This window comes from Meleagris gallopavo, chromosome 2 (genome assembly GCF_905368555.1).
Source record: "Meleagris gallopavo chromosome 2, MGAL_WU_HG_1.1, whole genome shotgun sequence".
Lineage (NCBI taxonomy): Eukaryota > Metazoa > Chordata > Aves > Galliformes > Phasianidae > Meleagris > Meleagris gallopavo.
Genome location: NC_139405.1, coordinates 96,279,818 through 96,568,175, shown reverse-complemented (window position 1 = coordinate 96,568,175; position 288,358 = coordinate 96,279,818). Strand labels below are relative to the sequence as shown.

Sequence of the window (288,358 nt, the reverse complement as noted above, 5' to 3'; positions counted from 1 at the left end):
CGCCTTCCCTCTGATGTGTGCCACTCAGCTTGGTGTCATCTGAAAAGATGCTGAGGGTGTACTCAATCCCACTGTCTCTACAAAGATATTAAATAATACCGGTCCCAACACCAATCTCTGAGGATCACCACTTGTCACTGGTGTCTACTTGAATGATAAAATCTTGCACTCAGAACCTTCCATTAAGGATTGCACCATTCAAACACAATGTACCAAGTTCCTAAACAACCTTATGTGCCAGGAAGTATTATTAATTCAATTTTCCAAATGAAGAAACTGAGATACACCCTGAATAAATGACTTATTTTGGGTTATAAAGGAAGTCTAGCAACAGAATTAGAAACAGATCTCTTTCCATCTGCCATTATTTTAACAAGACTATTTTCAGAAGTAGAACAAAAATGATGATATTGTTGCACCAACTAGGAAATGAACAGAAACATTTTCACAAGCTAAATTGTTAATTGAAATGCAGGTGCCTATGTATTCAAAGGTAGGATTTAATATCGTAACATTTTCCAATTGCACATGCCTCTTTGGGTTCAAGATGCATCTAGTTGCTTTGATAACCAAGGTGGTGGCTTGAAGATAACACAGCAGTTAACTGCTCAGTGCTAACACAAAGTATATAGAACATGAAATAGTAGATCAAATTCACACTAAGTGTTTATGTGTTTGATGCTTGTATATCTGGTGCATATAAAATTCATATGTTGTATGTGCCCTGTATTTTCCTAGGGAATGTTCCATTCTATTTTACTCAGTCTGACCTATGAGTCTTTAGTACCTGTATGTCTTATGTTTTCATAACTTCTTGAATTCTAGGAGCACTTCCACCTACCAGAGAGAGGTATCAGCCCCATCTCTGTCCCGTCCATGTTAGAACCAAACCCAGATTTGCCAGATCATAGAATCATATCATAGAACCATAGAATAGCTTGGATTGGAAGGGACCTCAAGGATCAGCAAGCTCCAACCCCCTGCCACATGCAGGGCCACCAACCTCCACATTTAATCCTAGACCAGGCTGCCCAGGGCCCATCCAACCTGGCCTTGAACACCTCCAGGGATGGGGCATCCACAACCTCTCTGGGCAGCCTGTTCCAGCACCTCACCACTCTCTCTGTAAAGAACTTCCCCCTGACATCCAACCTAAATCTTCCCTCCGTCAACTTAAAGCCATTTCCCCTTGTCCTGCCTACCCTTTCAAAGAGCTGTAGATAGATCCAGTGTCTGGAGAACTACAGCTAGTACCGCTCCCCAGAAAATGCCTTCCCTACAATTTGGCTGCAGCCTCAGGATTTCCCACAGGAAATCACCTGGGAAATGCAGAACCACTCGGGGTAGCAGTCTGCTACTTCTGCACACTGCTGGGTCCAGGAGATCTGCTTTGGAGATGGGAAGGAAGGATCAGCTCTGAAGGGTTTTCTGTACTAATTCATTCCTTCTTCCACTTCCCTCAACTTTTGCTGTCTAATATGCAGACCACACAGATATAAAATAGCTCAGATGAGTAGAGCTATTTTCATGAAAGAATTAGAATGACATTTATTTTTTTCCTTTTCTTTCTCTTCTTTGTTTTGTTGTCTTCTTCTCTCCTCCTTTTCCTTTCCTGCTGTCTTTCTGTCTTTGTTAATAACAAAGTTCCCCATAAACCACAGCCAAGATTAAAGAAATAAATCTCGAGAACACAATACTAGGAACTGCCACAAGAAAACAGTACATTTCATTAGCAGAGAAGTCAACAGTGTGTTGCAACAAGTCGGTAATTGTACAATAGTGTTGCTGCCTTCTCATTCACTCCCTCTGAAAAACATTGATCAGAGACAGTCCTGTGAAACATTCTTTGTGCACTGGTGTAACAACCACGGGACTCTCCAGGATCCCTGCCAGCTGTTTAGAACAGTTAATGTTGCAGTTAAGTATTTGATCTTTAGAGTTGTCTAGTATCTGTTCTTGCTTGCATTTGAAAAACAACCCCAAACTGCTTTCATTTAGTCCTGTAATCAATGAGAAAAAGTAGTTTTTATTGAATGATTTTTATTCATTGTTTAGTGTGTCATCTTTTTCAAGTTGACTGTTACAAATTAACTATCTGCACTTCCTATTTAATGGGCTTGGAAATGCAAACTGACATGATTTAAAATTGTTTTAATGTAGATACTCAGTGCATTAAATCCCTCCTTCAGCTATGCTAGCATCTGCTGACCTCAGGGAACAAAGATAACATAGGGAGAAGATGACCTTGTGCTTAAGCCAGTGAAATAGGACACAAGCTATTCCTGTAGCAGAAAACTAAACAGAGGCAGGACGCAGGCAGAGTTGCTGGAACAGCTTCATCTCTGCCCTGACGTTGGTAGACCAGACCAGTACTTGGCATGCCTGTGGCCCCAGCCCAGCCTCAACCATGAGCACAAGGCATTTCCAACAGGCCACTGGAAAGGGGCCAGCCAGTATTCGGGTCTGAAATAATGTGGAAGTGACTCCATCATGCCACGCAGCATCAAAATCCTACCACTGCTTAGCTGACTTGCAGCCATATAGCCAAAGGCTCACGTCTCAGAGCTACCTGGGCTTTCTTCCAGGCCTATGGGTGTACCACAAGCACTGTTGGTCAGTTCTCCTGCTGTTGAACAGGAATAATGTCATCCTCAGCTGTTAGGGAAAAGTACTTAATATTCATGACAAAACTGTAACTTGTGGTGCAAAGCACTAAATCTGCTTATCAGCTTTTTTTTTTTATTTTTTTTTAAGTAGAGACTTTATAACCCTGTCTTGCCCATCTAGAAGCATAAAGCCAAGGTGTACTTTTCCCAGCTAAATATGATACATTTAAGAATCAGAGGATGAAAAATTCTTACAGCTCATAGAAGATGAGAAGATTCAGAGATAACATGTTACGGCATGACATTTGCAGGAGAAAAATTAGTCTGTACTTCATCCCATCACTAGCATGTGTAAAAAGACTACAAGGAAAATGTAAATGTCACAACTGTAATCCTTGTCTCCTTGGGAGAGAGATGGAGATGTGGAAGGGACAAAATGCAACAGGAAGCATTTAGCCATTAGGAAAATTATAATATTGGGGTAGGCAAGCTCTGGAATGGATTGCAGGAAGAGGCTAAGATCTTTCAGAGCAGGGTAAACACACATTTGTCAGAAATGTTGTAATTCTTGTTGAATTTGCCTTTAGGTATAGAAATGAACCAGATGATCACTAAGTATCTCCCAGCCTTGTATTCTGTTGTTTTGTGATAAAATGACACAGCAGGATGAGGCTGCATTTTTAGGAGCTCTTTCCTAGTAATGAAATCTCACAGTGGAAAAATTCAGAAACTGGTAACAAAACCCTGTCACATGAGATGCTTTCAATCTGACTGAGAAAATAGAGCAGGCACAAACTGCAGGGAACAAAGGCAGAATAACCCAGGAACCGGATAGGTGATCTACAAGGTTCTTCTGTCTCAAACTTCCAACTCAGTTGCATGACATCACCTGACCACTGATTAACTCATCACGCTGATTGCAGCAGATGTTGTAAACAAAGTTAATCATTTATGATTTACTCACCTCATTTAAATCTGGTTCTTGCGGTAATAATGCCTCCTAAGGTAGTTAAGTGCACAGTGTATGTCTTCTTTTCCTTCCTGCCAGTACAAGAGAGAAACAATGTATTTCTTCCCCTGAAGGGCATCTGATTTAAAAAAATGATTATGAGACCCACCTCTGATGCTCAGAGGTGACTTACATTTTCTCTAGTGTGAGTGCATAGCTCTGAGCAATGGGTCTATTCTTTCATAGATAAACAGAGCTAGTTTCTTAGATAAGGTGATGTTATCTCCACTACAGAGTCTCTTTTCAACAGCAAAGAAGGAATGACCTCTTATAAGATAAGATGACAATCCTAGATTCAGTGCATGGCCAAATTCCTTTCTAAATGATGATTTCCTGATATGGAAATAAAACCATTTTATAGTATCTGGACTAGTCAAATTTGACAGACAAGATTAAGCTTTCCTGGAGAGGTGTGGCTAGAGTCAGGTGAAGATTAGGTCATCAATAAGTGATTCAAAGAATGGGTTAATATTCTCAGAAACTATGTCAGAAACATAACTAAAGAGAGCTCTGTCAGAACCTGCATGAGTTCCTAGCTAAAAGTCTGAACTTAGTTCACTAGAGTCAAAGTATTACTATCTACGTTTCTACAAAAAGCCTACAAAATGCAGCTGCTGGCCTGTAGGAGGTCACATGTGGGACTAAAGCACCATTTATGTCCTTTGTAAAGTGAAAATCATAGTCACACTGCATTGTGTGAAGTTGAGGAGGCCCAACAAGAAACTCTTTCTGCTCTCTTGCGTCACTTGACCTTCAACATCTGTCCCCAGCAAAAAGAGCCATTATCCACAAACATTTCAGTAGCTGCAAGGTCACATTGAATTATAGGCATGATTACAGGGCAGGAAGATCCCAAATGATTTGGAGCACCCTTACTTGTCTAGCCCCGAAAGCCTGCGTTGCTTCAGAACAACATGGTGGCCAGGGCAGCTCCGGCTGTGCAAGTGTGTTCCCCCTGCCCCTGTTACTGCTGAAAATACAGATAGCTACATTCTGCTCTATCTCATGCTCCTAAACCACTTTAAAATTTAGACTATGCTGAATGTTTCTAGTCTCTAACCTAAAAAATGTTTTGCGTTTTTGTCCTAGAGCTCCAGTCTTCTTGCTGCGGGAGTAGAGGACAATTAGATTGCTCTGACCTGCAGCAGAGCCCAGGCCAGGCATGGCAGTTTTCTAACCACATTTGAGAATGACTTTGAGGTAAAAGTAGGAATAAAGACTGGAGGAGGAATGCTACACAGCAAGTAAATTATTTTGCCAGACACTTCACTGAATTCATTCCAGCACAGGGTTAAAGCATGAGATCACAGGGCCAGTGTTAGAAATGCACTTGTTTTGTATGAATATCCAGCCTTAGCTTTAACTGAATTCTTTCTCCTGAGCTTCCTTCCATTTTTAATCTCACGTTAGTCACCTACAGATAAAATGATAAGTTGTTTATCTGAAAGCTTATGATACATCTACTGACGGCTGATTGAGTCCATTTCCTCATCTTCAGCACACCATTCTGCTGAAGGAGCATGTTTGAATGCTGCCTCCATTGGCTGGCAGAGTGGCCCCACTGTCATGCCTTCTCCTTGCTTTTAACAGACATTCTAATCACTGCAGTTAATGCTGCACCTGGCTGTGTTCCTTTTAGGCACCACCCCAGGCTACCAAAAGGTGTTTCATGAGGTGATATTACCACATCACCTGATCATCACACCTTCTCTGCCTTTTCCAGAGTCTCTGGCCTCTTTGCCTTCTCCTGCCCAGGGCAGCTTTGTGGTCATGTCTAGAAATGGCAGCTTACCACCAAACCACCCAGAAATCCCACAAACACCTTTCACCAGAGGAAGGTTACAGTGAGGAGTGGAGCATAACTGCCTTATCCTCAGTGGGGGGCAAAAATCTGGCAAATTGAGAAGTTGCCCAGTGCTGCTATTTGCTTATGTGTCCTTGCATATTGGTCTCAGCCTGGTAGCAAACTTTGAGTTGTCCAGGACTCACGGTTAAATATGACGCTGAGGGGTTCAGAGCTGGATTTGAAAATCAGCAGAAAGTGAGATTTACACCCATGAAAAGTCTGGAAACATTTGATTATTCACAATAAATAGAGAACAGACTGAATGTATGTCTTCCCTATTGGCTTTCATGCTGTGACACCAGATACGAGTTCAGTCACGTACACAGGACCCTCAGAAAGACAAAAGGAAGGAGATATTAAGAAGCTAGTGGCTTAGATCAGACATATTCTGGTCAAACAGGTACAACAGCAGAGCTCAAACCAGAGAAGTCTTGTTTACAGGCTTGAGAAACTGGGTTTGTGACACATGCTGAATCCCCAGGTTCCACAGCATCCAAAATAAGCCATAAAAATTGTTGGAAGTGCAGTACTGCTGTGTGCTGCTCAGGTAACAAAGGCACAGTCCGTCAGTGTTTTCTCTTGCTAGTAAATTTTTCCATAGTTCACATACAACTTATCAAAGCTTGAGTGGAGGTGATGAGGGGGGGGCTTGGATTTCAGAAAGGCTGTAAGAAAATGAGTGTTTCTCTGATCCCATTTATTCTTCGTGTAAATCTGGGCATGAGGTTTAACTGTGGCTGAGATCAGGAAGATGGCAGACAAAATTGAGTGCTGCATACTGAAAAGCCATATGAGCCTTACATGTGATGAACTGAACCCTTTAATTAATGCAGCTTCTTCTGTAGTGTGGTATAAACATGGTAGCAAGTCAAAGATAATGGTCACACCTGGGTCCTTGCAAATCAGGTCACACACCTTGCAAATCAGCTCTGCCTCACTTTACCTGCTCATAGGCAAAGGTTTCCACATGGTACCACACTTATTCTAGACTGCAGGTGGTGGCTTCCCCAACCCTTTATCCACTGATTTGAAGCAAGCCTTCTATCGGAATGCTGGGTATTCAGAGATGATTAAATTTTGCCGCAAATCTCAGTTTGTGGCATAGAGTCCAAAGATGATATCTAAATACTAAGTTACATCCCAGAGTCAGCAAATGTACCAAGGAAGTAATGTGTCCATCACGTTTCAAGATAAGGCTTCATGAAAAAGTGATAATAAGCCTGTATTAAATTGCAAGTGAATTAAAGTTCATCTGATTGTCATCTGGCAAAACAAAAAAAAAATAGATAGCTTTGTCATGATTCTTTCAACATTTCATGCAGTCAAATCTTGCAGCCTCACATGCACATTGCTAAGTGCTGTAAAAATATGTAATTGTCTTATATGTAACCTTCAGTTTGTAAAGGGGATTTGATAGCCACTGCATTTTAGGGAGTAAGCTTAGGTCATTTTGTAGAATGTGGTATCTTTGTAGTACAGAGAGGATGGGATTTTTGTCCCAGGATCAGGTTTCTGGAGTGGAAACAACAGCAGAAGAAAAACAATTCTATATCTTTTCACACAGAGGGTGGTGAGGCACTGGAACAGGTTGCCCAAGGAGGCTGTGGATGCCCCATCCCTGGAGGTATTCGAGGCCAGGCTGGATGTGGCTCTGGGCAGCCTGGTCTGGTGGTTGGTGACCCTGCACATAGCAGGGGGGTTGAAACTAGATGATCATTGTGGTCCTTTTCAACCCAGGCCATTGTATGTTTCTATGATTCTATGATCTCTTGGTGAGCCACAAAGTTTGGACACCTCCACTGTGGCTAGCACTGTCACAGGTCTTCTGTGCTTTGTGAGCAACTCAGGTAACCTCAGCCTCCTGTCATGAAACTGTATTTCTCGTGGTTAATGAAGGTTCCCAGTTCCTTGCATCACAACATAGGGTTCACATGTAGTAAAGACTACGTACACATAAAAGTAAATACAAGTTCAGAAATAGACTTTGGAAGCTGCTCCCTACTGGATTTTGTCCAGGAGTCAGAAAATAGGGAGGAGGAGAGCCTAAGTGTGCTTTTTGTTGTGTGAGATTTGTTTTTCTCCCTAACACTACATGCTGTTCAGGACTATTTCTAGGAAGAAGGAGGCGATCGTAAAAGCCAATCAGAATTGCTGAATAGTAGAAAAACAGCACGTGCAGAGCAAGAGGAAGCTTTTGACTCACATTCTTGGGCAGGAACATCAGAATGCAGCAGGACAGAACTGTTTTACTTCCGTGCTGCAAGTTTAATACTTGTTTATATGTAAAGCCTTAAGAATCTTTAGAAATATTTTAAATCACATTAACAGTCCTTTCGGCTTAATGAGCTTTACTTAACATTTAAATAATTGGGTTGGCTTTGAAATTATTCCAACATGCAACCGAATTGTATCATTACAGTTTCCTTTTGCCTCTCCTCCTATTTTCCTCAGAATTTTGCTTAAAGCAGCCTGGCATCTAGCACTCTCTTTTGTTATTAAAAGTGATATCACTTTTCTTCAGGCTATGAGTGAAGCTTCACAGATGCCCCTGCTGTAGAGCATACAGTTTACATTGCCAGCATATGCTCCATGTGGGGTTGGCTGACCCTGGGAGAAAGAAATATCTTCCAGTGTTCTTTACAATCATCTCTTCTACACTGATGAAGCTACTGTTGATGTTGTGCTGGTAGTGAAGACATGCAGGACTAAACCAGCAATAAGAACCTGCTTTCAGGAATGATCTGAGGCTCTCTCTTTTCTGGATTTGCAGTTTAAGAATTATATGGTGAGATGTGACTCTGGGCAGCCTGGTCTAATGGTTGGGAGGGGGATTGAAACTAGATGATCATTATGATCCTTTTCAACCCAGGCCATTCTATGCTTCTATGATTCTATGAGATCTGTGCTGATAAACCTCTTCCAATACCCAGTGAGATGATCAAGGATGTCATAGATACTCCAGGCTAGCAGGATCCATTTTTGTAATTAACTTCACAGATCAGGCAGTGAGCAGAAGGTGACAGAATGAAAAAAAGGGATAATCTGTTCACTGGAACAGGATCAGGGTATTTTCTTGATTTTTGTTTATTAAATAATGTTGTTCATGTAATTATTCCTGTGTGAAGGGATTTCTGCAAAGAGCAAGCACACAGATCCAGTTACTTGTATTCTGCTTCAGGTGACAACACAGGACTACACCTTTTCAGAGCCTGTTTCACTCAGGTCAGAGTTTTCATTCATGGTTTCTTAGTGTTTAAATAAGACAGCACTTGATTTAGAGTGCCTGCAGTAGACATGATGTTTAATCACCCTGTTATACTCAGCCTGGTTGTGCAATTCTGGCTTCCAGGACAGAGAATGGTTCCCCTAACTTCAGGGCCACCTTTCTTCAGGAGGATCAGAACCTAGGGCTGCCCACTTACCTTGGACATTCATAATGAAGGTGGTTATGTCAGGATTCCCTTTCTAATCAACAGGAAGAAGCCGCTTTGTTAGAGCATGACCCACCTGGCTTCTCTAAAATATCATATAAATAGTCCTCTGGCCTGTCATAGGAAGGGACTTTCCATAGTAGCTTGCTGTTCTTTCTCCTTTACCATTTTTCACAGTTTTTTCCCATATGACACGTTTTCCTTTGTACTGTGCTTAAAGCACACTGCTTCCAGCAGGGGCTGCAGCTCCATGAAATGAAATCAGCTTTTCTTCAGCAAACTCTCATGGATAACGGAAAAATGAAAACAGACATAAATGCATGCTGAAAATCACTACAGCAGTCAAAGCTGCCTCATTTTTATCAGCATTAAATTATTCCAGGGCTTACAAAGGAGGAGAATGTGCACTAAGACTTACTTTTTTTTACTATTGCTTGCTTGTTTTCACCAGAGCTCAGTGGCTTTATTGTGGTCCACTTTGTTACACATTATAAAAGGACAAAACAAAAAGTTTGTGCCAGAATCTCTCTTTTGTGCAGTCCTCCTTAATCACAGAAGAGAGGGGATTTCCTGAAGTTTTCAATTTAGAAACATGGTTTTGTGGTCATGGTGATGGGTCGATAGTTTGACCAGATGATCTTAGTGATCTTTTCCAATCTTAATGATTGTATGATTCTGTGATACCATGATTCAAAAGTCTGGTCAGTTTTCAATGATTGCTGACAGTGAGGAATGAAAGTGAGGAACCACTCCAGCATAGCAGTGTCATGCAGATTCCCAGCTATCAGCATCTTCCCTAACCTTGGCCAAAGCCTAAGAGAGCTGACTGTGTTCTCCATAGGCAGTGGAGAAGTAGAGATGTTTTCAAGGACTGATTTATTCCAAAGGGTTTATTAGAATATGAACCCTTCAGGGGGAGCACTGCTCTATTTCCACTGAGCCCGAATGTAATCAAAACCCAAGCAGCAGCCTCTGCCCTCCCTCTGACATGGCTGCATTTGAAATGAGTCCATGGGAAAATGAGAGGCAAGGTCACGGGGAAGCAGAACCTCAGCCACCACGTGAGGAAGGACTGGAGGCTTGTGGCTCTGGCCTTTGGCAGCCCTCTTCCCTGGAGGCTTCTGCCAAAGGCTGAGGGAGAGCTTTGTTGGGCTGGATGTAGCCCAGCTGTTACATACACCTTCTTCAGAAGGAAAGTGCCTAGCTGTATAAAAGCTAAATATCTTAGTGCTGGGTTAACACTTATTTCATAACTTTTTCACATCTGGCACAGAAACCTCCCCCTCTTATCCTGATGGCCAGTACTGCTAAGAAAACTGAGTCAGAAACTTGGCTGTTGCTTCTCTCACAGCACTAACCTGTCACCCATTAGGCACAAACTGCCAGCAAGAAATTAGACACTTGCCTCCATCTTGTTTTTTCAGTCATTAAGTGTTGGGATTAGTTAGTCTGCCAGACACCTATTAATAAACCACCTTTTTGTTTGTTGTGGTGTTAGGCCAAGATAAGATCCCATTCCCTTGCTGCTATTCATTGTCAGTGCTGCAGAGATCCTCAGGAATATCACAGATTTCTGTATCATTCTCTAATCTACTGAGATTTGTGCAGTGCTCATAAAGAGGAGGAAGAAGATAGACAGAGATCAGTGGGCTTGTCACATAAAAAAGTGTCACAGGAAAGTACACGTTCTCATCTGTACCATTAAGGCCTGGCTGTGCACAAGTATCACCCTGGAAGGGCAAGGGGAAAGAGAGAGAAGGACTATCAATTTTGAGCAAAACTTAAGCTTTATGACACAGTTTATATCCAAATTTGTCACTGCAGAGATGTTGTGAACATCTTCACTTACTCCTGCCTTACAAACATAATGAAGCTGGTAGAGGGAAGCAGAAGGGAGGAATAAAATAAAAATAAGCAAACCTCCTTCTTCCATCCTTTTAACTCTCATCTGTTATGTAGCTTTTTACATAGGAAGAAAACAAAAGCGTTAGTATATTTACAATCTATTTATTCAATCCCTCTGTTACGTAAAGAACTGCCTCCATGAATCTCAAAGCATGTTACAAAAGATGTTATTACCATAATCCCCTTTTAGCAGATGGAGTAACTGAGAAAGTTGCAGTGGTTTGCTGAACTTCATCCAGCAGCACTGGGGAAATTTGCTTTGTCACCCTGTGTTGGGCCAGCCCTACAGGGCTTAGGCCAAGAGCTGCCCTTTGTTTCTCAATCTTAGACAGAAGTCTTAATTGGCTTACACTGAAGTCATTGCTTCTGTTGTACATACAAAATAAAATTTCCAAAGGAAGGGATTTATGAACATCTAAACATTTTTATCAAAGGTCACTTCTGTTTTTCTTTAAATCAGTTCAAATTGCAATGACTTGCATTTTCACTGACCTGCCAAAAATGTTGGGACGTGGCCAGTGAAACCAGTCTGAGGATGTAAAGATGCAGAATAATTAAATACTAGTGGGAAAACTCTTCTTCAAGTTCTTCACATGAATAGTTTTACTACTGCATTACTACTGAATTTCTTAAACATTCCTCTGTATGAAAGCTCCCCATCAGATGCCTTATAAAAACCTCTAAGCAAAAGCTGGGGGCTCACATATATGAGCTGAAAGATGATCCTTGAACTCTACAGATTTCTCAGAGGTGTTTGCTGAGATGCTTTTCTGTGTAACCTACCATAGAGAAGCTGATTTGTCAGGGAGGTTGGACGAAAGGAGGCATGTCCAACCCAAGCGTTACTTTCTTAGTGACCTACGCATAATGTCGCCCAAGACAATTCCTCTTCATTCAGTGCAGCCCATGTAAACAAAGAGGTTGGATACCCATGGACTAGATGATTGCCAAAGTTCCCTTCCAACAGTTATGATTCTGTGATTCTGTGACATCCAACAAAGCCCCAGCTTACACCTCTGCCTTATGCTTCTCTGCCTTCAAACACCAAAGAAAAGATGAGTCCACAGAGAAATGTATCAGTTTCCAGATTTTAAAGGAAAGTTAGTGATTTTATTAGCAAAGCTTTGCAGAACTCCTAATTGCCAGCATAATATCTGGAAATGACCCCTGAGATGTCTGATAGTATATTCTCTCATTATTTGTTTACTCAAAACTCTATTCCACTCTATATGGGGGATATTAGCACCAAAGCTGTACTACACACAGAAACTGAGCAAAGATTATGGGGCAGATAAACCCAAGCATAGCACAAAAACAAAAAAACTTTCCTGAGGTATACAACACTGATGAAAAGGTAAAGTAATGAAAAACTTTCATTCTGGTTAGCAAGCCCATTGGTATACAGAGCACCTGGAAATAAGGAACAGTTTAATCAACCATGATGGCATAGGAGGCAGTGCTAGAAAAGGCACAGATTGAGAATTATCCTATTGCTTCTTTTCTAACAAGAGAAAGAGAAATAGTAGGCATCAGCCATGACTAATGTCTGTGACCACTGGAGGTCACTTTTGTTTCAGAAATCCTCAGCTTTCAAGGTTTTAGGCAGCAACACAGTCTATACAACTCCTACAGCTGGAGTTTGCAAACTTGTTCATAACAATTCATTGAAAATATCTATTTCATTTTATGATATTTAGAGGTTCAGAAGGGCTTCAGAGGATACTAGCAAATCACTGTAGTCAGACATTATGGAACAGCTGTTCAGAAAAAAAAAAAAAAATCAATATTATAGAGTTTTGCAGTGTGACTATTTAGACCTGGAAGACAATGATGTTATTAAAAAAATGGATTTAAAGCAACTGAAGGATTGGGTTAGAATGAAAAAAAAGAACATGTTTTCTTTGTGGATGTGAAGATAGGTTACTGTACTTTTCATGAAAGTGGATCAATATCTATGAAGAAAAATTTTAAACTATTCACCTGATTCATGAATCAAATAACACACACATCTTTCACTGAAGAAGTAAAGCAAATAAAAGTAGCAATATGCTTCCCTTGCTCCTTGTATTCCCCTTGTTTGTTGGCAAAAGAAAAATTTTTCACACATTAGAGTAGTACATTCGGGTAATACATTTAAGTAATGACACCATAAAATCAGCATTGTTCCAAGATCTGAGGCTCTCATGAAATTCAGAAGACAGAAGGGAGAATAAAGGAAGAGAAGACGAGAAAATATAGGAACTAAATAAATCCATCCATCGATTTTCTTCTTGGCCTTTCAAAAGGAAGGATTTAATAGAGGCATTCCTCTATTGCCTGGTAAGAGTGCCTGTATTATACATCCGTTCTGTTCAACAAGTGATTGATCTACTGTGGTGTGGTCTGCAGTTTGTATGACGGACTTCCTAGGAAACTGTAAAGATAAAAATCACAGCTTGCCACATGTTGAAGATTTTGAGAGCTATAACTTCGAAGCAGTGTTTCTGAGGGAAAAACAGGATCTTGATTTCAGTTCCTGAGTGCACTGACAGTGCCACTGGATCCCTCATGTTACTGAGACCTCACCTCCCTGAAGGCCTCATAAAAAACACATGATTTTTGATTTGCTTCATGTTCAACTTCAGGTGTTAAAACCTAAACAAAAGCCACCGGCATGTTAAAAAACGTCCTGCTTGGGAGGGAATTTCAGAGCCCCCACAGGACATGGTGCACAGAAAGCTTTCAGTATCTCCATTTTATAAAGCAATCATCAAACATTACGAGTGTCTACACCCTTCTATCCCCAAAAACAACCAGGTAGTGGATATTTCCCTGACTGTGCAGGTTCAAACTGGGCTTCACAGGAAGCCCCCACCTGCTTCTGAAATTCCTCATATTAAGAGGATGCACACACATAAGGACACCAGGCAATTTTTGCTCCATTTGCAGTTTCTTAATTATTTTAGCACTGTAAAGATGATGGCATCCACAAGACCGTTTACTCCCATTTTCATACTCACACACACACATACACAGATATCATTTTGAGCAAAGTAAAAGCTAGTTTTGCATTTCCTGAACCATTTTGCCATGAACATTCTGAGATTATACTCCTGGCTTGTGCTCACTGAATTCTGAGGCAGCCTCTTTTAGAGCCAAAACACTTTTAGAAGTGTTTTACACTTGCAGCCCACAGCTTGCTGTAGTCATTTGAACAGGGCTCCTGAAATTTGTACCTTGAAATGGTGCAACATCCAGTTGCAGGTGAGTCACCTGTCAACAACCACTACAAGGAGTACTGGCAACAGGGAGATTAACACTCTCTGCATTTATGGAAACAATTGTTGTTATTAAAGCTTACTCATTCTGCTAAAAAGAAACCTCGTGGCAGTGTAGGCGACAGGAAGGAACTGGAAGGCAAGGCAGCTAGTAGCTTCTATACTGTTTGCCTACCAGCTATTGCCCTCACATCCTTTGGTCCTTGTGAACTTTCAAGTCTATATTAAGACAGGGCAGGCTCTGTGAGACATGATCCCCACATACAGAGTGATTGCTGACCTCCAGCAATCTGCTCTGAAGAAAAAGCAGTACTCTGTTAGCGAAAGTTCCTCAAAGCATGAAGGTCTTCAGCTGAGATCCCAGAGCAGAGCTCCCTGTAACAAGAGGAAGTGATGGAAAATAAAACCTGATGTTTGCCCAAGGCTACATGGGAATTTTGGTATAGGAATTTGCATAGATCTTTGTGTCCTCTGTAGTTTAGCAGGCTCAGCCCTGCTCTAAAGTTTCAGATAATGAAGGTGGGTGAGTACTAGATAAGGTGCTCCTAGATATTTCTATAATTAAATCTTCATAAACCACACTATCTCATTTGTTATCAGGTACAAAACCTCGCTGTGGGCTTTCCCTGGAAAGCAGGTGACCCTACACCCAACGTGGATCCCCAGAGCAGCCTCGTGACCTCCTCCACTTGACAAGACAGCTGTCCAACCCAAAGCACGGGGATTTCAAGCACACCCTTCAAAACAAAGTAAACAACCCCCAGATGAACTGATGAGAGCATGAAAAAGTTGAATCCAAACAAATCAATCAAGGGGAATAAAAGGCCTTCTCCTAGCTCCTGCCACACGCCCCTCATGAGCGCTTCCTGGTCACAAAACAGGCAGTCAGGTTTGTGTGCCTGGCACACACCCATCATGACCCCAGCACCCTGTGGTGATATATGGCCTGCTGACATTTTGGTGTTGTAGGCAAAAGCCACAGGAATTAGGTTCAGTGTCACCACCCAACCTTGCAATGTCACCTCAGAAGGCTTCCTGAGCAAGGGCCTTTGAGGGACAATTTTGACTGCAAGAGCATTCCCATTCTGGGGGAACCGCTCTCAGCCTCTGTGTGCCCATGATGGCAGCCTCTCTAAGTAGGAGGAGCCACAGCAGCCCCTCGGCTCATCCCTCTCTTCAGTTTAGATCTGGGCTAAACTGGTGCAAGAATGAGCAAAAGGAATCCACCTTTGCATTGTAAATACAAATTTGTGGCAACTGACTATGACACTGTAGAGAATTTATAATTATCTTACCTTCACAAGAGGTCTAGAAAGGCAGATACACAAGTGTAACACAACTAGTGTAAGCCAGCTGCAACCTGGGCTGCAGGTCACACTGCTCCGGCAGCATCCTCCATTCCTAAGAGTCCTATTTCCAGCCACACAGGTTAGTCACAATTTTCTACCAAAACTTCATCTGTTGACACACTGCCAGTGAGTGGTTAAAAAAAGAAGGAAAAGAAATTGAACTGGTTGTGCAGGTTTTTAAAGTAAAACTTTTCCTTCTGCCTAATCTATTATATAATTGCCACAAAACTGCCTTCCTAAGTATCTATTTCAAGTCTGAATTATAGCTACACCATCCTCACCACGATGTATTGGCTTCTCTCAGTGATGTTTAATTTCTTTGTTTGAAGTTCACGTTATGCATTTTTTCACAGAATCACAGAATCACAGAATGGCTAGGGTTGGAAGGAACCTCAAGGATCATGAATCTCCAACCCCCCTGCCACATGCAGGGCCACCAACCTCCACATTTAATACTAGACCAGGCTGCCCAGGCCCCCATCCAGTCTGGCCTTGAACACTTCCAGGGACGGGGCATCCACAACCTCTCTGGGCAGCCTGTTCCAGCACCTCACCACTCTCTCTGTGAAGAACTTCTCTCTGACACCCAACCGAAATCTTCCTTCCCTAATTTTCCTTTCTTCATCAGATGAATCAGATGAAATGGAGAGAAGTATACAATCTCATTCAATATCCTTATGGAAATAAAATGTCCATGTGTAATCGTACTTATGCGGCCCTCTTGCAATGCTGTGGTAAATAAGAAGAGTTTTGAGGCCTAGATGCTTATAAAAGAATACTTTTGCTTCTGGAAGCATGCAATCTTTTTAATTGCACATTAAATTTCAAAGTTTAACCTAAGGACTCAAATGCTTATTCTTGCATACCTATGGAATCTCTTTCTTGAAGAACTCTTCATTATGAGCTTTTAATGATCTCAAATATATCAGTCTTCCCTCATCATCCTAAGGGACCACAATTTTTTATTTACTGCACAATTTGCGGACACACAGAAGCACTTCAGCAAATCTTGAGAAATGGTCTTCTCTGAAGTTCTTAGCAGAAACCTAGAGGCCAATACCAACATTTTCAAATGATATTTAGAATATCCATTTCTATTAAAATCCTATATGTTTTATATGCTAAATAACACTGCTTATTTAATTTGTAATGAGACTTCCACATTTATTACAGAATAGAATGTTCCATGGCTCAGTGGAACCCATGATTTTTCTTGACAACTGGGGAGACTTATATGTGAAGGAAATTCCCAGGGGAAAATTTAAACTAAGGTACATATGTATACACCACAGTCTTAGCTTTTTTGTTTTTAATTTTTCATTTTATTTTTGCTTTGCTTTGCTTTTTTTTTTCAGAACATCTTAATTTTTAATAAAAACTCATAGCCAGAAATCTGCTGAAGCTTTTTAGCCATACTCAGAGTTAGTTTATATTGAGTAAATGTAAGTCACTCTGAAAGTAATGCATCCTATTCATTTCCATGGAAACTACAGATACAGCGTAACAGCACTGATAGAACACATTCTCAGCTACAAAACACTGTTTTTCAACAGTCACCACCATTCATTTCACAAGCAATGAACAAGAGCCTGCATGCTGCACTCATAATGGTCTACACCAGTGGAGGTGACCCTCTATCACTGCCACCACTGCTGAAATGCCCCTCACTGTGCTCACATCCACTGTTTGGTCTCCATCTACATTCAGCAAGTGTTGATGAATGTCAATGGGTGCCATTTTTTCCTCACAGAGGAATTCAGTGACACACCTTTGCTACATATGTACTTCCATGTCAGACTCCGTCGTGTCGGAGTGCCCCTCTGCTGTCATCTGTCACAGCAACACGTACTGGGATATTGGCAGGAAGGTTCAACCTTTTACCATACCACCAATGCAGAAGTTCTTTAGAGCTCTAACCACCTGCTAGTTGTTCAGCACATCTCTATCCACACCCAGACTCCATTCTAATCAGTCTGCATGGGATCTTAGCTGAAAATAGAGCCTTAATTTAATTAAGAAATCAACATCTATAAATTGTTTTCCTACACATCAAAAATAGATATTCACCTACACACTAATCCTGTTATTCGTCAGCAACCTTGTGGATTGATAGTGAGAACAACTGATATTCCTTTTTTTCCTCCCTGCATCTTCCTCCAAAGATGAAACAATTTTAAATCCACAGTCCTATCATCAGCTAAAACAGTTTACTCTATGCCTTTTACTTTCAAAAATAATTTTCTTTGATAGCTCCACAAGTACCTACATGAAATGTCAGTTCAGTGCTTGTAGATACATGTTCTTGTGCCTCACCATCAATAATCAGAAAGCATTTCAAACACTGATGTTTCCACAAAAATCATAGATGCATATGTTTATAAAAAGATAATGAAATTTAAGGTTATGAAATGAAAACATAAATATTAATGTCAAGATTCATTTATTTTTTAATCACAGCCCTAGTAAATATGCTTTTTAAAAAGTAATTGAAAGCCTTGCTTGCACAACCCCCTCTTTTTCTGAAACCCGTAGAAGTCCTGAACCACTCAGTAGAACTGTTCCTGTTTTGATCTGAAGTTCTATCGGGATAAACACATCCCTTACCTTCTCATCAGAGAGCCTTGCTGACCCTCAGCCTCTCTGGCATCAATAGGCATCAAGCCAGAACCTTAAACCACAAGACCATGCTTAGTGGACCACTGGTGCACCATGTCTTGTATTAAGGTAGTTTCTGTTTTACTGAAAAAATGATAGCAATGCATTTCTGTGTTTGTAATTGAAGTCTCACTGACCCTCTTCTTAACACATGTTTAGAGCAAAGGTTTATGCTATTGTTTAAATCACTTTCCCTCCATTACACCAAATGGTACATTTCCACAGTGCTGCTTTACACAGCCAGTAAGACAGCAAAGCAAATGGTACAGAATCAGTCCGGTTTTCTTGCAGCACCTGACACAACAGAAGCAATAGGTTTTCACCATTCAAATGTTCCCAAAACATCTACAGGTAAAGCTAAAACAGAAAAACTAATCATTGGCGAAGCATACTTTGCTAGGAGATTAAGAAAGCTGGTTTTATTCAGTTCTATCCTGGTTCATACAGCACAGTCTCTTACTTTTTCCTACAGCTTTAAACTGTTATCTATGCATCCTTAAGGCATAAGATCTTACCCAAGACCAAGGGGAGCCAGGAGGGCTCTCAGGCTGTTCTTCGTCCTCAGACGACATCTTGAGGTGATCGTTTTCCCCCATTCTTTGCACAGGATACTAAAAGTAGCCTTGTTTTCGGCCATATACAAAAATGCTGCCTTCAGGTTTTAGCTGTCGACAACAAAGCTCCAGAGAATATAATTTCCCAGTGATCGCGTTTGCTTGCTAATTTTACCTGCTGAAGTTCTTGGAAGCACAGTCAGAGAAAGAAACATGAGCTCCGTAAACCAGAGTACATTTTCCTTGCAACTGACTCCTCAAGTATCCTAATTAAGTCATAAGGTTCAGTGAAAAATTAGAGCTTGGCAAACAAATTAACTTCCAAACAGTCAGTATCCATTGTACCTCTGTATGAGATTTTATGCTCAGCCAACCTGCTGAGTGTTACATTCTGTGAACAGAATATAAGGAATTCTCACCCTGCCAACATTTTATTACCATCACTAATCATATTTAGAATGGATTTTAATGGTTTCATTTTGTTTTCAAGGCAGGTTCTTAATGACAAAATCTCATTTTGCCTTTCTGCATAGTTGTACAGTTGTTACAGATCGTAACTGCGCAGGCAGCACAGATTCCTCCTTCTGTGCAATAAAGAACTTGAAAGAGGACGCTTTCTTTTCCATTTATTTCTTTTGGTTTTACGTTTCCTTTCAGATACGTGCCAAAGTGTAAATACAATTATTATAAATGTTGCCCTATGTAACTTCAGACAAATGAGCCCAGATACCTGTGGGACGCCCTTGTCTATAAGAGAACTACAGAACTCAGCGTCCTAAAATCACCTCTGGCAGCTGATCTGAATGGAATCCCAGATGAGACACAGAGAGGCTTTGCTGTTGAGCTGACCAGTAATTCACAGCTCTGTTACACTTTCAAATTCATAACCTTTGGCTTCGATTTTATTAATTCCTCTTCTAGTAATGCATCCACTTGCATTTGCTGGTGAAATAAAATTCTTATTAAAAATCCCTGACTTCAGGCAAAGGCTTCTCAATCTTTTCACTGTGCTCAAGAATGAAGTGTGCTATTTATAGTGAGCTACTGCAGAGAGACCCAGCATTATCTTTGAGTTGATAATGATCATCAAATCAACAAGTGCACCCAGCTACATTTGATATTCCACCTTGAGCTATATGTAGATTCATTAAGTAGGTAAAACAATAAGCAATGAAAAAAGAAAACATCGGAAATATGGTACCGAGCACAGGAGCAGCCTGTAGCCAGCATATAATCTCTGTCCACCGTAAATGGCACTAAGGATCATGGGACAATCATCTGGAAGACAGGAGAAGAGCTAATGTTCAGAAAAATTGATACCTACTTAGCACACACATCAGAAACTTTGAATCTGAGGTGGCCAAATAGCCAGGTCACTTTAATATGGCAGGCCAACATTTCCCAGAGATAAGAGAACAGCACTTAAGTTACCAGGATGCTCAAGTTACTTGCTTCTGTTGAAGAGCAAATAGTAAGACTGTCAGCACAGTAACCCATTTATTAGGTATCTGGCACATCACATTTTCTTTCTGGAACAGATTTGGGAAAGGAAATTCAATACAATTCTCCTGAATGCTGCTAAGCAGGGAAATGCCACACCTAGAGCATTTCAGTGGCACTCCTGCCCCTGCTGAAATGTTTATTCACTGCATTTGAAAGGTGGGAATCACTGTTTGCCAGAGTAATTTTCCACTGTACTACCCAACTCTTCTGTTAAATTTACTTTCAAGCTGTGATGACGGTCTATCAGAAACTGTTTCAATCACTGATATAATACTATATAATATATATAATTATAATATATAGTAATATTATTTATAAAATCCTTCAAGAATTTGCTGGACATCTTTCCCAGCAACTGCACATCTGAAGCCTTTGTCATCTTGAGAACTGTACAGCTCTGGGAACCTTCCTTCCCCAGGAAGCCCTGACAGCTACAAGCAATTCTACTGTGCAGCACATGAACCTGGTGACTGCTGCTCCTAGAGGAATGCTCCTGATTGTCTGGCATCCTGCATCCAAGGGTGACCAGTACCACATGTTTCTGATCAAGAAATCCAAAAATGGAATAACAACCACATGGAAAAGTATTTTCCCTCTGACTTTCATACATTAGCACAGTGATTCCCATCCTTTCCCTAAGGTTGCCTTTACAACTGCCTGTTCCCACTTCCTCTACTTCTGTGCCCCAGACAGACCAACTCCTCTTTGCCTCCTGAAAGTCTCCTTCCTACAGCCTCAGGTGCCAGCCCTTTTCTTCTCAGTGCCTTCCCATTTCTCCATGACTTTACAACTTTGCTGCTCTTTCCCACGTTAGCGTTTCTCATCAGAAACCCACTGGGGCTGCCGCAGAAATCACAGAAGAAGTTCTCAGACTCAGGTTCACATAGAGTTCACAGCCACTTTTGGATTCCTACTCAGCTCATTGCCTCTGTGAGATCCTGTAGCAAAAAGCTTCATTGGATAATCATGCAATGCATACAAAAGTCTTGTGACAATTTTAAACATTGCCTGATGATTTCATTACATGAGGACACAGGAGCCAATTTCTTTTTATAAATAGCATCTGTAAGTGCTCTGTCATGAGAAGAGGGGAAAAAAAAAAACAAAAATATTTGTAATCATCCCAGAATATTTAAAATGGTAATATTATCTCATGGAAGCCTTGATGTGAACTTTATTTTCTGAACTGATAAGATAATGCCTTCTTATTTTTAACAGGATAGTTTTTCAACTTTAAGATTAATTTAAGATATTTTTAAATACAGTCACAGCTCTGCTGTTCTGGGGCAGGATCAATCACTCTCCTAGAACAGTCTAACTTTTTCCAGCCTTTTCACAGCGCTGGAGTTGCTGAGAACAAAACATATGGAACTGCTTTTCACTACTTTCTCTGTTTTATCTCCTAAACACCAGTGGCAATTAATAAGCCCTTGAAATAGGGATGAAGAAAGCCCTCTGCTTTGTGCCTTTGGGCACACAGAGGAAAGGAGCCCCAGGACTATGCTGCACCAAGAAGCCTCGCTGCAGTCCTGTGCACTCCTCTGCAGAACCATGATCCACCAGATCCAGCACATCTCTTCTCACAACACCTGATGTGATTTCTCCGAATAGGGATGTCAGGAGGTTTATATAAGGTCAGCAGACCCCACAGAAGGAAAACGTCCTCTGGAAGAATGGTAGGAGGAGCTCTTGCAAGGGAGAGGATAGGAGATTAAGCAATATATAGCAGTGGAGCTTGGAATTTTTTAATTATATAGGTGCCAAGGAGAACAAGCAATGAAAGACACGTGACACAGGTAAGATGCAAGATGCTGCATGTTTGGCCCAAACACAGCCCAGTGTTCCCCACTTGAGAGTGGCACACAAGGCTGCTAACGTGTCCCAGCACAGGTGCCATTTTATGTAGGACAGATCTGAGATTTACATCTGATACACTATGGGCATTTATGAAAATTAAATTCAAATGGAAATAAATGACACCATCATCAAACCCAGATTCTGTGCAATTGCAAAATGACTTGCTGCATAAGTACTGTGTGGCACAGAATCCTGTGTCTACTGCAATACCCTGTTCTCAAAACAGTTACTAAGTCCCTACTGGCTCCCTACAGGCAGTAACAAGTCCAAACTCACTTTCATATCAACCCTGTTGTTTCAAAGAAAAAAGGAAATTGTTAAGCTGCTGTTAACAATGCTGCTAAACCGTTTCTATAACACATCAGAATGCACTTTGCCAAAATAATCCTCCTCAATATGTTCAGAGTTTAAGTGCTCAGTCAACACATCAGTGATGCAACAAGTAGAAAGACATTTCCTTCTGCTTATGTAACTAAGAAAATGCAAAACAAATATGTCAGATTTTTTGAGGGTTTTAAACAAAACCACATTTACATACAGATCATAGAATCGTAGAGTCATTAAGATTGGAAAAGATAACTAACGTCATCAAACCCATCCCCACCATGCCAACTGACCACATCCCTCAGTGCCACATCTCCACGGTTCCTGAGCAGCTCCAGGGCTGGTAACTCCACCACCTCCCCAGGCAACTTTATTAAGCCTTTCTTAAAACCATGGCAGGCAATTTCAAATCTCTTTTTCTTACTGAGCAGAATTCTCACTGTTATATTTGATGTTCTCTCTCTCTTTTATTGAATAGTATGTACACGCTGAGCAATGCCAGCAGCTGGGCTATGCCTCAAAACTCCCTGAGCTATGTCCTCTACAACAATCCGTGACTGCCTCTGGAGCTGCCAAGGCAGGACTGGAAATGCTATAAAAGCACTGACCAGAACTGCTGTTGTTTTTTGAGGTGAAAATTGGAGCGGGGATAAAGGATGGAAGGCATTCAACTGGCAGAGAATGTGTGGAATCAATTTTCCTTTTCACTGAAGAGCTGGATCCTTAAGGAGATAGGAAAAAGGAAAGACTAACACAGTTTATTTCTCACATTATTCTGGTGAAAGCTGATGAACTACCAAGGCAGACTGCTGAGGGGCAGACACCAAGGTTCTGCTGTCTCTGCTTGTTGCCCCACATCTCTACCTTGTGAACCTCTGTAACCCTGAGCCTTACACATTGAGTCTTTTTCTCTTGTATTTCTTTCGCTATGTGTGACCAACACACATCACCACAGAGAATCACAGATCTGCCTTTGATATATTTAGCAGCTGCTGCGAGATGCAGCGTGGGAGCTGAGAACTGTACATTCCCCATCACAACAGGAGGTGCTTATTAAGGGAAGAATGCTGAAATCCCTTACATCCTGTAGTGTTCATGTCATCTATAATGCCCATGCTATTCAAATACCAGACATCAGTGCTCAAGTGCTTGTGAAGTATGCTTTGATAGCGGAGAGAGGATGTCAGAAGGAATATAATGTCACCTTCCCAGTAACCTTCTCTATATTTGGATACTGTCTGTTGCAAAACTGAATCACAAAATGCTTCACCCTCTGACACACAGTACAGAACATGATTACAATACTATCTGTGATAATAGTGGCTGACTAAGACAGCAAGCATGGGAGGCACTTGAGAAGTTAGAGTCTGGATAAAAGTCAGTAAAAGCATGCTGTCAGTTCCCTTTTGCCTTTTGTTTCCTACAACATTATCACATCAGTCCATGTGATGGAGAGCTCTATCTTCCTGCCACGTACAAAGTCAGAAAGAATAAATGATCTGTTTGCTTAATGATTATGGGCCAATTTTTCTCACAAAGGTAATCATGATGGAAAGCAAATAATTCCCTCTCACAAAGGTAAGACAAGAGTGGAGCTGGAACCTGGGTCCTCAACCCTGTGGTAAAAAACACACAGCAGAAAGAAGTTCCTACTGTATGTATGGCAAGAGATGCCACTCCCACTCAATCAGATGGCATTTTATTGATTTGTCTTGATTGTTTATCTGCATTACTGTGTCACCTCAAAGTCCAGGTCGGACACAAAATCCTACATCGTCTTTGTGCTTGATAGCTGACAGTCGGAGGGAGGTTAGCATGTAAACTATACCAAGAATGAAGAAACTTTTGGATGGAGTTCTGGAGAGCTGTACTCCCTGACTCATCCACCACCACTATTCAGCACCACATTGATAAAATGCTGTTTTTTTGCCGTATTTTGTGCCTAGCTTCCCTATGATGGGAAGCAACTGCATTTTGGTCACACAATGAGTGCATATCTGCTTTTACAGCAGGATGTGCCTCGTCAGAAAATGGGCATTTCAAGCCAGTTTCACTACATATGTGACTGTTTATATATGTACTCACTGGTGGAGAATGACTGTACTTGGTCACACAACAGAAACACGTCTGGTGAGGCCTGGTCCTGAGAACCCTATCCTGTATAAAGGGTACAGTGAGCAAGTAACTTTGAGCCAAAGGGGAATGTTAAGGAAGGATGTGATTTTTTTATTCCCATCAGATTTAGTGATGTTTTAATTTCACAGATAAGAACAGTTTTGCACGAAGAATGCCACAGCAGCAATAAAGTAAACATGCCTTTCTGGAATTACTTCTAAGCTTTTCCCCATTCTCTTGGTCTGTACATGAAAGAATTAGGGTTACTGAATATTTTAAGTAGGCTGTTTATTGCTGAAATTTCAAAAATGTAATAATGTTCTGGTTGATAAAGAGCTATCTTTTCCACACAGAAAACCTTTAAATGAACACAGTTACAGTTTTTTGCATTTTCATAATGTTTCTGCTTCTGCATGTCAGCACCTTAAATCTTAACAAGTAACCTTAATAAATTATGTCAGACATCTCCAGTCAATTTACGTCTGTGTTTCAGACATTAAATGGTCTGTTCAAATCAGAGTACAGAACCTAGAATGCCAAAATGCCAGCAATCACTTTAACAACCAGAGATAATTGTTTCATAACAAACAAACAAAACCAAAACCAAAATCTAAAAACCTACCTATCCAAACTAGAAGTTTAAATGCATTTTTTTATCTTGCAGATATTTAGTTAAAATCTTTGAGCCTATGATCATTTCAAAAAGGTTTACCCATTGGTAGTAGAACTGAACACAAGTAGAATAGCATGGGACATGGCAGAGGGTAAATGCTGGATAATTCCATGAAGACAGGGCCTAAGCACAATCAAGCAACTTTTGCAGTGCTGTAAAGGTTTGAGGAACCTTGACAGCCACATCAATGGATCTGTATTTTATCAGAGTGATATCTACAGAAGCATTGTACACACTGGTCAATAACTTTATGGGGACATGCACGAGGCTGGACAGGTAAGAAAGGCACACTGATATTCTCACCACTGTGGTGTTTTTGAAACATATTGAGTATCAAGCCAGTTCCTCTAATTTCTGGTTATTTCTTTCTGCTTCTCTTTCCTAACATTTCAGTAGTCAAACTGAATATATTAAAATGTTGTTAGAAAAGCAAGAATTTATTTAAGAATATGCTGGACAGTACCATATTTCTCTACCACTTCCTTTATGAAAAAAAGAAAAAACACATATATTTGCTCTGAAATAAATTCTTAAGACTACAGTGAACAATCAGAAATTTTGCTGTGCAAAGTTCCCATCTCTGAAAGCAGAACTGAAAAGTTTCTTGTTTCAATAAATACTTTAGGCATTTTTTTTCATTGGACACGTTGATTCATGGAGAAAATGCCTGTCTAAGGACTTGCAAAACAAATCTTCTCACATTCAAAACATAAGAAAAGTTTACAGACATTTGGCATAAATAGTTGGAGCATTTGGTTACAAGAAAGGACACTTCAAACTTCTCTCTTTAGCCCAGAGTTCTTTTAAAGACTCATGTACCTTAGAGGCTATGTTATGCTTTAGACCATTACAAGACACTGTATTTTCTCTTGGTCAGTTCAGGAAATTATTTCATCATCTTAGACCCTTTCAACCAATCTTTTTCCTCCCCCAACTCTCCACCCACAAAAAACATCCAGTGCTATACACCACCAAGACAGATATCCATGCAGTATTGACTTTATTTATAAAGGATGGTTTGGACAAGAATGTCACATTCCTTTAAAAAGTTTAAATTAACTAATCAACAGGTGAAAACTGCACAGGTGATGCTATTTACATAAGATAATGTCCATCTTCCTTCCCAAAACTTAAACAAAGCCAATCTCACTCTGAAAGAAAAACAACGAAATACATGAGCACACTGATTTCTACCAGTTATCTTGCAAACAGCAGTCTGTCTCTTGTAAATAGCAGTCAAGTCTCTTATACTTACTGAAATTACATTTTCCTTGTAAACGTTATGAAATCTGCTCTTTGGCACAGTCATATTCATGTCATCATTTCAAGACTGATACTGTAAAGGCTTCAGGCACCTAACGGCATTTCATCAATATAAAATCAATGATATTCTCATTGGTGTATCCAGCAAGAAAGACTGCCCAAATATTAGACACCTTCTGGAAATGTCTATACTTACCCTTCTTGCATCCAGACTGAACGAAGTTTACACAGATCTATAAAAACAAACATGAAATCTGAAACTTAGACAATACTTCCAAAAACCTAAACAAAGATTGTGATCACTGACTTCACATGTAGAGAGCACAAAAATACTGTGATGCCCGGTGCCTTTCTAGAACATGCTTTTATATGGCCACCTAAATTCCTCAGAGACATAGTCTCTATTTTCTCACTTTTTTAATGCACCTTGGCAAGAAAATATCCCCAGTAAGCATATTAGGAAGGTTTCAGAACCATCTGATCCACTGTCTTGAATGCACTGGGCCTAGCTTGAAGTCTGTAGTCAGTGCAAGAATTTAGTCAGAAACCAAAAACATCAATCTTCTGATGTAAAAATCACTTGCAGGTAAATCTCATCATTTCATGTTCTCAGTTGCGCCAGGTAATTTCATTTTCATGTTTAAATGTTCAGATTTCATTGTAAAATTTACTTTCCTGGCTCTTTATGCTATGAAAATCAGACATATGATTATGCTGCCATCCCAAGATTCCCATATACTAAAACTATCCAGTTGGCATCTGTAAAAAGAAAATAAGATTCCAACTGGGCTCCCATTCTTTAAGAATTATACTTTACATATCTTCATTAAAAAGCCTACCTGAATCAATCAAGAGCAATATTCTACAAGACTGTAATAATTCCTGCTGCCTTGTGCCAACTGTTAGATAAATAAGACTTGTAAAACAAAATCAAATTCTGTTCCTACATTTACATTTCCTATTTCTGGAATGAACAGCAAGTTTTCTAAAACTTTTGCTTATGGACTTGCATGTGGTCTTTTTTGTGTCAGAAGAAATACATTCATTGATTTCCTTTCTGATTGAAATTTTTTGCTGCCACAGGGAACAATGAGTTTCTGCATCTTTCCCAGGAATCAAGAATTACCTCCGTCAGACGATTAAATTAGAAAATCCACTTACAGTGCTTGGAAATAAGAGGATAAATTGATTCTAATAGAAAATGGCAAGTTCTGTTTCTCCTCAGAAAGCAGAGCCTCTCAAAAGCCATTTCATGAGAAGTTGGCAATTAGTCTCCTGTATCATTCTTCTTCTTTTTTTTTTTCCCTAGTTATTCAGGAAAAGTGTCTAGTCTCTATTAAATATGTCGTCCAGTCAGGAAGAAAAGTGGTCTGTCCTCTTTTGCATTGGCAGTCTGGAATTCATCCCTCAATCGAAACTGCCATTCATCTTCCAGCTCCAGCCGGACAACAGTCTGGCGAAGAGAATTCCGATCTTGACAAATAACACACAGGGTGGCACCTAAGTAAACAGTCAGTAAGAAACTCATGTGAGTATCACCCTTGTTCTCAAATCACCCATCTCCCACCACCTCTTAGCAAGAGGAATTTCCACCACTTCCAAAACAGGAGCTACAGATATTCTTGAGTGAGAACTAAGACATCTAGGTTTTTTGGAGAGCTATCTTCAGCTCCCTGTTTATCAAGGTCTTCTTCTGTAACCTGAGATATCTAGTATTCATCTCGTACACAGGACTAACAATACATTCCTTCTCTTTGGAGTAAGAAAGGTCAAATCTGTCAAGTCGAAGAGGGTGGTGACAGAAAACAATGTAATGCCTTACTCCATTATTGTTCTAGCCCTGCTAGAACATTATTTTGTTAAGAGAAACTCTCACTCAACAAAATACATCACAAGCCAATCCCCACAATGACTAATTAAGTTCTGTGTGTTTTGCTGACCAGAAATGATCTAATATGAACTGTTTTGACTGGCATGCTGATACCATTTCAACATAGACACATGATTTCCTGAAAAAAAGTGCTCAGTCAAGAGGAAATTACCTCACCTGCTCTCAATACTCTGAAAAAGAGATGGTGAGATAGAAAGAGACGCCCAAGACAGAAACAGCTGAGAATACAGAAAAAATAAAGAGAGTCGAGTGGTGTTTAATGCTGAAGTGACTGATTAGAAGCTCAACTAAACTGCCAAGGGAAACAGGGAACTCCTGAATCAAATACACTTCGTGCTACACACTGCAAAAATCATCTGATTTGTGCAGGTTGATAGCTTCTTGTCACTTGAAAAAAATACAGAGTAACTTTGAATGAAAGCAGTCCTTTTATACTTAAAATGTGGATATTGCTCCAGAATGCGAATAGACACAGGGACTCACGTGGCTTCAGTAGCACGTGCAGGTTAAAGCATTGCATACTCTAATTTGTGCTACAAATACCTATACAAAACTGCATTAAATACAAAAAAGAACATGGCAGTTCATAACTTCTGTTTTAAGAAGGCAGTGGCAATGTGTTTATACTCCAGTGACAGCTATGGCTGAATGAAACAAATCCCCAGAGCACTGAATCTCTAAAACAGCTGCAGAACAATCCAAAAGAAGTTGCAATACAGACAGAAGTGATTTGTCTCCATGATCATAAGCACTATGTGGAGAAACTTGTTACTAAGAATAAATTTTAATGATAGCATTTATGTTTCCAGGTACAGCAAACAGATTTTGATGGAGTCTTATCATCATCCATTTTCTCTTGACAACTGAAAAAAAACTGAAAAAACATCACTTGCAAGAACACAATGGGTGAATGTTTCATACATAATCATTTTCAGCTATAGAATAAGAAGTTATGTATATACACTATGCATAGCAGTATAGACCAAACATTGTTTCCCTGTCTGTAGAACTCTTAGCACTGTTATAGATGAATCATCAAATATCAGAGATGGTAGGGCATATAAACACAAATATAAATATACACATGTGCATGCGCATTTTTTCACATAACATTCAAAATCAATGCTACTTTTCCCATTTTGTTCCCAGATTTCCAGTGACCATGTCATATAATTCCCTGTAATAAAACGGTTGAGGCTCACCTTTAAGAAAATGGAACTTCTTCAAAAAGCTAGCTACAACAAAGGAGTCACAGAGGTATAGCAGGAGACCACTGAATGTCAAACCGGAGGAACTGATATTCAGAGAGTGAGGCCGTGAACTCACATAGCAAACTGCAATCTGATTGGGAGGGGGTAAGAAACATAGAAATTAGCTTTCTTCAGGCTTCTTCATATCAACCTTACAGTATTTGCACCTGATCCACCTTCAGACTTGCTTTCCAACTCCAAACATTATGATCATTATTGTTCCTTTCTAACAATTCCTCTACTTATTAAAAAGCAATCTAAAAGCAGTATCTATAACTATTCATTAGTCATAATTACTCATTCCTACTATAATCATGAGGTTTAGATATGAATGGTTTGAAAGCTGCAGTAATGATGGCTCCCCACATCCAGAACTCTGTGATCTGTGCAGCACAGTTTATCTACAAAAGCATAAATACAGTAACTGCACAGTCTAACACAAGAAAAACCCTATAGAAAGGTCTAATGCCATTTACATCACAAAAGAAAAAATCAGTACAGTTGTGCATCTACATAATTGCATGAAGTTTTCTACTGTCTAATTACTTTTTCTATTATTAATCTCCTACTCCAGTGGGAACTAGGAATATTTATAGCATCCTTTCAGGTGTTGTAAATTTCAGGTTAAGGAATCCTCTACATATGACTGGGCTTCCAAAGTGACTTTCTACTTACTTGAGGCAGACCCTCATCCAGCAGAAATCAGCATGATTCAGTGGAGGAAGGTTGATCCACAGCAAGAGAAACTGGTGCAAGATATCTCTATTTATGCATAATGTAGATGCAATAATTCCTTCAATCCTACTGTATCATATACTAGCTCAGATAACAATTCCCGAACTAAATTTAACTTATTTCAAGCACTGAAAGGTTTAGAACTGAAAGGATGCAGTGGATGAAGGCACTAACAGCACAGTGCCCTTCCACGGATTTTGTTTTTTCAGGCATGGTGGGAAGCTCAGCCAGAAAGGACTGGAATCAATCATAGAATCATAGAATCACTGGTTGGAAAAGACTTTAAAGACCATTGAGTCCAACCACGACCTAACCATACTACCCTAACTCTAACAACTCTCCTCTAAATCATGTCCCTGAGCAAGAAAGACACAGATCAAAATGTTCTGGAAGCAGCACAGATTGGAAGGTCATTACACAGCTGTTTTGATAAAGAAGTTAGTAAATTCAGCAAGACTGATTTTCATTCAGTATTTAAGTCAAGTGAAAAGATAAAAATAGATTAGTGAAAATCAGCCCCTTACTACATGACCTATATTTCTATTTAAATATAACCTTGGCTTAAGGTCCAAAGCCACTGGGGAGAGCCAACAGATCTTAAATGCTAATGTCAGCCTCTCCCACTCTGACTGCGTATCTTGTTATTTGCTTCTCTGACTCAGCTTGTCAGTTAAATGTGGACAAAAACTTTTGCATTTTGAAGTGCTTTCTAAGGACTAGTTAGTATTTGTAAAACTCTTGTGGAAGATATTTGATGTAGGAAGGACCAAATTACAATAGACTGGGAAAACACTTCTTAAAAAAAAAAAAAAAAAAAGTGTTCTATGTTAGTTAAAAATCTAATACCACTCATCAACTCTATTAGACAACTTTGATATTGCTTTCCATGTACTTTATTTGTAGTTTCTCCCAATATCTCTATAAGACCAAGAGTCTTATAGAACACCATAGGGTTCTAATATCTGTTAATTTGAAGGCTGTGTTCTGAAGCCATCCATCAACAAACTCATCCAAAACATAGGGAATACACTTCTAAAGCTAATTAAAGATTACTTTGTTTCATACCTGCGGTCCTAAGTTGAGGTAACAGTCAACAGAGAGCACTGGATGTCTGTAATTCTTCAGCGAGAGAGGGAAGAAGCGATGGCTGTGATACTGGAGGTATTTTTCTAGGAGTAACTGAGCAGGTGCTGCCAAGAAGGTATGCTTGCTGTCAGGAGCACAAATGTATTGAGCAGGTGAGATTGAAACTGGAATGTCAGATACCTATGAGGAAAAAATATTTCTGGCACAGATCAATCCTGATCAATCATATTGCATTTATCTGAATTCTGGTTTGTACAAAACGCATCTCAACCCAAAAAATCTAAGACTTATAAAAGAAAAAAAGTCATTCAGACAAACATACCTGCTACTAAAAATGTTGAGAGACTCAAATAACTATATTTGTATTTATAGAGACGTCGAGTTTTCTTCTTTGATATCAAAGTACTCCTGAATATGAAATCATTTGAAGATGAGTAATCAATACTATAAACTTACAGTGAATGGTTATCTTTGCCGTAAAGTGATATTTTGGGTGATTTCGAAAATTGGATTTTAGAAAAAAAAGAAGCAAACATACCCCATTACTGGCAACTGAGTGATGAACCATTAATTTCTCAGCTCTCCTGGTTACAGAGTACAAAAGGGGAAATGAAATTTTAACAAGGAAGAAGAGGTCTCAGTTCCCACCTTGGACTTAATGTGGAAGGATCTTTGTCCTCCTACTGCAATTTGCTTTTTCATGACACTGAAGTGATTGAACCGACAAATGAGAAGGTCAGCACTGTGGACACGCAAGTTGAAGTCAACATCATCACAGGTAAATCTAGGAAGAATAAAATCACGGCACTTCAGAGGAAAGCTTCTGATCATGGACCAACAACTACAAGCACTCAGGGTCTTTGATCAGTACCATATGAAGGAGAGCTGTCAAACATACCAACACTTCATTTAGTAGTAATCAGTCAGGGAAAGAGACTTCAGCTTTGGAATAAGTGAGGCCAGTAGCAATGACTAGAATGAATTCAGGAAGATCAGAATGAGGGAGGGAACCATTAGGGAGTGAAATAACCAGAAACAGGGGAAAGCGGAAAGAGGAAGGTACCAAAATGCCAGGGAAATGACACAGGAGTTAAAAACATTTCTTTGCATCTTAGTACAATAATGCAGTCATGGAGAAAATATACACAAATATTTCCTTCACCTAAATAAGGTCAATGAAATTAATTCCTTTGACTTCCAAGGAAATGGAAAAGGCCCTACATTTGAATCTGTCAAATGCAAAGAAGTCTGCCTAATCGTTTCTCCTTTAGAATACAAATATCTGTTGTTGACAATAGAACAAAGGGCAATGGGCACAAGCTAGAACACAGGAAGTTCCATGCAAACTTGAGGAAAAACTTCTTTGCTGTGAGGGTGAAGGAGCACTGGAACAGCCTGCCCAGATAGTCTCCTTTTCTGGGGATACTGAAGAACCTTTCCTGTGTAACCTACTGTAGGGAACTTTCTATAGCAGGGGGTTGGACTCAATGATCTCTAGATGTGTCCTTCAATCCCTGCAATTCTGTGATATTCAGTAATTTTGGTTTATATTCCCTTACAGAAATAATGCAATTTTACAGTAGAGAAAAAAAATATTTGAACACAAATACTCTTTTCTTAATCCAATAGAACAGCTGAAACAGAGGAATAAAGTAAGCAGAATGAGGCCAAACATCCTTGAGCCAAATTTGACCTATTTCAACAGTAAGATTGAACAGAAGGTAAACTTCTAAAGCTGACAACATTTAAATCCTCTGGCCTTTGGAAAATTCAGCCTCAGTTCTCCATTTGGAATGCAGATTTGCACAGCAAACAGGATGATGTGCAAAACTGTGGGATTAACATCCAAGGCTTGGATTTAAAACAGCAAAGTACTTACTGCAACAACAGACGTCAGTAAGAAAAATAATATTTTATTACATGTTTTGAAAACCCTCTTTGATTTTAGCAGTATTTATGTGGATACTTGTTATCCCTGACTCCCAGTGTCTCCGTGTTTTAAAATACACTTTTTTTGTTGCCAGTTCAGGCTTGGACTGTCATGTAATGCAACCTCAACAGCACCCACATAAAGCAATATGGATTAAAGACACAGGCAGGAAGCGGATGATGTGGTCTGGCATTCCTGATCTTTTAGCATTGCTGTCCATGCTTGTATCATTTTATTTTATTGCACTGTCATTTTCTTCATTAGCAGTTCATAATGTTTCATAAGATAATACCACTGGACTGTCTGGGAGCACTGTTCTGTACCAGTAGATGAATGGGAGCAAATTTAAAATGCTCTTTTAGTGTCAGATTGATAGTGATAGGAACTTAGGTCATCTGTTTATCCAGATTAATAAAAAGCTTCCACTCAGTTAGAAATAAATTTGGACTTCAGAAGACATCTTCCTGAGAAATATAATAGTGTTTTGATGTACATTTTAGATCATCTGGGCTATCCCAAATAGCTTAAAGAAAAATAAATGTTTTAGATTTCCTGTAATATGTGTCAGCCTCATGTGGATATACTGTGTACGCTGAGGTGCCTAAAGACCCACTTTAGACAGAGGAGTCCCACCCCTGACAATAGCTACTTCATTCTGTTGTGATAAATGCTTGTTCCTCAGAACCAAAACCCCAGGGTTTTTTCACATAAATCAGTGAATGTCTCTGAGGTGATGCACCTAGTGAATGCAGTTCTGGTAGCTGTGGTCGTACTGTTCATGGTAGTATTTTAATCTGAAATACACTATGTGATATAAATGAAAAGAAAAAATGGGAGTTCTGTGACAGCAGAATGTGAGAAACAATCACTAATATTAATGATGTTCATTTACTCCTTTCTTCTGATTTTGCTGATAAACAAACTTGGAATAGGAATAGGAATAGGAATAGGAATAGGAATAGGAATAGGAATAGGAATAGGAATAAGAATGGAATAGTTCAATTGGAAGGGATGTGCAAAGATCATCCAATCCAGCTGTCTGACCACTTCAGGATTAACCAAGGGTTAATATATACTAAATTATCTAAATATCTCTTGAACACTGACAGGCATGACTACGTGCTAGGAAACCTGTTCAATGTTTGATGACCCTCATGGTAAAGAAATTTGTCTTCATATCTATTCTGATCTATGTTATGCTCTTATGCTTCTCATCATAAAAACAAACAAACAAACAAACAAAAACAAACAGTTGTATCTCAGTTCCATGTCAGAACAAGACTTAGTTATGCACCATTCACCCACAAAGCCGTGATTTCCTTCGGAAAAGTCCAAGTGGGCAGGAAGAGAAATATGGTGTTACCAGAAGGCCACTTGGATAAAACTGGGAGGCCTGCATTACATTACACATCTCTTAGTGCATCTACTCCATAACTCAAATGACTGCTTATTTGAAACTATGGGGATTAATGTCTTTTTCTAACTATTGGTAATTTGGGAAGGATTTGAATGTTCAAAAAGAAAACAAAATCTGCTTGTGCTCCATTAATAACCTCCTAAAAATCCAGCAATAGTGTTTGTAAAATTTATTTGGTTCATTATGTCTTCCAAAAGACGTTATAGATTCACTTACCTGTTCTGATTGTATTGGACATTCTGTGTCAGATCAACATTTAGCATAATGAAATCATGTACGTGGCAACAGGAGAATGGTTCCTTGATCTCAGAAGTGTTTGTTTTAGTGGACCATTTTCTCATCCCAATTAAGGCATAGTGAGTGACATTAGGAGTTGCTTCAATACGTTGCAGAATGTGCTTCAAGGAAACATTCCTTTCAGTCCATGTATAATCACTACAGCAATTAGGAAAATGTGTTGAAATATAGAGAGAATAATCAGAATCTTATTTGGCTGAACAACAGTTCTCAACAGTAGTTACCAGCTAGATAGCTTCAATGTTGTACTACTTTATTGCAACTTTTCACCTCCCATTTTAGGGTAGACTCAAAATTTAAAACTAACTAATGCTTATGTGGTGGAGGACTGATATGCCAGGTCAGAAATTTACCTTAGATCTTTCAAAGTATTCACTCAGATTTCCAGATTTTTAAAGTTACCTGGATAATGTTGCAATGTACCTGGATAATGATCACTGCAGGGTTGCTGACTTTGTGCCATAACTTAAGTATGCAAGATTGTCCTAGTCTACCTCTCAAATCCATAAACCTCAAAGCTTTCAGTGAGTGTATTTCTTTTTGAAGGTTTGCTATAACTCCTGCATTGCCATCATTCTGGGAATAGACAAAGAACAAATAATATTCTAAGGAATTAATGGAAATCTAAGGGATTTCCATTAATTATTATGGAAATAAAAATATTGTTTGAAGACTTGGGGTATTGAAAGAGCCACACAGACTGAGACTGATAAACGATCCAGCAGAAAGCAGTTGCCCAATTTGCACAGAAATGTCTTTTAGCTTCCTTAGAAAATTCCTACTGAAAATGTACACATGAATGGCTGTGTTTGCTCCGTGTATGAAGGACTGTTTTCAGAACTTGAAATCTGCAGCTCTAGTTTGAACCGGGGCAAGGCACTTAAATCCTCAGGGGACAGAAAAGCAAAACAGACACTAAACATTGTGGAAAACAATTTTTCAAATGGCAAATATTATGCTCTGCTTGCACAGGGTAAAAGTAGTATATGAAACGTCATTTTAAAACTGAAAGCTTATTTTAAGATCAGCTGAAAAAGCGTGTGGTCTTCTATTTACCTTTTCCTGTCTCCTGAACAATCAACTTCTACTGCATTCCACATAACACAGGAGTCATCTGAAATGACAATGAAAGGCCAAATATCCTGGGGCTTTATGCCCAGCTCCTCCTGCCGATTTCGTTCTAGCTCCAAGTTATGGTAAGATAGCTCTTTTATCAGGAAGTGTGCTGCACCTGAAACCAAGGACATAATCCATAAGATGAAAAGTAAGGGCAGAAATTGTTTGCTTTTAACTTGGAATCCTTTTGAAGGGAAAATTTCTGGACCCCAGAATATGACTCACTCTGAAGACTTCAATGTCCTAATACTCCCCAGAGGCAACATACTGTGTCTTTTGCCTAGCCAATGACTGACAGAACCCCACTGGAAAGCATGCAAAATGAAGCCTGATTTCTGTGATAAAGGTTTCTTAATATCTGAAGAGTTGAGTGACTGATCATTTTAACCTGACATATAGTGCCTCAAGTGTAAACTCTAGAAATGTGGGTTAACATTAACTGAATAACAAGGGAGCAATTTCTCTTAATTCTCTATTCTCAGTGATTGTCACCACTGCTGTCTACAAAATGCATCACTAATGCATGGTGCTGAATATTTCACAGATATTATATTAACAGAATCTACCTAAGAGGTGTATCTGATCTGTATGCTCATTAATCTTTACCCATCTCATTTCTCCCACACACATCTGAAGCTGTATTAGAGGGCTTCCAGTCTTATGAACTGAGTTGTTTCACTTCCATGAGATGCAGCAGTTACCTCCTCTACCAGAAAGTGTAGAGCACAATTCAGTTGAACAAACAGAAGCATCTAGCAATATTTGAACCTCTCTGGGTACCTGAGATTTCTATGCAGAATTAGCAATGACACAGCTTTCTGGAAATATCACACAACTTAGTTCCAGAAGAAGGCAGAGTAGGTAATTCCATCTGAATTAACTACCCTCAGTTCTATTTAAAATCAAGAGACAAGAAAAAGTATTTTCATGATGTGGTTCATCTATCTTGTTCTAGGTGATCTGGATTAAGTGAACTGCACCTAAGACTGTTACACGGACTGTTACACAAGACTGTCTTCAACGAGAATCCAGATCATCAGATATGGTAGCTATAATGTATATAGCTACATTTCAATTTGAATAGCACCACCTCAAGGGCCCAAGTCACATGTCCACATTTTTTAATGTCACACTTTATGTCACACTTACCTACTCCTGCACTGTTGAAAATGCTTGGAAGAACAAGCATAATGTGGTTGGGCCAGTACTTTTTATATATGGCCATTTCGTATTCCTTGACAACTAAAACGTGCAAATGACTGGCTCCATCCATTGCGTGATATAAATTGAAAAGTCCATGTTCATGACGCCCAGTGGTAGGAGTAAAAGTGGGGCTTTTTATGAAATCTTCACTCTGTAAATAAATCGAAGAGTAAGTTTCTTTATTAAGCTGGATAATATTTAAATGAGAACCAGGTCCATCAACAAAATAAATTGGTTTAAGTTCCACTACATTGCTACATTTTAAATCAGCTTAATGGGAAAATAAACAAGTTTTATATGAGTTGGAAAAAAGAAAGCTACATCTACTAACTTATCTATCTGGTGAGAGAGTGGTGAATTGGATAGAACTGCTAATTTTTACTGCCAACTACTCATGGACCTTGAGGTTACATCTGGAAAAGAGTTCAGATCCATATGACAGAACATGGTAAGAAACATATTAGTCCAAAACTGTAATATAAGTCTTCTGACTGGCTATCATCCAATCCTGAGTGCATTTAAACTCATTAGGTACCATTCGGTACTCATTAGGTATCATTAGGTTTGATAGTGTATCTCCATAGTGCCCTGTTTCTACAAACATCCAGGTCTATTACAGTCTGAGGAACTGATTTCAGCCTGATGCCTACCAAGGCTGCTAGGGACTCAAAATGAATGTATGCCTCTTCACAGCCCTCACAATTAAGGATTACACATTAAAAATGTCAAAGCACAATATGATGGATTTAATTCCTGTGGAGTTCTCTAAATTTAATTAAAGTGCTTTGAGAAAAATATTTTATAGTAGTTTTATAATCTAGGTTTATATCTCACAGCACTTTTCAAGCTTGTATCAAGGCTGCAGGCACCATAAACAATTTTGGATAAGCCTAAGAGTAAGTCTGTGACAGAAGCAGGAGAACCCACAACTACCCAGATCACAGTTCAGGTTACATAGCCAAGTACAAGGTTACTGAAGTTTAAACCTCACATTGTACAGTTGCTGCTATGTTGCTGTGTGGAGTCTCCCATTTAGATCTCGATCTAAATGCCCAAACTGAAGGGTGATATTGATAGATTATCATTTATTGGAAGCAGTTTATTTTCTCAAGTAAAGTAGTAAGCTAGTGTTTGCTACTGTTTCACAAATTGCCCCAGTAATGCCTACAGCCTAGCCTGAACCACTCACAGCTTCATCATAAATACGGATATTAAGAGTCATTGTAAAGGCCAACATCAGAGGCTGCATAGCCTGCCAAATGTTTTATACAGTGTTTTCTACAAGTGTATCCTGCAATTTTTTGGACACAATTCTTAAAGCCATGGCAAAGATACTTTGAAAGCCTTATTTTTAAAAGAAAGCATCTGAGCACTTATACATAATAGGATTGAAAATCCATTGCCTTTCTTTACAGTAAAAAATTGCTTCCTTACTGTCAGTAAACTGTATGATAAACAAAACCACATCTCTGAGGCCAATTGCTGAAACTGTTCTCGCTTTAACACCTTAAACCCATAACTAAAAAACTTTAACCTCAGATAAGAATGTAAATGTGAAAAAAAAACAGCCTTGGTAATGAGAAAAAGCTTATTAGTGACTTGACAATTTTGTTTCATGTCTCTCTTTCTGGGAGAAAATACAAGCTCAGTGTCAGGTCCTTATCATCTCTCAACAGCATGATCAGAAATGTAAAGAATCCTACAATGAATCTCAAAGTTGGTCGTGTCTCTCTCTTTTATATGGCCGCAAATATAATAATTCATCTACCTTATCTGTGACTAGTGGCAGCCTCATGCTTTCCAGTTGTCTTCCTGGTTGGCTAAAGACAAAATGATGCTCCTTTGACTTTGGAATGATAAAATGAAGCTGGATCTCTTCTCCCAGCATGGAATAGGAAAAGGCAAATGCATGCAGAGTGGACTCATAAAGCTGAGGATGGGAAAAAACATGAAAATTCCAGTGGTTAATGTCAAAATTATTTCCTACAAAGTCTCAATGTGATGAATATGCATTCATAACATTACCAAACGCATAATGTCCCTCTGGAGGCCCCAGATTATATGAGGAACAGAAACTCTATATCCCCAGGTCTAATGTCTAGTCAAGGCAGGCAAACCTCAAGACATAATAAAATCCATCAATCAGCTCTTTCTTTAATCTACACAAACAGCTTGTAAGTCAATTTAACTACAGTGAATAAACACAAAACTGTGCTTGGGTTGTGTCTGCTTCAATATCTGATCTAAATATTTATGTCTGGAAATTTTTACCTGGTATCTGGGATTGAAACCCATATACTGATGACACTGTTCACAGTGATGGTAGGTGTTATACGCTGCATACTTGGATAATCTCATTCTAGTTGTTTGACGGTGGGTGTACATATCCTCCTGCCTTCTGCTAATGGGTCTGTCTATTAGAAACAGAAACAAAATGTATGTAGCATATATTCAAGGCCAGAATGTATTCCCTTGTGACACATTGTTTCTGTCACTTTAATTAAATTACAGAACGACGGCAGAATTAAATACATGCAAAACGAAATACAATTTCATTCTGAGCATTGTAGTGGTAAGTCCATGAACTTGCTGAGGTTGCAATATTTCCCTTTGATTGGGTTATTAAAGGCAATCTTAAACAGCATTTTCCCCATTATCAGTCCCTAAGCATTGCCATGCACAAGTAGGTGTCAGTCAGACTTCGTTTCACATCATACTTGAATCAATTCCTATGCATTTCAAAATTAACCTGTCCAAACTCTCTCTCTCTCCAACTTTGGCTATAAAGATATTACAGAAGACACTAACAAAAACCTCGCTGAAGGTTTTTGAAGGATCATTGATCTTCCTTTGTCTATCCTGCCAGTCATCTCATGATAAAAGGCAATTAGGTTTGTCAGTCATTATTTGCCTATGATTATTCCATGCTAGCTGTTCCCAATCACTGTCCTGTTCTTTATGGTCCTGGACATGATTTGTAGAAGGGTTGGATCCATAACTGTTTTGTGGACTGAGAGTAGGCTGAATGGGCAGTAATTGCTTTGACCTTCCTTTTTGTCCTGAAAAAGAAAGGCAATGATATTTGGCTTTTCTCAATCACCAGGAATCTCCATCCATTGTCGTTACCTTTTAAAGGTGGTATGATGTTGGTGAGCACTCTTGGTGTGCTTGGATGTGTCCTACCCAGTCCCATGTTTCCCCAGCTGGCTTATGTATGGGACCACAGTAAGATAAGACAGTTATTTCACCTGGCCATAGACATTTTCATTTATTATTTGCCTGTAAGCTAGATGAGTGCTACAGCCCACAGTAAGACACAAACACATCTGCAATCCACGTGCCCTAATTTAAATGCATACTTTAGTAAAGTTTACTTTCGAAGTGCTTATTTCTTATGAAGAATTATTGAAGGAGTCCAGAGGACTAATTCACACCTTAATACTACAGGAATTTAAATCTGAACAGATAGATATCACCTTTTCCAAACTTAAACCTAATAAACCTATAAAGATCTCTAAGAATATAAACAACATAAATAACAGCTAAGTCACTTCATTGCTACAAACTGAATGGCATTGCAATAGAAAACATTAAAATACTCACTTTTTGTGGAATCAGTGTTTTTAATGAGACTATCTCTTCAATATGCCATAAAATATTAATAAGGCTAATAATCTAGTGTTTCATCTAGCAAACTACAAATCTTTTTTCAATTATTATTTAGTCAAGTGCAATTCTGACAGTTTTACACTGTTTAATAGTCAACATGATTCATATGTTAAAACCAAATCAATGTATGTATGTGTAACATTCTAGATTTTTCAAATTCTAACCTTCACTGTTTACAGTCTGAAGCTTGGAACAAATCAGACTTGCATCTTCATATTTTGGGTCATGGATAGTATAGTCAAAAGGGATCTTCTTAAACGTCTCCAAATCTGGCCAAGTATCTCCAGGCTGATGGTAGCATTGATCTGATTCTTCTTTTATGTCTACAAAATTATTGGGGGAAATAAAAAAAACAAAACAGTGGAATTACAATTGCAAATATGCCTTTTATTATTATAGAATATTTTGCTATGACTACAATTCTTGCATCATTTCTTCTTTAATCATTCTGATTAAGCCATATTATTATGCATAAAAAGGTGCAGCTTTGAACAAACGTACCTCATTTCTCACTGCAATTTTGGCTTTTAATTTAGAATGAAAACAATTTTTAAGGTGCTAGTAAGGCTGATCTACCTGTATCTAGACATTTGCAGTCTTTCCACTACACATTTGTGAGCTGAGTGGAGAAAAAATACTTCTTGGGAAAAAGAAACTCCACTTCAGAAATTGGGTGCTAAGTACCATGCAGAGTTAAAGTCAAATGCCCCTGCTAAGGGGCACTGAGGACCTGAAATCAGGCTGTTTTTGAAACAGAGAAATTGACATAAAACAAACAAGCAAGCCAACAAACATATGCACACTAGTCCAATTGAAATACTTTTTTACTTTTGTCAAGAGGATGAAAGTAGCGAGGAGTTCAATTTGGGGGTCAGTTGCCAGCTACTGTAAAGAGCTACAACTCAATGTCTATGAGTACTAAATGATTATTTAGAATAGGTAAAATCCAAAGTAAATGTGAACTAATTAATCAGATGGTGAATTTCCAATAGAAGGGCATTACATTCAATATTCCTTCATTTATGTAACCTTCTAAATCAGCTTTTGAATTTGACATATTATTTTGCACAACTACTTTGCTCAGAGCTGTATTTTATGACAAAAGTGTAGTAACACCACAAAAAGATGTCATCTGCTGCTTGAAGTTAATGCAACATGAGTCAGGTTGTGATTTTAAAGCACAGACACTATTCCATGCTCCTATTTCCTTATGGCACCCAACTTTCACTTGTGATTTCATGTTGATTTAACTCGCCATGTTGGTTGCTAACAACAACATCAGAGCTTGGCGTTCCAGCTAGGTTACCAGACCTCCCTAGATTCCTGCTCAGCCCCATGCTGAACTCGGTGGCCATGCAGTTGTCCTCCTATCAAACCCTGGGATCCCCGGATAAGCTATTCTATTATATGATTTCTCTATCCATAAGTGATCCATAATTACTGTGGCTGGGTATCTAGAATTAGAAGAGAGTGAGTAAATGATAATTTTAGAATTTCAGACTTAAACTAGCTATTAGAAAGCAGGAAATGTTTTTTTCTTCATGTGGTCTTATGTATTTAGAAAATATAACATTGTTCCTGGCAATACAAATGTGTCAGGGTTTTACTGATTGCTTTTACGCAATTTGCCTCAAAAGTTCATTCCAATCTTAAACTTAGAAATGATGGCTGGATATCATCTAATGTGCATAAATGCAGATAGTTATTTACCAAGAAAAACAGAGTGGTTTTTTTACTGAGAGGAAGGCTAAACTCTAAATGATGGGTGAAATATTAAAATGTTTTTAAGTATCAGTTGAAGATCACAAAAAAATCTAAAAATATTTCAACAATATTTCTAATTCCTAAGTTGAACAGCATAGAATATGCAGAAAAAAATACTGCTTAAATTAATATAACAAGTCTCTAAATTCTCCAGAAGCAAATTATATTTATAAATTATTTATAACAAGAACTTACTAATGTTGATTTCTTCCTCATCATAAACATCCACTTCTGTCAGCCTGATCAGCATTCTGGACAAAATACTGAGGAACTGCAGGTAGGCACCTGTTTTCCCTATCTGTAAATATACAAATCAGAAAATATAGAACTTTTATATTCATCTGGAAATTGCAGCTGAAGTGAAACCAAATATTAATATTTAGTGTTTGCATATCCCTATATTTTCCTATTCCTAAACATAAGTGACATGCTTAGGTGCTCGACATTTTTGTGCTCTTCATGTAGGAAGTTAGTTTGGAAAATGCATTTTGTATCACGGGTCTAACATAAGACAGCAAACTCGAATTTTCTCTCTTACAGTTGCTAAACTGGCAATGAACACTTAAAAATCCACATAAACTCATTAAGTGTTCTAAAAACAATTCATGTGATGTAAAATAACGAAAGAATTACTTCAACTCTTTCGTATTTGCACAATTCATCAGCATAGTGAGTGCTGTTGAAGTATCCTGAAGAAAGAAGTGTCAGACCTCTATTGGAGAACTTGTCCAGGCCACATCCAGTCCCAGAGGACCTGGCATACATGATAATGCTTTTCCTGAAAAGATGTTATTTTCCTTCCAATGTTTTCAAATTACCTGTTAAAAGCTTGTTTTAAAATTACTTTGATTGTTACTTTGAACATTTGTTTTTACCCCACCAACACAAAATATGCATTTTCTCTTCCTTACACCCAATTGTTTTGTTATCCTTTTGTAGGTTTTTCAGCCACAGCTACTGTTTAACTCAATTAATTGCTCAGTGCCTTCCACATAAAGTTTAATGATGATCACATAAGGAAATAACACTGTTACACTTTAAAAGGACACAGTACAGAAAGGGAGGAAAAAAGAGACCTGCAAACTCGTTTCATTCTGACAGGAGAATCCTGAGTGAAATTAACACGTAGATCAGTAATGGCATGTTCTCCTTCTGCAACTATCTGTTCTCAGGTAGTTGAATCAGAATTTGAAATACATCTACATTAGCACTGCATTTAAACCCCAGCTTTCATTGTCAGTGCTGGGGTATGTCAGCAACATCATGTACTGAACAATTAAAAACACTGCTGGACTTAATATTTCCATATTTCCATATTTCAAGTAGCTTTCATTTTCTCTCAACACTTGAGTCTTTGAAGATGGAACAAGAGCAAGTAAACATTTGCTTTTGTCAAAGTTCATCCCTGTTACTCCCAGTAAATCAGATTGCACTTGAATGAGTGTTTGGCAAGGCTTGAAAAGGTTCCTTTTTCCCTGCTGAGAGTAAAATAAGCCCGTAGATCATGTGTTCTGCTAGCATACAACTCCATGTTGTCCAGGGGTAATACAGGAAGAAGTTACTTTCCAGTAGAGCACAGACCCATGGGTGAGATATTTCTAATTCCCAGTCTGAGTTTTCATATAAAATCCTTTGAGACTCATGAGAATCTTTTTACTAACTTTGGAACAAAGCTCTAAACTTCAACGAAATAGCTGTTCATTGGTAAGCAAGGCAAAACCACTTCATTCTCCACATTTGTGGCAAAGTTGATACTTTGTTTCATTAGAATGTATTTTCTACATTTTTTCTCACAGCAGAGATTACATTTCTATGCCCTTATGAGTGTACGCTTTTTACACGCCTCCCACCATCCTCTGATTAAACATTAGATGGCCTGACAGATTAAGAGCTCCATAATTTTGAACAAATGAGAGATAAATTGTCAAAAGTACAGAGCTGTCGTTCCTAATCTGTTTTAAATGTATTCTTAGAATTGTCAACAGGCTGAAAGCCTTACTTTTCCCTTTCAGTAACCATTTAAAACTTGCTCTATCAAAAGCATCTATTTTCTGTTAGCCAGGAAACAGGTTTTCACAAATAGTTTTCAACAATACATCTGGGGTCAGCAGGCTGACCCTAAGTGGTACTTAGATGAAAGGTAGCAACTGTCTATTGATTCAAATATACAAAGCAGTCAGGTCACAAATTGAAAATGCTGAAAACCATGAGATTGAAAATATTGGTCCCTGACCAGGGGAAACTAAAACATATGCACTTTTGATATTCCATGCATCGCATCTTATCTAATCTCATTATCTGTCATCTGCAAACTGTCCAATATAGCACTGAGCTTTATGAATTGCCAGGTATTAGTAGCATTGTGTGGAAAATGCTGGTGGGAGCGGGCAGGAATCTCTCATTTTCAGACTGCTTCTCTGCAGGCAGAGAACCCAGGCAGAACACATGACTTTGACTCCGCTCACTCATGTATTTACTTGCATTTTCTGCTGAAGAAATAACTTGGTGAAATACACAACACCTTTCTCAGTTCTTTTAGAGAGCAAAAGATTCAAAAGAAAAATGACTTTTACTTGACAATCAACATTTGCTTCAGAAGAGAAGAGCCTTGAAAATCCAAACTTATAGCATGCTCAGATAGGTAAACATGCCTTTAAATTCAATAATATGATTCTATGATTCTAATATTGTTTTTTATGTACCATCACTTGACCAGATGGAAATGCGCAGTGTCTGCTTGCTTGAAAGTACTGAGGATCTGTCATTACACAGAGCTGCCAGAATTCTTGTCTCATATGTCACTATCCTTCTTTTGGATCAGTTTTTTGGGGCATCTGCAAAGAGATGCTGCAAGCAGGATAAGTCACCTGCGGGTCATACCTTGTCAAATAATTGAACTATTACTCTAATTTGTTTCTGAGTATCTGAATATGAAAGATAGAAGTCTGATGAATTAGAATTTGAAGGAGAAAATCACAGAAGACTAAGTTGCAAAAATCTCATATTTTGTGAAAACTTCCAATAAATAAGGAATGAGGATCCTGCAAAGATTTAGCATTTTGGTTTCTATTTTAATCCTAAGTGCAAGGCACGATTTTGTGAGATCCTAAGAATATGTTTACTCTGCAACTCTTCATTCATGAAGATTGTAGATGTACAAGAGCAAGAGGAGAGAACATGAATTCAAATCCTTCCCACAGAAAATTCCAGAAGAACAAAGGCTCATCTTTTGTGTCAAAGACCCACAGTGCCTACAGGAGTGGAAGCTGTTTGATCACTGAACTGTATTTTCCACAGATATCTATAATAAACTGAAAACAAATAAAAACTGGAGATTGAGAGAATCCAGTCAGAAAAATTAGATGTGATTATTCATAAAATGGTCATCCAAAGGTCTGTTGTAGCAGGTCTAAGAGTAATGAGTTTCTTTATTTTTATTTTTATTTTTATTTTTATTTTTATTTTTATTTTTACTTTTTATTTTTACTTTTTATTTTTTAACTTGATCCAGTCATTAGACATTGGGAGCACTGGAAGTACTTTACTATTCTCACATTTTTCTAGAAAGTACCATCTGATAACAATCTTCACATTTGGAGTAATATGGCAAAAGTGGAAATAATTCCATAAGGCTTTTCTACTTTAATTTCCAGGTGAGATGGCTCTTCACATACCACAGCAGTGATTTTCAGACTGTGGTCTGCGAACCAGTGTTGATTCATAGAAAATATTCTGATGGTCCACAGACAGCTGGTCAAATGGTGCTGGGTCTTCTCCTTGTTTCCACTTGCTATTTCTGCTAAAAGACAGCTAACAAAAGATATATTAAATACTTCCCTAATTCCTTTATTACATTAGAAGAATGGCATTTAAGCCCATTGTAGTAAAATTTTAGGAAAAGGAGACCCAAACAGTATGGGCAGCAATTTTCTTTCTCAGGAAATCTCTTAAGGTGATTTTCATCCCCTTCTACGATCAGGAACGGGCAGTTACTTGCAGACTACGAGCAGCTTACCTGCCTATGGAAAATGCTAGTTCTAGGCTTGTAATATTCAGGTATAAAAACAATGGTACAGAATTTTCATTTGCAGTTTGGAGAATTTTAAGATAAATGTTTCTAAGAAAAATATTTCAGTGAATTTAGACTTCCTGATAGGCATTTTGTTCAACGTTGTACATTTCTACCCATAGCTATGATACTCGTTCATAGTCACTAAGCAATGTCTTAGCTGCATGATGATCCAATGCAACACTAGGAAAAAACCCACACTGTGGATATAAAACCATAAAATCACATGGAAGAGGCCTCAAAGATCACATAGTCCAATCACCTACTTACCACCAATATTGCCCACTAAACCACGTCTACCATTTCCTTAAACACCTCCAGGGACAGTGACTCAATCACCTCCTTGGACAGCCTGTTTCAGAGCCTGACAACTCTTTCGGAGAAGAAATTCTTCCTAATATCCAACCTGAACCTCCCTGGCATAACTTAAGACCATTCCCTCTAGTCCTGTCTCTAGTTACGCAAGAAAAGAGGTTGACTCCCACCTCACCACAACCTCCCTTCAGTACATTGTAGAGAGAACTAAGGTCCCCTCTGAGCCTCCTCCAGACTAAACAATCACAGTTCCCTCAGCAATTTCTCATTAAATTGTGCAGACCCCTCAACAGATTCATTGCCCTTCTCTGGACACACTCCAAGGCATTTATGTCCTTCTCATGGTAAGAGGCCCAATGCAGTACTTGAGATGGGACCTCATCAGAGCTCAGTACAGAAGGATCGCTTCCCTGCTTTTGCAGACTGCACTACTTCTGATATAATCCAGGATACCATTGGCCTTCTTAGCACTGCTGGCTCATGTTTAGCCTAGCTCTGACCAGCAATTCCATATCTTTTTCCTCTGTGCAGCTTTCCAGCCACTCTGCTCCAAGCCTGTAGCGTTGCCTGGGGTTGTGACCGAAGTGCAGGGCCCAATACTTGGTCTTGTTGAACTTCATCCCATTGGCCTCAGATCATCAATCCAACCTGTCCAGATCTCTCAGAACACCCTTCCTACACTTCCCCACAGATTGGTGTCATCTGTTAACTTACAAGATGGGCCCAAATACTGTCCCCTGGGGACCAATTGCCAGCTGGATTTAACTCCATTCACGACCAATCTCTAGACTCAGCCTTCCATCCAGTTCTTCATTCAGCAAAGAGTGTACTGACAAAGACATGGGCTGCCAGCTTCTCCGGATAACTGGAGAAAGGATGGAACTTCATGTAAAGAAAGTGATATTAAAGATGACATTCACTGCTACAGAGGGGCCCACAGGAGCCCTGTTCCATATCTGAAAAAGAGTTTCATTTGATAGTTAAAGGTGGTGAATATCATATACCATGGTAGGGAGCTAATGAATGAGCAAGCTGCTTGTCTCAATATAGATAGCTAAATGTCACATGTCATGTGTTAAACAACAAGTCCTGACGGATAAGTAGTATGCTCTCAGAGGTCTCTGAATGACTATTTTGAGAAACACAGGTTTACATCTGAGACCCTAACCCATATGCTTTATGATCAGATGAATACTAAAGCAGTATTTACATATCAGTAAATCTGAATTTTTATGGTGTCTTTGGGAATAGTCTCTTTGTGAGTTGTGATATATATACATATAAAATTCTACAAAAAAAATCGTCACAGTTTATGTTTTTCTTAGAGATTGATGTCAACAACCTGCTCCAGAATGTTATTTTTTGGTCTGCATCTTAATATGACATTTATTTTTTTGATCATGTAACACTTCAATCTTTGGCACACATGGGCAATTTATATTAAGAGAATTGAGAGTGTTGTATAACTTCTAGTCGGAATACTTTCTGAAATCCTTTACACATTACAGTAACATTTACAGGAACTTTCAATATGAAAAGCCCATTTATGCTCTTCTTACTTCACTGCAATATACATTTGGTACTGTGGAAAAAAAATATTTAATAAATAGCAATATATATAGTTTCCTTTTTCAGTCGATAGGCATAAATGGCATTTATAATAGGCATAAATCCATATGGGTGGATCATACAGCAAGATAAGGCAGGTATCTATATTTAGATGAATTTTTTGTTGATATTGGAGCAACAGGAAACACGAGTCTTTGGTTTGATTTATCCTTTCTGACTTCTGATGTTCATGTGATGTAAATATGCTCATAGACATGTGGTCTCATTGCTTGATAATTCAGGAGAACATGAGAAGCACAACATCAGACTTACTATGTAACATGTGCACTGAACTAGGAGATGTCTTACTCAGACGTAAGTATTAAACATTCTCAGAGAATTTAAAAGACAAGCAAGGAACTTCTTAGGACAATACCCATTTTTATGCATATTTTGAAATAAATTTACAAACTCTTGGTTAGTATTCACCTTGTAAATAAAGCTCTGCTAATGTTGAACAGGCCTTCTTTCATGTGCTACCTACAACAGCTTCTTAAATTTCTGCCTGTCACGCGGAGGAAACAGAAAATATCTCAACTGCAAAGTTCCAGCTATCTTTAGATTGATCCTGGGAAGTGTTTTTGTGCTGATCTTTGATGTTTATTTAAAATGTAAATGCTTATTCAACTTAGACAGAAATGATGCATGAAATCTATCTTCTGAGCAAGCTATGTTTTAAAACATTTTAATGGAAAGAGACTGACAGAAAATGAATATTGCTCCAGATTCATTGTCTTTGAACTCAAACTAACAGTAAAGAATAAAATATAATTTTATTAGAAGGGAGTTGGGAAATAAGGAAATAAAATATAAGCAACTTACTCTCCACATAAAAAATGTTTCAAGTACGAATAATAATAACTAATCTATTTTTGTAGATTATGATAAAACTAAATAACATAAATGGATGATAATACCTTGCTCTTATTACACACCTGTGGTGGCCCACTCAGCAGCAGCCTCCTTGGGTGAAAGGTGTCCATTCTGCCCTCATTTCTATTATTGTAGTCCATATGGATTGGTTTGGGCACTGTCCATTGGCGGTAGTATAGAGACTGCTCCGTGCAAGTCATCATCTTACTCATAAGAGGACGAAAAGAACTTGCCCACATCACAGAGTGGTAAGGCAAAAGGGAAGATGATTTCGGAAGTCCACTGCTGTCCGTAGAGGTAATAATGTCATAAACCAGTTTGGGCAGGAAAACTATGGGAGGCTGTTTTGATGATTTAGTCATGAAGCATTGAGAGGTCTGTAAGATGAAGGAGTTATGAGTAGGTGCAGAGGAGGAAGAAGAGGAAGAGAAAGGTGAGGAGGATGAGGAGGTGATGGAAATTTGGGCACTTTTTATGCTTTGTTTTGTATCAGGTTGTTCATTTCCCGATGGTAAGTGTTTGCTGATTGCTGTTTGTGCCCCCTTGTCTACCTTCTGCTTCTGCTTTTCCTGGTTATTTGTAGTTTCTTCGGTGGTGTTACTTAGAACTTGGTGGGGGGATTTTGCTCTGTCTCCTGCTGTTACTAAAGGAGGAGATGGCTCACTGCAGAATGCTGTAACTAAAGGAAAATTATATTTCAATACAATATTTCAATGTAAGTGCAATAATCCCAGCTAGTCAGTGACATAGTGAAACACTGAAAAATTGCTTAGATACGGTACCTGTCAAATAATGCAACCCTACCCCCGTGCCTGCTTTCTTTCAGCTTACTCATATAGAAAGTCTTACTGAGATTAGTTGGGAGTATTTGTCTCAATGCAGCAAGTGCCTTTCCAAGAACTTATGTTCATAGGAAAGGTGTGATTGACCTGTTCTCAGCCATTCCCTTTTTGAGTCAGAAGTTCATCAGATATCCTCATCACTCAAGACTATAAAATCCTGTAAACTTTTGTTTAAAAGGGGGAAAGTACCTATGGGCTCTTACCCGATCAAACTACAGAAATCTCCACACAAAAACAGTTCTCAGCTCGAAGTCAGCTCTGATTCCACACTCACGTTTGTGACACTGAAACACAGACTGACATAATATAACTCAGCTCTCAAGACTTTGGTGCTATGAACCTATCCAACCTTTAGTCAGCTCAGAGCAGAAACTGAACTCACCAAGACTGGCCTTGACCATCACATAGATATAGCTCACAGCTCTTTACTAATTCACTGAAAATTGTGTACTTTTATTTATATATTCTAACTATAATGATTTCTTGAGAGTTTGAGGCTTCATTTTGAGTGGCTCTGAGCATCTTTAATCTCAATAACCTCCAAAAAGGAGATGTAAAGACTGTGCAGTCCTCAGAGTAGACTGAACACTGGCTCAGGAATCAGTCTCCGAGTGTTAGTAAGAATGCCTGTCTGAAGCTAGGCATAGATAAAAGCAGGTTTCCATTTCTAGTGAAAACAAAAGTCTGTGTTCTCAAACAACAACAAAAAACAACAAAAAAACAACAAAAAACAACAAACACAGATTTTGAACTAATAAAAGAGTCTGTAGTTTCTCTTGGTCTCAAGAAATGGTAAGAGATCCTAGTTGCAGATATTAGTCTAAAGCAGCCACCAAACGATGTTTGCAATGAAGATGAAAAGAAATCATCAGCAGTATGAATGGTTTCAAGAAACCACTGTAACATCCTGCAGAATATCAGTATCCCAGAGCACAAGAAAAAAAGGAAAAGAAAGAGAAAAGAGAAAAAAAAAGGTTTGTTTAATCACAGGCAAATTCAGGCTACACAGCCACATGCAGGCCATATGGATCCCATGGAACTGAAGAACAGATAACTCTAAAGAGGAAAAAGCATTTTTCATACTAAAGCAGTTCAAAATCTTATCAAAAATGTCTTCAAATCTTGTCTTTTTCTTTCCTTTTATAACCACCACTGTGTTTGTAGAAAAGAAACCATGGCTAAATATGCGTGTCAGCATGGTGAAAACTACAAGCAGATCAAAAAGAAGGTATTGTGACTAAAAAGCAGCAATATGTTTTGAAAAGCTGCAGGACATTGTAACACCTAGGTAACAGTTTGTCTTCTGAACTTTCAGTCAACTCTCCCCCTATTATCTGCATTGAAAAGCATTCAAATAAACTTATCAGACAGGAAGCTCAGGTAATTCTCAACACTGTCACATGCTTTATGCAACAATTTGCAGATTAAAAAGGAAACAAAGATTTAAGAAAAAAAATCCGCCTCCAAAAGAGCTTCCAAACAGTGCAGATTTAATGAGTGAACATTCCAGAGCAAAACAAAAAAGACAAAGACACAAACAAGATTGAGAATACTTTTCTTCCTATGGATTTTCAAAAGATTATTTAAAACTGTTGAATTGTCATAGCTTCAGTGAACACACTCAGTACTAATTGAGGATTCAAACCTAAGTGTCACACATTAAAGGAATGCCTGTTTAGGTAGCCTGTCCTGTGATTACTTTCCAAGCAAGAAATCATCTACTTGTATTTAAGAAGCCTGATTCTAAATTACTTTTTTAGAAGTTACTTATAATAACCTCATTAAAATAGGCCTTGCCAAAAGCTGAGCGATTTATGCCTTTTTTTTTTTTTTCTTTCTCTAACAAGCTGAACAAAAGGTTTTTTATCTATCCTAAGTACAGCTTAATAGAAATAAACTTAAGGACTTACTGGAAGCTTTTGAAGAGAGGGATGAAGATGCAGAGTCATGAGAATGAGATCTTTCTCTTTTCATAGGACTTCTCTTTTCTGAAGTAGAACCTGTTTCATGAATAGTAGTAGAGGAAAACAAAAACAAAGCATAATTAAAGTAAGCCTGTAAGAAGTGATGGCTATATTGTTGAAATAAAGAAGAGCACACAACTTTGGATGGAACCCTGAGCAGCCAGATTTGATGTATTGCAATCCTGACAATGGCAGGGGATTGGAACTAGATGGTCTTTAAGGTTCCTTCCAACCTAAGCCATGATTCTTTGATTTGTCTGGATTCTGTCCTCCTTCTGACACTGTTTTCAATGTGTTCTACCATGCAGCATTGGATCAGCCTATAAAATATTCTAATTATGTTGAACTGCAGTACACTTACAAAATCAATTCTGCTGCCAGGAGCTGACACGTCACAACTGTATTTTACCTTTTGTACCTACCTAGTGTCAGTGAAACCAACTGACAAAGTGCTCTATTTTGTCAGTGTGTTATGAACTACCTCCTACCCACTATAACAGCTTTATGGATAAATTATATCTCAGCTTTTGATGAAGACAGTCCCTCAAGGGCATTTGCTTGAGGTTCCTAACTTAGCCTTCTATGCCAAAATGCTTTTTCATGCAGTTTAGCAATAATAAACAGAGGCAAAAAGCACTGCACTAAGTCTATCATCTGAGCTGATGTTCTAAATTGAACTCCACAGGAGTATACCATACTTCACAGACCAGGAGAGCAGCCTTATAACTCAGATGCCTAACCTCAGTGCACCTTTGACACAAATTACCTCAACTTACTTCAACTAAGTGGACAGAAATATTCATCACACCTAAGGTAGGCCTCTCTTAAGAAATAATAACCTCACCAACTCTACCATTTCGATATGAATTCACATACAGACAATAAACGGAAGAACTTGAAAGCCATTTCTCATTTTCTAATATATCACATTTTTCTAATATATCACATGTATTTTTCTAATACAGCTCAATCACTTTACACTTCTTATTACCACTGGTAGCAGTACCTTCTGTTGCTATTTCTTCATCTTCATTATCAGTGCTGCTTAGTTTCTCTGGGTCGCTTTCTAACACATCATTCACAACGGCTTTCTCGGTGTGAATTTCTGAGCTCACAAAGTATGCTGCCAAACCAAGCTCTTGCTCCAAGGTTGTCCTTACTAAAGAAGATGAGTTTATTAAACGTAGGTCACAGTACCTCAGTGATCTGGAGAGAAACAGATGAGATAGTATGAGAACTCATCGTACTCTATTTCTTTTCCAGACAACTTATACCATGACAACTCATAACATTTTTAAGTTAGTTGTATTTTGTATAAGCAGGAGATTATTACTAATAATCTTTTTTATTTATAATATAAAAATTTATTTAAAAAATGGAAAAGAAGCATCTTTGACACTGAAATGTTTTCTTCCCCGCAAGTATTTAAACAGTTCGTTTTTAGCCATCCAATAAGCAATGGATAAAAAACTTCCACTGAGAAAATACCAGATCTACTTACCGTGGTAAAGACTCCCCTTGTGGATCCATACCACTAAATATTAATATACAGGGCAAACCTTCCAGTTCCAAATAGGTCTGTGGCCTCCAATCTACATCTTCAATTTTCTGCCAGACCTGCATAAGAGACTCTATTGAATGTCCTGATATGGCACAAACGATCACACATTTTATCACCCATTGTTTGAATTGATTTGCACAGTGGATGGATGTTCCACCAGAGTAAGCCACATGGCAGAGCCAATTTCAACACAGGTAGATTGTATAATTCCTAAAGAGTTACAGGTAGCAATCTGCCTGATGTAAACCTGAGGAGAACAGGACAGAATGTTCTTGTCTGAAAAGTCTCCCTGTCTCCCAGCTGCATAGCACTAGAACTAGGGCATACATGGATAGAGTGGATATGATACATCAGGCAATAAAGTCGAGTAGAAGATTCTGGGGAGAGAAAGGGTTGCTTCTTGTGGTAAATTACAGAAGGAAATGAGCAAGAAATGAGGCTATTTCACCTTAGAGGAATAGCATGAAGCTGGAAGTGCTGAAGTTTTGAACACGCACATTACACTGATCTCACTTAATACCCTCTGAAGCCTCCTATTCTTCATCAAAGTTGTCAATTTTCCTAATAATGTAATGAGAAATTGGATAACTAGTTCTGTCATTTGAATGTTTAACAGCAGGTTATACTGCTTTATTCACACCAGCCAATAATTTCTGCTGTGAGACTGACCTACAGATAAGGAATACACAGCAGGAACAACAGTGTGATAGTTCCACTTCTGCCATTATACACTTATTACTACCACCATGCATGTCTGGGAAGATAAATAGGATGTGGTTTAGCATATTGATTTTTCAGAAAAAGTTATTCATGACACAGTAAGATGAGCTTTAGGCTCTGGATGTCAAATGACTGTCTAACACATCAAACTAAGCACAGAACACTACAATACACATTTTTTGCTTTAGCGAACAGATGGCAGTGTTATGAAGAGCAAGAATATAGCAGAGCCTTTTGTTATACAGATGACTTAAGATTCTGGACCTAAACAGTATAAATGAATCTTTGAAATAACACATGGTCCTGAAAGAATTAAGTACCTGGCTGTGAATTCCAAACCCATAGCCAGCATCACCAATTTGGTGCCTTTATGCCATCTGCTGGTGAGAAGAGTAATACAAATCTTAACCGAAGAAAATCCGGGCAACAGTGAGTTTGTGAGAAAATTGTGACAGTTCTATACATCTGTTTTCCCTGTTGCTGTACATAAAAGCAGTTCAGCTGTTTGGAAGGCTTGCTGCAGGAAGCCAAGCTCTAGTTCTATCCGTTAATATTCAACTGAGTAACCAGAAAGTAACCATTGGTAGGACACCAAAGGAATCACAGGTGATTTGTCTAAAGTCAAAATCGTGCTCCTTGCAGTAGTTTTGAGTTTTTCTATTATAAATCACACTCGTGACCACATCTCTCACCAACAGTCTCCCCATCTACCCATCTAAAGAAGCTTCCCAGTATATGTCGTTCTGCAAGTTACCTTTAGTTGCTCCACAAAGTGCTTCCCTATAGTGATTCCAGAATTAGGATTTCCCAAGATTATTTCAAAGTTATCTTCAAGGGCTAGTCTTTCCCTTACATTATACAGGCGTTCATATGCCACTGCAGCCAGTGGGGTACATGGAATTCTCAACACTACCATGAGGCCATGACCACTAGGACATTGTCTTGAAGAGTTTATTAGGTTTTGGGTGATTTCCAGAGTTTCAACTGAGGTGTAATTCTTCATCTGAGAAAGACCACACACTGCCATCATAGCTGCAGAGTAGTGTTGTATGAGGACAAAAGTCCTTATCACTGCACTGTGTAATCTGGGAAACCTGAAATAAAGGTTAAATAGTGAAGTATTAAAGTAAAAAAAGCTAATGTTCTCCAAAATATAGCAAACTCAGGACTTTCTCCTGTAAAGAACCCTTATCATTTACTGTCCAAAATTACAGTTTGATAGTCCTTGCAATAACATCATTTCACAATCAGAACCGAAGTTGTCTCTCTATTGCTCAGAAAGGATTTTATAAGCAAGTAGTTCATCAGTGTTACATCACTTCAAGTTATCCATACTTGCTGCTGTTAGAAAATTTGTCACAGAATATTTGCTAATACACTCAGCAATACCATCAATCAAAATGCATGCACTCGTCAATGAAAACAGTACTCTTAATGACATTATCATTAGGGTTTTTTCTATTGCGTTCTTACTCAAACTGTGAATCAACTACCTCTTTTATTCCAAGAGGACTGAATATGTAGGCAGCACTCAATGAGCACTCCAAGTTTCCAAGCCCAGGTACACCCTGCCTTAATGCCCTCTCCATGAGAGGGAGAGATGTGGAAATGTAATAGCTTCCTTCGCTCTGATTTTTCACAAAAATGAAACCCAGGCCTGCTCAGAGAAGTACCTGATGTGTGTGATCAGAGCTCCATGTCACCCTATAGCACACTAAGTACACACACTAATATGGGGTGAACAGTGTGCAAGTTTATCTAATGAATACATCTGAACTGATTAGATCACAGGCCAAATATATACTAAAAAAAAAAAAAAAGATGAGAGGATAAAATAAGAACAAATGAAATAATTTGTAAGACAGTGAGACAAAAAAAGAAAAAAAAAATCAGGTTTCTAGCTAGTAACTCAAGACACTAGAATATGCTCCCTAAGTTTCCTTCATTAAACTAAGAATTGTACTATACCTCTTTCCCAGAGCCATGACCATTGCTTCAAAAGAGCTGTCATACCGAAGCAGTGGGATACTATGTCCAGACAGAGTGGATTCAATGAATTCTGACAGTCCAAAGTATTTCTTGTTTTCATGATATAAATCTACACCCTAGGAGAAATGAAGCAATACAGTTTTAAAGGTAAAAATCTACCAATTATTAATTTATAATTGATTAATCATCGGTATCTGTAGTCACATTCTATAATAGGCATACATATATTTAGGCACATAATATACAGGAAGAAGGAAAAAGTTAGTTTTTGGAAAGAAAAGAAGTTATACTCCATTTTTCCCTGTTTCTCTCCTCTCTTCCCATGTAAACATACAGACAGAAAATCTATGTAGGTAAAAATATGTGAAGAAATTTCATATATCTATTTATATTTATGCAGTAATGCACTAGAAACAGATTTTCTAGATGATTTCTATCTATGTAACTCTATGTAAAGGTTTATAGCAGTTACTAGAGTTTATAGGAGATATAAAACGTATAAAGATAATAAGCAAGAAATGACAGAAGAAGCAAAAGGAAAAAAACTTGACATAGATTGTCATAAGGGATACCATGCAAACTTCACTCAGCATACACAAAAATTATCAGGCCTCCAGAGTTTCAACAAGTATATAAAAGTAAAACAACTCATGAAAAGCTCACAAAATCACCTCAGAGCATCCATCTTACATTGCTGTATGAAGAAGGCCAGTGGATCTCATTGTAAGGGCTGATGTGAGTGTGCTGTGTCTGTAGCGCATAAGGAAAGGAAGTCACATGGAGTGTCACAATGTTGGGCGCCTCTTTCACCTCCCTGCAGTTCAGCAGTCTATCAACAAGTCCCGTAGACAGTTCTGCCTGAGGATAAAGGCTATGCATAGCACTGCAAAACAGAAACCCAAAACTCTCCAAAGCGATTGGCTCAAGGGAGATGTGAAATCAAAGTTAAATGCAAACAAGGGACTTAGGACTCTATTCGTTACCCTGATTTAGTTGCATGAAAGGAGAGGAAAATAAATGCTTTATTTCACTGCAGCTGAATATTTCTTTAAGTCTGGTTAACTTTATAGCTAGCAAATTACTGGTCTCTCACAGCCACCAGCGTATGAAAGGATGAAAGAAGCTGACATTATGGCAGTTATTAATGGTCGCACACTTCTCTGCTAAATTTAGCCAGATTGTTCTGCTGCTCTTGAGAAAATATAATTCTTACCTACAAAAAGCAAGATAGAAAATGACAGACCATAAGCCACAATAGTGGAAAGAAAGGGGGAAAGTACATGTGACAGAATTAGTACAATAAAGATTAGTTATTATTAGGGCAAATGCATCTAATGCATTAGGACATCTGCAATCGACTTCTTCCTCCAGTTTAACACATCATTCCAAATTCACTCATTTACCTGAAAGGTCTAAGTTACAAGCTTCAGCACTGCAAGTTGCTGTCATCACTAAGAGAGGCAGGTAACTCCAGAAAATGTTTGTGCCTACCCATAACCTCTCAGCCTTCAGAAATGCTTGTATCTCTGCTGTGACTATGTGGGCAATCCCTACCCAGGCAATTAAATTCCAGTTATAGACAATTTAACTGATGTCAATGAAGGGGCATGAATCCTCCTGTACAGAATAATCTCTTCAATGTTTGTCCCTTACACATCTTTCTTAAATAAAAGAAAAAAATATCAGAGCTAAATAGCTATAAAGGTACATCTCTACCACTCAGGGATGTAACATGAATAAATGCTGTAATGGCTGTAATAATTCATGTACATGTCTAAGATATAGAGAAGTTGAACTGGAAACCCTCATATATGCAAAAATAAAGGGTTGGTGAAAAATACAGGTTCTTAACCAGTGTGAAAGCCAAAACCTCGTCATTTCATTTGCAAGCAAAACTCAAGTGTTTTTGGTTTCAGAAACACCGCCATGTTACCAAAGACGGAAAGAATATGGTGGTGTTTCTGGAATGTAGTATATTCTCCTATTTCTCCAGTGCCTCAGAGGCTGGAAAACAAAAGCAGCTCATTTTCTCAACAGGCAGACTGCTGAAAAGCCAAGGAAAATGTGAGGGAAGAAATGAGCTGTGCAAGGAACTAACAGGGAACGTGGTCAACACAAGACATGTGTATGGGAATTGCTGAATCACGGCCTGAACCTCTGACTGATCATCTGAGGTGAGCAGTGAGTCAGCCACGGGAGCATAGGTGAAGGCAATTCACTTGTGCTGCCAGAAGGGGTGGAGCCTGGCTCCACCTCTCCTAGACGCATTTAAGAGCTGACTACCGGGAGGAAGGATCTCTGGGTGGAGATCCCCTCCTCTGGAGTTTCATAGTGAGCCCAGGATATGGGTAAGCATTCTATCTATTCTGTTTTAGTATAATAACTGTATAGCCAAACTCTCTGGTATGTTTCATAACTATAACATCTGTACGTTCATTGATTATACAAACGTGATTCTCAACAAAGGAAAAAAATAGCATGGCAGTGGAAAATTTCCAAACCGTTAAAAAACATCAGCACTACTTGTCTAGTCTGTGTAGGGTTTTGCAAATTCTACAGCCCAAAGGACACTGACAGTATCCTAGAGGATAATGAATTTTGTGCTTTTTCACAGGAAGCTTTCTTTTGAGCAAATGACACCGAGGCAGAAAAATAATAGCTGTGGCTGAAAGAAGATGAGTGAGCAAGGAGTACTTGAACTGTAGTGTTCCAGTATAGCATAATATCTTATGCAGAATAAGTATGAAGGCACTTAAATAAAACATGTTTACTCAATGCATGGGAAGACAGTCAGCAAAAATGTGAACAGATGAAGGAAGACAAATCATAAATCTGATCTTTAGAGTTAATGAGAACAAAAATAATTTCTCAAAAAGCAAGTTCAAGTATCCTCACCTCATTAGATCCCAGTGTGCATGATCATGGATTAGGACAAATAGTGTGTGTGGATTCTGCATAGAGTTTTGCAGAAAGACTTTGAACTTAATCTGGGCTTCTGCATCTAATTTCAGAACATACTGTTCCACCTTCTGCTTTGTAAGATGCTGCTTCTCCAACCCAAGTTCTAATAAAATACCTAGAAAAAAAATGGAATAAATGTCAGGATTTCCAGATACAAATGCTTTCGTTGGTTTCCTGTAAATCCAGCTAATAAAGCTAACTAATGAGCACCTGAATGCCAGAGATGAAACAAAGTCTGCTGATAAGTCACTTCTGAAGGTGGAACACAAATCAAGAAATCAATTTTCTCAAAGGAACCCAAATCAAGATTTTGAGTGCTGGAGTCAGCAATTGAGCAAATATGAGACAGCAGTTTCTGAGCTACTGCCAGCTGGAATGGTCGAATCTGATGTCGTTCAATCTCATAACCTAGAAAAAGACAAAAATTTTTTTATATATACACCAAAAGTCTAATCTAGTGTAAAATCGTACAACCTGGAAAAGAATGACTGGTCTATTCTTTAGGGAGTCAGAGTTCGAGAGTCCTCTAGAGAGGAAAACCTACATAGGACATACAAAGAAAATTTTCTGCACTTGGGCATTTTATTCCTGCAAGTCTCCTAAATATTTATGAGTTGAAGTTGGACTTGTGCAGAAGCATTCTCCTACCAAGGAAGATTTAAAGCTTCAGGGAGTACAGTTCTCATGAAACGAACTGAGCATCCACCATCTGGATATCTCAAGACATGAGTTCATGATCACCTCAGAACAGAATTCTTCAAGAGCCCGGGACTCTGCTCAGGTACATCTAACTGCACACCTAAAGACCTATTCTCAAGCATCCGACTCTATTACCTTTTCAGAAAATCCTCCTTACTTGTACACACAGCTGCTCCTGTTCCGTTCAGTGCTGTTGATTTATTCGCTGAAGCAGACAGTGATGAAGAGATGTGCCCTTGGTTTTCCTGATAAAATTTCTCCAGCAAAAGATCGATGTCACCCTCTAGCAAATGGAAAGGAGAGTGGTAAAAACATCCAGGTTGATAACAGCTGTATTTCATGCTGACTTTCTTTAGTAGATCTCGAAGAGCTTTGTGTATGCTAGGTAGGTTGTCCTGTCCTTGGCTTATTGGGTATTTGGTACACTAATCCTATCATTAGTTTCCATTGCATTATTTATTTTCAGCTTATTACTAATAAAATGCATATCAGGCCAAGGAATGACAGATCAGCTCTGCAGACCTCTGCTTAGGACATTTAGATAAAGTAGTAGAAAACTAGCTTGAAGATTGTGACCTAAATCAGCAAAGACAAACACCTGGCCATAACCTAGTGTATGTCCCGAACACTGTAGCTATTTGTACTGTTCACTAATAAGGATTAGAAGCAGCTTTTGAAAATCTGATGCAAAGCATAGGTATTATTAAATCTTTAACATTTTTTTGAGAAAAAGAAGGAAAAATAGTTTTTGATAAAGTAAACAGAAAAATGAGGTTTTTTACACAATATTAAAGCTATGTTTTACTGAGCTAAATACATCTGCTCTGTTTAGCAGGGACCCTGCTTACAGGTAATAGCTTTTCAGAAAATACAGCATGTCTGTCCTGAATACTTAATATTTTCTCAGCAGTTGAAAAGATGTTTGAACATGTCTGCAAATGATATGAGTGGCAGGGTCATCTTCGTGAAGTGCAATCCAGTGGATGTAGATGGCAACTCCTTTCAGGATGTTCATTTACTTGTTCTGCTCAAACAATAGTAGAAGTTATCTTGAGAATCATAACTCAAAGATACTAGAAACAGAGACACCAATGTAACTGCATGATGGCTCTAGGAAGACAGGTGTCTCTTCAGTGACTGGTGAAAATATCGTAACATATTCAGAAAGCATTCTTGCCTTCTAAGTACAGATTTCATGATGCAGTGTGAATGGTGAAGGGGACTGTGAAATGCATTAACACTGACAAGTATGCTGCATTTGCTCTAGTGCTGTGATCCAGTTGCATTTTCCACATGGCTGGATCTATCCACAGAAAACCCTGCCTGTAGTAATTCTCAGTTAAAAATGATTCTGTAGAAATGGCTCTGCAGTTATCTTCTCTTTCCCATGCATCAAGTTCAAGTTCACAATATGACTTCCTTCCTTCCGTAAAACAATTCTGGTCTACCACAGTCCAAATGAATCATGTGCTTGGGGCAAAGGAATTTATTCATTCATATGCATATGGGATTGTATATTATACAGATGGATTTGTATAGCTAAGAATAACATGTTCAACTTCTTGCTTGCATACTTTTATGAACCTGAGGTATTTTAGAAACTGACATTTCTAGGAGAAATTGTAATTTCAAATATACTTTGTCTTGTATTTTTTATACATTTGTAATAATGTCTTGCTTCAGGGAAGCATGAACACAGCTGCTTTCAATCACTAAAAAGACTGAGAGACTTGGAAATATGCATATCTACAGCATATTATATACCTGGGCAGAGGGTGCTGAAGAAGGACCCCAGAGATTCCACTTTGCCTGTGACCAGCTGATAGTTTACTTCTTTTTGGTAGTCTGAAGGAGTGAGCATGCCCTCAGACAGAACTCTTGCCTGATACTTTCCTAAAAGACAAAGAAGTCATTTTGACAGCACTTCAAACTACACCAAAAACATTATAAGACATAATGAAAAACACCTCCCAGCTAAGTGAATCCTCTCCTGCCAAAAAACTAAGGCCAAAATGAGATTTTGTTCTCTTATACAAGTGTGTACCATGTCTGTTGAAGACAGTGAGGTTGAAAGAGCATAGTATAAAAGCTGAGAAAATCCTCAATTCTCTGCTCACAGTAATACTTCAGTCACACAGAACAGGAAAGCATTATACACTGCCCACTGTTAGTTTTCTATTACTTGTTTGTAGTAGTGCCTTTGTAAGGACACAGCTAATGTGGGCAGAATGGGATTACTGGGGGGAGATCCAACTGTGCGACAGCACCTTGGGTTCATCAAAGCCCATTATTTCTTGGTCACGGCTCTTTTATCTGAGGCAGCTTACCAAAAATCCCCATAGCATGGGATGACTTTGTTTTGCCTGGAGAAACTGTTGAGATCTTACCTGTTATCACAATGCAGGAATCAATGGCTCGATTTCTGCTAGCACAGATGATCACCACGTAGTTTGTCTTTATTAATTTTCCTTCGATGAGCAGCTTAAACATTTCTGAAAGCCCTTCAGCCAGAGAATAGCTGCATTCAATGATGTGGACACTGTCATTACAGGAGCTGGCTGCCAGCCCTGCCAGCCAGGGGAGCTGGGCCGAGGTCACTGGGGCGATCTGGCTGGGCACTTGAGGAAAGGTCTGTGGAATCATCTGTTGGTACTGACGGATTTCGGATAGGTGTGATTCTCGCCAAGAACGCATGAATATTTGTTCTAAATCCTCAATAAGAGGAACTTGGTCTGAAGCTAAAAAAAATTAAGAGGAAAATGTCCATATTATGAAACAATTTAACAAAGTTGATAAGTTAAAAAGTCTTTTTTTTTTTTTTTAATGTGCTTTTTTTTTTAAGAGATGTTTGTGTTTCAGATTTATGCATGCATGGCTACGGCCATTAGATGTGAACTATATCTTTCATCTTGAAGTGTCTTTGTGAGACTCAAATAAAGCTGCAGTAATTGGAACTTGACTATCAGTTATTAGAAATATTTAAGAATTTGAGAACTGCTTATGTCAATATAATAATATTTATTAACTATGGTCTATGTGCAAGAGCAACGAATTACAGCTTTTTCTTTTTTTTTTTTTTTCAGTTACTGAGATCCTCTCTTATAGGAAAGTATGAACTTTGTTTCATTATATTTTAATCTAGGTTTGGTTTTCAGGAACAACTAATTAAATAGTTTTAGAAAATCATCTTACCTAGCTGAACAAGGTAGTAGACAGTCAACAAGAGCTGCATCTCTTCTGAAATAGGTTGTATTGTCGGGGCACCATATTGTTCATATGCTCTAGATAAAGACTGTGAATTTCTGTAACAGGTATACAGCAGAGGACTCACTATCACATCATTAATGTTCCCGCAAAGATATGGGAAGTTTCCATGACCTTAAAAACAAACGTTTGTACGTATCACATTAATTTCATGTTTTAATAGTAGATATTTCAAAAATGAGAGCTTTAGCATTGTTCAGCAGTTGGATTTATCTTTATATCTCTTACCAAAAAAAAAAAAAAAAAAAGACCTGAGATCTTGCTGAGGTGGGTTTTTTTACCTTTGAAAATAACTGGCTTTGCTTTACAGATTTTCAGCAGGTTGTCAGGAACTGAGACAGGTTCTCCTGAGCCAACGACTGGAGATGATGCTGGCCCCACCAAAGCAGAATGCGGTAGAGATGATAGGCTTCCTCCATCTAAAAGTTCATACATAATATCTCTGGAGTGAGATCTAGTAATTGTTTCCTCAATGAAAAGTGAATCAACATCATCTTATATACACATTTGATGTAAGTGCTACATACTTCCGATCACATCACACGCTTCATGATCTGTTACCACAACCCATACTGTGCTTATTTTCTTGAGAGTTAATCATATTGAGCATTGAACACGCATCCAAAGATTTTGAAATATTTATAAGCAAACATTTCACAATCTGAATGTAGGAATATAGAGATATACATGATATCAATGCAAAGCTATGATTTGAGGACTTTGTAGGATATAATTAGTTTTATTCATTCTAAGCAAGATTTTTTGGTATATAAAAAAAATAAGATTCAGCATTTGTTCAAAACTAATTTATTTGTGTTAATTTTAATTTGAACAGTAGCATATTAAAAGAAAACATTCTGCTGAAAGTTGGTTTGTTTCATTGCACGTCACTCTAGTTTGTATCTAGACTATAAAATTCAAGAAAGAGCTGAGAACACTGTGACAAATAAGTGAAACAAGAGATGGTAGCTTGGTATCTGAATTCTGACACTATAATGTCCCAAGGGTGTTTAGGTGTCAAAAGATGGACACAAGCACTTGTTGCAGTTTATTAATCATGACATGATGAATGGATTCTAATGAGAGTTAAGTCCAGAGACTCAAAGAGGAATCAATAACATTGAAGAACATAAATAATTCTGAAAATGTAGGTGTCAAACACCTTTCAAAACACTTCTGAGAATCTGTGTATGTCTTTAAAATATTGCCTATTTTCCCCCATTATTTTCTGTATAATGAAATGAACATCCTCATTACCCTGGGTTCAGCTTACCATTTTTAATTCTATTTGGAGCCTGTGGGTTGAGTGGCAAGTTCCAAGTTTCAGTGGATGATGGAGATTCTGGTGACCAACCTTTATGGCGTTTTTTTGGAGGTCCTGAATTTGTCAAAGTGCCTGAATAACAATAATATTTCAGAAAAGTATTAGAATACATATTCATTTTTGTGCATGATAATTCAACAAGTGCTGATGGACTGAATTAAGCATTAAATACTGTGGTAGACAAGGTTGACTCCATGAGCATAGTCATTGCTTATGGTTTTTGTCTTACTTTGCTATCTTCTGCATAAAGACCTAGGAACTTTCTGGTGCAGAGACTTGTTAAGCTTTACCTATTTTACACCAGTGTTTACTCTGAATTAAAAGCAATATACTAAAATGAGACATACTAAGAACACTTATGTTAATACTTTGAAGCCAATGTAGGCACTTTGCGCCTTCTATTTCCAAAACCACAATACTGTGTTTCACATAACATAATGTTAAAAAATATTTTCACAGGTTTCAGTGCAATATTAATAAAGATCTATGCTCTTTTCAACAATTTTTTACACTGTCAAGTTTTTTGTACTTCCCACTGGCATAATCTTTGACTTAATGATAATCCATATTACTTCAAAGCAAATGACTTCTGCATATTCCATCTATTCATCGTTAGCTCCAACATCCTTGTCTGTAAAACCATGACCATATTTCTCACAGTTTTCCTGGGAGCCCATTGCAATTAAATTCTTCAGTCTCTTGTTACTTTCTTCAGTCATTTTGTGTCCTCCTGCAAAATCCTAAATGAGGAGTTCCCACTAACATCAAGTATTTCTAATTACTGAGTCCACAGTTGCCCAAGAATTACTCAGCATCTTGAAGAACTGAGCTGTTTCTGCTTATACACGTTAATATAATATGCAAAAGCTGTAACTACTTTATGCTGGCAAGTCTGTATCTCCTGGTAAAATGGTTAGACTTAAAAAAATAAAAGCAAGAGTAAGAACTTGTATTAAAAATGTTCTTAGTTGAGTTGTTTTTCTGTTGTTTTTTAATTTTGTTTTATTTTCACAAAAAAATATTAAAGCCAAAAGTAAACCAGGAATCCCCAAATCTGGAGACTGTACATTTGCAGAACAATCTTATGTCCATGCTTTCAGAGATCACTTTTAAACCTGTACCATGTGAGGGCAGTATGTAGCCATTTGTTCTACTTATATATCTTAATCCCCTCCACAAAACTTATTCAGTGAGATTGATGCAAATACAATATTGAAGAAACTAGACTCAGAATCCTGTATCAATTGTAAATTTAATTTTACAATTCAATTAAATTTTAATTGAAAAAACTTCAATTTATAATCGGAATTGCAGAAAAGCTATGGCTAAAATCATACAAACTTTTATCCTGAAAATTAACATTCAAAAGAAAAGCAGGGGTTACAGTGACAAAAGATTTGGAAGAGTAATTTCTATTCATACAGATAATTATGATCACGGTATCATTTGTTCAATGTTTCTGTCAAATCCATGGAATATAGATCTTAAGGTTGTTAAAGAACAAATCCATAGAAATACCTAACACCGATGGTCTTGTCAAAGCAGATAGGTTATTTTTCACCAACTGTTGTTTAGGAGATTCCTTGCCATTATAAGCTGCTGAGCTGAATGCTGCTGTTGATGGGATATGATCTATGGCTGTAGCTGGCAAGAAAAAAATATAAAGTATTTACAATAAATGTTTCTAGATCAAGATTCCTAATTGACATAATAAAATGATCATTTACTTTAGTAGAGCTGTCAGGATCCATAAGAGTCACAAGAGAATATTCATTGTGAAGCTCAGAGAGATCACTTCAGCCACTATCATTGATCACTTTTTATTTATGTAAGGCTAATGGAAAAGTAAATGTTTGAGAAATCGTTGTTAATACAAAGATATCACTCATCAGTTTGTCTTTTAATATTAAAGCTGCTGGAGCAGCCACCGATGCCCATACAATCCCAGCAGTAACGAGTATTCTGGTTACAATGCAAAATATCTCTTAAAAGTGAAGTTTTGCCTTAGTTATGAACAAGCTTCACATCACCTATCCATTGTATTATTTCCTAAAATTTTGTACATAAATCAGGGGGGACAAACGGACAGCGAAAAGACTTGAAAGCAGGGTTCCAAATCTATTTGATTTGTTTTATTGCATGCGGTAATGTGCTTCTTTCTGTCTTTCCACTCAGAAATAGAGACAAACACACACGCACGGAGCAGTAAGAGCACACATTAACGCGTCTTCCTTCTGCGTGGTACCTGTTTGTGGAGTCCCAGGTGGAGGGTTTGGGGGAGGCTCCGTCGCGGTGCTCCCGGAGAGGCCTGCGCTCTCTGGCAGATGGCACACCGTGCCTGAACAGGTGCTGGATAAGGACTGCCGGCCTCTGAGTTCTTAAGAAAAAAAAAAAGAGGCTTCTTATCCACCGACAACAGCGATAGCCGCTTTTTTCTGCGTGTTTGACTTGGTAATTTCACATGTGAATTACTTAAAAGCTACAGCACTTGGAAGGGAGGAACTGATGGCATCAAACATGCCATCCTCTTATTAGGGCGGTCAATTGCTTTTTACAGCTGCACTTTAAGGAGTCTCTCTTTTAACTGATCCGTCTTAGGTTTTACATAGACGCCAGTCCCAGTAATATCCAAGCTTGGATGACAAAAACCAGGGCTCGAGTAAGACAGCTTCATTATCTTACCTGCCCCTTTCCAGCAGATTACAGATCCTTTCGTCAGAGCTCCCTGTGCATTCCTGACCAGATAATACTTTAAGTGTTTCTGTTTCTTGGGCTGAGTGGTCAGTTTAAGGTTAATGTGATTTGAGAATTCTGTAAAGTAGCAGAAACCTTTCTTTCCACAGCCAACACAATTGCCAGAGAAGCCTGATAAAACAAACAGTACATATAATCCAGTGAGATAGGTTGGTGACTATTAGTAACTTCAGAACATGACTCTTCCCTGGAGAAAAAACAGTTTTGTTTTGTTTTACAGGTTTAAACTTTGTATAAACATTATAATCCAAAAAATATTACATCAACTCCTCTCTGTTGCACTTTGCCTACTAGATTGCAAAAACAGAGTCACACATGAACATAAAATGTAAAATAAGCCACATTTTTCATTTTCTCCCACCAGAAAAAAAATCACAGTACCCACTCATTAAGTAACTAAAAGCATTAAAACAAAATTTATCTGGCTCAACTATACTGAATCACATCTTACTATCACAGAAAGTTTTACTTCTTCTTAAACTTGCACTGAAACTAAACATTCAAGGAAGCCTCAGGAAATTAAGTATACTTAATCCACTATCTTTAGTAAGATCTAAGTTCATTTAAGCACCAAGCTTCTACTACATAAGTTTGTTTAGAGAAAAAAATAAATACTAATGCCTTCTTACGATATTGATTTAAATAGATTTCTCAGATTATATGGCTGGACTGTGTTAGCACTTCACAACACTTCAAGCTATATATGATTACGAAAAGAACATGTCTGCAACTTTAGAGAACATGACAGAGATGCAATCCTTGCACGTAAAGAAGCTCATTGTACTCAGGCTTAATGGGGCATTTCCAGGGATACCACCATTTCCTCTCATTCTGAGGTATAAAATTTGAGCTTCAAAGAGGAGCTCACGATGGTGATGCCATTATCACCATAAATAAAGAACAATCCTTGAACAGCTAATTAAGACTTATCTGCTTTTTATTCTTAAACAGATTCATTTTTGCATTTTCCAAAGTACCTCCATAGGAAAATTTTGTACTGCATCTGAACAATTACCTCAGAACACTTACAAGGAAATCATACAGTATGTAAATAGAAGACAATGTTCCCCATGGAAATTTTCTCCCTATTCCCCATACATGCCCTGAAGCATGGAGGTTCTTTTTATTTTAATCCCATCTAACAGACGTCTTGATGTGTTATCACAGAAATTTCAAATCAAAATTGTGTGTTCAGTCAATTGAAAGACAGTAGAAATAAAGCAAAGGAAAAGCACCTCATGATCCCATCAATATGGAGAATAACATTGGAAATATTACAACTGCACCACGTTAAATAAAATGAAGAACCAATTATGAGAATTTCCATCACATTTCAGACCAATTACATTTTCAAATTAATGTTCAATACTTCTTAAGACAAGTGAACTAATATGCAGACACTGAAATTCTGTGCTCTGTAAACACCTGTTTCTTGGTCTACAACTTGAGTATTTTCATTCAAATTGTTCAGAAGAATTCATTAAAAATCTAAGTTTATGAGGCATTTTTTTATATACCATTGTTTTGTCTGTATCTCTGGTAATAAGTGAACAATAACTACTGAAAGCTGCCTATTATATCATTGAGGCTGATAGGTAGAATGATAAAGGTCATTATGACTCATAAAATTGGGACAAATCAAGACTGCTAAATCCTCTGTTTTGTATCAGTCAACACAAAAGCATCTGTCTAACATCACAGAACCTTCAGTTGCTGCAATAAAAGCAACAAAGGGAAACAAAACTACAATGGATGTGGTAAAGGCTGTAGAATTGACATGCATTTTAGGCAGATTAAGAAACTACAGAAGATGAATCTGCTAGCAAATGAAAACTTCCTGTACATCTTGGCAGTATACTAAGCATGAGCAGCAGCACTGCAATTTTTAACTGGTTGCCACTTACAAAGTCTTATTTTTTCCAAACAGAAACATGAGGGGACCATTTCCAACAGTAAAATAGAAGTACCTTTACCCTTTGTAGGTTTTATTGTTTAGTTGAAAGTGTCCAGCTGCTTTCAAAAGCCATATGGGGAAATATTTCTGCGACAGAAACAGAACTGTGGGGCAGTGGACGCAAAATCTTTTCATGTGTACACTACACCAGTCACTGCTGATAACTCTTGTAAATCATCAGCAAACTAAGAAAGATTTAACAAAAAGTATCTTCTACCTGAAACGGTCTTTTGCCCTAAGTCATCTATTTTTAACTTTGTCTGCTTGACAGAGTCTACTATTCAAGATCTACTGGAGAATTAGTTTTCACCAGCTATAATACACTGCTGAGATTTAATAAGAATTAACAAACCTGAAGAGTCAACCTGTTTTGAAAACTCTTTAGAGAATAATTTAAAAGTTTATTTTTCAGTTTTCCATTTAAGTCAAACTATCATCTTTTATCTCGATTCTTCCCACCTCCCCTGAGCTGAGCACCTTCTGGAAAGCACCTACCAGCACTGAATTTTGTCCCATTCATTCAGACTGACACTTTCTCTGATGACACCGCAGATACAGTACAGCATGAATTTATAATTTTAGTACTGTGTGATGTTCAATCATTACTCTTTTCAGGGCTGCTTTTCAGATTGAAGCATCCACTGCCAGCCTTGCAGCAGGTGGAGTAAGTCTGAGAACAGTGTTCGTCATAATGTCTTGGGGGTCCCAGTGAATGAAAAGCTGGTCATGAGCCAGCAGTATTTTCTTATAGCCAGGAAGGCTGATGCTATCCAGGGTGCTATCCACAAACAGAGGGGTGACCAGCAGGAAGAGGAAGGTGATTGTCCCCCTCTACTCTGCCGTTGTGAGGCCCCATCTGGAGTATTATGTCCAGATCTGGGGCCCCCAGCACAAGAACCACAGGATCATATAATTGTAGGCATTGGAAGGAACCGCTGGAGATGATCAGACCAATTTCCCTCAATCTTTTCTTCTCCAGGCAGTCTCAGGTCTCTCAGTCATTCCTCCTAAGGGAGGTGCTCCAGGCCTCTCATCATCTTTGTGGCCTTCCACTGGACTCCAGCAGAACACTGTATGTTTTAACTGAGGAACCCAGAACTGGACTCAGTACTCCAGGTGTGGCCTCACAATGGCAGAGTATAGGGGGAGGATCACCTCCCTCAACCTGCTGGCTATGCTCTTTTTAATGCACCTCAGGATACCATTGGTCTTCTTGGCAAAAGTGCATATTGCTGGCTCGTGGTCAATTTATTGTTCACCAGGACACACAGGTCCTTCTCCACAGAGCTTCTCTCCATCAGATTGATCCCTAAATTGTAGTGACGCATGCAGTTATCCCTCCCCAGATGTAGACTCTACACTTGCTCTCATTAAACTTCATCAGGCTCCTCTCTGCCCAACTCTTCAGTCAGTCTAGGTCTCACTGAACGGCAGCACAGCCTTCTGGTGTGTCAGCAATCATCCCAGCTTTATATCATCAGCAAACTTGGCAAAGGTGGACTCTCTCTCTTCATTTAGGTCATTGATGAATTTGAACAAGGCTGGACCCACTACCGACCCTCATTCTGTGCATGCCATGTTCACATACTATGGCTGGAGCTAACAGCTGATAGAGAGGAGAGCTTGCTTTATAAACAAAATGCATTAAATATTCTTCCATATATTATAGAAAACACAAAGGTCAGGGGAGTCAGGGCAGCCATAAGGTGACTCAATATATCTATGTCATGCAACTGATTTCACAAGAGAATTAGAAATCGATGCCCAGAGTTTTGGGGCCAGAAGCCTTTCACCTTTAGGTCAGTGGTTCAAACCCAACTCTGTTTAGTAGTGATTTAAGGCCATTACCCTCTGAAGATTGTTTAATCAGAAGATATTTGATTGCATCTGATATCTTATCATGTGCATTTGCTTGAATTTGCCCACATCACAGTGATCTATTATCCAAATGATCATTGTGGGTCCCTTCCAACTCAGGATATTCTAAGACTCTATAATTTAAAAAGCACTTCCATGCTAAGGGCCCCATGGTCTATAGCAGGACCTTGGACTAAAGGGATGGGAAGCCCTATCTACCTTATGACTGGGCAGTGGTTCCTTTAAAATAATAGTGAACTTGTGCTAGGGGTAAGTAGAATACTTCAAGAAGGAAGGATATCTATCACCACTTGGCCCAGCTGAAAATTTTCTTCCTGTTTTTTTTTTTTTTTCTCTTTAAATGACGAATGGAGTTTTAATTAATGTTCATATTTATGTAACATTAATATTTTTTTGAAAGTTTCCAACTTCCTTAACACTAAGAATTAGCATGGTTTGAACTCTTCAATAAAAATATGTCTTCTGTTCTGTTCTACTCACAAGCAAAAAGCTCACAGACACTGACTGCTTCACTTTTTTTTTCCTCCCATTCAGTACCATTCCATTGAAGACTGAAGGCCTTAAATGAAATTAATACATTCATGTTGAGACTCCATTGTACAGAAACTCACTACTTTTACAAAAACCAAATAGAACAGTGTACTTTCTAACAGAAGTGCCACAGATTTTATACTGCAACCTTTTCATCTTGCAGCATACAATGCAAGCAAACTAATCTTTTCCTCTGTTGTCCTGACCTCAGGGACCCACTGAAAAAAAAAAAAAAGAAAGGATTTCTTATTCCCTGCTAGGAAAGTGGGCAGCTGTTAGGTCTTTTGGGAAGGAAAATGATGAGTGAATAGCTGCTTTGTTTATCATGAGAGACCCTTCTTATCAGTAAGAACTGAAGGGAAAAATGAAAAAGAGAAAAACCTTTGGGGGTGATACATATTAACCGCACTTACTAGGAAACAATAAATATCACACTATCGCAGTTCTTCCTCCAGTCAAGCATTCCTTCAGGCTACAAAACAAAAAGGAACAGTTTCCTAGAGCCAAAATTTGAATTTGTTTTGCGGAGTAGCAAAACTTGGGATCTAACTCAATTAGTGGATACACATACAATACGTTCTCAGGCTCTTCAAACACAGAGAACTTTTTGCTTAACAGCCTGCCTTTTCCAGAAAACAGAAGTTTTCCATGTAATAAACCATCCACTGTAAAAACAAAACAACAAAATAACCTCACTGTTCAGTAGGGACAACTTTCATATTACAAGTACATATTTCTAGATGATGGAGCAACTCAGTAGCATAATCAATAAACTGGGACAATATCAGCAGCCCCTCATGGGAACAAGGCATAAGTCAAAAGATGGTCAAGAAACTTCTGAGACATTTTGCTTTTTCCTGGAATTTTTGTATGTTCCCTAAAAAAAAATTATCTGGGGGGAAAAAAAGTCCTACAGTAGTCAGCAATAACTACTACAGAAAAACACAATATCTTGAGAGGGAAGAAAACAGGATTTTTTTTTTTTAAATAATATGGTTCAAGGGTTAGAAGTGATGTGCAAAAATCACTAATAATAACAAAAGTGGGGAAATATTCTGACTCTCACAAAGATATCTAATTTCTATTCTACCAATAGTATTCCATCCCCATGCCAATGAGATCTATCATATTTTTTCATCAGGCAACTTTTTTTTCAACTTATAGATGAAGATTTTGTATCTCAAAGATCCAAATGCAAATCCTTTCACATTTAATCTTGTTATAGAATACACAAATTATCCTAAATTATCACTTTTTTTTTTTTTTTTTTTGCAGAAGAACACGATTCACTAGAATTTAAATGTAGAACAGCCAAAAATAAGCATCTAAGTTGTTTAGAAGAAGAAAACAGTATTAAATAATCAAGCTGAGGATGCAAGTAGCATAAAAACCTCTCAGTTATGCTCTCATTGCCTTTTTCTTTTCTTGTTTAGCACGCAATTAACAAGTATTCTACTTTCTCTCCACTAACAGCCTGGGGAACTTAAGCTGTTAAGAGTGCTAGCACTGAATGGTTGGAGTGGTACAACATTCCTGTCTTTATCTTTAAAATAACAACAGGTGGGTGATTTATAGTCCTTCTAACTCTTTCACAATCACTAGTCAAATCTACTGTGACCAATCCAACTCTGCAAGATCACGAGGAAAGGAATTACTGTACACAGAATGACATTATCCACCTTCACATTATGCTGTCATCCTAAATGCCTTGAAGAGTGGCTCAAACTGAAATAACAACTGAGTTCACGTCATATCCCTCAGTATTTGTGAAAGAAAATAGTTAAAGGGCACAATGACAAATAGTTCCTTTCTGCTATCTAAAGCTCAGAGTGGTACACAGAAAATGACGAGGCATTTTTGAAGAAAATAATACATAATTACCCAAGAATGTCTGACTAAAAGAAGAGCTTTTCCTCCAGATTATATACTTTTTGTCCCAGTATATAAACTATTCCAATTTACTAACTTCAATATACAGTTCATTCATTCACAACTGTGGATTGCCCCTAATTGTACTGCTTTGGAGGAGGATAATGGCAATCATAAGGGCTAAAATGAAAATAGAAAGACTCAGTTTATGTCAGAAATTGGACACTTAAATTGGTGAAAAGCAAGAAAATTTTAAGTATTCTGCATAATTTGTTTTCTTAAAATAATGTGCATTGTAAGACTGAATTCAAATGCACTATTACCTGATTACACATTAAAGAAAAAATTCAAATTATAATACTTCATATTTATTTTTACTGTGATAATAGCAAAAATTCATGCTATTGTTTAAACTTAGTGGAGAACACGACCCCTGCCCCAAAAGAATGAATGAAAATGGTCATAATAGATGAGGCTCTGGGCAACCTGATCCAGTGCTTGATTTAGTGGTTGGCAACCCTACCCACAAGCAGGGGTTTGAAACTAGATGATCTTCAAGGTCCCTTCCAATCCAAGCCTATGATTCTATGTTAATTTTTTACAGTACAAACTATGGTCAAACTGCTACATGTATCTTGTAGCTAGAAAGGTTCACTTTGACAAATCTACACTCTGTCCAACTATGTTAGTATCTGGAAAGCTAAAATAGGGAGCAGTTCAACTCCAGTTACCAGATGTGTAGTTCCAGCAACTAGGTCATAAACAGACCAGACAATGACTTAATTCTTGGGCTAATGGACAGAAGATGATGAAGAATTTCTAATGAATTGGCTTACTCTGTATCTTTCCAAAGTAAACATAACCAGCTCTGAGTTTTTATCTTGTTGTGCATCACCAACAAGAGTTATTGTACAAACACAAAAGAAAGAACATCTGCTGAACTCACTCTGCGAAAAAAAAACTAGCTATTAATTGTAGACCACAGAAGCATTCACTTACTGTGACACACTTACCCAACAGGGCATTGCGCCCATTATCATCTGGAAGGAATCTTTTATCCACAGCACACACTAAGAGGTGATCAGGTAAATTTGGTGACTTGGCACCAACGAGTAAAAACCCTGATGGTACCTCAATATGTTCATTGGAAATCGAAACCAGTCTCAAATCTTTACCAGCCTGGCAGAAACCTAGAAAAAAAAAAAATCAATACAATGTACTTTAAGTTGAGAAGAGTTTTCTCTTTAATACAGGTAATTGTCTTTCTTAAAGATCTTCCAATAGTTTTAGTGAAAAGCAAAGTGGTATTCTCTGAGGTCAAGAGCAAAATAATTGATAGTTTTTTTTCCCTCCTTTTGGTCACCATAAACAAATATCATCAGTACAATAAACAAACTCAAATTTGAAAATCCAGAGAGAACTTTCTCATGATGATGTTACATAACATGCAGATATTTATGGGCTACTTACTAATGTCATTATAACTACAGTCAGATTTTCAGAAATGCAGATAATAGTTCTAAGTATCTAGTGAATTTCACTGGTTTTCCTGTTGTTTTTTTTGTTGTTGTTGTTGTTGCTTGTTTTTTGAACAATTATTTCAGCAACATTGAATTAGGTACACTTCAAGAAGTAAAAACTAATGATAAAACCTGAGAATTACCTTACTCATTATAGTGAATGTTACACCTGTAAACTCGACCTTGCCTTGTTCTGTTCTTATGTCAGGTGTTCTAGCACAAACACTTACCTGCCACATTTGGTAAAGACCTTGCAAAATGCAAAAGCAGCCAAGAACTATCCAGTTTTGTCTGACAGATAATGAACAGTGGAATGCTTATTATTTTTACTACATATAAATGATCTTGTTCTGATGAGTTACAGGGAAGGACTCCAGTTATACCAATTTCAGCAGTGCAAAATACCTTCTGATTGCATGTTTAGTGCATTTCTTACCATCGGTAGTGCAACACCCTTCTGGGGGAGGCTTCATCTGGTAAGAAACAGGACTACTTGACTCTGAGCCTTCTTCTTCTTCCTCTTCTTCCTCTTCCTCATTATCTGCTCTGCTGCCTGCTACAAATTGTGATAGCAAAAATGTGTTAGAAAATAGAAAATGCTGGCAACAAATAACTGAATGAACAAGGTGACCCAGTTACAGAAAGTATTACAGAAAACTGGATTCTCTCCTCTTGTCAATGACTTTAACATTGTCAGCTCTAAAGCTATCTGTTCTTTCTGTGAAGCTCCAACTTGCAGTCTTATGCTTACAACAACATCTCTGATTAAAAAAAAAAAAAAAAAGCTTTTTGCCTCAAAAAAAAAAAAAAAATCAAAAGCACAACACAAGTGTACCTGAGGAAGTAAAAAGCCAAGGGGCAAATAAAAAGAAGCCTCTATTTATTATTCAAAAAATAATCTCTATTTTTAAAACAACCTCAGAGTAGTTCAGAGATCTAATGCCTGGTGTTTGAACTCTTGTTGATCACAACAGTGTAACTGTATCCTTTATTTCTAATATTAACAGCCAAAATAAATGTAAATTCATTACTTTAGAACACCATGGCTGCAGTCCAAGTACAGGTTTCATCAATGAGGTGCTGATCATGTCCTTGGTGCTGTAGACTGAAGAAACAGTTCCCACTTGAAATTAGGTTCAACCACAGCTGATATCACAGCAAGAAAACCTGATTCTCATCAGTCCATTTCCTACCAGAACCCAGAGCTCTGAGTAAAACACTGCTGCTCTCTGCACAATGTCAAGGAATGGCAGATGTCTGAAAGACAACACAGAGGTCTGCACATGGACTGTGCTATTCTAAGAGGCAATTCTGAATGCTGAGGAAAAGAATATATCATTTAGGCTTTTATTTTAGATGCTTTAATGTGTTTTACCTTCAGACTCTCTGCTGCATACCACTTTTCCAGTGTTCTGGTCACTTGAGTCAATATTTTTAACTGACAGATTGCTTGCTAACAGAATTAACCTGCTTACTCTCCATGTGTATTACAGGGAAAGAATTTGAAATACATGTTTTCTTTTAAGTATTTAAACATCAAGCCTGGTGCACACAGATAAAGGCATAATGTTAAACATTTCTGTTTAAGGATATAGTCCAAAGACAAAAATGCTGAAAGTGAACAAAGAGAAAAGTGAAGCTCTTTGTCTTTTGTATTTAAGACAGGGATAAGTTATGTGTTATGACTTAACCTTGACTAACATCTATAAGCATCAATAATAAAAAGACAGGAATAAAACAGAATGAGAAAACGTCCTACTACTGGAGCCAAGGAGATTTGATGTATCTAAACCAACTTATGTGAACTTGGCATTTTCAATTTATATAGCTTCAAATAATTTTATAGGCAATTGTGCTTGTGTAAGTGACCATATACTTAAAACAAGTATGTTCAGATTTTTTTTTTCAAATTTAAATGTAGAGACTGGAAAACTGTAGTCACTGGAAAATAATTGGTTGTGAACTCTTTGCAAAAAATGTACTGTGTAGGTGAGAAATGTCCAACTTGTTTAACTTGTCTCCAGCACTGACCTTGACTACATTACATTGTCTAAATTATGTATACCATGTCTGCTCCACCATAGGAAAACTGGCTATATTGATGACTAGTAAGCAGTTATGGCCAAGAGCAGCCCAAGTATATGAACAAGACAATGTCAGGGGCAAGGACGCATAACAAGATGGATGGACAAGAGCTTATGCAGGATCCTGAGGATGGTTCTCTGTTTCAGATGCCTCCTCAAAGTACAGGGATTCACCTAGCTAGGAGTAGACGTTTCTACTTATTGTGAGGCTGGAGTATAGGATTCCAGACTGTAGACCTCTCTTATCTAAGGAACAACCTTGGAAAAAATCTGTGTCAGATCCCTCCAGAGTTCCCTTTGTCTGAAACTTCCATGAAATTAATGTTCTTCACCAGGCTTCTGTGGGATAAATTATAGTTCAATTCTGTTGCCATTAACAAAAAGAAAAAAAAGAACAGAACCAGCCTCTCTTGGTCTAAAAAGTTCCTTGTTCAAAGCCCTGAATGAAAGAAGCTACAGTAGTGTGCAATTGCACATTTGTTCCTCAACAACGTATCTGCACCTGTAGCACCATTCCCAGGTGATATCATAATAAATTTTCTGACATCACTGTTGATTGACATGGAAAAGATTATTAAATCCTCATAGAAGTATTTAATAGAAGAATCACTTTGTGTAGATACAAAACAGCATAAATATTTAAACAATGAATGTAGATTCATTCTTATGTCCTATGCTAGCAAAAAAAAAAAAAAAAAAAAAAAGATTTATGATGTGTGAATGGTGAACAAGCTTATTTCTGCAAGGGATATTTCCTCAGCAGTTACAGTAAGGTAGCAGTAAAAAGTTTAATCCATGCAAAATACTTTTTTCCATTATTATTCCTTGGGTTGCTGTTTTTCTTTTCTTTTCTTTCCTTTCATTTTATGTTGCTGTGGATCATTAATCATTATGCATTCTGCACTGCATATCTCTAAGCTCTCTTTAGCAAGGTAAAACAGCATAAGCAGACCTGGTCAGAAGAAATGAAACACCACCCTGGTGGCAGAAATGGTTAAATATTAAATATAACCTTGCACCAGCATTGAACTATGCATATTAGAGCACATCAAAGCAACAAGTTGTACCATGAGTTTACTTGTCAGAGCTACAGTTCATCTAAACTATACTATTTCTAAGAAAAAACAACTGAGCAAATGAAACTCAAAAAATGATCTTCTCTAAACAATGTCCCGTGTGCTATATAATGACTTGAACAAGATTTACCAGTGTTTGTATCCTATGTTTTTGCCTTTACAACAGAATAACTAAAAGAATCATGCCAAAAGTAGATATAAACATCCTCAGTAATCAGCTACAATTTTTTGTACCTTATTATTCACAACAAAAATCACTTCAAGTGTATCTCATTCAAACATCTGTTATATTTTTAACTGTTATTTACTATGTAAATTCCAGCAGTATATGATAAATTATAGGATAACAGACAATATGTTATAAATCACCAAAGATTTCTCCAAATCTTCAATTTATACATGCATACAAATCTGAGCAAACAGGTAACTTAATTTTTTCAAAACAAAAGACAATTCATTTTGCATTCTAATCAAATTCTAATATAAATATTTATACCTTTATTTTAATATATCTAAAGAAAAATTTTGAATACTGCAGCTTTTCTGCATTCCTATTTTAAATGTTTTGCTGACCCCTAGGAGAGCAAACAGCAGAATTGTGATGGAGCAGAAATATAAAGTTCACTAATTCCTACCTTCCAGCGATGACAGCTGCTGTTCAGCTTCCAAATACAACTGAGAGAAGATCGGCCTTGGAACTAAGTTGTTTGAGCGAAGAGAGGCCTCGATAGAATTATGCAACACTTCTTCAAACCTTGTTGTCTTGAGCTGTCCGGCGTAAGAATTTCCCATCTTCTCAAACAAAAAGACAAGGAGAAAAAAGAAAACAGATTTCAATTTTAGTACTTAGAACTCCATGACTGCACGTTGATGTCAGACTGCAACATTTCTCATGAAAGAGAAATTGTCCGCAGAGAAAGGCATAGGAAAGGAACATTGACTGCAGCAGTGGCTGAGCTGATCCTGCTGGGGAAATACAGGAAGTTATCTACAAGTAACAGCTTTCTGAAATTCAGTAGAAAAGCTTTGACACCTTCTTGAAGACAAGCCTGGAAATCTCAGTCTAGTAATTCCATGGTTTGTATAGCAATTGAGGAGACGCATTTTCAGTAGTCAACAATCTCACCTGTCAAACAGCCTGTTTGGTGTGATTTGAGCAGAACAAATTGCAAAGGATTTGGGCAATAGCACAGTTCAGTGTAGTTACCTTTTCATGGCCCAATCATGGCTAAAAACTCACAGCTAAGGCAGGTCAACATATTTTAGAGGTTTTACTGCTGTAATGTGTTGTGGAAGATGATGGATTTTTCTTCTCACCTTAAGCAATATTTTTCCATAAGAACAAGCATATTTTTGTAAAGACAGGCATATCTATTATCTATTTGATTTTGCATTTCATTATTAGCAACTTAGTGAAACAGCATAATTCACTCAGATGGTCAATGAAGAGCCAGCTTATCCCAGCTGAATATCCCAGCATTTCCTTCCCACGTCCTTTACCACCGCCTGCTTTCCCACAAATACAATGACCTGGTATAGCCAAAAGCCATGTCAGCTTTCTTTTTCTATTACAAAGTAGCTCTTGCCCTGGGCCCCATGTCCTTTCCCTCCTCACATTACTGTGAATGGAAAGCATGAAACGTTTCCTGTTTGTGGCAGTAATTCCAAAACAGTGAACAGCCCCTCCTCGGTGCAGGGTGCTGCCTGGGAAATGAGCCTGTTGGGAAGCATCCTGCAGGAATAGGGCAAGCAAAAGGAAAGCTATTTGGAAATTACATACGGCTCTTCTCAGGGAAAAAAAAAAAAAAGAAAGAAAAAAAAAAAAAAAAAAAACATACTCCAAAAAGAAACACTATGCAAATTTGACCATTTGGATATATTCGTATCACTTTACAAACCTTATAGACATATAAAACCATAGCTCTGTATACTTTTTGGGACCATTTTAGTATCATATTTTTAACTACACGCTATATACAGCATTAACAGAAGCTCAATGAGAATTACATAATGCAGCGCTTACAGACATGATCAAGAAAGGAAGTAGACATTAGTGACAAAATAGATGAATGTACACAAAAGCAAATGAAAAAATTGCAGCACGTAGCACTGAGGAATCCATTTGCTGAAGGGTTAAAAAAAGTAACAAAATAAAGCACATTAGCTACGTTCAGAACTAATGTGGAAGTGAGGATGCATCCTCTCTTCCAATAGAAGCAGCAATTTCCCTCTGGCTCTTCTCATTTCAAATTTTAATTACTGCTTCATCTATACCAAACCCAGCTGATGATAGTGAAGAATTTCTGTCTTCAGTATTTGTCCCTAAAAGGATGTATGAGAGGTTGGTATAATTTATTTGAGAGCTCAAACTCTGTTTCTAAGCAAACTCACTAATTCTGGTCTTAATTTTAACCCATCTTTCAAGCTCTATATGCCAACATCAGTGCAATAAAGAAAATAATTATCAAGATACCTAACAGATATGTCATTCTTTTTAAAATCTCTCCTCATACTATGAATATTATTTTCTCTTTTTAGTTTGGAGGCATCTGGTGGCCAGGGACCCATCTCCACATTTTCAGGACCAAGAACTGTATGGTTCTGCACAGTTTTGAAATTCTGTACCAAAGAGAAATAAAAATGAAGGAACAAGCACTCAACATGGTAGTATTCAATGTCATACCTTCTGGATTGGAAGCACCACTCAGCTATCAGGCACTTCATACTTTTTTACATAGACAGCTTTATTTCAAAGCAGAGACACAACAAGAAAAATACTGGATAACAGCCAAAAGATTTTCTGTACATCATAATTCCTGATTCAACCCTCATATAATACTCAGTAGTTTGACTGCAGTTGCGGAGGCTTGCCTTACAAGAGGCTGGATTTTACCCATTCTCAGCATGATCAAAGAAAACTGGACTTCTGAACTTATTCATTTACTTCTTGAAAATCTTCCACAGAGCACATGAAAAATAGGAAGATTTAAAATTCATCTAGAGAGAGACACAATATTTTCAGACGACCCAAAAGCATTATTTACACATAAGTACACATGCAGAACTGCTTTAAGCAAAGAGGCATGAAGGCTGACTTGCTTATTGACACTATTTGCATCTACTCATGATGAAATAAATAATACTGCAGTATATCAGTATATAAACTCTCTCCTATTGGTACAAACAGCTATTATTCTGTACTGTTTATTAGGAATAGCAACAGATGCCACTTTTACTGGCACCTTACATACTTGTTATGTAGAGCCCACTAGCGGACACATCAGAAACCCTATCTCTAATGCTGAGGATGCCATAAATCAGCATCATCAGATGCTGAGTCTGGTGTGACATAACAGTGCAGTTACACTGTTTATACAAGGTACAGATCCTGGCATCCTTTGCAACACAGTTTTTCTTCCACTAGTTCTTCCACAGTTCCAACTTAATTATACGGATGAGTTTGTACAGCAAAACAGAAACATTTTGGATCTGCATATGTAGTAAGCTCTTGCATACCTGTAGGCTGTCACACTTTCAAACACAGTCATAAATTCAGGAACGTACTTCAGAAGACACAGCCAATCTTTTAGAGACATTTTACATCATCAAGCACACACTTCTGGAACCAGAAATTGTCTACTGCATAAGATTTGGAGGTTGTAGATGCCTCATCCCCGGAGGCATTTGCCAACATCAGCCCATGTCATTCAGAGCCCCAGTAATTCTCTCAGTTGTGGGAGAGATGACTTCCATGAAGCAAGCAGGAGAGAAGCCCTGTGATGGTTGTCAGCCTCTTTGCTTTAAAGCCGCCGAGACTGCGGCACCTGAATTGTAAACTGCTGACTCTGTGGCACCAGGAAGCAAAGGCTTTGAGTCCTATTTTCCTGCTTCAATGAGCTCAGCGTTCCCAGCCCAGATTTATGCCTCTCTTGGTACAAGTGGGTGGCGCAGGCTGAAGTTTCAAATACATGTGAAATTCCAAGCCATGAACATAGATGGCAACCAGATCTATTAAAAAAAAAAAAAAAAAAAAACCACAGGGCAACAGAAGCGTAGGCCTCGACCCCAACTGCTGATAAATCAAAGAGCAAATGACTGTCACAGCCAGTTTCCATGGAGAGCATGCAGAGAAAAATACTGGTCATTACAAAGGAGGAAAAAAACAGGAAGGAAGACCTGGACCTGGGAGAGCTGCTTACAACCATAACAAAAAGAATAATGAAAGCACTCTGAGGAACATAGGTGCCTAAAAAACAATTGCAGATACAGCTGAAGTGGATCAGGACAATGTATTAGAAACCCACAGATAAATGCTGCCAAAGAGAAATGCCAGGCGTCTGAAAATGCCTGTGAATATGTTAGTCTAAAGATGTTAGGAGTCCTGGGCAAACATCTGTTTGTCATGGAGTGGAAAGCAGGACTTCCTAGTTATTTGGCTTTGGCTCTTAATTCTCTGATAGCATAGTCCATGGCATGAAGATCTACATGGCACAGCTAACTGGCCAGAAAGATTTACTGAGCATTCAGCCTAATAAACAAAGTATATGGGGAAAGTAAAAAGTAGATCTATGTTAGTTGTAAGAGAAAAGCTCTCTAGTTCCAAACAAAGAACTATCAGGACTCCTGTGGTAAACAGCAATTACTTGACTAGGAAGTATAGAATATGATTCAGAGTTAATAGTTTTGCCCGTTGGTTACAGACTCATCTTCAGGTTCAACTGCAGCTGAAATCATCAGGTTTTGAAGAAGGCGGCCATCACCTGCACTGTTCTGCTATGGCCCTGTACTCCAGCTGATGCAATTTTAGAAAATGCCCGCTCAGCCACGAGGATAAAACCTACCAACATGAGAGCCATGACAGTGACTGGTCATACACAGAGCAATGATTAGCAGCAGAAGGACATGCCATCTCCAACCTAGAATGGAGGTGCTCGCAGAGAGATCTTTTGACTAGTGAAAAGAAGACTGTAATGTACTGGTGACTTATCAGATGCAGTTGCCTATAGTAAAAGAGTATTAATGTTTTGTGAAGACTGAAGGTCTAGCATAGCAACACCAGACAGAATTTATCCTACACCTTGGACAGGATGAGTGTCATAGAATCAAAGAACAGTTTCTTTGGAAAAGATCTCTGGAGATATCCTAAGGAAAACTATAGATATAAGAGAACAGAAATGAATTAAGGCTTTATACAACTGCTAAATAATAAGAAGAAGACTGTAAAAAGAACCTTTGGCTTTATCAGAAATAGAAAAAGCGAATCTATGCAAGCTGTGCTAAGAAGGTTTTAAAATGTAGTCAAGAGATCCAAGTGTGAAATTAGAAAGCCACTGTTAATCACTTTAGTTGAGAGGTCTGAAGGAAATTAAAAATGTTTATGTCCCAAGTTTTAAAGAATCACAGAATCACAGGGCTTGGAAGGGACCTCTGGAGATCATCAGTCCAGTCCCCCTGCTAAAGCTGGATCCCTACAGTAGGTGGCATAGGAAAGCATCCGGATGGGTTTTTAATATCTCCAGAAAAAGTAATTCCACAACCTCTCTAGGCAGCCTGTTCCAGGGCTTGGGTACTCTCACAGTAGAAAAGTTCTTCCTCATGTTTTTCTGGAAATTTCTGTGTTTCAGATAATGACCATTTTCCCTTGTCCTGTCAGTGGTCACTATTGAAGCGAGTCTGGCCCCATCCATTGACTCCCAGCCTTTAGATATTTAAAAACAGTGATCAGATCCCCTCTCAGCCTTTTCTTCTCCAGGCTGAATGAACAGTCTCAGGTCTCTCAGCCATTCCTCATAAGGGAAATGCTCTGGGCCTCTTGTCATCTTTGTGGTCCTCTGCTGGACTCTCTCCAGCAGGACACTGTTTTTTAACTGAAGAACCCAGAACAGAACACAGTGCTCAAGATGCGGTCTCACCAGGGCAGATTAGAGGGGAAGGATCACCTCCCTCAACCTGCTGGCCATGCTCTTTTTAACACACCCCAGGATACCACTGGCCTTCTTGGCCACAAGGGCACACTGTTGGCTCATGGTCAACTGTTGTCTACCAGGACACTCAGGTCCTTCTCTTCAGAGCTCCTTTCCAGCAGGTCAGGCCCTAACCTGTACTCATGCATGTAGTTATTCCTCCCCAGGTACGGACTCAGCATTTGCTCTTGTTGAAACTCATCAGGTTCCCCTCCGCACTACTCTCAGTCTATCAAGGTCTCACTGAATGACAGCACAGCTTTCTGATGCATTAGCCAATCCTCCCAGCTTTGTATCATCTGTGAACTTGCTGAGACTGGGCTCTATCCCTTCACTCAGCTTCTTGATGAAGAAGTTGAACAAGATTGGACCCAGTACCAACTCTTGGGGAGCACCACTAACCACAGGCCTCCAATTAGACTCTGCATCTACCCAACCAGCCACTACATCACAGAAGGCTGATGTCTAAATAAGAAATCAGAATTATGTAGGACTTGCAAATTATTAAAAGAGAAAAAATTTCACACTGAGTTGCACATTTTTTTTGCATTTTAAAGCTCCTTTGGCATTACTACTTCAGAATATTATTTCTAAAAGAAATGATAAAAGATAGATAAAAGATTCTAAAGAACCATAATATGGGGTATCAACAGCTGAACAACTACAGGTTTAAATTCAGAACAATATTCATTTCTTTTTGCAGGCAACATGAACAAATTCCTGAGATATCCTTAGCCTGTTTAGATATTTATGATACAGAAGCTGTTCATGTCAGAGTAAAACAGTATAGCAAATGGATACATTTTCCCATTTTGTACAGTCTGCACACTTTTGTAATGACCTAGTAGAATAACTTCTATTTCTTTCTTTCTTTTCTTCTTTTTTTTTTAATAGGAGAATGGTAATAGGTCTACAAGCCCAGTATTATTGCAAAATAATTTCATTGCAATGAAATATTATTTATAGCAAGAGGAAGTTCATAAATTCTTTAAGATGAGGTTTTGTTTGTATGAATCATGGTTTTAAGTATCCAATTCATTATCTATTAATATTTGTCTGGAAGGAGGAAGCATTCTCTAATGAAATTAATAACTTGTTCACAGCTCAGTGTTGGAAAATCGGATAGCTCTCTGAACACAAGTTGGAACAACTTAGTAACACTCAAAATCCATCAATATTTCTAAGGTTAACTAAAGTCCCTATTAGCTCTAACAGTCCCTATAAAATCTATATTAAAATCAACAATCTTCCTAAGAAGGAAGAAATCCTAGGGCATAATTCTAGATGTAACTAAGGAAAGAAAAGTAAATTTGGAAACCCTGAAAAAGTGATTCTCCTCAATAGAAATGACAACCAATAGAAGATATTCCCTATGGCTTCATTTCAGGAATAAGGCTGTGTAATCATGTTTTATTCTTCTCCTTCTGTGATGCTATCTGCAATTATTGACAGTAATTTCTTAATCTTTGGATTTGAAAGAATAAATTGTGTTTAACTTTCTGCATTACCATTCGTCTTGCATAAAAGTGATAATGTGAGCTGAATCTATTCCCACAAATTGTATTAAATTTTTAATTCAGGGAAACCAAAGGAGCCTTTTACAGCTTTCACACCTACAGAAATCAGCAAGACACAGCACAGTGTTTCCTGTCTGTCACGTCCTGTTTTATTATCAAGTCACATAGAGGTTACATCTTTAGAAAAAAATAAAAGGGGCCGGGAACTATTCTGCAAGGCTCTCAGAACGCATACATAGTATCGTAGGTGATGTCTTTACTAATAGCTTAAAATAGGGTTACTTGATCCACATTGCCTTTTGGGCATGGTCATCCTAACTTCCAAAATGTGCCAGGGAATTGCTGGAGAGAACACTAGCACCAGAGAGCCGCTGATATGAGCAAAGACAATGCAAGACTTCTTATTTAAGTACGCAATCTGTTTGTTCACGTACTGTGAAATTATCACTTGTATGACAAATTAAAAACTTCTACAAATGTAGAAAATAGGTGGGCTAATCCAAAATTCTGCAAAATATACAGGTTTCTGGAAGCCAAACCTGTTTTCAAAAAATATTCTGAATATTCTTACTGTCAACTTTAATGAGTTGATACAAATACAGATACGGGAAATGATACAAATACAGACTACGGGAAACATTTAAATACATGTCTTCATTTAAGAACATTTCCAGACCAATATTTTACTACTTACATGATGCTCATCTAAATCTTCATAAAGGTTTTGACTTCGTGGTTAGTCTTACTGATAAGGAGAAAATTTGAAACTTCAAAAAATTGTTGAGAAATGAAATGATCATCGTCTGCTTATCCCAACTCTGTTGGCTAAGTGCAAAGTGAGTAGTACCAGCAGTCACTCTTGGATCTTCTGATTTATAGTCATGTCTGTGAAGTAATTTGTTCCATTGCAGTTAAACTAGTGTATCACTGAAATGTCTCTAGCTGATCACTCTTTCATAGATGAATAAAGTTATGGTTGTTCAGAAGACCATAATCAACCACTGTATTTTAAAGGTAACATTAAAGCTTTAACTTAAACCACCGATATCTTTCCCAGAAATTCCAGCTCTTTTTCTGATACCAGATCTTAGAACTCATATACCTCCTCTGGAATTGTATTAGAAAGGCTATGGGAAGACCAGATCAGATTAAACTTAATGGTTTCCTTTTAATGTTACTTTTGATAGGCAGCTCATGATTAAACACAGAGGCTGTGATTAAGGTTGATGGCAGGTCAGCGAGAACGTAATTCCACCATCTTAATATAGCCAAGAATAATTCCACTAGTTTCCATAAAGAGAATACACCAAAAGAATATTGTGACTCAGACCAATACCACTTTTTTTTTTTTTCTTCTGTTACCTGCTATCTTATTTTGATTTTGAAAATTAGGCTGATCCCAAGCACAGGATTTTTCCTGCATTAGCAGTGAGATGATTTCTTCCAATGATTCATGTTTCCAAGCAACAGGAAACAAGAGTGCTGTTAGAAAGGTGCCAAGCTTTCAGATGCCCTAGGAAGAAGGGAAGAAGACACCAAGCTTTTTTGCAAGATAAGATCCCATGTCAAACTGCTTCTGTTAATCACCAGAATCAGTTCTCTCACTCAATTCAGAAGTTAAAAAAAAGTGAGAGATATCATTATTGTCAGCAGGAAATCACTGCAGACATTAAAACAGATACCTCTGCAATGAAATCAAATATATGCCATTTTCCCCATCTACTGAAAAATCAAGCCCAATTTTTTATCTGCCCTTTGTGCACTCATAGATGTAATGACTGATAACAAAGGGGATGAAAACAGATTGGGACAAATCATTTTCAGTAAAGACACTATTAACTACTTTTTTCCCTTCAGGCAGACAGCAAATCAAACTATTTAATTGATCTTCCTTAATAAAAACTTATTTCACATTCTTTTCATTTATTGGAAAGACAGGAATTTCAGTTTATTTTCTTATTTTAGTGAAATTATTCAACTGCAAACCAACACTCATTACTTTTGAAGAAGAAGAGTTCATTTCTAAGTGAAAATCCTTTACTTTGTGCGGGGAATATAAGCAGTAGTGACTCATGAATGTTTTTTATAGACAAAGGAAAAAAGAATTTACAGACTATGTCTACATGTTTTTAAACTTCTCATACAGATTCAAATTTACTAAATAAAACTCCACTAAACACAGAGCACTCTGACTTGCCATAAAGCCATTAAAATACACAGCAATGCGTCAGGCTTGAAGATCCGGACTCAGGCATGTTAGCAATTTAGAGGGGAAGGAATCTAAACTGTAACAGCCTGCATTGTAGCTTTCTGAGGAAAGAGAAACTCCAAAAACAACCAAATTCCTTTAGTTATTTAAAGATGAAAGGTTGTTTTGATTTTAAGATGTAGTTTAGTCTTCCTTTATGATTACTGAAAACTTAAATATCCTTCACCTTAAAAGCTTGTATGACTATTCTCAAACCCATTGAACTTCTCTAGGAAATTCAGAATAACTTGTTTAAAAATGGCTCTCTATCTATCTTAGCTTATCTTAATAAAGAGAAAAAATACCAAAGTTCAAACTAGTCATAGAAGGAAGTCCTTGGTGAAAAGTCAAACACTCAAATGCTAATCTAATTTCAAGAGAATTATAATCATTAATTGGGACCGATGCCCAAAAAACACCCATGTCTGCAAGAAGAATTCAGAAGAAATCTTAATCAGACTTTGTATAGATGACTGAACACCCATTATTAGCTCGATTCTTAGTAATTTTCACAGGAAATCTATTTTCAGACAATGTTAATATTGATTTTCATGTTCTTGCTTTTTTGATTTCAGGTGAGCCTTCTTTCCATAGCCAATCATGCACGTCATTCCTTAATAAACTGACAGCCAGTCTAACTCACTGAGAGTAAGCATAAATTGGGTGAGTCCAGTGCTGTAATCATGCAGAATAAGCCTGGTCTATGATACGGCAATAAATACATTTAAGCAATGCACTTCATTCAGTAAATACCTTCACATTCCTCTGCAGGAAACAATGTATTCTGATGCAGATTTGTCTGATTTTCCTTTGGGATCTCTTAAACTTTGCAGGTGTTACTGGAGAGAAAATCCCTTATCAGCAGCTCCCAGCATAGCTCAGCCGATATGCTTTACTATTTCTACAGCACAGAACCCTGACCCTATGGCTGGTCAGGCAGCTCTGCCTTGGCTCCCATTCGGCTTTTGTGTGTTGCTTTGATCAGCTCCTGGCTTTGGATGAAAGCAATTCTGTTAGAGACCACCTTCAAACTCTCTTAAAAAAAAAAAAAAAAAAAAAAAAGAATTACATACATAAAACCAATTGAGCCTGTTAAGCAGCAGGAAGAAGCCAAGTAGAGGGAGGAGAAAGGGAGGGGAGGAGGTGCCACAAATCAGTGCTAGGAAATGATGATCAAAGCGGCGAGTGGAAAATTAGTTAAAAATGTTGTACAGGTCTCGGTCATTCCCTTTCCCAGCTCTGTAAGTGCAGAGGGTTTCTCTGTGTTATCCAGGACAGAGACACGACGCTCTTTTCAAGGACTGCCTTACACGCGAGCTCTGTACCAGCAGCACTTCACATCTTAGAGCAAAGCAGTAGGAAACAGATTGGCAAGTCAGAAGGAAGGAGATTATCTTTAAATCTATGCTTTCCAAAGCAAATTCTAAAGAAATCAACAGATGGGATATATTTTACTATTTTTAGCTACAGATGCTAGAGACTATTTTTGAGAACGTTTTCAGAATCTGACATGAAATTACAGTCATCCTCTACTGACTGTAAAGGCTTTCGATCCATCACTTTTATTTTTCCTTAACCTGATCCTAACCTGCTAGGTTCGTTAGGGGAAGCAGTGCAGCAACGTGGGGCAGCACACAAGGAGGGCAGGATGTGCAGTAAAAGCTCTTCAAAGCTGTCTGCTTCAGAACAGCGGAGGCATAGGCAGTCTCTGATCTCTCTCTCTATACATATGGACTGCACAGGTTTAGAGCCTTTACTTTTTTGACAGAGAAAGGCCTCACTGGTTGATGTAGAAATTCTCACTGATTTCTTCTGACTACAATAAAACTCTCATAATTTCTACACAACAAAGATGAACAGATATACAATGGAAATAGGCTAAAATGCATATAGCCATCTCTGGGGTTATGATAAAAGACAGCAAATACTTCTTTACGTAAATTAATTACATTGGAAAATCAAACTCAGCATCAAGGTTTACTCAGTCAGGAGATCAAAGTGCACTGCATGTTGAAAACACATTAAGTAAGAAAAATTAATAAACAAAAATATGCAATCCAAAAACCTTAATCAAACATCTTCAGTTAAAGAACCACTACAAAGCTCAAGTTTCATCCTTTTAGGAAAGTGAACTTAGTAGTTTGAGATCTAAACTGATTACTTTAAGGGATTAAAAATTATTGTTTTCTGTATTTTTAAAAATACCTCAGAGTTATTCTGAGGAGAGCTCTCTCACCCCAGAAAACAGCAAATGAGTGACTGTGCAGTCAGGACACCATCTGTCGACAAATGCACATACTTACAACATGGAAATTAGATGTTATAAAATATCTCTGAACTATACAACATTTCAATAGCCACAAATATAAGCAACTGTGAGTCTATCTGTCATCTTATGTTATAGGAATTTTTTCATTAAGCAGTATTTTTCAGCATGGAAGTACTAGCCTGGTAATGAAAAGCACACTGTACCATAATGAAAGCATGAGCTCCTCAGGATCATCCAGTGAGCTACTCCCAAAGTTTCATATTCTGGTTGCACTGCTGAACATCTTACATCCAACGTAACTGTCAGTGATTATATCTTTATGGCGTTTTCCTTCTTTTGATTTAGAATAGTCTGCTGCTTGAAGAATTGGTTAGGACACTTAACACTCCTGAGTCAGCACTGTACGCAACCACCGAACAACTCAGTCGGGTCATCGTGACACAAACACTCTCCTGTGACAGTAGAACACAGGAAGGTTTCAAAGCTATCTATTCTGCAGCTACAGCAAAAACAAAGCAATTAGACCACAGTATAACCTGGCAAGCTGTTCTCTAATTTGTGTGCTGGCTATACTAAATGATAAATGGTCTGACTTTATGTCTTATTAATACAGAAGTGCTGTGCTGGGTCATGGTGCTCCTGTCCGGGCACATATCAATCTGTCAATCTGAAGCATTATTAACGTCAACAGTTTTGTTACAGGTTTTGGAAGGGCTGAAGGTTATTTTTTAAAAAAAAATTAGGAGAGCCTTTTGCATTATGTTGATAACAAAAGCACTAAAGAAATCGTAATGTGTATACTGTGGATACTTCATTCTGAACTTTCTGAACATTCAGAACTAAAAATTAACAGAAATTACCTATGTAGCAACATTACCTTTCTGTTGGTACTATGCCTCTAATCTTCTGAATAAAAGCATAGGAAATCAAAACAAAATTTGAGAGACTGTGTTCAGTATACTACTGCATACACAAAGGAACAGCTATTGCACCATGCACAAAAACTACGTCTCTTAAAGATGTCCAGTGATGTCTGGCTTCCTATTAGCAATGCACAAATGTGAACCTTACATATATTAACCTCATCAGATGACACTTAAAAGACTGCATTGCCAAAGTTTAGAGAAATACAAAGAGAGAACAAACACTGCAAGAAATACACGTGCATGAGTATGAACGCACATCATTTTTGGAAGAGTTTCTTTTAGTAATTTACCAGGTCAACAATAACACAAGCCATAAAATACGTATTTGTATCTTGATTAATGCCAGCCAGACATTCTTGCTCCATAACTGTAGTGCAGTCATGAACCAGATTTCTCTAGGGTACTGCATAAGGTGCTGCCTAAAACGAAGTCTAAAGTGTCTATCTCTCTACAGCTTTCCTTTGGGCTGGAAGCACCACACCACTCAAAGAATATTAATAAAGGCCAGAAGTAGAAGAAAAATAAGTTATTCTAGAATTCAGTGGTGGAATGCAGAATGTAAAAGCAGCCTACCTGCTCGATATAGGCACAGAATAGAAGTTCCAGGGGAGAAATATAAAGAGTAAGCAAGAACAGAAGGGTCTGTTGTATTTGATTAGTACCACAGCAGGAATGCCAGGAGTGCCTGATGAGCATGGAGATTATGTATGAGAGATACAGAGTCATTGAGAGTTGGTCTGTATGCAGCTGCTGATGTTAATGTATGTCAAAAGATTGTGTTTGTCTGCCTAAATGAAGTGCTAAATCTGTGTGAAATGAGTCAGTAATTTAAGTGATGAATTGACAGAACAGTTAGGGAAGAGCTAATCATCTAGTTATCCACCAGAAAGGTATACTTTTATAGAAGAAAAGCAAGCAAAGATTACTTGTCTGATTTGCCCTACTGCTTTAGCAGGGTAAAATGGAGACTGCCCCTCCAAAATACCCAATAACTTACTATTTGATGCATTCTGTGTGCAGAATATATACAAAAGAACTAAAACATGGCCCTGCGAAGCAGAACAACTGATTTAATTGAAAGACAACTACTTTTCTTCTTAAAATGTTTTTAAAATTGTTGCAAGTATAACTGCTTTTTCTGCTTTGCCAGAACTGTTAAAATGTGTTCAAAATCGTACATAGAAGTTTCTTTACGTGTAGACTGGAAATACCTGTTGGGTTGAACTTTTCATGTAGTCCAGGATGGTGTCCTCCAGAGATATGTGGAATGCTTCTTAGTTTTGTACTTTTGGATGTGTACAAAAGGAGATGTTTAAAATCATCTAGAAATACAGAGTGTGATTCAGCTTCCTAACCATAGGAATATTCTAGCTTTGAAACTAAGTTTGAACTGCCTTGATTGGATTCTGGCAGAGGTCTGAGGCAGGTCATCAGTCATATCCAACCGTGAACATCTTAGGTAAACCACAGAACCTCAAATGAAACTGGATAACTACTTAGGCAGTGGAATCGGTCCACAGATATGCATCGGTTCACTAGGCAAAATTTTCCACTATTCAATAAGATCAATGGAGCAGTTATTCAGTTGAACAACCACTACTGTTTATTTACTTCAGCATTAGCTATATCACTCATCTGGCTCCACTGATCACATTGACTGTAGGTCCATTCCTAATAAGAGCTGCAGCTGTAGATGTCTACACGAAGACCTCTATATTTGGGAGTTTTGAGATTCAATTCAGTTGCCCACATGTAGATCTTTTGTGGCCTCAGATATGCTTTGACAGGGGATGTAAGACACCTTTGTGGATCCCACTAACATCATGTAAGATCTTCAGGAAACCAAACTAACCAAAAGACCTGCTGGCAACTCAAATGTCTAAAGAAGCATGTAAACAAGAAACTGTATCAGATACTTTATCTCAAATTTATTCCCATACTCAACGGCAAAACAAATGGCAAGAATGTGGATACATTTACATTGGCAAATGACTCAGATTCCAGTTTGCTCCTGGTATCTGATCACCTGACTTCTCATACTGCATATATATTAGTTGACATCCAGGCATTTTACATTATGTTTCAGTTCTGCAAATAAATAAAAGCACTCCTTTCTCATGGACAAGATTATGTAAATTTTTCTGCCATCGTCCTACACAGTCCTCTTCAACAGTTTCCAAAAAAAAAAAAATAAAAAAAATTGGTACCTTTACTCACCTGCTCTCACTCCATGTTCCACGGCATGCAATACATGCCATGCTGTAAGACCATAGAAGAATGGAATGGCTTGAGTTGGAAGGGACCTTAAAGATCATTCAATTCCAACCACCTGCCATGGGCAATGTTGCCAACCGCTAGATTAGGTTGCCCAGGGCCCCATCCAAACTGGCCATGAGCACATCTAGGGATGGAGCATTCTAACTTCTCTGGACATCTGAGAACTGTTCCAGTACCTCACCATTCTCATAGTGAAGAATTTATTCCAAAATCTAATATAAATCTACCTTCTTTTAGTTTAAAACCATTCCCCCTTGTCCTATCCTGATAGATTCCCTCCCCACCTTTCCTGTAGACTTCCCTTCAGGAACAAGGAAGACTGTGAGGTCTCCCTGGAGCCTTGTCTTCTGCAGGCTGAACAACTCCAACTCTTTCAGCCTGTCTCCTAAGGAGAAGCGCTGCAGCACTTTCATCATATTCAGGGCCCTACTCTGGACTAGCTCCAACAAGTTCATGTCTTTTTTCTGCTCAAGACCCCAAAGCTGAATGCAGTAGTCCATTGAAGAGTCTCACGAGAGCTGAGTAGGTGGGGAGAATCAATTTCCATGGCCTATTGGCCCCAGTTCTTTTGATACAGCCCAAGATAGGGTTGACTTTCTGGGTTGCAAATGTATATTGTCAGTTTATACTCATTTTTTCATCCACTAGTACCCCCAAGTCTTTCTCAACAGAGCTGCTCTTAATTCACTCATTGTAAAGCCTACTTCCCTGTTGGGGATGGCCCTGATCCAGGTACAGAACCTTGCGTTTGACCTTCCTGACCTTCGTGAGGCTTCCATGGGCCCACCTCTCAAGCTTGTCAAGGTCCCTCTAAGTGGCATCCTTTCATTTGAGCATGTCAAGCTGACCATTCCTGCTAGATGTAAAGGATACTTTATAATAGTTTGCTGTCTGAACTGAAGTGCACTTCTTGCCACACATATGCACAAAAACTGTCTCAGAGGCATAGAAGTCATGTGAAGGTCACAGCAGACATGAGACTAGTCAGTTCATTCTGAAAAATACTACTTTGAGCAAAGTGGGAAAGACTCACTGCATGGTATGACCCATGGGCTATGTTGACCTGGGCAGCTGCATGTCCACAAAGGTATCACTGGGTTCTCCCAGAGTTGCAAGAGCTGACTGGGATTCAGCACATTTCAGTTTGGAAAATTCTGTATAAATTTTTCTAAATGTTTTCACCCACATTTTTATTTTTGTCATTGTTCTGTGACCCTAATGTCCTTCCACTGATTGGATATATGCTGGGGATGACATCACTTCTCTAATGCATGGAGTACAGTTACATACATGATTGTGAGCTACCCCAATAGCGTTGCCAAAAAAATCATGTCAGGAAACCACACTTCATTTTTTGTAGATATTAAAAAAAAAAACCCATGATTTATATAAAAAAAAAAGAAACTGAAGAGAACAGCAAAATAACATGCAGGATCTACTGTGAAATAGTTAACAAACGTGAAGTAAACTGGGAAAGCAAGTATAGTGAACTACTTTCTACTTATGAAGTGAGAGGGTAGGCAGAACGGAATGTTTTAAAGAACCTAAGAACCTTATTAAATACTGCTTTGTATGTAAAGTCATAATAGTATTTCCTATATAAATATTCTTCCCATCACTGAACTGACAAGGATCCTAATCATGATAGTACATTTTCTAAAATCTCTAAGGAAAAAAAAAAAAATGTTATTAAAGAGTAAAACAAAAGGCCAATTAGGTGTTATCAATACTTCAATAATGAGTGAGAAGAAAAAAAAAATAACGAAGGGCAATAAACACTTGCCAATAAAACAAGAGAAACCAATAAATCGCTATCTCTTGCTAATTCCTCCTCAAACATCCACTGCACAGAACTTCAGAACTGAAAAATTAAAATAAACAGGGTCACGCTGACCCTAAGGCAAGCAACAGTCTTAATTACTGCACCAGACAACGATGAATCATGCCTAAGCAAACCTCCCATTCCTTTTCAATAGAATGCATTATTAATCTGACACACTGTTATATGGCAGGTAAAATCTCTGCCAGAAAAAGCCTTACTCTTCTCAGTGCACAAGGGGAACATTTCAGAATGTCACAACTGCTTCCTCACCACTCTTACAAGTAAAAGAAACTGTTGCTGCTTTTGTATCTCACTCACATTTCATTCTAACTCGTGCACCTCACAGAAGTGCTATTTGTTCAGTCATGCTGTACCTGCGTAAAAATCTTAAACAAATGTTCAAAGACTATTTCTTAAAAACTTAAAGATACAGCCTGACTGGTGCTTTTGTAGCTATTAACAGTTCTAACTGTTCACAACACTTCCTTCAGAGCATTCCTTCATCCCTTGAAATTGTCATCCTGGGGAAAAAGAAACCTTAGAAACTCCTGGCTGAGTAACATCCACTTGAGTACTCAGAAAAACACCTCTGAAGAGCACTCAACTTTCTTCACTGTCCTTGTGAAAGACTTCATATATCAGACCATGTGATGCAGGACTCTGGATAGTATGTTGGGTCAGGAGACAAGATGTGGCACCATCTCACAGCTGGGGAACAGGCACATTACATTCTGTTGCCAGTACAAAGTAAAATTAAATGAAATCTTCTGATACACTTCTGTTCATTGTTTAACTTCAAAGATAGCGATGCTGCTATTTCACTCCAAATTATTACAGTTATTACACAATTTCCATTACCATTTTCATAGAAACATACAATATCTAAGGTTGGAAAAAACCTCCAAGATCATGTAGTTCAATCACCGACCTACCACCAATATTTCCCCACTAAACCATGTCCTTAGTACCACATCTAAATGTTTCTTGAAAACCTCCAGGGATAATTCCACCACCTCCCTGGACAGCCCATTCCAGTGCCTGACCACTCCTTGGGAGAAGAAATTTTTCCTAATACCCAACCCAAACCTCCCATGGTGCAACTGAAGGCCATTTCCTCTCATCCTATTGCTATTTACATGATAAAGAGGCCAACTCCTACCTGGCCACAACATTCTGGGCAGTTGTAGAAAGACATAAGGTCTCCCTCAGCCTCCTTTTCTCCCAACTGAACAATCCCAGTTCCCTCAGCTTCTTCTCCTTGTAAGATTTGTGCTCCAGACATCTCACCAACTCCATGTTTTGTACCTACTTCCAATCTACCATATTCTCCCCATTCTTATATACACTTGGGCAGATATCAGGTCTATGTGTACCAATGGATGGTTTCATTTCAAAGTCAATAAATTAGAAAGGAATATATGTCACTGCTTCCAATTAAAACAAATATACAGTACACAACTTTCTATCTGATCCACTTACTTTAATTACCAGGAATCATTCAAATTTTGATCTCTTTAGCTTACCATGGTTTTAGATATATTTTACTTAACTCCCTCATCTGGTAACTTCTACTCAAAAATGACACAAGAGAGCTTAGTGTTGCATTTTAGGTGCATCAATTGATAATATTCCAAATGGTAAAATTCTCAGACTTACTTAAATAAAAATTGTGCCATCTTAGTTTTGAGAAGTACTATAATCTCCATTTTTTCTTTCTTCTTTCAAATCACAACTTCTGTATCATAATTCTTGAACACTTCCATGTTTACTAACTCCCTAGTAGAACCACAGAGTATGCCTTTTCTCCATTTTACTGATGGGAAGTTACAGTCTGAAGTGATTTTGGCATAGTGCCCATAATCACCTGAGTCCCTAGTTACAACTGAAAAACCCACAACAGGTAAATTCATCTAAATGCTTCTAAAAGACTTAGTTCAAATATTTCAAAGTTACATAAGAACTGTGACAGATCTTAGATCTGAGTGCACTTTTCCTACAATAGCTTTTTGTGCTGGATCACTATTTGTTCTTGCACTTATTAAACATTTAGCTATTTACTTTAAATTCCTGGTAGATGTGTGGACTTTGGAAGGCAGGGAGGAGATGATCTTTAAATTTTCTACAGTACTACATCCTCAGAATTTGTCAAAAAAACAGTTCTGGAGTCAAACCCACCTGGATGATAATGAATTTGACAGATGTGTGATTTCAGATATTTTGTTGAAAGCGATGTTAAAATCCTTGATAATTTTTTACGTCATAATACAGAAAAGAAGCTGTAGCTGAAGAGAGCATCGTTATTATGACATTTACACCCTATTTGAAATTTTTGGGTTGTTCAGGTTGAAAAGGATATCATTATAGCACAACACAAACATCAAAAATATTAGTAGGAGAGGAGAAATATAGATCTATAACAAATACAATGCAAATTACAAATAGCAATTATTTTTTGCCATAAAAATCTTAAAACAGCCTAATGGCAGTTATATACCTCATAACAACAACCACACTCCTTCTGTCAAGTACAAATGCACGTTATATAATCCTAATGAATATGGTATTTAAATTTGTAACTATAATCTTTCAAGAAAACTGCTATTAAGAATGATATATTTGTATCAGAAATTATATTCTCAATATACTCCTGTAGTAAAAAAATTACCTAGAATGTCAAGTTCCTCAAGGAGAAAAGCAACCTCAGTAGTGCTCATTATTGAGTAATAACTCAATAATAAGTGATCTTATTAGTAAATTCTAACTGAATTTTATTTTTATTTTTCATTAGCAAACAAACAATCAAGCAACAACAACAAAAGCAAATCAGATTTTAAGAGTTAAGAGGAAAGGAGCTGAAAGGAAGACAGAAAATGTTACTGTGCTACCAGATAAACCCATAATCTTATACACCGTGTGCACTTCAGGCTCATTTTGTCAAAAAGGACATAGTAAAACTTGAAAAGACTCAGTAAAATACAAGAAGGGACACAAAAAGAATTAGCAGGCTTCAATGGACTGGGATCCTTCAGAATATAAAAAAGCTGACTGAGAGGCATCTACTAGAACAAAATCATAACTTGCACATCAAGGGCACACAAGGAGTGATTGCTTACTCTAGCTCCCAGTGCAAAATGTAAGATGCTTTCTCATTTGTATATTTTTAGTGCCATTATTTCAGTTAGTTGAGAGTTCTTGGCATTTTTTAAATAACCTAGGCATTGCTCCCACGTTTTAATCTAACTCACTGTACTTCACTCCTGCAGAAGAAAACAGACTTTCATGATCAAGAAAGTCAAAAGAGAACAGAGTTCATGTGATTGAGAATAGAATGCAGTAGCACTCTGAACAGACAGCATGAACAGTACAAAATGGTATTTCTAAAACATCACAACTGGACATATTGTACCAAACAATATGTTAGGAATAGGAACAAGCTGTTATGTAACAGCAAAATTCTTGCCTTTAAGGGCTCACTCTTCATATCTCCAAGCATCCATTTATCCTGTAATTTGTGTAAGAGCAAAATTCTTTGCTTTAAGGGCTGACTGTCTCATATTTGCCAGATCCATTTTCCTTTAATTATGCACCAGGGATATTTTACACACACACATTACTTGCCTAATAGCAGTAAAAAAAAAAAAAAAAAAAAAAAAAAAAAAAAAAAAAACCTTATAAAGACTTCATCCTAGATATTTGATAAAGGCTCTTTCAGAAAAATATAGCTTAGTGTTATGTAATTTATCTACCCTCCAGGAGGCATCTACCTCCCATGTCTTTGTCAACATACATCTGACATGGGAGGCTTAAGAGCATCCTAATTTGTTATAACCCATCCTAATATATAAATGTTACATAAACACTACTACACCACTTTCAGGAAACAGCTCCACAGTAAAGCTTAACTTTTGAAGAATAAGAAAAAATAATTTCATTAAGTGCACCAGAACAATAGCTCTATGATAGAATATGGTATGTTCCAAATACAAAGTACTCTAAAGAATTTACCCTCTGTAGGGGAACATCTCCCTAAGTACCAAGGAACAATCATTAACTTGCTGCTTGCCTACAAGGTATCTAAGACTCAGGAACATGATCTCTGGCTAAAGAGAAGTATAAGTCAAGCCCACGAGGGGCCCATGTCACTTTCAGACAGAAATATTATCTTTCTTCCTTGTCTTTTGTGTCAAAAGCTGTGAAGAAGGGAGAAATAATTAGTATACACAATTACAAACCTACCCCTATTAGAATTCTGCTGTTCACTTAAAACTTAGCACATGGAAATACTGGAGCTGTATCATATATAAGGTCCTCCAGGCTCACCACCCTGCTTCCCACTGTGGCTTCAGGTAGCTTTCAGGAAGGAGCACAAGAAAGGAAGGCTTTTTTGGCCGTCACCTGATCTGAAGTGCAGTTTATAGCTGCATCCTGATGGTTAACTGGTACTCACAGATGTTTCTTCTATGAATTTGTCTAATTACTTTCAGAAACTCTTCAAGCATTTGACTTTTTTTTTTTTTTGACATAAGTTATCAGCAAGTTTTACAATATTTTCACATTATCAAAGTCCTTCCTTTCTGACTCTGAATGCTAACTTTTATCAGTGTTTCCGGATCCACACACTGCAGACACAGAAATATTTTAATATTTTCTTAATATTATTATCCATTCAATCAGCACTCTATATACTACATGAATAGCACTCTCTCATTAAGATGCATACTGGCAGAGCACAGAGGGTCATCGTTGGTGGTGCAGAGTCCGGTTGGAGACCTGTAACTAGCGGTGTTCCTCAGGGGTCGGTGCTGGGTCCGGTCTTGTTCAACATCTTCATCAATGACCTTGATGAGGGGATAGTGGCCACCCTCAGCAAGTTTGCTGATGATACGAAGTTGGGAGGATTGGCTGACATGCCTGAAGGCTGTGCTGCCATTCAGCGAGACCTGGACAGGCTGGAGAGCTGGGCTGTAAGAAAGCGGATGAGGTTTAACAAAAGCAAGTGTAGAGTCTTGCATCTGGGGAGGAATAATTGCATGCACCAGTACAGGCTGGGGGATGAGCTGCTGGAGAGGAGCTCTGCAGAGAGGGACCTGGGTGTCCTGGTGGATGACAGGTTGGCCATGAGCCAGCAGTGTGTCCTTGTGGCCAAAAAGGCCAATGGCATTCTGGGGTGCATTAAAAAGAACGTGTCCAGCAGGTCGAGGGAGGTGATCCTCCCCCTCTACTCTGCCCTGGTAAGGCCTCATCTGGAGTACTGTGTCCAGTTCTGGGCTTCCCAGTACAAAAAAGACAGGGATCTCTTGGAAAGAGTCCAGCAGAGGGCCACAAAAATGGTGAAGGGCCTGGAGCATCTCCCCTATGAAGAAAGGCTAAGTGAACTGAGTCTGTTTAGGCTTGGGAAAAGAAGACTGAGAGGGGATCTGATCCAGGTCTATAAATATCTAAGGTGTGGGGAGCAGAGTGGCGAGGCCAGACTGTTTTCAGCAGTGTGTGGAGACAGGACAAGGGGAAACGGCCAGAAACTGCAGCATAGGAAGTTCTGCACAAATGTGCGTAAGAACTTCTTTATGGTGAGGGTGACGGAGCACTGGAACAGGCTGCCCAGGGAGGTTATGGAGTCTCCTTCTCTGAAGATATTCAAGACCCGCCTGGACACCGACTTGTGCGACCTGGTGTAGGGATCCTGCTTTGGCAGGGGGGTTGAACTCGATGATCTCTGGAGGTCCCTTCCAACCCCTATGATTCTGTGATATTCTTTACCAAATTAGTTTTATAAAACTTTTTCTTCTTGAATAGTTCTTTTTTAGTTTATAAGCAACTTTGAATCTTTCCTTGTTCTGAATAAATTCTGCTTATCACCACTTCAAGTGTTTCAGGCACCTGTATCCCCATACATCAATAAGAAGCTCTTTCAAAGCGATAGCCATATGCCAGTAATGGATAAAAGTGAACCAGGTAGCTAGGTCCTACCTGTATCTACACACACATCAGCAAATATAGACTGAGGTGTCCTAGGGCTGAGGCTCAGTTATCAGTGCACGACATGATGTTTATAACACTTATTCTTAAAGCAGTTTTCTTTACCAGTTGACATTAATTGCTCTGGTTTCATGTTCTCATAAGAACTTTGCATAAAATGCAAAGACAAAATACTTCCCTCATGCAGCAACATAGCTACAGCTGTTAGTCAGCTGCTCACAATCTGTCACACATGACAGTCCTTAGTGGTAGACTCTAGAGAAATGAGTTTATTGGAAGACCTATACAGATGAAGTCCATCATTACTGCTACTCGATAAGGGCAGACATTCCCACTCAAGCACAGTCAACCAGTTTCACAGCCCATCCACTTTCTAGCCAAAATCAAACAAGGATGCGGCTCCTTGCAGTATCTGTACTGCAAAACAAAACAAGGCCATGGGTTATTCTATGGCAAGACCACACTGCATTTCTTGCATGCATGTAGTGTTCTATGGCTCTGACGATGTAATCACCGTGTGTGTTTTGAGCTAAGGTTTTTAATTACTGCTAGTTACGTTTTGAAACTGTTGCAGACCCAGAGGTACTATCCTCATCACGTAGTGGCTGTGCATACACCCATAAAACCACGAGAAGAAACATATTTTGTTCACCATTAAACTACATAGACTAAATAAACACAAGAGCTAGTTGCGTACCTGCCCTCTTTACACTGGTAAGTTTTCTACACTCACTCCTGAGTTTCTCCATATATTGTCCAACCCATGATTTAAGTGTTGTTTATACACACAGCACTATATAGAGCTTGTACATGCACAGTACCATGGAGCATGGCATGCTACGTAGGCAAATTTCTTAAACAGCAAATTTCTTAAAGCTATTTCCATTCTCCTCACAAACAGGTTCACAGAATCATAGAAGCATAGAATCGTCAAATGGTTTGGTTGGAAGGGATCTCAAAGACCATCCAGTTCTAATCCCACTGCTGTGGGCAGGGCTGCCAACCACTAAATCAGGCACCAGATCAAGCTGTCCAGGGTCCCATCCAACCTGGCCTTGATCACCTGCCACCCCACTCCAAGTGGGATGGAGCATCCACAGCTTTTCTGGGCAGCCTGTTCCAGCACCTTACCACATTCTTGGTGAAAAAATTCCCCGACATCTAATCTAAATCTCCCCTTCTTTCCTTTAAAACTATTCTCTTTGTTCTTTCCATATATCAATATTCTTCGTATAATCTTATTGATTTGCATTTTTGAACTGCTTTTACTTCACTTCTTATTTTGTCTCATCATTATGCTGTATCATTGAGAACAAAGTGTACAATGCTATCTGCCATTTACTTGAAACACTTTCACAATCAAATCAAGGTAACCACAGGCTTCAGGGGGACAATGTCCTTCTCCCTGAAATCAAGTGTCTCTCAAAGTCCTCCTCATTAGGCCTCTCTGTCTTAAACCTGACATTAGGAAATAGATGTCACTTCATTACAGAGAAAGGTTCAACTCTCCTACCAACAACTGGCAAAACAAAATGTAAAAGCAAACTTAATTTTAAAAGCTTCCAGTCTAAGCAAAAACTTAAAAGCAGATGGCTGTGACAGAAACAAACAAACAAACAAACACCTATTTCTTATATATTCAATTATATTTTTTTAAAGTAGATTTTTAAATGGCAGTATGGGATGACTAGTAATGAATTTACATCACAGCAAGTGATGTCCAGTACAGGTAAATAAAGAGGCAACTATGTAAACATCAGAGATAGCCTGGGAATCTTTATGAGAGAAATTACATTTTTTTTCTTGCTTCCTTGATTTCTATGTTATTATTTACAAATTATACTTTCATGACATAATTGAATATTGCTTTATACTAGCAAACAGTGACCTACTCATTAGGTAAGTTTGTTAGCTAATGAAATAAGATACTTGCAGACATGAATCACTTTTAAAAGGAATTTAAATTCATCTGTTTAGTCACAGATTCACAACTGAACTAAAGAATCGGATTTCACTTCAGAAAACTCTCTCACTTCGTGTGAATTTTGTCCTTCTCCCTTCATTTGATCTATTCTCTTCAATTAAGTTATGGATGGAGATATCTGCAATTAGTTAAGACTTGGAGTATATTATGATACAGTTAGCAAGATGTGGGCAGCAATGAATCCTTTTTTTTTTTTTTTAGTTAAATCTTGGTTTTATTAAATATCCCTAGAAAGTAATCTACAAAAAAAATTTGTGAAATTCTACAGCACTAGCTCTCAGACCTGCAAAGACTCAACTTTTTACACTATTCTATTAAATTCAAGAATGACAGTGGCATTACATAGTGATATAGGCACTACCATTTGTTGTGAATTGACAAAAAAGCCAGGAACCAGAAGTACCAGTCCATTTCTAGTCTGTCTTCCTCTTTATAACCACCCACCTTAGTCTAATGAGCTCCCACTTGGCTGGGGCCCCAGATGATTGCTCTGGCTGCTCACCACTAAAACTCACAGTAGCCAGTGTCTGTCGGCAAAAGTGAGGTTTTAAAGAGTTTATACCTTCCAAAAAAAAAAAGTAAAAAAGAAAAAAGAACCAAATCACTCGCTTTCCTTTTGCACATGGGCATAAGTAGAAAATATTCAAAATAGTCATAATTTGTTTCTGTGTAACATTTTTAGAATAGATTTCTGTATTGCATTTAGCACAAAGGAAACACGATCAGCTGTTGTTCCTTCAATAGAAGGCAATACAGGGGTTGTATACATTAGGTGTAAGCTTTGTTTTGTTATTGTAACTAATTTGTTGATGAGGAAAGCACATCTTTCTTGAAAATGATGGTATCACTCTTTCAGACGTCAATATTTTAAGTATGAATTGCACAAAATATCAGCTCTTTTTTCACTGTGTTTGTTTGTTTTCTCTCAGAATAATTCTCCATAATTGATAAGGCAGGCAGAAGTTGAATTCTTTAAGGAATACAGTCTCAGCTAATATCAGTTATGAAGAAAAAAAAAAAAGATTGGCTAATCTGTATTTTTAGAAACTAGCAAATTGTTTTATTGGTTAGTGCAAACGTTATTGATCTGCTTTCTTGCTGAATTAATAGCACTAGCATAGGACAGCTCGCTTTCTCAGCTTTCCCAATGTTTTCCTGAAAAGAGGCCCATTACATGGCAGGGGGCAAAGGACAAGCCTAGATAACACTGTTTAGACATTTCTTTGATGTACACAGGCATCATCCTCGACAACTGACCACCAGAGACAAAAGAGCACTCTTAGGCTGCTGGAAATCCCAGCCATTCTTCTCACCACCTTTTGATATCCCAAGGCTTCTATACCCTGACCTCTGCACTCTGACACAAAGATCTTATCTGAAAGATGGTCAAAAATTCTATCCAAATTTAGCCAATAAACTCAGGATTTCTTTTGCTTTTCATAATCACTTTGTGTCCTAATATACCAGTGGGGACATCAAGAAGATTTTACAAAAAGAAGGGAAGAAAAACTGCCAATGAGAAAAAATTGCTTTAATTTTGTGATTTTGAAATGATTCTCAAAAATCTACTTTCTTTTACAAACCACTCTGTCTAAAGCTTCTTGATGACACCTCACCATGCACAGATACAGTATTTCTACCAAGTCACTATTACAGAGAAGTCCAGTTTGAGACACAGATTCATGAGCTGGCTGATGTGACTTCACTCAACAAATGGACACATTTTAAATGACTTGCACACTTTAAGGATTGATGTCGATTTCTATATTTTTGTTTAAATATAAATATAATTTTAATGGTTTTTAATTTTTTCCTCCTTATACACCATCATTGAGAATTAGATCATTTTCCCATTGTCTTCCAGAATTTTTTTTTTACAGAAAACGGTTTCCACAGAAATAATCTGAGATCATCATGGGTACTTTCAATCATTTTCCCGCTTAAAACTGAACAAAATGCTCCCATAGAACCACTGTATGCCTACCCAAAACAGTAGGAGTCCCCTAACACAGTTAACAACACAATACATTCCCTGCATCACTTAAACAATATTTTTGCACAATCAGCCCGGAAAACTCCTAGAGAAGCACCCTTCTGCCCCTTTCTGAAGTTATTACATACATGAATTAATATATGTATCTACAAGAAGTCCTGCTGAAATCCCACTCTAGATATATATATGAAATCACATGTTTAAGAACTTTAAAAAGACAAACTTATTGATGATTGGAATGGAATAATAGTTCAGTTGCAAGAGACCTACAAATATCAACTGCCTGACCTCTTCAGTGCTAAGTAAAAGCTGAAGCATATTACTGAGGACATTATCCAAGTGCCACTTGAACACTGAAAGGTACAGAGCATCAGCCACATCTGTAAGGAGCCTATTCCAGTGTTTGATTACCCTCACGGTAAAGCAATTCCTAATGTCTAATCTGAACCTTCCCTGATGCAGCTTTGTGCCATTCCTCAGAGTTCTGTCATCTATAACTGTAAGTATAACAAGTTGAGTTCAAAATATTAGCGTGTCTATATTCCCCTGTACTTTGACAATCACTTTCATAACACATTCCTAAAATGCTGCCCTCCCATGAAGTACAATTCATGTGAATGAGGACAAAGTCAGGTCAAAAATTTGAAAGATTTCACAGTTTATATTGTCCTAAACTAACCTTAATGTAATCTAAGACCAAATGTTAAAGCGTTAAGCACTGAGTCGTTTTTTATTTTTTTTCAAACTGGCATTGATATGCTTTTTTTCCCCTATATTCCTCTGCATTTTTAACATTTTAATAATAAAACAATCCGTAACTTATCGTGGAAACACTTGGATCTACAATGCTTGATTTAACATCAATTCTAAAATCACCTGCTATCATTTACTTATTCAATGGTTATTTACTTAAATTTAGGTGTCTGTAATAACAAAACAACTCAAAAAAGGAATGCTGTACAATTAGAATGATGATGAATCTTGCAGCTTTGAGAAACTCTCTTCTTCTCTAAATTAAATCACTACCATAAAAATTAAGGCAAATACCAGCAAATAGAAGAGTGGATGAAAAAAGCACAAGTTTTAGAATTCACACAGTGCTCAGACAAAATGCTGATGGTAGCCTTACAAAGGGCATAGAAATTATCCTACTGGGTTTAGTAGATTTTGAACCAAACCAGAGGGGTTTTGCAGTTATTTTTACATAAATAATTGCTATTATAAAAATAAATTTCATGTCTTCAGATGGAACAGGGGATTCTGAATCAGTACAGAATGCTCAATGTTGAATAATAGATCTTCATCATCTCCATTCATTTTAAGAGAAATAGATTAGGAACCACACATACGAGCAGCTCAGCTGGCAGCCAGCTGTGATAACCCCTGACAGCAGTGCCCTAATGAGGGACTGGGAGCAGTAACCTTTTTAGTCAGCACAGTTACAGTCAGAAAAGGATGTGTGAAAAACTCCTGGATAAAACACATTAGATTTTCATGTGCATGTATTTACACGTGGTTCTGAATGTAGGTAAATTCTATGGCTGCAGTTATCCTTAATTCTGTTACAGTTCGAAAATACTCTATAATCCAATTCCAGTATTTGACAGAGACTATTCTTTCTCCTTTGTGTCAACTTTGTTAGGAATTGTCAGACCTTTATCACGTAACATACACAGCCAATTTCTAACCAGACATATTCAGAAGCATGCCTGAGGAGAAAAACTTACTTCATTTTGATAAACAGAAGCACACAGTGAAAAATAAGAAATAAAAACAAAAAATAAACCCTCAGGCTACTTTTACCTGTAGATTAAGACCTCACTTAGAAATTTTAAGACTTACTAAATGTTGGGGTGATCCATTTTACTTGAATTCAAGGCCATTTTTCCTCAGAAAGTGAAAACATTGCTAAAGAATCCGAATGAGATGCAAATCAATGTAATCTAGCTGTGAAAAGACTATGTGAAGCAGGACAGCTAATTTGAAATGAGAATAGTGTGACCCATAACGTCGTGCTTTCTTGGTGCCATCCTACACAGCATTACTTCACATCCAGATCAGCCTCTTGATGTAACTTCACATCCATACTGATGCAAGCACCTGGGACAGAAGAGATGCCTGTCCTTAAAGTCCATGGATGTAGAACCTCTTGTGTCTACACTGCTCAGTTCTAGCCCATCCTAGACCAAAAGGACCATGTCCACATCACTCGATGCACAGCCAAAGTGTCTTAGTTATGCATCCTTGACCTTAGCATACTTGTATAAGCTCTTTACCCACTCAATTTAATTATTACAAAAGCTATAGTGCAGTTTTCAGCTGAGAGAGGTTTTTTGGCATAGAACTGGAAGTATGTGATACATGAACCAGGATGATGCATCGTATTACCCAGAGGATACTAGGCCTTCTGAAACATTATTAGAAAACCGTGTGGGATTAAGAAAGTAATAAGTAATTGTGTCATCCAATTGGCACTTTGTTGACTGTGGTCTTGGTGCAAAATAACATTGCTTACCATATTGAAGCCTCACAGACTAAAGGCTGTAGTTATGGGTAACTGTGGCAGATCAGCCAATCAAGCATGCTGATCTTATAAGGAGATCGATTTTACTGCCTTGCAATCTGGATATTTTCAATTTATTTTTTCAATCTAGACAGGCATACTTAAATAAAAATTAATTTTCAACTCATTCATAAAAATAACTTTTGAAACAATGTTTTAAAGACGCAACATTAGACACAACACATTTTAATCAACCCAGATTGTGTGAGACAGTAGAAGCACAATATTACAGCAACAGCATTATGACTATAGCCAGTATTTCCTTGTGGAGCCACAACCTCATTCCACACTGCAGGGGCCTACTTGCCCCTAGAGTGTGGATTGCAGTACTGGTAGAAGACCAGCGGTTATAAAACACCATCTCTCTGATTCAGCGGATTTGCTTCACAGAATTCAAGGGACATTTTGCAGGTCTCTGTGAGCTCTTCTCAATACAAAACGTGTACAGTATGTCAATTTTTGCTCAGCCACCCTCACAGCAGAGGAGCTGGATGTCATGTCAGATGTCTCATGCTAAACACTTGGTTTATCTCTTTTCTGTTTAATGTTATTTTGCTTTGTGGTTGGTTTAGATGATCTTTTCCAATCTTAATGATTTTAGGATTCTATGGACCTTCTAAGCAGCACAGACATAATTATCACCAATTTGAACACCTTGCTCTTTTATGCACAAAAGCTGAAATGACAAAAAATGTGGAAGAATTGGAGAACAAAGGGGGAACCAATGGAGGGCATAGTAAAAATCTGTTGATAGATTTGAAACTGAATACAATGATAAAACTGGAAACTACTTATTCAAGTAGTCTGAACTGACAGGCGACGAGATGCATTTCCTCCTCAAAAGGGAGTGACAAGTGACTTTTTCATAGATGGCTGGAAAGACTGAGCCTGATTTATATACTTACATCTGTGCTTATGTCCACGTGCATACTCATGCACGTGCTTTGAATAATTAGGGCACAAATCACTTACAGTTCCATCTACGCGAGAGCACCACTGAGATCTGGCTCGCTCACTTAAGCAGAGTCACATTGCAGTCAAGCAAGTCACAAGTGTTTTCTTTGAAAACAAACACACTTACATAATAAATTAGCCATTTCATTACCTCTGGGGTGAAAATAATGAAAACAGCTGTCAGATGAGGATGAAATAATCTTTAGAACTTTTCATTAACTTCACAAACATTCTTGTGTCCAAAATTGTTTTCACTACAATTACAAGTAACACTTTGAATTATTACAACAGTGATATCAAAGATCTTATCCACTGTTCTCTGTGCCCTGTTCGATTGCTTTGGGAGGTACTGCTTTGCTAATTTAATCTTTCATTCATAGAGAAATTGGCAATGCACAGATTTTGAAAACATGAAAATGCGGCTCCAAATCAGAAAAAGACCATACAACACTTTTAATTGATAGAAGAAAAAACTCTGATTTAAACCTGCCTATAAAACTATTTCAACCCTTTTGGAGCTGATGCATTTATCCTACAGATAATTACCTGCACAATAAAATCGCAATAACAGTTTTTATATAATTCTTGGAAACTATTGAATTCAAAGCACTGTATAATGACACTAAAATGTCACACGATGGGGACAATTCATTGCCTTGATTTTAAATAAATGTTTAATCTCATTTAAAAAAAGCTAAGAAAGAGGTGGAAATAAAATCCTACACATTTTCTCCTATTCACAAAAAGCAGAAGACCTAGATCCACATTTTCCTACCATAAAACTCTAAACGAATACAGCTAGGTATACAAGGACACATTTGGCAGGCAGTCACATACAACAATACAAAAAGGATTAATACCAAAAAAAGACAATAAGCAAAGCATCAGGCTGAATTCTTAAACCTATAAAAAATGTCTTTGATGACAATTCCTTGTCAGTACTTGGTTTTATGACTGCAATGTAAATACACTCTTTACAAATGATTTATCATTTCTATTTACAGCAAATTTACTTAAGATATGCCTCCAACATTACAGATTTTATTACATAAAGCACTGTTATGCTGTTTAGCTAGAAAAAATGTTTTCTTCATATGACATTGAGCATTTGTCTTACAGCATTTTTTTCTAAGCTATACCATGCCTCAATGGCAATTTTCCTTTTCTGTTTCCTCAGAAATATACCACTGGCTATATCACCTCTAAGACTGTCTTTATTCCTCATGTAAATATTTAAGCATGAAAGGCAACACATGGATAATGGCAAACTAAGGCAAATTGAAAATCAAGTCAAGTCTCTGCAATCCTTACATGTAACTATTCTACAAAATATACAACATTAGCATAAATGACATTTAAATCTACTTCACAAATAAGAATATCCCCTTCCAGAGTCTAAGGGAAGTTTGGACGAGTTAGACTTGCAGATGACTGAATCATTAAGTCATCAAGTTTTTTCAGTTCAAATAAAAGATGTGGCACCCACCCTGTGTATGTGTGTAATATATGGATGCAATCATGTCTGTGTAAGTAGGGATGTTTGCATGCACGTGGTGGTGGCTGATAGTTACACCAGCCACCTTTTTGCCCCTTTGTAGTGCCTTTTATCCACACAAAACAAACCCAAGGTTGTGCCTGATCCCAGCTGAGAGTAAATGCCTTATTTTGTATGAGGGTGAGGAAGGAGTGACAGACACATCACTTATCATTCACCAGACAGACTTCGTATTCATTAGAAAAGCCACAATCAATAAGAACCAAAGGCAATTTTTCCCTGAAGATAATGATGCCCAGCATCACCAGAGTGTTTACGAGTCTGATGGGCTTTCATTTATGAACACAAATCACCTTTGAAAGTTTACAACTTCCTAGTCAAATTTGGCCTTATCAAAGAAGTGCTGTAAAATGCTTCCATTTTATTTAGTTCTACAAAACTGCATGAGTTTTCTCATATTTGCTTTCAATATGTGCAAGATACATTAATTTCAAATGCAAATCAACTGCACATGTCAAACTGACTGCAATTTTTCACAAATTGTGGAGCAATCTTTTCTGGTTTTTTGGTGGGAGTGAATAGGTGATGGTTTGTTGTTTTTTTTTTTAAAGAGAAACTTTGGAAGCCATCAGTTTCTTGTACAGAACACATTCTTTAACAAGAAAAGCAGAATTCAAATAGTTGTTTCTAACTCACTGTTTGACACTAGAGAATACCTTCCTTAACTTTGTGTATATCATTCACAGCATTATTAAGATTAAAAACTCGCCTAAGAGATTCTGAACTCTCATTTCCAAAGAGAATCCTTGAACAGAAGCCAAGAAATAGAGACATAAATAGACAGTGGTTGTAAAACCTAAGTTAGAAGACTATTTCTGTAAAACCATATATTCACAACACAAAGCAATACAGACATTTTTAATACAAAATAAATGTCATATTGCTTCAAAAGATTGTGTCTAACAGATATTCACAAAGCAAAGATGATTAGGGCATAAGTGAAATTCCATCCCTAAATCATTCTGTTCTGCTCCTGTGCTCATAGCATCCTCTGTCAGGAGCTAATCTCACGTGACAGGCCTGATCCAAAGCCATTTGAAGTCACTGGAATGTCTCCTCCTGACTTCAGGGAGCTTTGCTTCCAGCCCCTATAAACTTCAAGAACAATACAATTCATAGAAGGTTGTTTTAAGAGAACAATATCCACTATCAAAGAAGAAAAGAACATTCGCTTCAAACAAAACTTACCTGCTGTGGTGGATTTGTTGGGTTCTTACTGTTAGATGTTTTGCTACTGTTTTCTGTGTGCATACCACAAATAAACCTTTCCTAAGTGAGAACATTCCATTTCCTTAGTAGAAGCCACAGAAAATCAACAGTAGTCCAACACTAAATAAACCGCAAACCCCAAACTAAAAAAAAAAAAGGTATTCTTGAATGTACACACATCAGCAAAGACAAAAAAAAGTTTCAAGGGGTTATGTCACCACATAAAGGCTGAGCTCAGACAGCTATTTATTGTTTAAAAGTAGTAATACAAATGCAAGTCTTGAAACAGCAATTAACAACGTTGTAAAAGTGGTGAAAGAAAAGTCCTATTGATGTGAACTATGTAGCTCTTTTTTATTAGAAAAAAATGGGACGATAATGAAGTACAGAACTCAATACTGAACCCATGTAAACATATAGCAGAAAATTTACACTGATGAATAAGCAAATCCCAATCAGGTCCATAATCACCAAGTTCCCCAAGGCAGCAGACAATGGTGGCTCCAACTTCCTCACTCACACAACAAATCTACTCACTACAGCTATTTTAGCTACTCAGCATGAAGATGAACACACAGAAACTTGCAATTAGGCACAAATATTCCAGAATGTTCACCTCTGGAGACTGATTTCAGTGTTCCAGAGTGGGGGGAAAAAAAAGACTTTAAATCCTTAAGGATCTTTTTCATAAGATATACAAGACTGCTAATTTTCTTTGTAGTTGTCTCAATATATTTAATAAAATTGGCATTATTGCCATTACTAGTTAATCTTTTTCAGAAAGGTCTATAAAGCATTAGATCAAAACCAAGGCAACACAAGAGAAAAAGCAAGCAACATTTCCTCCAACATAGAGATGCTATAATTTCTACCTCTTTCTTCTAAACTTGTGGAACCAGAAACTGAAAGACTATTCACTTTCTAAGCCTATTCAAACTGATTTTTAGGCTGAGTGGACAAATGACAAATCAAACAATTATAAATTTTACTTCAGGCCAGTAAAAAGAATGTTTTTGTGGTTGTTTTTTTTTTTTTCCTAGATGAAATGGAAAATAATTTCTCAGCTCAAACTGCATATATCATAAGTATTTTGTTACAATAATTCTCAAACAGCATTTTCCATTTGACTCAATTAAAAATGCTTCATTTGGTTTCTTTGTTTCACCTTTTGCTACTGAATTCATTTCTGAAATGAAATATAGCCCTAAACTTCAACTTTCACAGAATTCAATCAATATTAGACTTAAGCTTTGCATTTCATTTACATTTTTTTGCATGCATAAATTAATGAAGTGTTTTGTTCACTCCAGAAGTACACGTTCAGTAAATAAATTATCCATTCATATATTTTGTTAAGCGTTATTCAGCCCTATATTCCAGGTATTGGAGCATTCACTCACATAGCTTTTCTACCATCTCTCTCTTCTTCCTACACAGACAGTTGGGACACAAACTGCCCACTGCTGAGTACGACAAGCTGCTATTCTGATCCCCTCAAATCCGATCTGCCCCCCTCTCCCTTACTCTGTTCTTGCTGCTGCTACTGCTCACACTTCCTTAGCCTGCTAAGGACCTGAGTTTCCAGCTACCCTCCCACCCCTTCTCAGCATTCCCAGGTACTGATAATCTTTTTTTTTTTTTTTTTTTGCATTGTTGCTGAACCTTTTCCTCCTTTTGGCCTTTTGGCAGATGCTACAGTTTTGCAAGTTGTAAGGATCTTACCTCTGAGACCCTCTTTGTTGTTCTGTCTGTGACCACGCTGGAAGCAGGGAGTGATGGATATTAGGGAAGCATGAGCCTCCCCTGGCTGTTTAGCAGCGTGGTCTGCAAAGAAAGATAGATAGAGATGCTGTTTTCTCCTCCTCCCCCCTCGCCGTCCCAGCTTCCTCCTCCCCCCGCCCTCCTTCCCAGCCACAAACTCTAGTTCTGTCTGTGCCTCAACACAATACGCTACCTCTCAGTACCAGCCACCTAAGGTCAAGAATACAAACCCCTCACCCTCCCCCCCGCCTTTTCCTCTCCAGCCTCATGCATCCTCACCCCTGCTTCCCATGGAATATGGTATCTTCCCAACTATTTCCCCTTATTTGGCTCCAGGGTCTAAAGCACAGACAATTTCAGCAGCCCCAGGAGAGAGAAATAATAATAATAATAACAATAATAGTAATTATAAAACAGAGGGTGTTTGATAAACATCTTTATATCATGTAAAGGGAAATAGGAGGTTTTTGGGAGAAACTGGAAACTTTGGGGTTGTATTTGTGTGTAGCCACAGCAGCCAAAGCCTGCCAGTTGAGGTTAGTTTTAAAAATCTATATAAACTAAAGAAGGGTGCCCTAAACTGCTAATTATCTCCCAAATCTAGTTTACCTGCTGCTTGCACTCTTTGTTTCTCTACCTTTATTATAAATAGTATTTTCAAGGAGCTTCCAATTTTTTTCCCTGCTAAAGCCAGATTTCAGTATAATCTGATGATGCAACAGCTATTAGTGAAAACATAACCAGTGGCATTTTTTCAAGATGAGGAGCTACGCAATAACTGCCTTTGAAATCACTGAAAGCACAGTAATAAGTCCTCTGATTTCTCATCTTGGGTGATATGCACTGAAGTAGTCTTTTTTCACTTTCAGTGACTATGCTGGCTGGCAGCACATTCAGGTGACCAACACAAGGCTCTCAAGCAGTACATAAAATGACCACTAGCCAACATTTACTTCTTCAAGACCTACTTTTAGACTTCTAATAAGCCACTCCTTCCAAAAGTATTTTTGTTACAGAGACTATGAAGAGAGGTAAGGTGATGCTGAAGGCTTCTGAAAGATCTTGTCTGATAAACTTTAAAAATTCAGTGGGCAGGGTCTCCCTCTGGAGGTGTCGAGCAGTACCTAACTCTCCTTAGCGATGTATAGGGATAACTTAGGCACATCACAAGGTTGGTTTTAATTGAGTACAGTATGGCAAAAGAAGATGATAGCAGTATCTTCAAATAGGATACAGGCATTACTGAGCAATAACAGGTAATTAAGAAGGAAAATTAGCTCACCCCTTCCGAACAACTGGCAATAGCCCAAGAGAAGTGCAGTCTCTATCCACAAAGATGCTACTCCCTCAGCTGCTAACCCTTACTGAGGGTGAGGAGAAGTGTGAACTCCACCACTGAAAGATCACTGCAGCCCAGGCAGCCTCTAGTCCTGGTCACCAATCAGTTCACCTGTGCTGGTGAGCAACAGGTCCAGCATTGCATCCATCCTGGTGGGGCTGTCTACTACTTGGCTCAGGAAGTTATCCTTGATGCATTCAAGGAGGCTCTTGGATTGCCTACAGCTTGCCATGCTATTTTTCCAGTAGATATCAGGGTAGTCACCTCCCCTATGAGGACAGGCTGAGGGAGCTGGGCTTGTTCAGCCTGGAGAAAAGAAGGCTGCGGGGTGACCTCATTGCAGCATTTCAGTACCTAAAGCGAGCCTACAAACAGGAGGGGAATCAACTCTTTGAAAGGGTAGATAACAGCAGGACAAGAGGAAATGGTTTTCAGTTGAGGGAGGGGAGATTTGGGTTGGTTGTCAGGGGGAAGTTCTTTACTATGAGAGTGGTGAGATGCTGGAACAGGCTGCCCAGAGAGGTTGTGGATGCCCCATCCCTGGAGGTGTTCAAGGCCAGGTTGGATGGGGCCCCAGGCAGTCTGGTCTAGTATTAAATGGGGAGGTTGGTGGCCCTGCATGTGGTGGGGGGTTGGAGATTCATGATCCTTGAGGACCCTTTCAACCCTGTGATTCTGTGATTCTGTAGTTAAAGTCCCCCAAGGACAAGAAAATTCATATTGGAAGAGACAATAGCAAGCCTCTAGACCAGTCAAAAAAGGGTCAGCTATGAGATGAAGTTGCTCTGGGCTTTATCCAGTTGTCTTGGAAACCTCCAGTGATGGAGATTACACAAGTCCTCTGGACATCCTGTTCCACTGCTTTACTATCCTCATGTTAGGAAAAAAATTAAAAAAAAAAAATTAAAAAAACTCTTTTTTTTTTCCTTACAAATTACAGTTCTCTTCCTTTCAAATGTCACAGTATTTGAAAAGGCTATGGCAGAACAGAAAAGCAGCATAGAAGAATGACTACAGACTTGAAATAACTTCCACACACAAAAAGAATACATAGGGTAGGAGCCTTCTGATGAAAAAGTACGTAACTATGCTGATAAATCAGAAAAAGGCTTGAGTTGGAAGGGACCTTACAGCTCATCTAGCCCCTGCAGTGGGCTTATTGCCACCAACTGTATCAGGCTGCCCAGGGTCCATCCAACCTAACCCTGAATGCTTCCAGGAATGGAGAACCCACAGCTTCTCTGGGCTGTCTGTGACAGTGCCTCACCACCCTCCAAGTAAAGAATTCCCTTCTAACATCTAACCTATATCTCCCCTCTTTTAACTAAAACCATTTCCCTTTAGCCTATCACTATCAGACTGTATATAGATGGTTTCCTTACTGTTTATAAGCTCCTTTTTAGGAAGGCTGCAATGAGGTCTCCCCAGAGCCTTCTCCAGGCTGAACAAGCCCAGCTCCTTCAACCTTTCTTCATAAGAGAGGTGCTCCCAGTCCTTTGATCATCTCTGTTGCCTTCCACCACCTTCAGCTATGCATTCTGGCAATGATGAACAACAGCCTGCATGCTGTGCACATGAAAATATGCTCGAATCTGCAGAATAGAAGGCATGACTTTTGGAGCAGCCCTCATACATGGATACTCTGTAGAGGCCCTTAAATGGGCAGTGCTGATGCAGTACATTCATTTTCCAGAACATTTGTTACAAGTGGATACTCCAGAGAGAGCACTACTTTACATCTCTGCTCTTGAACTCTTCCAGCAACTGGCTGTTCCTACTGATCATTACCATGGACTCTGAATGTAAACAACATACTTCAGTACCTCATATTCTTAGAAAGCAAAGTTTTTTGCAGGCTTTCCTGTGTCCTTTTAGTAAAACGCAATTCTATCATTTTTATTATGGATAAGAAGAGAAATCTTCACCTGCATACAAGATGAGTGGTATAATTGAGCAAAAGCATAGGTCTTTCACGAAGATGCTAAATGTTTTAAGACAATACACTGCATCACAGTAAAAGATACAATCATGTAGTCATTTTTTCTTTATTATATATTGAAGTAGTCACAATAGAAAAACTTTATTTGTGGATTTTCATCAGCAATATTTAGCACAAATCTCGTACTAATGACACACTTAACAATCTTCATTGCTTCTTCATAGGCTATTTTTTAATCACATACCACTGCAAAGAGGTAATAAAAGGCACTAGCATGCCTAATATTCAAGTTCTCAGTGGAGTCAAATTAGCAATGAATTGGTGTTTTCCCTCAAATCTGAGTTCCTGCCAACTTCTCATGACAGGACACCAAAACAGCTCTCTTAACTTTACTAGAAAAGCTACACTATGAATTCCAGAAACACAAGACCATGATTGCCTTTCCAGCTTACAAAGCAGAGTCGTACCTGTGGCAGAAGCCCAGGTTTCTGAGCAGAGCCCACAGATCTGTGGAACAGCCCAGGGGTTGTCATGGCAGCCATGAAATTAATTCTGAGCTACTCCAGAAGACTGATTCTCTGTATGAACTGCAAGTGCCTAATTTACATGCTCAGCACCAGCTCATCATTCCAGTTAAGGTATCAATATGAGCACAGAATTTTGATTCAGGTATAATCACTGGGCCACAATGTTCTCCTGCTTTATGGAAAATGTAGAGAAGTGTCTTCTAAAAGGTTACAGATGCATTGCGACCGAAATGTTCAAATGAAAGGCAAGTCTGCCTTCAAGAATCCACCTTCTGATAGAGGTCAATATTTATTTTGCATTATTGATCTTAAGCAACCATTTTAGGTGCCTATTAACTTTTTTTTTTTTTTCCTACTTGCACCTGACTGGACCTTCAATCTTCTTGAGCCTTTTAATAAAGTAGCAGGAAAATTCTCTATTATTCATGTTGTAAGCATGACCTAAGGTAATAATTAAATAAACTCTACTGCCCAAAAGGAAAAACACTAATTAAAAAATACTAATTACCCATAATATCCTTCACAGACAAAGAAAGGGTAAGTGGGGACATGTTTCTGTCAATAGATATTTAGGTAGCTGCAAGAATGAGGAAATAATCACACATAATCCAAATGTTTGTGGGAATTCTTAATAATCACTAATAATCAGTAATAATCAGTACTCAATCATTACCTTCTTAATTATCACAAAATCCCGCTGACACTGGAATACTATGAATCTTTGACATCTCTACAGAAAACATACAAGACACTTCACAGCTATCTATTTAAAACATTCCAGTCATAAAATAAATATAAATATACATATAAATAGAAATAGAAATTAAATATAGATAAATAAATCCTTTGGGTTTTTGCATCTACATTTTGCATAAAATTCTCCTTTCTTCACAAGCACTGCTTTTAATCACATGAATCCCAAGTACTCAATATATAGTCTACAGAATGAATCCACCCCACAGAACAACTGATTTGTTGTTCTTTTCCTCTTTTGCTAGGATACAGTTTTTTCTTTTACTCATATGCAAAAGAACTCATTACCAAGAAGCAGTTGCATTCAAATAGTGGCTGGATACACTAGGAAAATCAGTGTATCATAATGTATGGTATGCTTACTATATGGCCAAAATACAGGCATCTCCACATGTGTGACTGAAGGTGAGCAAAACTTAAAGCACACATTTGCATTTTAGTTATTTACTTAGCATGCCAGTCTGATTATTCCTGGAAAAATGTCATTGAAATATTGAGAAATGAGAAGAATACAATTATAGTAAACTCTCCAATTCTTTTTTTTTTTTTTTTTTTTTTTTTTTTGCTTTGCTGGAGTTTAGATAAGTATAATATTCATAATCACGATTTGTTACTTATTAGAATTTGCCTTTCAACCAAAAGCAACTCAGGATCCTGAGTATTACAGGCAAAGGTGAATTTTGCCATTCCATAGGTAGAAATTATTTTGTTCTACTAGTGGGGAAATGAAGCTGCTTTCTCCTAGTGAGGGAATAAACTGAGAATTTTCAGCACTTTTTGGTAGTAACAAGTTGCTTACCTAAGTAGTACAGAGAAATATGTTAGATTTATTCTATTAACACAATAGGCATTAAATTATACAGCTGAAGTATTTTCTAAGAAAACGGCATTTTGAAATTCAAATACAGTTCCTCAAAAATTTTAATAAAATAATTGTTCTAAGGTATATTAATTTTAAAATATCCCATTTAGCAAATGGAATTATTGCCCTCTGGTGGTGAGTCGAAAATCAATCCAACTGAAGAAAATTTGATTTCAGATAAATGTCTTTTATTTTAAGAAACATGTCCAGTGCAGTTAATGCCTGGAGATATTAAAAAAATAACTGCACAGACATTTTTGTATAGAAGAAGACAACAATAAATAGGTAAACAGTAATTTACATTTTCATCTGCAAGAGGAATAAAGAATTAAAGAGGGAGAATATCACATTCAATATAATGTGGTAGCCTAAATTCCTGATAATCAAGTCAATTTCTGCCAAATCTCATTTTCCTTAAAAAAAAAAAAAAAAAAAAAAAAAGAAAAGTGAAGCTTTAGACTTTCAGTGTAAACACAGGAAAAGCCTTTCTGAGTCTGAAGCCATGTGGGACTTTTCTTTGCTCCATCATTTCCACCACCCAGGGATAGAGAAGCACAGGAACAACAGAATTAGATCTTATGACTTACTAAAACAACAGCATTGTTAAATGTCGATGCAATTTCTTTCACATGGGTTAATACAGAAACTCATACAGCCACACACCCTAATCCTCAAATTATGAGCAGCTAGCATTCCTGCTAATATCTGTCTACTCAACAATTATAAAAATCCTAGTTACTGATTTTTCATTCTGCATAGCACATTCTTTGCATTACCCCAAACCAAAGCAACCCAAGACATTTTGCTGTTACGCCAAAAAAAATAAAAATAAAAAAAAATCTATCACAGTAGTTTTACAATGGTAAGATATGTCTCTAGTTGAGAGTACAACAGCAAGAGGCTAATCTTCACTCCTTATTGGACTGTACTTACTGCCATCGAATACTTAAAGAGCATTATGTTGCTCATACAAAAATGTGTTTTTAGATTTCACTGATTTCAGTTGCTCCCATGACAGGAAAACCCTCTGCATTTGTACCAGTCTGAGCTCCCCCTGGAATACTGACAAGCAGAGTTTGCACAATTTCTTTAACTACGTGATTCAATGTTTCATGCCTCCTGTTACAGAGACATGCCTTTGAGGAGCTCTAAGACACTTTTTCACCTTATTTTCTCACAAATTGATCAGAGCATTGTGTCAGCGACCTAAAAGAACCTGACTGAAGAATGATCCTGGGATAGAACAAAGTATTCTGACAATTGTAAGGGAACCACTATTTGTGGTTGTAGCTGCAAATACCTTGTTTTGTAGAGAGAGCTGACCCTGGTAATTTATGCTGTTTTTGCAAAGTCTTGTTTTGGAAGCAAGTGTTTGGGCTCTGTATCACGCGTTGGCTGCATGGGTACAGCATGCAAGTGGAGAAAACCCTGCAGACCCTGGGGAGGATAAAAGCCGGAGAGAGGCTGTGGTGGGGAAGAGCGGAAAAGTACACTTTGAAGCAGTGGACTCCCTGCTGTCACTACCTATTGAATCCACCACCAGCACGTTTCTTTGCTCTCCTTTTCAACAATTTGCCGTCTCTCAAGGGTCAGTAAATAATAGTGCACTTGCTTAGGGAGTTTCTGCTTCGCATGTACAGGGACTAGCTAAAAATGGATGCCTGTATGTGTATAAGCATGTGTATGTTGACTAAAACCTGTAATCCTCTATACTGCTCTGAGTGCATAGTTTGCTTGCTTCTGCTCCTGAGACATCCTGTCTCTCAGATCCAAGCGTACCTGGAAAAAAAGCATGAAAATTGCCCGAGTTCTACACATCTCTACAAAGATTATTAATGTGCAGGTGAGCAACTGAAAAATGGGTTACCAAGATGAAAATCCATCCTCTCTAGAGTAATTTATCAGTGGTGATTCAAGCTTCTCCAGAGGATTAACTAATCTGAAAGGATATGAAATAGCTAGTAAACGAAAATAAATTCACTTTATTTTCAAGAGAGTGTTTCCTGCCCTGCCCTGCCTGGCCATTAAAAGACAAATGAAATCTTTCACGACTTTGATTTCCGCATACCAGGATAGTATTTTTACACAACGTACAATGAAATTCACATCTATTTAGAGCACCCGCAGGGGCCTGCTCTGAAACTTCATCTCCTGTGGCAGGGCAGGAAAGCAAGCTTTGGAATTTTTTTGTGCAAAAGAATTCCATGACAGATTATTTGTATACAGAACAGTTAACTGACTTGAAGAGCAACCAATCAACAGACAAGCAAGCGAACAAAGGATTGTTTCTGTCTGGAGCAGTAGCTAGCTGCTACAGCATAGAGCTGTCAGGGAGGGCCAGCTGGGGGTCAGGGACAGGCTGTGCACCAGAGGGCGGTGGGCACGGAACGGGCTGCCCAGGGCTGTGGGACTGTTGGAGTTCAAGCAAGCGGTGTTTGGACACCGCTCTCAAACAAAGGGTTTGGGTTTTGAGCGGTCATGTGTGAAGCTGGGTTTTGGATTCGGTGATCCTGCCAACTTGGGAGATAGTCTGTGATTCTGCGCTGTACACTGAGAGAACAATACGGCAAGAGGGCAAGAGGGCAGTGGAGCAACGGGGCAACGGGGCAACGGGGCAACGGGGCAACGGGGCAACGGGGCAACGGGGCAACGGGGCAACGGGGCAACGGGGCAATGGGGCACGCGGCACTGGCGACACAACTGAGGAACGCGCTTCCCGCCGTTCTGCCCTCAGCAGCAGTTCCGGCGCGAGAGGGCGGGAAAGCCGCGCGGGGCGGGATGGGTGCCCGGCCTGAGCGCCGCAAAGGCTTCTGGGTAGAGCAGCGCCGGCGCACCGCCTTTGCGTCACCTTCGCCAGGTGCGCGCATGCGCAAGCGCTCTATCCACCGCCCAGCCGCCCGCAGGTGGGGGAGGGTAGGAGCGGCCGCAGCGCCTCGCGGCGAGCCCAGGCACTCCCTCCGTCCGGAGACGGGGCGGGGATGGAGGAGCCTTCTTCCAGCACGGGCCTGCAGCCTCGGGTAGACCTCTGAGTGCTTCGTCGCCCTTCCGAAGGCCGCCGCCGGCGTGAGGAAGGAGGAGGGGCCGCGCGAACATGGCCGCCGCCTCCAAGTGGGAGCGCCTGAGGCCGCTGCGGCCGGACACGCTGCGTCTGAGCGCGGTACGCAGCGGGCGGGAGCGGGAGGGGCCGCCTGGGAACGGAGAGAGGCGGAGCTGGGCTGGGTTGGCGCTCGGCTCCTGCCGCTGAGGGGCCAGAGGGAGGAGGGGTGCGTAGGGCGGGACGGCGCTGCGGGATGCTGGGAGCCGCGCTGAGCGCTGCGCTCGGGGCTGTCCTAGTGGTAGGGCGCTATGATTGAGTTGAATGGGCTGTGAGCGCACTAGAGAAAAGCAGCCAAGCTGCAGCTGAGCGTTTTGTTCCTCTCAGGTCTCAGAAGTTCAGAGGAAAACAAGGTTAACAAGCTAAAGGGAAAAAAAGCTTCCGTTTACTCATTATAGTAGTGGAATGTGAGATGATACAATGTAATGTAATACGATTGTCCAGTCGAGAGCCACAAAGATGATCAGAGGACTGGTGCACCACCCTACAAAAACAGGCTGAGGGAGCTGGGCTTGTTCAGCCTGGAGAAAAGAAGGCTGCGGGGTGACCTCATTGCAGCATTTCAGTACCTAAAGGGTATAAACAGGAGGGAAATCAACTCTTTGAAAGGGTAGATAACTGCAGGAGAAGGGGAAATGGATTTAAGTTGAGGGAGGGAAGATTTAGGTTGGTTGTCGGGGGAAGTTCTTTACAGAGAGAGTGGTGAGGTGCTGGAACAGGCTGCCCAGAGAGGCTGTGGATACCCCATCCCTGGAGGTGTTCAAGGCCAGATTGGATGGGGCCCTGGGCCAACTTCTGCTTCACTGTGACCTCCTTTCAGGCAGTTGTAGAGAGCAGTAAGGCCTCCCTGGAGCTTCCTCTTCTCCAGACTGAACAATCCTAGTTCCCTCAACTGCTCCCTGTAAGACTTGTGCTCCAGACCCGAATGTAAGCAAACCTTTAAATTCTCTCAAACTTTTATTCACTTTGGCAGTTGAGCTGGATGTTGCTTGTTAGTATTGCTTTAAAGCTATAAAGAAGTTGATACCAGTTTTTTTCACTGGTTTGAAATTTCTTATTAGAGCTATTATTATTAGAGACCAGCAGCTTATCTGGGTGTTTAGATGAGTCAGCCAAGAATAATGCTCTCCTGAACCTGTATCTCATGAACAGAGAAGTCAGGGGTGTGGTACTCAGAAGCAGAGTTTGTGATCCTGAGTTTAGCAAGAAAGGCAAGTAGCAGAGCACAAGGCCAGGACTTCAGGAGAGCAGACTTCAGGACTCAGATTATTCAAGCAACACGTTGCTGAGATATTGGGAGAGGCAGCTTGAAAGATGAAGGGTGGAGGCCTATAAGGATATAATCAAGGATGACTGGATCTTTTTACTACTGTTTTAACAGTCAAGGAAGGGTGATTGGAGGAAAACGTGAATTTGCTGCTAAAGGGAAGAAGTAGTTTAGTGAAAGCAGACACGGATAAGGCTGAAGTGCTCAGCCCCTCTTATTTAGCTCTTCGGATGTGATATCCCTTAGGCTTTATGCTTAATACGTAGGGTTTGAGCTGGAAAGGAATAGCCAGAAAGGAAAGAGAGAAGTCTCGGCCTGAGTCTGTAGGACATAATGGAGGGTAGTAACATCACTAATAAAGGGTCTGAGAAACCTGGCTGATGTCATTGTTAGGTTGTACTCTGATCTATGAGAGGCTGTAGAACGGAAAGAAGGTGGTTGGAAATAGCCAGTGTGACTGTCCTTGCAAACTGAGTACCTTCAGTGACTTCAGTAAATCCAAACTGCAGATGTCATCTACGTTAACGTTAGCAGAACTTTTGAAATGGTCTCCAGCAGCATCTTCATCCTTAAATGGATATACTACAAATAGCAGGTGAATGCAAAACTGACTGGATCATTAAGCTCAAAGAGGAGTGCACAAAGGTTTATACTTAACGTGAAAGTAGGTTTCATGGGGGATTCTTCAGGGGTCTACTCTGGGACCGATAATGTTAAATGTGTTTATCAGTGATGTAGAGGAGGACATGGGATGTACACTTGTGGTGCTTACAGTTGTCAGCAAATGGGGAGGGGAAGATGTTCGGGACCTCTGGGCATAGGCTGAAGGGATGGATCATCAAGGAGTTGATCAACTTGAACAAGGAAGTTGAAAAGTTGTGAATTCTACACCTGGAACTGTAACTTAACATGGTCAAGGCTAGGAAGTGAGATGCTATGGAATCATCCATTTGCACCCTCAGTAAGTTTGCAGATGACACCAAGTTGGGAGGTGGTGTAGATCTGCCTGAGGGTAGGGAGGCCCTACAGAGGGATCTAGATAAGCTGGATTGCTGGGCTGAGGTGAATGGGATGAGGTTCAACAAGGCCAAGTGTCGGGTCCTGCACTTTGGCCGCAACAACCTCATGCAGCGCTATAGGCTTGGGGCTGAGCGGCTGGATGACTGTGAAGAAGAGACCTAGGGGTGTTGGTTGAACATTAGCCAACAGTGTGCCCGGGTGGCCAAGAGGGCCAACGGCATCCTGGCCTGCATTAGAAATAGTGTGGCCAGCAGGAGCAGGGAGGTGATCATCCCCTTCTACTCAGCACTGGTGAGGCCGCACCTCGAGTATTGTGTTCAGTTTTGGGCCCCTCACTGCAAGAAAGACATTGAGGCCCTGGCACATGTCCAGAGAAGGGCAACAAAACTGGTGAGGGGACTGGAGCACAAATCTTATGAGGAATGGCTGAGGGAGCTGGGATTGTTTAGTCTGGAGAAGAGGAGACTCAGAGGAGACCTCATTGCACTCTGCAACTTCCTGAAGGGAGGTTGAGGTGAAGAGGGGTTTGGCCTTTTCTCCCTGGCAACAAACAGGACCCGAGGAAATGGCCGCAAGTTGTATCAGAGGAGGTTTAGGTTAGACATGAGGAAAAGCTTTTTCTCTCAGAGAGTGGTCAGGCACTGGAATGGCTGCCCAGAGAGGTCTTGGAGTCACCATCCCTGGCAGTGTTCAAGAGGCATCTGGATGAGGAGCTGCAAGATATGGTTTAGTGCTTGTGGTAGCAGTGGTAGTGAGAAGACGGTTGGACTAGATGATCTTATAGGTCTTTTCCAACCTTGAGATTCTATGATTCTATGATTCATCGTGCTGAAGAGTCCTGTTCTAACCTGAAAGTCTGTATGGACAGTGAGCTAAATATGAGCTAATTGTATGTTCTGGCATTGAGGCATATGGGATTTGTTGGCTTGGCCAAAGGAAGTAGTTCTCCTTTACTTGTCAAGTATTACATTGCTCCTGGAGTGCTGTGTCTTATTTGGGACTGACCAGCACAGGAAGGATGGTGATAAACTTGAGTGCAGCCATCAGACGTCTGTCAAAAGTGGTACATGTGTTAGGGCACATAACTGAAGGAACATTTTAAGCCACAGCAACCCATGACTATTTGCAAGGAAGTTGTCAAGAAGCTGCCAATGTATGATGACAGGCTAAAAGGAAATAGCCATAAATTGAAACATCGGGAGAGGTTGCAAATTGGCAGAAAGGTAAATGTTTTCATCATAAAGGTAGGCAAGTGGTATGGGATGCTTAGAGAGATACAGCCATGACCCTTGGAAGCTTTCCAGACCCAATTGGAAGGTGATCTGATGTAACAGCTGTTTTTGTTTTGAATGGGAGGTTGGTCCAGAAACTTTGAGATCTCTTCCAGTTAGAATGTCAGAATTTGAAATAATGCTTTTGTTACGTTGCAGTGGGAGAGTAGAATAACATACATAGCTACACTTATCATGTGAGTTTTGTGACTTGAGCAGACTGCTACTAGTTTGGAAGTCTGCTGCAGAATAATTGCGATGCTGTACATTACCACTATATCAACTGTATGTGAGCTGTTACATGGAATGGCCAAAACTGGTATTTATAGACTTTATAGAGATACTGGTTTGTGCTGTGACCACTGCCTGAGATTTATGGAGTTTATTGATGTTTCCTGACTTCCAAAACAGCAGGAGATGTGCTCAACTTAAGAGCTGAAAAATCTGACGGGTATTAATGTGTATGTGCCCCTTCTATCAAATGGGGTTCCTTCACAGTATGCTCTGTTAAGCTGTCAGCACTTCTGTTACTGTAGCATCTAGAGTTGGGTTCATGGGTTTCTCTGTTAAAAGCTTCCTGTGCTTCCTTGAAACAGCAGGCATCTTGCATTAATTATACTTGATTTTTTTCCTCAGACACCAATGCTCGACTTGAATTTGGATGATGACGTACCAGTTGTAAAAAGTAAGTGGCTGCATTCCATGTGTTATCCTTGAAGTATTTAATGGTTGTTTTTTTTTTTTAACAGTGCTGACACATGCTGTAAACAAATGAGAAATTGTTACAGACCTCATATAGACAGAACAGGAAGAATGCTGCATACTTAATTAACTAGCAAATATGGCAATGCATTTGTCATGGTTTTCACTCTTCTCTTTCCATCTGCCAAGTGTATGTCCCTACAGCTATCAAGAAAATGAGCTTACAGAGAAGTAACCTAGGGCATCACGTTGCCTGGCATTATTTTTCAATTGGTACTAATAACTAGCATTATTTTTCAGTCAGTACTGACAAATGTAAACACAGGATTGAGCAAATTTAGTTTTTTGTTGTTCTGATTTTGTTTCTCACGGATAGAATATTGTTAGAAATCTTACAGTAACACCATTCAAAATGAAGTAAAGAGCCGTTGAACCTGTCACTTCTGTTAAAAAGGGCACAGTCTTGTAGCCACAGAATGAGAGCAATACATTGCAAATAAAAGAGCACGTCTCATTCGTCCTGGGAAAAAATCGAAGCAGAGTGTTTCTAGGGAAGCTTCCTTACACATGCATGCATGTTCTCTGGAAGCATTAGATCATATTTAGTAGTAAAGTTTGATAAGATATGAAATACTTTGCAGTACAAGGCACAAGTAGCAGTGGTATTTTACAGCCTTTTATTGACAAGCATTAGAGATTTTAGATGAGAGCATATGTACCATAACTACTTTTGTGCTTTAAAATGAAGGAGTGGTCAGGCATATGTAAATAACAATCTAACATTAACCAAGCTGTTGATGAGTCCTTCTCTGCTCTGAGACTGTGCACTGGTGTCTCTTGATTTGTAGATCTTTGTCGTAAAGTAAACTAAACAGTGACTTCACCAATTTTTAGTCCCTGAGGCTAAAGAGTACAGTACAAGTTAAGTGTGTCCGTACACAACATTCTTAGACTCTGGAACCAAGTGGACTGAAATAGTCCCCAGAGGCAAGCTAACTCTTGAACCATGCCTGAGAATTATTTGGGAGACCTACTAGTTGCTCTGAGCCAAGAAGGTGCGAAGAACTTATTTAGCAGTGTCTGGGACTAAGTGATAAAGCTGCAGTTCTCTGTCAGTGCCCTGACACTACCTGTAATTAACCTAAGCTTTTGTTGGTATTGATTTAATAGTCAGAGCTCGTGTCCTACAAATCATGTGGTGACATGACTGTTATTACACATGCTAGTTATAAATGTTGAAAGCACAAAAATGTGCATTTTCTATTTAGATAAAACCAGTGCATCTTGTTAATGGACTTTATGATGTGAATAACTGCATTCTTTCAAACTCTTGCGTCAATTACTACTTGATCACTTGTTTTCTGAGAGACGTTTCATATTGCTGTAGTAACGTACCCTAAATATTATATCAAAAACATTACAGAAACTCTGAAGGTCAAAAGGCCTCGATTTGATGCATCCTTGGTTTATTTGACTCGAAAATTCATGGATCTTGTCAAAAGAGCTCCAGATGGTGTCCTTGATTTAAACGACGTAGCAACAGCTCTTGGAGTACAAAAACGAAGAGTGTACGACATCACCAGCGTGTTGGATGGGATCGACTTAATTCAGAAAAGATCAAAGAATCACATCCAGTGGGTGTAAGTTGGCTTGAAAACTTGTAATTTCTGAAACAATAAAATGCAACGATGTTGAATAGCATAGCTTTGAAAGTATTTTATAGCACACTGAATTATTTTAACAGATAAGAAGAACTTAAGTTTTTCTTTATCCTCAGGCTGTCTGCATGACATACTATATTAACAAGTGCCAAGTGAAAAAGTGCATTGTGTCATGTTTCAGCTGAGTAAAGGATACCAAAATTCCTGGTTGTTTTCTATCAGTACACTTTCTGTATTCAATAACCAGGCTCTTCTTTCCATCAGCATATTAGACAACTTTCATATTCTTTTAGAGGTTCTAATCTTGACCAAGTTGTTGAAATGGCAACACAGCGGCAAAACCTTAAAGATGAACTTTCTGACTTGTCAGCCATGGAAGAAGCTCTGGATGAATTAATCAAGGATTGTGCTCATCAGTTATTTGATCTAACAGATGACAAAGAAAATGCAAAATATCCTTTTAAGTCTAGCATTACTTTAGCACGTGGTTTTATTTGCTAGTACTCAGGTATTCTTGCAGAAGATTTAGACTCATACCGCAATACCACAGGTATGCAGTAATATTGGGTAATGAGATCATCAGTTATTCTGTATTAGTATATAATAGGCACATGCTCTATAGGATTGTGTGCAGTGTGACTGATCCCTGGGAGAGTGCTATCTGTGTGATGTTTCCACTGGAGAATACTGAGAGAAAAAGAGTGGGAAGAACTGCAGTTGGACTGTTTGCTCTTCATTCCTCTGGCAGTTTGCCATGGAAAGGAAAGCAGAGTATTCTGGTGCCAGTGAGGGTAAGGAATAGAGTATTACTGAGATAAGCAATTATTGGCAATAGTAACAAGGAACAGGAATATGTAAGTGGGGCAGTGGTCTTAGAATCCTGACCATCACCTTGTTCTTTCCACTGTAGAGTAAAGTTGTCTCAGGGGCAGATCTTGACCTACCAGTGAGATTGAGTTGCTTACTGAGATGAGAAAGAGGACCCAAAACAGAGTGACAGTGGCCTTTTGCCATGAAGATAAAATGGTACGTTGATCATGTCCTAATCTTTCAGGTGTGGTTTTGTATTAAGGGTGGGACCTCTTTAGTAACTTTACTAGGACATATACATTGTATTTTGAGTTTGGGTACAATAAAATAAGGCTGAGTTCTGGTGCCTGGTAAAATGTTAAAAGGTGTATGCTCAAACAAAGAGAAATGTGGCCATTTCCTGCGTGATATCAGATGATAAACTTTTCATTATGGTTTATCCATTCTGGTTAAGAAAGTAATTCTCCAGTTTTCCAGGAAATTATTTCTGTATATTGTTAATACCAAATGAAAAAAGTGAATTCTTCAAGACTTTTCCCTCTGCTGCGTAGACTTACGATAGTATTTATGAAAACTGTTTCATCAAATACAGAGTTCATAATATTGAATGCCTTGATTTCCATGAAAGATGAAAGACAAAAAAAGAAAAAAAGAATTCTACCTGTCAGCTAATAATTAATTTTACAAAGCTAATATTAAGTAATATCAGCTGAACTATTGACCACTTTTCTTAAATGGATGTTCTGGTCAGCGTATCTTAACATTATACTCTTTGCTTCTGCCCATTAGCAACTAACTGTACAGAATCCTTGACCAATGTATACACTAGCTTATGTGACGTACCAAGATATCCGTAGCATTCAGGCATTTCAAAAACAGATTGTGATTGCAATCAAAGCTCCAGAAGAAACCAGACTGGAAATACCGATTCCTAAAGAAGTAAGTTTTACAGCTCTCTCTCTTAATGGAAGAAAAGTTCTTAAATTTTATTTTTATTTCTTTTGCAGTAGCAATCATTAACTGACTTTGAGTTTCTTTGTCATGTGTAGCAAATACTGGTACTTCATTGTTTTTGTGTTTCACTAAGTAGTGCTGTAGGTATAATAGTCTTAAGAAAATTATTTTTAGGCTTTTTGTTTTGCTTAAATTATTAAACAATAAATGTGTGAACTTTACTTACTATGTTAGTTTTGCTGGAAATAATGGAGCAGCTGTAATACATGTTTCTCATTTCCAGTATCACTGTGTTTGGTCATTGTTAGGATAATGAAACCAACACTTATTGAGCAAAATCTATAAGAGCTGCGAATTTAAACAAACAAAATAAGCATGATTTGATAACTCTCAACAACAAGTAAATGCTGTCTTACTGCTTAATGAGCAGGCAACTATTGTTACTCTAGTACTGAAGTATGAAACATACAACATGATCACCAAAAGAAGTAGTTCTGGTAGTCCAGGTGTATTCTTCATGGAGGCAGGGGACGTGGCCTGTCCTTTCTTCATGGTACAGCATACTTATTCCCGTTCAGGTCATCCTAGGAAAAGAAGATACAGATCAATAAAAACAGAAGACTTATATCCACTATGCATATATCTGCTGATTTCACAGGCAAAAGAAGCTGTGTCTCATCCCATGCTGGTGAGAAGGATAAGATTCCAGAGGCAGGCAGGATTTGAAAGGCAGTTCTTTAGAGGGAATGTTGTTCTAGCAATTTCCCACTGAATTTGACTTAGTCTGTGCCTTGCAGTGTGATGTCTGCTAAAGGAAAATATTACTAGAGTTTGTTTTTGCTGTATTATTATAAAACCCTGATGTGCTCTGATTTGTTTTCTGATCCATGGCATTGACTGTCAAGGTCTTACTTTTGTTCTTACTAAGCATATGATAAATCTTGGCTGTTCATCAGTAAAAAGACTAAACAGATTCACTAGGAATGTTGCCCATTACAAGTGAAATCTTGTTAGCTTGGTGTTACTTAATAATTAGGCTGAAAATCAAGTCGTAACTTACACAGGACTAGTAACACAACTTTAAATAGTTATGTCACTCTTGTATTTGTTCTGTTGGGATTAAAATAGTGTAGAAAAAATAACTGACATGTAAAGTTTGTCTTTTGTTTAATATGCAAGCCACTATTTTACAGGATTGCATCAAAGTACACGTAAAGAGCACAAAAGGACCCATTGATGTGTATCTGTGTGACGTGGAACAAGATAAGCCAGGAGACAAAACTTCTGAAGATAAGGAAGCTGTCACTTCTGAAACTGAGCCATCAGTTCCTCCTGGTGAAGGTAGCATCTCCCATTTACATTTCTATCCTTGTGTAATTTTTTTTTTTATTTTTTTTTTTTCAATTTTAAAAGACTGTCTTACAGTTTTCAACTTCAACATAACAGTGTACGTTTTCACCCCAGGAGATAGTTCAAGTGTGCTAAGATGTGCGGGAGTATAGGAAGTATCTGGAAGTTGTGTTTATGCTGTTGCATTCCTTCATGGCAACAGGAGTGCAGAGGGCTGCACACATGCAGACATAGCAAGCTGCTCTTGTTCTCTGACCCTCTCTCTTCCTTCCTCTGCTCATTACTGGCTTTCTGTCAGAGCTGACCGTTGGAGCAGTGTGTGTGAGTTCTCAATCTGCAGTCCAGCGGCTCGGCTGAAAAACAAGTTGCCATGGGAGTTAAGATGTGTTTCAAACAAGACGCTATGCTGCTGGTTCTCGTTACTGCCCTATCTACTGGAGAGTGGACAGGAGATGAAACATAGTATTTTAATCTCTTAAAACAAGATTGGCTGGGATTCAGTCTGTCAAGATCTCCAGTGCTGCAGGATGTTGTGGTTGTTGTGGTTTAAAAATAAACGTGGCAAGAATTGCAGTAGCTTAGAAGATGAAAGGTACTTTATTTTTAGCAATTTTACTTTATAGATGAGAGGAAGAGCTGACTATTTAATCTTGTTTTGTTTTTTAACTGTTTTGCTTGTGAAATGACTATAGTTTCCTACAATGACAGTAACTGGATTCTTCTTTCACTTCACTTTCAGAGTGAGAGGAACTACAACTCAATCTAATACGAAATGTAAATATCTGTGCTGTAGAGATCTTCCAAAGCTGTTTGGAACTGCAAACTTGCCAACCTGAAATGCTCCAGAGTATTTTAAATTTAAAACAGCAGTGGATTGAGTGGTTTCACGGGAATGTGTAAATCTTCCCAAGTCAAAAGACAGTGGCTCCTAGATTTGAGATTAGGAGCTTTGATTTTATAATTGCGTATGGGAAAACGGTGGTTTTAGTTCATGAAATGATTTTAATTGATGGAAAACGCATTCAGTAAATGAATTTGAAAAATGAAGGTTTGAGAACTGTTTTGGGAACAATCTGTAAACCTTCTGAAAATGTATATAATAAAGAAAATGCACTTTTCAGTTCTGAGGCTGCACTACTATGGAAAAGGATTATTAAATACAGATGAAGAAAGAACTGATGTATCAGAAGCCTTCGTTATGAGGAACAAGATGTAAATATTAATACAATTATGCCTTCCACTGTGTAGATGCTGTTTGCATTACTTGCATCCAGTTCTGCATTAAATATGGTATCAACACTGAAGTTAAATAATGGCTTTTTGTATATCTGTACCATGTCTGGGTAGTTATTGATGAGGATTATTGAGATGGTTTACATTTCTGCCTCTGTACAGCAAAGAAATAAACTTTATAAAAGCATTGAGTGGTCAGTCTAATTAAATCATTATACTTTTTGTCTTTAAAATGTTAAAATTCTCTGGGTAACTACAAACCCCACACTGGTGCAGGGCCTGGGCCAGAGCTGCAGCCCATAGAGAGCAGCCTGCAGTGGAGCAGCAGGGCTGAGGGAGCTGCTGCCTGTGGGGCCCTGTGCCCCAGCAGTGCCTGCAGGATGGGCCTGTGATGCAGAGCTGTGTTGGAGCAGTGCTTGTAGAGCTGCAGCCTATAGGAAGCCCACACAGGATCAGAGTGGGAAGGACAGCATCCCATGGGAGGATCCCACGTGGAGCAGGAGCAGCATGTTTCCATGGAAGAGCAGCAGAGATGAGGCCATATGAACTGACCACAGCCCCCGTTCTCCTGCACTGCTTGGCGGGGGAGGTTTGAAGTTGACCCTGGGAAGAAAAGGACTGAGGGAAGGTGGTTTTAGTATGCTTTCAGCTCTCGCTGCTCTAGTTGATTATTAATTGGCAATAAATTTGATCAGTCTTCCCCAACCTGAGTCTGTTTTGACCACGATGGTAACTGGTTTAGTGATCTCCCTGGCCCTATCCCTATCCATAAGCTTTTTTTCTAACTTTCTCTCCCTGTCTTGCTGAGGAGAGGGAGTGAGACAGAGGCTTGGTGAGCACCTGGTGACCAGCCAAGGTCAACCCACCATTCTTCTACATGAATTAACTGTAACTACAAATGCCGTGCTTATGCTCATTTCACTACAGATTTGAAAAGCACATTCCATAATTTTTTAAGTGTGATACTTACAAAATATCAGAACTCCAATGCATGGTTTTCCTGATCACATGCTATCAACACATCAAATCTTCTAAGTTTCAACCAGCATCTCTACAGCTGTTTTGACAGATGTCTAAATGTCTCCAATTCCACTAACAAATGCAACTAGGTAGGGCAGTTGACACTGTAAAGCTTAAATATGCCTACATACAAGCTGACAGTTAACCTGTCTTTCTGCAGAGTTGGAATCACAGAATCATAGAATTGCTCAGGTTAGAAATGACCTTAAAGATCATCAAGTCCAACCACGACCTAACCATACTACCCTAACTCTGACAACCCTCTGCTAAATCATGTCCCTGAGCACCACATCCAAACAGTTTTTAAACACATCCAGGGATGGTGACTCAACCACCTCCCTGGGGAGCCTATTCCAGTGCTTAACAACCCTTTCTGTAAAGTAGTTTTTCCTGACATCCAACCTAAACTTACCCTGGCACAACTTGAGGCCATTTCCCCTCTCCTGTCATCTGTGAGAAGACACCAGGTTCTCTAGTTCTGCAAAGTATTACATTAAGCAGGCTGGGAAATACGGCAAATGAAAGTTTTGTATCAGTAATCCTGGCATTTTGTGTATGTTCAGTTACCATCCAGCTCTGGAAAACAGGACTTCTTTGGTGCACAGTAATTTTCTCTATGTCTATATTATGCAAACTACAGGCTGAGCGATTACAATAATAAAAGCAAACTGAAGATATTTTGTACACTGGTCAAAGTGAGGAAGATGTTCTTCCAGTGAAGAAGGGGGTGGGGTTTTGTTAGCTGACAATACAGCACTTTGAACTGTGGAGTAAGGAACTCTGCTTTTGCAAGGTAACCACTTTACAGATGTTAAGAACATCTGCTTTTGAAACAGCGTGCTTTAATTAATCGGAACATTAGGGATTTTTTGTTTTCAACAACTCTAGTGATTCTATTTTTCCTCCTTCCTCTACGGAGGTTTTCCAGCTGTAGAATTCATTTCCAAGGTCAGCTCACTCACTGGGAAGATCAGATTTGGACTCTGAGAAAAACTGAGTGATGCTGACCTTTAATACAAGTTACAAAGCACACTTAAAAAGTAAATGTGATGGAACCTTACTTTGAATATGTATAATGCGTGATTTTTGTCTGAAAGGTTATTAAGATGAAAGTGTTTTGGTTGAGTCCATATGTTTATTTTCAGCATATTTATGTGTAAGCATTTCCGTCGGCTGTTTGAGGACTCTGTCATAAATGAGAAAGCTCCAACAACGCTTTTGTCTTTCCTTCTGTAGGAATGGCTGAGCACCCAAATGCATTAATCAGCAACAACAACAGCCCAGATCTGTAATTATAAAATGTCCTGCTTTGGCTGACACTGTAGTTGGAACAAACTCCACAAGCTGCCAGTTCAGACCTTATTTGGTCTGAATCACTCCTTGGAGTTTTCAGATGTGAACTGCAATTTCTAAATAACGTGACTTGTAGAGAGAGGAATACTTTAAATTATTGGTGTATTCTGGAAAGTACTTAAAAGACAGCAAATTTCTTCATTTTGAATTAGTTTTTGTTGTGTTTGAAGAGCCTTGTTTATAAACATAATTAAATTACACTGATTTCAAAAGTCAGTTTAGCTCTTGGAATTTTCAGTGGAGCTCACCAAAGGCTTTAAGCCTGTGGATTGTGGATTTCATCACCTTGGTACATGGGCTCTGCGTAGGGCTGGAACATAAGGAAAGGACAAAGTATTCACCCAGAGCAGCAATTCTGCTATTTTTGGTTCTAGTTCTGGTCTGTTAACAGGAATTTGAGAAAAGTGCATCGAGGCTAAATCACATACACGTACCTCGCTGTGTATGGCTTATGTAAATCCACACAAGGCTTCTCTCACCCACTTTTCTAGAGGATTGTGACGCTCGTTTCTAAAGAAATGAACTAAAATGTATGGCACACATGGCTCCTTACTGCAATCTGGTGATGGGCTGTCTGAGCACACAGCTGTGCTTCTCACTGCATGCTCTGTGAGTACGGCAGTGGCTGTAATCACCCCTGAATTAAGTGACGAGGCTGTAGGAGACACTCATTAAATCCAAGAAGTTGTAGCAGCAAATCCAACAGATGAAAGCTCAGGACACCATTAACCTTTTATTGATGTTGTAGGCCTCTCATATTTTATGGCATCCTTCTTCAAAAGGAAGACTTAGCATTAGCACTTCAAATGAAAACTGTAGGAATCTAAAAATCTGCAAGAAGCTCTTCAAATTCCTGGCACAGCTTTGCTTCCAATCTTTTATACAGATTCTAATGCAAATCCTGTGCAGAACTGATTTTAGATAATGCAATATTCTTTCCCAGACAGAGAAGCAATTTGGTACTACTGCTGCTGTTTTCTAAGGAACACTTTTTTCATCTATAACCATCAAAATGTCACAGGCAGGTTACAGCGATCGTTGTTGCTTTTCCAACATGCAGCCAAAGTGAATGCCATGGAAAAAAATGAAATAAATAAATTAATTAATGCAATTTTTCTTGCAAAGTAGAAACGTGTCAGATCAAATACAAAGTTTCAGCAAGCTGGGAAAGCAAAAACCCTTTTTTGCATGTATTTTAATTACAAGGCACACAGATTCTGAAGAAGCATCGTGGTTCCTAAATCTCAGATAATATTTCTCTGCACAAACAAGAACCTCAACATTAAAAGAGTTCATTTCCAAAAGTGAAAAGTTATCCTTCAGAATAAAGCTTCAAAGTTCAGTAAAAAGCATTTCAGAATTTATAGGGATAATAAAGTTTTAAAGGCAATCGTGAATTAGAGATGGCCCTAAACCTTTAAGAGCAAGTTGAGAAGCAAATACCTGCTAATTCAGAGCAAAACAAGGCCAGCAGGCCCCATGTTTATTATACCAGCCGTTAACAGTAAAAGCTGAAGCTGGATACAGACTTCCTTAAAGATCAAGACACCTCGCTGAGACACAGCATGACCAAAACAGCAGTGAGACAGCTGGGACTCAAGCAGAAACATCAGCAAAGGGAGAATTTCCCTTCAGTGTTTGCAGCAGCAGCTGCTGCTCGTGGGCAGTTAACCATCTCCTTGTTTTCTTTACCAGTACTGAGAAGCTCTTGAACTTGAACCTCGATGAAATGCATCCTAGTAAATATTGCTAATAAACGGAAACGTAGAAAAATTCCAGCCCTGTGTCTGCAACCATGGCACAATGCAATTTTGAAAAGCAGAACACAGCAAATGCCTCTACTGCTGTTACCTAAGATCAGCCTTTCTGCAAATTGCAATGAGGCTCTTTTCACCCTCCAGTCCGTATTGTTCCCATGGTATTTGGAAGGGTCTGAAAAATAATGGTATGCAGAATGAATGAATGAATGAATGGATGAACAAATGAACTCCAATTTTCCCCCAGCAGGAACCATGAACGTTCAGACTATTTTTTCCTGGTCGTGTAGAAGATATGAAGGTACACTGTGTTACACCAGCCACTGTTGTTATCTGGGCACTCAAGGAGCAAAGCCAACCTCCCAGCAGGTACCTGTGGTTGTAGCACTTCCTTTTCCCAGCACCTCAGAAAAAAGTGCACAATGTCCATGTGCCACCTGTCCTCTTTATATTAAAGCAAGTTGCACACAATTTATGGCCTGGGACAGAGAACTGTGATTCACTTCATGATGCTGCTGTCCACAAATCATTTCACCATGCGGTTTTCTCTTCAACCTTGCTAATGCTCTATTTCATTTAGCCCAAGAAAAAAATTCTTGTGGCAAGTCCCCTTAGAGTTAGACTGCACCTCGCTGCCCAGCAGTGCAAGTGCTGTCCTCGCCCAGCTGAAATTAAAGCAAATGACTGTGAAATGGCACAAACTGATCCCATCTGGAACAAGTAGTCACAGGGAAAATGCAGAGATCTGCCTCAAGACCTGCAGGATCCATCCTCTGTGGTCAGAAGTTTGAAGTAAAAGAAGAACACTGTGAAAGCATTAGCATTGCCTCTCTTGAGCTCAAACATGCCTTAATTGTACCTTCTTTTTAGAGAACTTAATAAAGGAATAAATGCAGTGTTTGAGTTGCTAAATCTGGCACCTATGTCGGCAGTCGCAATGCACAGATCAGTGGATTTGATATGTTTGGAAACTGCTATAAGCAATGACAGCCCTGGGCCAGTGAGTAGCAGAAAAGAGAACTGGAGATTACTGTACAGTTACTGCCTACTTCTTTGTTTCTTCCATCTGAAAATCTCCAGACTGCTCTAAAAATCTACAGCAGATTTAAGCTCTGCAATTCTACTTCTTTTCGGTAGTATGATTATGATAACGTCAAACTTGTGATGTTAAAAAACCACTTAGCAGAGTATTAAAAGCAAGTGTCTTCCAAATGAAAATACTTTCACTTCCAAGCTGTAAAACAGTGTTCCTTTATACCCAGAGGAGAGGTGGGCTGTTACAGCTGGGTCAGACTGGCTCAGACAGCTGTCCAGGCAGCCTGTGCATGTGTGTGTCTTGCTGACAGTCTGTTGCCTGGAAATGAAAACAAGATAACAACTGTTTACACAGAGGTTGCTCACAAACTTCCCATGGAGTTATGCTCCCTCAGCTGGCTCTGTGCCCACTATTACTGTGCTACTGCAAAAAGTGACAAGCGGGAGCTATTTTTTTCAGCATAAGGAGGGAAGGCTGCAAAACTGCAGCGATGTTTTGGAGAGAAAATAGTATAGCTGTATATGGAAAAAAAAAACAAACCCTAAATCTCAATAACATCTCAAAAGCTTTTCATAAAATGGCTTGGGTTGAAGGAGAACTCAAAGATCATCTGATTCCAAGTTCACTATTGAAAGCAACACCTGATCAAGATGATATCTGTTCACTCAATTTATGACTTCTGTTCAGAAATACTCGTTCAGCACATTGCTTCACTGACAGCAAGTGGTGATGGCTTTAACTGGATACAAGTCAACCATATACATTACATTCAGCATTGAATTGTTATACTTCTGTATTTTGTGCAGGTAATTCTCAAATAATGGATCCACAGTAGTAGTAATGGTAGAACAGAAGAATCACTGAGATTTACAGCTGTGATTATCAAAGTCAGGCTGGATGGGGCTCTGAGCAAGCTGATCTAGCTGTAGGTGTCCCTGTTCATTGCAGAGGAGTTGGACCAAATGGCATTTGAAGGTCCCTTCCAACTCCAGTGATTCTAGTTGGATGACATTTGGGCACTTTGTTTCCACACAGAGGGAATCTCAGCATTGGGTCCTCTAGAGACATTTTGACCAGTGCATACACCCACATATCTGACCACAGCCACATATGCCACTGTCACATCACCTCGCCGCCGGGCAAATCGCTTCTCTGCTCTGTGCTCATTACAAGACAAGGGTGATCTCTTTCTGCTCTCTTCTGCAAGTCCTTGTCAGCTGCTTCCTCACACTGCTGGTCCTAGGACAAGGGCTTCAGGCTGAGCTCCCTAACCACAGCAGGCTCCGGGGCCATCTCCTGCAGGACAGCATCCTCTCAAGCAGACAGCTCTGCAAATCCTGCTGCTCTCTTCAGGGATCCTGCCCCAGGACTTACTGATGCTGTCTTCATTTCACATCCTCTGAAAAATTAAATTGCAAAACTATTCAACATACCTAGCACATGATCAAAATTAGCATTTTACTGACAATTGACAATGAGAAACCAAAATGTACAACTGCACAAATAGATGTTTCCTATTTTAATTTTACATACAGATGTGTTTTTCTTTTTGTTTGTTTTGTTGTTGTTGTTGTTTGGTGGTTTTTTTTTTTTTTTTTTTTTTTTGTATTCTATCATTCCTTTCTTATGAAATAGGAAAAATATGCAAAATCTGACAGATATTCAGTAAGCTGCACATTTTTCAATAGTGACAGATTTTTTTTTCAGTCTCTAGGTTAAATAATTGGATATTTAAATAAACCTGGAGATAACCTTAACCCTTTCCTCCTCTCTCTTTCATCTCTCAGTGCGTCTTTACAGCAGCCAAACAGGAACTGAAATACATCCTCGTGTCTGGTGTTGACATAAACCTAAACTGCTGTAGAGTTTCAAGGGAAATTATGGTGAAAAAGGAAAGGATGAATTTTCCCTAATCCTCATCTGTCCCAGCCATCAGCCTTGTTCCCAGGCCACCAGAGGGCTGTCCAAGCCCACTGTGGCTTCACCACCTTGCTCCTCCACACGCGCAAAATCCTCTCAGCATCAAGTTCTGCAATTGGAAATTCCATAAAAAAAGCTAAGAACTTCCCCCTGAAGCCCAGCTGTATCCTTCAGCACCTCAGGTATCCCAGCCATTCGCTATCACAGGTTCCAGGGTTTCCATGTCCCCAGCTACCTGTTCTGGGGGAGTTCTGGACAGCAGCTTGGAAAACTCTGAAAAAAAAAAAATAAATTCCATAGAATCACTGAATGGCTTGGATTGGAAGGGACCTCAAAGACCATCTAGATCCAAATCCCTGATGTGGACAGGGTTGCCCCGAATCACCTCAGGTTGCCCAGGGCCCATCCAACCCCAGCCTTGAGTGCCTTCAGAGATGGGGCTCCCACAGCTCTCTGAGCAGCTGCGCCAGGTTCTCATCACCCTCTCTTTTTCATTGTTTTCTAAGGAAATTTCATTGAATTCAATTTCATTTCATCCAATTTCTTTTGTTTTCTAAGTGAAATCTCACTGTATTTCCATTCTGCAGGCACACTTTCAGTTTTAAGAGCTGGAAACCTGCTCTGCACTAAATCTCCCATGCTGCCACCAGTTGCTGAAAAATATTTCCTTATTTATTTTTGTTTCCTATGTTTTCATTTGTGCCTTGCTGTATGGCACAAATTATTTGAACTACCAAAAAGGTAACAGCCTGCCCAGTGACAGAGATACTTCTCTGTATTACTTCTATATTTGTTGAAAAGATGTCATTTTAATACTGGATTTAATACTAGTCCCCCTCCAGACGAAAGCAGATGTGAGGAAAAAAAGTGAAAGCTGGAGAAATAAGCATTAACTGTAAGAGATATAATAGGCCTTGTTACCCAAGGACAGGCTGCTTGAAGTAGGTGCCCCTGATCTTCCCTGGTACCACTTGGATGCTGCAGAATGACGTGGGCCCAGTGAGTGCTGCTTCCAGGGTGGGAATCACCAAAGTCACATTCCTCCTTGCTCTTGTGAGCTCAGTGCCTTTGTGCAGGGGAGCGGCTCCAACATGAAGATCTTCCCCTTTCTCCCACGCAGGGAATCCCCAGTGCTTTGGGCAGCTTTGTAGAAAGTAGGATTCCGCTTCAAATTTCCTGGAGCAGAAGTAGGATTTCTTCATCTTGAGTATTACTGTGCTGAATGATTCTAAATTTAAAGAGGGTAGATTTAGATTAAATGTTAGGAAGAAATTATTCACTGTGAGGGTGGTGAGGCACTGGAACAGGCTGCCCAGAGCTGACGGTAAGAACTGGATGAGCTTTGAGATCCCTTCCAACCCAAGCCGTTCTGTGACTCTAGAATTTCATGAGATAAAAAGAGATTGCCACTCTTCTTTCAAGAATCCAGAACAAATGTTGTACATTGGAGAAGCAGAATTTTTAATAGTCTGTGCAAAGCAATACCCACAAGGGGTATTTCTCAGCAAGGAAAACCAGCCAGTTTGGTTCCACCCAAGCCATGCAGGGTTTGCTATATTCAGTGTGGCTTTTGAACAAAAAATGCCATCTTCACAAAGTCTTCGGTATTTGGTCTCACTTCCACCTGGGTCACACTACACTGTTCACAAACCATTACGAGTGCAGCTGCAGATGAGAAGAGCTAACAGCAACAACGAGGGCCCTCAACTTCTGTCCATGCAATTCCATCCACTATATTACACAGCCCTTTAAAGATGTACTGTCTCTGTTGAACATAGTTATTTTCCAGTTTTCTTTACTCAGATACAGGTTGTACTAAACCCTCACTGCTCATAACAAGGAACTTTCCTCTTATTTCCAACCTAGGAAATTAATGTTCAGCCTCAACTCGATGCTATCTTCCAACTTTGTGCAAACAGCCCACAAGAGTGCTGACTACACTCCTTAATTTTGTGCTGTTACACAAAAAGGTTAACTCAGAAATGTTTAACAAGACTGATCAAGACTGGTCCTTGCAACTTCTACCATCTCCATTCTTACCGTTAATTCCTATCATCGCCAGCCTTACCGCATTGAATTATTGACTGAACACACATAAATGAGATTGGCCATACTATTTTATTTTTTCCCCCTAATTTTATATTTATGTTAGTCAGGCATGGTCTACATTTAAACGATTTTCTACTTTCTTTCACACTTTTGTTATTTGCACATAAATGCCTTTTAAAACATTGTATGCTACCAGGGTTACGCAGAATCATAGAATCATAGAATGGCAGAGTTGAAAAGGACCACAATGATCATTGAGTTTCATCCCCCTGCTATGTGCAAGGCTGCCAACTACCAGACCAGGCTGCCCAGAGCCACGTAACAGTCATATTTGCCTTCCTTTTAAGATACAGATCTATACCTCCTATTTTCATTTATACTAAACCATCCTGGGAACAATGATTTATTAGAAAATCGCTTGTTATTGAAATTAAGATTTATTTTTTTTGACAATTTCAGAATTCCAGTGCTTACCTGACATCAAATTTGTTTAAACATTCGAAGTTTTTTTTTCCAATTCAGTTGTAATTCTCACTTTTACGAACATTTTCATTTTTTGTACCTTAATTCTGTTTCACACATGCCCATATGTGTGATGATGCACTAGAAGAAGCACTCATTTGGATTGCAGCAAAACTGAGAGCAATTCATATGCCACCCTCTTCACATAGTTGTCCCAGTTGCTATTGGATAGGCAAGCCTAATAATAAGTTGACAAACATGACTTTCTTTCTTGTTGGATAAAATGAGGAGAAAATACAAAAATCATATCCTCTTTTTCTAAGGAGGAATAAAATACAAAGGTTTCTGGTCACTCTTTTTCTTCTTTCCCAGTGCTGTTGGCTTTACTGTTTGACTCTGCTACTGTTTAAAAACAAAATGATGCAATTTTTCAAAGTCTTATCTGCAAAGCTATGTCTTCACAGGCACACTCACAACTGCTTTCATTTCTGTTCTACAGCCCTGCAAGCCCCCGAAGAGCAGACACAACAACCACAGTTATTTACACCCCAGCATCAGCTACACAGCTTCTTTCCTCCACAATTAACAGTAGCTAAGTCTGATGAAAAACAGATCATAGGAATGACAGTGCTAATATGGAGATACATAATGTGGGATTCAGAGATGACACAGAACTGCAGAAATAATCATCTTTTTTTAGCTTGGTTTATACGAGTCATCTTCCACTGGCATTTCACCCTAATTGCAAGAAGTGTTGGGTGCCAAGGTTTTTACTGTCACTCTCCAAGCCAGTTCCTGCACATTCGTGGCTAAAAGCCAGAGCAGAAGGAAGATTTAGGTGCCTGCAATGGTTCTTACACCAACAATCAATCAGTTATTTAAAAGTTTGATCTGAAATCCAGAGATGCGCCAGAAATGATACATGCAGAGAACTAAGATCAGCAGAAATCCACCTGAGCTCTAAGTCATGGTGAGATATAAGCAGCCTGCTTACAGCACAACGGGGAGGATTTTGTCAGAGGAGTCCCTTCATGCTGTAATTCATGTCTATGGGTTGCACAGCTCCAGGCTTTAAGCTAAGCATAGAGAGCAACAAAAGAAAACTGTAGGTCACACTGTCCTTACTCTCTGAGCTATGCTTACTGCATGTTTCCTCCTGAGATACACAGCACGGAATCTGGCACACCAACATCACCTAAGTATTTCAATTAACCTAGATTCACTGTTTCACGTCTGTCTTCCCAGTGCATCCAAGAGACTATAAACCTACCTTGCTAACATTAGCTGGGGTTATGAAATGCATGAAATCAAAGACAGCAAAAGTGACACGGGGTGTTAGTGGGACACACCCAGCCCTTACACAGCACTCTGCTCATTTCACACCTCCTTTACCTGATTCTTTGGCATCTGTGATTTAGATACTAACTTTCAGACAGCAAGCATTGCCAACTAATATTTCTGCATTGCTCATCTTGCAGGCTATGCTACTTGAAAGAGTGGAGAGCAATAATAAGGCATACCTATCAGAGACAAAGTTTCCCAGTCGGAAACAGTAGATGTAGGCCCTTACCTCGTAAATTTACAATATGAAGATATTTTCTTGAACATTTGCTTGATTACTTTGGTTTGTGTTTAATTATACATATGGCTGAGTGGTTTTGTAATTTTATAGCTGGCCTGTGCCTACGATTGATGTGGTAGTGTTGTTCTGACTGAGAGATGGTTTGCAAATGCAGGGTTTTGAAAGGCTGCTTGTATGGAAAGCCACTAGTTACAACGCAACAGATGCTGTATTGTGAATCAAATGAAAGAGTATTTAAAAATGTGCTTTTTTGGTGTACTTTGTATAACTGTAATATTTGCATCATGGCAACAGTAGAATAAGAAAACCATGAATGCAAACAATGATTGCAGATGAATACTTAATCTTAAAATTCCTTTAAAATACATCCTCTGACATCCCCAGATATAGAAAGTCAAGTACCTTTTTTACCGTCTATTTTCATTAACCCGAAGAGAAGAAAAATGCTTAGTTTTTAATCCAAAAGAAATAATTTTTTAATCCTTACACTGATCAAACACTGGCACTTGAGAGAAAAAAATATTAAAAAAACAGCCCAACAAAACAATCTAAATAAATCGAGATAAACCACTAAGCTTATATTCCTTTACTTCCCCCATTTCATATTAACGAATCTAAAAATAAAGCTCCTGTTACACTAGTGAAGTAAATGTAGGCTATTGTCTGGAGGCAGGATGACACTTTAGCCATAACCTCCAAAGCCCTGAGACCTCATTACCAAGCCACAGCCTCTCGCCCTACTTCCTTCACAACTGAATGCGATGCCCAGGCTGTCAGAGCAATGTCTGTGCTCCTCAGCATGCAGGGCCAATGCTCACACACCTTTCCTGTAGTGGTTTGACACAGCTGAAGCTTGTGTGTTTGCTTGGACTATTTGTTTCACTGTCTTTCTTACACTGTCGTTACAACCTGTTTCTCGCTCATTATGAGGTGGAGGGTAGATTTAGATTGGATACACAAAATCCTTCATGGTGAAAGTGGTAAGACAGTGGCATAGGCTGACCAAAGAAATTGTGGATGCTCCATCCTTGGAGATATTCAAATCTGCATTGGAGCTTTGTCTGGTGAGAGGTGTGCTTGCCCACGGAAGATGATCTTTAAAAGTCCCTTCCAACCCAAGCAATTCTGTGATGAGAATCAAATTAATGTCTCTCCACAGAGTTAGTCCAGGAGATCACTGGCGTCTCATATGTAAAACCCAACCATGGACCAATGCTGCACGAATTGCAACACCTAATTTCTGGGTGCCCTACCAATTAGTCAAATCTATTCCTTCCTCCACAGTGCTCTTATGCTCTCTTTGCATGGATTGTAGAGAATGGGAACCTAGCAAGAGGATTCACAAAAGTAGCCAGCAGCAAGTTCTAAGAACAGAGCAGACCCTTCTCCAAAGCAGATGCAAGAATGAAAGACTTAACCCCTTCTCCTTCTCTTGCAAATGCCAGTAGTTAAAGCATGTCTGAAACCTGGATCAAAATTCCTTGTCTTCCAGAGAAGGCACAATGAGCAGATCAATGACCACTTTACTAGTTTTTTAACAACTTACTTAGAAAAACAGAGACAGTTCTGAAAATGGTCAACAGCAAACTTGTGAGTGCTACAGGACACCTAAAATACAGATGAATTTAAACAGTGAAAGAAATGGCATTTCAGAGAGCAGAGGAGAAAGGTGAAGGACCCAGCTGTGGATTTGCATGCTTGCAGCTGCAGTCTCCTTTCAGAGCACCCCACGAGTCTTGGGCTTTGCCTTTCAAAACATGGCAAATAACAGTTGTCAGTTCACTGCATCAGACTTCAAAACTACCGTGTGTGGACAAAGCCAAAACAGCTCTTCCTTAGATGGTTAGTGTTAGGGGTAGGTATTACTCTAAGAGATGCATGTTATTACAGGCAGAAAAGGTAGAACTGAAAAAAGGTCACACAGGGTGGTGGTGTTTCTTCTTCAAGACATCCGTATTAATTTGTTCAACTAACGTGTTAAAACAGTGTTTTCCTAAATATCAATCCTGCAAGCCAAGGGTAGGATCTGACTTTCAAAGTGTTCTTTTTACCACTAAATCATTTATAATGAGTAATAATTATTCCACTGGTAGAACCCAGCTGATGATTCCGTTGCAGATTTGTATCACACACAGGAATTCACCTGACACTGCCATTGTGAATGTCTTTCTAACATTAACACAGTAAAACCTGTTTTGACAGTAAATAGCCATGTCCTGAAGGCTGGAGGAATAGATCTATTGGGAAATAATTTCAAGAAGGTACTGTTTCCACACACTCACTTTTGAAGTCACAATCACACTTTTTTCTTTTGTTTGTAAAAAAAAGCTGTTATGCTTATTTAAGAATTTGTTATTGTGTTTAAGCATTTCCCAGACAATGTCACTGAATCATACAGGTTACATAAAGAATCAGATTCGTTTTTTACAAACCTTAGTCTAAAGATTAAAAAAAAAATGAGGAAAAAGATGGAGCTTACATCTTCGGATTGTCTGGTGCTTGACTGAAAGCTCACAGAAACCCCAAAGATTCCTGCTGCCAGTAACAAAACCAGGCACGGGCTCTGTGGTCATCACTGGATACGTTTCTCATGTTTTGACTTTTATCCAAACCCATTTAAAACTATTCTTTAAAAAATCAAAAAACAAAAACCCAGTAAAATACATTTCTCCTGTACTACTTAAAAGAAATTAGCCTATTCAAAAATAGGCCATAAAGGAAGAAATGATTTAAGTAATGTACAGCTTCTAAGGGTTGAAGCCGTAGCTCATGTAACTTTGTGATCCTACTAGCACCTACATCCTAATGCTAGTAAAAATACTACCAGTTGTGGCCCCTTTGTCTTTTGTCATTTCAGCGTAAGACCACTCGAGCAAGTTACGTGATTTGTTTTGTATGAATGTTACAACGAAGTGTATCCCAAGCTGCTTTGGGAAAGAGGTAGCCCTTCAACATGGATAAAAGTGCACCTCCAAAATTTTCACCAGTTCCTCCAGGAAACCCACCAACTCTTGAATGCATTTCAGTGAAGGATTCAATGCCTGAATCCTGATTTGATGGCACAGTGTTCACACACGTGTTTCTGTTAGATTCAGGGATTTTGATCCCTCCTTCTGTAAAGCACAGCCCAGTGGCAGGGTTGGGGTTAACATTCAGATCTGAATCCCTGGAACGGGGTAGGGGGTTGTTCAGCCCCAGGGTCCTGACTCAGAGCATTGCACAGGGTGACCTCACTCAGAGCCATGCCAGTGACTCATATATTTACTCCTCTTTGAATCCTTTTCCTTTCAAGTCAAACTATTTGCCCATTTCCTGACATCAACTCATTGCCATTCAGCTATCAGCTGCAAGACGTGCCAAACTGAAAACGTTCATCTTTTCTCTGTCAGGTCCTTGCCATCTCCACCAGCTGCCTGCAACCAGTGCCTGTTGTCTTCACCATGCAGCCCAGGGACACGAGCTCCATCTCTGTGCTGCCCTTTTTACCAGATCCATCCCCATCACCCACCCTCCTCCTCTTCCTCCCGATGAGCGCAGGCTGGCCCTACATGCAGCCCCTCTTTGCCCAGACGCCGCGGCTCAGCCCGATCTTCCAGAGGCCACTCCAACCACTTCATCCTTAAGGAGCTTTCCCTCTTCACGGCTGGCCCCGCACGGCCCAGCTCCTTTCCGTGCCCCTAACGTGCTGTAAGAGCGCTTTCCGCCCCTTAGGCAGGAGCCGCGGCCCTAGTCGCACCACAGCCGGGCGCCGGGCGAGAGGTCACCTGGCTGACCCCTTCCCCTCGCGGCCCTCGCGGCCCTCCCGGCGCGGTTATAGCCGGCCGCTGAGTGAGCGCCGAACTATGCGGCCGCTGTCTCGCAGCGGGGCCTTGTGGGTAAGGGAGGCCGCCTCCCGCCGCACGGGGCCGGGCCGGGGGCGGGCGCGGCGGCGGTGGGAGCAGCGCGCTGCGGGCGCGGCATGGACTGAGCGCGCCGGGGCGGCCCAGGAGGGAGAAAGGGGGAACGGCCGGGCGAGGCCCACGGAGCCGCCGCCGTCTCAGCTGACGGAGGGAGGAGCGGGAGCCGGAACGCGGCTGCGGCTGCTGCTCCTGCTCTCCCACTTTCCCTCGCCGCCTCCCCGCCCGCGGGCGCGATGGTCCAGCGGGCAGCGGGCGGCGGGCGGTGAGCCGGGTCCCGCCGAAGGGACGCCCCGAGCGGGCAGGAGAGGCGGGGGCGCGGCGGGAAGCGCTGCCTTTCCCCTTCCCCGCCGCCGGGCGGAACAGCGGCCGCTTCCCAGCGCCCTTCATGCCCGGGCGGCCGCGGCGCGGCCCCACCGCGGAGCACTGCCCTCAGCTCCCGCCCGCCCGCCCAGGCCCGGCCTCGCCGCCGCGTTAGGCCCCGGCCGCGGGGCGACCCCGCGCAGTCTCCTCCTCCTCCTCCCCCTCCTCCTCCCCGGCGGCGAGGGGAGGCGGCCCTCCCCCGGAGGATGAGCCAGCAGCTGCAGGCGGGGAAGATGTCGGCGGCTCCCCTCGCGCCGCAGGCTCCGGACTCGGCTGCGGCCGCGGGGATGCTCGAGGGCCGCCAGAGGAAGCTGGAGTCTATGATCCGCGATCCGCGCTCCCCGGTCAACGTGGAGAGCCTGCTGGTGAGGGGCGTCGGCGGGCGGCGGGCTAACAAAGGCGGCGCGGCCCCTCGGCTCGGCTGGGAGGAAGGAAGGGAAGCGCTCCGCATCCTGCAGGGGAGGGCGAAGGCTCCTTCCCGGGCGGGGGGCGGCCGCTCTTCACGCCTCCGGCCGGCCGAGACCCCGGGCAGGGAGCGGCCGGGCCGAGGGCACCGTCCTGCCCGGCTGCGGGGCCCCGCGGGGGGAGCGGGGTCTGTTTGGGGCTGAGGGAGAAACGCGTCTCGACGCCTAGTGCGGCGGGGAGGACTCCGCTCCTCCGGCATCACCTCTGCCCCGCGGCTTCGCGCCTCCCGAACGCGCTGAGTGCGGCCGGGTGATCCCCGGCTTTGTGTCTGAGCTGCCCGGACCTGGAGCCCGCCGGGAAACGGCCTGTGGTGGGACCGAGGGCTCTGCGTGCTGCAGGGGTAACGCAGGAAGGGGACACGCCTAAGGGAGAAATGTAGCTCGGGGATGGATCCTACGGAGTCACGTTCGTTTTCCATTGGGACAAATTGATTTCGTCTGTCTCTTATTTCACGTAGCATTTTTCTCTCTCTCTGTGTGTATGAAATATAATTTCCTTTACCAAGAAATCCATGCCCTCAGGAAGGAGTGGGAAGGAGTTCTGTTTCCCCGTTTTAAACATCTGAACCGTGGAAAGGCAGTGAGAGGGAATGGTTATTATTATTTAAACTGAGCTTCTGGGTCACCAGACCCAATATTTCCACTCTGCTGAGAGATTTCCCAGTGTGTCCCAGTGAAGAGGAACAGAAAAGGGAGGGCAGATCCCAGCCCTTCCAAGCAGGAGTTGCTCAAGACACTCACACTGAGTCCTTTTCCTTCTTTTTTTTTTTTTTCTTTCTTTTTTCTTTTTTTTTTTTTTCCTTGTAAATGACTCAGTTCTGTTTGGCCAAAAATACAGGAACTGTCTGAACAGTATAGATGTCTGTGCTGTGTGGAGAGTATAGGAATTTCCTATAGAATCTGAAAAATGCTCTTCTCAAGGCTTTAGTACTGTGCTTTTTCTCTCATAGACGTTCAGAGGCATAATGAGGCCCACAAACCGTAGCACTCAATGAAGGGGAGTGGGAAGCAGTGCTACCTATCTAATTGGAGTCAGATAAGTTTCAGCTTAGGCCAAAGCAAAGAGCTGCCTCTGGGCTTCGCTCCCAGCGTTTTCACTTTGGTATTTTGCTAGGAAAACTTTGACCTGTTGCCAAAAAAGAGCAGTTAAAAATAGTACAGTCTCTCTGAAAAATGCATCAGGTTAATTACTTAACCCCAGCAGACTTCTTCACACTCTGCTTTTATATTCAACAGAGCGTTTCTTTCATTCTCTTGCTTCCCATGCCATATACGTAGATTAGACACATGAAAAGCTGTTAATGTTTCTGAAGAGAAATTCTAATTGTGAAATTGAGACTGGGCTGCTTAGTGCTTTTTTTAACATTTTGTAGGCTTATAGTGTAGACCAGTTCATGTAATACACTGGAGAAATCAGTAATCCATAAAAGAGCACTAACTGGATTGTCCGTATGCAATTTTTGTTGCAGAGTTAATCACTTTTTTTTTCTCTGCATTTCCCTCTGTGAGTATGGCTTAAATAATTAACTGTGGAGAAGATGTAACATTAGTGAATTGTTTTGTTGTTTTCTGTTTTACATGCCTGTGTATGACATAATGAGTTACTTCAGCTTTTTTTTTTTTTTTAATGATTTATGAAATTTGCAGTGGGTTTCCTGTACTTTGGTATTGTTGCTTTATGCTGTGTGACGTTAATTTTGTATGGGCATTTAGTTAGGCTGACTGTTGCAATCCTACTATGAAAACATCATATTTGAATTGCAACATTTACTTGTTTAGTAAACAGCTCACTTCTCACTTTCAGTGTAAGTTATCATAAGTGGAAATGTGTTTTCATTTAAAAGTGGAAATACAGTTACAGAAACTAAGAGCCAGGGAAAAGGTCTCAAAAAGACTGGCTGGAACGCTACTGTTTCATTCTCCAAAAATAACATAGCCAAAACTAAAAATGTGGAATGGAATTCAAAATGGAATTCATTTCCTTACACTGTAGAAAGTCATCAACAGCTGCTATTCTGTATTTTGTGTGTTTTATTTTTGGGAAGCTGTAGGAAGCAAAGGAGTAGCTGTTAAACTACCACACGTGATGCAAATTTGAGGGAAGTGACAAAGGGGGAGGGGATAATAAGCTGTCCTTGCCTAGGTATCAGCTTCATTGCCCATCCAGAGCTGATGTGTGCGGTGGTTGTGGGTGAGGACGTGCATCTTCCTCACCACATCTGTCTGTTTCTTAACAGTAGGAACTTCGAGGCCAAGTACAGCAATCATCTCCCTTCAGCCCCATGAGGCTCGGTTAGACATTTGTGTATGGCCATTGCTATATTGTATGCCTCAGCACTTCCTATTTCTGCCTTTATTGAGCATAATCATTTATTTGATTAAAATATATCTTTGGAAGTGTCACGTGGCTTCAATTCTGAGGCATCAAGAAGTGGAGAACTCCTTCTTGGGTTTGTTCAGGTAGTTAAGTGTGAAGGTAAAATTTATCAAATATGCAAATTGAAATGCACTGCTTGCTTATCGCAGTCTTTTTACTGCTAAATGTAAAAGTAGCCATAGAGAACTTAATACTTGTTAGCATGGCTCATGTGCAAAGCCTGAGGTGCACTTGATGGGTTTTTCCTGGTTTTGGTTTGATGAGGGGTTGAAAATTAAAACAGCAGCATGAGAGCTGCGTACACATTTCTATGCAGGCTCAAGCAAAGACTGCCACAAAGGACAGTGCTTTCTGCAAGCTAGTTTTGGCATCTTATAAACATTCTTTTTCTCACTGTAACTGAATGAAAGCCTGAGTTCAGTGGCCTATGCTGAGATAGATGACTTCTTATATTGCACCTGTCAGCAGAACAATCTTACTCTTTCTGCTCTTGTAACATTGTGTCAGTCACTACTAAAACATGTTAGAATTAGGTTGGGCAGATCAGTTTGCAGAAATACTGTATTCTAATTTACTCCTCTGCCAGTTTGTGTCATCTGCTCATGTCACAAAGTGACATTTTTTGCCTGCTGCATCTACAACTTGATGGTTGGGCTAAATGGTATGTGACTTCGTGTGATCCATAAGAAACCCTTGTATAAATACATTCCTACTGAATAATTCAGAGTTGACAGCTATGTTTAAGAAGAGCTTAGCAGCTCTGAAGTACATGTGCTGCTTTATTCTTTTGCGTATATGTGCTATCTGCACTATTAGCTGAGTTGATTTATGTAGTATCCAATGCATGTTTTATAAGGGTGCGGTTGGAAGCATTAGCTCAATTTTTGCAGTGCTCTAAACCACGAGTAGACAGGTCAGCGTAGGCTATGCAAAACTCATCCGGATTTCCCATTCCTTGCCTTGTATAACCATACGGGTCCTGCACACATTGAACCCGGCTCTAGAATTTTTAGGGTGGTGCCAAACTGCTCTGAGGAATCTCATTGTCCTCCTCCCTGCAGCTGGCTTTGTGCAGAAGGCTTTTGGTTAGAGAAGGGAACATGCAAGCCTCAGTGTTTCAGCCTTAGGCTTCTGCCTTGATGTTTCGCAGCAGAGGTAAAGTGTTGAATATCTTTGCCACAGCTGAGGAGGTGTGAGCCTCTGGGAAAAGCAATTCTTAGGCTGCAAATCAGGCAGTGCAGCGTTGCAGTGAACACAGTGCTGGGCTGCACACACATTCCATGGTTGTGGAATGCTGAGATGTGGGGGGACCATCGGCAATGGTGTGCTCAAGCAACATGGAGTGTATGTGCCTTGAAACTGGGAGGAAAAAAAAGAGGCTGTTTGTTCCCCAGCTGGTGGGTAAACTGTGTATTTATGCTAGTTTGGATATGAATTTCTATTTATCAGCAAATTTATCCTTGCCATTATGACTGTTGAATTTTGCTCCTAATGAAAAATGCATTGCGGATGCAGCTCTGACTCCCATCCTCTTTACAGATCCTCTGTAGAATCTCATCACCTGGATAGATACCAAGTGTGAACTTACAGATCACCCAGCTGAGCTCCCTTAATACAGAGTCTTCTGGAGTTTGTGGCTGACACTCGTTTGCAGTTTTTGCTCTTATGAACCTTCAGAGTGTTTCAGAGTTAATGTGAAAGTTGTCTCACTTTCCTAAGTTTACTGCCATATGATTTTGAATGAACAAGAACAATCTGTTGTGTTAATTTGAACCATCAAGCACAAGAAAGAGCTGAAAACATGGCAGGGTCTGATCTGAAATGTATTGCCTAGAAACTGGTGGAGAGACCATATGATCCTTTGTTCTTGGAGAAATCCTTGCTTTCTTGTTTAGTTCTTATCCTTTCGTTTCTTTCTTAGCTTTTGACTCTTAATAGAAATGTTCTATTTCTAATCTGTAATTTCAGAACATCTACTGTAAAATTAAAAGCATGAGCTTTGAGAATTGTCTTTTGTTAATTGTTCCTATGTGATGGATTTATATTTAGCAATATAGTTAACTGGAGAAGGACAGTTCTATTTTCTGACACGTTTAGGTGTTCTTATATCCTGTATTAATCACGCCAGAATTAAAGCATTTCATTTAATTTAAGAAACAGGAAAAAAAAAATGACTTTGCTCAGCTTCAGGGCTTTTAATGCCATGCATAGGGTGCATAGATCCAGTGTGCATGCACTAAGAGCATTTGTGCTCCAGATATTTTACCTGTATTGATTGGATACACAGTCATTAGTATCCTTCAGATATTGAATTAGTACAGTTCTTTTCTGCCTTACATGTGGTAGGAAAAAAACCCAAATCGCTTTTCCCAGTAACTGGTAGCCTCAGTGTCCATTGGGTATTGTGTGCAAAGCTGATTAAAAACTGTTTTATTAAGTACAATTTCAGGTTTCGGCTAATGGCAAAGTGATACTGAAGCATTTATTTGTTTGGCAGCTTTTGATATGGATTGCATTACTAGATTATTATTTTTCAGTAGTGCCACAGTACACAATCTCTGTGGCCATCAATTGATGACTTCTTGCCAATGTTTGATCTACCAAAATTACCTAGTATTGTGTTTCTACCACAAAAGAACTGTCCTTGGAATGTAAAGATGAAAAGGATTGAAACGTGGTAGTAGTTTTCTGTAATGGAAGAATAGAGGGAAGAACTTGTGTGTGTCTTTTTATACATATGCTTATATACGTGCTTTTTTTTTTTTTTTTTTGTAACCTTGTTGTAGGTTTTATAGGGGGTGCTGAATTTGCTCTCAGATTGTTTGAAACTGAAAAGCACCAAATGATTCCAGTGGCAAATTAATTTAAAATATTTATCTCTTGATACATCATGTTGGCTAAGAACAAGAATACTCTGTTTATTTTGGCAGCCTTTGTTAGCAATAAACTTACTTTAATGAGCCTTTTGCTATGTAAACAGAATGCAGTGAATGTAGTGCTTAGTTCCCAAGTCCAACCTTCTGCGTGTAGTGCAGTAGTGAGACTCCGTTGTCTCTCACCTATGGCCAGGAGCAATCCAGCCTCATAGTGCTGTCCCCTCTTTTTAGAGCAGATGAAGTGTCACTGTGTGTCCTTACATGAGCACAATGTATTAATTACCTGCTAGCAGAGTCCTAAGGCACTGTGCTTAAGATGATCACTTGAACCTCTACACATTCAATAGCGGTTTGGCAGTGTTTACAATATTGTGGTTATGTGAATTTTGTCCAGATTCCATTAAGTTAGATAGTTGCAATCAGCAACAGCTGATTAGCTGGTGTGGGCTTCGCTTTTTCTTCGTTTTTCTGTTCCTCTGCTATGGTTACTGCTACTAAGAGAGTGGGCTTGTTTTTCTTACATGAAATATCATGGTGTTAAACTGTTCTCTTTTGCATCAAGGGATGGATGTAGGTTTTGTCATCTCCTTGCCCTTCTGTTCAGTCTTTGCCTCAGTTATTGTAGCATCAGGAAGGTGGTAGATGTGAGAAGAAAAACAATCTGGCTACCACATACAAGTACTTCATTATTTCTATCTTTCATTAACTTTTTGTAGAACAGCCTGCTTAAGTCAAATCATTCACAGATGGCCACCAATTGCGTATTTTATATCTCTGTGTCCAAACTAGGATGGTTGGGTTTCGATGTTGCTGTGCAGCCTCTGCTCTTTATTGCCATATCATTAGTAGGGCGGCGTTGGTCAGATCAGGTGGTGCAGACAGAGGTAAAAGCAAGGGCAGAGTGCAGGAGGCTCTGTGCTCTGGTGTTGGCACTGCATATCACCAGAAAATGTTTCTCTATTTCCAACTTTATGACAAGCTTTTTTTAAAAAGAAGTATATATTTTTTTCATTTAACCTGCGCTGAAGAAGAATTGAATGGTTAGAATGGACTTAAGTGATCACAGAATTGCAGGGGTTGGAAGGGGCTGCAAAAGATCATTGAGTTCCAACTCCTTGATTAAGCAAGTTCCCTACAATAGGTCACTCTAGGCCCCTTATCATCTTTATGGTCCTTCACTGAGCTCCTTCTATGAGATCCCTGTCTTTTTTTGAACTGGGGAGCCCAGAACTAGAACTGGTATTCTAAATGTAGCCTCAGCAGGGCAGAGTAGGAGGGGAGGATCACCTCCTTCAACCTGCTGGCCATGGTCTTTTTTAATGCACCCCAGGATACCATTGGCCTTCTTGGCCACCAGGGCACACTGCTGGCTCTTGGCCAACCTGTTGTCCACCAGGACACCCAGGTCCTTCTCTGCAGGTCAGCCCTTGACCTGTACTGATGTGTGTGATTATTCCCCCCAGATACAGGATTCTACACTTGCTCTTGTTAAACCTCATCAGGTTCCTTCCTGTCCCACTCTCCAGGCTGTGACGTAAAGAGGGTGGTGATGAGGACATTTTGTGTCAGACAGTTTAATTCTGAATCTTGAGAGCTCGAATAACAAAGCAGTTGCTTTATATTTCTTGACTGTTCTAAATCATCGGTACTGACTTCTACTCTCTATATAAAGTAGAGAATAACAAAGTACTGCATTAAGCAGGATAAAATTTGAGTGACTCATTCAAATGTAGAATTTTTTTAATGCCTTTCTTCAGGAGGAAATGAAGAGGTCACGTACAGACATGAAATAAGGTTTGCAACCAGAATGAAGACAAGCTAATCTTTACCAAATATGCTTTTTATTTGCTTTAATCTCTAAACAAGTAGTGTTGACTGTTACAATTATCAAATAAATAAGTAACTACAAGGAAAAAATGGTCAAGTTCCACACTTCTTCTGAATGGTATTTAAAGTTTAACTAAAATCACAGTTATTATATATGATAAATCTTATTTCCTTTGTCCTCGTTTATCACTAATTCTATATATAGTCATCCAAAGTCTATACTTAGTTGTTGGCTTCAAATCAACTATTGCTGTCTCGACAGCAGAGGTTTATCCTTGAGTGGGGCCTTTTTCTTTCTAAGAAATACCTATGAATATTTCCTGAAAATTACTTTTTACTGTGAGTTGTGAACTTGGGAAACTTGGTCTGCTTGTGTTTGCTGCTTTGCTGCTGTTGTACAACTCGATTGATCCTCTGTTTTTCTTTTGTCCCAAGTGAAGAACACTTTATCAGTAAGTTCACTCTAGTATGTATGTACATATCTTCAAAGAGATCATTCTCTAAAAAAATTGTGGTGGCATAGCTTTTGGTTGAGGGGTACGCCATCAGTTTGGCTTGCCTATGCTATGAAAATGTTCCATTTCATGCAGAAACTAGTTTTAAACTGGTTTCCCTTGTGGTTACTGAAACTGGTTTGTTCTGATCTCCGTTTTCAGTTTAGTGCTGATAGAGATGAGTGCAAGATCAGGGTGAGGAGCACTGTCATTTCTTGCTGGTATAGAAAACAAGTTTTTATTTTTAAATCTTTTAGCACTGGTACGCAGGGAGCTTACATTGTAGTAGACTTCTAACTATGCAGCTAAAGATATCTGGAACAAGCAGTGGTAAGTAGATATAAGATACTGGATTGCTTAACATTGTTTCTGCCCCTTTTTTACACAGTTGTATGGCTATGCTTGTCTTCTGAAGGTTTTTTTTGTTGGTGGGTTGTTTTGTTTTGTTTTGTTTTTTGCACAGTTTTTTAATCTTTGTGATAGAATGATCATTAAGTTCTCCCTAGGAAGAGTTATTTCCTCTAATAGTGCAAGAAAATGAAGAAGAGCAAGAAAAAAGTATAAAAATACCATATTGGAAGCTGGTGGCTTAGTGACCTTTCTAATACCAACTGTACAGACCACGTGGTCTGTTCCAATTAGTGAACATTTCAGCATCTCTTCATCCAGCAGTAGAAGTTGGCCCATTTAGTCATTAAGTTATAATGTTTAATTCTTGACCTATGTGAATAAATGACCACTTTAGGATGTGTAAGTCTAGACTGTAAGTTATATTTCTTCTCTGCCTTTATTTTAATTCTTTCATATGAAGGGTAACTGAAGACAACTACTTGAATTACTCATGTGCCAAGGAGATACTGACATTTCATTCTTGTGTTGCAGCTACTGCTGCTAATTTAAACATTATTCCATGTTTAGTGTTTTCTCTGGGGGTACAGAGTAATTCTGTGAAGAGTTGCATCTACACTGGTTTTGTAAGCAGCTGAACTAAGCTATGGATCTGATAGGGTAAGCTAAAAAGACAACCTGTGTTTATCTAGCTAAAAATGCATTCCTATTACTAAGCCGTCAAGTTTTTTGCAAAGTCTTGTTCTTTTCATTGCTTCTGTCAAGTTCAGTATTTCTATAAATAAATTACTTCTGTTATGTGAAATATAAGTCTCTTTAATTTAACTACATTTTTATTTTCCTTAATCTCCATCCCTATGGATGTTCATATCCTCAGAATTGAAGGCTTTGCCTCAACTCTGCAAGCAGCAGCGTGTGTCAGACAGGGCTGGGAGCAGCAGAGCTCCGGTTCTCAGAGTTCTGGTACAAAATCCAACCGTAGTAGCAGGAAAACTGTTCTGTCTGTGTGCACAGTGTTTGTTCTGGTTCAGGATTAGTTTCAGCTTGAATGAGGAAAAGATAAATATATAATAAGTAATAAATATACTAATATAAGTTGCCTTTCCGTAGGATTTGCCACCATAGTATTCTTAGGTGTAGAAACCCAGCTCATTTTCTGCTTTGAAGATAATTTCTGTTAAGATTATGAAGAAAACATCTCAACAGGGATAGTGTGATGAGAAGCTGTTCAACTGTGGAAGACTGAAATGGTAGCAGTTCGAGGTGTGATTCATTTTATCAATTTTCAGGATTGCCTCCAAAGAAAGGCAATTTAGGTGTCAAAATAAACTATTTCATTGCTCTCGTTTTCAGAAGGATTACCAGTATTATTTCACATGGCTGCCTTGCAGTATATCTCAAGTGCCTGAAGCATCAACTGTCCTCTCTCTCTGTCAGGTAACATCTTTAACAGAAGTTAGAGTGTTAAAACCACAGAATGGAAATTTTAAAACAAATTCTGTAAAATATGATGTTATTTAAAAAAAAAAAACAAAAAACAGACAAAAAAAACCCTCAGATTTATACTGCAGAGTTTGTTTCACTGAATCAAAGTGCCTCAGGTAGTACTGAGCCTTACTGTAGAGTTGGAGTTTTCTCTGCAGTACATTTTGTTTAGACTGCATTGCTGAAAGTATAGCCTGTGATTTCAAAATAAAATACAACTATTACATTGTCTGAATTTAGTAGGGAAGATGCAGTTTGTCTTGACTTGGATGTAAATTGGTTTAAATATACCAACAATTCAAATACGTTTATTAAATCAAAAGCAATCAGTTCAGTTATGATTAAGTTATATCTGTCTATCAGCATACTACATCACATGGATGCTGGACTGGGTGGGTAGAGGAATGGCTTTATGGTTAAGATGTTTTCATATTTTCTAATGGTGTATTTGTGTTTTATCCCAAGTAGAAGTTTTAGTTATGTTTTGATTCCAAGATTAATTTCCTGAGCATGTGTATCAGAACACACTGTCATGTGAACAAGAGTTGTTTTTATACATCAAATAATGTTCTGAATTGTAGAATTTATACTTTTTTTTTAACCATCATAATGGTTTATTTTCTTATGTGTGAAATCTTATCAGTATTGGGACAGTTGTCCTCTAAAATTACAAAGAAGAGGGGAAAAGAGAAACAAACTTGCTTGACATTGAAATATCCTAGGGTCAGTGACACTGAAAGTATATACGGATTAGGAGAAGATGATTACTTCTTTTTTTTTCCTTTGAGTTTTGTTACATCCAGAATAGTCATAGAAGTAAAATATTTCTGATGTCTTTAAGTCTGCATCTCTAGGAGTAAACCAGATTGTGTAAAGTCCTGCCGTGCTGTAGCTGGCATGGTCTGGCTTTGTCCACAGTGTTGAACTCTCAACTTGCATCTGCCCGGATACTGCTCTTGTTTGTCTGCTGCAGATGGAGTCTTGAAATACGTTACTCAGCATCAGTACCATCAGGGTTTATTTTAAGCATAAACTGCTGATTATTTTGCTGGTTTTGATTTAATTACTGTATTGGATACAGTGTGACTGAACAGGTTAAGTAGTGTTCTGCTGACATTTAGTGCTACTGCTCAGGAGGTAGTGAGGTAGGAGGTCTTTATATGTAAAGTAATGGAATTCTGACTATCTTGTCTTACTCACTTTCTGAAAATACTAGCCTTGGCCTTGTTCTGTAACCAATTAAGTTATTTAATGTTTGAACTTTTTTTGGATGGTGAGGTGCATACATGCAGATTTTCCATGAAGGAATGAGCAGCAGTCAGAGGACGCAGTTTTGTCTGGAATGACCTAAAACGATCAGGTCAGACTCTTCTTTAAATGATGTGTGGTAAAGCTGACAAGCTGTTTTTGTTGATGGAAGGATTTTACTTTGCCAGTTTTGAACACACATTTAGTACTTTTGTGCATGCTGTAGGATGGCACCCCACTGAATGTATCTGTGCTGCTTCTCGTTAGGTCATGGTTCTGTGCTCTGTACAAGGTGTGTACCATATCGGATCTGTGTCATAACACTCTTTCAAGAAGTATGTAAATGTTCTCCTCCTGCTCAAAGATTAGTCAAGAGCATACACCTCTTCTCACCCTTGTGCTCCTGATGCACAGGAGTTTCTCCTCTAAAAGTTTAAAAAAAAAAAAAAAAAAATTGATTCTGTGAGGAAGCAACTGATTCAGATTGCTAGATTGCTTTTATGTGAATGAATCTGCCCAGGTCTATGAGAAAGTAAAAATGTATTTGCTTATCAATAATTACAGAGTCGCAGGCTGAGTGAGATTGGAAGGGAACTCGGGAGGCTGTCTGGTCCAACTCCCTGCATAAGCAGGGATACCCAGAGCAGATTGCCTTGGCTTTTGAAGATCTCCAGGGATAATTCCAATTTGCAGATTGTGCCCATTGCCTGTTCTGGCACTCAGCAGTTCTCAAAAGAGCGTGGCTCCATCATTTTTTGCCTTCTCTTCAGATATTTATGGACATTGATGGGACAGCCTTGAGCTTCCTCTTCTGCAGGCTGGGTGGTCCCAGCTCTCCTGACTTCTGTTCATTGGTTGAAATGTTTACTGCCAAGTCTTGAGGAAGTTTTGGGAAACACCAGGTTATCTGTGGGGCAAACTATTTTCCACTTATGGACCCACAGTAAAATTGAAATGGATTTTTTTTTGCTTGACTTTGTTTTTCCAAGTACTTTGGGATATTCACATACTCCTGGATTTGGTGCCATGTTCTTGTTTCATAGTTATGCTTTCTTAATTTTTTTTGTGTTCAGAGACAAATTTGCACAGAAAATGGAAACTGATGGCATTGCAGTAAACACGAGCTAAGCAAACTGAAAAGTAATCTTCCATTTTGAATTCCTTTTAGCTACCATACTCTCTGCTGATATTTTTTAATAGCAGTAAGTAAATAAATGCTGGTAGAATTGTAATGTAACTGTCTCATTAAACCTAGACATGTATATCTTTTGTTGAATGACATGATGAGTAAGACAACATTTTGTTGCCCAAATGTATGGAGATGGTACCACTTGAAACTTGAAAGCCATTGTATATCAGAAGAAGAAATTTGTACCTGGCTTAAGATTTATAGTACCTAGGAGTCTTTCAGCTTTATCTCTACAAGACTGAGAAATACACCTACATTATGAAGCTGCAGCTCACTTCATTGTTCAACTGAGACCAAAGCTCCTGAGGATGTCAGTTCCTTTGTGGAGATCTCTATCGGCCATAAACAAAATCCTTCTGAATGCCTTTCTGTCTTTTCAGATAAGCTCTATAGTCAACCCTTTGAGATCCATGAGTACTCAGGATTAAGAAAGCCTTAAAATGCTGTAGGATACTTTATCTGTTTTTGAATGACTTCCAGAAGCAGAAAGAGATGACACTTCAGACACGATCTTATTAAATAGGACAGTGCAGTCCTTGGGTCAGACGACCGGTCTGCAGTATGAAGGTAAATACAGTAGTTATGAGTAACCAGCCTCGTTACTTTTAGGTAGCCTGCAATAAGAATCTCATACTCTAAAGAAAGATATGACAACATGACTTATTATTTTTAAAATGGTGAGCACAAGAGTCCTTGGCTTGATCTAAGGCAGAACCTGTGACTGTGTTAAATGCATTGTACGTCTTTCAGAAAGCTGGCTGGCTGTGTGGCACCAAAACATCCCTTGGGAAGTAGGTCACACATCCACAGTAGAGTGCAGACATGCATTCTCAATGGTGTGTGTATGCAGAAATTGTTAATGGAACCAGCTTGTCTTTTCTGCCTTAGTAGTATTACGTTTAGAAGAGGAATAGATATTATGACCTCTGTAATTGAAATAATTAAGGTTTTCTGAGGGGCTTATTTGGTAATAATCCGAATCTTAAACATTCTTTAAAAAAGAAGAATAATTTATTTAAGGGCTTCAGTTGTTAGTGATAACGATCAAGATTTTATATACTTAACAAAAATATACTTATCTTTGAAAATGTTTCTAAGTGAATGGATGAAACTGGTGAGAATCAAAGCAGCCTTTAGTATTAGAAAATGTTAAAATCTGAAGAGGTAGAATGTTAAGTATGGGAAATGCAGAGCTATCTCAGGAACTTTTTGATCTTTGTCTTTTTCCCTTTTTTGTATGGATATATTAAAAAAAAAAAAAAAACTTGATGTTTAATGGAGTTCCACAGATACTGTTATTATCAGTAGAAGTAGCTCCAGCTGCTGCTGTGGGCACCACCTTTATAGTGATATAAGTGCTTGTGTTTGTTGTGAATCAAGCTTAATAACTAATGTTGATTAAAACCAACCTGAGTCATTTTTCCATTTAGTCCTGGCAGAATTGACTGTAACTAAAATTGTTATGTCTTAAAAAAAAATAGTCCTGATTTTTTTTTTTTTTTTTTTTTTTTTGGTCAAAAGCAAACAAAAAATCTCCACTATTTCCTTTCCTCAAATAGTTAAGTTACAGATGAATGTTGTTTTTATTAAGCCAAGTATGCAGCCTAGTTTTTTGGGGTTGTAAGCCATTATCTAGATGTCTTTTCCCAATATAGGTAATGAATCACAGAGTGGTTACGGTTGATAGGGCCCTCTGGGTGCATTGAGCCCAGCCTTGCTCCAGCAGGCACACCCAGAGCAGAGTGCCCAGCACCACGTCTGGGGGCTTCCAGACAGCTCCAAGGAGGAAACCCTACAGCTTTGGGCTGTTTGTGCTCCTTCACCTCACTGCACAGAAGAGCTCCTGGTGCTCAGAGGGATCCTCCTGTGCTCCAGGTTGTGCCCAGTACCTCTTGTCCTGGCCCTGGGCACCAATGGAATTCAGGATCCTTAGAGCAGCAGCCAGTGTGCAGCCAACTCCCTGGACTTCAGAAGAGCAGACTTTGGCCTCTTCAGGGATTTGCTTGGCAGAGTCCTGGAGGATAACGCCCTGGAGGGGAAAAGGGGCCCAAGAAAGCCCAAGGAGCAAGGAAGATGCATCTTTTGTTGAAAAAGAGCAGGTCAGGGAATATTTGAATAACCTGGATATTTAGAAGCCTATGGGCCCTGTTGGAAAGCACCTACAAATGCTGAGGAAGCATAGTGATAAGAACAAAGCTATTTGTATTGCTGTGTAAATATTCTAGTTTCTTTCAGAATTACAGAGAATGTTTACAACTCAGAATCTGCTTTCTAACTATGTGACTGTTGAGGCCTTGGAAAAAATAGTGTTTCAAAATATTTCCTTCTAAAAGAAATTTATTTAGAAGTTAACCATGATGTGGAACATAAAGGAGTTAGTATAAACGAGTGAAATGAGTTATTGCATTCAGGGGCAGAAGTACACTGCCTTACTAGTCTTCCTGGAGAGAAAATAGTTAAAAATTGAAAGGTATGTATTTAAGGAACTTATAAAGCAAGTCTTGCATGGAAGAAAAAGGCTAATTCCTATCAGTACTTGCCTGTGCTTAAGCTCAAGTAACTTTGCTTTCTGTATTATAGACCATTGCTTAATCTATTGTTTCTTCCCGTTTTGGGAAACAGGAGAATTGTGTGTATAAACAAGCTTGTTTTATAGATGCATGTTGGCTCTCCTTTTCTTCTGAAAATGACTGTAAATAGTAGAATCCGTCAACATACGAAATGCCAGTGTGACTAATTTGAAGTCTTATCTGCCAGTGCTTATTTGGAAATTGTTCCTAGTGCTGTGTTACCATTGCTCCACCAGTGTAAACCTCAGCTACATGCATCATGTTGCAGTGGCACGAAGCAATCTCTGCAGCTCGGTTTGGTGCCTGCCCAGATTAAATGATGCAAGTACTAATTTGACATTAGGCAGCATTTTCTGATCAAATAATGTTTTACCAGGGCAACAACATGAGGTACATAATATATTTTACTGCTTATTTTATAAGTAATTGTGGTAACTGCTAACCTTTATGTGGGGGAGGGTTATGGCAAGGAAATTCAAATGTTGTTGGATGAACGCGCTTAATCAAAGCTGAGCTCCTGAGAAGTGAATGGGTGCAGTTGGTTTCAGACAGGCAGGGCTGACTGCCTTCATAGCTACTGTCAGCCCCCTTCATCTCTAGAATTTGAGGAACTATTCTCTTTTCCTTGAGCTGCTATGCTTGATCCTTCACTGTGATGCTTGAAGGCCTTGTAGAAAATAAGCAGCAGCTGACAAGGAAATGCATCTTGTGCTTGAGAAGTTGGTGAGCTTTTCTGTCATCCTTCATTTGGGTGGAATTTCATTCCCTAATTTTGGACAAGTCTCTAAAATTGCAGAGAGCCTCTTCTCTCGGGAGAATGCAGTTATAAACCACGATCTTAAGGTGGAAGATTGCACTGGTTTCATATTGGAAGGTGCACTTCCTGCACATGTTGTTTCTTAAGGCATGCTGAGGTCAGAGTCTTCAAACTTGAAGCCAGGAGCCAAGGGCAAGCCTGAGACAGCTCATCTAGCTGCCAAGAAGTGCTGCCCTGCTTTGTACAGCAGAACTGGGCTCTGGAAGTCCTAGTGTCCACAAAATTGGATGGCAATACTGCAGCCAAGGTGTAAGATGAGTGAATAACCTGGGCTTATCTGCAGAATGGGGTAGGAAGTTGAGGAAGGAAAGCGTTCAGGTTTTTGCAAGGTGTATTTACATGAAACGCTGGATAAATAGCTCAATCTACTTAATACAAATCTAAACAGCACTTTTATTTGGGAGGTCATGGGCGTTGTCTTAAATAAATTGGGAAAGAAAGTGTATTTGAAGAGGTAAAGTAATCTTACCTTTTCTAAATAGAGAATGGATCAATTTAAAATGGAAGCATTTAAGTCACAGCAGTTTGTGATGACACTTTTCCCAAAATATGTGTTTACTGATAGAGCTGTGAGTGTGGTTAGAGCTGAGTGACCCTTGCACGATATGCACATATGATTTTCTTAAGAATTTCCTTTCTCTTTTTTGTTCTCTAACCTTTCTGCCCCCTAAGCAAAAGGAAGTACTGTGTTCATGTTTAAACAGCTTTATGTTTAATTAAAAAAAATTGTGAATATTTCTGGGTTTTTGTGTTGGTTTTTTTTTTTTTTTTTTTTTTGAGTTGAGAAATAGAGTGGATGTATTGGAGAACATTTTGATTTAAATATGTTTTGTTCTAAAGACATGTATCAGTCCACTTGGATGTGAACTGTAGCCAACAAAATGCAAAACATTTTTGTGGGTAAAATAACAGCTATTGATAGTATACTTTCAGCATATTTTTCTGACACAGCTACAGAAGTATTTACTTAAAACAGTCTGATTAGTATGAGCAGAAACAAGTAGTTCTAGAGACATCTATTTTATTTCTATTTCAATAGAAATCCTATTGACAAAATAAAGGAAACAAGTTAACAAGGTTGGTTTTTTTGTGTGTTCCCCACCCCTTTGTTGCTATTCTTTCTGCTGTCTTTCCTGCACTGAGCAACTTTAAGGAGCTACATGGCCAAAAATGAAGACTTCAGACTGTCCAGTTGAGCTTCCTAAACTGGCTTGCTCAGGATGAGAAAGGCATCGCTACCGAGTCAAAGGAGGGGTGGGGATTTTTGTGCTGGGGACAGAGACTGGTTTAGACTGTCCTGGAACCTCATCCTGAAACCTGGAATAGGTTATTGCTGTATGCAAACATATGCTGCTTGACTGGTTAATCTGCAGCTCTGAAAATTACTGCCAGTTGCTGTAATTGATTTATTCGTTGTTAGATGCGTGCAACGTAACAGCTTTGGAAGGATATGATAATAATGTTAACCTGCCTTGGTAGTTTCTTTTGAGGAGAGTCAGGCGGAGTAAGTGGAGGAAACATCCATCTGGACTGCTGTGGATATCATGTATCACTTAACCACAACACAGACTTCAGCTTCCTATGTCTGCACTTCTTACTGAAATGCTGCTTGACAGCACCAAGATTATAGTCGCTGTTCTCTGTGGGATGGGGCAAATGAGGAAATAGGCTTCAAAAGGATCTTCTGTAGTTGTCCTTGGTACAGCATAAATATTAGAACGGCAGATACTGATGAATACTTTTTGTGAAAATTATCAGAACTGATTTTTTTTTTCTAAGGAAAAGCAGAAGTTGCTTGCTAAATTCCATCTCAGAACAACTCCCCCAAACTGTTAATTTTATCTTTTTTTTTTTTTTTTTTTTTTCAGTGAGCCAAAACTAAGCAATTGCCAACATATTTTATGATTTCAACAGTTTCACATTTGTTATTCGTGGAAGACCTTCAAGCTCTGTTAAAAGATGTAACAGATAACTGCATGTGTTTACAAGAGCTAGGTTTATTTACTACAACTTTGGGACTTTTTCTCATTTTTTAATGCTAGCACAATTCCATTTAAACAGTTTTAATAAGCTATAGTATGTTTGACCACATGTTGCAAATTTATTTTTTAAACCTTGTGTTTTGAAATAATTTCTATATTTTCTGTCCCAGGTGCCGCTCACATTAACTGTGTGATTTATTTGTGTAAGCCAAGTATTTTGAGGTGTGGAAGTAGGTGGTGTAGGGGTAGAATGTATAGATTTGTATTTATAATTCTCTTAGGTTGTTCCTAATGGGACACTATTATGTTCAGGAAGGAATGCATAGCAGTGGAGAGCTTGTAAATGAGAACATTAATACATGATGGTTTTAATGAAATGGCTTAATTGGCCGAAGACTGTATCTTGTTAAAGAGATGGAATGAATCTCGCAGATAAAACATGAAGATTGGAAAGACTTCTGTTTCAAAACATGAACTGCATTCCAAGAAATTATGGAAAATATATACGAAGAATGTAAAGCTGCTACATTATATGGCCACCCAAGCACTCTGTCAATGTTGGTGTTCTAAAACCTGAATGGTTTATTCAGGGATGTGCTCTCTTTAGGAGCTGGTGCCAGACAGAACCTCTTTTGCTCCCTGGTCACATTTTTTTGAAGTGCTCTTCAATAACATTTCTATCAAACATTTGCTAATTGGCTGACAGAATTTTTCAGTTAAGTTGGGTACTTCTGGTGAATTTCACTGTGCAGTTTGATTCACTCAGAAATTCTTTGAGGTATATGGGAGTAAAATGCTTACAGTAAAGCTACTGCTCAACAAGAACTGCATGGTAGCTGTAATACTTTCAAAGAAAATGCTGAGACAGCAGTATCATTCAGTGTGACAGACCCTCTGGGCCTCTTTCTTAATGGGGATTAATAGTAATTTTTCAGAATTTCTTCACTTTTGCCAAGTTGTTGGAGTGCTATCTCACCACAGAATAGGCTTGACTGTTGTATTCTGGTGAGTAGATTGCAAAGAGAATAATTTTCCGAGAGTAATGTGGATTCTAAATAAGGTACTAACTTCAGTGGCAAACTCCTGGCATTTTCTGCGGGTCTGTATGAGCATCTGTGGCGAGGGAAAAAAACACCAAAGTGTTGTGATGTAAAGAGATTTCCTAAAGTTGTTTCTTGAAAGCTTTACTTCCTTTCCTTAGGATAGTCCCCTGTCTTCAGCAGTTTTTCATTTTTTTTCAGTCTGGAGGTTTGAAGAGATCCTCTGACTGTGTGTTCTGCTGAGAAGGCCACTGCACACTGTGAATACAACAGACCTGTGATGAATTGAAAAATGATTGTAGGGAAAAATGATGTGGCGATCTGGACTGTACATAAGATGGATCTTAAAAACCTGGCAATTTGCTGTCAGAGTAATGCATGGTAGCTTTGAAGAAGACGTATGGTTATGGTCTGGCATCTCATATTAAGATCACTTAATGGCAAATTATAGAAACAATGCAAAATTAACTTTGAGATAATGAATTTTCTCTGGAAATCAAGATGAGATCGAGCCACAGCAAGGGAAAATGTTGGAGATGAGATAAACAGTAACATGTCTTTGTTAAATAATTCGCCTGTTTTCACACTTATTTCTGTAGCATAAGTGCTTGGTGCAGCTCAGTTTCCAAGGGGAAGCTGCAGAAGTACTCATCTGGCTTTGAAGCTCTCAGACAACAGAGCTTACCTCTGGGTTTCTGGGGGCAGAATCTTCCAGTCTGCCCAAAGAATCACAGCGTACGTATCGGTTGCTCTTCGTGCTTGTCCTACTTGAACATTTGCATTCAATCCTTCTTTGTCTAGGGAAGGATGTAGGAACGTGGGGTGCCAGTGGGCAGTGTTCAGAAGGAGGGGATTCTTTTACTGAGTTGGTGGCTAGTTGGAACAATACACTTAATTACTGTGTAGCATAATTACGTAGTCAGGAAGTGATTTTGTGTAGTGTCCTCATTTCCTTTGTCACAGTGTAACTTCATTTCTTCCATTGAAAACTCTGAAGTGTCAGAGTTGAACACATGAAATCACGCTCTGAATATGAAGTTTATGTATGCAAATTCACTGCAATGGTAAAAATTCCTGCTTTTCACACAATCTGTAGAACTGCTAGTAAGAAGTTACATAATTAAAATATTTCTCCATCTGAAGTGGGTGAGTCTGTATCTTTATTAGCATTCCTGTTGACAGTAAATGTCAAGTTGATATATAAAGCAGCATGTCCTTGAAAACAACCCTAATTTCTGGTAAACTGCATTTTAGCAAAGAAGGTTATTTATTCAACTAGGATGGAATTCTGTATGAGGAAGAAAAATAAGGCTCATGCTCTGGAGGCAGCATTTGCTTTAAGATGTAAGCAAAGGATGGTCACCAAATTTGGGAAACTGTTGTCTATTGGCTTGGGGGATTTTTGTTTTCTTTTCCTTTGCAGTTTTCTGACAGGCATGTTGTATGTTGATCTGACATGAAAAGGAGAAGCTGGCAAATACTGGAGGGGAAGGCTTTTTGGCATGGGGAGGGAACTGTAGATCTTAGAAGCTCAGCACCCAGCCAGTTCCAGCTCTGACGGATTCAACACTGAACTTGGCTGAGGGAAGGGATGGAAAGCTGGAGCTGCAAGCCTGGAGAAGCAGGACCAGGGCAGGAAAGCTCTGGCTGCTGATGGTAACACACCTTGCCTAGGACTGCCACAGCTCCCTCTGGTTATGCTTCCTTGCTGGTGTCATGGGATGCACTTCCTTGTACCCTCAGCTGGTGGCTTTAGTGAGAGGTTTTACCAGAAGCAATAGAGCGCTTTTAAGGGTGTATTTGGGCATTGGATGCTTGGCATATTAGTTTTGAATCATGTGTTTGAATGCCAGCTAAGATTATGTAAAATTGCATCAACAGATATACTGCATAGCAAGGGGATTAGCTTTTTTACTTGTGAAATTTCTGAATGATCACAGAATGAGGTGGGCTGGAAGGAACCTTACGGATCACCCCTCTGCCAGGGCAAGGACGTTTCTCACTAGACCAGATTGAACAGGGAACAGTTTTAAAGTAAAAGAAAGAGGGGAGATTTAGGTTTAGATGTTAAGAGGAAATTCTTCACTCAGTGGGTGATAAAGCACTGCTGTGGGCTGCCTAGAGAACCTGTGGGTGCCCCATCCCCCCAGGCACTCAATGCCAGGTTGTGTGGGCTCTGGGCAGCCTGAGTTGGTGGGGGGGGCAGCCAGCCCACGGAAAGGTTGGGTGGTTGGGCTGTGAGGTCCTTTCCAACCCAACCACGCTGTGATCATAAAAATGTGCTATGCTGTGATGTTTTACTTAAAGTACTCTTACTATATACAGCACTTTATACTTTTAACAAATGTTTTTATAATAATATAGACATAGAACAGTTCAAATGAGGACAACGTTTCTAAATGTTTCTAAGGGCATGGGTGTTTTTTTTTCTTTCTCATTCCTGAACTGCAGAAACTCCTCTAAAAATGGGAATAAGGAGGTGACATAACAGAAAATGATGCTACTCAACTGCTGTTGCTTTAATGGCATGTGTAGATGCTTTTCTGCTAATGGACGACACTGGTACATGTTTGCTTGTTTTAATTTATGGTATCTGGCAAACCTTTTCTTGATCATTTTCTTGGTCATTTGCCCATCATGTCCACGGTATATACTGTCCTCCTGTTTTGTTTTGTTTTGTTTTTCTGATCTTATACAGATTATGCAGATTGGGCCATTGAAGGGGAATAACTTGTGACATGGGTGGACTGAAGATTAGTAAGGGGGAGGAGAAATAATTTGTGCTGTGAACTTTGCATGGTTGTGCACATGGTCCAAGCAGGTGGAGGTCTGTCTGTGTTTTGTTTTATAATGAAAAGTGCAAGTAAGAGTTGTTGGGATCATCCATATTTTCATTTGCAATGCAGTGAGAAGGCAGGGTTGGATTCTTTGGAGTGTGATTCTGTAGTTGATAGTGATCTGAAACAGAGGTGTGGGCATCAAATACAGCTGTGCAGTGTGCCCAGTATTGAAGTCTTTGCTTTGGGTGTTTTCACTGGGGAAGATTCCATGGGCCTGTTTGTTGTAGATCATGCATCATTCATAAACCAGGGCTGTTCTCGCAGCAGAAGACACCTTCAGTTTCTTCCCTGGTATGGGTCAGTGGTAAAGAGGTAAATATCCAGTTAACTCATTTGCTATCATTTAAAGAAAACAGAACTAAAATCTAATTACATCTTGTCACAAACTTCAGTAGATAACAGAATTTAAAGTCAGTGCAGAAACATTAGTCTATAATTTGAATTAAGCAGTTCAGGTTGAAGAAACCACAGTAATTTTATCTGGTCCACTCTTCTTTTTGCCCAAGTCTAAGTAATAACAGTGTTTAGAATCCCTTTGAAAATGTCTTTGAAATGATCTTTGATATTTTGCAATGTAATCCTTTTCCTTTTTTTTTTTTTTTTTTTTTTCCCCAACTTCTTAACAGTTGGCCCCCTTTCTTGCCCGTATTACATCACCTAAAACTCTGGCCTGTTTTTTTTTTTTTTTTCCTCCACATTTTAGCTTAGACCTTCATTTTCAGTACCATGATGTACTGTAGAAACTTGTCTTTGGATTTTTGTTCTCCTCGCTCCTTTGTCTGAAAAAATGATACACAATTTTCAAGCCAAATTTGCATCAGTATTTGTGATATTAATGTTTTGAGTCTTAAATATCTCCAAATCTGATGATTGAAGTATTTCTAGCTTCCTGAAGTTTTCTTTGTTTATCCTTCAGGGAAAGAGTTTCACTTTGCTGATGTTATACAAATACAGTTGGTTCATACTTAGTTTTTGAACAGGCACTTCATGGTCGGTTTATTATATAGGACGATTTAAAATCATGGTAAGATCAGACAAAATGGCAGGGCATGGTTACCATACTCACAGTTTCATAAATAGCTGTTACTATGATGAAAGCAGTATCTATAATAAGTGTTTCTGAAAAGTATAGATTAACATCAGTGATTCGAGCTCATAATGAACTTAGCTATGTACTTTCGAAGAACTGAAGTTATATTTTTAGGTAAATGAGTCAGCATAAGGGATTAATGCTAGGAGTTCTAATTTGGTATCTAACTGAAAGTAATGGCGTTCTGAATGAAGAGATGGCTTAAATATAGAACCGCTTAATACTGAGTACACAGTGATATCAAAATCTAGAAATAAGTATTAGAAAGTAAGTTATGTGGTGGGGTATTGCACCTTTTTAAAAATAGTTGAAATCAACACAGTAAATTTCTATAATGCTGGATTTGTATGTTAGCACTGAAATGTTTTCTTGTGAGTTGCAACTAAAAACGGCATGCTATTTATGAATCACTTCATACCCTTCCTCATTAATTCCTCATTAGTGTAGAGGAAGTCAGAGTCCAAGACTTCACTTAAAGAGGAAAAGAAGATAAGATGAATGCTGACTTGAAAATGCAGTATTACTGGAAGTGATCAAGTATGAAGGCTTGTATGGCTATCTGAGAACCACACTGCAGTTCTCATGGCTAGGAGGATGAATGTGCTTATGTACAGCAAACATTTTGTTGCACTTCATCCATAAAGAATGGAAGAGAGATTGTGCAATAACTCGAGCATAACTACTGCAGAGAAGCTGTGTTTACTGCAGTATGGCTAATTTCTGAACAATTTCACAATACTGCTTTTGTTAGCAGAGATCACCGTATTTTGAGTTGGACTTGAAAAGAGTGAACCTTTCAAGGTTGCTGACATTGTGCAGCTAAACTGAAATATAAATAGTATTTTTTTTTTCTTTAAGAAGAGAAATAGGACATTATTGTTCTTTTGAAGTTGAATAATACATTTAACATTGTTACAACTTGGCAGCTGTTTTCATTCTTAGCAGTAGAGCTGCACTATGATTTTTAATCTTTTTAGAAGACTGCAGTTTCCTTTGCTAATTTGATACAATTCCTTTTCAGAAATGCAAACAAAAAGATCTGATGTATACATGAGCACACCCAGCTGTTTGATTTGCACCTATAGTTGGGATACTGGGGAAGAAAAATATTCTGGGAAGTTGTTATGCAAATGCCAGACTAAGTGTCCCACTTTATTTCACAATTACCATCTAGAATATTACCACAACAAATAGCCTTTTCTAACTAGAATGAGGTTTAACCAGCTGTAAAATTGATAATCAGTCATGGTATTTCAGAAACTGCAGCGTGAGTGGTTTTTGCATTGTCTGCACAGTAAAGAAAATCAATTCCTAAGAGCATTGAATGTACCTGGAATGTTGTTTTTAAATAACCAAAGAGAAATTTTATACACTCAGTTCTGTTTTGTTTCCACTTAATGAGAGATGAAGTTACTTCTAGGGAGGGAGATGCAAAGCAGTATTACATGTCTACCCGTTCCACACTGAATGGATTGTCATCAGTTGGAAGAAGTGAAGTAACTTTGGATGCTCAGCCTGCATTGTGTTATATCTGTATTTTTGAAAACTTTTAATATAGCTGTATGTGTATATTTTGGTCATGCCATTTCCCAGATACGTGTTAGCTTAAAATAGTATCAATTTTACTTAAAATATCATTAAATGATGAAAAGGTGTCTAATTCTTAAGATTGCTAAGATTAGAAAAACTGTAGTAGAAGAACTACATTATTCCATGCAGGGCTGATGTTAAGTCCTTTCTAATATTTTCTTTAAGCTTATAACCTGTGTTATAGCAAGAACACTTGATCTGGCTATTGCCAGAGCTGATGTTTGAACCCAGCCTCCATTTTCTCATGTTTGAGGTAAACTGCAGGTAAACTGCCCTGCTGTTTGCAGTCTGGTTTCTCTGAGTCTCTTGTTGAAACTCTTCTCCTTTTCCTTGGGCATTTTTGAGTTTGACACCAAATGTCCTCTTTTGTTCAGAGCATGTAACACTGGTGCTGAAGAACAGTTTCTGTCTCATTTCCTTGTAATTACTTGTCAGAAGTGAAGCAGCTTCTGTAGGAATTATGAGACAGTTGCCCACAGTAATAACACGACAGTGAATGACTAGGCTGGAAACCAGATTGAATCAAGAACCTGTCTAGCTTAATACCCTGTTTCAGGCAATAGCCAATTGCTAGAAATGCCTAGGAGAGAATGTTAGAAGAAGAAACCTGTTAATAATCTCTCAGCCTCTGGAAGCAGCACACAAGTCAGGAACTCCCCAGGGAGAATGGGATGGTTTTTCTATCTGGTAGTTCTTACAGCTCTATCTCCTTTGGATCAAATAGCCTTCAGACTGATATGAACTTCTTGACACATTCCATGACAGTGTTCCACCTTTACTCCGTAAGATGTGGGGAAAAAAAAATCTTCCTTCTGTGTTGAATCTCTTGTATGGTAGGTTCGTTTGCCTTCCATCTGCCTGTTAACTGGGATCTAAACAGCAAATGATTTTAATATGAGTCAGCACATATGTAAGAGACCAGATTTAAGGTGACTGCCTTTGATCCTGCCTGCTATTGTCCCTGTGTGCCAATTCGTGTTTATCCATCTCTTATCTTAGATCTGGCAGCGTGTACAAAACAAAACCAAGCCAAGATTTTCCACAGACAGGCCCTCATCCCTGATCAATAACACTGACAGTGCAACTCCTGATGTAGCACTGTTTTACAAAATTTCTTTTCAGCTTTTCTAACAGAAGCTTCTAGCCAAATAATTTGTGCTATTTCTGAAGACTTACAGGCACCCCGTTAGTTAGTTGAGCTCTGATTGAAAGTTCTGTGCAAAATTGAATGGAAGTATCCAACCCAGAATAGACTAGGAAGCCAGAGGCCTGTGCAGGGCTGTTGATCCGGGCTGCTGACTTGCTTTTAAGCAGGTTCAATTAGATGATGATGTTTAGGAATTAAGATTTGAAGATCTCCAAATACAGACTCTCCATGATCTCTGTGCAATGCATTTCAATGTTTGGCTGCTCCTGGTGGTGGAAAATGTGCTTCCATATAGCTGAGTGCTATTTTCTATGTGGCAGCTTGCATCTGCTGCCTCTCAGGTTGATGGGACATAATTTGATTGTGATCTATTTTTTCAGCTGTCTTTTTCTTTGTGTGTCTGGAAGTTGCTGTCAGGGAGATTACCTTCATAACTGTTCTGGGGCCTGAAGTTAGTGGAAATTCAGGCCTGTAGTTCTGCAGATTGTCTTTCATGCCCTTCTTGAAGACGGGCCTGACACTTGCTGTTTTCTGCAGTGGCTGTGAGCATTTGAAGGTGGTAGAGCAACCTGGAAATGATTCCGATGTGCTCCTTCTATTCCCTCAAATGCATCTTATCAGTATCCTGGAATAAAGCTGTCTCAGGAGACTGCAGCAAAGAAGCAATCGGGTGGCCTAGGCTTTTCTGTGACTTCTATTGCTATGTCATCAATTCCACTGAGAAAGCATGTCTTTATTGACTTGCTTTTGCTGCTGACTTACTCACAGAAGTCTTCCATACCACCCTTCATATGCTTTCATTGCCAAGACGTAAATGTCTCTGCTCATGGATATGCTTTTATGCGTGTATATTGCCGTTTTCCAGTGGCAGCGTGACTAAATACTTCCAGGTTTAAGAGAAATAGGTTTAATAGAAGTCATTCCAATATTTAGCTGAAGGCACAGGAATCTGCAAAGTGATTCATAACGCAGAGTATATAACAAGATCCACTGATGGGGGGGGGGGGGTTATGGTAGATAAACTGGTCAGAAGTCAAGAGCCAGTATTTTCTCCGTTTGTGGTTGACTAGGGGCAGAAATGTCAATTTTACACTATATTCTTTTATTAGCAGCTTCTAAAACAAGGTGTAGCACTCACTCTGAAGTTACAGTCTTTTAAAACTTACCTTAAAAATCTCAGGATTTTAGTGACTAAACTAGCAATAATTCTTCCATTACTACATTAGTTCATTGATAAAGCAGTTGGAAAAATCCCTCAAATGAAATTACTTGACCTTTTCTGTGTCCCTTTGGACCTCCTCCTCTTCCAACTAAGGTCAAAAGCTTTACTAGATCCTATTCACAGCTTTGGGGCTTAACTGACTGCTGTGTGAAAGTCCTAAATGATCCCATAGGTGAAATATGTGATTAATACTGATTTTTATGCAGAAGAAACTTTTCATATAAATGAAAAATGAGTAATTACAGTAGTAAATAACACCTTGATTGTCACTTCATCAAGCTTTCTGAAGTTAATCCCTTGCATCTGCAGAGAGAAAGTCACTGTCAACCACCCTTCTTTGCTACTGTTATGCTTCCTTTTTTATTATTATTTATTGTTATTTTCCCCAATAAAGGATTTCTTTATTTAACAACTATCTTTTGCTAAATGAGAAATTTCTTTGAACCCATTGTATAACAACTGGTCTTAATGGTGCCATCCTGCATGTATTCAAGTCAAACAGAATTGTAGAATCACGGATTAATTCAGATTTGACTTCATGAGGTAATCTGGGTTCATCCCTTGCTCAAAGCCAGTTATGTGGTTTTTTTCCCCCTTTTTTCCTTCTCATTTTATTTTTGTTAGTATTTCAGGAATGGGAAGATTCTTCAAATGATTTGAGATGACAAAGGAAGAGGTATTCTTTCTGTTCTAGGGAAAAAACACAGAAGATCAAACAATTCTTGTGGTACTTACTGTGCAATCCAGTATGTTCCTTTCCGTTGCTAGAAGTGGGAGCTAGTGGCCTCCTAAATTTCTTCTTATTATGGAAGTTGGTAAGCAGAAGCAATCTTCAAAAGTTCCTGTTCCACTTTAAAACGTACTATGTTTCATTAGTAGTTCCAACACAGGAATTGGAATTTGAATGCTTTTTTTTTTTTTAATGCATTTAAACATATTTTAATATTTATATGTAAGCTTATTTTATGGAAAAATGTGTTATCTTTTTGAGAGACAATTAATAGTAAATTTGATTGCAATCTAGAGTCATCAGTGAAGTTTGCTTCTGGAGTAGGGCATGTGTTGGACTGTGGAGCAGGATGCTGTAGTGTACTTGTTTGACACTCCGCAAATGAAGCTGATTGTATGTATGAAAGGGGAGTTATGCTACGTGAAGATGCAGTTCCACTAAAGAAAGCTGCAAACCTTTTTTATAAGGATTGCATAAAAATGCTTTTTGAGTTCGATACCTTTTTAAAAACCTGGAAAGGAAATACGTGGTTTACATTAGCTATCATTGTGAACAGATATAAATACTTTTAAGAATGTCAGTTTGTTTTAAAAATAAGGCATTCATGTAGTATTTTACTGCAATATAATTAAATAAGCTGAAAGGATTTGTAAATCATTTCATTTACTTCTAATCTATTTCTGTGAAAAACATTTTTTAGAGCTGCTTAACTTTTTTGGATTAAGATAATGATCTCCTTACCAATCTGTAGTGCATGTACATTATTGGGAAAAAAGATTGGTTTTCCATGTGTTGATAATCTTTTATAGAATCACAGAATCATAGAATGGCCTGGGTTGAAAAGAACCACAGTGATCATCTAGTTTCAACCCCCTGCTATGTGCAGGGTCACCAACCACCAGACCAGGCTGCCCAGAGCCACATCCAGCCTGGCCTTGGATGCCTCCAATGCCTTTTGCTTCATTTATTTGAGATCTTGATGATTGGTATAATTAAATTATATACTCATTTTGTTTAAATTCCATAAATTTTCTGCCAGTGTCATTAGGTAGCTACTTATTCAAAGTCAGCCTTTAGCCAAGTGTGTTGCTGTGCATTCTACTAGGTAATGAAACAAGTATAGTTTAAGGTTGAACAAGGTCTTTTGACTCATCAGCGTTTAAAATTATTTTTTCTCCCTTTTTTCCCGTGTCTGTTTACACAGTATTACATTTCTCATGCTGTCTCTTACCTTTCTCCACCTGTCATTTTTACACTTATTTCCTTTCTAGTTTTCCTTTCAAAATGCATCCATGTGTTGTTGTATGAGTACCTAAATGGTAGGACTTTATCTGTTTTATCTTTCTATTTGACTTGAATTGTTTCTTTCCCATATTTTTGCTAAAAAATGGGTCAGAGCATCCTGGTGCCTGATGGATTGGTCTTGACATCTTGAGCTTTTAAAAAATATAAGTAAATAATCAATCTGTGGCAATAAGTTTTCTGCCTTTTTCCATACTGCAGCAGAATTCTTTACACCAACGTTAGATGTGATTTTGATTGCTTCATTTCTGTGTATTGCTTTAAGTGGAATTCTGGGTTCGTGGAATTGTATTTTAAGATATAAGTAGAGCTGCTTAGAATGCACTGCTGGCGTAAAAATCGAGGGTAGGCATCTGGTGATGTGAGAGTTGCACTTCTTGGTTTGGAAATGTTCTAAATACTTACTAATATTTTTAGTACAGTTGCATTTTGTAACTGTTCTTTATCGTTAATTGGGGAAAAGAAGTGCTTATATTTCTTCCAGTTAATTGTACTTTAAGTGGAGGATGGTGCTAGATGCTATCTTGATTTTTACTTTCAGGCCTCATTTTTTGTGATTCCAATTACTGCGACAGAGACTAACAATTTTAATTATGGGCTCTTTTTAGTATACAACTTAGTTGTCAGATTGGTTCCTACATCTTATTTATCCATGACTACTAAGCAGATTAATTAAAAATATAATATATGATGTAATACTTATAAAATATATTTATCCATAAATTTACTCACAGTGAAATTGAGGGCTAGATGGCTGTTGTTGTATTAGGGCCAGTGGCTTGTTGTTGAAACTGACTTCACAGATTGACCTGCCTGAGGGTAAGGAAAGACTAACATTTTCATGATGAAGAAGCAGAGCACTTATTTAATATGAAATAAGGATGCCCTTGTGGTCAAGACAGGTTATTAATAGTATGCTATACATCTGTCTCCTGCCACAGAAAGAGATAAGTTTTGACCTTTTGTCTGTAATCCTGGTATTTCCTCAGACTCCTGCAGCTGGAGCCTGTTATAGTTCTGCTTTCTGGGGGGAAGAAATGAAAATGAAGCTGTGCTTTATGTTTGGGTTTTTATGGGCAGTAGGTAATTCCACTTCTTCAGGGGGGCAGAGGAGCAGTTCCAGGCACAGGTTTGTTTTCTGTGCATTTGTAGTTTACTTGCAAATCTAATATTCATGCTATTTTCCCCAATTGGTTGAAAAATCTCCTGAAGTGATGCATATAAATGGCTTGCAGCGGGAGTTAACAAGCAAAATCACCATGCTGCCTTTATTCTCTTGTTAAGAAGCTAAGCTTGCTATTAAAGGCTTTAGAGAATTCAAATTAATAGGAAATTATCTCTGGTGTTATTTTAAGAGGTTTGCAGTTCTTGGCTTCAGTGCACGTTTTTGGTCTTTTTTGTTTGTTTGTTTTGTTTCGTTTTATTTTGGAGGCAATAAGGATTGTAAAATCAAAGTTTACCAAAGAACTTGGAAATGTACAATGATTTCTGATAAAGGAGATTGTGCTGAACTGTTGAATTTTCTATGGCTACAGTGCTAACCAGCAAGACACGCAAGACCCGTTTTGTTTTGCAAAGTTTTATAGAGAAAATGGAAAATAGCCGATTTGGCAGAGAAACAAGTAATGAATTTTACAGTTGCGTTTGGGAAGAAAGTAAATTGTTAATTCATTGTTTAATTAAAATGGATGATGGAAAGCTTAAATTACTGTACATTTAGTGACAGCTACCAGTTTACTATGCTTCCTCAGTCCTCCGGCCTAAGTTCCCACTTTTGTACATTTCTTCAGTTCTGCTCTGAAGAGTTCGCAGGCAGGCTTGGAAGGGCTGTTAGCAGTCTCCAGTAGAGGCCTTATCACAGAGGCAGACTCGGTGGTGGAACTACTGCAACAAATGCTGGGCTAACCTGCCCATCTTCCGTGAAGCAAATTTCTCAGCTTCGTTGGTTAGGTATATGATGTCAGTTCGTTACTGCTGCTATTCAGAGGTCTTGTCATAGTCTGTAACCTGAATCTTCACTTGAAATTCAGCCAATTTCTTATGCTGTTTCTGGAGATGTGGGAAAACATCCATCGTTATTGTTCACAACAGCTTTTTATGTTTTGAACAGAATTGTCATGTCTTTTTTAAAGCAGATCTTTTTTTTAAGACTAAAAACTTTGGTTTCCACAGTGTTCCCATGTGTGCATTGCCTGTCACTTTCCTGCTGTTGTTATCCTCTTCTTGGTTCTCCTCCAACTTGTCTTCTTCTGTTTTTATAGGGATTCAAAGTTGGATGCAGTACACTGGCTTAGGCTATACTAGTACTTACAGAACGTGAGTCCTCTGTGAGGTTTGCACAGTGAACCTCCTGTTTATACAGCCTGGATTGGAATTCTGGTCCCCTATAACTCTTTTTCCTGTTATCTTCCTGTTTAATTATTCCCGTTTTCATGTTGTGTACGTTTAGTTTCTTTCAAAAACATCTGATAGTGTGTTTTTTTGTGCTCATCCCTTGAGTTGATTCCTTTATTGTTATTTCTTTCTTCATTTTAAGATAATTTAAAATACAGTACAAAGCTTGGAATTCTGAGCTTGGTGTCATTTGTTGATTTTTATTTGCTTTTAACAGATAAGTTACTCATTCTAATGCTTTATAATGATAATGAAAATATTCCCTAGAGTTTTTATGGGGCAAATCCAAATGAATTTATTTGACACACTTTTCCAAATCTTATACCACACTCCTAATAATTACACTTCAGATATTTTCTCCAAGATTTCCTGTACTGTATAGTTTTGCTAATGAGAGTGGTGAATCTTCTCTCTTGTTCCTGTGTTAAGATGCTTTGCTTTATCATGTATTCTGCCAGAAATTGGTTACATGACACTATTTTATTTTTATGAGAAACAGAAAAAAAAAAAAAACTTGAAACCTGAATCTCACATTAATCTTCTGGGTTCAATGCAGGTTTATAGTTTGGGAAGTTCCCCATCTCCTGCCTTTTAAGGGTAATTCTTTTGATTGCCTTTTTCAGTCCTGACTTCTTTTTGTTGTATCTTAAAAGATTGCTTCATGTTTATTCTTTCATTGGTCAGTAAGGATGCAGCCATTTTTGGTCTCTTGTCATCCTGTCTTTACAATTAAACAGTTTGAGATCATAGCATAAAACCATTACAGTGTGCATGTAGGAGGTAACACGTGGTGACAGCCAGTGAGAGGTTCATTGTACAATGAAGAAAAATCTACATCTATTCAATTATAGACAGTGTTTATTTTGTGCTTTAATACTTATCTCCATACTGTGCGGAAATTGGATTGCACGTTAAATCCTGCTGTTAAATATTTATGTATTTATTTGTGGGCAACTGCATTCAGGTTTCTGAAGTGCATATACTCAGTACTGTCAAAACTTAAATCTGTTATTTAATGTAGAACTGTTGAAGAACTTGAGAAAAGGAAGACCTCTTCTCATAAAACACTGGCTTTATTATCACGACGTGAAGTATTCCTTCACACACTGATTAATCTTCAATAATATAAAAATGAATTACAGTGTATTCTAACGATCACTAGAGTAGAATAAGCTGGGGGAAAAACATTATGCTTGCCTTGCATATGAGCTATCAGTTCTTTTTCCTATTGTATGCTGTTACTGAGCTGTTGGCCTTATATCCAAAGGTGCCATATATGATGTGGAAAGAAGTAATCACTTAGTAAAAGACAAGAATTATTTAAGGGTCCATTTGTCATATAGAAGAATATTGTAGGTATTTAATTCTGGTGAAGAGTCATTAAGTGGTCAGTTCATGTGTGCACAGATTAAGGAAGCAGTGCTTTAAAAAACATTTTCAAATTAGAAAAATGTGGTCTAAAGTTACATACTTTTTTATCCTTACTTCCTACTGCAGCATAGTTTATTAAAATTTATTTGTGGACTTGGGAAGCTGACAAAAGGGAAATAAATAGTGTTTTGATTTTCTTATATGTAATGCTTTAGTGAACTTTGCTGGTTATTCCAGAGTTATGAGTTGCATTTTGTGCTTATTTTTTGGCCTTGAGTTGTTTTTACTTTTTTTTATCAGCATAAAGGGAAGGAGTAAATGGAAGTAGCCAAGTTGTTCTGGCATCCTGTGGAATGTACATGTATGCATCACCTTTGGACAGGTTCAAATAAGTATTTTAGTTTTGAAAATGAGAATCAGCATGGAATGCTTTAATTTTGTGAGAGCTTTGGTGGGTTTGCTGTGAATTAACATTGAGCTGGTTATTTAGAAGCCACCATTAATTCTCCCTGCTAGCCCCTTTTGTCATAGAGGAAAAAAAACTTAAACATCTAATAGTTTTAATATCTCCTGAGCTTTTTTGAGCTTTTTTTTTTTTTTTTTTTTTTTTAAAGTTAATTCAGGCCTTGTCACAGTAGGAGTTGCTGACTGAGAAAGCCAAACAGTGCTTTGTCCCCAGAGGAGATTTCTGCTGCCAGAGTGGTTGGGACCCCATCTCTTCTGATGTAGGACGGTGGTGCAAAAATATCTAATGTGGACTTTTCTCTTGAAAAACAATCCTGAGAGACTGTCTCAGCCTGTTTGCCAAGAGCAAAAGGCTTTTAATGGAATGGTGTGGGCAGAACTGTCTTTGCCAACAGCGTGTTTGTTTGGAAGTTGCTATTTTGGGCCTGTTTAGCTTCTGAACCTTTTGTAATAACAGAAAGAGGAAGTGAACAGTGAAATCACTTTAATAACATATTTCCTGGTTCAAGTAACTTATCTATGAGGCCTAGACAGAGATGTCATTTCCTGGATTGTTTATCTTCAGTTTGAGGGGTCCATTTTATTATGTAGTCTTTGGATCCATCTTTTTAATTTGTAGGGCAATCTTGGAGTCAAGTAGTGTAAACTAGGCCTTTTAATGAAAATCTAAAGCTTTAAGGAACCACTTTTTGAAAAAACATGAATGTACAAGACACTTTCGTAAAGCATATACTGATGAGAATTTGAGATCTACCTTAAAAACGTGTCTAAGAACTTAAAAACCTGTCTTTGAAAGATGCTAATAATGTTTGCTCACAGAGATAAAAATAAACTGATGCTTTTTCTGTTCATCATGGTGCTGATACTAATGTCCTCTCTAATGCCAGATGTAGCTGGCAAGAATTAGTAGGTTTTCAAATAGTTAGCAAGTAGCTGTGCTCTTTTCAAATTTGTTTGTTAATAGCTTCTTATGAAAACTGTTACCAGAAGTTTGTGAAAAGGAGACAGAACTAATAAAATAAAATTAAAAAAAAAACTACAAATATGTTTGTTTTTTTTTTTTTTTAAGAAGAAAAACTTTGGAATTGGAGTGACATAGGGAATAAACAGTGACATCTGAAATGATAAAGTACAGCTCAGTTTAACTTGGAAGTTATGGTTGCTTTGGACCTTGTAATCCAGTTTCACTAAAATGTCTGTTGCGGTTGATAACTTAATTCTTTTCCCTTACTTTGTGCATAAGATATAAATACAACACACCAGCAGTGTTTTGTTTAAGCAACCTTTAAAATAGCTTTGCACGAAAAACATTAAAATATCAGTTGATCTCCCCTTTCCCTCCCCCCCACCAAAAAAAAAAAAAAAGCCTCATTAATTTGTGATAAAATTGAGTGCTTTTACATCATTTCCCTTAATGCATACCTAATTGTAAGTGACTATTAAAATTCCATTTCAATAGCAACAAAAAAAGAATGGCAAAAGACTGACAAATAAGGTAGTTGACTGTGGTGGACAAAACAGAATAAGGATGTACTCAGAGCTCTAGAGAACTAGTTTTTCTTATGGAGTTTGTGCAGATGAGATTTGTAATTCACCATCAAAGTATACTCTAGACCTATTGTGAAACTCTTAATTACTTTAAGGGGTTCTAGAGAGTAACAAAGGCTTTCATTTTGATACTGTAAGTTGCTACTGTAAGCTACAGTCTTATTAATGCTGTTACATTGCAAATATATTAATGGAAATATGAATTCAAATCATATGTATTTAGAGCTATGTGTTGCTGGTTAGAATCGGGACTTCACCTTGCTAGATAAAATTGTAAAGTATGGCCTGTGTGTATTCCATTGTATCATTCAATGCTGCCCTTTCCTATGTGTTGTGAGGTAAAGAGGTGTGTTTCTGCTGACATGGTCTGCTATGTTTGCTAGAATGACATGTCCTTTTTTGGAAGTCAGTACTTGCTAAATAGAGAGTTTGGAATTACATATTCTATTACGTGATTTTTGCAGGAAGTCTTAACTCAGAGTACTTTCCGTTGGGAATGTCCAGGTCATTGGACAATCCAAGCATTGACTAATCCATAAGTACTTAACAACTTCAGTACTTTGTTTTAGATTTATTGTACCGTCCATAAATACTTCATCACATTTAATAGTAGGTGCTGAGTCTTCAGTCTGTCTGAAAGGACACTCCTTTCTCCTTGATAGGTCTTTCAGGAACATTTAAAATCAAGACCCAAGTAATGGCTTTAATTAAAGTAATTAACAATTGATACTGTGTATTATTCATTGCCTTCTCTTACTATAGCTTAGTAACGCTATATTTCTTTTTGAAAGGAAGTTCCGAAAAGTGACGTAAAACAATACAAAACAGTTTAAAAGGTGAATCCTTTGCCTGGGGTTATTCCTCCTCATATGCATTTCCTCACATGTCCTCTCTGTCCAGTTCTGCAGCCTTTCGTGGTCCCTCTGAATGACAGCGCAGCCTTCTGGTGTGTCAGACACTCCCCCCACTTTTGTTTGTTTGTTTTGTTTGCAGGGTGCAGCAGGTGGTTAATGAAGTTGTTAAAAGTTGCTGGCCCCAGTATCGAGCCCCAGGGTATACCACTAGTGACTGGCCTCCAGCTGGACTTTGGCCATTGATCAAAATCTTCAGGCCTAGTCTCTCAGCCAGTTTTCAATCCTCTCACCACCCACTTGTGTAACCTGTGCTTCATCAGCTTGTTTATGAGAACGTTGTGGAAGACAATGCCAAATGTCTTACTGAAGTTGAGGTAAACAACAACTGTTTTCTCTCATCCACCAAGCTAGTTGCCTCATTGTAGAGGGCTGTCAGCCTGGCCAACATGATTGCCCCTTCATAAATCCATGTTGACTAATCCTAATCACCTTCTTGTCCTTCATGTGTTTGGAAATGGTTTCCAGGAGCATTCCCATTTCCGGGGAATTAAGGTGAGGTTGTGCAGCCTTTAGTTCCCTAAATCTTCCTCCTTGCTCTAATTGAAGACAGATATCTTCCATAGTTCAGTAGCCTCTCTTCATTGCCATTACCTTTTCAAAGATCCCTCCATGACATTGGCCAGCTCTTTCAGCACTTGCAGGTGCATCCCATCACGGATGTACTTGGGTATGTCCAGTTTGTTCAGGCATTCCTGTCATGGAGGACTAGGTCTTGGCACTTGGTCCTCACCAAGGGAAAGTCTTCCTGACTTCAGTCTTCACACTTCCTCTGGTTTAAGGTAGCTAAGATTCCTGAAGGCTGATCTTACTAGCAAAGACTGAAGCAAAGAATGCCTTGAGTACCTTTGCCTTTTGTTTACCTTTTCAGCAGCAGGCCCACATCTTCCCGAGTCTTCTGCTGCTTATGTACTTGTTGAACCCTTTCTTGTTGCCTTTTTCAAACTTTTCCAGACTCATCTGCAGATCAGTCTTGAGTTTCCTAATGTGGCCTTGCACCTTGGGATGTCAGCTTTATCCTCCCATTATCCTGCCCTTGCTCCCGCCTCATGTACGCTTCTATTTCACGTCTGAGTGTAGTTGTAAGTTCCTTACTCATCTGTACAGGCCTCCTGCTTCCTTTGGTTGATTTCTTAATTGTTAAAATGGACCTTCTGTGAGCTTTTGCCTTTGAAGCAACTTGAAGCCTTGAAGTTTTATGCTTCATGCAATATTTTAGTACATCTGCAAGTCTGATATTCTAGACTTATGTCAAATATAATAAATAAAATTCTTTTGGGAACCTCAAAGGTGATGCTAGTGAGATGCTAATGATATTTTCATACCAATTTAGGAGCAGAGGAAAGGCAAGCTTATAGTCTCTGACCTTCAGTCTTCTGTATAGGAAATCACACAAATATATCTGTCCTGTAATTTCTTGAGCAACCCTTGTTTTCCATGCATGGTCTAGTGGCTGCTACTGATATTTTCCAAAATACTTCCTTTGCTGAAGGCAGAAATAACTAATTAAAAAAAAAAAAAAAAAAAAAAAGTACTGCAATTCCATCTCTCAGTATTGAAAATGTGCTTAATCATGAATTTTTTTTGTGGTGAAACTGAGAAGTGACATTTCAACAAATGAGGTCATCTTATTTGTATATATACATATTTAGTACTGCCTGGCATTCAGAATGTGTTTTATAATCTCAGGCCCTGTCTTTAAGTCTATCCCAGTAGATATATTAGAATATATCTATATTAGAATATATTAGAACTATAATAGTGAGATTTGAACCAGAAGTGATCACTTGCCAGGCATATTTAAAAAACAAACAAGAGGATTGTTAGTTGTGGCCTTATTTACATGCGTGACGTACTAAGAGGGCTGAAAGGCTGTTGGTTGCTTATTAATAAACATGACGTCGTCTCTGACTAAAATCTCTGTGCCCTGCTGAGGTTCAAAAATTTTAAAAAACAAGCTCAAGATTTTCTTAGAGCAGTAAACAAAATATCAATTCAGAGAGAACATTGGAGATGTTCAGCATGAATGCGATCGGTGACTCTTAATGTCTGAAACTAACATTTATTTGCCCCTGGGTTACTCAAAAAGGCTGTGTGATTTGGAGAATAATCTGTAAAGTTTTTCTAGATTGCTAGAAGTTGGAATTGAGTTTAACTCTTGAAAGTCTTGTTTAAGTCTTGTATTTTTAGTTCAGATTTCGATATTCTTCACTATTCTAAGAGGTCTTAATTGCAGAGAAGGCAGCACAGATCACTGGTAGCAGAATGGCACACAAGCTTCTGACTTGTCTTCTCTTGAATAACCTAAAAACTAAGCAGTGTAGTTTTGTGAGCGTTGAATTATGTATTGAATTGTCACATCTGGCTTCCAAGAACAAAAAATCAGGAAGTCAGGTTTTGAATATCCAGACTGAGAGGGCCGAGAGAATGTGATTCAAGTAATAATGTGGGTAATGCAAATGTAAAGTTTTAAAATACACAGGAAAAATGTAATGTGGAGAAAAAAAATGAGACAGTTTGACTGAACAGAGAATTTTAAGTCTGTATTTAAGCAGTAAGAGTATTACTTGTTAAAATTAAAAGTATTACTCCAGCTTAAGTCTCAGTGCCACTAAGGGGTGGTGATGTATCTGTAATGTTTCTAAGCCAACTTGGAGCCAGTCATGGTATTTTAACTGCTTTGGGTGAGTGAGGTATAAGTATGCTTGAGATCTTGTTTTATCTGCCTACTAGGAATGTAATACCTGTTTGAATAATATATAACCTGTCTCAGCCTGGCAACTCTTAGAAAAAGTGATGTAGTAATTATGATAGAACTCAACTTATTTTTATTTGTTTTCAGGATGGCTTGAATTCTTTGGTCCTTGATCTGGATTATCCGGCGCTGAGGAAGAACAAGAACATTGATAATTTCCTAAATAGATGTAAGTTGAAAGGTGGCCTTTAAACAATGACATTGTAGTGGTTGCAGTCTTAGGAGCTGAGTGGTTAGAAATGCATTGCTGGTTTTCATTTTACTATTTTTCACACCTCTGACTTAGTGTATTCAGAAAGCTTTGAAGGACCACTTGTTGCAGAGATGCTTCATTTGGAGGACTTATGCTGTTATACTGTTGAAAACATATTGGATAATATTGATTGTAGAATGTAATTTTTACAACTACACTTACATATAACATAAAAGAATTTGTTTTTTCACAATCAGGTTGGTGAGACACTGGAACAGGTTGCCCAAAGAGGTTGCTGATTCCCCCACTCTGGAGGCATTCAAGGCCAGGCTGGATTGGCGCTGTGAGCAACCTGGTCAATAGCAGGGAGGTTGGAACTAGGTGATCTTAAGGGTCCCTTCCAACCCAGAACATTCTATGATTTTATGTATATGTGCTATGAAGTATTTGCAAAACATTTTTCAGTTACTGTGAAGTAAGAATTAATTACACAAAATGTTTGAAGTCTTAGAATAAACAAGAGGCATCTTCTGTTGATTTTGAGAACTTAATTATTATACCTAAAAATCTCTAGTTGCATTTTTGAACCTTTGTGTAAATGCTTGACTTTCTGCAAATTATTTGTAGACAGAATCTTAGCATTCATTAAACTTGTGCAAATGTAGGACTGTTGCATCAGATATATTTTACGCTTCTTAAAGTGTTGTCCATCTTTGTACATAAAATACTGTAGAAATAGTGGATCATTTGCTTTAAAATATAAATTACAGCAAGTAAGACATTTTAGGACAACTGTTGTTCAGACATTCAGCTGCATATATAAATTACTGTGAATACCACATCCCATTTCATTTTTTACTGTTAAGAATTTATGAGCCTGCTCTCCATTGCTCTAGGACTACTTTGAATATCCACTTACACTTCTCAAATAAGTGGTCACTGATATAATGCCTTGTGATTCTTTCATGTGGAGTTGATTGCTTCTCTGTGAAGTTTTGGCTTGACCATTGGCCATCCATTTGTTGAAATCACTCAAGATAGAACAAATGAACAGTAGGTTGGGAAGCAGAGGCATACCTTGAAGTATTTCTTGGTTTTGAATTCAGTTGACCTCAAACAGATATATGGAAAAGTCGGGAACGGCTTTTTAAATAATTTTGTTACTTGCATGTATTGTAAGTGTAATGTGAAGGGAGAAGACCAATTTGCAGCAAATACGAAAATGAAATAAATTACAGAAACTTTTATGGACCACTCAGATCTGCGTGCATATTAGAATACTATTTTTGCAGTAGAAGAAAATTAGAAACATTTTCTAACTGGAAGATCAGTACTTGTAAAGTATTCAGACAAGCAATTGTGGGAAAACAATTAAACCTTGGATTCTTTTTCCTGCAACCCAAGTATTCTTGCTGTCTGCCTTCTCTTTCTGATGCCTGCTGCTCCTTCTCCTACTCTCGCTTCTCTCTCATTGCTCTGTTAAATATTACTAAGCATCCGATGTGGTATGCAGGCTACCAGCTATGGCAGGAACGCAAAAATCTTCTTTGGTTCAGCTTTATTACTGTCTTTGTTTTCTAAATCAGCTGATGGTTTACAGTGGAAATAGCCAAATACTAGCTAGACTTCTGGGGTCTTTTGAAAAAGAATAAAATCTGACAATTGCAGATAGATGAATCCTTTAAAGTCACAGTAGTTAATGATGTGTTTTAAGAGATACCCTTTATCCTTACCTGTTGTGCTTGGGGGAGGGGAAAAAAAAAAAAAAAAAGAAAAACGTATAACAGCAAAGTACTTTGGTTCACACATTGTGAAGCTGTTCATCTCTTCAGAATTTAGCAGTGTAACTTCTGTTTCAGTAATGCCTGTGAGGGAATGAAAAGTAGTACTGCATACCATCTGTGATGTACTTCTTGAAAAGTATTTCTGAAGTGAGAATTTTGTAGATTCTTGAAGCTAGTGATATGTTGCCATTGCAACTGAGTCAGAAGAATCAGAAACCAGCACTTTGGTTCAGAGTTCTTTCAGGTGTGTGTGGTTTATTTGAACCAGACTGGGGAACTAATGAGGATTAATGCAGGCTTGGTTGGTTTGTTGGTTGATTTTTGTTAAAACTAGTCTGGCAAAAGAAGAAGCGACACCAGTTTCTGGTCATTCTTTCAGTGTTTGTGCCAGGACAAAGGGTTCAAACAGATTCTTACTACCATTGTCATTTTACGCAGCTTTAAGTTGAACCCATACTTTATGTCTTTGGAGACTACTAAGAGTAGCCAGTATCAGTGGAAGAAAAGACTATAATGTGCTTTCTGAAGCTTCTTGCTATTGTGGGCCTGGTAGAGGAGCTGGAAATTACATTAATTGATGGAACAGTAAGTTGGCACTGTCTTAGGTTATGGAACAAAGAGTTCTTGTCTCTTCTGATTTTTCTGAGCATCTGAAGAGCTGTAGCAAACCCATAGGTGAGCATTTGTGTCAAAAAGATTCTGACAGGCCTCTGGTGAGTGGTCTGTTCTGGGAGTTAGCATCTCTCCTCCAGGCAGAAATGTGTCCCAAGGGATGCAGAGGAGTACCATGGCCATTTTGTGAGTTTAGAACTTATCTATAAATGTTTTAATCCATGTTACATGAATCTTGAAAAACTGTGGAAAATGCTAACTAAAATTCTTCCACAATAACTCGCCCTTTGTGAAGGGCACTTTTTATAAACCATATTCCCAGGGATTAGAAAACACCCTAATTCACACCTACTGCAAGTCATTAGTAGTTGGTTTAATGTTTTATTAATTGATTATATTAATTCAGAAATTAAATAATTTATATTTCAGCTGAGACATTAATATTCATCTCAACTCATATGGATCTCAAGTGTTAACTCTCTTAACAAAGTTAACATTTATTAATTGCATGTACTGTACAAGTTTAGTATATGCTGTTTTGTGACCACTTTACGAAAGATACCTCTTCACATGCCTAGTACACAAGGAACTTTTTTGTCACCTGCTTTCCCTTATTATTCTGTTTTTTTTGCCACTTTTTCCAAGACATGGAACCAAAGTAGGACACATACTTATCACATGAGGCAAATAAGTACTACCAGTCCCTTTCAGTCTTTTAAATTACTTTAGTTTGCTGTTAGAATTCTGGTTGAAGTTTTATGGTTTTTTGGTTTGTGGTTTTTTTTTTTTTTTAAGTTTTTTTTTTTTAGTTTTTGTTTTTCCCCTCAGTTTTCATGGGACAGGAAAGGACAGTGTATTATCTAATTGCCAAAACAACGAGAGGAATCTCATAGTCCTCTGAGATCAAGAATTAGCTTGCTAATTTTAGAAAAGAAAGTTGAGTTTTCCAGCAGTCTTGGTATAGTAAATCTTCCATGATCTTTTCTTTTCTTCTTCTGTCATCTGCTCTGTGGCAAAAGATTGAATAAATTCCTCCAAGTCCCTTCTTCTGCCATCTGAGATTTGTCAACTGTTGAATCATGTCTTAGTGGCTTATACTTTTTTCAGATTGTCTCCCATGCAGATACTTCACAGCCCATTAGCTGCTTTAACTTTTGTTATAAGAAAAATTTAAGTAATTAAGCAACTGTTTTAAGCACCAACAAAAACTATTTAGTTGTTGATAATCTACTGTCAAGAATAGAAGTGAATGAAGAATTGTTTTCAAGGAAGACCAAGCTACACAGAGAATGACTCCATCAACAGGTCTGATACAGTCGAGAAGCCTTGGCTATATAAACTGGTCACTGACTTCCTCTGCATTATCCAACATTGCTCAAAAGTTGAAGACCTCCATCATCCCAGTGACTTGCTAATATTTGGGAGAATGATGAACTTCCAAGCTGTAATGGCAATAAGCATCTTTAGAATAGAAGGAACATCTGCTGCAGACATGTTGCTTGTGCTAAACACCTGAAGAGACTTCCTGGAAAGTTGCTGTTACTATTTTCCTCTCCACTGCTTACTTAGTAGTTGCATTCATTAAGATGAACTCCTTGCAAAATGAACATTTCTAGTTCCTTCCTTTACATTCTGTAATGTCACTTGAGAGTACTACATGGTTACAAACAAAAACACAACAGGTTATTACTGCCTTTGATCGTAATTTTGTCTTCCATACTTCCTGCCAGTGACACAAGTGGAATGTTCCATACAAAGAGACATCTTAGAAATTTAGATCTTACTTTGAGTTAATGAGCTAATTTCCCCTTTTATTTTCTTTTGGCTTCTCTAAGGCCAATCCTTGACAGGTCATTGCAGTCATCAGAGCAGGTTTGGCTTCAGTTTCATTTTTAATGCTGTCATTCTGTTAAGCGGGGGCAGCTTCCACTAATGTGCCATGTTTACCCTAATTTTGAACACTACCATTGATGGGGGCATCCACAAGTTCTCTGGGCCTATTTTGGTGTCACCACCCTCACCATGAATTTTTTTTCCTTATGGCTAATCTAAATCTATCCTCTTTCACTTATAAACCCTTATCCTTTGTCCCATCACTGCAGGCCTTGGTAAAAAGTCTTTATCCATGTTTCTTATGTTTTCCTTTTATGTATTGAAAGGCTGCTATAAGATCTCCACATAGTCGTCTTTTTTCCAGGCTGAACAACCCCAGGTCTCTTTTCAAGGGAGAGGTGCTTCTTCCCTTTAATTGTTTTTGTTCCCCTCTTCTGGGCTGTGAAATATGTATGTCAGCAGTACTAACCACTTTTCCAGTTGGGTATTCACTGTATATACAAAGCAATTCAGTTGTATTTTCAAGGTTTCATTAGGTTGGGGGTATCTCTCTGCAAGTCAGAGGACGGCAAGTCAGACTGCTGTTTCCTCTTTCACTTTGTCTTTGGTAGACGAAATCTTGCATCTCCTTTCATTTTTTCTGGAGGAGATGTTTGCCCGTCTGAAGCCATGAGTCCTAATTTATACTGTTGCCCCAGCACCTTGCCTTCCCCACACACATTAATGCTCAGCTATCTCAGTTTTTCTTTGTGCTTTTTGGTTGTCTTCGGGAGGATGTGAGATTGAAGCATTTCCTGGCTGTGCTTCAGTTTAACTTCCAGACAGACTTCTGCTCAGGGCAGCAACTTCTGTCTTAATGTACTCCATAGCACTCGCTGATTTACTCTTACAGATCAGACATAGTCAAATTTCACTCCATTGCATTCTTTCCTCTTTCTCCTATATACATGCCCTAGAACTCCCTGATATATATTATACCTGGATATAGTGCTTTTTTTTTTTTTTTTTTTTTTAAATAGTACCTTTTTTTAAAGTAGGGAAAACTTGCCTTGCCACCCCACTTTGTGCTTCTAGTTAGGTATTTATTCCATTTTCACTAGTAACCTTCAGTTGCATTCTTTCAGCCAGCTGTCAGTGACTGATCCAGGTGCTCTGCCCTTTCAGAAAGTGAAGGTTCATTTGTTTAAAGGTTATAGTGCCATTTTAAAGTAGTAAATCAAAAGCTGTCTTAAAACATTTCTGCTATCTAGCATTCCTTTCTTTGTTAAAAAAGAAACCTGAATCATAGGTGGTGATACTTTCATATTTTAGGAATTTTATCTCAAATGTCACAAGAATTTATACGATTCAGTTATATTCTGAGGCTAGGCAGTCAGTCCATCTTAGTGTCTCCATTTTAACTTGGTATTTTTTCTTCTGCTGGGTTTCTGTTGTTGCAAATTCATGAAAGTGTAGCATACCCTCTCTGGTATCTGTGCGCGCAAACTGAGATTCATGTAACCTGAAAATTCAATCCAATAGCAAAAGTATAGTGTTGGAAAGATCTCCCGTATCTTGAGTTAGATCATATTATGGGATACATGAACAAAATCATGATTCAGCGTGCTGCAAATATGACATTGCTTCAGGATTTTTCTGAACTTGCCTTCTTGCAGCCTGTTTTTTGCTTCAAATTAGTTGGTTCCATGCTTTATTTGTTCCCTGTTAAACTTTATGAGAAAATAGGAAGTTCAGCTATGTAACTACCCTACAGTATCTTTGTAGATTTTTGTTATTAATGGTTTTTATTTTTTTAAGATCATTAAATCTTAGTGGACTATCTTTAACAGTACACAGCAATGATAAAAGTACTAATTCCTAGTTGCCATCTCATTTGTTTACATACACATACGTTATATATACTTATAGATAATGTATATTTAATATATTTAATATACATAATACATGCTTGGCTACAATGTCTGATGTTTCAAGAGTTTCTCTGGGACTGTATTAGAATTGTTCATAATGTTTACATTATATTTTGAGTGCAATTTCCTGAGATTCTGAACAATAATGGAGCTATGTAGGACTGCACCCTACCCTTATGTATTTAAATCTATGCCATTTCATTTCACACATCTCAAAACACTTGAAACATCACAGAAACATCTGAAAATAAATTCATGTGGTTTCTTTCCCTCATGAGATGTGATGTTCTGTGTTCAAAGATATCAGAGAAAAGCACATTCTCTTCGAATTGAAATATGCTGATACTCCTCTACTGCTGCTTCCTCTAAATTTTCATTGATCCTCCTTATCATGTGCCAAAGCTTTTGATTTGTATTTAAGTAAGCTTCTAAGCACAGTCTTTTCTTCATAAATTGCGGAATTTGTTCATGTTATGAACAAAATAATAAACTTGGTATGAGAGAACCACTGTTGCTTTCCTATGCTTTCTATCTAAGCTTTCATGATCTGCTGTAGAAAACATTCTCTCAACTTCTTTTCCTGTTCACAGTCTGGATTTCTTCACAGTCTTATTGGTACACAAAATGTAGCACATTTCTCAAGTTCGACGATTTTTAATTGCCTTTATCCTTACTGCTCTACAGACGGATTCTTTTCCTGATTATTCTGAAGTTTTTTTAATATTATTTATCTTCTCTAACCCATTATACCTACTCTTTTTCCCAGAAGAAGAATTTTTTAGTTGCTGATGTATGCTCCACAATATTAGTAGCAGTGAAAGCTGGCAGAATCCTGGGATCTTACAGTGGTTTATATTGGGAAGGACCTCTTGAGGTCAACTGGTCCAACTCTTTTCTCAAAGGCACTTCAGGTGTTAAATCAGGTTGTTCAGGGCCTTGTGCTGTTGAATTTTAAAATTTCCAAGGATGGATTTTCCACAGCTCCACTGGACAGTCTACACCTGTGGTGACCACTCTCTTTCTGGGGATTCTTTCCCTACTCTGTCATCATCTCAGAGTACATGTGTGGTCCCACCTTCCAGGCATCTTGGTGGCCTTCCATCAGCCAACGAGTGTTTTAGGATTTTTATTGCACTGAGGAACCCAAAACTAGATACAACATTCCTGATGTGGTCTCATAAGTAACAAACAGGAGAAGAGTCATAGCCCTTGACCTACTGGCTATGTGTTTACCAAAACAGCCTGGGATGCAGTCATTGCAAAGTTTATGTGTCAATGCTTGTTTATGTGTTCATCTTGTTGTCCATTAGAGCTCTCAGGTCCTCTTTCTTAAGGTATTTTCTAGGTTAGTGGCTTTGAGCACATATTACTGTATGGTTTTCTATCCCAAATGCAAGGCCCTGAATTTGGCTTTGTTGATCTTTTGTGTGGTTTCAGCCTTTCCAGTTCCCTCTTAAGAACAGCCCTGCCCTCCCATATTTCAAGTGCTCCCTACCATCTTATCAATGGATGTACAAAGAGGAGACTGATAATATCTTCTGAGCCATTAGTAAAAACATAGTAATGATATCAATCCTGAAGTTGTGCCATTTGTAACTGGCAACCGGTTGGATTGGTGAACCACTGACCTCTTTTATATCTCCACCCATCTTGTTATTTCTCCATGCATTCCCATGTCACCCCAGTTTGACTACAAAGGTTCATTGAGATGCTGTGTTGAAAGCCATGCTACAGTCGACTAAAGGAAATGTGTACTGCTCTTCCTTCTTATCATGGAAAGCAATAATACTGATCAAACATGGTTTAATTCTCAGTAGATACATCTTGGCCATTCCTGTTCTTTCTTATCCGGCGTGTTCTTGGAAAGTGACTTCCAGAAGGATTTGCTCCATTCTCTTGGGGGAATGAGGTTAGACTGTGATTCCAGCCTGTAGTTTTCTGGACTGTCCTTGTTGCTCTGATTTCAAGACAGACATGATGCTTGACCTTTACCCAGTCATCAAGAGTCTTCCCCAGTTACAGTGACCTTTCAGAGAAGGCGAGCAGCTGGCTAACAGTGTTGATTGGCTCCTTCAGCACCCTCAAATGTATCCTCTCTTGTCGAACCGCAAAGGATGTGTCAAGTTTGCTGCTTGCTTTGCTGTCCCACATTCTGCTTCAGGGAGCTGGGTGGCCTATGAGCCTTGTCAATAAAGTCAGAAGCAAAAAAGACGTGGTTACCTTGATCTCTGTGATCTTTACCATTAAATCCACTGTGCTGTTGAGAGCGGTGGGCCCACGTTTGCCTCATTCTTTGTTTTATTACTGTATTAAAGCTTATTCCCCTTCATAACTGTGGTTAGTTTCAACTCACATCTTTGCTTTCCCACTTCTGCCTTGCATGTCTGGGACATTCCTGCTGGATGCTGGGTAGCCTAGTCCTGTTTGTGCATTTCAAACCTTTGCTTTTTGTGCTTGAGTTGAGGCAGGGGTTACCCATTCAACCTATCTGGCTCTCTGCCATGCCTGCTTGATTTCTAGCTAACTAGAACAGACTGTTCTTATGCTCTGAACACGTCATCTTCAAAGATCAACCCACTCTTCTACCCTCCACAGCAACTTCCCACAGGATCTTGCCTGTAAACCCCCTGAACAAACTGTAGTCTGTTCTCCTGAAGTCCAGGGTCTGCTGCTTGCCCTCCTCAGTTTTCTCAGGATCTTAAATTTCACCAACTCACGCTTGCTTCATTGGTTTTTGTCATCCCTCACCAATTCTTCATTGTTCATTTGCAACATATTTGAGTGTCTCCCCAACTGGATTAGTTGCTTGCTTGTATTAAAATAAATCATTTTGATGGTCGGGAGTCTCCTGGATTGCTTGTATCTTTCCAGGATGCCATTCGAGAGTATGTAGAAATAGTTAAGCTATTTACCAGATATTCATTATCATTAACTTCCCACTGACAATGTCATTTTAAAGTCATACAGAATTAATTGTTTCTCTCATGCCTTCTTCCCCCATTAAGTCTGAAGTCCCTTTTAATTCCTTTCTTAGGATCAAATTCCATAGTTATTGACCCTAAGCAGGAGTCTCATAATATGTGCATCTACTCCTCTCTGAATGTAAGCATCTGCAGCTTTTCATACAGTTTAATGTTTTCTGCTGGTAGGGGTCTTGATCAAGCAAACCTTGTTTCCCTTATTTTCTTCCTATAAGTATTCGTGGGGGAGCATCAAGAGTTGGCACTCCAAGACAGATTACCTCCAGTATTGTGGATTCCATTCATTGCTTCCATTATTGTTTGTTCTTGCAATAAGAATGGATTTTTTAAATGTGTTTAGCCAGGAATGCATTCACTAGCATGCTGCATTTATGAAATTAAAGTCTTGGACCTTGCACGTTCTTGGAATTTGTCAGGGGTCAGAATTTCATTGGCTTTCTTTGCAGATTCCCCTAACTGCCACCCTCCCTCAAAAAAAAAAAAAAAAAAGAGCTTATCTGAAGAAAATTGCACCATAGGATCCTTGAACATAATATTGTAGATCTAATTTTAAAAGGTATGAAACTATGCAGTGCAGTGAAAAGGTATAAAACTATGCAGTGAACACTACAGAAAGCACTTCAAATGGCCAGAAGGTACATCAACACATTAAAAGTGGATTTTAATGTCGTATGGAATAATACATTGATCTGAAATCCTTGCGTGATGTAGCCTGAAGTTGAATGTGAAGGTTCTTGAGTTGTGTTCCTCATGATTTGACTGTTGTTGAACCCTCCAGCTGTGCAGGAGCAGGTTGCACCTGCAGTGCTTATGAATGCAGCTGACACTTCACACTCCTGAATTGTTGATGGAGTGTCAATTGATTGTGGCAGCACAGTGAATGTCAATGAATGAATGTCTGAAAATTCACGGTATCTCTGGTTGCTGTCATTACCGGGGTCTTTTTGGAAGCTGTTCCTGATAATAGGAGGTGTAGAATGAGAACTGGCAAAACCTGAAAGAAATTTCAATTGTTACAGTTTGTTGTTTGCCAAATGATATTGAAAGGAACTTTTTTTTTTTACGGTGACTATAGATTTCAAAGGTTGCCAAGAAGGCTATAAACATTAGATAAAAATGCCTTTTTTGACTCTAGATGGCAGATATTACAGAAAATGAGTGTATTTTGTTAATACATGCATGATCACATCGTTTATTTCTTTTTTTTTAGATGAGAAGATTGTGGAAAAAATACGAGCTTTACAAATGAAAGCTGAAGACTATGATGTTGTTAAGGTGATTGGAAGAGGGGCTTTTGGAGAAGTGCAGCTGGTAAGAAAGTGATGATTTATTGATTAACAGATTTATGGCTGTAGTAAAACCCTTTTCACTCTTGTACGCTTTAGATCTAAAAATGCATTCTTACAGAGAATGTTAAAGTTGAAAACATTTTTGTTGTATCCCGAGTCGTTTCTATGCATAGTAAGCAATAAGTAAGTTTAAAATGTAATAGATTGGATGGAAAGGACTTGGAAAATATTTTACCACGCTTTCAGCAAAATGGAACAGGTAGTTCACAACACCTTTTTTTTTTTTTTTTTTTTTTTTCTGGTCACAAGCATTAACATATAAGAATGTCTAAAATCATTCAAGAACAAGCTAATCGTGCAGCAAAAACTGTTGTTTTACTCTTCCTGGTAATTTGCAGGAATTGAAGCTGGTTAACTTGTTGCCACAAGGTAACTAAAATGTTCATTTGCAGAGGTTTTTTGGCATGTCTCTGACATTTTACTGCTGAGTGCTAGCTTTGTGCTAGGAAGCAGGGAAAATCATACCACCGTGGAATGTACAACATTTTTGGAGAGCAGTGCTCTGGAGCTTTGTTGAGGAATGTTGCAGGTTCTTGTATCTGAAGAGCTTGTACAATGTGCACCATGTATAATTGCCATAACTTTATTACTCATTTATAAAATTATTTGTATATTCTCTACTAGCATTGGTGAAATTGGATGGAAATGGGGGGGAGAAAAAAGCAGGCTTTTAAGATTTTTTTTGTAGTTTTTATTTATTTCTTGTGTACCTTGCAGCAGTGACTTGATGAAAGTTGCTACCTTAAACAGACGAAGTTTTGATTGCTCTTTACCAGTAAGGCAATATTTTTGTCTCAAAATAGTTGCAAGAGTCTTGGTATACTAGATAAATTAAGTAGTGGATCCTTGGTTGCCATTTAATACAATGTAAAAAGGTAAAACTTTTCTTTGCTTACTCTTCCTGGTGTTGTAATGTGTTTTTCAAGCTAAAATGAAAATTGGAGTAAGGGAAGGTTGTGGTTAGCCTAACACTATTTCTGTGCCTCGTGGATAAATGCAAGTTTAGATTTGATTCATATGTGGCAGTTAACAAAATTCAGTCAGAGGTTTTATAAATGTATTTTGATTTTTAAGCTGTCTTCATCCAAGTGTGGTAACATGGGAATGTATCTCCCTCTTCCCTATTTCTTCCTGGGTCAGTTGCTCTTTGTTTCTATCCATAAGAATTCATGGGAGATAAAGAGGGATATTTCCAGAGATGATGTTTTCAATCAAGACTTTAAAGAATTAATGGGTGTATTGCTTTTATATCTTTGCTGGCAAGAGATTAAAAAGAAAAACAAAACTGTCAGCAGAACCCTGTGTACTTGAGAAAAAGTGGCTGCAGGGAGCTTTGTAACAAAGCAGTCTGCTCTTAGGCCTCTCTGTCTTTACAGCGATTATCAAATGTTTCATTTAAACTATTTTATTAGACTTTTTTTCATAACATTTTTCCACGTGTAGCATCTGCTAGAGAGAACATCTATTAGAGATCTATTTGAGATGTTCCTTTACCGTGTGCTTGAGCAAAAATCAGAAAAAAAATCATATTGTAAGGACTGGAGTTCCTCTTCCATCTACTGGGGAGGGAGGGAAATGAGAAATGGAGAATACCAATAACAGAAGTTAGCTTTTTCTTTTTGGATTCCTTATATATATTTGTGAGCACTTAAGGGTTTTGGGGGGTTGTTTTTTGTTTTGTTTTTGTTTTGTTTTTGCAAATTATTGAATAGTTCTTTTTTAATTTGCTTGATAACATTTAGTTTTAAATAGAAATTCTTAATCTGTTATGGTTTGGAATTAATTAAAACTTTTTTTTTTTTTTTCTGTTACTGCACCATGTCACACATAGCTTTGTAAAGTTCTAAAGCAGAGGTGATTGTTCACAGCAGTGAGTCCTGCAGCCAGGTACCTGGAGTAATCTGAAGACAATCTTCAGTTCTCATTTGGTTAATCATTAGAATGGAATGTTGAAATGCACATTAACTTGGTCAGAGGGATTTGCTTTTAATTCTGTTTACTTTAAGTTGGCCCCTAGAATAAAAAAGCTAAAAATGAGTAACACTGGACCAAAATTTCTGTTCATATAGAGCTCTTCTGTGCTTTATGCCAGCTTGAGAGAACGTTCTCTTTCTGGAATGTAACAAGTATAAGAAGAAACAATGATGCTGTAATGTCTTACAGCTAAAAACCAATGGGTTAATAAATACCACTGTCGATCTGAACTAATATTAGCTGGTGATGAGAGCATACATACCTAGATTTTTTGCCTCACAAGGTATGATACAAGTTCAAGCTATTGAGTTAAGCTATATCTATTTCTACTCCATTTGTAATGTTAACACCACAGTTGCAAATGATAGATTTGCAGTAATCAAAATATTTTTCAACACATACTGTGATCAGAATAGAAATCTGCTTCACTGGGGGCTAAACACAGAAAGGACCATAAATAAAACATGTTTGACTACGTGAGTAAAATTCATGAATATCATGTTATCAGCATGTGCCATTGTGAAGAGATTTATGTAGCACAATTGTTTGTTAAGTATTTGTAATATTTAAACACAACCAGATAAAAGAATGAAGCATGCTAACATATAGTGTAGAATACTCAGCTATGACTTCCTTCTTATTTTTTTCCCCCCCCAGTTTTTAGCTCCCATATAGTATTTTGAAAACTCAGAAGCATTAAATTCTATGCTTGCAGAATTTCCTGTCTGCAGCCAGATCACTTCTCTTACGTAGTGGCATGAATAAAAGGGCTTGGTGTCTAGAGCAGACATAAAAATTGAATTATGGTGCTATATATGTTGCTTCTGGTTTATGCAGAAGCATTAATTAATGAAAGCACATCCCGAGTGCCTCTTCTGCTTTTACTTGAGGAAAAATCCTCTTGGTTTGAAACGGAAACTTCTTACTGTTTCCTTTGCTCAGGTCTTGTTACACAGCCCTGTAACTCTGCAGGGACAGCAGACTGACATGGTTGAATGGTGGAACTGAAAGCTAGCCAGTGCCTTCTATTTGGGTAGTAAAGGGTGGGCTGGGTGACAGTCTGTATACAGTGGGATTTCTTGGCGTTGGAAACCAGTGACTGTCATAGCACACACAGCCAGGTGCTGTTTTGGTTTTTGTCCAGGAAATGCTTTGTATGTGAGGTTTTGTTCCCCAGCCGCTGCTGATGTAGTAGTGCAGATAAACCAATCGTGGTCTACTACCCACTGGTTTTTCATACCTTATCTGTCGCTTCTTATGGCTCTAATAAGTGATTTAGGATATCTGTCTTTATTTCAGAGCCTGAGAGTTCATTTCATAACTCTATCCTAGAATTTTCATTTCCTTCTACGATAAAAACTTGGTACCATTGTCAGTACAGTGTATGTGATCTGATGGTTGGTTTTTTTTTTTTGCCTACAGATTATCATCCAATGTGAATGCAGTAGAAATTATGAATGTATTTTCTGCATACTGGTTTTCTGAAAGTCTTAGATTGATATGGTTTTGTCTGTCCCTAGTGAAACAGAGCAGAAGGAAGTTCTTATTTCTTAATGCATTTTCATAAGTTAAACAAGGCCGTGTTACTTTATGCTGATGGCATGAAGGGATTTTCCTACCTATTTTAAGAGTTACTCTGGTGAGCTACAGTTTAAATTTGGCAGTTCATTTAACCACTTGGAAGAAACTAAAGCATCATGACAGTTTAATACATGAATAATCTGCTATTTGAGCCAATATGTGTATGTACAAATATAGCTTTTGGAGAAAGAACCCAGTGGCCAGCATCTTCAGGGGCTGTGCTGGTGATACAAGAACTCCTATCACTGGTGGGTCTGTTCACCTACCAGGCACGCCCAGGGCACAGACAGAACAAACCCATGATAAAATTTTCAAGAAACAATGCAGCCAAAGAATAACCTGATGGTACTTCCTTGGAGACGTGTACACGAGGAGTAGGGGAACAGAGAAGACCAGTTTCTTTTGTTCCTCCTATGCACGTGCTTTCTTTAGGCTGTGCTGAATTTTGGAGATTTTTTTTCTGAGCAATTGGAGATAATTATTCTTGTAAATGAAGGCAGCTTTACTAACCACACCCAGGCAAGACTGCACAATGGTTAGGAACCATAAACTACTAAAATGCAGTAGAGAAACGTGTGCAGTTTCACAGAAAATGCTTTTGCAATTAAATATTTTTGTTGAGGTTGCTTGTCTTTGTGTTTCTGCTGTTTTTGAACAGGATTACAAAAGCCCCACGGAGCACAGTTTGTGGTGTACTACCAATTCTTTGTAAATAAATTTGTCTGGGATTAGAAAATGGCAGGGAGGTCGTTTTCAAAATCTTCTTTCAAGACACCTTTACTATCAAGTTGTTAATGTGCTTGGAGCATGTAGGTAGTGTGCTGCTGTTTTGAGGTTTGCTTGGAAGCTTTTTGATCTAGTTATACAAAAAAAGATGTTGGCCAGTGTTAAACCTTACAGGGTGCTAAGAGTAAAATTTTAAAATCTTAACCTGTATCTTGAGAGGAAAAAGCTCCAGGTTTGGAAGCAGTAGATTAGGAACAGTAGATAAACCTGATGGAAAATCTTGTTTCTATCAGTGTCTTCACTCCTTCTGAGATGATTTTTTTTTTTAAACCTTAGTTTCTTTTGTTTGTACAAATCACTCCTGTTGACTCAAGCAGCAGCATGAATGTTTACAGCTCCCCAGGAGCAGGAGGCTATTGCTCCCATGGTAGTAGACCACATAGGTGCTTTTGTGAAGCTCTGTACTGCAGATATAATGAATTGAAATGCTTGGGTCTATGCAGGAAAAAAAAAGAGCCTAATAAACATTATTGCATGTAACAGAGTTAAACTCGGACATTGTACCAAAGTAACAGTTTGGAGGATATGATTTATCTCACTAAATGTTAGGTTTGAAAATACAGCAGAAGGTCATTTGATTTTGATGTCAAAAATATTAATTGATTTTTTCAGAAGCAGAAAACATGCAAAAACTTAAGGAGGAGTTAATGTCTTTTTTTCCTTTTTTTCCCCCCCTCAGACACCTCATAGATGAGTGGCCCTCATCTTGATTTATGCCAGGAACACTCAACAATGTTAAAATAGTAATTGCTTTGTGTGTAGTATTAATTTAGAGTTTTGTTAACATTACTGCCTGTGTTTTAAGATTCCATTTCATGTCCATATTCAGATGAGATTTTCCAAAAGAGTTAAGTTTTATTTCTTCTTACATGATGAAACTTCTGAATGGAGCATAGAAAAACATTTTCTACTATAAACATAACTATTGTGTTGGTTTTCTAGTATTGAGTGACTTGAAGTTGGTATATTCACTCAGAAAATACAAAGAGCAGACCTGCTCCTAATAGGAAGGTGCTATGTTTCTGATTCTGGAGATTTTTTGTATCAGTTTCAATTTGAGTAAGCAGGCTACTGAAGACAGCCCTCATTTTTATGGTTGTAGCCATAATGACAAATAACATACAGTCATACGCTGGTTCATCTTCAGTGAAACATCTATCTACAAAAGTGTCTGCACTCTGTGGCCTCTAGAGAATGCTCCTCTGAGGTTAAGCAGCAGCTGTTGGTTGAGCTGTGGCATATCTTCACTTGGTACCCACATTCCACCGCTGCTGTGTTTTTTGGAGCAGCTCTCAGGTTTTTCTTCTCAGGTTTGGAAAATCTCAAGTTCTTAATATGAATGTAAGAAGATGTGAAGACCTTGCATCCCAGCAAGTAGTTTGCAGATAGATGAAATGTGATATGTTGGTACCTGTTTAATCAATGGATATACAGATGGTGTGTATATATATATATAGATATATATATCCAGGAGCTTGGCTAATATAATTTATATTGGAGAAATGAGAGAAAGTCACTCACCCTATCCTGGGCTCACAAGATGAACTCCTGATGGAGCAGATATCCAGAGAGATCCTTCTCTACTGGCAGTCAGCTCTTAAATGGGTCTAGGAGATGTGGAGCCAGGCTCCACCCCTTCCTGCCTTCACCTGTGCTCCCCTGGCTGACTCATTGCTCGTCTCAGGTGATCAATCAAAGGTTCAGGCCGTGATTCAGCAGCCCCATACAGTACCATTGCTACTTTTTTTTTGTAAGACATCTTAAAGTTTGTTGCTTCTTTTCAACCACTAGGTTCGCCATAAAATGACACAGAAGGTTTATGCAATGAAGCTCCTTAGTAAATTTGAAATGATCAAGAGATCAGATTCAGCCTTTTTCTGGGAAGAAAGAGATATCATGGCCTTTGCTAATAGTCCATGGGTGGTTCAGGTAAGGAAGATGTGTGACAATAAAATAATTAACGTAATAAATGCATAAACCTTTCCTAGACTTGAATTTACAACAAAGCTCAAATAATGGGTTTAAATGCAGATCATAATTTCTTTAAGATGTATGTTTACAGCAATTTCAATGAGTTTTCTGTGTTTGGTTATGTTAGAAGGTAGTTTAACTTGCATTTTGGTCGCTACAAATACATCGTACCATGGAATTACAACAGAACAACACATAAGGGTGCTGAAGCACAGGCACTAATTGCCCAGAGAGGTGGTGGATGCTCCAACCCTGGAAACATTCAAGGTCAGGCTGGAAGGGGCTGTGAGAAACATGATCTATTGTAGATGTCCCTGTTGATTACAGGGGAGTTGGACTAGATGACCTTTAAGGGTCCCTTCCAAATCAAATGATTCTGTGATTCTATTTGGAATAATAGGTAAGATAACTTTCCTGCTAAGAAGAATTCTGTATTGAATATAGAAACAAATGTCAGTTTTATTTCCAGTTTTTCCTGGTGATATGGTCAGTTGATCACTAGAATTCAGTATTATGAATGCTTTAAGTTTTTAGTGGCTTTTCAGCTGCAATACTGTAGATGGAGGAGTGCACACTCCAGGTCTCCTGCAAGACAGAAGGTTGTTACCAGTGCTTTGCTGGAAACCATCTTCTATTCAGTGGTCTCTTACTGCATCTCAGCTCAGAAGTAATATCCCCCAGCTGATGGAGAGTTGACTTTCTCAACTGCTGTTAAATACCATTGCTTGCATCTATCTCATGGTATTTGTTAACACGTTTGTAAATTGGATTATCCCTTTGGGAAGGATTAGTGCTAAATACTGCAATTTGTTATATTTGGTAAATTACACCAATTAATAAAGTGCATAGTGAAAACATATAGTTAGTGAAAAAATGTTACCATTTTACTTTGTTAAATAATTAAAACATTTAAATTTTCTCTGATACATTGCTGTGCTCCTGTAGTTTTGGAAAGTAAAGTCATGCTGTAGGCTTTCCATGTTTTTCCCATAATATTCCTTAGATATGCAAGAAGTGTTTCAGAATTTTTTTCACATAGGTGTTCTGTTCTTGTGAGCACATTCTGAGTTCTTACCTGTATTCAGTAGTAATACTTAACAAAATAGACTAATTTACTACTGCAGTTTTTGACAAACGTCTGGAGGTATCTGTAGTTTTTACAATTCAACTAAATGTGCAACTGAAAATAGATGTATGACAGTTACCAAGGGATAGTGTAGCAGGCATGGTATAAATATGTAAGAGTATACAGAAGGTGATAGAATCATAGAGTCAGAATGGCTTGGGTTGGAAGGGACTGCAAAGATCACCTAGTTTCAATCCCCCTGCCATGGGCAGAGTTGCCACACACTAAACCATGCACTAGATCATGTCAAATGAATTAAAATGTGGTTGCAATTTGTGCCTTCTGTGGTGAAGAGTATGGGTGTGATGTATGTAAGTACTTTGGTCCAGGGGGACTGGAGCTGGTTTTATGAAAACGTCAGTCCTGTTCTGAGTAGAAACTGGGACAAATGGCACAGCTTCCCTGCTCCTTCTTTTTCATGTGAAAGAAGAGGTGAAAGCAGAGCCCTAGATAAGGTTGATTTTATAAAATCCCTGGAGACTGATACTGAAAGTGCTGTATAAAGGCATAGGATTGCTATTTATCACTGTGTTACATAAACACCTTTATGTGTGGGAATAGAGAGACTATTTTGGATTTTAATTCAGACTTTAATGATCAAATAGATGATAATGTTATATGTTTTATATATTGTCCATTTGTGAAAACAAGTACAATGTTATATGTATGTGTATGCAATAATGTGTGTTTGTAACATAAGTCTTCTTTCACCAATGAACAGTAAATTTTACTCCGAAGGTCTTATCTCTGTAATAATTTTCCTGCCTTCAGTGGTCTCCCATATTTCATTACTGAGTGAAATTCTCTGAAATTTCTCTACTTGAAGTCTAAAGTACATTTTAAAGGAGCTAAACTTTCTGTCACTGTCATGCCTGTAAGAAGCATAGCAGATGCAATATCAATCAAACTGTAATTTCATTGTTAAGTCCTTTAGATTTTACAACCATGTTTAATTTTTTTCTCATTTCAATATGCATGTTAGTTTAGGACAAAGTCAGTATTAACATACGCTTTTATAAATATATGTGGAGATGTTATATCTAAATTTATAGTATGTGAAATTCAAAAACAGACTAATATACTATTCACTATTGAATTACGTTAAGATTGTAGCAAATGCCTGCTTTCTCAAATTTAATATTTTGCATTTTCGGTTGTAGAGATATCTTTTATGTCAAGAAACACAGCAATTTAGATAGTTATACTACTGATGTAACCAGGAAATCTTTTTCATTTCCTGTAAAACAAAAGTAAGGATTTCTGAAGTTTCAAGTAAAATTCAGGTTTATGCCATAATTAGAAACGTAGATTATTTGAATATAAAAAATAAAGTTATTTTACATCAGTCCTGAAAATGTGCACTCAAGTTTAATGAAATCTCAGGTACTTTATTATTTCTCCTAACTGGCTCTGAAAAGTAACTGCTCCTTTTCCTAATTTATTTTTTCATTTCGCAGCTTTTTTGTGCCTTTCAAGATGACAAATACTTGTATATGGTAATGGAATACATGCCAGGAGGAGATCTTGTAAACCTTATGAGCAATTATGATGTGCCTGAGAAATGGGCCAAGTTCTATACAGCTGAAGTTGTTCTTGCTCTTGATGCGATTCACTCCATGGGCTTGATACACAGAGATGTGAAGCCTGACAATATGCTATTAGACAAACATGGGCACCTGAAGCTGGCAGATTTTGGCACTTGCATGAAAATGGATGAAGTAAGTATGCAACTGAATAATTTATCATCTATGAGACTGTAATTCTAAGGATATTTTCACCTGAGTTACAATACCCAAAGGAATACTTATCAAATGGTCTACTTGGTTGGAAAGCTGTTTCTTGTCTCCTATCTTTAAATACAGGAGTACTTTAAATAGTTTAACGTTGTCTGTAATAAATTGTTCTGGCACATGGAAGGGGGAAATAAATTTATTTTTTGTCATTTCTGAAAGCATTTGTTTGTGAATTTCTGGGGTTCATTTCTTTGCCAAATGTCTGAAAGGCTTATTAGACAGCTCCTAGTTTTAATATTAGCAAACTTGGAACAGTTCATAAGCTGACAGATTTCTATAAATGATGTTATTTTATAGCAAGATATAGTCCCTATTTTTTTTTCTAATTGTTCTCATAGCATCCTCTAGTGGTCATTAAAATGAGGTCACAATAAGGCAGCAGTGATATATGATCTAATTATTAAAATTTCTGTTAGCTCTTAGTCAAAATGTCATCTTTTAACTGTCCAGATTTTATCATGTGCAGCCAAATGCAATTTTCTAATGAGGTTGCATAAGTATAACTACTGTATTTTTAACAGATGTACTACATTGTATTCCTGTAGGAGACTATCTTTGTAATTTGTACTTTTAAATCTTCCATGACAAACAGTGTCATGCAATTTACACAGCATATTCTTGTGAAATTATAACAGATTCTCATAAACTGTGTATGATTGTATGTTATCATTTATCAGGCCTTTGAAGAGTTTCTTTGTTTATCCTCTTTAAGCTTATTTGCTTCTGTGAATAATTTCACCAATTAGACTGTGAGTCTTAGGGGAATCTAATGTTCATCAGAAGAGGTAATAAACAAGTTTCAAAAATTCGTAATGTTGATCTACTATAAAAAGTACTTGTGATACTTTAGGGAGCCTAAAAGTGGTGAACCTAAGCTGCTTTTTTTGTTTGTTTAGTTCTAAAATAATGAAATTTTAAAATGTGGTTGATCATGTTGTAAATGTGAGATTGCTTGCATGTCTCTTGCTATAGCAAACTCCAGTTCAGATGCGGCATCATCAACAAATGGGTGATCTCCTAATGAAGTTAATTTTTAATTGACTAAATTTTATGTTCTAAATGTTTCTCAGACTCTGTGGAATGGCGAAAATATTTTATACAGGAAGCTTTAGAAGTTGAGAGGCGCTGGACTGTCTCCAAATCTCATGCTACTTCTTACAAAACATGAACACATCCCAGCTGTGTAAACATAATATTGATGTTGGCAAGATGATTTCTAGAAAATATATGCTTACCCAATACTTATTTATTTTTTTCTGACTTGGAGTTCTTTTAGTAATTGTGCATATCTTCCTCATGCTTTTGGGACTGAAGAGAACTCTGCTTCAGTTTGGTGAGAGACACAGTTTGGAAGACAAACTTTTTTAGTACTTGCTGGGGAACTGAAATGAGTGTTCTCTTAAGTTGTTGTCCAAGCCAGCCCAGACACTTGCAGCAGAATTCCTCCTTAGTATGTGGAAAGAATTGTTTAGTCTTTCAACTAAAATGTACTATGTCTTCCAACATAAAAGGAACTGACTCATTTATTTAACTTGACTGTGATGGTTTATTGGTTTTGTTGTTTTTTTTTTAATCCATAACAAGGTGAGTATCTGTAATTGAATAAAGGATGGGGCTGGCCTCAAAGGTTAAGTAAAAAGAATCCCAATGCAGGTTTCATGAGACTCTATTTGTTAGGTTTTTTTTAAGTAATAAGCTAGACAGTAGCATGACTGACTACTGTGAGTGTTGTGGGGGCATCAACTGCTGATGCTGTCAGGTTTGTACGTAACTGTGGCTTGTGCTAACTGAACTTTCAGGAAAGCACAGGCTTACAGGATATCTGTTGCAAAGAAATAGGAGCAAAAGGGAAGCCATTTACCACTTGGGATCATTGCCTCAGATAGCTGAGCTGAAAGATTAAACACGTTCCTCTTCTTACTCAGTTTATTTCACAGAGTCTCAGAATGGTTGAGTTTGGTGGCCATCAGGTCTGATCCTCTGCTCAGCAGGATGCCTTTTTCTCCTTGATGCTCCTTCAGGACTGCACTGAATCCTTCTTGCTTCAGTTCATTGTTGGTAGTGTGGTGGTCAAACCTGAGAGCAGCATTAACATCCGATCTGTGCTATCCTGACATGTCTGCACCAGCACTCTCCAGTTCTTGTTTGCTGATAAGATATTAATGAAGGAATTAAAGCCTCATTCTTAGCCTTGTTCCAAGACAGTGAGTCATTAGGTGTACGTGAGGTCTTCCAGAGGATGAAACCAGAATTGCTTTGCCTTTAGCGATGCTACAGTTCTGTAAGGTGCTGGGAAATGCAGTAGCCTCACAGCCAAATTTTCCTAAGCCGTGAATACATATTGTCTCTTTGACAACCTTTTTTCTTTTGTAGTTGTTCAAATCTGCCAGGTATCTGCAGGAACTTCTATCAGATGGAGTTCCAAGATACACCTTGTTGTATCATCTGAGGTGATGAGAAAAGCCTCAAGTAAAAGAGTAGCCTGAGAGAAGAACTGCTGTATTGTGTGCTGTTCAGGCATCAGAGGCTGACAGGACTGACACTTTGTCCAGAGAAAACAGCACCCTTCAGATCTCTTCAGCTGATGAAGTGCAGAATGCAGAAGTCATCTCACAGAATGTGCAGTATGCCAAGATGTCATGTAGCACGCAAAGGACTTCCCTGTTTACTTGGTTTTGATGCCAGATCACAGAAGCTAGTACGATTATTGTAGTAAGAATATCCAGTACTTAAAAATATACACAGGGCAACACCTAGGTTTTGTTTTTTGTTTTTTACAGTATGATTGTATAAGTGAGAGTGACAGAAATGTGGGAATGTTCTAGTAAGACAGTAGTGTATTTTTAGATCTACTCCTGGGACTGAAGGTAGGAAGTTCTTTGGGGAGAACGTGCAGCCAACTGTACATGCTTAAGAGAAATACAGCCCATTGAAAACTGACATTAGCACACAGAGCCCTTTTGCCTGTAGAAATATTTTTGTTTAATTGTGTTGTCCTTTGACATCTTGCCTGAAAAGTTAGGGTTATTACCTGGAATTCTTCAGCATCCATAAGATATCTTGTCACTGTGTAGCAGCTGTCTGATTTGGGTAGGGCTGGCTTTTCTTTGGCACAACCTTTGCTTTGTTTGCATAAGACTTCATAAAACATTAACATGTATGAAATATTAAAAGGTGATCTTGTTTTGCTGTATTAATTACAGAGGAGTGGGAAATGGAATGTTATTAAGTGCTTGTGTGTCAAGGAGATGAGGCTGGCCTAAGTACATAGTTCTTGTGACTAAAGCTGTGGTCTTCAGAGAAATCTTTCAGGACTGTTCTGCTGACGTCTGTTTAATGAAATTTCTTACCTGGAGAGGGATTTGGGTGGCTTCAGCCAGGCTTCACTGAGAGAAGTGGAGAGAACTGAGAGTGCTATCTCTTGATGTAGTTCTTTAGTGGATAAGGAAGGCATAGGCATGCACTGCTGGTGGAGGCTCACCCATCACTAGCATTGAGATGTCACAGTCCTACTTCACTGAGTGCTGTTATTAGCAGAATGACCAACTAGCTGTTCTAGTCATGTGCTGGGTCCTTTTTTGAGTGTTCTTGGGTTTAGATTTCTGGAGCCATGGGGCTTTAGTTTATTTACTCGTGTTAAGGTGTTAATGTCATCTGTGGTATCATCTAATGAAAATGTCTTACTCTTCTTTGTCCAAAGAATGCATTAACTCTTCAAAAAAGTTAGTTCAGCATGTCTGAGCTCTGTGTTTTGTCTGGTTCATCATACAGAAAACAGAAGTTCAATTGCTGTAACTGAGAAGTTAAACTTCCCTTATGTTTCAGCTTCATTTTTAGCTTCTTCTTCAATGTAGAAGAAAATAAGCATTTACAATGAAGAGATTTTCAGTACTGCTTAAGTCTCTGCAGTATTTAATCATCATTTTAGTTTTAGCCTACTGGTTCATGACTTTCCATGTTTGTTTGAATACATAAATAAAAGTTTCTGGCAGTTCATATTGTATGTAAAAAGAATAATGTAATTGGATGTCTAATTTTTACATGTAAATACAGTTCCAAAAGCAAAATGATTCTTTTTATTTCCTTAAATACGAATTTCCATTTCAGTTGTTCCTACCAATATTCTGTATTAATATTCAGCCAAAGGTGATGGAAAATGCATGGAGAACTTTTAAAGGTAACTTGGACATTGCTTTAGGCTGAGTGGCAGAGTCAAAAATGAGTGTATTTTTGGTACTTCTTTGGCTTTATCCGGGATTTAATTTCATTCATCCATCTGGTCTCTCTGGAATGAATGCAGTGAATTTCATTAAAGAGAACAAGGCTCTAAGTTTGAAGCAGCATGCTGGCATATCTGATGATGTTTCTACATCATTTAGCTCCTGCAGAGTGTGAAGCAAAGAGGATAAATAATCACACCATTAATAAATGATTAATAAAGGAATCACTACATTAATAAATATCACTTAGTTATATTTTACTTTATTTTTCTTAAGCCCTGTTCTTTAAAAATAGCTTTTACTTTCAACTTAAGGTTGAAACTATAAGAATTTACCTATAATTTGATGTATTGTTTGAATTACACATATTATGTATGTGCTATGAAGGACCTAACACAAATAATAAAAGTCATTCAGAAGCTCTTCCATGAATTCAGTGAGATAAGGAACTATCCAATACAGCACATATTTGTTCATATTGAAACCAAAGGTAATACTACAAAACGTGCATATTTTTGAAATGCTGTTATAAAGAGAAATGGGTTAGTGTAGACAAAGGGATGAGTGGGTTAACAGGATTTGTCATTTCAGTTCATATTGTTTCTGGAATAAAAGTCAGAGCTTTCAAACGTGTACCTCAAACCAAATATTTTGGATTATTATTTTTCTTTTTTTTTTTTCTTTTTTTTTTTTTTCCTGGTCTACAAATAGGCTAACTGCAGTTTTGTGTAAGGACTGAGCAGCAGTTTTAACGGAGCTGTTTGAATTGTTGCTGTTGCACAGACAGGTATGGTGCGCTGTGACACGGCTGTGGGAACCCCCGACTACATATCCCCCGAAGTTCTGAAATCACAAGGGGGTGATGGTTATTATGGACGGGAGTGTGATTGGTGGTCTGTGGGAGTTTTCCTTTTTGAGATGCTAGTTGGTAAGTAGAACTTCTTCTGCTAAAAAGGTTGTGGTTTTAGTCTGTGCTGAGCCTCTCTTTGCTTTGCTGCCAGGGGCTGGTTGTGCGTCATTATCTAACAGCTTCTGGCTCTTGGCTGATGCAGTTGTGTCATCCCTGTTCCCTTGGCTTTCTGTCTCTCTTATGCTGTCACAGCTGTTTGTGTGTTTGCACAGCGATGATTTCTCTGACTTGGTTCAGCTTAAAACTAATTTTTAGAATATTTTTTATCTTGGATTGACTACCTCACAATCTCAGTAAATGCTTATGCCATCTTCAGGTCTGTATTGGGTTGTTAGGGACGCAGAGATGGGAAATGAGTGGGAAGGACAGAACTGCTTTTGTTTTGTTTGTTTTTGTGTTTTCTTTTTCTTCCTCTCCCAGTACTAGCAATTGTTAACTGATGGGTCAAAATGTCTTTGGAAGTATGGCTTGATTCTTTCTTTTGTGCTTGTGTCAGGATTTTCCAATAAAATACACTGGATTGCTATGGCAACTAACATAGAATATAATCAGTTAAGGACATGAGTCATATGCAACTTAAAATACTCAGAAGATCAGTATTACAGCCCAATTACAGAAAGAGGGAATTGTGCATGTAATTATTCAAAATACAAATCAGAGTGTTTTGGGAATATTGCATATGTGATGTTTCTCGCATCCTGAGCCCTGAAAGATGCTTTCATAGAATCACAGAATGGCTTGGGTTGGAAGGGGCTCCAGAGATCATCAAGTTCCAACTCCATTGCCACAGGCAGGACCACCAACCTGCAAATCTGGTACTAGAACAGACTGCCCAGGGCTGCATCCAACCCGGTCTTGAACACCTCCAGGGATGGAGCATCCACAGCCTCTCTGATGCTTTGATATGTGCTGCTATTGAAATCTCCTGGTCTTTGGGAATTAAAGCATTTTGATGTATAAAATATATTTTTTGTAATTAATAGTCTGATTTTAGCAATTTTAACAATTTTAGCAATAAATGAATTTCTTCAGTAATTAAAATATTAGACATTTGTTCAGGGACATGATTTAGCAGATGGTTGTTAGAATTAGGGTAATATGGTTGGGTTGTGGTTGGCCTTGATGATCTTTAAAGTCTTTTCCAACCTGAGCAATTTTATGATTCTATGACATAGATGCCCAGAAATGTTTTCTAAGGGCTTGTTTTTTTTTTTTTTTTTGTTTGGTTGGTTTTTTTAAACCGCATCTGAGAGGATGGTCCCCTTGTTATTACTATAAAAAAAAACATTTTTTTAAGTGAAAGTAGAGAGGTACAGTTTTTGCAGGAGCTGAATTATATAAAGGAGCCTCTACTTGTTTAGAACAAAAATCCTTCTGCATTTCACTGTGTCATCTTGATGTTATTCCAGGCGTTCAGTATGAGTGGCTAAGCTAAGGGACTTATTTGTGGTATCGTTTTTCCTTAAATTTGGAGTTGTGTATTGAAAAATTTCTAACATTTCATAAATTTAATGCATTTTTCCTACTGCAGACTATCTATCTTCTTACAATATTTGAATCTATGCTATTTTTACAACTTTTTTCCTTCAGTACTCAGTCATTTTTTTTCTTTACATTATAGACTTGAATCTTTGCTTTCATTAACTCTCTGATTTTCACACTTTCAGAAGGATGTGAAATAACAGTTTTGCTTCTGTTGCAGTTCTGCACTTGTCAGAATCTTACATGTGATTAACACTGTACTCCTCTTGTTGAATTCCATCTAGTGGCTTTTTGTGAAGTCTTCCAGTTTTCTTGCTTTTTTTTTTTCGCTTTTTTTTTTTTAGTTAATCCAAGCTTCTTTCTGCCTTTGAGAAGGGTATATGATTTTCTATCTGCACAGTCTTTTTGAAATGTTATTGAAATCTGCTTCACCTTTATACTGAAAATTACAGGGCTTACAGTTGCACCCTGTAATTTTTTTGTTTATTTGTTATTCATCAGCTTATTCCAATCTGCATTGCATTTCCCATCTAACAGCGCCAACATGATTTCCTTCAGTGACTTTGTTTGCAAACAGAGTATTTGAGGCTTATGTCAGATTCATTTGACAGTGTTTGAAGAAACATGCAGCTTCTCTTAGATAACTGTACAGCATTTCTGGTTCTTGTAACTGAACTAGAAATAATTAGGCTATTCAAGACAGATCTACTCCCACATACATTGCTATTAGAAAACAGACACCAATGAGGTTGCCTAGGGAGGTGGTTGAGTCACTTTCCCTGGAGGTGTTTGTGGAAAAATGGTGGTAGTAGGTGGACGTTTGGAGGTCTTTTCCAACCTTTTTGATTCTATGATTCTATGAGATGGTTTGGAATATTTGATACTACCCAGCTCTGGAGGTGAGGTGGTGCTGGAAGTGAGGCCGCATAGCACAGAGCAAAGCAGGACAACCCTTCCCCTCTCCCAGTGGCAGTGCTGGGCCCAGCGCAGCCCAGGCTATGGCTGCACCTTCTGTCTGTAAAGACACACTTTTGGCTCGTATTCAATTTGCTGCCAAGTTCTACGTTTCTGTCAGCAAATAAACTAAAATTAATTGAATTTTGTGCTTCAGAACTTTGAATGAGAAAGGCGTCTTTTTAAATCTCAGCCCTGGCTGTGCTAATATGGACACCAAGCTGATACAATTCAACAGTCAGCAAGATTAGTGAGCGCAGGTTTAGCTGTGCCTGACGTGCTCTGAAGGCTCCCCAGGCAGCTCCAGGGGCAGGGCTGGCCTGCCTGCCTCTGAAATGCTCTTGGGAGAGCAGTGGTGGAGGCTTTCCAAGGAATGTGCATCTGCGAGTTGTTAATGAGGTTCAGTCCCTTACACCCATGACAGCAGGAAGAGATGGTTACGTGTCAGTGTCATCCACCGCGTGAATTAGAGAACGGTGACACCTCTCAGGTAAAATATACAAATCACTGGGCAAAATTTTTGGTAGTAATGTGCAATTCAGTATGTAATGAAGGTGTTTTGTCACAGGAACATTTTTAGTAGTATATATTATTCTGTACCCTGCATATTCTCTCTGTTTCCCTCATTAGAAAACAGCCCTAGGCAAAACTACTTGTAGAGTTTCTACCTCTTCTCTTTTTTGTCTTCATCTTACACTACTTGAACATTATTCAAAATCACAGTCAGTTTACCATTTTATTTTCAGGTGATACTCCTTTTTATGCAGACTCCTTAGTAGGGACATACAGTAAAATTATGGATCACAAGAACTCATTACATTTCCCAGATGATGTAGAAATCTCTAAGCATGCAAAGAACCTCATCTGTGCCTTCTTAACTGACAGGTATGTGCATGTGTTGTTTTGGTTCTATTTCTGTTTCAGATGGTACTAACACATATTCATTGTAAAAATCAATATCCATTACACCAACTAATTTCTCTTCAATTCTCCTCTGCAAAATCATCCACACATGGGTTTTTCTTATGGGGTATTTTTCTAGGTGTTGTATTTTATTTTTTGAAGGGGTTCTGACAGCTCTTGATACAATGTACTCTGTGCTGAAGAAATCTTCCCATCTATGGCTTGGTGTGAAATAGAGCAGCAAACCTTTAAGGCTGGAAGTAGTTTTTGAGCCCTGAAAGGCAGGGAACAAGTTGTGATGAAGTGGACGCTGCTTATAAAAAAATGAAAACATACTTTTATGAAAACAAGCATGTGTTTGCCTAGTTTGTTTGAAATTTCATAGAATGTTCATACTTTTCTCTTTTAACTAGTGTTACTAACTGACAAGTATAGCTAATAGAGAAAAAGGATGTTGTCCTGGATATAATAAAATCATCAAGTTATCCCTTCATGGAGCTGAGGGTTTTTTTAATTGCTATTAATCTGTGTAAGCTCATTCTTGACCTGAACTCTTAAATTTTCTTTAGTGCCAGAAAGCAGAGGTTACCTTAGATTTCTCTGATTAAAGAAAATGACACTATAGGTTCAAATTTAACTCTGGATTGATGATGTGTCACCATCTCAGTTTGGCTGCAGCCGAATGTTTAGCTCCTAGGGATTGAGGGATCGGTAGGAAAAAAACCAACAACAATCATAAATGAATAAATTGCCTTATAATGGTTTTTATATTCACAGAGAGGATTGTTCTGCTCAGTTAAGATATATTTTAAATGTTTCTAACCCTCAATAGCTTGCAGGGCAGAGAGAAAACAGGAGCAGAATTGAATAACGTGAGTGCAGCGAGGTTTATTTCCCCTACGTGTGTTTGTCTTCCTGTTTATATTTAATGCAGCGCTCAAGCAATTTATTTGAAACAGATGCCTTCTTTCTGTGTGCGTGATCAGTGATGAGGCACTTAGAGGGACAAGAAGGAATAAGCATCCACCCTATGATTTATTAGTTCTGTTGCACGCAGGGTTTTATGTTCTCCTCTCACAGATAGTTTTAAGAGAGACTTCATTTGGTCGAACTAGAAGTTTCTTTTTGAACTTGAGATTTACTTCATTGTAAATATCGGCAAAAGACGTGTCAGGGTTAGTTATGGGGCAGAGGATGGAATTCTTAAAATATTTATTTCAGTTCAGCCTTGAATAACTGTTCTGTGCAGTAAGTTAGACCTTCCTTCACTTGAGCCTTAAGGTTTGTCATGTGGTTTGGCAGACACCGGCCCTTGGCAGTTTCTTCTTCCCCTACGGTGCTGGCGTTTTGTTTTTCTTTTGAGTTTCTTCTGAGCTTTTGCCTTAGTGCTCTCTTTCTTGCTTTTCTCCCCACGTGGCAGACTCCAACTTCTGGACATTTAAGCAGTCACAGGGAGAGTGGATATTATATATTTTTATATAAATACATTTTCATATGAGAAACAACGGATCATTGGTTGGTGTGTTTTTCCTTTTTTTTTGTTCTTTTATTTGACCATTAATGTGTTTTACACAGCAAATCTTCACTGACAGCAAGTTAGAATAAAAACAAAACAAGTGCTGTTTTTCCTAACGTGAATTTGGCTTAATTGCTATGTTCAGGGACGTGCGACTTGGGAGAAATGGGGTAGAAGAAATAAAGCATCACCCTTTCTTTAAGAGTGATCAGTGGAATTGGGACAACATCCGAGAGAGTAAGTAGATTAGCTTGAAACTTATATTTTTATTCAGTATTTGCATAAGGCTACTTAACAGTAATAATACAAATGAAAAACACTTTAAGGCTGTATAAACTAAGTAAATATTTTCTGGCTATCAAGAATTTTGCCTGAACTTTGTTATTTATCATTTATATTCTTAAACCTGTATCAGTAGGAGTTAGTAGGATAAATGTCTTCTTTCTGAAAGTATTCTCATATTTATTATTTTACTTTGTAGTTTTCTGTTTTGAATAGCAAAACTGGATGTTTTAGAAATCTAAGCAGAAAGGCTGCTTGTTGGGTTCTATTTCTGTCGGACTTTTGTTATTGTTGTTTTGATGAGTTGTCTTTTTTTTCCTTGTTTCAATTTTTTCTTAATCTGTGGCTAAGGCTACATTGAGAGTGGGCTTGTTGGTTTCATTGCCTTTTATTTAAGAAATTGTGAACTTGATTGCTGTAGGGAAAAAAAAAAAACAAAACTGCTTTGGTTGATGAGCTTGATCATAACTTCTAAAGATATGTTCACTGAAGTTTCTTAACATGGTGATTATATTTAGTGTTCCATTCTAAAATGTGATGACCTTTGCAAATACATTGTGTGCATAAGATATGCCATGTATTAAGGAACTCATGTAAATGTGAAAATACTTTGATTTAGGAATAAAAAAATATTCACAGTAATATTTAGAGATCTGCTGCATGATTAATACACATTTAACTAGCAGAACAACCTACATTATAGGCTGAATCTTGGAATTAAGTTGATCTTTTCTCTTCTTTCTGTAGCTGCTGCTCCTGTTGTTCCTGAGCTTAGCAGTGATATAGACAGTAGTAATTTTGATGACATTGAGGATGACAAAGGAGACGTGGAAACCTTTCCAATTCCCAAAGCCTTTGTGGGAAACCAGCTGCCTTTTATAGGATTTACCTACTATAGAGATAATTTGTATGTGAGACTTTAATGTGTATTTTTAGAAATATATTTGCAAATTTCTCATATAGCCTATCCTTTCTTTTTCACTCTAGATACTGAATTTATTCATTGTTTTATATTCATTTCTGTTCAATTGTAAAGATAGTAGAGATAATTCTTATGAAATAAATAGTATTTTTATATGCATAAAAATATATAGTGTCTTTAAAAATCTGTTGTAGGTTTAAAATACTGCTAGGTTTGTAATTTAGCTCTAAAATTACTTGTTGTTGGGTTGGGTGTTCAGAAAAATGTTTATGCAATATAATAGCTTGCTAGGGCATCAGTTGCCATCTACTTGCCTTTGTTTTGTTTGATTAATCATATTCAGTGTGTCTGAATAGATGTGAGTGAATTGTGAGTATTAAGTAAAAATGATAAGCTGATATGGATTTGAAAATGTCTTAAACATTAATCTTAGTTTTAAAAAGGCTCAAATCATTCTGATTCACTGGAGTAAAACAGGCTTCATTCTGAGAATCAGTTAGGACAAAATAAAATAAGGCTTGAGAGAAACGATTGAAATGTGTTTATTGAAGATGTTGCCAGAGTTGTTGAAAACTTGAATAAGAGCAGGAGGGACTTGTTTTTGTTTTTGACAGGTTGCTAAGTGACTCCTCTCAGTCTTGCAGAGAAAATGAATCGGTGCAATCTAGTAAAAATGAGGTTAGTGCCTTTTTTTTTTTCCTGTAAGTGTTAAGGAATGATTAACTAATTTTGTTAAATCTGTTAGGAGGAGGCAGAGTTTTAAGCAAGGAATCAGATATTCTGGGGAGCACTCTTTTTAATGCTCCTCAATAAAAATGATGGTTTCTATCTAGAAGACAGCAAGGAGGTAAATATATTTGAATTACGAAAGGAATCAAATAGTTCCCACTTACTTTGTGTGAACATGATATATCATTAAATACTGTAGATGTTTATTCACCAAACCATTAACAGTAAAGTGATTGTACCAGCTTATGAATGAACTGTTGTACTCGAATGTGAAGGTACCGTACTGTGACGATGAATGAATGAGTACACATTTTTCTCTGATTCTTCTGGCATTTACAATTTGGTTTGAAAACAAATGTGTAGGGCTCTGTTTGCCCCAAACAGCATCGCCCTTGGAAAGGTTGTAGTTTTTGGCTGTGCGCTGTGATTTGTGGCACATTTATCCAGAGCTTGGAAAATTAAGTTGTCAACTGTAGTGACAAAGGAATGTTTTTGAGCATAAACTTTCTCTCAGTTGAAGTGAGTGTGTGAAGCACGTTTATTGAGCTTTTGAAGATTGCCAACTGAATTTAAATATGCAGGTGAGAGGAGAATGCTACTAATTTTTCATGTATCTAGCTTACTTCATTACCCCACTTAACCATTTGTATTATTCAAGTGTAGTTTGTTAACATTTGTTAAAACTTACTTAATTGTTAAAATTTGAAAAGGAAAGGCGTAATGTAATGGACAACATAAATTTAAATGTGAGTGTTTATTGGGCTCCACGTCTTTCCTTCCTGTCATTGGTGAATGGAATAAAAGTTTTAGTTTCCCTTTAAATGAAAAAAAGCAACCGTTCTTTAAAATACAGTTTCATGTTTGTAACATTTGCTTTCTATTGTGACAGTTGTTAACATTTTGCATTTCACTTCTGACAACTTTTTTCATTCTCATTTTCTCAAGCAGTGAGTCTCTAGGTTTTGATGTCCTTTTCAGTGTCCCTGATTTGGGGATCTTATGATTTTGCTTGTTATCTGTGGGGAATAGAATAGGGATGAAGGAGGAAAAGAAATGTTTGAAAGCCTGAAGATGTGAAGCAATTTCAAAATTCATGTTTTATAATCTATTTTTTTAAATTTTGGGGTATTTGATTCATAATATCTTTTTTATATTAAGCACAACAAAACATTCCCAAACTTTAAAACTGTTTCTAATATTCTGCTTGTGAAATAATTCCTCTCTTTGTGAGGTCATGGAGCAAGTTTCGGAATGTTCTCTGGATATTGTCCAGTTTGGTCATATGCTCCCCCCCATATTTTAATTTTTAAATCGTATATAGAAGAAACTGTTCCAAAAATTCTGCTCCAGCTAAAAGACTCTAGGCAGGGAAAAAGTACAGCAAATGACCAGAAGCAACATTACTTGCTTAAAGAAATTTTATGACTGTCACTTTGTGGTATGTAATTGTGTGATGGTTAGCTTTAATGCAGCATGCAGCAAATGTTGTATCATAAAAATCATCAAGATTAATAACTTGTAAATGTGAGAAATAGAGATGAAATAACCTTCCGCTGATGAATTAAAAAAATCACACTTAATGGTTAAATTAATTTTCCATGCTTTCCCTATTTTGTTATTAATCCGCTTTATCCTTTTTTCATGTGATAACAGTCTTACTTAAAGACCATGCTTTTTTTGACTTTTTTTACTCAGTTTCAGAAAAAACTAAGCAAGTTAGAAGAGCAACTCAGTAATGAATTGCAAGCCAAAGATGAACTAGAACAGAAATACAGGTGAGATTGTTTTGACGTGTTTGGCATGTTTGTAAAGAAATATTATTACAAAATGGTTTGGCCTCTCCCCCCACTGCCTGCTTATCTCTGTACTTCCATAAGAATGTCTCTATTGTTTGAGTGACTTTCCCAGCCCTAGAAATTTAATGTGATTGCTGAAAATAGAATATCTTACAAAAAATTAATGAACACATCCAAACACCCTATTTTTGTGTGTGGTCAATAGGGTTTAAAAATATTTTTCTTATTCCTTCAGATCTGCTAATACTCGTTTAGAGAAGATAGTGAAAGAGCTAGATGAAGAGGTAAGTCAGTAGTTACTAATTACTGGAATTAAAACTTCAGCATTTGTATCTGAGTTTTTTCTTTAGGAACCAGCAGATCATTTTTGGTAGCTGTGTATTTATGGCAAGTGACACCAGTTGATTTGTTGGTATTTAGAGTGTGTTCTAACTGTATCAGTAAAAGGACTGTATTTTGCACACCTTTGCACCTCTGCAGAGGGCATGTAGAATGTAATGTGTTGTTCATACGGGTGCATGTTGAGATTGTACAGTACATGGATGTTTCATGGCTGCTAGGCAAGTTACAGCATTTGTTGAATGCAAACCGTCATACAGTCTTAGAATGATAAAAGCTCCTGGCACTAGTTGGTCTAGGATGGATGAACGTGTTCAAATGTTCTGATGCACTGTGTTTGCAGGAAGCAGATGGCACTTGTCTTTTTTCCACTTTGAAGTAAACTGAATCTGTTTTTTAATCACTTTAAGATTGCCAAGATCCTGTACGTAATAAATGGGACTTGTTTTGCTCTCTTAAATATATCCAGATAACTTCAAGGAAAAATGTAGAGTCTGCAGTCAGACAACTAGAAAGGGAGAAGGCTCTTCTTCAGCATAAGAATACAGAATACCAGAGAAAAGCAGAACATGAAGCAGATAAGAAACGCAATTTGGAAAATGAGGGTATGTTGAACCATGCTTGAAGGGTTCTGCTTTGATGTAGGTTTTTAAAAGATAAAAACTTTTTCACTACAGTGATTAACTGAATTGTTTTTGTTTTAGTTAACAGTTTGAAAGATCAGCTTGAAGATTTAAAAAAGAGGAATCAGAACTCTCAAATATCCAATGAGAAAATCAATCAACTACAAAGACAGGCATGCCAACTTTATATATGTATATTTTAAAATAATCTCTGAAGTTCAGATTTTATTGGTAATGATGGGAGTTTGAAAATGTGTAATGGAATTCTAAAAGCTGTTCTTTCTTGTCATGTATTCATATTCAAAAGTAATCTTGAAATACCCCCTCATTTCTTTATCTATTAAATCTAATATTTTATAATGGCAGTGGTAGATGTTACATTATAAACGTTTAGTCTAAAGTATGTTTTATCAATCCTAGTTGGATGAGGCCAATTCTTTGCTGCGATCGGAGTCTGAAACTGCATCCAGGCTAAGGAAGAACCAGACTGAAAGTACAAAGCAAATCCAGCAGTTGGAAGCTAATAATCGAGAGCTACAGGATAAGAACTGCCTGCTAGAGAATGCTAAGCTCAAACTGGAGAAGGACTTTCTCAATCTTCAGTCAGCTCTAGAATCAGAAAGGAGAGATCGAAGTCATGGATCAGAGATTATCAGTGATTTACAAGGTATTGCAACAAGTGTTTTGAAGTTAAGCTTATTTCTGGTTTCAGGAATAAAAACACATTCTGGTAATGTTATTTGAGTTTCAGACACAAACTAAATTATAGAGAGCTGTTTTATACAATGTTATTTAAGTTAGGACATGCATTACAGAGAAAACAAGTGGGAAGATACTTAAGATGAAAGTGTATGTTATTGATTTCTAAAACCACTGTGAAGAGTCTTAACAGTTAGAACCAGAACTTTTTATCAGTAAGTAGATACAGTGCATGTTTTTTCACAGACTACCCAGCCTCATTAATGTTTTGTTCATTTTTTAGGTCGAATATCAAGCCTGGAAGAAGAAGTGAAAAATGGAAAGAGTGCATTAGCCAAACTAGAAATGGAGAAAAGGCAATTGCAGGAAAAACTTACAGATTTGGAAAAGGTAACAGCAGTTCTTAGTGAACATTTGTGGTACATTCCTGTGAAATTCTTGCAGTTGGGATTTTTTTAATTGAGACATGGAGACAAAGTCTGTTTGAGAAATTAAGCCTTGTTTTCAGCATCAGTTCTTTTTCTGTGGATTTTTCTCATTGTTTTGGAAGTTTGAAAAATGGGGAAAGAAGACCCCATTTCTCTTATGATTTCAATTCACTGTATTTGTAAAGTTTACAGTAATGTACACCAATGTGTAGCTTAATCATGCAGTTGTAGCACTTCGTTTTTGCTATGAAATCTGACTTTTTTAAACTCTCAGTATTGCCAGAAATTATTTAAAAAAAAAAAAAAAAAAAAGGTATTGCTAATATTTTTTAGAATAAATTCTATAATATTTTGCAACTGGGAATTGCATTGCATACTTCTACAGCATTTTATCAATGCTTTTCTATGGGTAGTAGAAATGAATTTCTATGACCTTAGGATCTGTGCTGTGTCTTCTGCATACTTCCAAGCAGCATATTACTGTTGTCTGAAATTTTGTATCTAACCTGACATATTTAATATTTTATTTTAATGCCCTTTTCTTGTTTAACAGGAAAAGAGCAACATGGAAATAGATATGACATACAAATTCAAAGTTATGCAGCAAAATCTTGAGCAAGAGGAAGCTGAACACAAAGCCACAAAAGCGCGATTGGCAGACAAAAATAAGATTTATGAATCTATAGAGGAGGCAAAATCTGAAGCCATGAAAGGTATGTATTGGACATCACAGTTAAACTTAAGCATAAATTATTGAGGGTAGATAATAGAATTTTTTAATGATAGTAGAAGTTTAAACATAGTTACGTTTTCTCTATTCCCCTCTTCTTTTTAAAATATAATTAGCTTTGTAAATCAGTTGTAATCCTCCTGTTATTGTTCTTCTAGGTTTAAGGCAGGCAGCTTTAGTCTCTTTGAGTACAACAGAATTTCTGTTGCCAACATCACTAATCCATTTTCTGTGCTACGGTATTCTGAGCTAGGGTATTATTAAATTTATATTATTAAAACTGTTGGAAAGATATTCAGAAGATTATCTGTGTCCTTTGTCAGTGTTGTTAAATCTCTTTCTAAATAAAATATATGTTAACAGCTTAAAAATTTAAATAGATCACTAGATATTGTTAGACATAGTAAAGCCTTTGTTAGGCTTCCGTAGTCACTATGCATATTCTGGTGTATCTCCTAACAATTAAAATGTTCTAGAGAGAGGGATAATTAGCAGATGATTCCAGAAGATAGTTCTTATTTTTGAATTAAATTGCTTATGTTTATTCCAAGTGCTTAAAGAATAACCTATGGATCTTATCCTTCCAAATGCAGAACATTAACAAAAATGTTGAGCTTGCAGATGTTCCAAAAAAGCAAAATGATTCAGATGTATCATATGAGTCACTTGGTCCATCAGTTTTCTCAACAGCTTGAATTCTTTAATTGATTTCAGATTATCACAGTCAAAGCAATACTTGATCTATAGGTAGAAAATATTTTTTTAAGAGGAAAGCCACTCTTTTATCCCTCTCAAATGCATTGAAAATAAACTGGAATTTATATTGAAACTCAAGCGTAAGTAATAGTTCTCAGGCAGAAATGTGTGCAAAGAATCCTCTGGGATGCTTTTTCACAGTTTACTGTGAAAAATTTAATGAACCACTTTTCAGCAGTCTCTGTCATAACTGACAACCATTAGTTAGTGTGGGTAGATGTTCTTCCTCACCTCCCTCACCCCTTTAAACTCCCTGTTTTACACTGACTCATTTGCAGGCTGACCTTAAATCTCTTTCTTCACAGAAATGGAGAAGAAACTTTTGGAAGAGAGAGCTTTGAAGCAAAAAGTGGAAAATCGGTTGTTAGAAGCTGAAAAGCAGCGCTCCATGTTGGATTGTGATCTCAAACAATCACAGCAGAAAATAAATGAACTCCTTAGGCAAAAGGATAAACTAAATGAAGATGTATGTAACAGTGACAAAAGAAGTCTTAAATGGAAGTTAGCTTTAAATGTCTTTGTGTTTTCCTTTTGTTATAGCCATATTTAGGGTGTTTGTGAATGTAAATGGCAGTAATTCTTACTTCTTTGTATTTGGAGCTTTAAAAAGTCAACTTTACAGAGTGGTTTCATTCTCCAGCATTACTGATATCAAAGTTTTTATTCTGGAATGTAAAATGCTAAGAAATTGACACATAGAAAGACTAGGTTATTTATTGTGAACTAATAATGTTATTCAGATTTATCTATTAAACAATGTGTGAATGTTGTACAATAATGTATGAGGATCGCTCCAAAAGTAATGCCTCCTATTTTACTATGTTGGCCCACAATGTCATAGATGGATGTTGGTGGTATAGCAGTAAAGGTTGAACATTTCTGCCATGTGACAGATGGCAGCATAGGTGCAGTCTGACAAAATGCCACCTGTCATGGAAGTGCTTATGAAGCGAAGGTTCACTGAATTCCTCCATGCAGAAAAAAATGCACCCATTGACATTCACTAATACTGAAGGAACACTGTGTGCAACTTTGTCAAATCCTATTAAACCAATACAAGGCCAAAGGTGAGAGCTTCCTGGATCACATCATTACCAGTGATGAGATGTGATGTTATGCTACAAGTGAGTCAAAACAACAGTCCATGGTGAGGCAACATGTGAATTCCTCATAGAAAAAAAAGCTCAAGATGCAGCCCTCAGTGAGTAAACTGACATGCCCTGTCTTTTGAGATAGGAAAGCAGTGATACTTCTGGACTTCTTCGAACACAGACAAACCATCACTTTTGGCCTTAACATTGCAACATTGACTAAGCTGACAGCTCGAACTTACAGTCAGGTCAGAGAAGACAATCTTTCTCCTGCAACATGATAACTCCAGGCTCCATACCAGTTTGAAGACCATGGAACACACTGCCAGTCTTAGCTGTACTGTCTCACCACACACACACTGTATGTAGTCCAGATTTGACATGTTCTGACTTACATCTGTTTGGGCCGATGAAAGATGGACAGCATGTGTAGCATTTTCCTAGAAACAGTGCCATTGTAGCAGCTGTGAAACAGTCAGTCACCTCCACTAGTGCAGATTTTTATCAGTATAGTATGCAGGCTCTTGTTCATCACTGGTAAAAATTCATAGCTAATGGTGGTGGTGATGTTGAAAAGTAGTAGCTGAGAATTGATTGTATAGTGTGATTTTCCTCTCACTTTCTGTACTTTCTTTGGAAATAAATAGGAGGCATTACATTTGGAGCAAATTATATAGGAAGTGTCAATAAGAAACACTGTTTGCATGTTACTTCCCTATGTAGATTCATAACCCTCATGTTTCTGTTAATTTTGTAGGTTAAAAACCTGACTTTAAAAATAGAGCAAGAAACACAAAAGCGTTGTCTCACTCAAAATGACCTCAAGATGCAAACACAACAGGTCAACACCTTAAAAATGTCAGAGAAGCAGCTAAAACAGGAGAATAACCATCTTCAGGAAATCAAATTAAGTCTGGAGAAACAAAATAATGAACTCCGCAAGTAAGCAGAGTTGCTCTATTTTACTTTTTTTTGAAATATTGCTGATTTGTAGTTTTTGTAAAAGCCAAGAGCCACATGGATCTTGAAGATTTGTGCTGAAAACCTAAAATAAGAGAAGAAAGTGTAAAAGAAAATGGGGAGGTGGGGAGAACAGAATAATTGGAGGAGTTAAGAACCATGGATTTAGCAGAATGCTTTGGTAAATTGATTTATTGCAAAAAAATATTGACAGTCTAAGAGAGCTTATCAGAGTTGGCCGGTAATGCTAATACAGAGCTGAGAAGTGTAAGCAATGGAAATATCCTGTATTAAAGGTCAACCTGCTAGGCTTCAGATAGGCAGGGATTGTGTTAAATCCTAGCAATTCTTCAGGTTCTTACAATGAATAATTTGATTAATAATAACTATTTAAAAAAGTACACAAAGAACATTATTGTGACTGAAAAAAACAAACAAGTTTAGCGTGTAGATCATGTGTAACTTTGCTCTTCTATGACTTCTGAAGGTTTATGTTTTGCTTCATCTTTTCTTCAATCAAGATGCAGTTAATCACGTAGAAAACTGAATGTGGCAATTGCCATAACAAAATAATGGTGGAAATCTTTTCTGCTACTTTATTCATCTTTTTTAATGTGACTGAGTGACTTTCTGAGTTATTTTAATAGGTGAATTCAAGAAACGATTCTTGACGAAGAAAACAGAATTTCTCAGAGACTGTTCTCTAGCAAACAAGAAACCCAAAACAATCTGTCAGATCAGTGATGTTTTACATGGAAATAACATTCTGTCAGTGGCTGTTTGCTTTATCAGTGACACTGTTGTAGCTAGTATGCTAGCTGTATTAAACTAACAAAGACTCAGGTTGAACTGCAGAATATAAATAATGTGAATGCAACCATTTCTGTTTTCTTGTTTGGAATCTTCATATCTTTTCTTCGATGTATTTTATTACTTTCTAGAGAACGTCAGGATGCAGATGGACAAATGAAAGAGCTTCAAGACCAACTTGAAGCTGAACAGTATTTCTCGGTATGTTTTATGCTTCATTACTTTTATACCAATCTGTTTACGTATAACATTATTTTTTCTCTCAGCCATGAAGCACTTCATCCTTCTAATTTACAGTTAATTCTTATTCCTGGGTCTGCGTTCATTCTTGACTACAGCCCTGTTACCACTCCTTGCTCTTGATCTCTAAGCGTTCAGAAAGAGTTCATATTAAGAAATGTACCAGCTTTGGAAGGGCATCCCAAGCACAGGTTAAGGGAAGGAAGAAGTTGAGCAGCTCATTCCATAATGTGAATAATTTTCTGGACATTTCAAGACTTTTGGATTCAGGATCTGGTCCAGGCAGCGTTGAAGCTGTATTGAAACAATCATGGCATTACCAAACGTATGCATTTAAGGCTTAGAAGAAAGTTATTGCATAATAACCAAACTCTGCAAAGACCCATTGAGAGATTTTGCTTCAGTGTAATAGGCACAGTAAATAGGGATTGTTGTTAGAAATAATCACTAACATATAAGAGTTAAATTAATAGTGCACAGCCAATCATACTAAAACAAAAGGCCAAGGGTCTTGCTTGAGAATTTAAGGAAACTCATATTTTGGTCTTGGTCTTTATATCAGTAAGGAGGATGAGTAGCTCGTCAAAAACTGCACATGTCAAACAAGAAGAGAAAAGGGAACGTTCAAGTCAGCTGATTGCTCTGGATGGACCAGAGAGAGAATCCTGAGAGACTTCATCATGAAAGCCTTGCACTAAATCCACTGGCAATTATCTGTCAGTCAGCCATTCTTAGTGTACAGAGCAGTGTAATTTTTCTTTAATTTCCTGTATAGCTCGAGGTTTGTATTCCCTAATCTATTTTTCTCTTCCTCCTTTGTCTTCTTCCTCTTGGGCTCTCATATTGTTACCATGCAATTGTATGGTTAAAATCCAAGTTCTACCTAATCTATTTCTGACAAGGTTTTAAAATAGTAGAGAAAAGAAAATTCAGTTTGCCAGTCTTATACACAGTATGCTTACAAATGTATAAATTAGATCTCACTCATCTACCTGATCAAAATACACAGGATTTTTTTTTTGGGGGGGTGGAGGGCAGGGAGAGTGGGTTTATTTTGTTGTTGTTTAAAAAAAACAAGGGAGCACCAGGCAAATAGCAACAACAAAAAATAAAGCAAATAATATTTGGAAATTATGACCTTCGATGACCTTCACTTAAATGTAGAGGAAGCTTTGGACGGTTATGCTTGAACTGAGCATATGGTTAAAGAACAGCATACCATATCATCTTGTATCAGTTTTTGTGTACCTTCAAGCTAGATTATGTAAGTCACATCCTTTTCTTTTTTACTTCAAATTCTCTATAGACTCTGTATAAGACACAAGTTCGAGAACTTAAAGAAGAATGTGAGGAAAAGACCAAACTTAGCAAAGAGATGCAGCAAAAGATACAAGAGTTACAGGATGAGAGGTACTGGTTGTACTGTTAATATATAGATCAGGATAACTTTCTCTTATTTTTGTTCAAGTGGGTTTGGTGGTTTATTTTGTTTTGCTTTGTTGTTTGTTTTGTTTTAAGTAACCTCCTATTTTTTGAGTTAACAGTATATCAATAATTCGCAGAGATTCCTTGGCAGCACAGCTAGAAATCACTTTGACAAAAGCAGATTCAGAACAACTTGCACGTTCCATTGCTGAAGAACAGTACTCTGATTTGGAAAAAGAGAAGATCATGAAAGAACTGGAGATTAAAGAAATGATGGCTCGGCATAAACAGGAGCTTACTGAGAAGGATGCCACCATAGCCTCTGTGAGTAATATACATCAGTATTTTGGTAGGAGTGTACATGAGCATGAGTTTCATTTGCAGTTTGAATTATCCATTGTTGTTTAGCATACTTAAATGTGTTATGCATTTAACTATTTACTTTCTTTGAATTAACTAGTTAATTCAATATATATATATATATCTTGTACCCTGTTTCTTCCCTGTATCTCTTCTGTGTCCCTGTGCTAGTCATCTTACACTTGTTCTGGTTTCTGTCTGAAACATTTCCTTCTATGCTGTAGAGTTTTCATATGTCATTCATTTTTAGATACATGGTCACATATACTTTCTGTTTGTAGTTGGAGGAAGCAAATAGAACGCTAACAAGCGACGTGGCTAATCTTGCTAATGAGAAAGAAGAACTAAACAATAAACTGAAGGAGGAACAAGAACGTATGTATTCTCTGAATCAAATACAATTCATTATGCCTATAGTTTTGTTTCTAAAAATACTATTTTCTTTTGTAATGTGCTTTCATTTATATCTTTTTATTTGTTTGTTTAAATTACCTTGTTACAGAAATTGCGAAGTTAAAAGAAGAAGAAGCAAATATAGGAAATATTAAAGCACAGTTTGAAAAACAACTGTTGAATGAAAGAACACTGAAAACCCAGGTAAGCAAATATATCTGAAGAGATAAGTGTCCGTGATTTAATAATGAAGTATTCATATTTTTACTAAAAAACTTAACAGTTCATTCTTTTCCTGATGAAGTAAAATATGTCAAATTTATCTTTTTTTGCCTCTGCTAAGTACACTTCCAGTGTAGTGAAATTGCATCCTCATCAATTATTGCAGAGAAAGTCCTAATCTTCATGCAGTCCACCAACATAAGTCTTGATTTCAGTCAAATGAATTTTTCACTTGATTTATATTCCTCTGTAATTACCATAAAATGTTAATTCTGATTTTCGTATCAGATGTTTTTAAACAGTAAGTGGCATTTAAATCCACTAGCTAATTGAAACTGAAGAGCATTTACATGAGTAGAAGTCTTCTAAAGAAACATTTCTTTAAAGTGAAAATGGCAGCATTACCTTTATTCAGTTTTGATTAATGCAAGTAACTTTCTACTACCAGATATGCAGATATCATAGTTCACAGATTAAGAATGCTTGATCACAGATAGTGGAGAAGACTATTTCTTTGCAGCATAGCTCTGTATTTATTTGTTTGTTTTTTGCTTCTGTTTCCTTCATGTGAAGGCTGTGAATAAATTGGCTGAGATCATGAATCGGAAGGGTCCAGTCAAACGTGGAGCTGACACCGACGTACGGCGGAAGGAAAAGGAAAATAGGAAACTGCATATGGAACTGAAATCTGAACGAGAGAAGTTAACACAAATGATGATCAAATATCAGAAAGAAATTAATGAAATGCAGGCAGTAAGATCCTCTTAAGTATAAGCACTGATAACATTTTCTGTAATGTTTAGTGAAATTGTTTGGTCTTGTAAGGTAGTGTATACAGTCTTTATTCCTGAATTTCCTCAATTGGAAGAAAGATGCAGAACATGTATTGAGACTGACTGCAAAACCTCCATAATTTTAAATTCAAATTTTCTTTGAGTAGCAGAGTATCCTGACAATAGGAAATCTTTATTTTTATCCTTACAGCAAATAGCAGAAGAGAGTCAGATACGAATTGAACTCCAGATGACTCTGGACAGCAAAGACAGTGACATTGAACAGCTTCGGTCACAGCTACAGTCATTACACATTGGTCTAGACAACAGTAGCATAGGCAGCGGACCTGGAGATGCTGAGGCAGATGATGGATTCCCTGGTATGTTATTCATATTAATATTTCTACTTGAATTGTTTTTTTTATCTGTTTTACCATGGAAACTGAAGTATTTGATATTTCTGGGGCTTTTTATCTTAATGTGTTTCTATCACTGACCAATGCTTTGATAGAGTTCACTATCCATGCACTAACTACTTCTATTGGTAATCATACTTCATTCTTAAATTTATTTAAAGATGTTTCTTTAAAAAACGGTATTGTCTGACATTGAAACTAATCCTTTTTTCATCTTATTATACAAGTCTATTTGCAATTATTATGTTATGTGATTAAAACTAATAATCTTTTTAGGGACTCTGTTTTGACTTCTTTTCTACCTTTTTCCTCCTTTATTCTTTATGTTTAGTCCATATCACTCAATCCCACACTATGGAATCCATGTCTTTTACCTACAAGCACTCTTCCACCTCTGTCAGTATTGCCACTAAGCCTTCCAGTTCTCGCATGCTTCTCGATTCTGATTCTGACTCAGAAGAAGAACCTATGTCTTGTTCTCACAGCCCTACAGAAGTTGATAGCACAGGTGACATCCCTGAGATGTGCTCGGTGTTGTCTTTATTGCTCCCTTTTTTTTATTTCAAAACTAACATTTACTAATACATTACTTTAAAAAAATGGCAGTAAGCAATGTAATTACATGTAAAATTTACATGAAGCAATTGGCTTCTTTTATCTAAATGTTTATAGATGCTCAATGCCATTTATAAAACACTATTTTTATTAAAGCATTGAATAAATCCTTATTCCTTATTGTCTTGATCTTAAGGATGACTTTGCCCAGTATCTTCAGCTATCTGCATGACCCTAAGATACCAGAAAGTCAAATCTTTGTGTTTCAGTGAAGTGTTGAGATATGTCAACCCTCACACTCTAAATATACATCGCTTGGTCCTAGAAATTCAGTCTTCTGAATGTTAACTCTTTTTTTTTCCCTTACATTGAATCTTATATTCAATTCTTTTTTGGTAAGGCAAACAAAATTTATTTAAATTTGTTTTTCCTGATGCATAAAGAATATAATGAAATTATACGGCTCTGGTAAAACAGAACTTAGTTTTATTAGTTCTGTACTCTTTCTATATGACTACACTGTCTTGAATAACATTTCTGCCTGGTGTTAATGTCAGAGATGGGATTTTCTAATTACATTCATATTTCTGTATTTTACATGGGGCACTTCTAAGTTGTGAATGTCTTTCAATCAATGGCAGAACTTGTTTTGAAGTACTGACATTATTTCCTCAAACTAGAGTAAAGCATAATGCCTGTCTTCTGCTTATTTCATTCTCTGCTAAAAGAATCACTAAGTATTTATATAATTTTTCCTTTTTAGCTGTTGCTGTGGTATGTGCATGGTTTTATTTTGTTCTAAAGTACAGTCATGTCTAAACTAGGACTATTTTCTAACAGCAGATTGGAGATAGGATGTTGTGGGGTTTTATTTCTTCCTGGTTCTTACAAACGTACTGTGAAAATTTTGGAATATTCTTCGAGTCTCTGTAGACATAACAGAAATTCTACGAATATCTGATCGTTGTTTGTTAACCATACATTAAATGTGAGCACAAGTCTGCCAATGCCACCTCTTGAGAAAGAAAATAGCTTTTCTTTAATGTTCTTTAATGGTTTAATAGTTGTCAATATTAATGGCTTCAGAATTTTTAACTCATAGAGGGAAGGGGAAAATTCCTTCCCACACTGGATAGAAACTTTTATATATAGGGGTACTGTGAAAAATAGTGTCAAAGACTACAAGATACTACGTGTTACCGAGCGCATGGGAAGTTTGATTTGCCAGGGAATTTAACCTGACAGGCTTTTGGTTACTACTGAAATGTGTACATCAAACAACAGCAGAGGAGATAATGCTGTAGACAGATGTCAGAATCATACCGTATCGTAGAATATAGAATCACAGGATGGCCTGGGTTGAACAGGACCACAATGATCATCTAGTTTCAACCCCCCTGCTATATGCAGGGTCCCCAGCCACCAGACCAGGCTGCCCAGAGCCACATCCAGCCTGGCCTCGAATGCCTCCAGGGATGGGGCATCTGACTGTTGTGATGCGTAGTATTAAATATCACAAGAAAGGGCAGTTGAATTTAGGCAAGGCCTAGGGCTTAGACAAAAATTACTTACTTTGGAATAGAAATTCTAGGAGATTTACGCACAATTAGAAATATGGAGAAATTCATAGTGAAAAAAAAAAAAAGATATGAATTAGAATATAAAACTTCTGAATTTTTACTCCGAGTAGAGAGGTTTATTTATAGGTTTATTAGTGGTGGTACTTTGCTCTGTTGTGTCTTTTATATATAACTGAATGTTGTGTGGCCTACTAATATCTTTAGACAACATTCTTCTAAGTCTTAAAGGTTGACAGACTTTTTAAAAAGTCTTCAGAAATAACAGTAATAATGATTAAGGGAATGTGTGTGGTATCACTGCAAGTTTGCTCTTCCCCTTCTTCCTCATACCTGCTAGTTTATTGTAATCACATTGTTTGTTACTGGGGGGGAATACACAATTGATTTCTGAAAATTTACTGTGATAAACTCTGCAAGATGTTATATGTTCTCAGCTTTGCTCTGTTACACTTTTATTGATCTTCAGTACATATTTTTAAATGCACAGTAGGCTCAAAAAGAATGTTTTGTGAATACTTATGTTCTTCATTGTATGTTTTGTTTTGTTTTGTTTTGTTCTTCCAGAATCAAGATTGGAAGGCTGGTTATCGCTACCTGTTCGAAATAACACTAAAAAATTTGGTTGGGTTAAAAAGGTAAACAATAATAATACAACAATTTTCTTTTTAAAATCTCTTTATTGTTCCATGTGTAGTTTGGATTTTATTTTCACTGCAGATTTTCAGCGCTTTCACATTGTTCAATACATATTCTTGTAATTACTTAAATGTATAGTATAAAAGTATAGTAGCTTATATAGCTATGTCTGAGAGTTCCAGGAGTTGGACCAGATGAATTTCAGAAGTCCTTTCCAACCTAAGCCATTCTCTGAACGTGTAATTCTGTTAAGGCATTTTTTTGTCCTACCAGAGTTGAAAACAGCTGCTTACAGTCTTCAGACATATGTATGTTCTTAACAGCATTATGTAGCTAGAACTCATTATAGACTGGGAACATGCTTTTCACAAATTCCTTGTTTAAGAGAGAAAACTAACGACTGTGCATCTACTCTGTGCAATCCTCACTTGCTGATTGCTTTTCAGCAGCCTTTTTGGTGTTCTTTACCCAAAGAGTAACCTATGCAGTTTTATATCAGTTTGCTCTGTCAAACTGTTCATTCTGGATAAAGTTCTAGAAATTTGAAGTCTTATGGGTACCTGATTTTCTGATCTTTGTGAGTGTGATGCCTATTAGTTGTGAGCTGCACATGTAAAATAGGCATCCTAAGACAATAATTATTGTTGCTCTGAGAGAAAATTAAATTTGTAAATTAGAAACTAAAAGTTTTTGAGTTAATCTCTCCCTTACTTTCATTTTGATCTCCTCACAGATGCTTACATTTGTTTAAGTACCAACTAATGTGACAATGTAAAGTAATGCATCAGGTAGTAAAATTTCACAGTGCAGTGAATTTACTGACAAAGTATGGAGTCAAGATACAGTACTACTATTATGCTTTTAGCTACCGTTTAATAAAACTAGAAAAATATTGCTGTGACATCTCTGATGTGATGAGTTGGATTATAATGTGTGTTTTATCCTTTTCTGCATCCTAACAGTATGTAATTGTAAGCAGTAAGAAGATCCTGTTCTATGACAGCGAACAAGATAAAGAACAATCCAATCCCTATATGGTATTAGACATAGAGTGAGTATTATCACACAAGAGTGCTTCCTCTGATTTGCAGGTGGATTTTGTCAGAAAGGCCTTTTAGAAAGATCTGATCTTGGAGCACAGTGCCAGTTGGAGTGTACTTTTGCAGTTAGCTCTGTTTAGATGTTTGTTAGCCAACATAGAACGCTGAACTGGCATAAGGGAACTGCTTCCACCAACTAAGCTAGACATATCTCATAAACACAGTGTAGCAAGAAATGTTAAGAAATCTGTACCTGAGAGGCTATAGTTTTCAGTGTTCGTACATTTTCACTACAACGCATGCTTATAAGTGGGTTATATAATTAATTTATTTCCTTAACAAATACAGATTTTGGCTATTTGAAGGTTGGAGTCTGAGCAGAGGATTGTGTTAGAAAGCTCCCAGCAATCACTAAAGTCACCTTTTCATTGCTATCATTTTTTTCATAACTACAGCTGTATATTTGTGACTTGTGTTTATTTAGGGCTTGGAAATCCATGTGCAGGACTGAAAGACAGGATTATTGATTGTATATTGATAACATTAATTTTTGTATTTATTGAAATAATTTCTTACAGCAAACTATTCCATGTCCGACCAGTCACCCAGACTGATGTGTACAGAGCAGATGCCAAGGAAATTCCAAGGATATTCCAGGTATTCGATAATAAATTCATGTTTATAGTGTAACAAACATTGCATATCATATTTTCAAACATATTCCTCTAACTTTGTCTAATGGAAGCTTTTACTACAAAATTGTTGAAAATATTCATTCTAGTGTTATTCTTTGGTTTTTCTAATTCAGGAATTATTCTGAATATGTGTTTGTAATAAAGAAATAATGAGATTATTTTGCTTTAATTCTAGATTCTATATGCTAATGAAGGAGAGAGCAAAAAGGAGCAGGAATTTCCAGTGGAGCCTATGGGAGAGAAGTCAAATTATATTTGTCACAAAGGACATGAGTTTATACCTACTCTTTATCACTTTCCAACCAATTGTGAAGCTTGTATGAAGCCTCTTTGGCATATGTTTAAACCTCCTCCTGCTCTAGAATGTCGCCGTTGCCATATCAAATGTCACAAAGATCATATGGATAAAAAAGAAGAGATTATAGCACCTTGCAAAGGTAATTAGCAGATATTTGAATATGCGTATAGTTGCTGGAGTCGCAAGGCATGCTAATATATCACAGGATCCTAGTCTGTGACATCAACTAAACTTAAAGAGGTAGGTTTTTCTTCAATGGGTATGTAGCTGTCAAATTTTCTGAAGGTGTCTACAAGAGGATCAGCTCACTGTTGTGAATGAACACCATATGGGTGGATAGGTTCATACCTGCTGTGTTGTCAGCATCACACAAGAAAGCATGGTAGAGCATGGTTGTTGTAAGACTGCTTACACTGTTGTGCAGCATTGCTGAGTGAAGTGATAGTGGGTTTTAGGAAATGGATGATATTTAGTGAAATTTTTGATGTGGGGAACATTTTTAGAAAAACAACAATTAATACTAATTTTTATTTGAAAAACTCTTACTACAGTGTATTACGATATTTCAACGGCGAAGAATCTACTACTGTTAGCTAATTCTACAGAAGAACAGCAAAAATGGGTGAGCCGACTGGTAAAAAAAATACCCAAGAAACCTCCAGCACCAGACCCCTTTGCTAGATCTTCTCCCAGAACTTCTATGAAGGTACAGCCAAACCAGTCCATCAGACGACCAAGTCGACAGCTTCCTCCAAACAAACCAAGGTAACACAAGAGCTGCTATATATTTTATTGTTCAAAACATTTTACTGTAATTAATGTGATATATGTTGATATCAGTGGTTGACAACAATGTTGGGAACCACTGATACGTAATCTAGTATGTCATCTTCTGTAAACCTCATTTAAGTAATAAGAACCATCATTATGTTTGTTTACTCGTTCAAAGGACATTGCACTATCTTTTATTTAGCCTACCATTACTGATAGCGTATATTACTACTGTTCCTGTGAACTAGAAGCTGGTAGGGAAAATGAGGCTTAGATATGTGAAGTCATTTAAGAGGGTTTTGAGGTTTTTAAGGATACAAAACTGTATCTGATTAAAAGTTAAGCTATGACATTAAGTACTTGTCATTCTAATGAACCTTGGAGAGAACTGGGCGCCTTCAAAAGGCAATCTAGAAGAGCTTACGCATAGCAAAAGAATGCATGTCTTTTCTTTCTTGCTGGGTGGTTTGAAGGAATGTGTTTGAATTCCTGCCCCATTCTAATGTTAGAAACATCACTGAGAATTTTTGTGTTAGAGTTTGATTCATCTGACCAAATGTATGTATCTGTGTCTAACTCTGCTTATGGAGTCATACATAGGAAGAGTTGTTTGTAAGATTGAATTTGTGTTATCCTAATAAAAAGGAGAAAGTAGAAAGTGAGCATAGAGCGCTCTTCAACACATACAGCAAAAAGTTATTCAGATGAATCTCTCTTTTGCATCTATGCCCATGCAGGTTCTACAGTGTGGTGCCATTTTCTGCACTGGTAGACATCTGTCTGAATGTCACTCATTCTTTTTGAAAGAGAGCACGTAGACGTGAAGTGATGGTCACCATTTGGTCAAATACCTAAAACACTTGCCAAAGGGTGGGAGAGCTGGTTTCAGCTCCTTTCTCAGCCCAGAAATACTCATGCTCATGTCTCATGTTTCCTAAAAGAGTAGTCTTATCGTCATGTTCCTCTCACGTGGGAAATAAATGTCCATAAAAAACAGTGTTCTATTATTGGATTAGTTTTAAGGAGCAAAATCCTATGCTGTAGCCATAGAAGTGATAACATTTAGCAGGTGTAGCATTTAAGTGATTGCACAGTATTCTGGACTTTTTCAGTTTGCTGTTTTCATCGCCTAGAATACTGCTGGGTTTGTTAAAGAGGAAAGAACAGTTAAGATTATGAAGTTAATACTTGGTTGTATTAATTTCCAGTTTTTGACACCCTGTGTAAATTTTGATCTATCTGCCTTTCTTTTCTTTGTTGCCATATAACAACAGCAATGGACTGTTCAACAAAGGCTTATTTTTTATTATTGTTACTGTTTTTCACCTTTGCACCTTTGAGAGATAACTTGGGAGTGATAGTTTTGGTCTTGTTTCTGTGATCAGACTATCACCAATATCTGAGCTGGCTGCTTGAAAACAGGGTTAGGTGAGTCACCAGAATTGCAATGGGGAATGCAGTGTAATCATGCTCCACTGTATTGTGATGCTATTGTAATCACAAAACAGCTCTATGTAGGAAGATTTGGATATTTAAAAAAAAGTGAAGTAGAATTTAATGTATGGTAATGCATAGTGAAAGGACTCAAAGCAACATAACTTTCCTCCTAATTTCTGTGTTATCAGATCTTTGATTATTTACTTCACATACTTAAAAAGAAAGTCTGACCTTATAATTTGAATTTTAAATGATTTCTTTTTTTTTAATTCTATCCACGAAAGTGAAAAATTTAATTATTCCGTTTTAGGGAATGATTATTGAAGGGATTCTTAGTGTAAAACTAGCCAAAATAGCAGTAATTGGATTGAAGCACAAATCAATGAAACATTATTCATGGCAACCTGAAGGACAAGTAAAACTATGCTTCTGTATTTTTATATTCTGGTTGGTTAGCATTATTCTGTTTCTTATTACTGACATATAAAAGGTATTTAATAAATTCTGATTCTTTTTCCATAGCTATCCTTAATTGCTCAGAAAGAAATTTTTCTTGTTACACCATCCTTATTTCAATCTTCATGATTTTTTTTTACTAAACGCTTTCATATCAGTACCTAGTCTTCCCATTCTTTTTATTGTGATCCTCCTCCATTCAGCAGGTGATTCTTTTTTTCTTCATTTCCTTCTATCCATATATTTTCTATCTGTATATTTCATATTTCATGATGGTGGGAGAAGGAGGATGGATACATTGGTGTGTAAACAATTTTATGGATGTAGTTAAACTTTTCAAATTACCTTTTCACATGTACCTGGCAGCTCAGAAGTTACAGGTGGAAAATTGTAATTCCATGAGGTCATCTAGCCTTAATGCAGGTTTGTCAAACCTGTGGAAATTTGCATGAATGTAAATACTTTTAATTAGAAACCACATACCTAAAAATCATTGTTGGGGCTATAACCAATTACATCTGGTCTTCCATGAGGTTTCCATTTTCCATTATGAAGATTACTGAGAATGAAAACCTAATTGCCAGCTAAATGAGTAGCTGGGGACAAGCTGGAGGTGAGCAACAGATTTAGGGAAGAGATTTCACTCCTCTGTTCTCCAGTAGTATGTGGTGAGATACTGCTGCAGATACTTCAAAGAGGACTTTTACCAGCTGTGGAAAGTTCAGCAGAGACCACCAGGATGGTCAAGGCTGGAGTAGTTGCCCTGTGAAGAGAAGGCGGGTAAGCTGGGCTTGCTCAGCCTGGATGAGGGCTTGCTCTGGGAAACATACTAGGCCTGTGGAGAGATTCCAGCTGGAGACAAGCAAAGGCTTTTTCCCAGTGACGACAGTCAGGGAGAGACAGATGGCTATTGGGGCTGGGTGGGCTCCGGCCTCATGATAGAATGGCTTGGGTTGGAAGGGACCTCACAGCCCACTCACCCAACCCCTGCCATGGGCTGGCTGCCCCCCACCAGCTCAGGCTGCCCAGGACCCACCCAACCCAGCCTTGAGTGCCTGTGGGGATGGGGCACCCACAGCTCTCTGGGCAGCTGTGCCAGGGCCTCACTGCCCTCTGAGCAACGAATTTTCTCCTAACCTAAATCTCCCATTCCCCCTAGTCCTATCACAGTCAGACCATGTAAAAAGTCATTCTCCCTCCTGCTTATGACTTCCCTTGAAGTACTGGAAGGCCACAGTGAGGTGCTGGAGTTTTTCAAGACCTAACTGCAAAAAAATCCAGAGGGCCTGGGCTGACGTTTGGAAGTTTAATTTAAGTGTAATAACTTTAAAAGCTGAAAAGCCATTGAAAACTGAAATCTGCTTTGTTTAAAGGATGCAATTAACTGAACTAAACACTGTAGTTATATTTAAAAAAAAAAAAAAAAAGCTTTTCTTTAGAGTACGGTTTCTATCTCTGCTTCATATAGGTGGCATGTAATCCTGACTTCAATCCTGAGTTCACTGGAAAAATGACCAGATTGAGTTTCATTTCCTGTCCATTATGGAGTTAGTACTTTAGATGTTCATCTGAAATCCTTCTATAGTAGCAGAAAGATGAATGCCTCTAGACAATGATTCATCCCATCCCAGCATAAGTGCCTAAAATAAGTGAAATGACTCATTTGCTGAAATAATATGTTCTCCATTCTGTAGGAGCATGGGCAGTGATGCATAGAGAACAAGTTGACACATCCTCTTTTTTGGCATAGCCTAAGTAAAAGTAATGGGGCTATAGGACATCTGTCTAGGGTGATCTCATTGTATTTAGGATAAATGGCAAAATTCCACTGTATTTGTGAGCTCAGGTGACACTTCTATTCGGTGTTCTATTCAACAACCAGATTACTCAGTTTTATTAAAAAGACATAGATCTGAAAGGGATGGTAGGTGAGCATAAAGCTGCATGTTAGTCAACAGAACTGCAGCAAAACAGAAAGCTAATTTTATGAAATGTGTGCGTTGGTCTTTCCTACTGAAATTTTGGGGGAGAACAAGCAATACGGTAAGTGTTCTGTAGAATTTAATTATTTGTGTGATTAATCTCCTTTGAATACAATATTTGTGGCTCCCCAAACAGTAATTGAATGTTCATACTCCATAGCAGGCAGAGGAAGGAGCCTATCTATGTTAAGACAGTTATTTTAAAAGTTACAGTGATAATAAATGGAATTTTGAAGCTTCTTGTAGGAGTGTGACACACGTTAAACATCAAACCCTCCTGTTGCAGATTACTTGATCTGGCATTTAAAGACTGGGATTGGTCATTTGATGATGTTGATGATATTGATGATGATGATGATGATGACGATGTTTTTGATTTCTGAAGAAGTATAAGGGGTAAATCTAAATAGTGAGGAATGGATTTGTTTGCCTTTGAATACAGCATGCTATGTTGGATTTTGTTTCTCAAAGCAGAGAAAAGTACAAGATCTCATTTTGAGATTTTACACAGTAAAAATGAGATTCTGTTTCGTGGTGTCAAATTTTTTTAGAGGAGTCATTTTCATTAAAATGGTGTTTTTGCCTTTTCAGTGTTCTTATTTTTCTAATTTTAGACCTTTGTTCAAAATTCATGTCTGCCTGCCCCAAAGGAAAGTATCTCTTGTTGTCAGAGTAGTAGTTCATCTGTAATGCTAATGCTGCTAACCTCTGCAAACAATTACTGAAGGCTAAAAGGGAGGTTGTAACAGTTGGAATTTACCTAAAATACAATTGCTATTTACAAAATAATTTTTTTCTTAAGCTTTTAACCTGAATTGATGCGTCCACGGCTAGCAGACATGAAATCACAGTTCTGCATTTTGCTTTTTCTACCTGTGTTATGAAGTGAATTTGACTTGGCTTTCCTTTGCAGTGCTGTGCTTTTTGGGTACCTAACAACGCGTTATAAAACTATGTAAACAAACAGGCTTTGCAGCTTCTGTGGTGCGGTTTCTTTGACTGCTTTAGAAAAGATGCAGCTGTGCTCTTGATCTAATTTGTCCCATGGCTTACCTTAAAAACACAGTGTGAATGTACTTGGACTTTACCCTCGTATATTACAAGGGGGATTAATTGTTTTGGGCTCGTAATGCGTAAGGTTGTACTATACTTAAGTACTATGATGCTGTTGAATGCAGAGGAATGACTTTTTCCCAAGCTTACTGATAAGGTCATCTCAAAAGGAGGATTCTGAGGAAATGTGTTTTTGTCACACATTCATTCACTGCATGTACTGACCAAACTTTCTGCTTCTTTTCCAGCTAACTGCTTTCCATGAACGCAGACGCAACTCAAGGTGATAATTTTCTTCCTGTTACAGCAAGACTGAAACATATCCCAAAATATATTAAAAATATATATTTTCCTGAGAGATTGTGCTATATATATCAGAGGTTTACATTTTTGCTGCAATATAAATTACTAATCTCTGAGGGTTTTCCTGTATTCCCCCAAGTGACTGATCAAACGAGGAATGGCTGGTAAATAGTAAAAGGATATGTTAGGTAACCTTTTAAATTCTGTTCCACAAAAGCTTTCTCAGCAAGACACATACACTACATTTCATAAAAGGACTGAGAATGAATATTTAAACTGAAGAAAGTGACTTTTCAGCTTTCATAAAGATGCCACCAGCATGCCTGCGAGAACAGGAGGACGATCCATCGTAGTGATATAGACTGCATCTGTAAGAAGTGACCATTATACTGTGTATATATATTGTACTGTAATACTGCAAGAGGGTTTTAAAAATCTTTCCACTTTATTTTTTTATGCTTATTAATCAGATACCGTTACTTATTGCAGTTGCAACTATGCACTTGTATAAAGCCATAATGTTGAAGTTTATATCATTCATACATGTCTATCAAAAGCTGCATGTCAGTGTTCAGCAGCTAGTTCAAAGTATATGCTAGTTTCAGCTGCGTCATCACGGGCAGTCCTGTTTTACCTGTCTAATTGCCTTAATTTAATTTTTTTTTTTCGAGTTTTTTTTTTTTTTTTGGCCCATTCTCTGTATTTAAGGAAAAAGGTTTACCAGCTCTTAGGATGCAATTTTGCTTTGTGGCAGAAAAAATAGTGCACTATTTTTACACCTAGTAGGTATATCAATGTCAACTTACTTTGAATGTATATCGACTGGTTTTGAGGGTGGAGACGTGTTGGTTACAAAAACAATGTCTGATAAGAATGGACTTACTAGACCATGTGCTTATACATGTAACTGCTCATCCAGCCCTTCTTACAAACCTCAATATAGTTATTGACTTATATTAACCCTCATTAAGTGCTATGAAAACTTCATTTTGCCTTGTTTTTGCATACTCTCCTAGACGTGTGTTTATTTCTGGAAGAAAAGAAAAAAAGAATCTGTGATTATTTTTTACATTTCACAACACAACACCCAAGAAGTGTCACAAACTTTAAAGAAAACTAATACATACTGTAGATGTATTTTAAAGTTTTAAATCTGGTTCTCTAGCACATAGCTGTAGGCATAGATAAATATTTCAGTAGTGTGTTTTGAGAACTGATAGCTGGGAATAAAGGGCCTCAGAGGCACTTAATTGGACTTTTTTTTTTTTTTACTTGGGAGTTGTACAAAAAATAGAGTTTATGTGGATTCATTCATGATGCGTTCATCATTATCCCAGAAAATGCATGTTTTATACAACTGCAGTATGCTATGTTCAACATATTGACAGTAAAAAATGTAGTCTCCTATTTGGTCTCTTTATATATATAAATATATATATATATTTAAAATATATATATATATATAAACTATTGTGTGGGAGTGCAGTAATTTAAAATATGATCTAACACTTCAATGAAGGAGGACATTTCACTTTAAAATTTTGTTTGTTTGTTTTTGTTTTTTTTTAAAGAGTGTTGAAATGTTTGGAAGGATAGGACCATGATTTATTTAACACTATCATGAATGGTGGACTTGGAAACACTGAAATACTGAAAATGAATAAATATATTTGCATTTTGTAACTGCAGTTCAGCTTAACAGAGCCAGAATGTATTCAGTCTTCTATTTATGCACTCGCAAAGTAAAACATTGTTTGTGAGTTCTTAAATCCAGACCTAAATCTTTCGTATCATTATCTTTAGGTATTATAACCCAACGCACAGCTACAGTGTTTTTTCCCTGCTTGTTTGGATTTACAGAAGTGCGGTATATTTTTAGGTCAAGCAGATTTGCGTAGAGTACAACATTAAAAATGTATACAGTAAAACTGTTTCCATTCACTGAATGCATAAATATTTTATATATAAAAAAAATGTTACATTGTGGGAAGTTCTATCCTTTTCTGAATTGGAGATTATATATATATTTTTAAATAAACTATTTGAGTAAGGTAAAATAGTTCCTGAACTTGACAAGCTGGTAATTAATTGAAGTATTGAAACACATAGGCAACTACTGCAGCAGATATGGGAAAGGCAAAGCCAAGCAGAGGCCGTGTGGAGAAGGGCATACTCTGTGGAGTTGGTTTGCAGCCCATCCTGTACCAGGTTGGATCTGTTGCACTTCCTCTGCATGTCTTGCCCTCATCTATTGTGAATGCCTGCAGTCCTGTCGTGCCTGGTATTTTAGGAACTGTACATCATAAGGTATTTACTAGCTGCAGTTTATACATTCTGTACTTATAGAAATAGTTACTAGCTACACATACAGCAGGCTGTATTGAGAAGCTATTGTAGAATGATAGGGGCTGAAATGGACACAGGTTTGCTGGTTGGACCTCTCCCACAAAGCAAGTCCTCCTTAGAAGGGGGACCTCGAGACCTGGTCTCTTGGGTTTCCAGTGCCTCTAGGGATGAAAGTACTGTAGCATTCCTCAGCTCTCCTACATGCAGTTGTGTCCCAAAAGGAACAAACATGTGGGCAATGTTGAGCTGTAACGTGGAGGTCATTTGGCCAATGGTATGATGTGAATGGCCTTTGTTTTGTACTCAGGACAGAAAAGCCAGAGCAGTTTTTCTGTCCCTCTCACGTGTCAGAGCTTTCATTTGCTGATCTGTGGACTGAAAGGACCCCATTAATATTAGTTCCTGGAGGTTGCAGTGTCTCCCTATTGTCTTGTAGGAATCATTTAAAACTGAGAGAAGAATATCAGGGACTGGCTGTTTCATACGGTTTATTTTTGTAACAGGGCTGTTGCAGAAATTGAACGTTTTTATGGCCTGGCTGATTTTATCTATGAAAATTATTTTATTGCAAGTCCTGTTGTTTCACAAGAGTATACAGACACAGCCAAGTATACAGCCAAGCTGCAGATTAACCTTCTGGAAGGCTCAAACTGGGAGCCGGCAGCTCAAGACATACACAGAGAAGTTGCTATTTGGTTTCCATCCAGGAGCTCATCAGCACAGAAGCTGGACAAGAAGCCCCCATCTGAGCAGCATGTCAGCTGTCACAAAGGCCTTCCTGAAAATAGATTTCCATGTCTGTCCTGGTTGTGTGCTGCACTTCCATAGTTCCAGTGGCTCCTGCCAAAAGCTCAGCCCCTTACAGCGACAACAGATCGAGCACCAAACATACATGCAACAGAACTCAGAACTTCCTGCACTTCTTACCATGGCTGATGCTGAATCTAAAACATGATATAAACCGTAGTTCTTCCACGGATTTGGAAACACAGAAACTGAAGTACTTTGACAGTCAGCAAATGTATAGAGTCACTGATGTTTCACTGCAGGTGTCTGGATCTTTTACCACCTCTTGAAGATGCTGGATGTTTGGCAGGCACTCAGCGGCTCTCTTGGGTCAACATGGCCAGAAGGTTCCTGCTGGACACAGTGTGCTTTCTGTGCTTAGTTTCTCAAGAATGTTCATTAGGAGTGTGAGCATTTGTAATGTAATCTTGCAATGACACTATAAGCTGCTTCAGTGATCATCAGTGTCCCGTGGAGGTTTGCATATTGCTTTGAAATATCTCTCACAAGAATGGGAAAGAGTTTTCATTTGAATCTGTTTAAAAGATGTTGACAGAGCAGTTCTGAAACTAACTCATGCTCTTAGTTAAAGTTACCTATGAAGCAGGTGATATACCCAGACATGCCCACACGAGCCTACTGAGGTGTATGAGGCAGAAAAGAACGCTGTCTAAATGCTGCTGGCATAGTTTGTTCCAGAACTACTGCAGTGAATGAGAGAGCTCACCATAAACTGTAGCTCCAAGATGCCTGTGAGGAGTAGGCCTTACTACAAAGTTTGGGGTTTAGAATCTTTACCCCTTCGTAGGCAGGAAGTAGTGTTTGATCAGGATAAGAAAGGCACGTTACATTCTGATACTTGCTATTGCAAGCATGCCACAAGATTTGATCAGTACTGCTCTTGCTCCACTGATCTTACAGAAACCATGAGATTTAAGTGATCTTTCAAAATGAAAGACACGGTGAATGAACTGCTGCACGAGGGAGCAAAATTATGAAGTCTTTAAGTGTATGCAATCCTGTATATCTAACGAACTCTGGAAGGACGCATCTTCAACCTGCAAAGGAAGGGCAGAGAGCAGCAATTCTGTGTCCCTGTGGCCTTTTTTAGGTTGCTGGGAGGAACGACAGAAATGCCTTCTCACAGCTTGGTGGAATCTGTATGTAGTCACTCAAAGGTGAAAAAGGGTAACATAAAAAATGCTTTGCACAAGCTCAGTTTATGCTTCAATAGAGCCCTGACCATGTAAATTACACAACAGGGCACTGAGGTATAGAAAGCATGCTCTTCCATTTACACCTCTGGTATGGCGTGAGACAGGTCAGCACTTTGGTACTGCTGACTGAAGCCTCCAAAAGCAGAAATAGTCTACATCCCAAAGAGGGCATGTGCACTGAGGATTTCCAGTTACAACAAGGTGGGAAGTAAAATTGGTTTTTTAGTATGGAGCCATGTTACTATTCAATTTTAATCATTATTAGCTGGATCTTCTTGCCACACTGAGACTAGTGCAGGTTCTGCCCTTTTATTTCCGGAATGCTTGACGGATAAAACGAGATTTCAGCCCTGTTCAAGTGCTCTTCCTGTGAATAAATAATACCACATAATATAAGGAAGCACTTGTTTAGTCTACTCACAGTGTAAGCTAGCTCTGCTGAGCTGGATAAATTCCAGCCTCAACAACAGAAAAACAGGACACAAATAAAATTATGAGAAATATTTAAATTGTATTTAGGATATCCCCTTAAATTTCATCAAGAGCATTACACAGGAACATTATGTCTGTATTTTACCTCCAAACCAAAGCTTGGAACATTTCCAAGAAGGATTTTTGCCCCAAACCACTACCAAGGGAGGATGGACTGGTTGATGTCCTGGAGGTGTCTGTCTGCTATCAGGCAGCAAAGGCTGAGCTCTGTCAAGGCTCAGCTCTGTCCCTGCTGAGGTCTCAGCAATAGCATCCAGCATGTGGTGAACTGGCAGGTCCTCAGGGTACTGTTTGTCGTGGCTCTTGAGAGTCTATCTGACCTCAGCAGCCCTTATCTCTGAGAAATCAAGCTCAAAATCAAGCAAATTCTAACTGAAATCAAGAATTTAATAACACATGATTCTAAGGTGGTTGGGTTTTTTTGTTTTGTTCCCTGTCCACCAGCCTGCTCCTTTCTCCCATTTTGTTGGATTGCATTGGCAGGACCCGGTTGAGAAGCAGCTACACACACACGTAAGCCAGCAGAAGAGGTTCCAGGACAGGGAGCCGAGTGCTCAAATGCAAGGAAACACATCTGTGCCTGTGTGATCACTGATGACAATTCAGAAACAGGCTTTTGGGAAAAGTAACCATACCCATCTTCCACTGTTGATACATCCCTTCTTTTAGAATTGCAACCTGTTCTCTGCAGTCACATCCTTGTTCTGCTTTTGGGCAGCGGGTCTCACGATAAGTGCCTCCTCTGACATACTGCTAAAGAGAGCTTTGTTGCTGAATGCATGTTGTAGCTTAACCACTTAAGCATAGTTAACACAGAATCATGGTTCATAAAGTCACAGCTGGAGAGACTTGGGACTGCACTCAAATTTCATTGGCCTGTACTAGATTCAAATTTAGTATTGTTGGGGGCAAGACAACTCATACTTCTCGTAAGCCCTGGTAGGTCCCACACTTTCCAAGCAAGGGAAAGCAATTTTACCCTGTGAACGTGTTGACACCTGATGTGAGCAGATGCAGTGTGGGTGATTCAGCGCTTCAACAGGATCTGTGCATGGAGAATTACTTTCACTCCTGTGGATAGAAGTTGCTTACTGCCTTTCAAACAATAAACAGACCTGAGCTGCTTTCCCTGTTCGCTTTGGACGAGCTGCCGCACTGTGCAGTGAACAACTTGCTTGCACCCACCCCAATAACCACTGAGTGACAAGTTTAACAAGATTTATCCTCCCCTTCTCTTTTGACTAAAGCTATTGCCTTTAATCCAGCTACTTGAGAAGATTATGGTTTACAGATAGAAGGCCACAGGATCTGTGCTTGTATGGGGCTTGCCCAGGACTTGACCACACTTTTCTACTTTACAAAAAGAAATGAATTTACTCTCTGGGAGAAAAAAAAAAAAAAAAAAAAACACCACAGAGAGAAAAGTACATACAACTACCACCACCACCTTCTGACTTGTTCCATATCCCACACGGCTTAAGAACTCACGGTCCAGCTTTCCAAGTCCATAGAATTACTCTACTTAAGCTCGTCATTTACCCAACTGTTCCTTTCCTTTGTTTCCCACAAGTTTCCAAGAAGATTTATCCTCCATACATCAAGTATCTTCTGAAGAACTTTTATCCTAAATGCATTTCCAACATCTTATGATGGAAAAACAAGTGAAGTGCTGATGATCAAACCAGAAGTGGTCTCAATTTTCCTACAGCATCACTGAGAGGTTGAAAGACACCAGTAACAGAGTTCTGAGTCCAAACAGAGCACTGTCTGTTAAAACAGATTAAAAAACAGATAAGAGATGTGTGCTTTGTTCCTGTAAGGTGCTGGACCTCTCTGCATTGTACTGGTTGACTGATGTACAGCCTGATGCTTTGAGTGTTAAAGTGAAGGCTGCCCATTTATGACCTGTAGCGAACATTTTATTCTCTTTTCATAAAAAGACAGAATAAAAACATTGAACACAATGAAAACTCACTACAAGAATGACATTAATCAATCATGAAGAATAGCATTTATTAATGTGACCTGGAAAACGTATTACATGCCACTTGCCACCAAATTACTTAGTCATTTCAGATAGCTTCAGTAAAATCAGTAGACTATTTACAATTACTCTCTCCACCAACAGAGAAACTTCTGAGCATTCTTTACTGAAGCAGTAAAAAAGCCTCATGTTTTAATTTTCTCTCAATAACGTGAGATACCCAATAGCATATGTCCACAGACATTCCTCCTTCCACCCTTTCCCTCCCCAGAATCAGAGCTGACAAAGCAGCTTTGTTTCAGACAGCGAAGGTCTCTGCTTGCTGTACGACTGCTGGCAGAAAGATCTGCTTTTGCAGAACCCACTGCTCTGTAACATCCCAATAATTCAGGACATTGCAAGGAAAACCTGACTCAAATGTACTCAATTTGTCTTCCCATAGTTTGCAAGCCTGCCAGGATCACGAGCGCCTTGTTTTCAGCATGCCCATCAGCAGCAATAGTGTAAGACTCTACTGAAAAGGTATATCTTTTCATTTTGGAGAACGCATTGAGAAATCAGTGGTTATTGTATTCTCTATGGTACCTGCTCTAACTTCGGGTTGGAAAAGTACCTCTTCTGAAAGTAAAATCCCCTGCTAAAAGTTTTTAAGAATATCTTTTTCCCTTTTTAAATATACCTACTAAAACCGGTTGGAATCTCCATAGTAAAAATTCAACTTCAGTCTATAAATTCTTCAGGACAGGTTAAAAAGTAATAAAGCATACTGTACCATCATCAAAGCCTGATAACCATTGTAGACAGGTTTGCTTTAATGCATCACAGTGCATAGATGGGCTACAGTCAGTACAGATTGCACATGGAGACTGGGCATCACTGCAAGAGCCTCTCTTGGAACAGAATTAACTCTCAAAGTCTCATTAATCTCCGTACCTTCCAGTTACTGCTGTTCCCAAAACAGTGTGTTCAGTGATGGAGAGCTCAGGTTGAGAAAGAAGAACACAGTTGTTTTTGTTCTTATCATCATAAAAACTGCCTGTATGGAAGTGACTACAGATATCCTGTATCAGCTGTGTGAATGTACTGCTCAAGTGCTGCGTGCAGTGCTGCAGTCCCAGCTGGTCCCTGACTGTTAAACTCATTTAGAAATATATTCTGATTTGGGCCTTTACTCAATCTTCTCTATGCTAGAATACAGGTACTTAATGTCTGACTATTTGAGTTGCTTGCAAGAAAAAGAGGCACCTGACATTTTCAAATTGGCAGCAGATGTAGACAGAAGAGCAGATATGCTGCCAAAAAGTTCTCTTGTATAATTTGTAGAATTGAAGAAAATAACTGCTAATACGTAACCAGAAAGTACTGAAGTGATATGAAAACATACAGATGTCTAAATACAAATACCTTGTTCATTTACTAAAAAAGATCCAGAGAAAAAGTGTCATCAGGGAAACCTGTCACAAATAACTAATAAAAGTGTGCTGCCTAAATTAAGTATCATATCAGAATTATTTCTATGAGAAAATAAGCAGAACTGCACTAAATCTTTCTAGAGACAAATACTAGGCTTAAGAGAGAGCGCTTCATAGAATCAGAATCGTCTGAGTTGGAAAGAAGCCTTGAAAGCCATCTGGTTCCACTCCCTGCAATGAACAGGGACACCCACAGCTCCACCAGCTGCTCAGAGCCCCTCCAGCCTGACCTTGGGTGTCTCCAAAGATGGGGCACCCACCACCTCTCTGAGCAACCTGTGCCAGCGCCTCACCACCCTAATGGTGAAACACCTTTTCCCCTATGTCCAGATTAAATCTCCCCTTTCAACTTTTCCTCAGCTTTTTTCTGCTGTTTAACCATATCAGTTTCCTTTTCCCTTTTTTTCTTTTCACGTTGTATGCTGATGAGCATCTTCTAATCGGTCTTTTTAGTTCTCCTGTAGCGCAGGATTGTGGCCGTGACCCAAATATTGAGAATGAGCATGGTTATGAAACGGATGAGAACTACAAAGGAAAAAACAAACAACTCTCATTAAGCGTCATTCCAAAAAATCATCTGTAGTAATTTTCAGCAGATGTGTTTTTTGTCAACCTGTCCTGGTGTACAAATTGCTGCTTTCCTTTCAATAAGTTCAATGAGCACTTTTAGGAACACAAATTCTCAAAGTAAATGCGGTGGAGAAGGGCACTGAAAGCACTCAAGTGTTTGTGAGGGCTATCTGAAAATAGCACACCTTTCTCCTGTGACAAGGCCAGCAGAGCCGCCCCATCCACACAATGTATTTACACCTCACACAAACTCAGAGCCACAGATTCCGTGTCCTTTACGGTTGTGTGCATCGCTCATAATAAACAGATTATTCTCTGCTGCCATCTGTTCATCATAGGGTGGCTTGGGTTGGAAGGGACCTCAAGGATCATGAATCTCCACATGCAGGGCCACCAACCTCCCCATTTAATACCAGACCAGGCTGCCCAGGGCCCCATCCAGTCTGGCCTTGAACACCTCCAGGGACGGGGCATCCACAACCTCTCTGGGCAGCCTGTTCCAGCACCTCACCACTCTCTCTGTAAAGAACTTCCCCCTGACATCCAACCTAAATCTTCCCTCCATCAACTTAAAACCATTTCCCTTTGTCCTGCTGTTATCTACCCTTTCAAAGAATTGATTCCCCTCCTGTTTGTAGGCTCCCTTTAGGTACTGAAAGGCTGCAATGAGGTCACCCCGCAGCCTTCTTTTCTCCAGGCTGAACAAGCCCAGCTCCCTCAGCCTGTCTTTGTAAGGGAGGTGCTCCAGCCCCCTGATCATCTTTATGGTCCTCCTCTGGACCCTCTCCAACAGCTGTCTTTCTTGTACTGGGGGGGCCCAGACCTGGGCGCAGTACCAGTACTCCAGATGGGCCTCACAAGGGCAGAATAGAGAGGGACGATCACCTCCCTGTCCCTCTGCTAGGCTGAGACTTTGGGGATACAGGAAATACAGCTGTCATATTTAACGACAGGAAATCTGACAACTTAGGAAAAGACTGTTCTTCAGAACCATAATTATTTATTTTATTATTTTAAATCAAAATGAGCACAGTGTCTCCACATGTGGCACATTCACAGGCACATGAAGCTTTGGTTCAGAAATACTCCTTACGAGTTCCCTGAGCACGTAGGATCAGGATAAGCATCCCAACCTACTTAAGAGCAAGGCATGAACTCGAATCCCTTTCCATTACAGCTGCACAGTGTCAATGTTTGCTGCCATCTCTTTCACATTCCCAAACCCACTGTGCTGCATTTTAAAACACAGCCTTAAACAGAGGCAGGTTACATTTGAAGGATCCAGTTTTATAGCACTTTCAAGAAAACACAGTGCTTTTCTCCCTTCTCTCTTCCCCGCAACATACCTCTCTGGCTTCTAAGCAGCTGTGGGTGAGCTGGGCTTGATAGCTGACCCAGGTTATACTTCTGCACGTGCACTTGGCCATTCTTTTGGTGATCCTGCAAACTGCATGGCCCTCACCAACTCCTACCCAGGCAGTAAGCAAGCGGGGTGGGAAGGAATAAGGAACTGAAAAGGGCATTTCCTTTTCCAGTGGAAGAGCAACTTCAACTGCTTGTAAAACTAGGCTGTAGAGGGCTGCTTAAAAACATCCACTCAGCTCTTGTTTCTGCTGGAGCGTTAGCTCTGAATTGGAACAAAGATTCACCACATGAAGTACCACGTGATTTTGTTGTTGTTCTTACACCCACCAACTCTTGATTTTGAACCACACATTGATAATACGTGCTGTACTTTTTAGATCTTTCAGTTCTGTCAGCATCAATCTTTTTCACAGGACGGTAAGAAGCTGTTAAACCAATTTTCTTCATTAATTAAATTAGATGCAAATTATATATTTTAAGCTTTTATGATACAGTTAAAATCTACCAAGGCAGCTGTTCCCTGGAAAGGTAAGCCACTCCCATACTCACCTATCAGATCATTCGTAGTCATTACAGTTGTAAATATTCTTGCTGTAAATTGAGAGGATTGTTATTAGTGGATGAGATTAGAAGACACTTACAACTTCCAAACACTGCTGAAGTCTGTGTTTTGCAACAGGGGATATCCTGGCATGAGAATACACATTGTACAAACACTTCCACTTTCAGTGCATCCACTCCTCACTGTTTTATCCTCAGCAATCAAGCTCTCAAAGCTGAATGGCGCTGTACCAGAGGCCGTGCTTTAATTGGAAAGTCACTGATTGTGGTATAAAAATTCTGATTATCTCTACTTCCCTGACCTGGAGGTGGTCAGAGTTCACTGCTTCTTCAGTTCATCCCTCCTGCTGCAGTTGATAGTGGGTAACACCCACAATCTTATTAGTATGACTAAGCCATTGTGAGCGTTCACATGCATGCTTTTAGGTCTCTGCAAATATGAGCAATTAAGCTTCCCTTCCCACGACAAATCTAAGCATTAAATACTTTGCATTTCAGGAGGCTAAAACCATTTATAAAGACTACTGCCACTGCTCAACTGACAGACCACAACTTCTACTGACTGACTTAAAACATCACTGGTTTCACAGGCAAACAGATCCAGGAGCAGTATGTTTTATAGCTCGGATATACAAGTTTTGTGAGGGCACTTCTAATAAACAGCTATAGAACTGTTCATGGTGGCTGCTCAGCGTTCTTGATACATTTCTCGTTTTTCTTTACTGAATGAAGGATTTACATTTATACATGGAGTTAAACGTGTTCAGCATTAAAGCATGTACTTGTAAACGGCTTTTCAGAATTAGCACTTTGTCTATGTAACAGCAAAACGTAGCACCTTTTCATGCTGGGTCACTGCTGATCAATTCCTAGGTGCCAGAACACTAAAATCTTTTCCTTATAAAGGCACTCCCTTCAATCACTTTATCTGCATCAGGTTCCATTAATTATTCTCGCACGTTTCCTAAATCAAAGTGGCACGGTGACTGAGCTGGTGTCAGCAACGACACTTGACTGACCGTGTCACTAAGTGAAACTGCACAAGGCAAGATTTTTATCTGTGGTTGACCAAAGACCTACTGATGGGATTAGGAGCAGACACAGCTTCATACAACGAGCCCTCCATGGCTTACTTGCACAGGTGTATGCAGACATGCTCCAGGTCAAGGCGCTCACTTGTCCGGAATCTCTGGTCTGCCACAGGCACCGCAGCTGAGCGAGCTTACTCGCTGCACTGATGAGTGTGCACAAGTTCTGTAAAGCACAGAGAATGAGAAGGAAGCTCTGCTGCTGCCATGTTGTTAGCCACATGTTTAGCATACGGCTGTTAGCACGTACCTTACTAAAAACGAGAGCAGATTTTTCATTTGGAAGAGAAAAAAGTACATAATTTCTAAGTAATTCGCAACCTAAGAGTTACATCTCCTTAGCAAGGAACTACGAAGCACAAAATTGAAGTTGTCAGAAATGAGGCTCTGGTTTCTAAGGTACTGCTAAGGAAGAAGTTCAGGAAGCACAGCTGCTATTGCTGTTGGCAAATACTTGGCAGAGGACGATATAATAGGAGGTAAAGAAATAAAAAAGCTCCTCAACCTGCTCCATAAAACTGTTTATGGATGTTAGCTAAAATGAGACTGATCTAGTCTAAACAGTAAGGTTGATTCATACATCTGTTACCATTATGTCTGGCAAACAAAACAATAAAAGAATGAGAAAACTGAGAAGAATGTGTGGAAACTGAGTCCAATAGCTGGGAGAAAAGTAATGAAGGGAAAGGACTATTCAACCTGTTGTCCTTCCATGGGGGATTTTGCAAAGACCCTCCCTGTGGTCTCTTGGGCCTTGCTTGGATTTCCCTTGCAAGGAAGCATTGCTATTGGGCTTAGAAGCTTTTATCCCTACCTGTAGTATTTTTTACATCAGCAATTCCAGTTCACCTGGAATCAACTCTTAACTTTCTCTGCTCCAATAAAAAAGGTCAAAGACCATCTTTAACCTACAGTGAGAACTTTTCTTTAAAAACTCTAGGACTAAATAAAAAGTACATATTAAGAAATACATAACACCACACTACAAAAGCTTTGACTGATGCTCTGTTCTTTCCTTCTCGCATTAAAGATCTACTAACAGGGATGATGTCATTGGGACTGAAGAGACCAGCTCCATTCAACCTTCCTTGCTAGTTTTAATGTGACTCGGTGACAAGGTCACATCAGCAGATCTAACACTCATCTCACCACACTCAACATAATTCTACCTCAGAACATAATTCTTTTCCTACAGTCTGTATTTTAAGTGTTATGTTTTGAAGCTACTCATGGAAGTGAAAGAAATAACTGTACTTGAAAACTGTTTTTTCTGAAAGTGAAACTAAGTGATGAATTCTTCCAAGAACAAATATAAGTAGAGATTTCAATGATAAAGACTTCCAGAAAAAGATAATTTCCTATGTGGAGATAATTTGAAATAATCATGCAGCACTTACCATGGCCAGGTCTATGATCCACCTCCGCAGCGTTAGCATGTACCAGCCCCCCCAGAACCTTACAGCACGTTAAGTTTCATAGCACTGAATGTTCTAGGATACCAAAGCTCTCTCAGGAAATTAGATTTAGCATCTGGGAATGAGTTTTATAAGACTATACAATCTGGATAAAACATAAGAAGCACTTGCTGAAGCACTAAGTGCTCCTGTATTGCAGTCTTTGGCTGAAGAGTGCCTGAGTTTCTGAAGATCTGCTCCAATGCACAAGATGAGATTTAAGCCTAAATCTTATGCATTATTTAAAAACAAACACTACTGTCCTCCTCAGCACAAGTACAATCAACACAGATAGGAATTGAAGAAGGTTCACCATTTGCACCCTTCATCTCTAGCTAAGGTGTATATTAAGAACAGGTTGTACTCCTTATCAGCTGTGGGCCTTAGCTACATGCATGGCTGCCTTCACACAGAGATCTTACTGCACCCCAAGAAATAACATGTGAATGTGGAATGCGTGCTGAGGGGCAGCTGGCCGAATATGAGTTGCAAAACAAATATGAGCACAAAACAAATGATGACATAACTATGAAGAGAACTAGCAAACAAGCAATGTAAACCAAAACTGCTGGATTGCAAAGGATACGTGACTGCATAGAGCAAAGCTTGTTTCATGTTTCCACTGAAATGCAGAATAAGCAAAAGGAGAATGACATCTAAAATAAATAAAAGATTGCTTGTCAGCCAAAGGAAAGAAAGGGCCCAAACACAATTCTAGAAAAAGAGCTCCACTGGGCACCATGTCTATGGCCTAATTTCTTACAGGTTTGTCTCTCATTCAATCAATGTCCAAAACACTACAAGCTCCAAAAGGAAGCTTTTCTCAGAGTCTGGAGCATTTATAAAGTTCCTCTCCAATATGGAGTAACCATAATAAAGGATAAGCTTACACTGTAACTCCACTGCATGTCTATTAATCAGATCACTCCTCTCTACCTGATCATCTACTTTCATCAAACGTACAAGAATTCAACTACATTTGAGCTACATTTCAACTACATTCCCCTTTCCTCCCAACTCCAGCTAGAACTGGGCAATGGATTCATGTTACTGCAGTGGAGTATTCTACCCCCACGCAGAGCCTTGGCCTGCTGGGGGAGCCCTGTCTTTTTTCCAAACCCCTGCTTCAAAAAGATTACCTTGTGCAATGATGATGGGATATTCCAGGTATGACTGCAGAGGGTAATCATAATAAATCTGGTACCTCAGAAACACAACGAAGCTGGACAGAAAGACATAAAATAGCATTACTGCACAAGGGGACACAACAGCTCCTTCACAACTTATTTTTTTTGTTGTTTTTAATTATCTTTCGGTTGTGCCAGAAGGATCTGGATAGGCATAATCCCTGCTTTCAAACTGATCTAACAGACATGCACACCAAGTGGAAGCCTGATTATTCCATAGCCTATTGTTGTTATCCACGAGTAAGATGCAGAGAGCTTCTTGACATACTTCTGTGTCATGGTGTGAAAGGCATAACTTCATTAACTGCAGCTCGTCAGAAAAAAAATATGGGCTTCAAGACCTTGAAGCTATCTTCTCTTTTCAATTATGTTGGCATCTCTGTGATAACTCTGATTTATGTCCGTAGTTCCTTCTGTGAATTAAACACGTCTTACAGGAGTAAAAAATGCCTTCCAAGCCAGCCAGACTACACCAGTATAAGATTGCCCCATGTAGCTGAATTGTCAGCTGAGAGCCTGCTTGCATGTGCACGAAGCAATGGCAAATGTTCCTGCTGCTCCACAACAAAATATCTGAAAGGATACTGTAATCACACATTCCTTACTTTCTTCAATCATCATGCAAGTCCACAGAGTCCGACAGAAATCAGAGTCTGCAGAGAAAGACTGGTGGAGAAAAAATGGTGGTTTGCAGCATACAAAGATGGCGTAAGGAACTTCCTGCCTGGTGGGATCAGAATCCTTAGAGATGGAAGGGAACTCTGAGGGCCATGTAGTTCAATTCCCCTGCGATGAACAGGGACACCACAGCTAAATCAGGATCCCCAGGGCCTGATCCAGCCTTTTCTTTAAAATCTCCAAGGACAGGGCATCAACCACATCTCAAGACAAATTGTTTCAGTGCTTCACCACCCTCATTGCAGAAGACTTTTTCTTTACACGTAACCTAAATTTACCCTCTCTGAGCTTGAAGCCATTTCCCCTTACTTTATCACCACAGATCCTGCTGAAGAGTCTGTCCCATTCTTTCCTGTAGCTCCCGGTTAGATGAAAGTAGGTAACAGTCTTTTGCAATACTCAGGATTAAAACAGCTAAATTCTGTCAAGAACTTCCTCTAAGCCTTATTTGTTGTAAACTCAGATACACCCCTTTCCACCATCATCATTCTTCACGTTGCTCCTCGGTCCAGATACTGCATTCTGGCTCTGCAGAACCATTCCAGAGGCTGAGGACAGAAAGCTCTCCGTGGCTGGACACACTATGGGTTGCAGGATGAAGAGTGCAACTAAATAAACAATCCCAATAAATCTTTCAAAACAGCATCACTGAAACCCCTTCAAAATAGTTTTGTCCTCAACACGGTTTGAAAAAGCCTGTAATCTTCTGAAGGACTGATTATGTTCTGTCTGCATGGGTGAGAGAATCCTGCCTGACTGGTACAGGTACCTGCACAACCAGCACATGCACCACGGAGAACCCAAGAACCGCAGGATCATAGGATCACAGGATGGTTGGGTTGGAAGGCACCTCATCCACCCAACCCCTGCCGTGGGCTGGCTGCTGCCCACCAGCTCAGGCTGCGCAGTGCCCACCCAACCTAGAATTGAGCAGCTGCAGGGATGGAGCACCACAGCTCTCTGGGCAGCTGTGCCAGTGCCTCACCGCCCTCTGAGCAAAGCATTTCCCCTCAACAGCCAACCCAAATCTCCCCTCTGTCAGCTTAAAGCACTTCCCCCTCGTGCTGTCGCTCCCAGATCCCGGCACGCCGCCTTACCCCACCAGCTCCAGCACGAGGCTGCCCAGGCTGAGCCCCCGCGCCGACCCTGCCGCCAGCACGGCCGCCAGCTGCGGCAGCTTGATGACGGCGCACACCACCCAGGTGCTCCAATGCGCCAGATCCAGCAGGACCGCCGCCATGATGCCCCGACCCGCAGCACGGAAGGCGGCGTGGCGGGGAGGGGCGGGAGCCTGCCAGGCCCGGCCCCGCCAGGCCTCTATGGAGCGCTCGTGTTATAGCAGAATGCGGAAGGACATTAAATTACAGTTCAAGAGAATAAATTCATCGCGTTTGAATCTCTGAGGCACATCGTGTGTCTCGCAGTCGATAGACAGAAATTTAATATTTGCTGCACCTCAGGTAGAAGTGCAAATGTTGATTCCTGTAGAAAAAATAGAGGAGGAAAATGAGCTTTCTGCAATAACCAAAGAAAAAACAAACCAGCTGGCTTTTGTTTTCTTCCAATAATGATATTGGTTTATCATGGCTGTTTCTGAGTGAAATAGTGGTTTGAAGTGTGGTTTTGATAGGATTGTCATCACATTTCCACAGCCTGACATTCTAACAGGCAGTAGTTCATCTCATAGCTAATTGGTATTCTAATCTCTAGGTTAGAATAAAAGAAGTCCCATGACTGGAAGGAGGCTGTGGATGCCCCATCCCTGGAGGCATTCGAGGCCAGGCTGGATGCGGCTTTGGGCAGCCTGGTCTGGTGGTTGGTGACCCTGCACATAGCAGGGAGTTGAAACTAGATGATCACTGTGGTCCTTTTCAACCCAGGCCATTCCATGATTCTATGATTCTATGAAAAAGTCAAGCCTGCTACCTACGACTGACTAACTCCATGCATCTGTACAGGCTGGGGCCAACAGTCCAATAGATTCCTGTATTCTTGACATCTGAGGTTGTGTTGTACAAGCGTGCAGGTCATGAATATAAAAGAAACATTGGATGCTGAATGTAGGCCATAAGTTAGAAGTGCAGTAGATTATATACATTTGTGGCAAACTGAAAACATGGCAGTGTTTATGTAAGGTTTACTTGATGTTAGGAAGAACACGCATTACAAGTTGAATGAGAGCACTGTAAGCCAAAAAAAAAAGAAAATGGAAATACCACCCTGTTAACTCAGTGTGCACTCTGTGAAATGGCTCATTGAGCTAATTGGAGGTCTGAAGGCTGCTCCGGGTAATGGCATGTTATCTAAAATAATATGGTTAGCCAAAAAGAAGTACCAGAAGAGCCTAAAATACCAGAACTGCCCCCCTTACACACACACTTGGAAGCTTAATACAAAAGCTGTCTTTTCAGTTCCTTTGACTTTTAAGAGAGAAAATCATTCAGTTATTACAAAGAATTGGGATAGTTACCATTGGTTCTACCCTGCACTGTTTAGTTTGTTTCTCATTTGCAGCAATACCTGTAGCTGAGAGTTGCTGCATATGTGCATTTGTTAATTCACAGACTGTATATCCAGTAAAGATGGGTAATCATTACTAACTGGGCAAAGCAGACAGCTTGAAGTGATCTGATCAAAATCATAGAGTGAAACCAAATCTCGTAATGTTTACAGCTTATGTATTTGGAGATTATTTTTTATTGCAATTTATTGATGTATGCCAAATGAGAGGTTCGTGCTGGCATATCCTGAGAAGCCAATGAAAAGATATTTGCAGCAGTTTTGCTCCACCAACCTGGCATAAAGGTGATAGGCTGAAGTGAGGCTTTAATCCCAGATTCTTGGAAATTCCATTTCTAAGTGATAGTGGTTTTGTGGGTACATGCAACTTCTGAGAGAGGCTTTGAGAAAGTTACAGAATGACATCAGTCTGTGGCATCTGTCCTTCTTGAGACAGGGCTGTGGGCAGGACTGTGATGTACAGAACCAAGTGCCTCTTTAGTGCTTGGCAGAGGTTCTGAGTTTCTTGGAAAAGCATCTGGATTTCAAAGAATTAATCCAACCAAACGTGGAGGTTTCTGAACAGGGCAAAGCAGGAGCTCACTTGGATTCAGAGTAGCAAGTATAGCTTTTAAGACAGATATTCTAATTCAGGAAGGTTTTGCTGGTTTCTTTCTTAGCAAGGCTTAGAAAAAGCAGTTTGAGGCCCTAACAAATTATTATTCATTTCTAAACCCAGCAGTCAAAGAAAGTAAACAAATAAACAAAAAACAAACAAACAAAAACCCCAAACAAAAAAAAATACTACCCCACTTCTTGTGAAGAAGCATTAAGATGAACATATACTCTGGAAATGTTGTTCTACAGGGTGTTCTTTAGGCAAAAGGCAAAAAAACAAAAAAAAGGAAAAGGCAAAAATGTGAATGTGCATGTATGTATGCAATATGTCTTTTCTGTATTATACATTGTATTAGAAATATATCGGTGCCTGAACCTGGCCTCTGTTGTCCATCTAACTGTACATAATTGCTTTCTTCTTTTTGTGTTGTAGAAATCTTACTGTTCTTGTAATTTGTACCATGTTGCAATGTTCTTTGCAGGAAAACCCACGTAACTACTGGTTTAGAATAATGTAAAGGTCAGGAAGCAGTTTTAAATGCAGTTTCAAAAAAACATGGTTGGAATCACCAGTCTTCTAGAACAAAAAGCTTTATAGTTAAGATGCCATATGGGAGCAGCATACAAAGACTACTCTAAGAGTATAATACAGGTTTATATGAACTTACATATGTTTTGTTATAAAATATGATAAATTTCACACATTTTTATTATGAGAAGAGCTTGAAATGAGAACATGCAAGACTTGGAGGCACTGGGAACAGTCCTTAAAAGAAAAAGCCATCTATCTAACTACAGAATTCAATTCAAATTCCTACCCACTTGTGCTCTTTAACTGAAAGAAATACAGAGAACGAATTCTCTAAACACAGATAATCTCTTCTTTGAGATCTGGCAGCAAAAGAAAAAAAAAAAAAAACTCTTATAAAGCCACGAAGCACGAGTGATACATCATAAAAACTCTTCACAAGAAGCTTACAGCATAGTTTAGTATCTGTACAATCTCCTTAATAAATGGAGTTTCCACTGATCATTTACAGATTTAAGTGCTGCTGTCATCCATTCTTTCTAAGAGACTTTGCTTATGTAAATAAAGATTTGTTGGTGAAATCAATTCTGGTAAGAGAAAAATGATGGCTAAACTTGGGAAGAAAATTACGTCTAGAGTATACCTGTTTACTGCTTTCTGCTTACAGGTTCTATGGCAGTTTTGGTTGGGTCCTCAGCTGCTCCCAGCTGTGTTTTCTGAAGGTTGCTGTATGCAGTAGGGAGAGGCAAAGTAACTTCAGAACAATCCAGCTGGTGCCAGGGGAGGGCTAACAGCACCAGCATAAAGGAATTTTAATTTCAAAGGAACAGGTAGTAATTGAACAAAATAAGGTGTCCGTATGGGAAACTTTTGTTCTATGAACAGTTGTTTTCTTATTGGAGATATTACATTACAATGTCAAGTGCTTAGATTTCAGCAGGAAATGTGAGTGAAGTTCTGAGGGTGAGAGGAGCTGCTGCTATGCAGGTTGTTGTCCTCCAGTATTCCAGCAGCATTTCAGTCGGCTTTATCACCAAGTCAAGGTGTTAACTTACTTTCACTACAGACTAGGCAGTAAGGATGGATTTCAGAGGGGCTCTGATTAAAAAAGGCACATCTGGATGCAGTGAAAAGCATTATCTGTGGCAGCCAGTAGAAGACTAGGAATGTGTGCTCATCAAAACATGAGGTGGTTCATCTGGATTTTTGAGGTGTGGTCTATTCCAATCTGACCTAACTGATATGATTATTTAAAATTCTTTTTGAATATGTTTTGAAAAGCTGTGTTTTCTGCTTCCGGCAACTCCAGTGTTGATCAGATAACAAATGAAAAATGCTTCAGTTACACAGTTTATACACTAACAGGCAAGCCGTGTCATTCCTGTTGGCTGTGTGTGTTTAACATTCAAAGGTAGAGATTCCCTAGGGAATCTCTCTCAGTACAGCATTAGCCTTACCACTACCTTCTGTTATAGTAAACACGATTCTTCCTTCCGTAAGTTTAGACTGTTATTTTTAATACTGTTTGCCATGCACATGAAATACAAACTCTGCTTTTCTCACTCCCTGAGTTATGTGTGTATCTGAGGACTGCTATCCTGTTCCCATTCTCTTTTTATTTTTTCAGGTTGAGCTGTTTAATGTTTCCTCATGGCCAAACTTCCCAGTACTCCATTTACAGTCTTTGCTTCTCAAGGCTCCTTAGTGGCCCACGTCTTCAGAGCAGGGCCTTCCATGTTTTGCCCAAAACTGGAAGAAACACTTCAGCTGAAGCAGTGCCAGTGCTGAGTGGAAGGATGAAGTTGTGCAGTGCTGCGACCATCCTCCATCCTGTGCAATCCATTTTACAGGGCCTCTCTGGGAGAAGGATTCTCCGGATTCATACAGAGCAAACAGAGTTGAGAACCTGGAACTATTTAATGCCCTTTGAAATTAGAAATGAATTGTGCAGTACTGTTGCTGTAACGGTGTCCTTTGCAGTGGATTACTTGGTGGGAAGTGAGTGCCACCTGCAGGTTAGAAAATGTGGAGCTTACTATGTTCCCACTAGATGTATTTGAAATAAAAATAGTTCCCGCTGCAGCTTTCTTCTCTTAGAAGAAATCAGAAGGCATTTTAGCTCAGCAAGATATTTTATTTTATTTTATTTTTTGAAAGCGTAAGTTTCAGTCCTTGCATGGACTGCTTTTGTGATACCATCTTATTTCTTCTCTAAATACCTAGTTGTCATCCTGAAAGCCTTAATCCTCTGGTTCTCAGCTACTGAGGAAGCCAGGAGGTGAACTTCTCACTGCTATGGCTTCAGTGAGCAGGATATTCTTTAATTGTTTGGTTTTTTGTTTGTTTGTTTGTTTTCCTAGAGATCACTTGGATGTTGACAGTGATCACACTGTTCCAGTCCACCTCTTCTGCTTTTGAACTGCCTTCAGCCGCTGGTTCAACCTCAAAAATAGACTCAGCTGTGAAGCATGAGGAAACACCACTCCACTTTACTCAGCTCAGGTGAGGCCATACTTTGAGTAGTGAGGTGGGGGTCATTGGCCTCTTCTCCTGGGTAACCATTGATAGGACAAGAGGTAATGGCTTTAAATTCCACCAGGAGAAGTTCAGACTGGATATCAGGAAACATTTCTTCTCAGAAAGAGTGGTGAGGCACTGGCACAGGCTGCCCAGGGAGGTGGTGGAGTCACCGACCCTGGAAGTGTTCAAGAACTGTGGAGATGTGACACTGAGACGTGGTCAGTGGGCATGGTGGGGATTGATTGGTGGTTGCATGAGATGATCTTAGTGGTCTTTTCCAGCCTTAATGATTCCATGAATCTATGATTTCTCCTCAGTCCATTGAGTTCCTGTTGTACCAAGACTAATGGCTTCTGTGCTGTTTCCAGCAAGGGCTGAACATGGTATTACTACAGCCTATGGAGGCAGGTATTGTGTGTACATTCCCCATGCTCTGCTGATTAATGTCATTTTCCTACGAAACAACAGATCACAAACAGGCTTTGCATCTAGATGCATTAGTGAACAGGCTGTAAGTACTGTGTCCATTTAGCCTTATGATGGTTTCCCTGGGCAACCACAGATTCTAGGAGTTACAAGCCTGTTAAATTCAAGAATGGTGATAATTAGAATATAACCTGGCTCCGCCTGGCTCAAGTTTCAGAGCAAAATATAAAAGCCTGTTTTCTGGTCATGGTTTTCTATCAACTAAAAAAAAAAAAAAAAAAAAAAAGGAATTTGAAAGCAGAGGGGAAAAACAGCAAGTCCAAAGAAATAAAAATGAAAACCAGTCTGAAAAAAAATTGGCTTCCTGCCCTCAGCAGGGAGGCTTGAAAATGCATATAACACATCTTACATGCCTTCAACTTCACTCTTGGAACAAGCTTAAACATGCAAGTGACAAGCTGGTGAATCCTTGGCTAAATAGATGAAATGCAACAACCTACTGCATTTTATTGCACTGACTTTCAGTCAGTGTCATTTGTGGTACAACTCATCTGAGCTGATCTCTATTAATTGTTTCTTTCCAGGAGGTAAAAATTCAGGAAGAAATTGCCCTTTGGCTCTCAACTTACTCTTTCTGATGTTAGTAGCAATGTTATAATGGCCTTGCATAGGAAAATGGATGGGATCTGTGGTCCTGACTCACTGTATATGACCCAGTTACCTCAAATCTGAAGAGGATTGTCTCCTTAGTCATTGCTTGGTGGCATACATCTTTGCTCTTGAAAAAGTTCCATGCTGGACAGCATTATTGATCTCTGATGGAAAATGAGGAATTTGTTACCTGCTATTTTCAATCTGAAAGAAGTCTATTAGCTAGATCTCTTTCACTTGCTTTGTTACTGGTATTTTTACTTGAAGCATTAGGAAAGTTGGAGGTCATCTTCAAGTTTCCTCTTTTGTGCTCCCCTGCTGAAGAGGTAATCCATGTTTATCAGCATCTTGCCAAGTTCAGTATTCATCCTGCTGCCAATGTTCTGGTTGGTGGAATTGGGAACTGCGTTTGAAAACACAGACATATAGTCTGGTAGAGGCTTCTGTTCCTTTTTGTTACCCTGGATGAAACAAAGATTGTTAATGCTGAAGTTTTCGGGGTTGCATCATTTGCTTCTGAAAATTCAGGTTACTGAGATTATTAGTAACATCAGCTCTTTTGCTTTTTGAAAATTAAGTTGTAAGCATGTAATACTTAACGAATGCACATGAAAGTGTTGCAGAAATACAATAAAAAGTTTTCCTATTATTTGTCATGGGAATAAGATAGCACAGGGAAATGAATCATTTTTAAATATGTTGCTTAAAATGTCAGGAGAGAAAGAATTTAGCCAGCTCTGGAATGGTCGTGATATGGGAGGTTTTTCATTTTGCTTTTAGTAGTGACATTATCTTACACTTTTTTTTTTCTTTTTTTTTTTTTTTCTTTCCCTAACCTGGTTCTTCTAGCACTTTTCTCTGCATGAAGTTATTAACACTGAAGCAGATTAAAGATATGCCCAAAGTCTGTTTCTTTACGGAAGATGAATGGCACCTCAGCTCTCTTTTGTTTTCCTAAAGATTTAAGTCTTAAAACATTTGCCAGTTATGCCTAAATATGTTCTGTTTAAAATGTTAGTGTCTTTCAAAGTGATGCAAGCTGAAAAGAGCCTGGATTACAGTTAAGTATTTGTTTGAAACTTACCATTTGGTCATAGTCCTTTAGGAAACTCCAGTTCTGGTACCTTCGAATAGAAGTAAAAATTGCAGTTTAAAATCTTTTGTCTTTGTTGCTCCCTATTTTATTCATCTTGCTATGTTGAGCACTGTATGAGTATGCCAGGTTTGGCTTTCCCTTTAAGGTGCTCATTACTGAGAAATGTTTGGGTCTCTGCCATTTACCTGTACCCACTTCAGGTCAGATCACAAATTCATAGCAAGCTTTCCCCATCATTGTTTTTGTGATGGGGATGAGGAGCCAAAGGACAGTTCTGCAGGCTTTAGCCTATGTAGCCTGACATAGGCAGCTATGCTGGCTTTAGACATCTGTCCACATATCTGTCCTGCCCTCATGCAAGAGTTCTGTCTCTGTAGCCAAGGATGGACAGCAGGGCATGCATTAGCTGAGTGATGTGTTACCCTAAATACACATGAACATGGGTTTGCACTGACATCCACGACTGTGAACCCTAATAGACACATACAGATGTAGCATCCCTCCTGTTGCCTTTGCTACAGAATGGGCATGGAGGATCTGGGCCCACTGGAAAAAGGTCTGAGTGTACAACTGAGGGAGAGCAGCATTGCAACCACAGCCCAGGCTTTGTGTGAGTCAGAGTCCAGGCTTCAGCCCTTCCCTTGGGCAGTAAGAGCCAGACAACAAAGCAGGCATTGGAGAAACCCAAACTATTATCTCTGTTTCCTCCTGAGGACTGAGGAGGACAGGAGTTTTCAGATGGTTTCTTTTCCCTTCCTAAAATCATCCTGAAAGTGGTGTGCTTCATTCTCTGCCTTCTCCTTTTGTCTGCTTGGCTAGTGCATAGGCAGAACTGGAACTGTTTTTACTTTTACCAAAAATATCCTTCTAAGAAGCATGTCTGTGTTGTATACTGAAGTACGAACTGAAGCACTTCACAAGTTATGTGGCAGAGACAGAGAGGATCTTAATTTCTGGCTCTTTCAGGTAACTGGTGAATACGTGTATGCATGCTGTTCTTTCTGCTGAAGCACTGAAATAATGGGATTTTCCTGTTTTCATGTGGCTTGTGGGGTATGTTCAGGAGATTTACAGATTGGGACTCCAGAATCATGTTTTGGCAGAACACTCTGTTCAACTTCCATTTCCAAGAATATGAGAAGCGGTGATAATATCAGTGTGTCTGCAATAAATTATAAAGGTTGGCACATTTATATTATCATTGTGGAGATCCCTATAAAGTTAAAACACATAAAACATGCATTTCTTTACATCTCTTTTTCAGCTTCCTCAGTGTGCCAGGAGTTATTGGCATATATTTTGCCCAGTAAAGAAGAACAGAGTTAATATAGCATTAGAATGGTAGGTTCTGATCCAAGGACCCTGCAGAAGAAAACTTTGCTTGATAGTGTAGTCTTCGGATGAAGCCCTAGGATGTTAGGGTGCATCAGTAATACTGCCAAGATGAGCAGAGGATGGGTGAATTATCACAGAATCACAGAATGGCTTGTTGGAAGGGATCTCGAGGATCATGAATCTCCAACCCCCCTGCCACATGCCACCAACCTCCACATTTAATACTAGACCAGGATGCCCAGGGCCCCATCCAGTCTGGCCTTGAACATCTAGGAATGGAGCATCCACAGCCTCTCTGGGCAGCCTGTTCCAGCACCTCACCACTCTCTCTGTAAAGAACTTCCTCCTGACATCCAGCCTAAATCTTCCCTCCCTCAACTTAAAACCATTTCCCCTTGTCCTGCAGTTATCTACCCTTTCAAAGAGTTGATTTCCCTCCTGTTTGTAGGCTCCCTTTAGGTACTGAAAGGTTGCAATGAGGTCACCCCACAGCCTTCTTTTCTCCAGGCTGAAGAAGCCCAGCTCCCTCAGCCTGTCTTCGTAGGGGAGGTGCTCCAGCCCCTTGATCATCTTTGTGGCTCTCCTCTGGACCCTCTCCAACAGCTATTTGACAGAATTGGAACAAATGACTTACCAGATTTTCCTTCCTCTTCGTTCAGCCTCCACAGACTCCCTCCAGACCTTATCCTGCTGTACCTGGTCCTGCTGCAGTGCTGTCTGCTCCTCTGCTCTGGACCTAGCAGCCAGGTGTGCTCTTCCAAGCCGGATGCTGCCACGAGACAGAGGTGGAGCTGAGGCTGGTTGCCCCAGAGCTGTGCTTGCTGGATGCCAAGAACCAGTCAAGGTGTTCCTCCCGAATCCAGAACCCTTTTCCAGCATGTCCATTTTGACACTCATTACAGATATACTGAAACTTTAGGAAGGTTAAACCTGCTATTGTTCGTGCTTTGAGAGCTCCTCCTCTCCCAACACTTTCTTTCAGCTGCAGATTTGGACTGCTTTAAGAAAATGAGTGTGCACACCAGCACTGACAGGCAGTGCTCAGCACTGTGTTGCTTCCATGTTATTTAATGATCATTTCCTACTGCTTCATGTTGCTTCATTGCACAAAGGCTGAACAGGTTTCTGTGGTAACAACAATTTTGTAAGAAACACTTGTTACATCAGCCTCCAGCTGTAAGCAGCAAGCTTAGGAAGATGATGAGTGCTGCTTGCAGCTGAGACCACCTTATGTTCAAAATCTGTGGAACAGCAAAGCCTGGTTTAATGCATAGCATGCGTTGGGACTGCTGCTGATTTTGTCAGGAGTTTTGTTGGAGCTCTGTGGCACAAGCAAAACCTCCAGAAAGTTTCTGCTATCCCTGATGTGTTTACTGTCTCCATTGGAAACCAGGCAGGCTTGTGAATATTCATCAGAAAGTGTGCAGAAACCCAGTGCAGGCAGCTGCTGAGGCCTTGGACTCTGTTTGGGGCAGAGCTCTTTTGTTTGAAAGAAGATATTTCAATGCAATTTTTTAAAAAATTTATTTTAAAAAAAATTTTAATATGTTTTTAAATCTCCTTATTTTCAGATTTAAAAAAGACCATCCAGAGATCATAATAAGTCCTTTTAAAGTACTCAGAGATTTCTTCAGAAAGTAGTAAGCAACTATGGGAAGTACTTTTTAATTAACTTTCAGGAACTATTAGCATAAAAAGTGAGAATTTTCTAAGCAGTGTCCGAAATGTCAGTTTGTCAGCCTTACAGTCAGCCTGCTGGCCTGTGTGGTATTAAGTCACTTCCTCAAGTGTTGGTGACCTTGCAGGAAAACGAGGCATTTTAAGTATAAATTTTCTCTTAAATTCTCAACTGACTTGTTTCTGAGTCATGGGAAGCAGCTCCAGATGAATTCTAGCCTCGTGCCTCATCTTTCTAGTAAATGCTAATCTGTTTTTTTAGGGATTTTGTTTTCTTTTTTATTTTTATTTTTTGGAAATGTGCTTACTTGGGGCTATTGGGAAATACGTGCCGAATTTGGCAAAGAAGTAATTTATTTTAAAGTAGTTGTAACTGTGCAACAATCCAAACATTTCATGTAGACATTTTTGAATAAAATATATTTCTGTATTTGGAAAAATTACTACAACTTCGAAAATTGCAATAACATAAATTAAGAAGAGTTTAAAAATCGATGTCAAAACAAAATGTTTGCTTCGGATTTGAATGACATTTTAGTGGGCTTTTTGTCTGTGTTGTTGTCTTTTCTGAGGGAATTGAAACCTAAACTTTTTTCCGTCTCTTTCAGCCAAGAAGAACAAAAAATGTCACATATACACACAGCCCTATAACTGAAGAAATGAGCTGTTTGCCAACCAGGCCTCATAGTTGACTCTGTTCCTGTTCTAGAATCTTCTTATTCATTCCAAAGTTCTCTTCTGGATTGTATGCAGATAGATAGTTGAAGAGTGGGATTTTAGTGGCTTCTAACTGCTGTGAAAGGAACATGGGGCGTGCTTGGAAGACCTAATGCAATGTGGGAATTTCCTGACCTCTGATCAGGTCAGGAAAAAGATCCTAATGGTAAGGCTATACCTGTGAATGGAATGCTTTTTAATGAACGTTTACAAAGTTCTTCTGTTATTTTTATTGTAATCTTTCATAGAATCATATAATCATTTGAGTTGGAAGGGACCCTTAAAGGCCATCCAATCCAACTCCCCTGCAATGTACCGACACAGACACAGCTCCATCGGGTGCTCAGAGCCTCATCCAGCCTGACCTTGGGTGTCTCCATGGACAGGGCATCCACCACTTCTCTGGGCAACCTGTGCCAGTGCCTCACCATCCTTTTTGTAAAAAATATCTTCCTTATTTCCAGTCTAAATCTCCTCTCCTTTAGTTTGAAGCCATTCTCCTTGTCCTGTCACAACAGACCCTGTTAAAGAATCTGTCCCCTTCTATCTTATACACTCCTCCACCCCCCTTCTAAGTCACTTTATGCAAATTTCATATGAAAATAAGCTAAAAATGATTATCAGCTGAGTACACAGTTTCCAAATGACTTGTAGTAACTGAATAAATTGCATGGGAACATTGCTGGCCAGTGCATAGAGTCTATTCTATTGAATGTTGTCTGCAAAGATGCAGGAGATATAAATGACTTGGTTTTGATGCAGTTGGAGAGCAGGAATGTCTTCCTGAAAGTGAGCTAGTGAGTTAAAGTCAGATATTTAGATCCAAGACTTTGCAACCTCAGAAAAGAAGGGAGTCTTTACCAGTTAGCATTTCTGCCATTACACGAATATAATCTGTAAGTCTACATACAGTGGCTGGACGTTTCATCCTGTGCCAGTTGTTTCTCTGGAAATTGCAGATGGGAATGGGATAATGGCTGTTTAAATAAGTTTTGTGGTGGTTGTGACTTTTATGTGACTATAAAACATAGGTGCTGTTGCAAAAACAGACTACTAAGAGCAAATACTTTAAAAACTATCCCATGTTTTCATCCATTAAGGGAGTGGTTATGCACCATTAAAGCACATCAAGGTTAGTGTAAGGCTGACATTTCTGGGGACTGCTCTGGATTCCTTAGTGGACAAACTATAGCCCATTCAGGCCACTGAATATACTAACAGCTCAATAGTTCTCCAGGTATTGAACTCTTTCCCCTAATATTATCATCTGCTGGTTTAGATTTTGTTTTGTTTTGTTTTTTTCCCTAACAACATTGGGATTTTAAGAGTGGAAGAGTGGAACTCATTTGGGTTAACACAACTAATTCACTGCATGCTTCTCTCCATCCTGCAGTAGAGTAGATTAATGTTAGTTATGGCTTCATGTTGTATGTTTCCATGAAAATTAATATAGCATCTTTATTTTCTCTGCTTGGGGACATAAGAATTGGAAATGTTGTTATGAGTGTCGCTGTAGGAGATGGTGCCTTTGCTTAAGGGTTAATTTTGGTATTAGTTTCTCTGATAAGCAGTGTCAGGACCCATTATACAGAAGAAGAACATAACTGAGATTCTTCCTTTGTTGCTGTCAGACAAGTGATGACGATACAGATTTGTCTGTAACAAATATGTGAGCTAGTTCTTTCCAAAAGGGAAAAAAATAGGTTTTTTTTAGGGAGAAGAAAGCTTCAGGTATTTAGATAAACTATTTGTATATGGCCACAAGAGGGTATTGCAGTATAAGTTATACAAGATTTGTCTGACTTTACCATGCAGCACCTTATTTTTAAAACCTACATTTTTCACAGTTGAGCATTTAAATTAAACAGTAAAGAAAATCAAATTATATATGCCGGTATTTGATTTCCTGACCCAGATGCAATTTCTGAGGGGGGTTTTCCAAAAAATGGTTTTGTTTTTTATAGTGAATTTTCCTCTGAAAGCCGTGTTTCTAAATTTGAAGGACAACGTTGCCAACTGCTCACCATGTTTTGAATAGTTCAGGCCATGTAAAAGGGAGCTGGAAGGATTTCTGGATTTTCCTATTTCTGAATCTGTTACTGAATTTCAGAGAAATTACTTGGTATGCTTGCCTGTCTTTCGGCAAATTCGCCTGAAAGAGAAGAAACATCACAGCCATATTGCGTTATCTGTGAAGATCGGATCGTGATTTAATGGACAGCAAAGTGTTTTTCATTTAATACAGTTTGTATTTGATGGGAGATATCTGCAGAATTCTAAGAAACATAAATGTAGAAGCAGAGCAACAGCATGAATGTCACATCTGAATGAGGCAGAAGCAAGCTCATCGGCCAGAGGAGAGTGCTTCACCATTTGGAAAGACTGAAAGACTGACACCTCACCAACGGGATGGAAACCCCCATGGCCATCTTTCTGCATGGGCAGTGCTGCCACACTCTGAATAGTGCCATCTTCATTGTTGTCAGCAAACGGATCAAGATCATTGTGGTCAGACAAAACTGCCACGTGGAAATTGGGTCATGGTGAATTTGGCAGAGTAGGATGCTAGTTGTTTGGTGTCAGGATACTGGGCACCTGACAGAGAAGGAATGGGCATTAACCAGCAAGGGCTCTGGGAAACCTGGAGGTGGGAGACCCTACTAGCAATGCACAGCTTGGCCTCTCAACAACAAATGACTGCATTGCTCTGTGCAGACAAAATGAAAAGTCCTGCAAACAACAGGCTTGGAGTAAAACCCTTTTTAAGTGAAGGCTACATAGCCACTTGGTTAAAGGCCTCATTTGTTGTTAAATTTTACCTTAGCTTTGATACTAAAGTACAAACTTCTTTCTTGTCTTAATGGGATTTCAGCTGAGTGAGCCTTGAAAGTAGAGTGTCTGTTGTACTGCAGCTTACAAGTGCTGCAGAGGGAATGTCTGCTTCCAGTGACACAGAGTCTGACACTTCAAAATGAAATCGAAGCTGTAAGAAGTCTGTTGGGGATTTTTTTTTTCTCCTGCCTTGAGTGTTACAAAATATGCTAGCTACTGATAGGCAGTTACTTGAAACAAAAGTTATTCATTTGAAAATATTGTTCAATTGAGAAAACGCTCAACTGTGGCTATTCCACACAATATGCACACATTTTCCTTTCAGTTTTAGTTATATCAAAAGCAAATTGTAATTAAAATTGCAACTGGAAGCAGTATAATTTGACAATATGGGCAATCCATATTTTGGTGCATTCTCACCAGTACTCTGCAAACTAGGCCGATAGTTTTATAAAGCTGGAAGGCACTGTTAGAGTCATCTTCTTAAACCTGCCTCATGGACACAGTAGTGGGATTTTGGGCAGGGATGCTGAAGGATTGTATGGGACTAGGAGCATTTATAAGTATCGGTTTTGGGAGTAAGAAACGAAAAAGGAAGGAATGTTCCTCACTGGCTGAGAATTATCGATGTTCTCAGCTGGTATTTCACATGCTCGGATAGAGGCTAGATCTTGTGAAGAAGTGCAAAATTGCCTGAACAGCCAAAGTCATCTTTAGAATTCAATTAGAGTTGTTCATGTCATGTCCTTGCCAGGGCAGGGAGCTCTTGTAGTTGTGTTATAAAACTTGGCTTTGTTCTGTTTATCCTCTCTTTTCTTTCACAGTTCACTAATAGTTCTAATATTTATATACATCAAATATACATACTCATATATATATAGTATATACGTTATAAATAAAGTGATTAAGTACTCCTGAAAAGGCTGCTCTTCATATTGCTTTAGTACCTAAGGCAGCAGTCTTGACCTCGGAAATCTCACATAGCCTTACTCTTTTCTGATTCTGCGTTCTGAATATTAACTGTTCTCCTTCTATGAACAGTTAATACTGGCTTGCAGGTCAGCTAATAACAATGCTGCTTCACATATACTATAGAGACTGAATGTTCTCTGTTGCCTGGCACACTGCTGTTCTCACATAGATATTTTATTATGAACTGCAATATTTCTGATGTGTATCACATAATTTTAATATTCAAGATGCTTTTCAGATCTTTTTCTGGGGATTGTTCTCTGGCCCTTATCTATATCCTTCAGTAGCTAAGGGTGTATTTACTGGTCTGTACTTTAAGACACTACATAATACATTTATACCTGCTCACCATATTCAGAAAGGTACATTAACTTTCTGTTTTGATGTGACATTGCAAAATTTCTATGCAAAATAGACAAATTCTCTTCAAGTTAGGTGGGTTTTGAATCTGGGTGCCTAAAAGTTGTTTAAATTTTTTCTCTAGATATTAAATGAAGGGGTCGTTTTCTTAACATTTGCAAGTTTAAATGGGGATGTTGGTGGCCCTGCCTGTGCGTTGGAGATTCAAGATCCTTGAGATCCCTTCCAACTAGGGCCATTCTGTGATTCTGTAAAGTTCTGCTGACTGACAAATGAGCCCCTTCCCTTTAGTACTTTAAAGGTGTGAGAGTCTAAAATTGGGAAGCCAATTGGGAAGCCAAATTGGGAAGCCAATCATATTCTTTATCTGTTTTTTGATAAAGCTTTTACCATCTTCTCTGCAGGTTTCTGTTAATGTAGGTTTCCTTCGTACAAGTAGGAGCTAGTGTTAAACCACACTTCAGGCTTATGTTTGGCCAACACTGACTGTTAGGCTTTAGAAAGAGGTTCTTCCTAGAGGCAGGATATTTTCATAACTGGATGTAGGTTTTTCTGTCTATAGCTTTTTCTTCAATTCCCCAGGACATGGTCATGCATTCCCTGAGACCACAGAAGGACTCAGGTGACCTAGGGATGTGTCTATCCCAACATACTGCTCAGAATAGAGTCAGCTATGAGATGAAATCAGCGCAGGGCTTTTTGCAGTTGGTCTTGAAAACATCCAAGGATGGAGACTGCACAGCCACACTGGGTAACGTGCTTCACTGCTTAACTGTTCTCATGAAGATGAAATTTTGCTTTATATGTAGTCAGAAACATTTTGTTTTCAGCTTGTGCCTGTTGTCTGTCATCCTCCTACTGTGCACTGCAGTAAGCAGCCTGGCTTTGTCCTTTCAGTAACCTACTTGCAGGTACTGGAAGACTGCTCTTGGGTCTCCCTGAAGTGTTCTCTGCACCAGACTGAACAAGATCTGATGACCAATTTCACTGCCTGTGTTGCATGGGTCTGTCTGAGCTTTACCTAACTCATGCAATTTTCTGTCCCTGTCCACATGATCTGACCCCATCTTGTTGCTCAAGCACAGTAAGATAGAAGGTTCAGAAGACCTGGGATGACAAGTAGCAGAGCAAATGGGCAAAGCGCAGTCAACTGAGCCGTGTTTGTCTTGGATCACCTGTGCTGTTTTGTTCTTCAGTTCAGACTCACTCCTTCTAGGGTTGCAGTGAGCTTTTTTTTTTTTTTTCTTTTCTGTGGAGCTGAAACTTTTGTTCCCTAAAGAAATGGACAGCCAAAACAATGTGAAATCTTCCTGGATGTGTTTGAAGCTTTGTATTTTTAGCTCAGTTGTGCAACAGTTCATATGCCAATACCCAAACAGTATGGAAAAAATGAAAGAACACAGCTGTGTTCAAGACCTTATGGCCAGAGCAGCCAAACAGAAATGGAACAGCTTTGAGATGGGACTTTTATTGCAACAGATGCTTCACTGAAGACCATCTTATGGTTTTATTGAAAAGAATGCAAGCCTGGCTGTAAATATGGTTTTCAAGACAGGTCTCTGTTTTTAAGAAACCTTATCCTTGGATTACTGCAATAGTATGAATGAATGAACTGGTCTTTTGAATACTGAAAATCTGAACACTTGCAAAGCAGAAGCGGACAGCTAGACAACTGAAAATGAAGTTGTAGAATTAGAATAAAATCCTCCTTTCTTACAATTGACCAGTTAATGGGAAAAGGGCAAGGCCTTATCGTACTTTTTGTGTGAGTTTTCAATGTAATCTCCACATGTGCAGTATGAGGATTATGTGCCTCTCTAAAAATCCAGCTTTGATCACAGCACTGACCTAAGTGCATCTCACAACCTTTTCCAAGCAGACATTCTAAGAAACTTTTCAGCAAAACAGTGATTTGTCAAAGACTGCTGACCTGCTCAATGGGAAATATTTCATCTGAGATATAATGAGATCAGTGAATCTCGGATGAATGAGAAGCAGAGTTTCCAAAATGGTTCTTGGATCTGAAGAGCTAAGACAGAGAGCAAAGTAAAACCAGCTCAAATTATATTGTACTGCATGTTTTTTTTTCTGTCATTGATTTGTCTAGTAAGGAGGAAATTAGTCACGAATAAAGGGAGTAGCTGGATGGCACTTTGTAGAAGGAATAATTTAAACTTCCAGTCTTATGTTGGAGGAAAGTGTGTCATTTTGGTGTTTTTTTTTTTTTCTCTCCTCTTTGTTATGGTTTATATTCCTAATCTCAGCCATTCTTCTTTCGTAAGAGTTTTGTTTATATTCTTGAATCTGTCAATTGGAGGATGGATGTTTTTGGACTGCCTTCCTATAAGTCTATTTGTAAAAATATCATCTCTACCATTAGCATTAAATGAGAAGCAGAAGCGTTTATTGCACTTGCAGTAGGAGAGCAGCTCATGTGAGCTGAGTTTTGCTAGTTAATGAGAATCAGTTCTAGAAATAATCTGCTCTAGCTCTGTGGTTAAAATGGCACCATGCACTTGCCAAAGGCCAATTTAGGGACATCACTGCAAGCATTTCTCCCAGTTGTTCAGTTCTGGGGCCTTCCTGGGACCACTATGGGTAGCAGCTTTCCTGTGCTGTGATCGCACATTCAGGCTCAGGAGAGCTGAGCTGCCAATCATAAGCTCAGTACAGCCATGCATCCTGATCCAGGTTATAGAGTGGAGACTGGTGCACACTGCCAAAGCTGTGCTCTATCTCTTTGTTTTTTGCTCTTGCTGATCCTTCGGGGTCTCCTTAATGTGACAAAGTGTGCATGTTCACCGAGGCTGCATATCCTAACTTGCGCAGACTTAATTTTGCAAGAATACTAGAAAATAACAATCACATTTTCCAAAGTCTTTCTTCTTTCTAAAGCATTTCTTACAGGAGACATATTCAAATACCATTTTATCGTAAAAAAAAATAAATAAGAGTTCTACTCACTTTTCTACATACCTTTGTTTATGGTAATTATTCATTTCCTTTGAATAAGGACTTCTCAACGCCATGGTGAGTAGCGGCAGCTTGGTTTTATACTTTATTTTATGGACTCCACTTTTGGTTTTGTTGTTAGCTCACAGAAGTAAACAGACTTTGAGCAAAAGATCACACCATGGCAACCCTCAGCTTCTGTTTAGAGTTCAAATAAATGTCTGTGCCATAGAAATGTATGTTCTGAGGAATTTGCTAAACGGGTACACTAACTGGTTTAATAACAAAACGATTAATGCAGTAAATAGAAGACAAAGTTACCCTCAGTATTTAAATGGTGAAGCATTTTATTTTTGAAAGCTGTTAGTAAATCACAGCCACTCACAGTAAGAAGAGGGTATTTTTTGACTTACTGATCGTAGTAGATAGTGCATGACAGTTCTAAGGGAGATTCATGTAAGCACTCAGTAGAATATGAGTTCTTCCATTAAAAACAATATAAAAATCCATTTGCTTAATGCATGTGTGTTTTGAAAACTCTAGCTTGTCAGTTCATAATAGTTTTCTCATCTTTTGGTTGAAAAAATAGCTCTTATTTAAGTTAAACTTCCATTGACAAATACTTGAAAAAAGCTGTTGAAATAAGTGATGTGCTACAAGCAGTGCTTTGTTTTAAATTTTTAATGTGCAAATAGCCAGGCTTTATCATCCTAAATGTAATAATTCCTTACAGATTTCACCCATATGCTTTGGTCTTTCAGCTCATTCCTCATTGCACTTGGCCAAAGGAGTGTGGTCAGGGTCAGTATGGGACAGAGTCACTGTTTTGGAAGATGCTTATATCTGGTGAGGCCCTCACTGGTTTTGGCATGGAGATGATGATCAGAAGGCAGGGAGTGTTAGGTGTGTGATGATGTCCCCATGATTTGGATGTTTAGCAACATGGCATTACGTGGTTGGAATTTTAAAATGTCATTGAAGTAGCAAATCTGACATCAACGATCCTGAAATGAATCAGATGACATGTACCTTGTAGAACATTATTTGTGAAGATTTTCAGATTGGTGATCACCCATGAATTCATTTTGGAGAGCATGTGTAGCAGAGGTCTGTGTCTGTAGTAATCAGGGGCCATCAGATACAGAATAACACTGCTCACTCTGATGAGCTCAGCAATGGAGGGTCACTCTTCAGGCAGTTCTGCGGGACATGATCCATTTCTGCACAGACTGAGATTGTTTGCTAACTGGTGCTGAAGAGATGGGAAGCCTGTGAGGTAGAATATGTGGCACTGAAAGAGGGCTACAGAGCCTATGGGAGCTGTGCAGTGTGGTGTAATGCAAGTGGAGGTGTTGGGGTAGCATTGCAGCTGATTAATGTGGGGGATATTATGTGTGGCACCCATGGGAAAGCTGTTCTTGTGGGTGTGAGCAACAGTAATGATTCCTATCAGCACAGGAAGCTGAAGAGCAAGGATGATTTTAATACAGAGCTGCTGGGTATCTCTACCCAGCCTTCCAGGAGGAAATCTCTTGTGGCCAGGATGGCCTGACGTGCATTAAAAAGAGTGTAATAAGCACATTGAGGGAGGTGATTCTCCCCCTCTGCTCTGCCCTGATGAGGCCACATTTAGAATACTGTGTCCAGTTCTGGGCTCCCCAGTGCAAAAAGGACAGGGATCTCCTAGAACGAGTCCAGCGAAGGACCACAAAGATGATGAAGGGCCTGGAGCATCTCCTGTATGAGGAAAGGCTGAGTAACCTGGATTTGTTCAACCTGGGAAAAAGAAGATTGACAGATCAGTGTTTATAAATACTTAAAGGAAAGCGGGAGTCAAATGAATGGGACGAGGCTCTTCTCAGTGGTGAACAAGGAGTGATGGCCTAAAACTGGTACGTAAGAAGTTCCATACAAACATGCAGAAGAACTTATTTGTGGTAAAGGTGATGGAGCACTGGAGCAGGCTGCCCAGAGAGGTTGTGGAGCCTCCTTCTATGGAGATGTTCAAGACCGGTCTGGATGCCTACCTTTGCAATCTATTGTAGGGTAGCTGCTTTAGCAGGGGAGTTGTACTCAATAATCTCTTGAGGTCTCTTCCAATCCCTGTGGTCCTGTGATTCTGTGGAGTGGTATCACCTTCCCTTATTAAAATAAAATAATAATAATAAAAAAATTATATATAAATTTAAAAAATTAGCTACAATCATTGAAAAATGAGTCTTGAAATCCAGGGATAGCAGATTCTCACAGATTCTTTAGTGCTATGCTTGCATAGTGCACATCTGCAAAATGCACAGATCCAAGTTTGTGCCTCTTCTCCCCCCTAACTTCCTTAGATCATGTAAATATTACCTGGATGAGGAAAAAGTCAGGTTTTTATATAGCACTTGCTGTTATAGAAACCATTGGCTCAGTGACAATGTGCCCTGTGGTGGAGGCATTGCCAACAGCAGCTCCAGACTAGGAGCTACCATAACCAGAGCTGTCAGTCTTCAGCATGTTAGATCACAAAAGATTCAGAAAACCTCAGGCTTAGTGAGGAGTTGTTTACAGTACAAAGAAATCCATAGCTTAGTAGTATAAAAATTATTTGCTGTTTTAAGTCTGTCACAACTTGCAGACCATGTTAAGCCTCTGCTAGTTTGAATTATGGCTGTAACTTTCCCCAGAAGGTCACTCTCAACCATCTCTGTTTCTCTTCAACTGGAAAAACCAGCAATAGAGGAGATATATGAAAAAGTATTATGTTTACTAAAGCCATTCATGATAATGTTAGAATAAGAAGCTATAAAATGACTGTAACTCTGATTAATATTTCTGAAGTCATAGGAGAATTGAGCTGTCTGCTATGAGTAGAGAAAAGCAATCTAGTATTGATCCTAAGAATCAATGGAGCAATCCTGCTAATGCTTATAATTCCAATTTCTGTCACTAGAAAACAAACAGAACAAGAGAGAAAAAACAAATGTAGAACATCCCAAAGACATCAGAAGTGCTCTCTGATTAAAGTAAAAAGGAGATTGGATTCATGGTATGGATTAAACCAATAAATGTGATTGCTTCTTTGGAGGCTACACAATCTCTAGATGAAGAAAAAAGCTGCTTTATTAAATTCCAAGTTCTGGACATTGCACTTGAGACAATTATCTCATAAAGATTTATTTGAGGAACTGGTTTGTAAGTAAGTACTCTGACGAGAACAAAAAGCAGTGTGAAAGAGTAAGTACAAAATAAAGTACTCTTGTCAGTGGCTTGGGTCAATGAACACAGACATGAAGTGTGCATCAAGTGTTCCCACACTGACAGCAGATGCCCAGGAAATTTGGACATGACCTTTTGAAAAGGAGGAGATGAGGCTGGGCACCAAGGACAGGAAATAAAAACAGTTGTTCCATCACTAACACTGCCTCCAGTCCTGCAGAGCAGGTAAGGCAAGGTGGAGGTCAACTATTTTTTTTTTCTTTAGGTAATTTTTCCTTGGACTGCCATGTATTTAACTCATGCAAGACATCATCTCAGGAATGGGCAGGAATGTCATAGGCATGCAGAACCAGCAAGACGTTTTACAGACTAGCAGAGCTGGTCCCATCATAGCAAAGCCCCGCCTGTGCTTTAGCCAATGCATTAACCCAACCATGTCCCGTCTCTGCTGGCCTGGAGATGTCTTTCAGAGAAGCCCTGTGCTCACCTCACACCAGGACCCTACACAGAAACACACACGGATGCTTGTTGCAGTTTCAGGCTCGTGGTAAGTAATTAATTAATTGACCACCCTTTGGCACTGAGAGAAAAAAAATCCCTGTTTCTACAAGAATTTTGTGGTAGCCAAAGCTGTTAATTGGCCTTCCTCTCAAAGTCTCCTATTCCACAGAGGCATGCACACTTCCAGGGTGCCCTTATTTTATTTTCAACACTATTCCACTTAGGATGAGTTTATCTTTATTTTACTATTACTTACTCTTTGCTTCAACAGATATCCTAAATAGAGGTAGGTATCTGGGCTTCAATTCTTGATGCCATGCCATAAGAAATGAGGGTTTGCAGTTGACTTCTGTAGCCTCAAGTTTCATTAGTTTGACTTGTTTGATGTGTGATGTGTAAAAAGTTGACAAAATTAGGCTGCTGAGTTAGACAGTCACTTATTTGCAGGTTTAGGTGCCAGGATGATTTTGGGTTCCAAAGCTGCTGTCCTCAAGGAACCCATTATCCCATGGCCAGATCCTACATGAGGCTGAAGTGAAGCAGGGCTGTGGTGGGCAACAGCTACGGGAGAGCAGGCCGAGCCAGGACCTCCACCTCCCCTTTGGCAGTAGCTATGAAGCTACTTCTGCCAATTTTCCATTCCTTTCTTCCAGAATACCAAGGGGTGACAGCATTACATATGAAATTCACTTTTGGGGTGGGAACAGAGTGTTTATTTTGTCCTTTCTGAGCTGGGTCACCAGATGCTTTCTGAGGCGAGCGCTTGTGGCCCAGACTTGGTGCCACCCAGTGAGAAGTGCAGAAGCACTGCATCCTGGTGGGATGGGGGTTCTGGCAAACCATGAGATGAAATCTCTCATATTTCTCGCACTCTAGAAAGTCAACATGGTGTACACACCCACTTTTCCTTAGTTTTGAATAATCTAGGATTATTGCTGCTAGACAAGCTAAATTAGTCCTGTCATGGTGCTCACAAAGCCAGGCAATAGTAAAGCCAATTCAAGGGGGTTTGTTTTCTTCAAATTTCCAGGGCTTTGCAAGCTGCAGAACTGATGGAACACCTGAAACAGTGTGAGAGAAAGGATTGTATAGGATTATACTAAGTAAGCTTTCGGGTGGGAAGCCTGCAATTATATATTATGTACTGTCAGCACATGGAGCGTGATGGGACTATAATTTTACCCATGTTATTTGCTCTTGTTGCCAGAGAAACCATACAAAAAAAGTCAAAGTGCTTCTGCCCTTGTCGATCTCCTTAACCAACTCTTGCAAACAGCATCAGATGTTACAGTTTTTTTCTCACTGAATTGATGTCTCATGTCACATATAGCTCTGTTGGAACCAACCTGCTTACCAGTGCAAAAATCTAGGTGTAATATATAGAAAAAAAAAAAGGTTTATAATAAATCTGTACTGAAGGAGATGGAGCAAACACATTAAATAGAAATAGTCTTGCATACAAATGTTTTACTTCATCTTTTCTTTAAAAACCTTACTTACACAGATAGAAATGAGGAAAGTGGGTTGCAAAATTCAGGAAAATTATCAAAATTAAGGTGAATGAGAAGGTGATAATGGTCTTGCTGGTGGCCAGCAGTGTGTGCTCTTCGGGGAGCTGTGTGCAGGGAAAAACAGCAGCTCTTTGGAGACCTTTGTCTCCAACCAGAGCCAGAGCAGGTTTGTTGGCAGCCTTTGGAAATAACTTATTTGAGTCCTCCTTCTCCTTCCCCTCCTCTTCCTCTTCTTCCATCTCCTTCTCTCATCCCTTTCATAGTCCCACATGGCTCTGCAGAGGAACAGGGAAATGAGACCACACCAGGGGAATGGGTGAGCATTGCCCACCTAACAGATCCTGGAGTCAACAATTTGATGTGACTTCTTTTTTTTTTTCTGTAGATCTGGAGAAAAAAAGCTTTATGTGTTATATGATGATTGTATGAATAAATGCACTGGAAGGCCAGAGAAAAAGCAGTTATTTTACAGGGGAAACTGAGCAAAAAAACCCACTTTCTTAACTCTACTGAAAAAAAATCATGTTTTTTTTAATCAGTTTTGGAAGAATTTCCTCAGGTGGATTTAGTAGTATGTGAAGAAGAAAGAATAACACCTCTATGCCTGATTGGCAGCCCACAGCTAAATTGTAATGAGTTTTTCCTAATAACATTTAAATTATTCTTTTTCCTACCAAGGATGAGTGCAAGATATAGCTTCAGTAAAACTATTCCAGCTGTATTTTAAAATGTCCTGTGCAGATCAACAGCTGGATGTCGAGTGATTTGGGTGTTAGCAAATTCAGCCTGGTGGCCTCTGAAAAGCATGGAGAGATGTCATCTCATAGCCATATGAATTTTTGGATTTTTTGGATTTCAAGTTATTTCAGCATCTCCCTTCCCCGTGTTGTTTTAGGTGTCTCCTTAAGGCAGCCCCTTTTGGAGAGTTGGTGTGGGGAGAAGCATGACCTACTTATTGCAAATGGGCTTTAGCATAATGTAACACATTAAGTAAATCACCAGCCCTGAGACTGTGGTCACTGCTGGTGAAATTGGATCCTAAATTATTGCGAGATCTGTCGTTACGAGAAGCCATTAAGGGACATACTATATTCTCTGTGTATACCATTTTTCCATTATTTTCTGTTTGATATGCAAAGCGTCTCAGTGTCGAAACATAACATATGATTGACCAATAGTGCTGTTTGCTACAGCTGTGTATTTTGCCTGTAATTGGTAACAGTATTGTAATTCTGTGACTGACATGGAGAGCAAAATGGCTAGCTTCTTATCATTGCATTTCTCTGCGCTTTTGTGTCAGTGCTTGCTTTCTAGCTTAGTTATGTATTCATGCACAACCACGATCATTTCAATGAAAATTTTATTCAAACAACCTCACAGTGTTTTGTATTGCTTTTATTTCCTTTCATTTTTTCCTTGTATATAACGATAACCTTATTTTGTGTGAGAACAAAATTAAAGCTCTTTCCAATTCTGACATACTAAATCCCCTTGGCTTTTCAGTACCTTAAGGTTTTTTTCAATATTATGTTTACCCCCTATGAAGAAAGGCTAAGGGAGCTGGATCTGTTTAGCCTTGAGAAAAGACGACTGAGAGGGGACCTGATCCAGGTTTATAAATATCTGAGGTGTGGCGGCCATAGTGGTGAGGCCAGTCTCTTTTCAGTGGTACGTGGAGACAGGACGAGGGGAAACGGACATAAGCTGCAGCATAGGAAGTTTCGCACGAATGTGCACAAGAACTTCTTCACGGTGAGGGTGACGGAGCACTGGAACAGGCTGCCCAGGGGGGTTGTGGAGTCTCCTTCTCTGGAGATATTCAAGTCTTGCCTGGACGCCTACCTGTGCGACCTGGTGTAGGGAACCTGCTTTGGCAGGGGGGTTGGTCTCGATGATCTCTAGAGGTCCCTTCCAACCCCTACAATTCTGTAATTCTGTGATTCTGTGATTACCCGGTATGTGTTATTGAACATACACATATTCTGTACACATCTGGACACAAGCATTATTCACAAATGCTCCCAAACTGCAGAAAAAATGTTGAAACCACCCAAATCTAAGGAGACTTTTTGAAACCCCACTAAGTAATGTAGAAAATAAATGAGATGTAAAAACAAAAGAGCTAAAGGTCAAATAGTCTTACAGTGAGGAAAAGTGTTTGTAAAAAATGTGATCACTTTGCTCCAGTGAAGACCAGTGATGAGCAGTGATGAGCAGGGAAGACAGGGATGTGGTAGCACCTCTTCTAGTCACAGTGCCCCAGACCTATGATGGGCTTTGCAGATTCTGCCCAAAGTCCTTAGGGAGAGTGGGTGCACGTGCCCAGATCTGCCATGGGAGCCAGAATGGATCTAGGGCTTTCTGCTTCCATCCAGCCATTGCAGAAGGGGCACCTCTTATGGAAAGGGGCTGCAGGATTGACGGACTGACACTGTCATAGAGTGGCTTGGGTTGGAAGGGACCTTAAAGATCACCTAATTCCAACCCCCTGCTGTGAGTGGGGTCATCTGTAGGCTGTGCACAGAGAAGAAATGGTAGAAGAACAATGAGGGAGGACGCTTTGAAGGAATGTTGTACGCTTCCCTGTGAATACAAGAAGCTCAGGTCCAGCTGAAAATCACTTCAGCTGAAATGTCAAATTGATGTATGCAGGAAAGCTTAGGGCCAGATGCAGTGTCATTATGTGTGAACTAACAAGAGATCTGTCTCAAAGCCTTTAAATGAGTATTTAGTAAAAGAGCAGGTTAATGAACCAACACTGCAAACAAGATTTTGAGAGAGCATGTCTGATAATCACATCCCAGCTAATTTTATTTTTCTGGAATATTCCAGGCTTCTCTTTTTGTTGTCAGCCCCAAGTGGCTTGGTATAAATGAAATGGAAAACATAGTTTAGTGGGCTGTTTCTGTCCTTTGCTTTTGTGATGGCTTTTACTGTTTCTTCCGCTGGATGACAGAGTTTCTGGATTTTGTCAGCAGAAGATTTAGCTGGCATGGAGACTGAAATCACCTGCTAGGTTGGAGGACAGCAGAACATCCCTGCTCTGCTCACAAACTCCTCTCTTTTTCCAGCTTGAGCGGAGGACAACAGAAGGAAAAGCTCCAGAATTATGGGTAGGACTGATGGAGAGGTGGAAGGAGTCAGTCAGCTACATTAAAAATAGTGATGATGAAAATGTTATCCAGAGGCCTTAGGTAGATACAGAAGCTCTTAGTACATATGCAAGGCAAAACGAAAACAAAAAACAAAACTAAGAGGAAGTGCAACGTTTCTTCTAACAGTAATATATTCATATTCATATCTGTATTGCCTAAATTCCTGCTGCACCAGCAAACTTGTGTTGCCTACTTGAAGTGGCTTGTTTGTTACTCTGTACAAGCTTCATTACAGGTGTGATGGAAATGAGAGGTTAAGTGCTATGCATAAATCTTATGGCATGTAAGAGCTTTGCATGCAGAGCCTCCAATCAGACCCAGGTAAATGCAATTCCAGGATCCTAACACTTGCTTTATGAGACCAACTTCATTGAATTACCCATTAGCATCAGGAAGGCTGTGTTCCTTTTGTAATATTATTCTCACTATTACCATTATTTTCAGACTAGCGTTTGCTGAGAGTTGATAGAATGTGCCTACTAAGCACCAAAATTGTTGCTTTAAAAATGTATTGTCCCACTGTATTCAGCAGGACAGATGGGCTTTGAAAGCAAACAAATGTGTCTAGAAGGCATAGGGTTGTTCTTAAAACATCAGTGCCGTCAATGTGAGAGAAAGATGAAGCACTGATTCTACACCTGGCCAAGGAGTAAAGTGACCACCACCATCCCCAGTGAGGCTTCCTCTTGCTCCTCCTGCAGGGGCCAGCTATAAGAAAGGAGACCAAAGGTCTGGCCCTGATTGGGCTGCTCAAGAGTGCTTTGCTGTCACATGTGACCAGATAAATGCTGAATTTCAGCTGCCAAATATCAGCTGTTGTTACCCACACCTTTAGAGTTTTATCCAGGATCCGCACCATGAGAGCAAGAAGCGTGTGAAGAGCCCACAGCCCATGGCACAGTCATGCACACATACAGATATAGCAATATTGCCTGTGCTCATACCTATAATTCTTCTGGGAAGGAGTTTGAACTCCTCTCTCTTTCCATTGTAGATGATTTTTTGAAGGACAATGTCCTTGGCTTAAGGCAGGTTAAAAAGCCTTTGTCTGAGGATTGATTAAGCCTTTCAGTTGCCTTTGGTGGGCCACAATTAAATTAAGCACAGGAGAGTAATCATCTGGCTGTGTAGAGAGCATGAAATTATAGGCTGTTAGGAGCCATTGGTTTTCCCAATGCCTTCCTCTACTTGATTCAAAAACCTTAGTGGAATAGAAACATTGCACTTGAAGGCTTTGCTGCTGTAAGTGCTGAAACCTAGATGCAATAAGCATCCAATTTTTCACAGCAGAAATATACTTTTCTTTCTACCTCCCTTTTCTGTATTTTTGCTAAGTGTCACATAGACAAAGTCAGCATTGTTTCAAACACTAACTTTGGAACCCTTGTCTCTGAGGATTACTGAAATTTGGCAGGAGGCTCACCTACCCTGAACTTTTTTTTTAGGGGGGGAGTTGAGTCAAATAAACTGGGAAACACTTAGAATTAAGGGAAGAAAAGGCTTTATGCCTGATTTTACAGACCTGAATGGCTGGGAGCCTCTGGATACAGATTCTGAGTCTTCTTTGGGTTGTGCTTCACTGCTCAGAGATATTTCTGTGAGATGCTTTGTTACCTGCAGGGCAGGTGGGAGGCTAAGAAAGGGCTGAGAGCCCGTGCCATTCTGACACATGAAAGGACAGCAAACTGAGTTTTCTGTAAAACAAAATCCTCTCAACAGTAGGAGACCATTCTCATGAGCACTGCCTGACAAGCTTGAGCGGCTACAGATCTCACATGAGGGCTGGGCTCAGTTGGATGCAGTATGCCATTGCAAAGCTGTAACTTCACTCATATTGCAGGATCCAGGTCAAAATCAAGCAAGTAAATGGGGATTTTTTTGTTCTGCCAGATGCATAGCCACACAAACATTCCCCAGTATTCCAAGTTTCTATCTCCACCCTTCAAATTTCAAGACATATTTACCACAGGCAGCAAGAATAGAGCCTGCCTTTGCTGAGGAGGAATATTGCTCTGTCAAGTACCTTCTATCTTGACCTTGAGTCTGTGCAATAAACCCATTGATCTGAAAAGGTGTGTTGAGATTTCTCTCAGATTCTCCTTCCCAGCTAATCTGGTTCTGCTCTGATAGCCCTGCATCTCTGGAGCCAAGACTTTCATGATCCAAGCTTATTTCTCAATGTTGTGCACGTCTTCACATGTAGCTTTTTTGCATTGTAATTGTAAGAGACTCTCCAAAGAATATTTGTCCACATCTCTGCTGCTGGGCTTCCAGCACTAATCTGGGATTTTATTCTATCATCTGGGCTACCTCATTAGAGCAGGAATATTTGAAATTCTTCCAATTCCATCAACTTTGGAACAGCTACATGAGAAAGTTTCCTCCCCCAGAATACAAATATCAGGTTTAAAGACAGCTTTTTATTAATTCAATGGCTTGATGTGATGCTCAGAGTTCAAATATTTTCAGACTTCTACATTGTAAGACTCTTTTCGTTAGGGAAAGTAAGTCATGCAATTTAAAGTAAGTGCAAATTAATGAGATGAAGAGTTCAGAGTATTTCTCCAAATTAGAGAAGCACTAAAATTTTATTAGGCATGTGGATGCAGTTAAAGTTAACAAACCAACTCAATTTGGATTCAGCTTGGTGCATCCTTATTCTGCAGCCCCAGAGTGCTGTGCACGCCATCCTGCAATGGGTTCCGTTTTATGTGAGTCACATTTTCTCTTGCTTATATTTTGGGAGTCATCTCTCTAAAAGTTGGTGAGGATTACACAGATTTAATTTTGCTTGATTGAAAACCCAAAGGTCTCAGCATGCACTTCTGTTTTGTAGCTAAGACATGAACCAGAGATAAAATTAATGTGAATTCTTCAGGTGACTGTTGATTTGGTTAGCTATGCCACATCATATCCAGGTGTACAAGAAGATCACACTGCTTGGGTGAGCTCAACCTGCTTGGTCCCAAAGAGCAGCAGTCTGGCTCTTATGGCACCAGCACCATAGATGAACCCCTCTGCTTATACATCTGCTTGTGTATGGGATGCCTCTCCCCTGGAGAGCATCCTGCACCCACACGTGAGCACAGCATTTCTAGACAGTGCTCGACCTGACACATGAATGTCCTTCCAGCTCCACCTCCAGCCTTTGTTTTCTCTCTGATCTTGCCCTGAGTCACTAACGAGACCTTTAATACCTCCAACTTTTTGCTCATGGAAGCCACTAACTGCCACTATCAAACTAATAGTATGAGTGAAAGATGGGGCTGAGTATAAATGTTTCTTCCATTGTTTTGGCACTTCCTCCTTCCATTACATTGCCCAGAAAAGGGAACTGAAATATAGACAGTATACAGCTGGCCAGGAATACCACAAAACAAGCTTGGCCACTCAGAGACACCTCCAGGCAAGCTTCCATTGTTTTCTGTGTTTTGTGACCCACAGAAGAACAAGATTAAAAGTGAAATATTAAAATATGGTAGAAATCTTTTAAAAAGTTTCTCTGTGCCCTTAACTAGGAAAAAAAACAAGAATTAATGATTCTGTAAAACATTTCAGTATGGTTCCTAACATATCTCCTTAGTGCTACAGTGACTCATATTAATATCAAAGTCCTCAGCATCAGACCAATCTCATCTCACAAACAATCTAATCTTTCTTTTCCTAAATATCAAAACACCTCTCTGACCTTCCAGATTCATTTCAACATGGCAAATTAACACCTCTCTTTTCCTTTTGCTGAGTTAACAAGCACAGAGGTTTGTTTTTGTGGCAAAGGCAAATCGTTCCTCTTTCCACTGTGATAATTAGTGGAGTCCTCCACCAGTACAGGCTCACAGGAATCCTGTCATTTCTACAGCTTGTGCAATTATGAGCAACATTGTAGAATACACTCACGTCTAATTTTCTTAATAATGAGCACCAGTTCTTCTACTGAGGTTTCTGAGGCTGAATGGCTGTTTTTTAAACCAGAATTCATGTATACAGTGTTATTCATCAGCATCTTTTAAAAGCTTATGCTTGAGCATCAGGCAGCTGGTAATATTTAAATTCCTCCTTAGGCTCTTAAAGCAAATGATACTGTCTTTGTGGCAGCCTGAAAAGGCAAATTATATACAAGCTGCAGAGAGTCAATCTGTGGTTGGACTAGGTAACTTTTGAGTTGGGGCTTCAATGGTGTATCTCATTGCAGTCCTGTGGAAATGGGCTTGCTTTGCAATGTCCATTGTAATTTACTGAACAGACATAGCACTTGAAATATGATTTTATGTTTCAAACAATCTATTAAAACCTGAAGCTATTGCTTTAAATCTGCCACATATTCTGGAAGACCTCAAAACCTGGAGACCTTCTAGCTTCAGTGGCTGTTTCCTGCTCTAGCAGCTTTGAAGTTAAGATTTCTGAGGTTCTATGCCTCCCTTCAGAAGGTCTTAGAGAACTTCCCATCATTACTGGATGCAGTTAACAGCCATGGCAGAGCAAAACAGGACATCTGTGTCTCTGGATGACAGTGCAGAGAGAAATGTGGGGTGGGAGTCAAGGTCTTCTCCAAATGCAGTCATTGCCAGGAGGCAGAGGCACACCTGTGGTGATAGCAATTGGAGAAGAAAAGGCTCAGGAGAGAGTGTGGAGAAAAATAGCACAGGCATTTCAGGTCGGTTTGTAAATCTGGCAAACGATTTACCAGGGCTTATCATTTCTGTACAGAAGAGTATTAGAAAAGGCTTATTTTTTGAAGCTGTGATTAGAGGGAGAATCCTCAGTATCATGTATATTGTCTCTGAGGTCTGGCATGGTTGCTAGGCTTTGAAGAAGCTCAAGGGAGATTACAAAGAGAGGAAAGTGGAAAGTGACAAACTGACCAGCATATGGTTCCTGCTCCCTGAAAAGAGTGAGGATGCAAAAAAAGAACTGGCTGAGAAAAAGAGTGCAAGAGGAAAACAGAAGGAGAAGCCTCCACAGTTTGCTGCAGTCAAGGTGTTATACAAGTGGACATCTGAACATCTGTCATGCTACAACATCAAATCAGTACTGAACTGGAGATAGGGG

General features: G+C 38.8%; 7 protein-coding genes and 2 long non-coding RNA genes across 22 annotated transcripts in view; 3 read left to right on the top strand and 6 right to left on the bottom strand.

Moving 5' to 3' along the window:
* LPIN1 (lipin 1) overlaps positions 1-19,108 on the bottom strand; it is a 78,619-nt gene extending 59,511 nt beyond the window's left edge. For 2 of the 4 annotated variants that reach the window (XM_085218031.1, XM_085218032.1), the window contains exon 1: positions 18,574-19,080. In XM_085218031.1, coding sequence (XP_085074157.1) covers positions 18,574-18,654 — 81 coding nt within the window. In that variant the 5' untranslated portion in view covers positions 18,655-19,080. Of the gene's footprint in view, positions 1-18,573 lie in introns of all 4 variants that reach the window. The other 2 variants (XM_085218030.1, XM_085218034.1) reach the window with 2 other exon arrangements.
* A 6,959-nt stretch (positions 19,109-26,067) lies between these two features.
* On the bottom strand, positions 26,068-113,789 carry GREB1 (growth regulating estrogen receptor binding 1). 5 transcript variants are annotated; one of them, XM_085218026.1, is made up of 34 exons: positions 113,771-113,789; positions 113,539-113,640; positions 79,196-79,352; positions 75,837-75,956; positions 74,894-75,070; positions 67,577-67,759; positions 67,140-67,271; positions 66,413-66,538; positions 64,844-64,966; positions 63,852-63,989; positions 63,499-63,684; positions 62,694-63,044; positions 62,071-62,199; positions 60,464-60,589; positions 59,818-60,015; positions 59,542-59,722; positions 57,337-57,529; positions 56,626-56,762; positions 55,412-55,751; positions 53,878-53,993; positions 53,383-53,582; positions 52,323-52,412; positions 49,615-50,249; positions 42,901-43,003; positions 41,106-41,264; positions 39,544-39,686; positions 39,041-39,202; positions 37,219-37,423; positions 36,010-36,184; positions 34,873-35,091; positions 31,958-32,093; positions 31,289-31,489; positions 29,441-29,579; positions 26,068-27,847 (listed from the first exon to the last, which is right to left on the bottom strand). In XM_085218026.1, exons 3-34 carry the CDS (start codon positions 79,350-79,352, stop codon positions 27,684-27,686), a joined length of 5,844 nt encoding a protein of 1,947 aa, XP_085074152.1. In that variant the 5' UTR covers positions 113,539-113,640; positions 113,771-113,789; the 3' UTR covers positions 26,068-27,683. The 5 variants fall into 5 exon arrangements, with proteins under 5 accessions (XP_085074152.1, XP_085074151.1, XP_085074154.1 ...); XM_085218025.1 differs by lacking the exons at positions 113,539-113,640; positions 113,771-113,789 and adding an exon at positions 90,761-90,898; XM_085218028.1 differs by lacking the exons at positions 113,539-113,640; positions 113,771-113,789 and adding an exon at positions 90,761-90,897 and having other exon boundaries at positions 49,633-50,249.
* On the top strand, positions 42,213-49,802 carry LOC146545096 (uncharacterized). Of its 2 annotated transcripts, none has more exons than XR_014881621.1 (3): positions 42,213-42,411; positions 42,944-42,982; positions 47,621-49,802. It is a non-coding gene; the product is annotated as an uncharacterized LOC146545096 (long non-coding RNA). The 2 variants fall into 2 exon arrangements; XR_014881622.1 differs by lacking the exon at positions 47,621-49,802 and adding an exon at positions 45,422-47,614.
* An 8,051-nt stretch (positions 113,790-121,840) lies between the features above and the next one.
* Positions 121,841-132,546, top strand: E2F6 (E2F transcription factor 6). Its single transcript, XM_085218024.1, has 7 exons — positions 121,841-122,154; positions 126,286-126,334; positions 127,775-127,991; positions 128,306-128,465; positions 129,648-129,761; positions 130,970-131,117; positions 131,866-132,546. The coding sequence occupies exons 1-7, from the start codon at positions 122,089-122,091 to the stop codon at positions 131,868-131,870; spliced, it is 759 nt and encodes a 252-aa protein (XP_085074150.1). The 5' UTR covers positions 121,841-122,088; the 3' UTR covers positions 131,871-132,546.
* Positions 127,801-130,976, bottom strand: LOC146545095 (uncharacterized). Its single transcript, XR_014881619.1, has 2 exons — positions 130,003-130,976; positions 127,801-128,018 (listed from the first exon to the last, which is right to left on the bottom strand). It is a non-coding gene; the product is annotated as an uncharacterized LOC146545095 (long non-coding RNA).
* A 2,807-nt stretch (positions 132,547-135,353) lies between the features above and the next one.
* LOC146545094 (uncharacterized) lies at positions 135,354-141,449 on the bottom strand. Its single transcript, XM_085218023.1, has 3 exons — positions 140,367-141,449; positions 139,623-139,718; positions 135,354-138,924 (listed from the first exon to the last, which is right to left on the bottom strand). Exons 1-3 carry the CDS (start codon positions 140,645-140,647, stop codon positions 138,840-138,842), a joined length of 462 nt encoding a protein of 153 aa, XP_085074149.1. The 5' UTR covers positions 140,648-141,449; the 3' UTR covers positions 135,354-138,839.
* A 6,554-nt stretch (positions 141,450-148,003) lies between these two features.
* Positions 148,004-242,245, top strand: ROCK2 (Rho associated coiled-coil containing protein kinase 2). Of its 3 annotated transcripts, XM_085218019.1 has the most exons (34): positions 148,004-148,162; positions 185,967-186,048; positions 196,403-196,503; positions 202,674-202,811; positions 205,437-205,697; positions 210,776-210,920; positions 214,085-214,223; positions 215,903-215,994; positions 216,787-216,946; positions 217,576-217,639; positions 219,386-219,465; positions 219,722-219,770; positions 220,295-220,430; positions 220,530-220,621; positions 220,869-221,115; positions 221,431-221,537; positions 222,129-222,288; positions 223,367-223,527; positions 224,910-225,094; positions 226,054-226,123; positions 227,469-227,572; positions 227,725-227,911; positions 228,229-228,322; positions 228,450-228,544; positions 229,136-229,315; positions 229,547-229,715; positions 230,083-230,259; positions 232,451-232,521; positions 233,485-233,573; positions 234,141-234,219; positions 234,433-234,694; positions 235,107-235,320; positions 239,488-239,597; positions 240,503-242,245. In XM_085218019.1, exons 1-33 carry the CDS (start codon positions 148,004-148,006, stop codon positions 239,582-239,584), a joined length of 4,446 nt encoding a protein of 1,481 aa, XP_085074145.1. In that variant the 3' UTR covers positions 239,585-239,597; positions 240,503-242,245. The 3 variants fall into 3 exon arrangements, with proteins under 3 accessions (XP_085074145.1, XP_085074143.1, XP_085074144.1); XM_085218017.1 differs by lacking the exon at positions 230,083-230,259; XM_085218018.1 differs by lacking the exons at positions 230,083-230,259; positions 239,488-239,597.
* A 5,136-nt stretch (positions 242,246-247,381) lies between these two features.
* Positions 247,382-257,068, bottom strand: SLC66A3 (solute carrier family 66 member 3). Of its 2 annotated transcripts, none has more exons than XM_085218020.1 (7): positions 256,855-257,068; positions 255,032-255,114; positions 254,479-254,548; positions 253,836-253,893; positions 252,431-252,604; positions 251,339-251,380; positions 247,382-249,379 (listed from the first exon to the last, which is right to left on the bottom strand). In XM_085218020.1, the coding sequence occupies exons 1-6, from the start codon at positions 256,995-256,997 to the stop codon at positions 251,360-251,362; spliced, it is 549 nt and encodes a 182-aa protein (XP_085074146.1). In that variant the 5' UTR covers positions 256,998-257,068; the 3' UTR covers positions 247,382-249,379; positions 251,339-251,359. The 2 variants fall into 2 exon arrangements, with proteins under 2 accessions (XP_085074146.1, XP_010706213.3); XM_010707911.4 differs by having other exon boundaries at positions 252,484-252,604; positions 256,855-257,059.
* A 2,381-nt stretch (positions 257,069-259,449) lies between these two features.
* CIMIP5 (ciliary microtubule inner protein 5) lies at positions 259,450-275,126 on the bottom strand. 3 transcript variants are annotated; one of them, XM_085218021.1, is made up of 4 exons: positions 274,954-275,126; positions 266,066-266,200; positions 264,085-264,124; positions 259,450-263,461 (listed from the first exon to the last, which is right to left on the bottom strand). In XM_085218021.1, exons 1-4 carry the CDS (start codon positions 275,016-275,018, stop codon positions 263,270-263,272), a joined length of 432 nt encoding a protein of 143 aa, XP_085074147.1. In that variant the 5' UTR covers positions 275,019-275,126; the 3' UTR covers positions 259,450-263,269. The 3 variants fall into 3 exon arrangements, with proteins under 3 accessions (XP_085074147.1, XP_085074148.1, XP_010706215.1); XM_085218022.1 differs by having other exon boundaries at positions 274,966-275,124; XM_010707913.3 differs by lacking the exon at positions 274,954-275,126 and having other exon boundaries at positions 266,066-267,059.
* Positions 275,127-288,358: the final 13,232 nt, after the last annotated feature.

Bases quoted from the DNA above. Each gene is read 5' to 3' on its own strand.
- CIMIP5 (XM_010707913.3), bottom strand. From the start codon at position 266,328: ATGAGTGTCAAAATGGACATGCTGGAAAAGGGTTCTGGATTCGGGAGG. The intron at 264,125-266,065 runs GTAAGTCATTTG...TTCTATTCGAAG, and splicing joins CGAAGAGGAAGGAAAATCTG to GTACCAGAACTGGAGTTTCC. The intron at 263,462-264,084 runs GTAAGTTTCAAA...TGTTTCATCCAG, and splicing joins TAAAGGACTATGACCAAATG to GGTAACAAAAAGGAACAGAA.
- GREB1 (XM_085218025.1), bottom strand. The intron at 37,424-39,040 runs GTAGATGAATTA...ATTTATTTACAG, and splicing joins TGCCACTAGTCACAGATAAG to AGTGAAGATTTCATAAAAAG. The intron at 29,580-31,288 runs GTATGAAACAAA...CCTCCCAATCAG, and splicing joins ACCTCAACTTAGGACCGCAG to ATTGCAGTTTGCTATGTGAG.
- ROCK2 (XM_085218019.1), top strand. From the start codon at position 148,004: ATGAGCCAGCAGCTGCAGGCGGGGAAGATGTCGGCGGCTCCCCTCGCG. The intron at 219,771-220,294 runs GTAAGTCAGTAG...AAATATATCCAG, and splicing joins TGAAAGAGCTAGATGAAGAG to ATAACTTCAAGGAAAAATGT. The intron at 229,716-230,082 runs GTATGTTATTCA...CTTTATGTTTAG, and splicing joins GGCAGATGATGGATTCCCTG to TCCATATCACTCAATCCCAC.
- LOC146545094 (XM_085218023.1), bottom strand. From the start codon at position 140,647: ATGAAGAAATCCTACTTCTGCTCCAGGAAATTTGAAGCGGAATCCTAC. The intron at 139,719-140,366 runs GTAACAAGGCCT...TTTTTTTTTCAG, and splicing joins TTCAAGCAGCCTGTCCTTGG to AGTTTTCCAAGCTGCTGTCC. The intron at 138,925-139,622 runs GTGCTGAAGGAT...TTAATTTTTCAG, and splicing joins GAATGGCTGGGATACCTGAG to AGGATGTGAAATGAAGACAG.
- E2F6 (XM_085218024.1), top strand. From the start codon at position 122,089: ATGGCCGCCGCCTCCAAGTGGGAGCGCCTGAGGCCGCTGCGGCCGGAC. The intron at 126,335-127,774 runs GTAAGTGGCTGC...AAAACATTACAG, and splicing joins TGACGTACCAGTTGTAAAAA to AAACTCTGAAGGTCAAAAGG. The intron at 129,762-130,969 runs GTAAGTTTTACA...ACTATTTTACAG, and splicing joins AAATACCGATTCCTAAAGAA to GATTGCATCAAAGTACACGT.
- SLC66A3 (XM_010707911.4), bottom strand. From the start codon at position 256,997: ATGGCGGCGGTCCTGCTGGATCTGGCGCATTGGAGCACCTGGGTGGTG. The intron at 254,549-255,031 runs GTAATCTTTTTG...TATTTATTTTAG, and splicing joins TCCCATCATCATTGCACAAG to ATGTCATTCTCCTTTTGCTT. The intron at 249,380-251,338 runs GTGAGTATGGGA...TTTCCTTTGTAG, and splicing joins GACTACGAATGATCTGATAG to TTCTCATCCGTTTCATAACC.